This window comes from Elgaria multicarinata, chromosome 2 (assembly GCF_023053635.1).
Source record: "Elgaria multicarinata webbii isolate HBS135686 ecotype San Diego chromosome 2, rElgMul1.1.pri, whole genome shotgun sequence".
Classification (NCBI taxonomy): domain Eukaryota; kingdom Metazoa; phylum Chordata; class Lepidosauria; order Squamata; family Anguidae; genus Elgaria; species Elgaria multicarinata.
In genome coordinates, this window is record NC_086172.1 from 175,198,899 (window position 1) to 175,467,875 (window position 268,977).

At 43.9% G+C, this 268,977-nt stretch overlaps 5 protein-coding genes and 1 non-coding gene across 7 annotated transcripts; 2 read left to right on the plus strand and 4 right to left on the minus strand.

The window, feature by feature from the left end:
- Window positions 1-17,930: 17,930 nt before the first annotated feature.
- Window positions 17,931-128,018, minus strand: KIAA0586 (KIAA0586 ortholog). The gene is given in 33 exon segments (XM_063118232.1): window positions 17,931-18,094; window positions 27,294-27,359; window positions 59,309-59,396; window positions 61,692-61,816; window positions 66,142-66,313; window positions 70,021-70,155; window positions 71,515-71,591; window positions 72,608-72,852; window positions 75,248-75,473; window positions 76,169-76,328; window positions 79,356-79,546; window positions 81,185-81,303; window positions 82,766-82,959; window positions 87,124-87,221; window positions 88,943-89,030; window positions 91,481-91,677; window positions 94,489-94,677; window positions 97,457-97,631; window positions 99,189-99,344; window positions 102,411-102,483; window positions 103,083-103,306; window positions 105,567-105,683; window positions 106,778-106,819; window positions 108,489-108,633; window positions 110,723-110,840; window positions 112,148-112,336; window positions 115,322-115,487; window positions 116,291-116,527; window positions 119,148-119,313; window positions 121,211-121,280; window positions 124,632-124,680; window positions 126,359-126,444; window positions 127,697-128,018. Coding segments are annotated over 33 exon segments (4,845 nt in total). The 3' UTR covers window positions 17,931-17,954.
- A 1,976-nt stretch (window positions 128,019-129,994) lies between these two features.
- TIMM9 (translocase of inner mitochondrial membrane 9) lies at window positions 129,995-137,025 on the plus strand. 2 transcript variants are annotated; one of them, XM_063147673.1, is made up of 4 exons: window positions 129,995-130,080; window positions 132,914-132,986; window positions 133,214-133,309; window positions 136,436-137,025. In XM_063147673.1, the coding sequence occupies exons 2-4, from the start codon at window positions 132,948-132,950 to the stop codon at window positions 136,568-136,570; spliced, it is 270 nt and encodes an 89-aa protein (XP_063003743.1). In that variant the 5' UTR covers window positions 129,995-130,080; window positions 132,914-132,947; the 3' UTR covers window positions 136,571-137,025. The 2 variants fall into 2 exon arrangements, with proteins under 2 accessions (XP_063003743.1, XP_063003744.1); XM_063147674.1 differs by lacking the exon at window positions 129,995-130,080 and adding an exon at window positions 130,161-130,182.
- Window positions 137,026-137,082: 57 nt separating this feature from the next.
- On the minus strand, window positions 137,083-143,463 carry TOMM20L (translocase of outer mitochondrial membrane 20 like). Its single transcript, XM_063118502.1, has 5 exons — window positions 143,328-143,463; window positions 140,833-140,876; window positions 139,442-139,523; window positions 138,108-138,250; window positions 137,083-137,148 (listed from the first exon to the last, which is right to left on the minus strand). Exons 1-5 carry the CDS (start codon window positions 143,461-143,463, stop codon window positions 137,104-137,106), a joined length of 450 nt encoding a protein of 149 aa, XP_062974572.1. The 3' UTR covers window positions 137,083-137,103.
- A 6,643-nt stretch (window positions 143,464-150,106) lies between these two features.
- On the minus strand, window positions 150,107-225,232 carry ARID4A (AT-rich interaction domain 4A). The gene is made up of 24 exons (XM_063118181.1): window positions 225,136-225,232; window positions 222,840-222,950; window positions 220,683-220,748; window positions 219,270-219,360; window positions 207,612-207,691; window positions 207,424-207,518; window positions 205,479-205,611; window positions 196,518-196,597; window positions 194,195-194,271; window positions 189,764-189,933; window positions 174,121-174,193; window positions 171,761-171,855; window positions 171,504-171,601; window positions 170,541-170,769; window positions 168,109-168,353; window positions 163,962-164,159; window positions 162,189-162,273; window positions 160,765-160,966; window positions 160,474-160,536; window positions 158,183-159,313; window positions 155,411-155,515; window positions 152,729-152,941; window positions 151,230-151,376; window positions 150,107-150,391 (listed from the first exon to the last, which is right to left on the minus strand). The coding sequence occupies exons 1-24, from the start codon at window positions 225,139-225,141 to the stop codon at window positions 150,288-150,290; spliced, it is 3,897 nt and encodes a 1,298-aa protein (XP_062974251.1). The 5' UTR covers window positions 225,142-225,232; the 3' UTR covers window positions 150,107-150,287.
- A 14,587-nt stretch (window positions 225,233-239,819) lies between these two features.
- On the minus strand, window positions 239,820-254,735 carry PSMA3 (proteasome 20S subunit alpha 3). Its single transcript, XM_063118224.1, has 11 exons — window positions 254,626-254,735; window positions 251,955-252,037; window positions 249,877-250,000; window positions 249,448-249,549; window positions 248,525-248,598; window positions 246,320-246,392; window positions 244,847-244,912; window positions 241,746-241,792; window positions 241,091-241,158; window positions 240,736-240,800; window positions 239,820-240,212 (listed from the first exon to the last, which is right to left on the minus strand). Exons 1-11 carry the CDS (start codon window positions 254,644-254,646, stop codon window positions 240,168-240,170), a joined length of 768 nt encoding a protein of 255 aa, XP_062974294.1. The 5' UTR covers window positions 254,647-254,735; the 3' UTR covers window positions 239,820-240,167.
- A 247-nt stretch (window positions 254,736-254,982) lies between these two features.
- TRNAK-CUU (transfer RNA lysine (anticodon CUU)) lies at window positions 254,983-255,055 on the plus strand. Its single transcript has one exon. It is a non-coding gene; the product is annotated as a tRNA-Lys (tRNA).
- Window positions 255,056-268,977: the final 13,922 nt, after the last annotated feature.

Here is a 268,977-nt window from a genome sequence, read left to right on the forward strand (position 1 = left end):
ACCCAACAGTTTAAAACACAATTACGAAATACACAGAGGGCCAGGATCTCTTCTCGATCATCCCAGAGTGCAGGACACGGAATCATGGGCTCAAGTTCCAGTTAGCCAGATTCTGGCTGGGCATCAGAAAAAACTTCCTGACTGTTAGAGCAGCACGACAATGGAATCAGTTACCTCGGGAGGTTGTGGGCTCTCCCACACTAGAGGCCTTCAAGAGGCAGCTGGACAACCATCTGTCAGGGATGCTTTAGGGTGGATTCCTGCATTGAGCAGGGGGTTGGACTCGATGGCCTTGTAGGCCCCTTCCAACTCTTCTATTCTATGATTCTATGATTCTAGTGAGTGAGCAGTGTTTAGCAAAACACATCACACAAGACACCTTAAACACTGCTGCTCAACCAAAAGCCTTAACCAGCAGGGTTTCAGCTGTTTTCTGAACAGGCCCAGTATTGTGTATGTATTCTGAAGTTAACTCTTTTCAATCTGGCATATTTATAAGAAATAGAGACTTTTTGTTTGGCCATGAGGTGTACTGGTTAGAGGGCATTATCCCTCTCTCATAATACTAGAGGTCACCCCATTAAACAGACAGAGAACAGAATCCTCACAAGAACCCTGTGTGGTAAGTTAGGATGGACTTCATGGGTGAATGGGAGTTTGAATCTGGGTCTCCCTGGCCTAGTTTGATACTCAAACTATGACGACATGCCAGCGCTTAAGGTGTGGCTGTGTTACGGAAAAACTGGAGCCCACACGGAGAAACCGGAGTCCACACCAAAGTTCTTGTCCAAACAGATAGCTTTATTCGCTAGCGAAACAGCAGCCCGGGATGAGTCCACGGGCAGCTGCCCTGGGGACTGGGAGGAGGGGCTTTTTATACACGCCCCTCATGCAGAGGAAACGCCCACACTTTTACACAAAGGAATTGCGTGCGCATCTTGGCAGCATAGCACAACCGGTTCAAACCTGTTCGGTAGGAATGTCTGCCTCGGACTTCAGGCATGCGCAAAGAACACGGCCTTCATTAAGGTCATAACCGGAAATGACAGCCAGTTCCCTCACATTCCCCCCTTTGATACACTCTTAGCGAAGGCACAGAGTGCTATCATTATCCTAGATTGTCATCATTGACAGGGACTGGCCTGTAATCCTGCAAGGCCATTAGATGCACTGCAGTACGTTTATCTGCAATTTGCTCTATCATGTCCTTCAAACTTTGTATAATCATTGGCATAAGACAGGGTAACAGCAAGCATAACATAATTCTTATAACAACAATACTGATCATCTCTTTTAGCCCACCAAACTAATTGAACCATGAGCCTAAGCCCTGGCCTGAAGTGAGCTTGGCCATGGGCGATTAGGAGGTATGACGGTTTGATTTGGTCAATAGGACAAGATAGTTTGGTTCAGCGTGGTAATGGTCTGACACGGGGTTTCTCCGATCTTGGGACCCCCGGAAGATATTCTTTGGATGCACCGCCTTCCAATTAGGGTGTTTGTCAGCATCCACTGACTATGGGGATTGGGGTCAGTGGTCTTATTATACGGCTGGCTGACATTGTATTCTTGGGCTTCCTAAGGCCATTGGTCTCCTAGGTTGGTTCCTCCACATACATAACAATTAGATACATTCAGAGTCGCAGTGACAGTTTCTGCAAAAGTGACAAAAAGGTTGCGCGCTATCTCTGGCACTTCAAAAGGCTGTTCGACTTCTTTCTAAAAGTCTTGGAAGAAGTGCTCTTGTATGGTGTGGCCTGTTTCTACAAACTGGGTGAGCTTCAGATAAATCCGCCCCAGGGGATCTGCTCCCCGTCCATGAATGCGGAGCCCGAATTGGTTCCCAAAAGTGGTCACGAACTGTTGTGGGTTAAAAACGGTAAAATTCACTAAGTTGCACTGTTGTGCTTTGCAGTTACTGAGGACTGGCACTTTGGTTAAAGAGGCGTGGATTTTACTAAAGGGGGGTGTTGTTGGATAAGTGGCCCACCATACACAGTTCTAATAAGGACAGCTGTTATCGCAATTGGCTTGTTTGGGGATGGTAGTCTGCATCGGGTCTGTGGAGGGGCATATATATTTGTCTTCGTGCATGTATGTTTTCTCCCAACTGAGATCCCCACACTGATCTGGCCAGTGGGAGATCTTACAAGGGTCTATGATCACAGAAGCTGGAGAATTTGGGGTTCTAAGGGGTATTTTCTGCAATAGTGTACCTTGCTGGTTAGCATCTCTGACCTCTAGGTGCCATTTAACAGGATTTTCTCTGGGATCAAAACATGTGACTTTGTCATTCAGAGAACATGCTGAGAAAGAAACATTACGGAAAGTGCAAGACGTTTTGGTCTCAGTACACTGCAATTTACTCTGATATATAATAGTCTGTTTGATTTGGTTATGCAGTTTCACTGTTTGTATACAAGAGGAGCAGAGATCAAGTTTTGACTTCTGGGATGATATGCTCAGGGTCAGCAGGAAGAGCAAAATAGGCAAAACGTGCTTCGGGCGGTGTCCACCTCTTCTTTCCAGGTTGAGAGGAGATGCAGCGCCCCCAGTTATTTCGCTCCCTCGGTTGCCGGTCCCGAGGAGTCTTCTCCCGTCGCGTCCAGCGGTGAGGGCTGTTTCCTCAGGGTGAGCTTTAGGCTCGCGGCTTTTGTGGCCTGCCATCTCTCGGGTGCGGCTAATTTTGCTCGGCTCCAATGAATCCAACTGGAATTCCCTTGGACCTTTAAAGCAGTAGGCGTAGTTGGTCATCCACTTTGGTCCGTGGGTTTCCAGCAGGGCTTTCATGGAGTGCGAGGCAGTGATTTCTATGTGCTGCCCATAGGTAAGTTTAATGGCTTCAGTTAAGGGTAGGCATGCGGCAGCGATACATCGGAGACATCCTGGCCAACCTCTGCTCACATGATCAGTATTCTTGCTTAGGTATGCTACAGGCCGATTCCACGAACCCACTCTCTGGGTCAGAACGCCCACGGCTGTGCCCTTCTTTTCGTCTACATAGAGGTGGAAGGGCTTGCTGATATCAGGTAGTCCTAGAGCGGGTGGACTGGTAAGGGCTGATTTAAGATTCCGGAGGCTCTCTTTTGCTTTAGATGTCCAGTCTAGGATCCCGGATTCAGGGACTTTCTGTTTCAAGAGTTCATAGAGGGACTGTGTCAGGGCGGCGTAGTTCAGGATCCAGATCTGGCAGTACCCTGCCATGCCCAGGAAAACTCATAATTCTTTTTGTTCCGGGGCTGGGGTATACAATTGATTGCCTGGGTCCTGCTGGCAGCTAAAAGTTGAGTGTTCTTCTTGATGATAAAGCCCAGATATGTCACTTCTTGTTTGCAGATTTGGGCTTTGGCTTGACTAGCACGGTAACCTGCAGTCTCCAGATGTCTGAGCAGGGCGATGGTGTTCTGGATTCTTAAAAAAAAAGATAACAAGTCCATGTCTGCAGGGGCTTTTCTTTTGATGCATTTACAAATGAAGCCAGTAAAAACAATTCACTGAGCATTTATATTCCTTGGCTGATCATGGTTCTCAAAAAAGTCTTTCAGTCATTGAAGAGTCTGATCAATGTCCATCTTGTGAGGTCTTTAAACACCTGGTCTTTAAACAGGGAGGTCATGATGATTCTTGGCACATCAGGGGTAACAAATCCCATCTTTCTGGGTTGTTGAAAACTTTGAGTTATTGTGCTAATTCCAAGTCTTCTTTTGCATAAGGTGGATTCAAATACTGAGAAATGGGCTAGCTCCAATTATGGCAGCTGTTTGTAGACAAATTAGCCAATTCTTTTGGCAACATCAGGGCTTCTAACAGATCAACTGTTAATTCTCCATGGGTCACTGCTCTATAGGCAGTCACAAATCTTCTTTCTTTCCAAATCTGTCCATGTGATATTTTGAATCAGTAAATATAGTCTTTTGCCTGAAACAAGCATCAGGGCTTCTGTGCATACTACGAGTTCAGCTGCTTGTTGTACAATTGTAGCTGGATCCATCAGTAAACAACTCGAGGTCATCGTATAGGTCTGGGCGAGGTTTGGTGCCAAGTTGCAAGACTTCAAGTCATGCTCTGGAACTTCTTCTTTGTAGTTCAGGTATCAACGTGGCAGGATTCAATGAGGCAAGCCTTGGGTCCACAAGGAGGTTGATCTCATATCTGGACTGGCAGGTGGGGTTCAGGTGTCAGCTTCTTCCACTGTACTCCACTGGTCTGTGCCACGTTTTTGGCACAGCACGCTTGAGGCTGGTATTGCAAACACAGTAATGCAAGCTGGAGTTTTTAATTGCTTTAATCATTTCACAAGTCCATTTTTAAAAAGCAATAGCTGTATTCTTCTTCTGGCTTCTAATTTCAAAGGATACTGATGCAAGAACACAGGGGTGCTTTTAGATTTCAATTGTAGTTGCATTTAGGGCTCAGGCTCAGGGCTCAAAGCATTTCAAAAGTTCTATTAGGCCAAAGTTAGAATATCTCTGCCCCCCCCCCAAAAAGAGCCACTGGGCAATTTTCAGAACACAACGTTCAAAACACACACAAAAATATAGCAATTCAGTATTTCCAATCTTCGTCAGCAGAGGACGCAAGATTGTCCATTCACTAACTTTTTCAAGGCAGGGCTTCTTCACCCCCCTTTTCCTTCTGGTCAAAAACCATGCCACGTACACTAACCTTCAAACACTTTCCTTTTCTTTTTTTTTTACGTTTCAACTTCTTATCTCCTATTCACTTTCAGCAACATACTTTTCTTTCTCCCTTCTTGGCAAACCGGTTGGCAAAACTATTTGTGCTTACAAGGTTAACTCAGGCAGTGAATCTTCAAAGCTATGGAAGACATCTTCCGTGAAAATGGGGTTCTACATTTTCTAATTATCTGAGGTTTGTGAAAGACAAAATACAGAAAGTCTTCAAAATCTTTGGACTACTTCTACTGAGAACAAAACTTTTACTGAAACAAAACTGCTTATCTCTAGCTGCTAAGCATAGAGAAGCAAAAAAAAAAACCACTAGGGAGGAGGCGAAGGGGGATCCGTAGGAGGGAAACAAAAAAACGTTCTCTTTTCACTTGGGCCGGGTGGAAAACATAAACTGACAATTTTTTTTTTTTTCACTTTAACACAACACCAACTTTTCTGTAGTAGCGGAACTGAACAGTGGGCATTGTTGGTGGGGGCCTCATCTGGGGCACCGTAGGCGAAACATAAGGCGGCGGCAGTTCTTCCTGAGGACAAGGTATGATTGGTTTGTCCTTTGAAGCAGTGTAAGTGAGCTGCTTCAGGCGGTGGAGTTGGATTCTTTTATCTTTCTTCGCCTGGTTCATCATTATTAGGGCTGCCTTTTCAACCATCTTTTTCGCCTATGGTGGGGGGAGCTTAGCCACTTTCAGCCACCCTTCAATGTATGGGATATCTTCTGGAGTCAGAGGCCCCCCTTCTACTATAGCTAAATTATATATTCTGGTAATATAGGATTCAGAAAAGGTGCCTTGTGGCGGCCAGGCCACAAGGGGGCCTTGGCTCGGCCAAGTCCAATGGTACTCATAAGTCATGGTTTGAACATTACACTGTGAAGTATCAAAAACTTGTGCAAAATGCTCTACCATGAGATCTAATGGAGTGGAAGAACCTCCCCCCATCCTAACTTTCTAAATTCACCAGACAGACAGACAAATCAGGTGGGTAGACGGGGAACCAACTGGCTATCGGTAGTGGGGGAGTCAGTTGGTGAAACAATAGGTTCACAATCACACGCTGCCAGCCCACGTTGCCGGAATTTCCAGGCACCAAATGGCACCAGAGGACTGATGGATCCAACGGCCAACTATGGAAATCAGGCTGCCATTCACACACCAATTACACAGACAACACCCTCTTTCCCAAATCCAGCCCAGCAGAGAAACAGAAAACAGAGAAACCTTCCGGCTTCTGAGGGGTTGATCCAGCCCCTCCTTCAGCTCCTGGGAGCCGGCTGAACAGAACAGAAACAGATTACAGAGAGAAACATTCCGGCTTCTGAGGGGTTGATCCAGCCCCTCCTTCAGCTCCTGGGAGCTGGCTGAACAGAACAGAAACAGATTACAGAGAGCTCATTGTTACTTGCCTGTTTGAAGTTCCGGCGCCGGTTAGAAAGGTATCTGTAGCAAAACTTCCACAGAGGTTCAGCTTGCGTCCACGCCGCCCCCTCAGGTCGGTCCGTCTCCAGATCACCAGGCATCAGCGAAGCCGAAGGCAAGCTGATGGCGCGCTCCCGATGAGTGTCGGCGGACGCCTGGGGGGGAGCTGCGAGGAGGCAAGCTGGAGTGGGGGAAATCTCCCTGGCAGGCTGTCCAGTACTCCGTGAGGTTTCCTTGTTGAAGGAAGCGGCCCCACGTTCGGGCGCCAGGAATGTTACGGAAAAACTGGAGCCCACACGGAGAAACCGGAGTCCACACCAAAGTTCTTGTCCAAACAGATAGCTTTATTCGCTAGCGAAACAGCAGCCCGGGATGAGTCCACGGGCAGCTGCCCTGGGGACTGGGAGGAGGGGCTTTTTATACACGCCCCTCATGCAGAGGAAACGCCCACACTTTTACACAAAGGAATTGCGTGCGCATCTTGGCAGCATAGCACAACCGGTTCAAACCTGTTCGGTAGGAATGTCTGCCTCGGACTTCAGGCATGCGCAAAGAACACGGCCTTCATTAAGGTCATAACCGGAAATGACAGCCAGTTCCCTCACAGCTGCTGGACCCTGTATCGGCTACTTGGGGGGGGGGAAGGGTCTCAACCCAGGAACTCTAACATTGACCCAAGTCCTTTACTACATGCTGCTCCATCTACCACCCTCCAGATGTGTTGGGACCACAGCTCCCATGATTCCCAGCCAGCATGGCTGATGGCCTTACTGGCTGGGGATTATGGTAGCTGCAGTCCCACACATCTGGAGGGCACCAGGTTGGGGAAGGCTGCTTTATTTCCTCTGGACCACCCAAGCAGCTTCCGTGGACAGAGGGAACTGCTGACCTTGAGTCTCTGCTTTACTGCAGTGCCACCCTTCCTGTTAATGGCCGGAGGGTGGTACTGCAGCTTTCAGGCCACTGGTTATCAGGTGACATGGAGGAGCCAATAAGATCCCATCTGGCTCTATAAAGGCGCAGACTCTGTCCCGATCCCTCACTCTGAAGTCCTGCTCACAGATTGCTTTGCTGCCTGAATCTCAGTGGAGCTGCTGGCTGCTGCCCCACCCCTCTCCCTCCAGGCCTACAGCCCTGAACCCTCTCCTGCTCTGGCAGTCCGTGCGATCAAATGACACATAGCGCAGCTTTTTCCAAAATAAAGGAAGCAGACCGACAGCATATGTTGCGACTCGATTCTGGTGACAGATACAGGGCAGGGGATGACCCCGCTCTACAGTGAGTCAGGAACAGCAAATCTGATGTTCATGGCTGTCAAAGGAATGTAGAACGTAACATGCTATGCGCTCAGTATGTTCTCAGCTGCTGCACACAGCCATTTTGAGTACACTGGGCCTGTTCAGAAGACACCTTAAACCCTGCTGGTTATGGCTTTTGGTTAAGCAGCAGGGTTTAAGGTGTCTTGTGCAGTGCGTGTTGCTAAGCCCTGCTCACTCATTAACCACAGTCAGACCATCTGCAGCAGGGTTAGCGGATCTAACCGTGGCTTAAAGTGTTGCATGCGGCAGCTCGGCTTGTGGTTTGTGCTAACCCCAGAGAACCACAGTTTCGCTAACCAAAGCCTGAATTGTCGTCTGAACAGGCCCACTGAGGTTTATTTAAACCAGAACTCCTTAGGAGCTGGGCGAAAGGGAAGCTGCTAATTGAGCTGCCCACTTGTGTTAAATTTAGCCGGCTTCTCATTGCCTGAATGCTGAGATTTCTATTGCATTGAAACCAAATCACCATGAAGGAAACTCTTCACATCCTATCCCAAGGAAAGAAATAAAACAGCTACAATATTAACTCCATAGTGTTCGCCGGGAAATTGAGAAAAAGGGTCACCTTCCAGTAGATGCAGAGTCTTTCTAGGTGAACGCAAACTTCAGGCATGTGTAGGACCTTTCCCCCCCCCTTTCTTTCCCCCCATTTTTTTAACTAGAACTCTGGAATTTACCAGTTGGAGCCAGGTGCAAAATGGTGGCTCAGTGGCACCCTTTATTTTTTAAAAATAGTTTTATTTTAAATTGCATATAGAAATAAAGAAATGAAGACAAAATAAACTAAAAACTTAAATATCCCTTTTCTCCCCCGATCTCACAGGAAATCAATGATGCTGTTATAACTATTACAAAATAAATCTATTACAAAATATAGATCATTCTTCAGATCTTAAACATCTCCTTCCTTTCTTTGTAAGTCAGAGGGAAAAATAGCATAAGTTAACCGCAGAGAGCCTCGTGTGGCGCAGAGCGGTAAGCGGCAGTTACTGCAGCCAAAACCCTCCCCACGGCCTGAGTTCGATCCCAGCGGAAGCTGGTTCTCAGGCAGCCGGCTCAGGTCGACTCAGCCTCCCATCCTTCCGAGGTCGGTAAAATGAGTACGCAGCTAGCTGGGGGAAAGGTAACCACGACTGGGGAAGGCCATGGCAAACCACCCCGCTACAAAGTCTGCCAAGAAAATGTCAGAGAAAGCAGGCGTCTCTCTAGGAGTCAGTAATGACTCAAGTGCTTTGCACGAGAGGTTCCTTTCCTTTCCTAACCGCAGGAGAGATACCTTTTATTATGCCAACCAAAAAGATTTAAATACTTTTGAGATTTTATTCTCCCATTCCAACAAGGTTGTATATATATACCATGAAGCAATGCTAATCCATATTAAATGGCCCCGTTCAGAAGACACCTTAAACCACGGCTTTAATCAAGGTGGTTAAGCCAGAAAGCCAGGATGTGTTCAGAAGACACCTTAAACCATGGCTTTAACCACAGTGAATAAGGCTTTCTGGCTTAACCACCGTGGTTAAAGCCGTGGTTTAAGGTGTCTTCTGAATGGGTCCATTGTGTCTTCAGATCTTCTTGCTCCTCTTACCAATCTCAGTTTATTGGTCAGTTTCTCCATTAAGGCTATGCGCCAAACCTTGCTATAACCAAAGTTTGGCAAGTATATATCAGTGGCACACTTTGTAAGCCCTACGCTGGGATGACCGGCAAATACAAGTACAAATCTATCTCTGATACTACAGTTCAGGGATTGTAGCAGGTATTTTGGTTGTTGGAATGGTTAAAGAGTTGTAAACTGCCCAGAGCTTCAGCTATTGGGAGGTATAAAAATACAATAAATAAATGAATAAATAATAAATCAGAAGCCCTTGTATATTATCCAGTAGATCCTGATCTACTTTCTTTCCTGCAGAAAACTGTACCACTTCCAACTGTTAAGGGAGGATTGCCTGATTAAATTGTTGCCCGTGAAGAAACCCTCTCCCCACATACACACATAGAAAAGCAGCATGACAGGGGAAAGACTAGTCAGGTTCCTTGTACAGGCTGAGAGTTTTTGTTGCTTAACATGTGGAGCCATTCAGTCATGCAATCCTCCGCCTGTAGCCCGAAAGCATTCAGGAACCGCCTGGCCCCAGCATTCAGGAAAAAGCTGGTTTCTCAACTGTTTTCAAAGGGCAGCCCCACATACAGCATGTTAGAGTATCCAAATGAGATGTAAGGAAGGCACAAGGGAAGCATCCGCTCGGCAGATACAGATGGTTGCTATGAATTTTCTGTAGCATCCATCCACCACCTACTTACCACTTGGGCAAGTATTTGATCTGTGGTTGAAGGACTGTACCCAACACAAATTAGGCCTATAGTAGCTCCACACTGGACTGATCTGGAAATCTGGAGTCAAATAGATTACTGTAATAGGCTTTATGTCGGGTGACCATATGGAAAGGAGGACAGGGCGCCTGTATCTTTAACAGTTGCACAGAAAAGGGAATTTCAGCAGGGGTTATTTGTATGCATGTCGCACCTGGTTAAATTTCTTCTTCATCACAACAGTTAAAGCTGCAGGAGCTATACTGCAGCTATACTGTGACCGGATTTAAAAGAGGGCAGGGCACCTGCAGCTTTAACTGTTGTGATGAAGAGGAAATTTCACCAGGTTCTCCATATATACAAATGACACCTGCTGAAGTTCCTTTTCAATGCAACTGTTAAAAATACAGGAGCCCTGTCCTCCTTTTCATATGGTCACCCTATTTTATGTCCTTAGTCTGGAAGGTCCCCGTCCTTAGTCTGGAAGGGCCCCGTCCTTAGTCTGGAAAGGCCCCGTCCTTAGTCTGGAAGGGCCCCGTCCTTAGTCTGGAAGGTCCCCGTCCTTAGTCTGGAAGGTCCCCGTCCTTAGTCTGGAAGGGCCCCGTCCTTAGTCTGGAAGGGCCCCGTCCTTAGTCTGGAAAGTCCCCATCCTTAGTCTGGAAAGTCCCCATCCTTAGTCTGGAAGGTCCCCGTCCTTAGTCTGGAAGGTCCCTGTCCTTAGTCTGGAAGGGCCCCGTCCTTAGTCTGGAAGGGCCCCGTCCTTAGTCTGGAAGGTCCCCGTCCTTAGTCTGGAAGGTCCCCGTCCTTAGTCTGGAAGGGCCCCGTCCTTAGTCTGGAAGGGCCCCGTCCTTAGTCTGGAAGGACCCTGTCCTTAGTGTCCCCCTGTCCTTAGTCTGGAAGGTCCAGTTGGTGCAGAATGCAGCAGCCAGGATGCCGAGTGCCTGGCCAAATGCACATATTACGCTGGTGTTGCAGCAACTGCACTGGCTACCTATTAGCTACCAAGCCAAGGACAAGGTCTTGCTGCTAGCATATAAAGCTCTGAACACCTTGGGACAAGGTTAACTGGCAGATTGCCTTCCCAGATACAGACATATATGAGTGTTAAGCTCATCGGAGGAGGTGTTCCTGGTTGTACCATGACCTGCAGTGTGCTATCTCGGAGCAATCAGGAAGCAGGCCTTCTCCGTGGTGGCACCCACTTCATGGAATGATGTCCCCCTGGTATTCGGGAGGCACTAACTATACTATGCTTTAGGTGCCAGTTAAAGACCAATTTCTTTACCCAGGCCTTCGCTGATTAGTGAGTGTGCTGCCTAGTTTGTTTGTAATAATAGGGTTGTGTTAGTTTTGATGTCTTTATTAGTTTTATATAAATGTTTTCACAATTTTTAATGTGTTTTAATGGATATTATAATGACTTTTGATGTTTTTCTTCTGAACTGCTTACAGATATTTTAAAATATGTTCAGCAGTATATAAATTTATGAAACAAATAAATAAATACAGACTAGACATTGAACAGTGCTAGGAGGCCAACGCATGATCTTAGGCCCAATTTAATATGTGTTGCTCCATGAGAACGTAAGAAGAGCCCTGCTGGGTCAGACCAAGGGTCCATCTAGTCCAGCATTCTGTTCACACAATATCCAAGCAGCTGTTGACGGGGAACCGTCAACAAGCAGGGCCTGAAGGCAACAGCACCCTCCCACCCAGGTTCCCCGGCAACTGGTGTACATTCCCTGTGGCTTTGTCCAATTCCACTCCAATAATACATGAAACAATGCAATACTGGCCTGGTTCACATGATCACCACAGCTTAAGCAAGCCACTGTGGCTTGTTTAAGCTGTGGCACGTGCCAGGGGCGTGACCTGTCATGTCAGTCAATCCCAGGCAGCACAGCTTGTTTGAGGGGGAAGCAGGGATTATTTGAAAGTTTTCCTCCTCCAACAAGCCATACCGCCCAATTTCAGAAGACATAGAATCATAGAATAGCAGAGTTGGAAGGGGCCTACAAGGCCATCGAGTCCAACCCCCTGCTCAATGCAGGAATCCACCCTAAAGCATCCCTGACAGATGATTGTCCAGCTGCCTCTTGAATGCCTCTAGTGTGGGAGAGCCCACAACCTCCCTAGGGAACTGATTCCATTGTCGTACTGCTCTAACAGTCAGGAAGTTTTACCTGTTATCCAGCTGGAATCTGGCTTCCTTTAACTTGAGCCCGTTATTCCGTATCCTGCACTCTGGGAGGATCGAGAAGAGATCCTGGCCCTCCTCTGTGTGACAAGCTTGCCAGCTTGGGTCCAGGTGGACAATTGGGTAAATGGTGCTCAGCATGTGCTGTGGCTTAAACAAGCCACCGTGGCTTGTTTTAAGTTGCGGTGATTGGGCAAACAGGGCCAATACAGATGCATCACATGGGTTGCCATCATACCATTGCAACTGGTCTCTCCTACGCAATTTTGCTAATCCAGTGGTTTTCAAACTAGGTTTTGGTTAATTCAGGAAGTGAATAGCAGGTGTTAGGGTTCAGTACTACCATTTTGTCCTGCAAGAGACCATCTCAAAGGTGTATTGGGGTTGGTCTAGGTCAACTCTCATGTGGGGGTGACACTCATTCCATACAGACCTGGACATGATCCCAGATTAAATTAACAGTGCAACCCACACCATGTCCTAGGAACTTCTGCAATGCACAGGAAGTCCATGGCAGATATTCAGGAGCACCTCAAGAGATGAATCTACAAGGAAAGCATTCTTTGAATGGAGAACTTTTGAAACCCGTGCTAATTCAGAAGTCACCAGAGCAGCATCAAAGGGAAGAAGGAAGGATACTGGTAGAGTAAGAGATGAACTGGGTATTAGGCCAAAAGCATAATTTCTCTCAAGTTCTAAAGCATTTCACTCCACAATTGTAAGCATTTATTATTTTTAAAGAATTATGTTGAATCATCTTAATCCCATAAAAGACCGTTCTGGCTACAGATACAATATATGCTAAAATAAAATTCTCACGATTAAATTTGTCTTTTGACCCTCCAGTTTAACTTCTTACGTAGATGAAAAGTGTAATTTCTAAAAACAAAACCTCTTTTGTTCTACATCTTAATGACAGCTAGACAGGCGAAACCCAGATAGTGGAAAAAGTAATGGAAGGCCGCCGCTGTAAGAATGGCTAATAAATTTATTTATTTATTTATTTATTACATTTTTATACCTCCCAATAGCCGAAGCTCTCTGGGCGGTTCACAAAATGACGGGAATTAGCTGCTGCGAGTAAGTTCACAAGCGCTACACATGTTAAAGGGCGTCAGGAAACCCAGAGATGGAAGCAGCATAAACATTGCTGGGACTTTAATTAATGCAGTATCAAGGGAAAACCCCTTTGCTGTAGAATTTAACAAGTGCAAATATTAAGAACATCAGAAGTGCCCTGATGCTGGATCAGACCAAGGGTCCATCTAGTCCAGCACTCTGTTCACACAGTGGCTGACCAGCTGTCAGCCAGGGACCAACAAAGCAGGACATGGTGCAACAGCACCCTCCCGCCCATGTTCCCCAGCAACTGGTGCACACAGGCTTCCTGCCTCGAATACTGGAGATAGCACACAACCATCAGGGCTAGTAGCCATGGATAGCCTTTGCCTCCAGGAATTTGTCCAACCCCCAAATATTGAAATTACCTCTCTCTGAAATTGCACTGTAGAATATTACATTGGTATCATCCCTTCCATTTTAGTTTTCGGTTATGGAATGTAGTCTCCTATTTTCGGTGCCTTGATGTTTGCATGTGTGTGTGTGTGTGTGTGTGATTTTAAAAGGGAATTGTCCTGACTCTGACTGCCCCTTCTTCCATAATCCGCCCCTTCTGCTCTTTGAAGCTGTCCCCCCCAACTTCGCAGTGCAATCCAGTGGAGGCTGGTGGCTCTGATGTCAGTGGGGTGATGAAGCTGCTCTGGGTTTCAGCCAGAACCAGTCAGAACTTTAAAAGAGCTCTCCAAGTGCCTTTGATAGTTCCTTTAGAGTCCTGACTGAAACCTGGAGCAGATTTACCACTGCACTGACATCAAAGCCACCAGCCTCCACCAGTGCAATCCTCTATGTGTCTACTCAGAAGTAAGCCCCATTGAGCACAATGAGATTTACTTCCAGAGAAGTTTATCTAGGATTGCAACTTTACTTGCTGTGTGTGTGTGTATGTCTGTTGCCAGGAGCGCTAATGTCCTTTTGTAATTACTGTGCTCCCTGAACACGATTTTGACACTGAGGATTGATTTACTGTGTTTGTGTTAAGAATGTAATATCACCTAAGCCCTAAGGTGCTTTGAAGAGTTCTAGATATATTACTCTCTCATTTATTTAAATAAGTACAAAGTTGCTGTCATTGCAATTAGGCATTCCGTTTGACGTGTAAAGGATTTAAAACCAATAAAATCCGATCGTGTGTGTAGATTACAGAACCCGTTGTTTCAAGAGTTCTCTGATGACAATTCCCCCCCCCCACTTTTCCAGCTCAAAGTCCAAAACAGCATATTTCCCAACAATTATTAGAATACTTAGCATGTAATATAGCGCTTTAGAGAGCTCAAAGGACTTTACATATATTAGCTCAGTAATCTTAACAATTCCAATGGTAGACCAATAATATTATCTCAGTCACGAAGAGTCGGAAACGGCTGAACGAATAAACAACAACTGTTAAAATAATTGCTGCTGACTTTTTATTAAGTATTTCCTCAACGGGTTGGATTTGTTTTGTATCATGTTTGTTTTTAGATAGGGTTTTATGCTTATTGGTATTTTGTTGCACCCACCCTACCTATCAGATGTTTTGGACTAAAATCCCCATAATCCCTGACCATTGGCCATGCTGGTTGGAGCTACTGGGAGTTGTAGTTCAAAATATCTGGAGGGCACCAGGTTGGGGGAGGCTGGTCTAAACAGAGACATACAGCATGGCTTCCCCTTTGGGAGGATAAATAGGCCTGTCCCCATCTTAGCCTCAACTATGCCGAAAGTGCCCTGCTTGTATGCCTACCAGTAAAATCGATTAGGCTGGTGAGCACAAGGGACAGGGCCTTCTCGCTCCCAGTGTGAGGCCGCTGTAAAGAAGGCAAACTCCATGTTAGGCATGATAAGAAAAGGAATTGAGAATAAAACAGACAGTATCCCACTGCCTTTATGCAAATCTATGGTGCGACCACACTTATAATACTGTGTACAGTTCTGGTCACTGCACCTAAAGGGTTGCACTGGGAGTCGGGAGATCCGGGTTCTAGTCCCCACCTGGTCATGGAAACCAACTGAGTGACTTTGGGCCAGTCACAGACTCTCAGCCCAGCCTACCTCACAGGGTGGTTGTTGTGAGGATAAAATGGAGTGGAGGATTATGTACACCACCTGGGGTTCCTTGTTGGGGGGAAAGCGGGATAAAAATGCATTAAGAATAAACAAAAATAAATGAAATGGTTAAAGGGCTGGAGCATCTCCCCTATGAGGGAAGGTAACCACACCTGGGATTGTTTAGCTTGGGGGGGAAAGGAGGCTAAGGGGAGACATGATAGAGGTGTCCAAAATTATGCATGGTGTGGAGAATGTGGATAAGGAAACATTTTTCTCCCTCTCTCAAAATACTAGAACCCAATGGGCTCATCCTGTGAAGCTGACTGGCAGGAGACTCAGGACAAAGAAAAGGAAAAACTTCTTCAGACAGCACATAGTTAAATTATGGAACTCACTACCACAAGAAGTAGTGATGGCCACCCATTTGGATGGCTTTAAAAGGAGGTTGGATAAATTGCTGGAGAAGGCTATTAATGGCTACTAGCCCTAATGGCTATGTGTTACCTCCAGTATTTGAGGCAGGTAAGCCTGTGTGCACCAGTTGCTGGGGAACATGGGCGGGAGGGTGCTGTTGCACTCATTTCCTGCTTTGTGGGTCCCTGGCCGATGGCTGGTGGGCCCCTGTGTGAACAGAGTGCTGGAACTAGATGGACCCTGGGTCTGATCCAGCATCAGGGCTCTTCTGATGTTCTTATGCTTGTGGCCCCAGAGTTGTGGGGCTCCCTTCTGTTTGACAGTTGCTTAGTCCCTTCGGTACGGGCCATTCAGAGGGCCTTAAAAATCTATCTTTTGACTGCTGCCAAGGGTGGCTCCTTGTGAATTGCCAAAAAGAGGACACACACCACCCAATGAGGGCAGTTTTGCATAAAAATTGCACACCCTAATCTATATGTATAGATGCAAACTTAGAAATAATTATTGTAATGTAAATAGAAATATGGTCCCTCTCACCATCACGTGGAAGACGGTGGCCAAGTGAGCCACGTGCCCCTGCTCCATCTGCTGCCCAGGTATGACGATGGGCAACTTCAAGGCTCCTTGAACGCTTCCTTTGCATGGTTCTTTGTCTTTAAACTGGACTTTGACTGGACAGCCCTTCAAACAGAGGACACCTTCACAACGGTGGAATATCCTCTGACATGTAAAGGACTGTCCTCTGCAAAGGAGGACACAAGGCATATCCACCCACGTTGCCTTTCGTAAAGAAAACGGATGGCTGCACATTCTGGAGCAGTTTCTCTCACACAGTTCTCTCGTGATTTGCCCAATGTTAAGTTGCAATGAGCTCAGAACAGAAAACGGCATGTGTTTTCATAGAATAGCAGAGTTGGAAGGGGCCTACAAGGCCATCGAGTCCAACCCCCTGCTCAATGCAGGAATCCACCCTAAAGCATCCCTGACAGATGGTTGTCCAGCTGCCTCTTGAAGGCCTCTAGTGTGGGAGGGCCCACAACCTCCCTAGGTCATTGGTTCCATTGTCGTGCTGCTCTAACAGTCAGGAAGTTTTTCCTGATGTCCAGATGGAATCTAGCTTCCTTTAACTTGAGCCCGTTATTCCGTGTCCTGCACTCTGGGAGGATCGAGAAGAGATCCTGGCCCTCCTCTGTGTGACAACATTTCAAGTATTTGAAGAGTGCTATCATGTCTCCCCTCCATCTTCTCTTCTCCAGGATAAACATGCCCTGTTCTTTCAGTCTCTCTCCATTGGGCTTTGTTTCCAGACCCCTGATCATCCTGGTTGCCCTCCTCTGAACACGCTCCAGCTTGTCTGCCTGCGTCCTTCTTGAAGTGTGGAGCCCAGAACTGGATGCAATTTAGAGGGGGTACAGGTGGCAGCGGGCCACCAGTACCCCCTCTAAAATGTGAAACCCGTCTTCCCCCTCAGATTCCAAAATAAAACCTTCCTGTCCTCATGGAAAATATTGACCCCACTTAATATCCTGGCTCCAGGAGATGGCGAGGTCATTTGTGTGCCAAGACCCCAACACCGGCACAGGAACCAGGGCCCTTCAACATCACCAGGCCTCACTTTGTGCTGAAACATCCACTCAGAATTCTTGGTTTGAGAAAGCTCTTCTTGAGGGCTCCCAAAATGCCAGTCAGTACAGATAGGCAATTAGCTCCTTCAGATGAAGGGAAATCACATTCCCTTACCGTGGCTCCGCTTCCTTTATCTCTTCTGCTTCTGCAATGAGCTGTAATTACACAAGGAAGAGAGCAGTGACCAAGTGGCTTGTATAGCCTCAATGAGGTTGAATGGAACAGCGCCCTCTAGTGGGTATTTTATAGCGCAACTTCTACTGCACATGGCAAGAAATATCGAGAAATAACTATGTTTTTCAGAAGAGTGGTTTTCTGAGCTTTTTAAAAAAATCACAAAAACTGGGAAATGGAGCGGGAGACGACAGGAGGATCACTGCATCGTGAAAATGACCCGTGAACATCCATGAGTAGCTGATAACGAGCATGCTATAAAACACTACTTTAAAGAAGCTCAATATTGACGAGAAGGGCCAATACTTTGACTCGGCATGAAGCAGCTTCCTATATTTTCCCGTGTGGCCTGAACCGCCCTCTCCTCCCAAACGTGCAATTTCAAGACAAAATACAAGGATGTAAAATACCCATTTTAAAACGAAAATATTTAATTTGTTAAAAAAAAATAGTGTACATATTCACATGCAAAACACACACACACACACACGTATAAAAAGTTTCTGATCACGAAAAGTAAGCTCATTCAATGCTCAGGCACGTGGTTTATGCCATTTCTGCACCAAATGTTTGTTTCTTACATTATTTTCAAACAGCTGTCAACACTCCCCCTCCCCCGCCACCGCCCCCATACCAGCTTTCCCCACACATTCACAATTCAAAATGTATCTGCTCCAGAAGAGTCTGGACTCCCGTGGATAGAACTGAGGCTCTGGTCGTCTATATCGGCAGATGGGACCGTCACAGGCATTTTTGCTGCTGCAAGCAGGGTGCCTAACTGGCCCGGGGTTTCGCCCCCTGAAACAGAGAGAACATCTCGTCATTTGCAATCCGGACCAAGCAAATAAATACAAGGCATGCCAAGACCACCATTGGATTTCACTGTCACAAGGAAAAACATCAAGGGACCTTGCCTGTGTGTCCAGTGCCAAGGCATCAACCAGAGTATTTTGCAGAAGCAGCTGCATTTTTGATTCAGATTTTCCTGAGTATGGGCTCTGACTTCTGTTAGCCACCCACACTGTTAGTAACTCCTACAGACAGTCATACCAAAACAAAACAAAAAAAGAAGAAGGAGGGAGATGATCAGGGGTCTGGAAACAAAGCCCTATGAGGAGAGACTGAAAGAACTGGGCACGTTTAGCCTGGTGAAGAGAAGATTGAGGGGAGACATGATAGCACTCTTCAAAGACTTAAAAGGTTGTCACACAGAGGAGGGCCAGGATCTCTTCTCGATCCTCCCAGAGTGCAGGACACGGAATAACGGGCTCAAGTTAAAGGAAGCCAGATTCCGGCTGGACATCAGGAAAAAATTCCTGACTTTTAGAGCAGTACGACAATGGAACCAGTTACCTTGGGCGGTTGTGGGCTCTCCCACACTAGAGGCCTTCAAGAGGCAGCTGGACAACCATCTGTCAGGGATGCTTTAAGGTGGATTCCTGCATTGAGCAGGGGGTTGGACTCGATGGCCTTGTAGGCCCCTTCCAACTCTGCTATTCTATGTTTCTATGATTCTAACTCCTTTCCAAATCCAAAAATAGGAATGTGAGTATTAGGCTAGTCAAACCCAACCATATGGATTAGAAGCATCCATGGCTGTAACAGCCAAAAACCACAAGATCTCGTAACTCTGAATTCCATCTCTCTGGCAACCCCATGTGCAACTTCTAGGCATAAACGAAAGCATTCAAATTATGGTTTCCAATTCTGTTCTGGAGGGCAAGGGCAAACTGTGTTTGCTTGTTCAGACGTAACAGGAAACTATGATTCGCGAGAATGAGAAGGAGGGAACTGAAACATGCATTGAGGCAGGGCAGGGCAGGAGAAGCGTGCAACCATGAGTCTTTGGCACAAGGGGCTAAACCCTGGTTTACTGTTATGTGTAGACAGGTTCTGACGTAAGCCAGGTCCATATGACAAGATTCTTGTGCTCCATATACAGCGTAGCAGGAATGAATTAATGTTTGAAGGAGGCAGCATAGCTCAGTGGTAGACCACATGCTTTGCATACAGAAGGTCCCAGGTTTGATCCGCGGCATCTCCAGGTAGGGCAAGAAAAACTCCTGCCAGAAACCTTGGAGAGCGTCTGCTGCTGCCAGTCAGTACGGACAATACTGGGCTACATGGGCCAAGGGTTTGACTCAGTATAAGGCAGTTTCCTGTGTTCCTATAGTCTTCTTATACTGACTGCTAATTTTGTACAATTCCCTAAAAAACAGCCTCTAGTCTTCCTGCTTGGTTTTGCACTGAACCCCAAGGCAGCCCACCTTCTTTTTTCTGTTTGATACTGTTCCCGGCAGCCCCTTACCCATAAGCTCCACTAACTTTACCAGGAATTAAAACCCAGAGGAGGCAGTTTGCTAAGGCATTCAGTGACTGACTGCACCCCTCGCCTATACAAGGCTCACAAAGCAAGAGCAAGTCTCAGCTGAGAAAGCCAAAGACTTGTATCACTTTCAAAGTATAAAACCAGAAGTCTCTAGTGGAGTTTGTATGACTATCGAGGCAGGCTATAAATAATCTCCCTTTTCTCATTGACATGCACAACAACTAACGTTTCCCACCCCCCTCAATTCTAAAGGGATAATATTGCCAAATCCTTTCCCCTTTCCCTGCTTAATTATCTACTGTGACTATGCAGCGGCAGCTCAGATTCATGTCGTGTGCTCCGTATTGTGCTTCGGAGACTACCAATTAGCTGATCAGCCCTGGCATAGAGCTTCTCCTCTACAGATATATGCGAGGGGCGGGCGGGCGGGTTGAGTTCTAAAGAGAGCAGCCATGGACTCTTCCCAGTCTCATCTCTGCTTCACCTAGCCAGCCCAAGTTGCCCAACCACCGGATCTACTCACAGCGAGAGCCGTCTCCTTCTCTTTGGGCTTTGAGAAGGACTCTCAAGGAAGTCTGGGCTCATCTACACCAAGCAAGATATTCCACTATGAAAACGGCATATGAGAATCATAGAATAGTAGAGTTGGAAGGGGCCTATAAGGCCATCGAGTCCAACCCCCTGCTCAATGCCACCCTAAAGCATAATAGAGGCAGGAGCCACACTACTGCTTCATAGCGGTATTGAAGTGGACTGACAACTGTTGGGGCCCATTGACACAGACCATAGACCACTTTCATAGTGTTGTATCCTGCTTGGTGTGGATGTGGCAATGGGCCCCAACAGTTGTCAGTGCACTTCAGTACCACTATAAAGCAGTAGTGTAGATCCGGCCTTTTATATACCACTTTCATACCGCTTTCAGAGTGGAATAATATCCTGCTTGGTGTAGATGAGCCGTCTCAGTTCCTTCAGGTTGATTGTCCAGCCTGCTCTCAGGACCAAGGCCTTAGGAAATCTGGCATTTCAGGTACTCAGCTAAACCGTGAGTGTACATATCCAAAATAGATAGGAAGATGCTCAAGGGATACCTGCTTCCTTAGAGAAACAGCAGAGGTGGGGGCAGAACATGCCTATAGAGAAAATCGTCCTACAACTTTCAGCATTTCCTAGCCAACATGGCTGGCTGAGGAATACTGGGAGATGCAGGACTTTCTTTCTGTCTGAACATGCCTAGGATTGTGCGCTTAGTTTCCCTGGAACATGGCTTGCCTACCACTCAGTGCGCAGAGAGATGGGCATGTGGGATCCATTCTACATCCTGCTCTCAGCTCTCACACGGCAACAGTGAGGTTCAACATGCCTAGCCAGCAGTGACTATATGCACCCTTGAATATGCCCCAGAATCTTTGGCTGACAAATGAACGTCAGAAGGGAAGTTTGAAAGCCCTTACTTTAAAATCACACGCTTACATTATATTGCCTTAAATTACAGTGGCTGGCACTTTCCAAAGCATAGCAATTAATTTTTGCAATAACAAATCCGATTCCGTGACTTCACTGTTTCAACAGGTGTTTCCAAGCTTACTAAAACACACACACACTGTTCCTAGACTATGCCCCTCCTGTAGCATTTGTATCTGAGATGGTGAAAGTGCACGTGAGATATACTTGGCAGGACTAACAGGGCCAATTTGATGTTGGAAAGGATAAATTGCAAAAGCGGAAGGCCCATCAATAGAAGTATCCGTTTTAAAGGCAAGAGCTGGCTGCAAACTCTCTAAGGGTCCAGTGATTCAGCCCCAAATTGCTTTTATCTGGTTTGTATTAATCACGCCAGTTGTCAGACCTCCAGCGTGTGCAACACAGACACTTTATAAACAGAAACGCCTGTAAGTTCATGTTCTCTCTCTCACACTCGTACAAGCGCACACGCACGCACACACACGGCTACTTGGCAAAACACGAATAAGTCCACTGTAGTACAACTAGGGCTGTGAGTCGTTTGTGGCAAAGCATGAAAAGACAAGTGTCGTATTTCATGCATAAGAAAGTCAAGCACTAAAAATAAATCCGCGTAATTTGTTTCAAATGTACGTTTCACTGGGACTAAAACTGGCATCTGAATAAAGAGCAAGTCCATGCATATTTAAGTTTGACATTATCAAATGTGACTCCGACTAGGTCAATAGCGGACATATTAGTGTTCCCCCTTGCAAAAAGGAGAGGGGGAAGAGAGATGTGAGAGAGAAATCAGAAGTTTGTAAACTGCTTCCGTTTGAGGATAGGCTGAAAAATCTGGACTCTCCTCTTTCAAAAGAAAGACGTGCATTAGGTAGAGCTTGGCATGAGAGAGGTCATGTGACCGCCTCACTTTCGCCACTCAGTTTTCAAATGGCTTTGTAGTCCTATGGCATTCTTTTAACCCAGTCCTGCTTACAATATTCAACCTGCTTTACAGAATCTCTCTTCATTAACATGAGAACAAAAGAAAACCCTGGGGGACCCGAGATTTCTGAAAAGGATAAACCCTTTAATGGACGCCTGAAGGGAAAGGTTGGGCTTGTGATTTCAGTTTTCTTCTTCCGCTCAACGGTATAACAGGGTGAAGAACGCCACTCTCCCACATCCGGAACAATTGATTTCCGACAGGCGCTGAGCTGCTATTACTCCCACCAACCTCTTAATATTGATTTCATTTCCCCCTTGGCTTCCTGGCCCCGCTTTTTTCATCAGCCCTCTGATAACACCTGACCACACTAAGAGGATGGCTGAATCATGACATCGTGATGTTAGCCAGTGGTCTGGGCTGATGGTTCCAGGCAGGCTGAGCCCAAAACCCCGGAGAAGGAGTATAATGCAATAAAGGTCTACAGGTCACTCTGCAACATTGCGATGGTGTTGTATTTTCTGAGTACTGAAAGCACCTCCCAGCTAGACATACATTAAGCACAAGTAATCACTGGCACCTCTGGGACAGCTTTTGTGACTTGTGTCCCCATATGCTGGTTCCTTTTGTGAAAGGTGTGTGTGTGTACACACACACACACACACACACACACACACACACACACACACACACCTACAGTTTATTGCTTTGAAGGCTACATGTAGCCAGTGTTGCATAAATTATGCCAAATCCGAGTGTGCCAAAGTCCAATATTGAGACACTCGCGAAAGATCACAGACGAGGCGTTGGGCTCCAAACGTTTATTCTCGAGAATAAGGTGACTCTTCTCACTCAAGGTGTTAATTCAGAGTCACCCTGCACTGAGGCAAGGCAGTAACTTATATACTTCCATGCAGTGGTCAGAGAGGGGAATTGCAGCCGAAATTGCTCGGCCGTCATCGCTGTGTGCTTTCCCAGGTGTGCTTTGCGCTTGTAGCCCTTCTCCTATTGGTGAAGTGGCTAGGGCGCAGTCCTAAGGACTTGGAAGCGATGTTTACTTGAAGTTAGGTGGTACTGGAGCTGTGGGGGGCGGGGAGAGACATCTGGTTGCTGCCATTACTATGAAATCCCTGCTCTCAGATGTCTTTTGTCCTGAATACCTGCACTTAACCTTTCCCCTATATGGTGATGTCCTGGTAGTTAATCAGCAATGTGGATTCAACAGGATTAACTTCATCCAGCAAGAAAGGGGCTTGGAAGTCACCTACATGCCACTTACATGGGGGTAAATGGAGTTTTTACTGAGGCGCATCTGGCTACTCCCCTTCCCTGCCTTGTTGTGCTCATTCGCCTTTTCCAGGTGTCCCCAGGTGGGCTCCTGGTGGGGTGTCCTAGAAGGGGTGCGGGTGCTTGCGTGTACACGTGTGCGGACACATGTGTACACATGTGTCTGAATGCATGTCAGGATGTGTGACTGCATGTCAGGGGAAATGGACATCCTAGATTTTACATCAGTAGCACAGGGGAGCAGACGTAGCTCTCTCAGACCTTTTCTTGTTTTTAAAGGTCGCAAACAGCAGCAACGTTAATCCGTTGCCGCACTTCCAAAAGTGGCGAGCCCTTTGCTTAATGTTTATATTCATTTGGCTCTTCGGAAGCTGTGTGATGCCGCCGCCTTCCCTGATGCCGAAACGTTCGCCTTCCCAGGGTTTGTTTTAAAATGAAAGGGCAAACAGCAGCTTGGGTCTCCTTCCGCAGCAAGAGACGATTCCTTGTCTCAGTTATATACGAAGAGGATTTTGCACGGCTGCTATGGGAAAGGGGCCTCCAGTAGCCTGCTCTGCAGTTGAGGCCGACGGGGAAGAAGGGATGCTGAGCCCCAGATTCTATTCAACTCACAACACCGGATTCCTTCCTTCCCACGTTCGCCAGGGAAGCTCAATACATTATAGATTAAAACTAAACAACAACCTTATTTGATTGGCTCCGGCCTTAGTGTATGATATACATGATATACATAAGAGCATTCACTTACAGACCATTCCTACAGCACGCCTTTGGATATCGCCCAACCCCACACATGTGGGGAGAGAGTGAGAGAGAACGAGAAAAAGAACATAGATCAAGACACCCATTTTACTAGTTTGCAACCTAATACAAAAATAAAACGGTTCGGCCCTATGGAAAGAACACCTGGAAAAACATCCCTGGCACGGGATGCGTCTTCCATTAAGAGCAGGGCTGACACAAGTGACTCGTTTCTTCCGCTGCCAGATGCCGGCTGCTTTGCTTTGTTGAGTGCTGACTTCAAAGTTTAAGCGCTGTCGTGTTCCAGTGCCTCAGTGCCCCCCCCCTTACATGGCAGCGTCTCAAGTCCGATCCTCAGAGCTTTGAGCACACACCTGCATCCCCCTCATTCAAGTTTTTATATGCTTCCAGTAGAGAAGCAACTATTCTCTCTCTCTCTTTTTAAAATCATCCCTCTGTTCCTCTTCTTTGTTCTTTGCTTCCCTCTTTTCTTCTTGCCTAAAGCAGGAACACATCTGGATTGTATTTACAGATGAGAGTAGTGTGTGTGTGTGTGTGTGTGTGCAAAACACAGACCCCCCATTGCTAGGGAACACTTGGACAATGCTTGCTACAAATAGCTCCGTATGAACATGACTACTAAAGACTTAGATAGCATCAACACTGCACCAGGTGCTGTAGAGAAAGGAGACCATCCCTGCCCAGAACTCCATATACCAGCCTTCTAAAAGTTGGTGCCCTCCAGATATGTTGGAGTTGCAGTCTATGACACCGGTTAAACCAGTGGTCTTCAACTGGTCCAGACCCACCTCGGACTCCCAACCTGCAACATGAGACCCAGTTTCACAACTCCACAACATGGCAGCAACAGCTTTGCCGCGACCCAAGGAGGACCCCGCGACTCCTCTGAACATGCTCCTCTGAACAAGCTGGAGCGTGTTCAGAGGAGGGCAACCAGGATGATCAGGGGTCTGGAAACAAAGCCCTATGAAGAGAGACTGAAAGAAATGGGCATGTTGAGCCCGGAGAAGAGAAGATTGAGGGGAGACATGATAGCACTCTTCAAATACTTAAAAGGTTGTCACAGAGGAGGGCCAGGATTTCTTCTCGATCCTCCCAGAGTGCAGGACACAGAATAACAGGCTCAAGTTAAAGGAACCCAGATTCCAGCTGGACATCAGGCAAAACGTCCTGACTGTTAGAGCAGTACGACAATGGAATCAGTTACCTAGGGAGGTTGTGGGCTCTCCCACACTAGAGGCCTTCAAGAGGCAGCTGGACAACCATCTGTCAAGGATGCTTTAGGGTGGATTCCTGCACTGAGCAGGGGGTTGGACTCGATGGCCTTGTAGGCCCCTTCCAACTCTGCTATTCTATGATTCTATGACCCATCTGGACCGATCTTGCGACCCACTTTTGGGTCGCGACCCACCCGTTGAAGACCGCCGGGTTAAGCCATGTACTGTGGAGTGTCAGCGTAAGGTGGGGTGAAAGGGAAGAGCCTAAGGCCTAATTCATGAGGGCCGAGGAAGATGCACGGGAGAGTTGGATGGTTGTGAAGGGGAACAACTCAACCATTCAGGGCAGTTAAGGAAAAGGCTTTTCTAAAGGAAAGGGTCTTGCAGGAGAAAAACGGAAGCAGGAGCTGTGTCAGAATAGAGGAGGGGATGGTGGCTGTTCTCAGGAAAGGCAGCAGTGACAGGTGAGGGAGCAAAGGGAGAAGACTCCTTCCAAGGTCCGCCTGGCGCCTACACTGTACTCCTTTCGTCGCCAGCTGAAGACCTTTTTATTCTCCCAGTATTTTAACACTTAGTTTTAACTTAAATTTAAATTTTACTGTTTTAACTCTGTATTTTAATTTTATATCAATTTTGCTGCATGGTTTTGCTTTTTATATTGTATTGTGTATTTGTGCTTTTAACCTGTTGATTGTTTTACTATGATTTTAATTTTTGTGAACCGCCCAGAGAGCTTCAGCTATTGGGCGGTATAGAAATGTAATACATACATAAATAAATAAATACTAAGGGAGCTTGTTGTGCAGTCAGAAAGGGAAAGGGATGGGACAGAAGCAGAGATCAGGGAAAAGAGACACAATTTATTTAAATAATTTCGATCCTGCAGCGTCCCTCACTTGAGGAGGCAGAGGGCAATTTCAAGAATCCATAAAAACAACACATGAGAACCCAGAACAGGTTAAGGGACATCAATGACAGCATTACCCAAGAGCTCCACACAAAAGGCACTACCTAGATGGCTTTGAAATGCGATGAGATAAATTCATGGAGGAGGTATAGTGATGGCTATGGTGATGGATACCATTGTTTTTATACTGTTTATATTTTTATTTATTTATTTATTTATTTATTTAATTACATTTATATACCGCCCCACAGCCGAAGCTCTCTGGGCGGTTTGATGGTTTTAAATGTTGTATACTTTTTTAATGTTCACTGTTTTGAACTTTTGTAAACCGCCCAGAGAGCTTCGGCTATGGGGCGGTATATAAAGGTAATAAATAAATATAAATAAATAATATTAGCCACAAGTGCTGTGCCACTGAACACCAGCTGTCGCAGGGCAACAGGCTTTGCGGGAGGCCGTCCTTTTAAGATGACTCGGAAGCTTCGATTGGCACAGAATTCTGCAGCTCCCCTCTTTGAGAAGTTGGGGAGGGGAGCTCGTTCCTCATATTTCACCTCTTAGGTTCCAGCTTCAGAATCCAGTGCTGACAATCAAATAGCAGAGGGCGTGATGGTGCTAGAAACGGGGACCGAGAGCTTGAGACAGTGAAAGGTCATTGCTTTTTAAGGGAGAAGGCATAACATAAGAGGGGCCATGCTGGATCAGACCCAGGGTCCATCTAGTCCAGCACTCTGTTCACACAGTGGCCAACCAGCTGTCGGCCAGAGACCAACAAAGCAGGACATGGTGCAACAGCACCCTCCCACCCATGTTCCACAGCAACTGGTGCACACAGGCTTACCGCCTCGAATACTGGAGATAGCACACAACCCTCAGGGCTAGTAGCCATGGATAGCCATCTCCTCCAGGAATTTATACAACCCCCTTTTAAAGCCATCCAAATGGGTGGCCATCACTACATCTTGTGGCAGTGAGTTCCATAATTTAACTCTGCGCTGTGTGAAGAAGTCCTTCCTTTTATCTCTCCTGAATCTCCCACCAATCAGCTTCTTGGGAGGACCAAATACAATTATTAGGTACAATTAACAGCAGATGGTAAAACCTACCTGAAAGCAACGATTTAAGGTACATATTAGGCTCAACCTGAGTCCGATCCATGTCTCTCTGGAAATCTGTTTAAGGGGAAAACAAGAAATTTGTTTTATAGGGTGCCAACAAGAAAGGAAAGGCAAGAACATTGAAACAGGCCCATCAACATTACACTAAGCAGCTAAAAAACAGGCCTGGAGCTCTTCTGGAGAGTAGCTGACAGCCATTGCAGTGTAGTGATTATAGTGTTGGACTGGGAAGATCTGGGTTCTAGTCCCCATTCTGTCATGAAGCTCACTGGTTGACTTTGGGCCAATCACCAACCCTCAACCAAATCTACCTCAAAGGTTGTTATGAGGATAAAATGGAGAGGAGGAGGATTCCGTATGCCGCATTGGGATCCTTGGAAGAAAGGTGGGATGTAAGTGTAACAAATAAACAATTTCCAAGTGTGGGTTTATTCTGTTCTGGGAATCTCTGAGATGATCCTCCATCAACTTAGGCCTTAGCTCTCGTAGAGGTGGTAGACCTGTTTCTGGATGGGCGCTTGGGTGACCAAATGCTCCTTCCCTTCATAACAATTCCTCGCACAGGCTAGGCTCCAACTCGTCTTCCTGGGATCTGTTTTGGATGGAGGAGCATTCAGTCATGTGAAGTCCCAGTCATATGGTACAGGTTTACTGCTTCTGTTGAGAGAATTGTTTCAAAACCTGAAATGCATGGAGTAGTCCGCTCCAGGATTCAAATGGCCTGACTTTTCTGTCTTCCCCAAGAGGAGTGGTTGCCATATTTGCAGTCACGAAGAGTGACCGCCCAAGGTTATAATGAAACATTTTCTTTTCTTTTTGGAAACGGAAGAACAAAGACACCACCACTTTCTCCCTCCACGAGGGCATGGATTCAGCCGCTTCAAGGCAGAGACGCGTGTCTATGCCGGCATTGCAGAACCAGGGCTGGCTGCTTGGCGAAAGTCATACTCGGAGCGTGGAAAAAAAGAGAGCAGTCCTCACAGCCGAAGTAATTTTTTTAACGCCACTTTCTAACCCTTCTAGACTCTCAGCCCAACCTACCTCACAGGGTTGCTGTTGTGAGGATAAAAGGGAGAGGAGGATTATGTATGCCGCCTTGGGTTCCTTGGAGGAAAAAAGGCGGGATATAAATGCAATAAAAAATAAAATAAATTATTTCCATGTCTAATCCTGCATTCTCCTTTGAAGGCTCCTCGACAGAGACTTCAGGAAGAATTCTCCCAGAGTGCCTACAAGATGGTTTTCTAAAACACCGGCAGGACATCTTTTTGGAATTTACATGCAAGCCTGAGACATATTTATGATAATGAGAAGAATTTAATGGTGTGAAAAGGTCCGCACCTCAGCTGCTTTTACAGCAGACTGCTGAAAAGCTCTCGACCGGGATCAGTGCCAGCACTTTCAAAATTACTCGCAAGCATCTGGGACAGTACGGGAAAGGCCTGTCAATAAGCAAGAAGTTCCCAATTCTCCTTCATGGATCATGACACACTGTGCTGCAAAGGAGGAAGAGGAGATAAAGAATGGGCTCAGAGGATGAGTCTTCTGACAGATTAACCGGTTAAAGAGCAGGAAGGAGAGAGCAAGGATAAGGGTTCAATTCTCAATGTAGATGAAAGTAAGACCTCGCAAAATCTGTGAAGAGACCTGTGCTATTTAATTCATATTTATTTATTTATTGCATTTATATCCCGCCTTTTTTCCTCCAAGGAACCCAAGGTGGCGTACGACATAATCATCCTCTCCATTTTATCCTCCCAAAACCAACCCTGTGAGGTAGGTTGGGCTGAGAGTCTGTGACTGGCCCAAAGTCATCCAGTGGGTTTCCATGGCTGAGAGGGGACTAGAACCCGGATCTCCCAGCACCCAGTCCAAACACTTTAGCCACTACCCCACATCATGGTCCATCAGTGATATGTTCAGATCGATGAAAACTCAAGTGCACAGCAAAGAGCTCTGAAAGAATGTGATGGAGGGTTATAAAGCTATGAATGGGGTCAAGAAAGTAGGGTGGATCTGTGCCACGACACAGGCTCTTTACAACAGGCCTGTCCGCGGACACTCCCTGCTCAAGCTAAGCGCCACCACTTTATGAGCCTGAGGTGAGGGACAAACACCACCTTTCTACAAACTATGTGGAGAAAGGGGTTAAACAGGAATAATTTCAGGAATAAAATAATGTGCTGTGAATTATATGTGCTGATGGTGAATTAATGTCAGAACGGGTGTTATATGTATAGAACTGCAGATGATAAATGCCAAGGAGACACGTGGGATTTTTGTGGTAGTAAAACAAACTGAATACAAATTTATTTCAATGTTCACAAACTTTGTTTCATAATAAAACTTTTCAGACCCTTGTTAAAAACTCGCATCCAATCCTTTCTCTCTTCTCATACACGCTTTCCTTTCTCTCACACCTTCACTCTTGAACTTTCTTTATTATCAGGATTGTTTAATATACACCAACTGACTATCTGCACACTACACTCAAAAGACAACCCTCTTTACCCTGATCCTCTAATTCTCTCTCGAACCAAAGTATTTCAAAAACACCCCCCCCCCTTATCATCTCAGTCATTCCCTTATATATACTCCTCCCCGCTCCTAAGATATTCAGTCTCCACCCACTCAGGTCAACCTTCTAAACACAATAGATTCACAAATCCTAGACATTAGAGAATTGACTTGTGGGGTGTAACGCCACAGGATCTTTCTCCTATAGCACCAGAACTCACGTCAACCGCATGAAATTGGCAGGCGTACAGGCTCAGGCCACCCTCAACCAACAGGTCAGAGAAGCTGTGGGAACCTTCCAACCTGGGGCCATATGACATGTGGGAATTTGTACTATCTAGGGAAAACCGGATCGCTCTAGGAAGGACAGAGCATGCCTGTACCAAACGATATACTTAAAAGGTTGTCACACAGAGGAGGGCCAGGATCTCTTCTCGATCCTCCCAGAGTGCAGGACACGGAATAACGGGCTCAAGTTAAAGGAAGCCAGATTCCGGCTGGACATCAGGAAAAACTTCCTGACTGTTAGAGCAGTGCGACAATGGAATCAGCTACCTAGGGAGGTTGTGGGCTCTCCCACACTAGAGGCATTCAAGAGGCAGCTGGACAACCATCTGTCAGGGATGCTTTAGGGTGGATTCCTGCATTGAGCAGGGGGTTGGACTCGATGGCCTTGTAGGCCCCTTCCAACTCTGCTATTCTATGATTCTATGATCTGCCCCACAGAGGATGCTTTCCCCTGTCAACTGCTGGGGTATGGGAATAAAGAGCGTTTAACTTCATCACGTCCTCTGGCCTCCACCAGGGAGAAGAAGACCGCTTGTACACTACCACCCCTACCATGCTCAATCCCAGAGGAATTATTTAAGGAGTTTTTTTTTTAATCCTGCTGTTAATTTATGTTAGTTTTTTTAAATATTTCTTGGCTGCCTTTCAGGCCAGAAGCCCTCTTGAGGCGTTGTACGGTCCAAAGAAGTTCCCAGCACAGCAATCAGATTAATAATCAGCCGGTCCCTCCCCGTGCTTTGTAGGACCTTAGCGTTCTACATTTAACACCAAGTTCTACATTTAGGAAATAGAAACCAAAGGCACAGTTACAAGATGAGGGACACTTGGCTCAGCAATACTACAAACGAGAAGGATCTTGGAATTGTTGTAGATCGCAAGCTGAATATGAGCCAACAGTGCGATATGGCTGCAAGAAAGGCAAATGCTATTTTGGGCTGCATTAATAGAACTATAGCTTCCAAACCACGTGAGGTACTGGTTCCTCTCTATTCGGCCCTGGTTAGGCCACATCTAGAGTATTGCGTCCAGTTCTGGGCTCCACAATTCAAGAAGGACGCAGACAAGCTGGAGCGTGTTCAGAGGGGGGCAACCAGGATGATCAGGGGTCTGGAAACAAAGCCCTATAAAGAGAGACTGAAAGAACTGGGCATGTTTAGCCTGGAGAAGAGAAGATTGAGGGGAGACATGATAGCACTCTTCAAATACTTAAAAGGTTGTCACACAGAGGAGGGCCAGGATCTCTTCTCGATCTTCCCAGAGTGCAGGACACGGAATAACAGGCTCAAGTTAAAGGAAGCCAGATTCCAGCTGGACATCAGGAAAAACTTCCTGACTGTTAGAGCAGTGCGACAATGGAATCAGTTACCTAGGGAGGTTGTGGGCTCTCCCACACTAGAGGCCTTCAAGAGGCAGCTGGACAACCCTCTGTCAGGGATGCTTTAGGGTGGATTCCTGCATTGAGCAGGGGGTTGGACTCGATGGCCTTGTAGGCCCCTTCCAACTCTGCTATTCTATGATTCTACGATTCTATGATAGCACGGCCGGGGTCCTCCGAGCTGGGCCCCTGCATGGCTTTGGCAGCCATTCTCCCAGGGCCAAACCTGCCCCGCCTGCCATTGGGGAAGGCTTTGGAGGAAAGCATGCTGGTGAAGGGTCCCTCCTGCAGTTTCCCCTTTCCTGTTGCGTTCTCAGGGGGGTCGGGTAGGGGTGCCTGTGTCCCAGAAAAGGAGACTCATAAGGAGGCGACAGCACCACAAGACAACAGCTCATCGCTCTCCTGGGTCAGCCCACGTGTTTTGCAGAAGAACAGAGCTGGCTGGGGGGTGGGATGACTTTCTTTCTGCTCTCTTGCTCTCCTCGGCTCTGTTTGTTCTCGGTAAAGCTTTAAAAAGGGATAAGATAGATTCATGAAAGAGAAGGCAGTCAATGGCTACTAGTCCTGATGGCTGCATGCCACCTCAGCGGCACTGGGCCCAAGCCCTGGGGGAGATGAGTAGCTCGGTGGCACTCATGCCCCACAGGCAGCCTTTTTAACAGAATGCTGGCTGAGATAGATCCGTGGTCTGATCCATCAGGGTTCTTGTGTTCTCCAAGAAACTTCAGCAGAAACCGCTGGGATTATTTATTTATTGCATTTATATCCCGCCTTTTTCCCTCCAAGGAACCCAAGGCGGTGTACATAATCCTCCTCATTTTAGCCTCACAACAACAACCCTGTGAGGTAGGCTGGGCTGAGAGTCTGTGCCTGGCCCAAAGTCACCCAGTGGGTTTCCATGACGGAGTGGGGACTAGAACCCAGATCTCCCGACTCACAGTCTAACACTTTAGCCACTATATCACACTGGTTTCTTTGGAATACAATTTTAAAGCCACTGTACAGCACCAGTGGACGGTTTATTACTCATTAATATAGACCAGGGGTGAGCAGAAGAGAGATCTCCAGCTGTTGGGACTTCAACTCCCAGAAGCCCCTGCCAGCACAGCCAATGGTCAGGAATGCAGGGAGTTGAAGTCCAAAACATCTGGAGAACTACTTTCGGCCCTGATGTGGACAACTGAAATGACTCCCACGTCTCCCCAAAGCCGCTTTCTTTTTGTTTTCTATCAACAGAAACATCCCATTTTGAAAAACAAAACAATGACCTTTGAACTCAAGAGCTGCCTGAACGGAGGGAGAAACCACTTTCAATTATTATTTATAATTCATTTCCCCACACCCTTCCCCTGGCTCTGGATGCGAAGCTTTGATCTTATGTTACAAATATGTGTAGCTTACATTTTATATATATGTAAAAAAAATACTATATAAGGGAAGGTTATGAAGGAAAACAAAACCAAAGACAAACAAGATGATTACATTTGGAATAAACTGTTTTTATGTTAGTGAAAGGAGATAGCACTGAAGCGGACGATTTTTGCCTGGGCTCAGGCTGAAACTATGCAAACAAGAAGAAGTGTTTTCACTTTCATCCCAACTCTTTCATCTGCAGCCCAGCTCCCCGGGAAAGCGGCCCGGATTTTGCCGAAAAATTCTGGGCCTGCCACAAAAGCAGTCCAAGCAAAGCGTAAAGTTTGCACGACCCGAATTCTGCTTTCCCCAACCTGGTGCCTGCCACGACACAGGCTCTGAACAACAGGCCCGGCCGCGGACACTCCCTGCTCAAGCCAAGCACCACCGCTTGATACGCCTGAGGCGAGGGACAAACACCGCCTTTCTCCAAACTATGTGGAGAAAGGGGTTAAATGGAGAAGGATTTCAATAATAAAATAATGCGCTGTGAATTTATTTATTTATTTATTTATTTATTACATTTCTATACCGCCCAATAGCCGGAGCTTACATGTGCTGAGGTGAATTATTGTCAGAGTGGGTGTTAAATGAATAAACTTCTGGTGATAAATGCCAAACAGACACGTGGGATTTTTGTGGTAGTTAAAACAAAATGATTAAAATTTATTTTTTTAAAGTTCACAAGCTTTGTTTCAAAATAAAACCTTTAAAAACCCTTTTTGAAACCTCTCCTCCAATCCTTTCACCCATTCACGTACACGCTTTCCTGTCACCCACACATTCGTTCTTGGATTTTATGATCAGTATTGTTTATTTTATACAAACTGTCCATCTGCACACCCCACTCAAAAGACTCCACTCTCTATACTGAACCTCAAACTCTCCAGTACCCAAGTACTCTACACACAGAGAGCTCAAGCACTAAAGGCTAAAGACTCTAAGACAGCCTTCCTCAACCTGGGGCGCTCCAGATGTGTTGGACTACAACTCCCAGAATGCCCCAGCAGTCCAACACATCTGGAGCGCCCCAGGTTGAGGAAGGGTGCTCTAAGAGGACCCAAGTCTCTCACAATCCCCTCAGTCATCCCCTTATATATCACTCCTCCCCCCTCCTCAGACATCCTAACTCCGCCCACTCAGGCCAACATTCCAAGCACCACAGTTTTGAACTACAATTCCCAGCATTCTTGGCCACTGGCATGGTGGCAGGTGCTGATGGGAGCTGAAGTCCAAAACATCTGGAAGGCACCAGGTTATGAAGGGCTGCTCTAATTATTGCACTGAGCGAAAAGCTAAGAGCTGCAATTCCTAAAGGCTGGACAAAGAATTATTTCTTTGTTTGGGGCTTAAGGTAAATCCAGGCTGTGGTCAAGCGGGGTTTGGAGGAGCATTTAAGTGAATCCAAACGGTAAGATTAAGAGCATCCCTCAGATTTATGGCTTGTGAAATAATAAAACAAAACAGGAAAAGAAAGGAACCTCTCGTGCAAGCACTGAGTCATTACTGACTCTTGGAGGGGACGCCAGCTTTCGCTGACGTTTTCTTGGCAGGGCTTATAGCGGGGTAGTTTGCCGTTGCCTTCCCCGGCCGTTATTGCCCTTCTCCCAGCTAACTGGGTACTCATTTTACCGACCTCAGGAGGATGGAAGGCTGAGTCAACCCGAGCCGGCTGCCTGAAACCAGCTTCCGCTGGGATTGAACTCAGGCCATGGGGAGAGTTTCAGCTGCAGAAACTGCTGCTTTACCGCTCTGCGCCACACGAGGCTCTAAAACAAAACAAGAAGATTTTTAAAAAAGCAAACACGCAAATGACAATAATATAACATGTAGGTCAGCAGGACAGTTAAAAAGAAATGAAAAAAGCAACAAAATCAAATCAGCTAGATGACACGCTGGCAGGCCTGGATAAATAAAAAGGTATTGACAACGTAGCACCGGAAAGATGTCAACATTACGGCAGGAATTCCGTTCTTATTCTCCTTGATCTAACTGCAGCCTTTGACACGGTTGATCATGATCTTCTCTTAGATTCCCTTCATGACCTTGGATTTTGTGGCTCTGTCTATAACTGGTTTGCCTCCTATCTAGCGGGTCGCTCTTTCAGCGTGTTGACTAATGGCAGCTTGTCTTCCTCCTTTCCCCTTTCAGTAGGGGTTCCGCAAGGCTCGGTGCTTGGCCCGTTGTTGTTTTCCTTATACATGTTGCCCTTGGGCAAGCTTATTCAATCTCATGGCCTCCAATATCATCTGTACGCCGATGATACACAACTATATCTGTCATCTCCGGAACTTTCTCCTGATGTTCACGATCGTATCTCGGCATGTCTTTCAGATATCTCAGCTTGGCTGCTTCGTTGTCGCTTGAAGCTTAACATGGCAAAGACTGAATTGCTTGTTTTTCCTCCTAAACCTTCTCCTCATCTCTCATTCTCTCTTACTGTCAATGATGTTACGCTTACTCCGGTCAAGGAAGCTCGTAGCCTTGGCTTTATCTTCGACTCCTCGCTCTCCTTTATTCCTCATATTGAGGCAGTAGCTAAATCTTGTCGATTTTTCCTGTATAATATTGCCAGGATTCGATCATTTTTGTCTGTCTCTTCTGCCAAGACGCTTGTTCATGCACTGGTTATTTCACGGTTGGACTACTGCAACCTTCTTCTCTCTGGCCTTCCTTCTTCTCACATCAGTCCGTTGGTTTCTGTTCACCACTCTGCCGCAAAGATCATCTTCTTAGCTCGCCGCTCCGACCACGTTACTCCGCTTCTGAAATCTCTTCATTGGCTTCCAATTCACTTCAGAATCCAATATAAACTTCTCCTGTTAACCTTCAAAGCTTTTCACGGTCTAGCTCCTTCCTATCTCTCCTCTCTCATCTCACACTATTGCCCCGCTCGTGCTCTTCGCTCCTCTGATGCCATGTTTCTCGCCTGCCCAAGGGCCTCTACTTCCCTTGCTCGGCTTCGTCCATTTTCGTCTGCTGCCCCTTACGCCTGGAACGCTCTTCCAGAACATTTGAGAACTACAAGTTCAACCACAGCTTTTAAAGCTCAACTAAAAACTTTTCTTTTTCCTAAAGCTTTTAAAACTTGATGTTGTGCAGACTTCTACTGTTACTTTCTACTGTTAGTTTTTCCCTACCCTATGCCTGCTTACCCTACCCTGTACCTGTTTGCATTCTCTTCCCCTCCTTATTGTTTTACTATGATTTTATTAGATTGTAAGCTTATGCGGCAGGGTCTTGCTATTTACTGTTTTACTCTGTACAGCACCATGTACATTGATGGTGCTATATAAATAAATAAATAATAATAATAATAATAATAATAATAATAATAATAATAATAATAGGAAAGGGCATTCCATATAGGGGTGCCACAAATGAGAAGGCCCTCTCTCTGGTCACCAGGTGGGGAGGCATGGAGAAGTGATGGTAAACTTAATTCTGGGACAAGGTTCACGTGCAAGGATGTAGATTGTCAGATAACCAGGTACCAAACCTTTAGGAATGCCAGGAGTTGCCGTACAAAACAGCTGGAGGGCTCCTGTCGTATTTACAGGGAAAGCCTTGGGACTCCTCGTTGGCCACGGCTGGCTTTAGAGAAAAAAACGCTGAGCTCCAGGACCCTCAACCCCCGCCCCTAGATAACCATATACATAGTGAAAGATTCCAAAATGTTTAGAAATAGCTCGGGGGAAAGTTCACTTAACACCTCAAAAACATTCAGCAAAAGTTTGAGCTTGTCATTCTGCCATACGGAATCAGCTACTTCTCCATCCTGGCGCCCTCCGGATGTTTTGGTCCAAAGACTCCTGACCGCAGAATATACTGGCTGAGGCTGCTGGCAGTTGAAATCCAAAACATCTGGAGGGCACCAAGTTGGGGAAGGATGGTGTAGCCCAATAGTCTCTCCTTTGAATGGCAGCTACATTCCAGGGCCCGAGGCCAGGGTCTTTCCTAGCCCAGAGCCCTGGGCATATCAGAGGTGGAATCAAGGGCCTGCTGCATGCAAAGAACACGCCCCACCACTGAATAATGACTCGCCTCACTAGTTATGTGTCCTGCAAGGGTCTTGTCTGAGAAAGGAAGCCCCACTTAATTAAAAAAAAAAACACTTCCTGAAACACACGTCCTAGTTTACAACCAGCCCAAGTTACACTACTGCATAATTAGCATTTAACGATGAGGTTGCACAATACATTTTAATGGGAGTTAGTCCTCTACCTAATAAAATGACTTCAATTTTTTGAGTTTAATTAGAACACTGCTTTCTGAAAACGGCAATTTTCATTTTTAAAAAAATAATAATTTGTTTTCACGCCTCTAGAAGGTTAAGACAAACATGAAAGTAGGTGGGCAATATTAAGTAGAAATCACGCAAGCTAGAAGAGAAGCAGGCATCCCTGTGAGTTGGCTTGCAAGTGTGTGTTATACTAGAGAAATGGAAGGCAGCAGAGAGAAGCTATTTTAGATAATCAAATCCGCTTCTAAATCTTACACGCTATGGGTGCCAGGAGCCGACAAAATGAATGCAGCATTGAAAAGCACGAACTCTCCATTTTTACGTCAGATGCCGTGCTGACAGCTGTAGCACTGTGCCCTCATACTGCTCTTCCAGCATGCCCCAAAACTGCATAAAGAAACTACCCTCTGTGTGTGTGTGTGTGTGTGTGTGTGTGTGTGTGTGTGTGATGTATATCAAAGGAAGGGAAAGCACTCAGCTGTGTATTATTATTATTATTATTATTATTATTTATTTATATAGCGCCATCAGTGTACATGGTGCTGTACAGAGTAAAACAATAAAATAGCAAAACCCTGCCGCATAGGCTTACATTCTAATAGAATCATAATAAAACAATAAGGAGGGGAAGAGAATGCACCAAACAGGCACAGGGTAGAGTAAAACTAACAGTATAAAAGTCAGAACAAAATCAAGTTTTAAAAGCTTTAGGAAAAAGAAAAGTTTTTAGCTGAGCTTTAAAAGCTGCGATTGAACTTGTAGTTCTCAAATATTCTGGAAGAGCGCTCCAGGCGTAAGGGGCAGCAGAAGAAAATGGACGAAGCCGAGCAAGGGAAGTAGAGACCCTTGGGCAGGTGAGAAACATGGCATCAGAGGAGCGAAGAGCACGAGCGGGGCAATAGTGTGAGATGAGAGAGGAAAGATAGGAAGGAGCTAGGCTGTGAAAAGCTTTGTAGGTCAACAGGAGAAGTTTATATTGGATTCTGAGGTGAATTGGAAGCCAGTGAAGGGATATGCCTGGGGCATCGTACATACATTTTGGCTCAGTTCAGACAACGTGTTTCTCAATGGTGGAGTTTTTACACCACCGTTGAGAAATGTGTTGTCTGGCAGGAAAAATCCACCCCACAGTGGGGGGTTTTTGGGAAAACACTCCACCCAGAATATCCACGCTGTGCAGAGGAGAGTTCCTGAAAAACCGTTGTGTTGCATGTTGCGTGGAGGGCTCCGTGGAGTTCCCTGTTGCGTTGAGTGGACTTTTCCCACTGGCTACAGAGTTCCCTTGAAAGAGTGGCAAAAGGAGCAAGTGCCGCTCTAGGAGAGCAGCTGGGATTGTTTCTTTTTGCAGCAATGGCTGATGGGATACCATCGGGAGGACCAGGGGAGGAGAGAGGGTGGAGGAACCGTCCATCAAACATTACGATAGATTTTAACTCCACCAGAGCCCACAGTCACACAACTGTGGAGTTAGAAGATGTTGTTTGCAGAGTACCCCCTAGGAACTCAACCGTTGAGTGGAGTTTCCACACTGCGTTGACTAATGTGTTGTCTGAACTGAGCCTTCCTCTTGGCTTCCTTTGCCCCTTCAGCAAAGGGGGTCCTGCCTCTCATTCGCTGCTCTTATACCACTCATTCCTAGACCCCAATGAACCCCATAGTATAAACCCAAATATCCTCAAATCCTTTCCACTATTCAACTGATGAGTACCCAGCTGATGCTTTATTCTGCCCCCAAATGCATGAAATTGAAGTCCCACGTATAGGTTAAGTACCACTAGCATATAAGAATATTCTATTTGTTACATATTTGTTTATTGCATTTATATCCCACTTTTCAGACAATCTTCATCTCCCAAAGTGGTTCACATCAATCAGAGAGAGAGAGAGAGAGTGAGAGAGGGAGGCCCCACCATCACGCCTACAAGATAAAAAGACCAGATACACAAGGGAAGGGGAACGGAGGGAAAAGAAAGGCCGGCACAAGGTGTTGCGCTATAAGCAGGCATTTAAATGCACTTTGGGTCAGGCTGATCTTTCCTTGCCGGTATTCTTTCTTGAACATGCCATTATTATTAGTCTTTGGGGCAGAGACTGTACACCTATAATTGCAGCCTTCACTAGATCACTATAGGGCTGATTAGCTGGGCTTGATACAGTCATGCAGCCACAAGCTGAGAGTAGAGCCATGCATTTAGTAGCAAGACATATTTTGAGAAAAATCTGCTTTATAAACAACAACTAGGCCCTAAACAATGATTTAAACTTGATCTGCATAGGCACCAGGGACAATACCCAGGTTTTTGCAAAATCTGAGGTGGAGATGAAGTCCCAGGGGAAAATAAGGATTGACGTGTCATAGAAAGAAAGAATCTGAGGTCAGCTGTGATTTCCAAGACTTTAACAGACACCATCCAGCCCTTTAAAAGATGTTCCATGAACCTTGAGGACTAGATCGTCTCTTTGACAAAAATGGAAGCAGATGTTCTCTGGGGTCCCAATTCTGCAACCAATTAAAAAATTACTCATGCCACAAATGCACGACGTGGCTTAAAGTCAGGATCTGCAAACAGGCCTTGGGAGTTTCCGCACGGGCTCTGTTTACCACTAGCAATCCGATAATAAAAATCACAGTTCGAACGAGCAAAACTTCCTTTTGCCGTTGCATTCCCAGCCTTTACCTTGAACAACGCTGCAGGAAGCAAGTCTAAGCGATGCTGACGGGAATGCTGTTGGATAACGGCGCATATGTGCGTCTGTTTACACACGCACGCCTATGTTGCCTTTTAGAAAAGGCGGCAGTCTCACAGATACAGGAATCCGCTGCAACCACCACCCCGACTTTACGAAGAAGAGGTGAACATTAAAAGCTTTGTGGAAAGGGGGGGGCGCAGTGTGCTGAATTGTGGGGTTCAGCAATACTGCATTGTTGGCTGAACACACATGACACCAATGGGAATAAGAGCTGGTTCAAGTTCTAAGTTGCCATTATTTGGCTAATAGCTTCAAGCTGCCCGCTGCACAGCTGCACGGACCCAGCCAGACAGGCTCACATAGTTGTGCTTTGATAGCGTGGGGGCCCTTAAGTGTCAGGATATAGAAAAGGCAGCAGTTGTTGGCTGTGAAAACAGTCTGATGCAAACCAGATGGGGGCTCGCTCCACGGGCAACACAAAAGAAAAACAATCGGTTCATTCAACAAAAAAGTCGAGCCGCGGACCAGGAGAGCCAACAGAACACAACAGTCACACGGAGTGGAAGCAAACAAGAAGCAGTTGTGCGGCGCTGGTTTAAGGGAATTTGTTTCTCTTCAGACTAAACAAAAGTTTTGATTTCTAATTCTTACGATTCATTAATTTCAGTCCGGATTACTGGCCTTCTCCTCCGCCATGCCTCCAAAGTCGTTCATGGGTTTGCTCGCTTTACTGAGAGCAGAAGACACCTCGACAGCAGGGAAGCTTTAAAGGATAATGTGGTTTATATCATGTCATATAATATGAAGTTCCTAAAAGGGAAGACTTCTTTTTTCCCCTTTCGATTTTAAATACTTCCACAAAGCTGCGGCCATCTTACTGCTGTTACAGCAAAATGCGAATTGCTCACATTCCAATAGCACCGATGAACTCATTTTTATCTAAATGGGCAAAAGGGGAGTGCTGTGCTGTGCTAGGGAAGTAATTTTCAAGCTTTCTGCTTTCAGAAAACTCTCTTCCTGCTAACTTGTCTGCCAAGGAACTCCTGCTCATCTTCGTCTCGGTATATTGCAGAGGATTCTGGGGCATGTCTTAGGAGGCATGCTCCAGGCACACCCAACCCTTACTATGCAGTTCATGCAAAGCAATAATCAAGAGCACACACCCTTAGGACTCCACGTTCCAGAGGGTGATGGGTAGCAGGTAACTGTGGTTAGTGGACAAACCAGGATCATAAGGCACAGATTGGTCATGGCTTGTTTGAACAAATCAAACTTGGGAGAAGGATACCTGAGAGAGCACCTTCTCTCTTATCAACCTGCCCAGTTACTGAGGTCATTGGAGGGTGTGCTACTGGTGGTTCCACAGGAACCTTTGGCCCAATTGGTGTCTACTAGGAGAAGAGCCTTTAGTGTGGTGGCCCCTTTTCTTTGGAAATCCCTGCCTTTGGAGGTCAGGCAGGCGCCCAGCACCTCCTGAAAACAACTCTATTCCAGGAAGCCTTCCTCAACTGACCAGCCACTGGTTTTATTGGTCCGTTTTAAATTGAGCAATTTAAATTTTCTATTTTTAATCTTCTTTCTTTTTACTGTTTTATTCCTATGTGCACCACTCCAGAATCTATTTTAGATATGGAGCTGTATATAAATATTGTAAATAAATAAATAATAAATATAACAAATGATAAATTCACTTAACCAGAGTTCCCACAAGTTCACATGTAACCAGGAACTCAGGTCCGTGTAAAAGTGAAAGCAAAAGCTTCCGATCTCCTCCTTGTGCTCAAACCAGAGGAAGTTGGTGTGTGTGTGTGTGTGTGTATGAGGGAGTGCATGAGCCCACGGTTAACATTAAGCCATAGTTTAGCATTGCGTCCCAAAAGGCCCATTAGGTTTCACAATAGCTTGTTTCAGGCAATCTTAACAACATAAGAAGAGCCCTGCTGGATCAGACCAAGGGTCCGTCTAGTCCAGCACTCTGTTCACACAGGGGCCAACCAGCCATCGGTCAGGGATGAACAAGCAGGACATGGTGCAACAGCACCCTCCCGCCCATGTTCCCCAGCAACTGATGCACACAGGCTTACTGCCTCGAATACTGGAGATAGCACACAACTATCAGGGCTAGTAGCCATGGATAGCCTTTGCCTCCAGGAATTTATCCAACCCCCTTTTAAAGCCATCCAGATTGGTGGCCATCACTATGTCCTGTGATAGTGAGTTCCATCATTTAACTCTGCGCTGTGTGAAGAAGTCCTTCCTTTTATTTGTCCTGGATCTCCCACCAATCAGGATGACCCCAGTTTCTAGTATTTTGAGAGAGGGAGAAAAATGTCTCCCTATCCACATTCTCCATACCATGTGTTCAAATTGTTATACCAACCAATTCACATGCAAGCTTGTTCAGGACATATCAATGACAAAAAAATAATAAAAAGTGGTCTTCTTAAATTGTTTTAAATAACCAATCCTCCAGTTGAAAGCTCACATGCTAGAATCTAGCAATGGCCAACTTCTTTATTCACAGGGTTCATTCGATTCTCCACTGAAGAATCCCAGAAAAGCAGGCCGTTCGCTTCCACTCTAGAAAGGTATGACTATCAGGGGCTTTGGAAAAAAAGACCAGTGCCTCCCTTCCCAGCCACGTCTCAAGGAGAAAGCATGAGTAGGGCTCTGTCAGAAGCAAGGCAGCCACACGCATTCACGGATCCTAACGGTAGGACTAAAGAAACATGCATTTTCTAAGTAGTGTCACACTGTGCTTGCACAACAGGGAAGACCAGTAAAGATATAACCCCCCTTTTAAAAATATATCCATAATTGTGATCTACTTTTTTAAAAAATCATTAAGGCTTGTCAAGTAAACACAGCAACCACTTGAGCAACTAGAAATTACACTCTTAAGAACTATAAAAAGGGAGGGGGCAATAAAGCACGCTGGAACACTGGTAATTAGGTAGCTACCAAGATAGGCCTGGCTTTTAACTTAAAACCTTAAATAGATTTTCTGAGTGAAATGCTGTGTTTCGTTAACTAATGTAAATCTGCTTGATGTCAGATTATGTACAGAACAACACACACACACTCACTCACTCACACATACACACACACACAAACACACACACACACACACACACACACACAGAGTCTGGCTACGCTGAAGGGTCACAAGCTTCTAGCCAACACTGAAGGGTGTTAAATCAGGGTATGACTCTCTATGAAGAGACTGAAAGAACTGGGCATGTTTAGCCTGGAGAAGAGAAGACTGAGGGGAGACATGATAGCACTCTTCAAATACTTGAAAGGTTGTCATACAGAGGAGGGCCAGGATCTCTTCTCAACCATCCCAGAGTGCAGGACACGGAATAATAGGCTCAAGTGACAAGAAGCCAGATTCTAGCTGGACATCAGGAAAAACTTCCTGACTGTTAGAGCAGTATGACAATGGAACCAGTTACCTAGGGAGGTTGTGGGCTCTCCGACACTAGAGGCCTTCAAGAAGCATCTGTTGGGGATGCTTTAGGGTGGATTCCTGCATTGAACAGGGGGTTGGACTCAATGGCCTTATAGGCCCCTTCCAACTCTACTATTCCATGATTCTATGAAGTGTGTACTGCTAGTACATCCCACAGTTGTATCTCTTTGCGTGAGAACCGAGAGCTAAGCTGCAGTAAATTCATGGGTCAAACTTCACTGTGTCCAATTCCCACTGAAATAAATGGGACTCAATAAATTATGAGCCCCATTGACTTAGAAGTACCTGCCTCCAGACTGCGCCCTACGCTAAGTGCTAGTCACGACTTTTCATGATTTACTCCCTGTCCTGCCGTGCTAGAACTCAAGGTCACTGATGGCCAAGAGATCTGGGGCAGAGAAAAGGACATATTTATCACACAACACATAATTTATGGAGCTAGTAGACAGGGTGGCTTCAATGGGTTTAAAGGGGAGCTTAGACAAGTTAATGGAAGATGGGCTACGAGTATCTATTAGCCATGATGGCTATATGAACACTGCATCATGTGAAGCAGTTAATTGCTGCATTTTTATTGTTTGAGATTGGATTTCACATGTCGCTTAGAGGATGTGTTTTATAAAGTCTTCTGGCACCACCTGAAGACGTTTCTTCTTTACTTCGGAGGCCTTTGGCCTCTTCCGCTTTTAGCCTTCCTGTTGTATCGTACCACTATCACAGTCCCACTGCCACCAGCCTCATTCAGATTCAGTTGCACACTGTGGAAAGCAGGTATGGATGTCTGGCATGACCATAAACACTCAACTTTCCAGTTTAACAGTCCAGTTTAGTGAGGAAAGTGAGTACAGGCTCACAGCCTAAGAGAACGTTTTTGGAACCCAGCACTGGTTTGAGGTTGGACTAAATATTACGTTGCAAAAACCCATAAATCTAAAAAAATGACTCCGGGAACATTGGAAGATGTCTTACACTGAGGGCCTAATCTACACCTGCCAGTTATCTCGGGGTCAGCTCGGGGTCGCCCCTGTGCATCCAAATGATGCACAGGGGATCCCAGGGTCAACTGGGGACAATCCTTATTTCATGATGAATAACCTTTGGACTATAATGTATCTTAAATTGAAAACTATCTTTAGATAGATTTTTTTTCCTCAAAAATTATTTTATTAAAAAAAAAACTCATTTAAATTTTTTAAAAATGATTTTTTTAAAAAAAAAAACTCATTGTAGTAGTCCTCATAGTAGTAGTAGTCCTCATAGTAGTAGTAGTCCTCATAGTAGTCCTGCTCCTTTCCCGCTTCTCTGCCTCTCAATCCCCTCACCATAGAACGGCTCATGAATAATGCAAATCTGGCTCATGTATAATCCCGCCTCTGAAATTTGCATGTGGTGCAGTCCCTCCCCTTCCTCACACGCCCCCGATTGGCTGCCTCCATCCCCTTCTCCCTGCTGGTGACAACGGCCTAATCACATGGCTACAGCCAGGGCCCGCCTCAGCATCTTACTGATTGGTCAAGCAGGACTGTCCGTCCTCCTGCAGGTAGAGGGGCTGCCCCGCCTGTTTGGCACAGAGGAGATTTATTTATTTATTTATTTATTTATTACATTTCTATACCGCCCAATAGCCGGAGCTCTCTGGGCGGTTCACAAAAATTAAAACCATTCAAAGTATAAAACAATAGTATAAAACCATAATATAAAATACAATATAAAAGCTCAACCAGATAAAAACAGCAGCAATGCAAAATTACAAATTTAAAACCATGTTATTTAAAATTTATAGATTGTTAAAATGTTGGGAGAATAAAAAGGCTTTTAAATGGCTTTTAAATTAATGGCTTTTAAAGCCCGAGCTCTGAACTTTTTTGAAATTTGAAAATTTCCCTGCACGCCTACCTTGCTCAAGCTTCAGTTTAGAACAAAAACGAGCAAAATCGGTCAGGTAGATCTCAAGTAATAAGCCTCACGCTACCATATTCTTATGTAAGATTACATTTTCATACCGCCTAATAGCTCTCTAGGCGGTTGGCGTAAGTTAAAACCGTGAAAGAGAACAGTATGATAAAAGATGTGTTGTTAAACTCGTACAAATTTAAAACGACGATATAAAACCAAAGTAAAAGCCAACAGCAGTATAAAGATCAAACAAATACAACAACACATTTAAGGTGCAATCCTATGTTTGCTGGGCCATGCTGGGAGTTGCAGGCCTTTTCTCTCTCTAAACATGTACATTAGCCTTCCTCAACCTGGGGCGCTCCAGATGTGTTGGACTACAACTCCCAGAATGCACCAGCTGGCTGGGGCATTCTGGGAGATGCAGTCCAACACATCTGGAGCGCCCCAGGTTGAGGAAGGCTGATGTACAGGATGGATGGCAACAGGGGAGAGGGCCTTTTCAATGGTGGCCCCCCAATTATGGAATAATCTCCCCGATGAGGCTCGCCTGGCGCCAACATTGTTATCTTTTCGGCACCAGGTCAAGACTTTTTCTCTTTTCCCAGGCATTTAACAGCATTTAACGCTAAGTTTGTTTGTTTTTTAACGGACCCCAGAACTGTTGTTTTTAAATGGATGATGTTGTTTTTATACTGTATGTTTTTGATGGTTTAAATTTTGTATACTTTTTAATGTTCACTGTTTTTAACTTTTTTGTAAACTGCCCAGAGAGCTTCGGCTATGGGGCAGTATATAAATGTAATCAATCAATCAAAAAATAATGGAGGTCTAAAATTCCTGGAAGAATAAAAGAAATGTTCACTTCACACTGAAAAGTCTACAATATAGGTGCCAGGCACGCTTCCCTGGCAAGGGCACGCCCCATCCTAAGTGAGTAAACCAGCCGTTTTTGAAGATGATCTGGACATAGAACTGGCAATTACGGAGGTAGGTGGTGATGCTGAATGCAATTAATGACTCAATTTTATGTTTAAAACTTTCTAGCGAAAAGCAGATATTAAATGCCTAACTTTTGTACTGTGGCTTAAGTTTCCATACATGACACTTTAAGTTGTACTTTATGTTTTTAATTTTTGTCAACCGCCCAGACAGCTCTGGCTACCGGGCGGTATATAGAAATGAAATAAATAAATACTCCAGAACAGCAACGTAAAAATCACGCATGAAAGCTGAGTACAAAAATCTATAAAACGCATCCCAATGTCTGTCGTTCACCACATTGCTCTTGAGAAATCTTACAAGCCTTGGAAAATAACATGCAGAAAGATTTCACTTGTTTTACCTGTTTTGGAATTTGAACCCACCTTACCACTTCAAGGCTAATCAGAAGTTGCTTTACAATGAGTCAGACCCGTGGTCCACCTAGCCCAATATCGTCGACACTGACTGGCAGCAATGGCTCCCCAAGAGTTTCAATCAAGAGCTTTTCCAGCCCTACCTGGAGATGCTGGCGTTCGAACCTGGGACCTTCCTGCACCCAAAGCAGGTGCTCTGAGCCACGGCCCCTCTTCTTTGGCTAAGATGGTTTAGTTACAATTTTGGCATTCACCCCATTCCCAACACAGAAACAACAGGCATCCTGCAAACACAAAAATGCACCAAGTACAACAGCCTCAGTTGGCAGCTTCTGATTGAGCTTCATTCGTTAGACCACATAGGCCAGGGGGTCACTTAAGGACAACGCGACATTTTCTGCTTGGCGCAAGTCCCGAGCGCCGGACACCATGCTGGGACAGCCCTAATTTGCGAGAAGCGTACGGACGGGTAACGAAGTAGATCTCGGGTTAATACGGTCATTAGCATCACTGAGAGGCTCTTCCTTTACTGTCCATTGATTTTGTTTCTCCGGGGTGGGGGCATTTATGTAAAGGGATGTACGCTTGAGCAGGGTGGGGGTGAAAGCAGGTCAGCTTTGCCAGCTCACCGTCACCGTCACCATCCGCTTTTATTCACGGCCACTCGCGCTCGGTGCCAACGGGACGCCCGCCCGCCCATTCAGTTTTTCTCAATGAAGGCGGCAGCAATTACTAGCTTCATGAAGGACCTGTTACCGCTGCTCACAATGTAAGAAGAACAAAGCTGCTTCAGTAACGTCCTCGTACGTTTCCGAGTCCTGCAAGGGACTGTGAGAAAGATTATTTTTGGCAAGAAGCCGTGCAGATGGAGGAGGAGGAGGAGGTGGGGAAAATCCCAAATAGCTTGTTTGGCACAAGAGGCAAAGTAAAGGGCCTGCCATAAACCCCAGCATCTCCTCCTGTCAATAGAGGGAGGGGGGAATTGGCTCACCGTTTCCTACACACACACACACACACACAAGCACAGCACCTGGGATTCATCCGTGATTCAAAACATCTTTTGCCCCTCATACCTTAACTCACCGCTCAAGTGGCCAATTCCTCCCTTTGCAGTGATCTGCGTTCCCTCCAGAGGTGTTAGACTGCAACTCCCATAATCCCCATGCAGCAGGTGCCAGGTGGGATTGCTGGGTGTTGTAGTCCAACGCCTCTGAAGGATGACGGATTGGGGGTGGCTTTGTTCCTTTTGGAACAATCCCCAGGAGCGCTGGCTCCGCGTAGGGCAGTCACAAGGCGGGAATCACACAAAGGAACCTCGCAGAGTTCCAGAACTTCGAAGTATTCAGACTGGTTGGTTCAGTTCACACAGGCTGCTTCAAAGTTATCTGTATCCAGTGAAATCTACTCCATTTTGGGTGGGTGGGGATGGGGCAGGTTCAATGGGTGGGCTGCTGCACGTAATACTTTTTCCTTGGGCACATGGATACAATTTAAAATCTTTATAATGGAAAAAATATGATTAGCGTTCATTTACTAAATATTCTCTCTCTCACACACACACACACACATATATTATATGCACACCACCATCTTTTTGAACTGTGGTGTTGGAGGAAAATTCTGAGAGTGCCTTGGACTGCAAGAAGATCAAACCAGTCCCTACTCCAGGAAATAAAGCCAGACTGCTCACTTGAGGGAATGGTATTAAAGGCAAAACTGAAGTACTTTGGCCACATAATGAGAAGACAGGATACCCTGGAGAAGAGGCTGATGCTAGGGAAAGTGGAAGGCAAAAGGAAGAGGGCAAGATGGGTGGATGATATTCTGGAGGTGACGGACTTGACCTTGGGGGAGCTGAGGGTGGCAACAGCCAACAGAAAGCTCTGGCGTGGGCTGGTCCGTGAAGTCACGAAGAGTCGGAAGCGACTGAACGAATAAACAACAACAACTATCACCACCCACTTATGAATAGTAGATATTATGAACAAAATCAGAGCACCCAGCAGCTTCTGGGGGTATAAAGGAAGTACTTCTTCATCCAACTCATACTTAACTGATGGAGTTCACTGCATAAGACTCATTCCAGACAAGCCGGAGGTATTGTTAGAGGGTGGTTCTTCTGTCCGGCGAGGTGATGTTTGCCCTGTCCTGGACGGGGTTGCACTCTCCCTAAAGGATTGGGTGCGTAGTTTGGGGACGCTCTTGGATCCAGAACTGTCACTTGAGGCACAGGTGAACTCAGTGGCAAAGAGCACCTTTTATCAGCTTAGGCTCATATACCAACTGCGCCCTTATCTGGACAGAGATAGCCTAGCTACAGTGATCCATGCTCTGATAACCTCTCGTTTGGATTACTGCAATGCGTTATACGTGGGGCTGCCTTTGAAAATGGTCTGGAAACTTCAACTGGTACAAAACAGGGCAGCACAGTTACTAACAGGGACTGGCCGACGAGACCACATTATGCCAGTCCTTTTCCAGCTTCATTGGCTGCCAGTCCAGGTCCAGGCCCGATTCAACGTGCTGGTATTGACATTTAAAGCCCTAAACAGCTTGGGGCCAGGCTATCTGAAGGAACGCCTCCTCCCGTATGTACCTGCCCGGACCCTAAGGTCATCCTCAGGGGTTCTTCTCCAGGAGCCCCTGCCAAAGGAAGTGAGGCAGGTGGCTACCAGGAGGAGGGCCTTCTCTGCTGTGGCACCCCGGCTGTGGAATGAGCTCCCTAAGGAGGTTCGCTTGGCACCTACATTAGATGCTTTTAGATGCCAGGTGAAGACCTTTTTATTCTCCCAGCATTTTAACAGTCTATAAATACATTTTAACTCGGCGTTTTAAATTTGTAATTTTGCATTGCTGCTGTTTTTATCTGGTTGAGCTTTTATATTGTATTTTATAGTATGGTTTTATACTGTTGTTTTATACTTTGAATGTTTTTAATTTTTGTGAACCGCCCAGAGAGCTCCGGCTATTGGGCGGTATAGAAATGTAATAAATAAATAAATAAGAACATCTGAAGTGCCCTGATGCTGGATTAGACCCAAGGGTCCATCTAGTCCAGCACTCTGTTCACACAGTGGCCAACCAGGTGTTGACCGGGGACCCACAAGCAGGACATGGTGCAACAGCACCCTCCCACCCATGTTCCCCAGGAACTAGTGCACACAGGCTTACTGCTTTGGGTACTGGAGATAGCACATAGCCATCAGGGCTAGTAGCCATTGCTAGCCTTCTCCACTAGGAATTTATCAACCCACCCCCTTTTTAAAGTCATCCGAATTGGTGGCCATCACTACATCTTGTGGTAGTGAGTTCCATAAGTTAACTATGCGCTGTGTGAAGAAGTGCTTCCTTTATACCTCCAGAAACTGCTGGGTGCTCTGATTTTGTTCACGGTAGGAACATTTTCCCTGATCTAAATTATTCGGAGGCTGCTCCACTGAGGAGAAAAATCCAGGCACCATATCTGTATTTGCCCCCTTAATAGATCAAATAGCAGCTTTGGGGGGATTTAGTCTGGGGAAATGGGAAGGGGAGGAAAGACCTTTGAGCCAATGACAGGACAAGCACAGAATGCCGGGAAAAGGCGCTGAAGAAAAGTCGGTTGGTGATGATTAGAGAAGTGTGAAGAAAAGCTGAGGGGAAAGAACTGAAATACCACCAGAGGGAGGAGAGAGAAAAACCTTACATCACGTGGCGACACAGGATTTGCACTAGTTTAAAAGATTGTACAATACTATATTTCATTCTCATCACATGCAGTCAGTCTTGAGAGTGAGGCCATGAATAAACTAGAATCTCTGGAAGTACAGAAGGGAGCAGCAATTCGAAATTCTGCAGTAAAATCTGCCGTTCTTTCAGCTCAGTGCGTTACCTGATTCTGACGGTTTTTTACTCAAGGAGGCAACAAATTCAGAAGTGGAAGTGGAGGCACAACAGTTTACTGGACCGTTCCACCAGTCTATAAACTGAACCAGAAAAAAGGCTTTTTGACAATAAAGCATTATAAGCCTGGAACCCAAATGGGGGTGCTTTGTTAGCTACTTCTTTTTCTGAAAAACTGATCAGCAACTTAGTACTGGAATCAAGTCCACTAAGTTGCGGCCCAATTCCAAGACCTCTCTGATGACCACACCTTAGCTTAGGAGGCCTCATGGTTCTGGAATCAACCAGAGCTAGGGTCTGAAGGGGAATTCTCCACCGACCTCTCAAAAGGGGGACAGAGGGATTACCAGACTATGAATGTGGGATTGGCTGTTCAGATTTCCTTCCAGATAGGGAATCTGACATTGATCCCCAAACATCTCAAAACTGCTGGGCCTCCTGGGGATCCCGCACTGGAGAAGGCCAAGAAGAACCACTAGCAAAGGCCATTCAACCACATCCCAGTGCATGATGTCAAATTGCTATATCCCCTTGCAGCTCTGCTCTGCAGTCATCAGGCCCTGTGAGGGAATGGAAAATCCCTTGAGCTTGGGGCCATCGAAGAGAGCTTCGGCTATTAGGCAGTATAGAAAATCAATCAATAAATAAAGCCTGTTCAGAGTAGGGCAATGAGGATGATCAGGGTCCTGGAAACAAAGCCCTATGAAGGGAGGCTGAAAGAACTGGGCATGTTTAGCCTGGAGAAGAGAAGATTGAGGGGAGACACGATAGCACTCTTCAAATACTTGAAAGGTTGTCACACAGAGGAGGGCCAGGATCTCTTCTCGATCCTCCCAGAGTGCGGGACTCAAGTCACAGGAAGTTACATGGGCTCAAGTTACAGGAAGCCAGATTCCAGCTGGACATCAGGAAAAAACGTCCTGACTGTTAGAGCAGTACGACAATGGAACCAATGACCGAGGGAGGTTGTGGGCTGTCCCACACTAGAGACATTCAAGAGGCAGCTGGACAGCCATCTATCAGGGATGCTTTAAGGTGAATTCGTGCATTGAGCAGGAGGTTGGACTCAATGGCATTATAGGCCCCTTCCAGATCTATGATTCTATGATAAATAAATAAAAACAACTCCTCAAGGAGCTGTCCCAGGTCCTGATTCTGCTACCGATTACTCTCTGTTCCTGGTTGGTCCCCCAAGTCTTGCCTCACCCTGTAAGCTCTCAACCCAGGCAGCAAAGCACAGAACTTCCTGGCCCTCAAAAACCACCTCCAAAAGGACCCACGAGAAGCAAGTAACGTAGACTGTGATTGTTTTGGATCTGGTTTGAGCTCTGCTGCTTGCCCAAATACTGTTCCTTCTAGCTGAAGCATCTGGTGAGGATTTCCTATACCACAATAAGTCCTGTAATTCATTAGAATAATTTCTGGCTAATGAAGAGATGACAGCAATGTATCTTGCAAAGTTAAGTAATGAATCTATAAACAGAGGAAGTGAATTCTGTGACACAGAAGAGCTTTGAAATCTAAGGAAGGAAGATGTCATTTTCAGCACGGATCTCCTTAGAAGCTTTTACAGATTGAGCTCTGGACCACACGTTTTCTCATCGCAGCTACAACACTTGCTAAATTTGCTGGATAAGGGCTGACGATAAACATTTTAGTTCCGCCTTAGACGCATACACACACACAGCAATGCACAAAGTAGATCCAGATTACCAGCATTCAAGCCCCTGTAGCAGTTATTATGCAATCTCTGCTTGGTGGGACCCACAAGGAACTGAGTATATGAAGCAAGTCGAATATGAAGCAAGTCAAATATTGTTGTAGATCGCAAGCTGAATATGAGCCAACAGTGCGATATGGCTGCAAGAAAGGCCAATGCTATTTTGGGCTGCATTAATAGAAATATAGCTTCCAAATCACGTGAGGTACTGGTTCCTCTCTATTCGGCCCTGGTTAGGCCTCATCTAGAGTACTGCGTCCAGTTCTGGGCTCCACAATTCAAGAAGGACGCAGACAAGCTGGAGCATGTTCAGAGGAGGGCAACCAGGATGATCAAGGGTCTGGAAACAAAGCCCTATGAAGAGAGACTGAAAGAACTGGGCATGTTTAGCCTGGAGAAGAGAAGATGGAGGGGAGACATGAGAGCACTCTTCAAATACTTAAAAGGTTGTCACACAGAGGAGGGCCAGGATCTCTTCTCGGTCCTCCCAGAGTGCAGGACACAGAATAATGGGCTCAAGTTAAAGGAAGCCAGATTCCAGCTGGACATCAGGAAAAACTTCCTGACTGTTAGAGCAGTACAACAATGGAACCAGTTACCTAGGGAGGTTGTGGGCTCTCCCACTCTCGAGGCGTTCAAGAGGCAGCTGGACAACCCTCTGTCAGGGATGCTTTCGGGTGGATTCCTGCATTGAGCAGGGGGTTGGACTCGATGGCCTTGTAGGCCACTTCCAACTCTGCTATTCTATGATTCTGTGATTCTATTATTCTATTTAATTGGCTCCACGACCAAGGTTTTTGTTTTGCAAGACCCAAAGTAAAAACATGCGATCGCTGAAGGACAGTGTCCCTTCCTGTGACCCAGTACCAGGATTAGATTAAACACACAACAGTAACTGCATGAAAAGACATTGATCATCCAAATGTATCCTCTGAAAACTACTGATATTTGTGTCTAGTCCTTATTCGCTAAACATCCTCCTTTCAACAAGAGCTCTGTTGACTACCAACTTTCATCAAAATAGATCTGTCCGCTTGCAGAAAGCTTCATCTGCACTCCAGACTGCTGATTTCTTGACAAGAAAAAATATCGGATCTAGAGTTGTTAACAGTCCCTTAGAAAAATGTGGACATATTTCCTCCTGCACACATTTTTATATGATATACACACATACCCACACTGAATATTTTGGGCAGCGTCCTGCCGCAGAAGCTGATGCTACTGGGATTGCTCGACAGCTCCTTTACACTAGTAATTTGCAATGGAGGGTTGATATTGTAGGAAGCTGTTTATAATAAATATCTATAGAATAAGACACCAGGTAGACTGAATTAAACACGAAATATTTCTATTTTACTTCAAGCAAGTCAAGCATCATTCCTTACATAAATACCTGGAGAGTCAACTTATAAATCTATAGGGAAGTGTTACCTTATTAAATATTCTATAAATATTCTTACCATAATTATACTATAAACGCAACATGTATTTCCATGATAATTTGTCTGAATTGCGTCCAGATGATTCATCTGGCATGTTTAGCCCGGAGAGGAGAAGATGGAGGGGAGGCATGATAGCACTCTTCAAAAACTTGAAAGGTTGTCACACAGGGGAGGGCCAGGATCTCTTCTCGATCCTCCCAGAGTGCAGGACACGGAATAACGGGCTCAAGTTACAGGAAGCCAGATTCCAGCTGGACATCAGGAAAAACTTCCTGACTGTTAGAGCAGTACGACAATGGAATCAGTTACCTAGGGAGGTTGTGGGCTCTCCCACACTAGAGGCCTTCAAGAGGCAGCTGGACAACCATCTGTCCGGGATGCTTTAGGGTGGATTCCTGCATTGAGCAGGGGCTAGACTCGATGGCCTTGTAGGCCTCTTCCAACTCTGCTATTCTATGATTCTATCTAAAATAATGCTGCAACCATTTACTACTTAATATTAAATCACCTAAATGGATTTTGAACCACATCTTCACATAAAGGGAGCCCAAGTTTTATTAAAACATCCTTTAGCTTTCTCACCACTTCTTAATTTAATGTATTGTTAGTTTCAGCATGTGCACTATCTGCCATATTTTAAATCACATATCAAAGGAACCTTTTCTCCCCATATATATTTTTAAAAAATGCCTTTTAATGCTTTGTCTATATTCTCCTCCTAGCAGCCCCTCACTGGATACAGATAACTTACTTGATTCAAGGAATCTAGGGCTGCACCATTTGCTAATTAAAATCACTTTGAATAATAGGTGTAAAATCCTTTGATCTACTAGAACGGTGGCCCTGATTAATAGGGCAGTTTTTTTTAAAAAAGAGCCTCGTGTGGTGCAGAGCGGTAAAGCAGCAGTTTCTGCAGCTGAAACTCTCCCCACGGCCTGAGTTTGATCCCAGCGGAAGCTGGTTTCAGGCAGCCGGCTCTGGTCAACTCAGCCTTCCATCCTCCTGAGGTCGGTAAAATGAGTACCCAGTTAGCTGGGGGAAAGGTAATGACGGCCGGGGAAGGCAACGGCAAACCACCCTGCTATAAGGCCTGCCAAGAAAACGTCAGCGAAAGCTGGCGTCCCTCCAAGAGTCAGTAATGACTCAGTGCTTGCACGAGAGGTTCCTTTCCTTCCTTAAAAAAAGTATTATTTATTTTTGATACAATAATTTATGCAGTGAACCGCCCAGAGAACTTTTGTCAATTGGGCGGTATAGAAATGTAATAAATGAATAATATAAAAACTACAGGAGATCCTCTTCTAGGAAGGGGGTTGTTATCGCACACGAGTGCATCATCGAAGAACAGATATAGGGTTATATCTAATTTTATCCTAGCAGAACAATGGCAAGAGTTAGCGTTGTTCTGTTAACGGTTGCACAACAGCTAGCAGAAGAACTAGAGCGAGCGACACCTGGCTTGCGGAAACCACCTTGCAGAAAGGCTTGCACGGGTAGGATCAAAGGACTGGATTTGACACTTGTGAAAATGGGGTTCCTACAATCTGTGAACCGCCCAGAGAGCTTCAGCTATTGGGCGGTATAAAAATGTAATAAATAAATAAATAAATAGAAGCTGGGTGCTGGTGGAATGACGCCATTGGATGGCAGCCCTTGTATGCTTTTCCTTCTGTAAAACTATGGAGAATCATATGCAAAAATGCAGACACTGCAATTTTAAAAAAAACAAAACCAAACACCAACACATACAATTTCTCCTCTCTCCTCTCTCCTCTCTCATCTCACACTATTGCCCCGCTCGTGCTCTTCGCTCCTCTGATGCCATGTTTCTCGCCTGCCCAAGGGTCTCTACTTCCCTTGCTCGGCTCCGTCCATTCTCTTCTGCTGCCCCTTACGCCTGGAACGCTCTTCCAGAACATTTGAGAACTACAAGTTCAACCGCAGCTTTTAAAGCTCAGCTAAAAACTTTTCTTTTTCCTAAAGCTTTTAAAACTTGATGTTGTGCAGACTTCTACTGTTACTTTCTACTGTTAGTTTTACCCTACCCTGTGCCTGCTTACCCTACCCTGTACCTGTTTGCATTCTCTTCCCCTCCTTATTGTTTTACTATGATTTTATTAGATTGTAAGCCTATGCGGCAGGGTCTTGCTATTTACTGTTTAAATAATAATAATAATAATAATAATAATAATAATAATAATTTCTTTAGATTGCTGGAAGGTCTAAAGAAATCATTGCCTAATATCAGTCACTGACTTTCTAACAATAAGCACACTCACTTTTCCTCTCTGAGGCTTTGCGTGAATTCCTGACTTCAAACCCAATGACGGATATTTTTTTTGAAAAAAAAGTAGGTTCTGTATATAGTGAATAATTATTGTGGGGCCGTGTACCATATGCCTTTCCCTGCCAGGCTGCGTCCATATACTCAACAAAGCAGTCCTGAAGAAAGACAGGCCCATCATCTAACTTCTGAAATTTGTCATCTCTGTTGTATATAAGGACGGAAAAAAATCCCAGAGACCAAGGATTTGGAAATTCTCAATTCAATTATTATTTATTACGGCCGCAGACCAGCAAAATCAATATAAAACATACAAGGGATAAATAAAAAGTGACATAAAAACAAAATATAGTTTTGTGACGTCCCTTCTCTCAGGAGGATGGCAACGTTATTTTTCTAATTTGCATTGAGGTCATAAGAAACTTAAGAGACCCTTTCAGTAATATGGGAGGACACATCCCTTAAACAAATTAATACCAAATTTGTGGGGTTACATCCAGAAAAGGCTATTAATAATGAAAAGATTAACTTCTTTTTGCATTCCTCATACATGTTACAATGCAAAACGACATGCTTATGCCTGGAACGCCCTTCCAGAACATTTGAGAACTACAAGTTCAATCGCAGCTTTTAAAGCTCAACTAAAAACTTTTCTTTTTCCTAAAGCTTTTAAAACTTGATGTTGTGCGGACTTTATACTGTTAGTTTTACCCTACCCTGTGCCTGTTTACCCTACCCTGTGCCTGTTTGCTTTCTCTTCCCCTCCTTATTGTTTTATTATGGTTTTATTAGAATGTAAGCCTACGCGGCAGGGTCTCGATATTTATTGTTTTACTCTGTACAGCACCATGTACATTGATGGTGCTATATAAATAATAATAATAATAATAATAATAATAATAATAATAATAATGTTCTATTGCTCCAGTACCACATTAACCGGGATTTTACTAAATCGTCCTAGTAGTGCTAATGGCAACACACTAATAATAATAATAATAATAATTTATTTCTTACCCGCCTCTCCACTTGGATCGAGGCAGGGAACAACAGTGAATATAAAACACATTAAAAACTGATTAAAAACATAGCATACATGATTAAAACATCCTTAAAACATCCTGAAAACATTCTATAAATCCACTTGATAGGCCTGCCGGAATAGATCAGTCTTTATTGCTTTTTTAAATGCTAAAAGACTGTCAAGTTGACGAATGCTCTTCTATGGGAAAGCTACTATGTAAAACTGTCCCCAACCGGATAACAGCTACGGTTTTGTGTCTTGTAAGAAAATACTTTGTATTAAGAGGAGCTCTCTGAAGATCATGTTATATCGTGTTCTAGTTTTGGTCCTTCTTTAATGGCATATGTGAAACTTTAAGGATTCTGAATTTTTTTATTGGTTGTGTCATTCCCCCCCCCCCTTTTGTTCTTTTTTCTAAAAAGAACAGAATTTATGTATAAATATATGGGAAAGGACGCATCTCCTTAGTAAGACGAACAGATCGCTGCCATCTTGTGGTCAAGAACAGACATACAAGCAGATCCAAGAAGGCGGTTTCATTTATAATGCAGCTGCAAATGTCCATTTATTCTATTTGAAGGGGAGCCAGTTAATCCCAGCCCCCAGACAAGTGTAGCTGCATTATACACGTGCAAGTACTTGCTTGCCACATTCATAGTTTAGATATTTAACTCTGTACTTGAACAAGTAATATATGAATAGGCCCATAGAATCTAACTATGTTTGGGGTTGTTGTTGTTTTGTAAAAATGGAAGAATTTAGAGCTGTGTTGCATTTTTTTAAAAATAACTCTTCCCTAAATTTAACCACCACATGAAGCTCTCACATTATGCTAATGTTCCTGAGGAAATCTTCAGAAGGAAATTTAAAAAAAAATTCTACTTGGAAACTTGCAAAACAGCTTTAGCAAAACACAGATCTTTGTCACACAGAGGAGGGCCAGGATCTCTTCTCGATCCTCCCAGAGAGCAGGACACGGAATAACGGGCTCAAGTTAAAGCAGCCTTCCTCAACCTGGGGCGCTCCAGATGTGTTGGACTGCATCTCCCAGAATGCCCCAGCCAGCTGGGGCATTCTGGGAGTTGTGGTCCAACACATCTGGAGTGCCCCAGGTTGAGGAAGGCTGAGTTAAAGGAAGCCAGATTCCACCTGGACATCAGGAAAAACTTACTGACTGTTAGAGCAGTACGACAATGGAATCAGTTACCTAGGGAGGTTGTGGGCTCTCCCACACTAGAGGCCTTCAAGAGGCAGCTGGACAACCATCTGTCAGGGATGCTTTAGGGTGGATTCATGCATTGAGCAGGGGGTTGGACTCGATGGCCTTGTAGGCCCCTTCCAGCTCTGCTATTCTATGATTCTATGACTGGTGTGCTGTTGTCATACCCAATGCTCCTGAAGAAGAAGAGAAGTATGATACTTCCCACAAATGGAACATCGCTCAGTGTGAGTCCTTTCGTGCTATTCTGAGCACCCGCTTCTCAAGGAAGGAACACTCTGGCTTGCTCAAGATGGAGCAACTTCCTGCCACTTCTCCCAAGGGTATTGCTGAGTATTTGTAGTATTGCTGAGCCAAGTATCCCCCATCTTGTAACTGTGCCTTTGGTTTCTATTTCCTAAATGTAGAACTTGGCATTTATCCCTATTCAATTTCATCCTGTTGTTTTCAGCCCAGCACTCCAGCCTATCAAGATCACTTTGAAGTTTGTTTCTGTCTTCCAGGGTATTAGCTATCCCACCCAATTTGGTGTCATCTGCAGATTTGATAAGCGTTCCCTGCACCTCCTCGTCCAAATCATTAATAAAAATGTTGAAGAGCACTGGGCCCAGGACTGAGCCCTGCGGCACCCCACTCGTTGCCTCTCCCCAGTTTGAGAAGGTTCCATTGATAAGTACTCTTTGAGTCCGATTCTGTAGCCAACTGTGGATCCACCTAATAGTTGTTCCATCTAGCCCACTTTTAGCTAGTTTGTTAATCAGAATATCATGGGGCACTTTGTCAAAAGCTTTGCTGAAGTCAAGATATATGACATCCACGGCATTCCCACAGTCCACAAGTGAGGTTACCCGATCAAATATAACGAGCCAGTCAGTTTAAACTGGCCATCTGCATTTATTTATTTATTTATTTAGAATATTTATATACCGCTCCTCATTGAAAAAATTTCGGAGCGGTGTACAAGGTAAAATGAAAATAAAAACAGAATAAAACAGTTAAAACAAAATTTAAAAAGAAGCAAAAAACAACAACACAGAAATCCAAGGCTGCAGGTTAAAGAAAGGCTTCTGGGAATAAAGATGTTTTCAGGAGGCGCCGAAAAGAGTACAAGGATGGAGCCTGTCTGACCTCTGCATGCCACAACGTCAGGTTGAACAGATTATAAAAGGAGTCATTTACCTGGCTGTTGGGAGACTTCAGATCTGGGTTTCACACAGATGACTCTGGATCTCACCGGTGCCGCCTGCAGTATCTCTTGGTGCTTTTTCTGTGTGCCAATTATTAAAACGATGGGTTAAACATTCTGACATCTCGTCTGATGGCCTTAGAGAAAACAAAACTTCAAGAAAAAGTCACTGGATGCCAAACTCGATTTGTAAAAGCCTTGCATTGATCTTTGCTTAAACTTGGAGGACACAAAAGTATAGATGGCAATTAAAGCGCGTCTTTTCAAATAAGACTGCAGCCAGCAAATGAAAGGGAGCTGATAACCTGAGTGCTTGACCGTGGTTGCCAACAGGAGCAAGCTGAGACAGCGATAAACACACGCTGGGACTGCAGTCTTGATTTACCATCCACTCTGAACCCACAGATCCCCTTTATATTTTTGAGAGGGGTGAAAGGGGAGGCCTGTTCAAGACACCACTTTTGTGGATGAAAGATGAAACATCCGTGGACAGCAGGGGCCTTCTCAGTACTTTATTTATTTATTTATTTATTACATTTCTATACCGCCCAATAGCCGGAGCTCTCTGGGCGGTTCACAAAAATTAAAAACATTCAAAGTATAAAACAACAGTATAAAACCATACTATAAAATACAATATAAAAGTTCAACCAGATAAAAACAGCAGCAACGCAAAATTACAAATTTAAAACACCGAGTTAAAATGTATTTATAGACTGTTTAAATGCTGGGAGAATAAACAGGTCTTCACCTGGCGTCTAAAAGCATATAATGTAGGTGCCAAGCGAACATCCTTAGGGAGCTCATTCCACAGGCGGGGTGCCACAGCAGAGAAGGCCCTGCTCCTGGTAGCCCCCTGCCTCACTTCCTTTGGCAGGGGCTCGTGGAGAAGGACCCCTGAGGATGACCTTAGGGGCCGGGCAGGTACATATGGGAGGAGGCGTTCCTTCAGATAGCCTGGCCCCAAGCCGTTTAGGGCTTTAAATGTTAATAGCAGCACTTTGAATCGGGCCCGGACCTGGACTAGCAGCCAATAAAGCTGGAAAAGGATTGGCGTGATGTGGTCTCGTCGGCCAGTCCCTGTTAGTAAGCGTGCTGCCCTGTTGCCCCAATAATGCCCTCCATGGGTGGCATGTTTGGTCAATCGCAGGCTTCTTTTCAAAAGCAGATAAAACTTCCTCATTTCTACCAAGCCTTTGAAGTCACTGTTTGGTAAACACGACTGTTTTACTCCTGCTGCTGTCATTGTTTTGTTGGTTTTAATGAGACTAGTGTTTTTTTGTTAGTTCATATTTCTATACTGTATTGGCAAATGAATATTGACAAGCAGTGTACAAATGCTGCAAATAAATAAATAAAATCAAGACGTTTGCCCGCTCCAAGGCAGTTGGGACTCCCAACAAGCTGTGCTTGCATCTTCTCCAAATGTCTATTTGACCAACTAGGGTTGACAAACACTTTTTTAGAGCCGCAACTACTACTCCAGAACTGGAGTATTGCATCCAGTTCTGGGCTCCACCATTCAAGAAGGATGCAGACAAGCTGGAGCGTGTTCAGAGGAGGGCAACCAGGATGATCAGGGGTCTGGAAACAAAGCCCCATAAAGAGAGACTGAAAGAACTGGGCATGTTTAGCCTGGAGAAGAGAAGATTGAGGGGAGACATGATAGCACTCTTCAAATACTTAAAAGGTCGACACACAGAGGAGGACCAGGATCTCTTCTCGATCCTCCCAGAGTGCAGGACACGGAATAACAGGCTCAAGTTAAAGGAACCCAGATTCCAGCTGGACATCAGGCAAAACTTCCTGACTGCTAGAGCAGTACAGCAATGGAATCAGTTGCCTGGTGAGGTTGTGGGCTCTCCCACACTAGAGGCCTTCAAGAGGCAGCTGGACAACCATCTGTCAGGGATGCTTTAGGGTGGATTCCTGCATTGAGCAGGGGGTTGGACTCGATGGCCTTATAGGCCCCTTCCAACTCTACTATTCTATGATTCTTGACCAGATTGGGAAAAAACACAAAGAAAGAGCCAGCTGTTTTCAATGCATTTATGCTACCCCTTTCCAATCTCCAGATAATCTCACAACAACTTCAGGAGTGAAATTGCAGAAGGATAAAGCTGTGGGGAACCCCATAATGTGATGAGAGCATGAGGCTCTACCTCAAATGTAATCTTGCAGAAAGCACAGCAGAACGTTTAGATCTAATGTACCGAAAGCCTCTGAAAAGTCTAGAAAAATCAACACCTTTTTTTTTATCAGCGTCCCCTGGCTTCAGGTTGTATGACATCAACACAATAAAACCATTATGGATTTTCGATTTTAAAAACAGTATTTTTAAGTACAGATCTGCAAAAGATGCCAAAAGCACATTACCTGGGGTGCATCATCTAAATGAGGTGCCGGCCCGCTATCCCCATATGCTGTAGGAGAAACAGGTCGATCCAGTTCAGCGATGCTCATTGGCCCATGAGTAACGTCAGCATCTCCAAGAACTTCTCCTGAAAGATTAAAACTATACTTAAAGGACACCGCAAAGCTATCGTTCAAAATGACACAGCGTGTTCCAAAAGAACACTAGCGGATGAAAGGGAAATTGATAGCCATCCCATGAACCTGGGATTATTGGGCTGCGGGTGTATTATTTAGACTCACTGGCTACTCTCAAAAGAGGAAAGCAATGCTCGCACCTACTCATCAATAGTAGTGGCTCTTTGTACTTCTCTGCATGTGTACTGGTAATTTTGCGGGAACAACTGCACTGGGGATTTTGCCAAGAGCCCGAGAAAGCTTTGAACTGGGAATCCTAAACCAGCCCTGGTTGGCATGAAATAAGATTTAGCCATAAATCTCTTAATAGCGTGCTTTCAAGAATTCTTGTTCGTTGGAAGAAAACCAGAGTGAAGGTTTTTGAAAAGAGGGTTGGGTGCAGACAACATGGGGCCAACATCTGTACCAAAAATAAGATAATTACATTTGCCTGAAGTGTGGTTAGTCTTTGCTAGCAACCAGGTTCCTCACTTAACTAAGGCCCTTTCTACACCTAAGGATTATCCCAGGAAAATGGAGGGATTGTCCCTGCCTGCTCCCGGGATCCCCTGTGTGACATTTGGATGCACAGGGATGATCCCAGGAAAATCCCGGGGGAAAAGGCAGGTGAAGAAACGCCCTAAGATTCTGAACTGATGGCTTGAATCTGCTTAAGAATCCAAGTTAAGCAGAAATCTGAACAGCTTTAAACCACTTGACATTGATACCAATGTAATGCTTTTTCATAATTGGGGAGAGGGGGAGTTTGTGCCGGGGACTGGAGAAGAAGGAAAGAAGCATGCAAACGTGCGGTTAAAAGATTGGTCCTATTGCATCAGCACTGGCTGAGACTAATTTTGTCAACAGATTAATTTATTTTATTTTTAAACGTAACGTGAAATAAATGCCCAATCATAGGGCTTCTAAGGATCCAACAAGCATGAGCATATATGGAGTTTTGCTTTACAAACCGATCTAAGTCAATGCACAGAGGTCTCTAAAGTAAAAGCATTTCATTTTATTACGTGAACAGGCAGAAAACCAGCACACACTAATTAAAAACAGAGTAATTCGCTACGAAACCCACGACACATTTGCAGACGTTGTGAAAGGAGTAGTTCAACAGCAGGAGTGCGGAGTTCATGGCACTTCAACTCAGAGCTGAGATTTTAATGCCAAAGCCCCTAACTACAGAAAACGTTGATTTATACTGGAAATGTTGATAGCGCCACAATTATTGCTTGGCGGCTCAAGCAGGCGTAGCCAGCTCATAAAACTCTTGGAACCGCTCCCTGAATTTATGATGTACAAAATAAAGGCAGGTCACAGAACTGAAAACATGCTAAGATCCATCACCCTTGGCATGCTGTATGCAATCAGTTAACATGTGATTTTTAAATTGTCCAAATAGAATCATAGAATAGCAGAGTTGGAAGGGGCCTACAAGGCTGTCGAGTCCAACCCCCTGCTCAATGCAGAAATCCACCCTAAAGCATCCCTGACAGATGGTTGTCCAGCTGCCTCTTGAAGGCCTCTAGCGTGGGAGAGCCCACAACCTCCCTAGGTAACTGATTCCATTGTCATACTGCTCTAACAGTCAGGAAGTTTTTCCTGATGTCCAGCTGGAATCTGGCTTCCTGTCACTTGAGCCCGTTATTCCGTGTCCTGCACTCTGGGAGGATCGAGAAGAGATCCTGGCCCTCCTCTCTGTGACAACCTTTTAAGTATTTGAAGAGTGCTATCATGTCTCCCCTCCATCTTCTCTTCTCCAGGCTAAACATGCCTTGTTCTTTCAGTCTCTCTTCATAGGGCTTTGTTTCCAGGCCCCTGATCATCCTGGTTGCCCTCCTCTGAACAAATATGCCAGCTGAGTACCTACTTTTAAGCAACACGATTCACTTAATGACCTGGTTCGCACGACATGACAGCCCACCATGGGTTAATTTGCTAACCCTCAAACAACCCCTGCTGCCTGGGTTCGCACAACACGCCGCATCATGGCAAACTAGGCAAGCCCAGGTGCCATGCAAAGATGGTGCCCACAGGCACCCAGCACGACACAATACCCCCCGCAGGTAGATTAACCCATGATGGGCTGTAGTGACGTGAGGACAGGCCCAAGATGAATTTCTTGAATGCACGTGCAGGGTCAGGCTATCGAATATGTAATCTTTTATTACTAGGTGATGTAATGGGCTATTTAATTGTTAAGCTCCTAAATTATGACGCAGGAAGAAAGGCTGAAAGAAAATATACCACTTCACCTTAACTGTTGATGGACTGACAAATAAGCTCATGCTGCATATGATACATTTAAAATAATTTTTTAAAAAGTATTACCATGAAAAGTGGCAGCCATTCAAAAAGTAATTATCAAAAGTCTCGGTTTCTCCTCGAAGAGACTGTTCTATGTTGAATGTGCTATTTTAACCAAACTACTGCCTTTCTTGGCTTAGAAACAGGACATCATATATCTTGACTTCAGCAAAGCTTTTGACAAAGTACCCCATGGTATTCTGATCAGCAAACTAGCTAAAAGTGGGCTAGATGGAACAACTATTAGGTGGATTCACAGTTGGCTACAGAACTGGACTCAAAGAATACTTATCAATGGAACCTTCTCAAACTGGGGAGAGGTAACGAGTGGGGTACCGCAGGGCTCAGTCCTGGGCCCAGGGCTCTTCAACATTTTTATTAATGATTTGGATGAGGAGGTGCAGAGAATGCTTATCAAATTTGCAGATGACACAAAATTGGGTGGGATAGCTAATACCCTGGAAGACAGAAACAAACTTCAAAGGGATCTTGATAGGCTGGAGTGCTGGGCTGAAAACAACAGAATGAAATTTAATAGGGATAAATGCCAAGTTCTACATCTAGGAAAAAGAAACCAAAGGCACAGTTACAACATGGGGGATACTTGGCTCAGCAATACTACAAACGAGAAGGATCTTGGAATTGTTGTAGATCACAAGCTGAATATGAGCCAACAGTGTGATGTGGCTGCAAAAAAAGCTAATGCTATTTTGGGCTGCTTTAATAGAAGTAGAGTTTACAAATCGCACAAAGTACTTGCTCCCCTGTATTCGGCCCTGGTTAGGCTTCATCTTGAGTATTGTGTCCAGTTTTGGGCACCACACTTCAAGAAGGATGCGGACAAGCTGGAGGGGGTTCAGAGGAGGGCAACCAGGATGATCAGGGGTCTGGAAACAAAGCCCTACGAGGAGAGGCTGAAAGAACTGGGCATGTTTAGTCTGGAGAAGAGAAGATGGAAGTGAGACATGATAGCACTCTTCAAATATTTGAAAGGTTGTCACACAGAGGAGGGCCAAGATCTCTTCTCAATCCTCCCAGAGTGCAGGACACGGAATAATGGGCTCAAGTTACAGGAAGTCAGAATCTGGCTGAACATCAGGAAAAACTTCCTGACTGTTAGAGCAATTTGGCAATGGAACCCATGACCTAGGGAGGTTGTGGGCTCTCCTACACTAGAGGCATTCAAGATGCAGCTGGACAGCCATCTTTGTATGCTTTAAGGCGGATTCCTGCATTGAGATTAGGGGTTGTACTCAATGGCTTTATAGGCCCCTTCCAACTCTACTATTGTATGATTCTATTATTCTTTTTCAATAGAAAAAATGCCTTTTGGAAAAGCTTTTTGGTTCCTGGAAGTGGTCAATTAAGAAGATATCTAGGTGCTGTCGTTTTTTTTGTTTTCTTTTAAATGTCAGGTCATTAGCCCATGAAGCCTGGCACGGCCCAGTCCAGAAGCTCTTAAAGGCCATGGGCAAAGCCATTCCAGCCTGGCTACCGACCAGCCGTTCAAGACTGACGCTTGGAAATTCTGTCCGCAAAGCATTCCCCCAAAGAGCTATGAGTCTCCCCTAAAGCTTCTGTCTGGTTTGCAACAGGAGTTTGGGATTCAAACCAAGGAGTATGAAATCAGAATAATGGCGCAGCGAACAGCTCCACATTCCACAGACTAACGTACGCCAGCCTGAACATGTACTCTTCGCCTCTCTCTAAAAGCCAGCCATTCTTGGCTATGGTGGATCCAGTTTTTGATTTCCCTAATCTCCAGGATTTATCGACGCCTCTTTCTATATCAGCGACCACATCTTCTGGCGGTCGGCGCTGCTGCTCTTCAACGGCACAGCGCTAAGTGGCAACACTTTTCACTTGTTGTTTAAAACCTATCGTTTTCTATTGCGAACTGGTGGCACGGAACATTTTCAAGCTACAGCGGGCTCTATTTAGGACAACCTAGATAGAACAAGAATGTTTTGTAAATGTGCACCTGCGGCTCTGTCACACTGCCCGGGTGATGGCGCACGTCGAGCCGGTGGCTGAGAGATTCGGATGGCAGGCTGGTCCATGTAAACCGAACGTCCCAGGAGGATGCTTTCCGCAGCTTTCGTCAGCCTTGGCCTCTGCCCCTGACTAAGTTCCCCAGCACTGTCGTCAGTGTTCTAAAGTAGAAGAGAGAGGAAACGTGGCTGAGCAAAGAACTGATTCTCATTCCATCCTAGTCACCGCACACGCCGTTGGCTCTAGAACAAGCCCAACCTGAGCCACACTCGCAACTCGGATCCAGACCCATCGGATTCCCAGCCCAGCAGCAATGCAAGGTAGGGGTGAGAGGAGTGTCCCAAATGGCCAGAAAAACGCGCCGCTGTTTCTCTCTCGTCCGCCCCGCACCGAGTGTGTCTACAATACTCTGACGGCTTCCCCTTCTTTCTCCTCTAGGTGCATACTGGGGGAAGAAGAGGGACGTGTCATAGCGGAGGTACAAAATTATGGTTCCCTAGGGATTGTAGAAGCTCTGGGCACTGTGGAGGAACCCAAAAGGGTGGGTCCCCTTTGTCCGCTGAGTGGTGGTCAAAGACTCTCAAGACACAATTTCTCTCATTTTAGAAAAAGGTTTATTACAAGCAGCCTGCAGTGCTGCAAGGTGGCAACCCCGAGAGGATCTGAAGGACTGCCCACTAATTTCAGGAAAGGCGATCATGTTTATAGGGTCAGTTCCCCTTAGAAACAACGGCAGAACCTTCCCATCAATCATAATACAGTTTTGCAATACAGTAACCAATAATAGACAAGGCATTTATGCATGTGCAGAGTGCAAATAATTCTAAGACTAGAAAAACAATACGTAGATGAGTATTGCAATCATTTAAGCAACCATCCATCTATCTGTTTCCTTTTTGCGGTTTAGCTTGCTTTGAAAATACCTCGCTCCAACCTCTAACTGTTTCTGTTGAGACACAGTCCTGTGAGAAGCAAAAAACCTAGCCCGACCCCTTGAGGTTACAACAATGAACTAGGGAAAAGGGGTGGAAAAACTGCTAGTTGTTCCACTATCAGTAGTCGTGTAAATGTAAGTGGAATACTTAAGCTGTCTTTAATATACTATGTAACAAAAGTGTTCAATATAGTTCAAATAAATCTGAACTATATGGTATTACATAAAACCATCAAAAAACATAATACTAGCCATAAGCAATAAAACCACAATAGACAATAAAACCAAACGCGTTTCGACCCTATATGGTCTTCTTCAGTGGTATACTAAAATTTACATACGCATAAAGTACAAAAAATTGTTTTTGAATTGTCTTAGCTTAGCACTCTGTTTCTGCTAGCAGCTTGAATAACAACATACTGAACTATTACAAGTACCAATTGATCTGTTGCATAAAATAACTCCTAGTCATTCCAAAACCACTTTACCAGGTGGGATAGGAGGACATATATAAAAGCTACTAACTTGGCAAACAACTTGAGTTCAGTAGGCTTTTTACAGCCTTTTAAAAAGCTACAGAACAGTGGCTAAGACGATTCAAAAACATTTTTTTGTACTTTATAGAATCATAGAATCATAGAATAGCAGAGTTGGAAGGGGCCATCGAGGCCATGGAGTCCAACCCCCTGCTCAATGCAGGAATCCACCCTAAAGCATCCCCGACAGATGCTTGTCCAGCTTCCTCTTGAATGCCTCTAGTGTGGGAGAGCCCACAACCTCCCTAGGTAACTGGTTCCATTGTCGTACTGCTCTAACAGTCAGGAAGTTTTTCCTGATGTCCAGCCGGAATCTGGCTTCCTTTAACTTGAGCCCGTTATTCCGTGTCCTGCACTCTGGGAGGATCGAGAAAATTTACATGTGTATGTAAATTTTAGTATACCACTGAAGAAGGCCATATAGGGTCGAAACGCGTTTGGTTTCGGTTTTATTGTCTATTGTGGTTTTATTGCTTATGGCTTGTATCATGTTTTTTGATGGTTTTATGTAATACCATATAGTTCAGGTTTATTTGAAACATATTGAACACTTTTGTTACATAGTATATTAAAGACCGCTTAAGTATTCCACTTACATTTACATGACTACTGATAGTGGAATGAGACACAGTCCTGTGACATGTATTTCAACACAGACCGTCAGTTGTGAAAGTGATTGCAGTTTTAATATATGTCAGTTATGCTGAAAGCATGAATCTTATGATTTATAATGAAAAGGCCAAAGCAGTTTATTTTCTTATACCTGTGGGCATAGTTAACAAGACCACCCATCTTGATTTCCTCGACAGCACCATCCTCAAAATGTTGGCGCTTGCCTTTAGCATCCTTGGTTCCAGGATACCTAAAAGGGCCCCTGCCACGACACAGGCTCTGAACACCAGACCCGGCCGCGGCTACTCCCTGCTCAAGCCAAGCACCACCGCTTGATACGCCTGAGGCGAGGGATAAAAACCTACCTTCCTCCAAACTATGTGGAGAAAGGGGTTTAAATGGAGAAGGATTTCAAGATATAAAATAAAACACTGTGCGTTATATGTGCTGAGGTGAATTATTGTCAGAGTGGGAGCTAAATGTGTAAACTTCAGATGATAAATGCCAAACAGACACGTGGTTTTTTTTGTGGTGGTTAAAAACAAAATAATTAAAATTTATTTTTAAAAGTTCACAAGCTTTGTTTCAAATAAAACATTTAAAAACTTTTTTTGAAACTTTTCATCCAATCCTTTCACTCATTCACATACACGCTTTCCTTTCCCTCACACAATCACACTTGAGCTTTCTTTATTATCTGTATTGATTAATATACATCAACTATGTGCACACCACACTCCAAAGACACCACTCTCTACCCTGAACCTCAAATTTCCTAGAACTTAAGTACTCTAAACACAGAGAGCACTAAAGACTCTAAGAGTACCTAAAAAGTCTCTCCCAATCCCCTCAGTCCTTCCCTTATATATCACTCCTCCCACTCCCAAGACATTCTAATTCCACCCACTCAGGCCAATATTCTAAACTCACCACATACTTACAAACTGCAGACATACATTTGGGAACTGACTTGTGGGGTGTCACGCCACAGCCACCTCTAGCCGTACCACCCTGCTGCCTAAGATCTGCCTAAGAGCTAGCGTACGAGCCCTTCTCTGTGCTTTGCCTGAGGCAGGAGGACAGCTGATGGAGTCTAGAAAGCGCCCTGTCCCTTGGGCAGCCTCTTAGCTGCAGAACACCTTGCTCTGTGAAGCTCAGACGGTTCCCCCTCTTGCTGTTTCCCACTGGTCAGAGTTAGGGCCTTTTTATCCCCACACGCTTCTGCTCTGCCCCATTTAGATAAGGTCTGAGCTGAAGATTGCTCTGTCTGTTTTATTCTATTTTATGGACGTTACGTTTTATTGAGGACCGGCATTTCGACTGCTGTAATGTGCCTTGAGCGACAGGCGAGCTTGAGAAAGGCAAGGCAGAAACCCTCTGACGCGCGAACAAACCCACCCCAAACCAAACAGGCTTGAGGAGAGAAGAGGAGGAGGAACAGCAGTGATAGAAGCAGCAGCGTAGATTGTTGGAAGGAGGAGGAGGAGGAGGAACTGCTCATATGGAGGGGTGGGTGGGAAGCATGGCAGCATCGCGTCTTAGTGGCATCAGAGGTGGCAATGCTGTAGCTCTCGTGTTGGATGCTGTAGGGAAAAGGTTACTCCACATGGCGCTAGAAGCCCTTCCACTCTGGGCCTCATCTCCCTGGAACAAGTTTAAAGACCAGGCATCTGGATGCAGAAGGAGTCTCCATATTAAAACCACCCAAACTCCTGCGAACCATCCCATACAGAGAGAAGAATGGAATCACTGCCGTCATCCCTTTTAGCTTCCTAAAATAAAATACCTCGGACCGACAGATTTCTTCCTGCGAAGCAAGCGGTGCTTGGTTTAGCTTTGAAAAGAGGGAGAGGATTGGGTCCCTGTGGTATCCTCTGTGGGGTCTCCGCAACACCTGTCCTTCACTGGGAGGATCATAATCCTAAAAGATGCAGAAGAGAAAGAATTAGTTTGCTGGTTGGTTTTAAAGCTATTCATGCCACAGTTAGTCACTTTTCTGAAGCTTCGGGACTCTCAACTTGAGTCAGCAGCTTGGTAAACAGGAAAATCCACTTTGTGATGGAGGGGTACTGAAGCACTTGCTACCATCGAGAACGGATGCCACATCCTTGCAGAGATGCTGGGCCTCAAGGCAGCTTTACAAAATTAAAACACATACAGGTATAAAAGCTAGAAGTAAAACTATACAAAGGTTAAAAATATAATTAAATAAGTTTCAATATTAAAACATCTCAACATTTAAAATACTTTTTAAATTTTAAAAGTCTAAAATATAGATGGAGGTTCACATTATTCAGCAAAGGCCTGCTAGAATGAAACAGACTCTTGCCAATTTATTTATTTATTACATTTCTATACCGCCCAATAGCCGAAGCTCTCTGGGCGGTTCACAAAAATTAAAACCATCATAAAACAACCAACAGGTCAAAAGCACAAATACAAAATACAGTATAAAAAGCACGAACCAGGATAAAACCACGCAGCAAAATTGATGTAAGATTAAAATACAGAGTTAGAACAGTAAAATTTAAATTTAAGTTAAAATTAAGTGTTGAAATACTGAGAGAATAAAAAGGTCTTCAGCTGGCGACGAAAAGAGTACAGTGTAGGCACCAGACGGACCTCTCTGGGGAGCTCATTCCACAACCGGGATGCCACAGCGGAGAAGGCCCTCCTCCTAGTAGCCACCTGCCTCACTTCCTTTGGCAGGGGCTCACGGAGAAGGGCCCCTGTGGATGATCTTAAGGTCCGGGCAGGCACATATGGGAGGAGGCGTTCCTTCAAATAACCTGGCCCCAAAGTGTTTAGGGCTTTAAATGTTAATACCAGCACTTTGAATCGGGCCTGGACCCGGACTGGCAGCCAATGAAGTTGTAAAAGGACTGGCGTAATGTGCTCTCGCCGGCCAGTCCCTGTTAGTAAACGGGCTGCCCTGTTTTGTACCAGCTGAAGCTTCCGGACCGTTTTCAAAGGCAGCCCCACGTATAACGCATTGCAGTAATCCAAGCGAGAGGTTATCAGAGCCTGGATAACTGTAGCTAGGCTATCTCTGTCCAGATAAGGGCGCAGTTGGTATATCAGCCTAAGCTGATAAAAGGTGCTTTTTGCCACTGATTCAGTTTTGGTAAACTGAATCTTTGGGGTTTCTTGAATAAGGACCTGCTACTCTTTATTCACCATATAAACATTCTAATGCAGTTGTTGGTACATTTTAAATCCGGCTCTCCAGCTAGGCGAGAGCCTTGCTCTGGTTTCACGTGCAGTTAAATTATTTCATTACCATCTCGTGGGCGTCATGAAGAGTGCTGGCCAAACTGTCGCTGAGGTTTGGGAAAGACAGTCCTCCTTCTGCTAACGATAGAATAATGAAGAACACACAATTACGCACAGGTAGATCGATTGGCTACACAATTAGGGCTACACAATTAGTTTTCAGCCACAAATATTTCCAGGGATAGGTGGGTGGGTGGGTGGAGCTCTTCCTAGCTTTTATTTTCCACGCCTGTATTTTTGCAACAGTTTGCAGCCGCTGGTCCGCCCGGATCTGCTGCTGCTTCAACACAATCCGTCCCGTCCCCCCATTTTAACCTGAAATGTCTTTGTTTTTCTTCACATGATCCAAGACTATCAGGGATCACATCACGAATGTGATTATATCATGGCATCACGTCATAGCCAATCTGATCTGGGAGAGGGCCTTTTCAGTGGTGGCCCCTCAATTCTGGAATGATCTCCCTGACGAGGCTCGCCTGGCGCCAACCTTGTTATCTTTCCGGCGCCAGGTCAAGACTTTTCTCTTCTCCCAGGCATTTAACAGCCTATGCTGAGTTTTTTAACTGACCCCAGAATAGTCGTTTTTAAATGGATATTGCCTGTTTTTGTTTGTATTTTATGCTTTTTATAGTTTTAAATTGTGTATATTTCTTTTTAACGTTCACTGTTTTTAACTTTTGCAAACCGCCCAGAGAGCTTCAGCTATGGGGTGGTATATAAATGTAATAAATAATAATAATAATAATAATAATAATAATAATAATAAATTACATTGATGAAGAGAAAGTATTGCCAGTGCAGAGGATAATGCTTCATTTTACCAAACTGCAGCAGTTTGCCATTTTTAAAAATTCAACATGGGGTTGCATTAAGATATATCTCCCCTTGCCGTCTGAAGCGATACAACCCAGACTTCTACCACCCCAGCACAATGTGGTCTCCGGAACAAACAGCTGCTGACCAATGTTTTACACATCTCACAAAACCATCCCTGGAGCTCTTGTGTCAGAGGGATGCGCTGAGTCTTCTTGCTCTTGACCTGTTAGCAGAGTTTAAAAATTAAAGCTAAAAGAACGGCGGATTGCCGGAAATAGTTTCACCTTGCGCAGCAAGCAATTGTCCATAACTGTACAGAACTTCTCCTTCTGAGATCGCCCTGTCGGCCGTCTCGGTTTCCGTCACAGTGAGACTGCTCTCCTCTGTTGAGGGGCCAGAACTCGGCGCGTGCACAGAGGGAGACGGAGCCCTGGGCTCCTGAGGCAGCGGTTCACGGGGCTCCGTTGGCACAGGAGAAGCCGGCAAAACCAAAATGTCCGGTTCTTCGTGTTTAGCCACAGACATTATACTAAAACACAACAACAACGAAACATAGACCTTTAATAACAGGTGGCTCTTATAGCTAACTTTTTTTCCTTTTCTTTTCTTTTTACTACTACTTTTATTAATGATCACTCAAAGATGTCGCCAACTATGGCCTCTCCTGGACAGGGATGGCTTGGCCACAATGGTAAAGTGTTAGCAACCTCAAGATTACTGCAATGAGCTCTATGTGGGGCTGCCCTGGAAGCAGGAGCTAGTGCAGAAGGCAGCAGCTCGGCTGTTCACAGAATCATAGAATAGCAGAGTTGGAAGGGGCCTACAAGGCCATCGAGTCCAACCCCCTGCTCAATGCAGGAATCCACCCTAAAGCATCCCTGACAGATGGCTGTCCAGCTGCCTCTTGAAGGCCTCTAGTGTGGGAGAGCCCACAACCTCCCTAGGTAACTGATTCCATTGTCGTACTGTTCTCAGGAGCTGCCCCTTTTCAGCAAGTACCTCCTTTGCTGAGGGAACGGCACTGGATGCCTATTGGCTACTGGGCGAGGCTCAAGGTTTTGGTACTAGTATACAAAGCTCTAAATAACTTGGGACCAGGGAATTTGAGAGAGCACCTTCTCCCTTATCAACCTGCATGGTCACTGAGGTTGTCAGAGGGCATGCTGCTGGTGGTTCCACATGGACCTGTAGCCCGGTTGGAATCCACCAGGAGAAGAGCCTTTAGTGTGGTGGCCCCTTCTCTGTGGAACTCCCTGCTCCTGGAGGTCAGGCGGGGCCAACAATGGCCTAGTTCAGACGACACACTAAACCACAAAATGGTTAATTGCTATGCAATAAGGTCAATGCATTCCGTTAACCATTTTGTGGTTAAGCTGCATGGTTTAACGTGTTGTCTGAACCAGGCCACTGTGTTGCTTCTGGCATCTCCTGAAAACGGCCCTTTTCCAGGAAGCCTTCCTCGACTGATCAGCCACCATTTTTATTGGTATTCTGCTTTAAATCGAACAATTTTAATATGCTCTTTTTATCTTTATAGTATGTTTTTAGGAAGTTTTTAACAATCTATACTGTGTTTTGATTAATATTCTATGTATTTTATACTTGCTGTTTTCCCCTGCCTCGATCAGAATGGAGAGGCAGGTTAGAAATAATAATAGTAATAATAATAATAATAATAATAATAATAATAAGAAGAAGAAGAAGAAGAAGAAGAAGAAGAAGAAGAAGAAGAAGAAGTAGTAGTAGTAGTAGTAGTAGTAGTAGTAGTAGTAGTAGTAGTAGTAGTTACCCGCCTCTCCCTCTGGATCGAGGCGGGGTACAACACAAATGCAAACACCATAAAATACATATAACTAATTAAAACATTTAAAACTAATACATTATTAAAATCAGCACATTATTAAAAAGGCATCTTCAAATTCAACTGGGTAGGGCTGCCGGAAGATTAAACATTTTTACAGTTTAATTCCTATGTTCACCATTCCAGAATCTATTTTAGATATGGAGTGGTATATAATTATTGTAAATAAATGAATACGCAAGCATCTGCTTGGGCTGACACTGCTGTAAAAGCAACAGAGATGAACACAGCTTAACTTAAGCGCACTAGAGTAGAAGTTGGACACTTCTGTGGTTTCTCATAGAAGAATGCACATCCCACAGAGAACCTGGCTGGATCAGGGCCATTTAGCTCAGCTCAGCCTCCTCCTCCTCCTCCTCGTTCTATGTTCCTCCATCAACCCTACGTGCCTCCTAGAATCATAGAATCACAGAGTTGGAAGGGGCCTACAAGGCCATGGAGTCCAACCCCCTGCTCAATGCAGGAATCCACCCTAAAGCATCCCTGACAGATGCTTGTCCAGCTGCCTCTTGAAGGCCTCTAGTGTGGGACAGCCCACAACCTCCCTAGGTAACTGATTCCATTGTCGTACTGCTCTAACAGTCAGGAAGTTTTTCCTGATGTCCAGCTGGAATCTGGCTTCCTTTAACTTGAGCCTGTTATTCCGTGTCCTGCACTCTGGGAGGATCGAGAAGAGATCCTGGCCCTCCTCTGTGTAACAACTTTTTAAGTATTTGAAGAGTGCTATCACGTCTCCCCTCCATCTTCCCTTCTCCAGGCTAAACATGCCCAGTTCTTTCAGTCTCTCTTCATAGGGCTTTGTTTCCAGACCCTAGACCCTCTAAGATGCCCCTCCCTATCCCACCTACCCTAGGTAAAGATTCCAAGAAGACAACCTCATCTTGGCAAAATAATAATAATAATAATAATTCAAAATTTATTTCTTACCCATCTCTCCCTCTGGTTTGTGGCGGGATACAACACAAATACAAAACACCATAGAAAGTACACTTCATCATGAATTTCTTTCTTCACCAGTGAAGGGAGATTAGGAAGTGAATTTAAGTCAACTGTTTCAACTCACACAGCTCGTGGGGGATAGCCCCCGTCTTCACTCTGTGGACTGGGTTTTTCCTCCTCCAGAGGAAGCTCTGCATCTCCCCAGGGGTTTGGAGGCATTTGTCCTTCCATCGCTCCTCTGTGCAGGACACGCTCTGATACAGGAGGGCTGGGTGTAGCTACTCTGGGCGGCGTCACCACAGGGGTAGCCACAGGGGTGTAAATCAGGCTAACAGCTGCTGCCTCAGATCCTACATGTATTTACAGTCACACACAAAAAAGAGGAGGGGGGCAAGAGGAGAAAAGGAACGCAAAGTCAAGCTACCGCACTGCATGTAAGACGTATTTTCTTCCTAGAAAGTTTTGCTCACTAAGCTCAGCAGCCAGGATGGGTCAAGATCAAATTGCTTGCTCTGAAGCTGTAAAAAAAAAAACCCAGACCTTCTCTCTTCACGTGCGGAAGTGCGGACCTGCTATCGCATGCCTTTAGCTCAAGAAATCGATCCTAAAAATTAAATGGGCAATGCGGGGCAGTTTTGGTTTCATTTCAGGTGTCAATTCCAGGGATTCCCCACCCCCACCCCAATTATGCATCTCACAGTGAGTTCAATGGTGCTTAGTACCAGATAAATGGGTGCAAAATTGCAGTCTTGGATCCTACGGGAACGTAAGGCAGTTAACAGGAAGGAAGTTTCATGTCCTGCTCTGCCTGGAACAGCACCAGTGCCCCCCCCAATCTGTTCAGCCCGCCACCCACCCACCCCCGGCAACTGTCCAGAGGGCTTTTCTACAATAAATTTGTTTACAGAGTCCTGAGACTTTTCTTTCTGTGATCATCTCGGATGCTCACCTGCAGTGCACCCTCTGGATGTTTTAGCCTACAAGCTGCCCACCTCTGGTGGACGTCAATGAGATCCTTTTCCAGTTTGGAAACATGCTTTGATACCTGCTGCTGTCGTTAGCTGCCGTTCACCAACGTCTCCATCTACTTCAGTAACAGACGGAGAGGACTCTGGGGTTTTTACTGGAAGCGGTTCTTGCAGAGGAAGAGGTGACTGAGGTGGTGTGGCTTCTGGTGTAGCCAGTGGAGTAGATAATATTATTTCCTGAAAAGAAAAAAAAAACCCACAGAGGCAATAAAAAGAAAGCATTAAAGCTGTTTTAAAAGATTCCACCACCACCCCATTTTTTTTAAAATACCTGCTAAACCACCAAATTTCATTGAGAGAAGGATAGAGGGCTGGTGTTAACACTGAAAGCTCTAAACAGCTTGGGACCAGGCTATCTGAAGGAATGCCTCTTCCCATATGTACCTGCCCAGATCATCCTCAGGGGTCCTTCTCCATGAGCCCCTGCCAAAGAAAGTGAGGCAGGTGGCTACCAGGAGGAGGGCCTTCTCTGCTGTGGCACCCCGGCTGTGGAATGAGCTGTCTAGAGAGGTTTGCCTGGCACCTACGTTATACTGTTTTCGATGCTAGGTGAAGACCTTTTTTATTTTCCCAGTATTTTAACAGTTTATCATCTCAGTTTTTTAACTTTGCTGTTTGAAATCTGTATTTTAAAACTGTATTAATCTCTGCATTGCTGCTTGGTTTTAGCCTGACTGTGCTTTTATACTGTACTTTTAAACTGTGTTTTTATACTGTTGTTTCTTTTATACTTTGAAATGTGTTCAGGGTTTTAACTTCTGTGAACCGCCCAGAGAGCTTCAGCTATTGGGCAGTACAGAAATGCAATAAATAAAAAAAATAGAGACCTATCCAAGAAGCAAAATAATTATTTAATAAAACACTGATTTCCTCTTCCAAACAAGTCTTCATGGCTTAGTACTTCTAAAACACTAAAGACAGATCAACTCTCTGAATCCAAGCCAGATATAGACAGGAAGTAAAGGGCCTGTCTCTAATAAGCAGGAGAGTCCTGGTTAATTAGATTTATTATCTTTTAAGTTTTTTCCCCTTGCAAGAGCTACATCCAAAATAAAATTAAAAAATGTCCAAGTTAGCCTCAAGCAACAGCCAAGATTTCCAAGCTCTGCTAATTTGAAGCACACAGTTTTTGGAGGAGAGGGAGCAGTCTTTGGACAAACAAAGCGAGATGTTTTTCTGTGAGTCCAAAAAATGCTCCCTCTCTTGAAAACTTATTATTATTATTATTTATTTATATAGCACCATCGATGTACATGGTGCTGTACAGATTACACAGTAAATAGCAAGACCCTGCCGCATAGGCTTACAATCTAATAAAGTTGTAGTAAACAATAAGGAGGGAAAGTGAATGCAAACAGGCACGGGGAAGTGTAAACAGGCACCGGGTAGGGTGAGGCTAACAGTATAGAGTCAGAACAAACTCAAAGTTTAAAAGCTATAGGGAAAAGAAAAGTTTTTAGCTGAGTTTTAAAAGCTGTGATTGAGTTTGTAGTTCTCAAGTGTTCTGGAAGAGCGTTCCAGGCGTAAGGGGCAGCAGAGGAAAAAGGACGAAGCCGAGTAAGGGAAGTGGAGACCCTTGGGCAGGCGAGAAGCATGGCATCAGAGGAGCGAAGAGCACGAGCGGGGCAATAGTGTGAGATGAGAGAGGAGAGATAGGCAGGAGCTAGACCGGGAAGAGCTTTGAAGGTCAGCAGGAGAAGTTTATATTGGATTCTGGAGTGAATTGGAAGCCAATGAAGAGATTTCAGAAGTGGAGTGACATGGTCAGAGCGGCGGGCCAGGAAGATGATCTTAGCGGCAGAGTGGTGGACAGAGACCAGCGGACTGATCTGAGATGAGGGGAGGCCAGAGAGAAGGAGGTTGCAGTAGTCCAACCGAGAGATAACCAGTGCGTGAACCAGTGGCTTTAACCTTTGTAAACCGCCCAGAGAGCTTCAGCTATGGGGCGGTATATAATTGTAATAAATAATGAAATTAAATTTCTCAAACGCCCAAAGTCAAAGGATGCCCAATATTTAACAATTTAGCATATCAATCAATTATTATTATTATTATTATTATTATTTATTTATTTATTTATTTATTTATATAGCACCATCAATGTACATGGTGCTGTACAGAGTAAAACAATAAATAGCAAGACCCTGCCGCATAGGCTTACATTCTAATAACTATCTAATAATATCTTATAATAATAGATATGAAAACAATTCTGGCTCACAGAGAACGCTTAAATCAGGGCCCAGGGCAGGCAACAATTCCTTCTGGGCAAGTAGATGGTGTTAGACTACCGTCTGACACAAAACTACAGGCAGGAAGATAAAGCATGATCCTGGAAGGAAGAGTAGTAATGAAATGAATGGCTCCGGGAAAGTTGAGCAGGGGGTTGGACTCGATGGCCTTGTAGGCCCCTTCCAACTCTGCTATTCTATGATTCTATGAGTGTAGGGTTTCGCTCTTCCTCACTTAGTTCCCACCTATAAGAGACAAGGATTTACAATGCCCAGGTCAGCACCAAATTTAGACAGCCTACACTGTCTTTGCCCATTTATTTATAGCTGCACAAAAAACCAGGCAGGGCTTCTCTTTCAGACTTTTTTATTGTCTACACATTGCAGGAGACAAACTCCAAGTTTACAGAGAAGCTCTCTCAAGCCTTAATTACTCAAGCCTTGAGTATTGCATCCGGTTCTGTGCTCCACAATTCAAGAAGGATGCAGACAAGGAGGGGATTCAGAGGAGGGCGACAAGGATAATCAGGGGTCTGGAAACAAAGCCCTATGAGAAGAAACTGAAAGAACTGGTCATGTTTAGCCTGGAGAAGAGAAGGCTGAGGGGAGACATGATAGCACTCTTCAAATACTTAAAAGGTTGTCACACAGAGGAGGGCCAGGATCTCTTCTTGATCCTCCCAGAGTGCAGGACACGGAAGAATGGGCTCAAGTTACAGGAAGCCAGATTCCAGCTGGACATCAGGAAAAAACTTCCTGACTGTTAGAGCAGTATGACAATGGAACCAATGACCTAGGGAGGCCATGGGCTCTCCCACATTAGAGGCCTTCAAGAGGCAGCTTGACAGTCATCTTTGTATGCTTTAGGGGGGATTCCTGCATTGAGCAGGGGGCTGGACTCAATGGCTTTATAGGCCCCTTCCAACTCTCCTATTCTATGATTCAATGAACCAGGAATAGAAGGAAAAGCCACCTTTTCTGACAACGGTGTCTTGGTTGAAGGAACGACTGTAGCACAAGCTGCTTTCTGATCTTCTCTGTCACCCAGCATGACAGCAACGGTCTCAGCAAGCGCCACGTTCACAAAACGACGAATCATTTCTGAATCCACTGGGATACCGGCATCGACAAACAACTGCAAACCCTCAGTCCCTGCCGCTTCAACTAAAGATAAATCAGAACACATACAACATTCAGGTTTGTAGATATTAAGGCCTGGATCTTAATCATGGCCCGTCCTGTGCTTGTGTCACAGACCTTGCCCATGCTTTCCCATTTTCTGCAGCCCCCAGTGCCCCGCCCCGCCAGCCACTCTAGAGCACCAGGGGATCCTTGGGAACTGTGTGGGAAATCAGACACCCCAGAACTTGAACCACCACCCTTCTGTTTGAGCTAGATATCTACACCCAAGGGCTTATCTGCAGTGGATGCTGCTATTAGAACAGAACAGAACAGAACAGAACAGAACAGAACAGAACAGAATAAAATATCTCCCTCTGGATCGAGGCAGGGAACAACATTAAATAGAAAATCACAAAAAAATGCTTAAAACTGGTTAAAAACATAAAACTGATACAATATTAAAATAACAGTTGGACATGTTAAAAAACATCTGCGTAGGCCTGCCAGAAGAGATCAGTCTTTATGGCTTTCTTAAACTGTTTACCCTACCCTGTGCCTGTCTGCTTTCTCTTCCCCTCCTTATTGTTTTATTATGGTTTTATTAGAATGTAAGCCTATGCGGCAGGGTCTCGCTATTTTATTGTTTTACTCTGTACAGCACCATGTACATTGATGGTGCTATATAAATAAATAAATAAATAAATAAATAAATAAATAAATAAATAATAATAATAATAATAAAAGCAGTCTCAGGTGTTCGAATTTTTGCATATACAAGAAAGCTACTTACACAAGGGTAAATTATGCATTATATGAAGGAAGAGAGAGAGAGAGAGAGAGAGAGAATGTATTCTTCCTCTCCTTTAATATTAGAACTTTGTGTTACCCAATGAAATTGATTGGCAGTACATGGTGTGTGTGTCTGTTCTGAAAGTAGTTGTTCACATAATGCATAATTCACCTGTGGAGTTCGCTGCCAAAAGATATGATGGCTGCCAGCTTCAGTGAACTTTAAGGGAAGATTAAAGAGATTCATTCATACACTACCAGTGTATTTTAAACATCACAAAGGAATTAGAAATCAGGACTGGGGGGGGGGGGAAGTGTTGTATAAGGAAGGTTCCCCGCTGCTAGTAGATGTCAATCTAACTTTTGAATAACTCAAGATTGAGAGATTCATACATTCTCCAATATATCCTGGTTTGAGACCATTTTTGGCCCTTGGAGGTCAACACCCAATGAAGGGGCATTTTTGGAGGGTGGGACTGCTGCTCAGCAGGGTCTTTTTCACTAACTGCTGCCAATGGGGGCATTTGAAAATTACAGTGTGTGTGTGTGGGGTGCATTTTCTGGAGGGTGTGTTTTGTGAATGGAGTCTGGGCAACCATGTTGGGGGGCATGTGCCAGCATTGTGGGATCCCCATCCACTTTGAATGTGGCCCTGTTTAATAATGCCTATGGCCTTGCCATCTGTTGGCCTGTGGCCGCCGACTTGTTTGCCCAGAGCCCATTTGGCCCTTAGACCAAAAAGGCTTAGGCTGAGCGCAGGCCAAGTCTCCCCTGTCAAATCAATCTATAAGGAGCATTCCCCTTCCTGGATTCAGCCCACTTCCTGTGAAAGCCTTGGCTCTAATTGGCTGGAAAGAACAAGGAGATGAAAAGACAGCAGCTCTTGCTCACCAATATCAGAGGACACGGTTCGGCTGTCCTCACTCTCCGAGGAGCTGATGTTGGCCACTGCCTCTCTCTGGACCGGATACATCCCACTGATGATTCGCGCCATGACCTCTTGCTCCACCCTGATGGAGTAACCGTTTGTATTTTTAATCCATCTGCCTTTATGCTGTTCAGCATCCTTAATATAAAAGAGGGACAGGATCTCTTCTCGATCATCGCAGAGTGCAGGACATGGAATTATGAGCTCAAGTTACAGGAAGCCGGATTCTGGCTGGACATCAGGAAAAACTTCCTGACTGTTAGAGCAGTACGACAATAGAACCAGTTACCTAGAGAAGTGGTGGGCTCTCCCACCCTAGAGGCCTTCAAGAGGCAGCTGGACAAACATCTGTCAGGGATGCTTTAGCGTGGATTCCTGCATTGAACAAGGGGTTGGACTCGATGGCCTTGTAGGCCCCTTCCAACTCTGCTATTCTATGATTCTATGGGGAGAATTAAGAAGCTTTTGTTCATGGGCTTTTCCTATCCTTGCCTTTACCTTTCAAATTCCTTAAAGCTTTGGCCTAACCTACCTTTCTCTCCTTATCCCCCTGCTTGTAACCATAGTAATTGCCCCAAAGTCTCCTTTAAACAACGGTTTGCATTCTCCCGTGATGCCTGGATCACCATCCCAGATTTCCGGCAGGGCGCCACCTTCAAATCCCACAGAACCAATTCCTTTGCAAAGATTTTGGCTTCACAGGAGTGCCTCACTGAAACTAGGAGTAAGTGTTGTCGCTGCATTTGGACATCCCCTGCTTTTGCACATCCCCAGTCCTTCTTCCCTTGCTCTGTTGTATCCACTACAGAGGAAACGTGGGCTGCTGACACCTCAGGGCAAGGTCTGCTTTGCATGTGTATTTCTGTGAAAAGCTATGTAACCTACGAGGGAAGGTTACATTAACTGGGATTGTTTCGCTTGGAGAAAAGGAGGCGAAGGGGAGACATGATAGAGGTGTACAAAATTATGCACGGTGTGGAGAATGCGGACAGGGAGACCTTTTTCTCCCTCTCTCAAAGCACCAGAACCCAATGGGTACATGAAACTGATGGGTGGGAGATCCAGGACAAATAAAGGGAAGGACTTCTTCACACAGTGCATAGTTAAATTATGGAACTCACTACCACAAGATATACTGATGGGCACCAATCTGGATGGCTTTAAAAGGGGGTTGGATAAATTCCTGGAGGCGAAGGCCATCAATGGCTACTAGCCCTGATGGTGGTGTGCTATCTCCAGTATTCGAGGCAGTAAGCCTGGGTGCACCAGTTGCTGGGGAACATGGGTGGGAGGGTGCAGTTGCACCATAACATGTCCTGCTTGTTCATCCCTGGCCAATGGCTGGTTGGCCACTGTGTGAACAGAGTGCTAGACTAGATGGACCCTTGGTCTGATCCAGCATCAGGGCACTTCTGATGTTCTTATGTACATTGATATATTCATAGAAATGGGGAGGGGGAGGAAAAACTGACTGGTGTGACAAAGTGAAGGGGCGGTGAAGTGCAGTTCGTCACTGTTTCACAATCACTGCTCGGAGAACTCACCAACCGACCAGCTTGTTCTCCAGGGTCTCTCGTTTCTCTATAATCTCATCCAGAATGTCTGTTGACAGCCGAGGAGCAGGAGCAGCTGGTGGAAACGGAGGGCCGTTATATTTGGGAGACTCCGCTTCTCCTCGCCTGTTGAACTCTAGGATTGGCTCTGAGAAATCTGGGATTCCATCATCATCATCCTCTCCCTCTCCATCCTAAGGGCAACAAAGACTATTTCATCACAGTTCAGCCAAGCACATTTTCCCGAGATCTCCATGAGCGACAAAGTTCCATCATATTCAGGGTTCAGCGTTTAAAACGCCTGTCACAAAAGAAATCTGAACCTTGCACGTCACAGGACATTGTGCAAACTGAAAGCAAGCATACAAAAGTCCTCCTGCATCACAAGGCACAGCTACATCACTGTAGGCAGCTCTGTGGCCTGGGCCCCCATAAGCAGCTCTGTGGTGTGGGGCCCCCATAACCCGATGATTTCTCTCCCTGCAAAGCCCCTCTAGCTCCACTTCATGACTTAGTCCAGCTTCCTGTTGCCAGCAGCCCTAAGATCTTTGCTAAGCGCTTGAGAACACCGTATCTTGAGAATGCACTCAACAAGAAAGAGGGGCTCTTTTCATTTGCCCACCTGTAAGAGCACTTAGGTGTGTGTCCACACGTGAGAGTGTTAGCATAACCACCTCCATTTTTAACAGGAAACTGTAAAATCTCCATTGCATACCAAGCAAAATGTCATGATGCCCTGTATGAGAATGTCTCCTTGTGTGCATCCTTGTATCCTTCTTAGCTAATATAAACAAGAACCCTGGCTCCTGTTTTACTCCAAGTGCTGCTGTGTCGAAGTTAACTTCTGTTACTTACTGTCAGGCCAAAGGTATTGTTTACAGAACTGTTTAGCATAATTAGCTATGCCCCAGTGTTATGTTCTGATTGGTTAATGCTGCTACTGGGCCCTGCCCCTTGAAAGCTCAAATACTGTACCGTATTCCCTATGTCTTTTGTCTGATTGCTCCCTTTGAAGAGACCAGGCCTTGATTACTAATCAATAAAGCGCTTTTGAACGCTCTGTCGCTGGAATGGTGGAGTCGTGCTTAAGGGCTGTTTGGATTTCGTCCTTGGGTGAAAAGAACATTGATCTAACAAGAGGGCCTCTTCCACAGTGACCCCAAACCTCTGGAACAAACTCCTACTGGAGGTCCATCGTGCACCATCCTTGCAGGCTTTTAAGAAGGCCTTAAAATCTTTTGTTTTACCATGGCCTTCCCATGATGAGGGTTGTTCTTGCTGGTTTTATTGTTGGTTTTACTGTTGTTAATTGCTATTTTATCGTGAACGTGGTTTTATTGCTTTTAATATTTTAACTGTTTTAATGTATTTTATTGTTGTAAGCTGCTTTGTGAGGGCTTCTGCCCTGAGAGGCGGCCAAGAAATGTCTTAAATAAAATAAAAATAAAAAATACACTTGAAACAGCATAAACCTAGGTTTGGAACCAGGGATGATCACAAAAATGTGTGTCGGGGGAGGAGGTGATACACACAGGGCAGCCGCAGCCACCACCACTGCAGGCTCTATTAGTCTCTAAAAGTTTTATTTTATTTATTATTATTGCATTTATATCCTGCCTTTTTTCCTCTAAGGAACCCAAAGAAGCGTACATAATCCTCCTCCTCTCCATTTTATCCTCACAACAACCCTGTGAGGTAGGTTGGGCTGAGAGGCTGCGACTGGCCCAAATTCACCCAGTGGGTTTCCATGGTCATGTGGGGACTAGAACCCGGATCTCCCGACTCCCAGTCCGACACTTTAGCCACTACACCACACTGGCTCTCACACGTTTTCCTAAGTCTTCTTCGCCCAGGCCTAGAGTGCATGTGTTTGACTGTACAGAGACCACGAAGAAGAACATTTCCACGACACACATGCCCTCGCCACAAGCCTCGTGATGGTAGGTTATTACTATTCCCGCTTTATAGATGACAAACCGAGAACAAAATCACATGGGCCACCACAGCCAGTCAAATTAAAGAGCGCCAAGGGCAAGGAAGGGCAAGAGCCAGTGAAATCAAAAGAAGACCAAAAATGGTGCAAAGAAGAATCGCCAGCCAGGCTGATGGGAGGGCGTTAAACAAAACAGAAACTACTTAACAGTGGAGGAAGCGAATAATACTCTTAGCTCACATAGTTTTCCTAACAAAAAGTGAATGTTCTGCCAGACATTTTATAGACATTTCTTTGTAGGACTGTGCTTTCAGCAAAGCTGTTAAGAGGATTTTCTTTTGATGTCTTGACTATTTCTCCATTTTGGAATATTAATATATATTTGCTTTCAGATTAAAGTTGACTCTCGCACATCTTCCAGCTTATCATCTGTGCTAACCCTAGCCAAACATATGTTAGGCTTAGAATTGTTTTTGAAGGCTTTGTGGTTGGACACGTAGCCAAAATTGCCAAGGATGTATGATAAAAGCAATTCCTGAGAAGATGGGGAAAAGGGCGGCCGGGGGGGGACGGGACTTGCTCACATCTTAAAAATGCATGCTCTGTTGTCTTTAATTGCTGCTTCATACGCTTTCTTCACATAAGCTGGAAATAAAAGCCTATGCGGTTTCGTTTTACTTTTTAACAAAAAGGAAACATTCTCTGTAAGGAGGAGAATTCTTGCTTTTGACATGATTACCCACTTTGTAGAAGTGTGGGAAATACTGCAAGCTTTTTTTTCTGAATTGAAAAAAGAAAGAAAAAAGAAACTGAACTGCAAAAAAATCCACACCAAAAGCACTTAACAGCTGCAAAGGGCATTTTTAACCGGCTGCTGCTATAGCTGTTGTCCTTTCAGTAATGAAATGCATTTAGACAGCTTTCCAGCCGAAATTCTGTTTTGAAATACCAGGATTATATAAGCAGTTTCATTAACAGGTGATCCAGAACTAAACTAACCAACACACTCGAAGGAGGATATCTCTGGAAAACGAAATCAAATATGAAAATGCCAGTTTTACAAAGTGCAAGCTACCAAAATTATACTTGTCCATAAAACCATGATGGGTCAAGCTTAAGGACAGTAAAGAGCAGACAACAGGGAAGGAAAAACAGGGGATTGGATGGGGCTCAGCAGGGCTAACCTTCCTCCTCTGGGTACTGGGTCAGCTTAGGGGGCTCTGGGTCATGGTGGCAGAGAGTTCCTTAGAGCCTGGAATATAAGGATTCACTAAAGAAAGTAAGAAACCCCATAAGACGGATTGCCCGGTGAAGGAGCAGTTTCCCCATAGGTGGTGGTAGCACTAGGGGAAAAACCCCTCCCCCATAAGAACCTAAGAAGAGCCCTGATGCTGGATCAGACCAAGGGTCCATCTAGTCCAGCACTCAGTTCACACAGTGGCCAACCAGCCATCGGTCAGGGATGAACAAGCAGGACATGGTGCAACAGCACCCTCCCGCCCACATTCCCCAGCAACTGGTGCACACAGGCTTATAGTCTTGGACACTGGAGGTAACACACAACCATCAGAGCTAGTAGCCATGGATAGCCTTCTCTTCCAGGAATTTATCCACCCCCCTTTTAAAGCCATCCAGATTGGTGGCCATCAGTACATCTTGTGGTAGTGAGTTCCATAACTTAACTATGCACTGTGTGAAGAAGTCCTTCCTTTTATCTGTCCTGGATCTCCCACCAATCAGTTTCATGGGATGACTCCAGATTCTAGTATTTTGTGAGAGGGAGAAAAATGTCTCCCTATCCACATTCTCCATACCATACACAACTTTGTACACCTCTATTATGTCTCCCCTTAGCCTCCTCTTCTCCAAGCTAAACAATCCCAGTTAGTGTAACCTTCCCTCGTAGGGGAGATGCCCCTTCATCATTTCAGTTGCCCTTTTCTGCACTTTTTCCAGCTCTATAATATCCTTTTTTCGGTATGGTGACCAGAACTGTACACAGTAATCTATGCGTACTCCATAATGCCTATTAACCTCTGCAGCCACACAGCACTCACCTGTGGGTTTACAGCGCTGCAGGGAAGCCTTCAATAGCATGCTTTTATAAGGGAAACGTCAAGTGAAAGTCAGAACCACTGCAAAAATCAATGAGAGTGTTGCCACCGACTGCAACAGCGAGGGCTGAATTTTTGCAAATGCAATTTGATGAGTTTGCTTCTTTAGAAGTCATTTTGCCACTTATGAATTAAACATTCATGAAATCAGCCTACTAAGCGGAGGATTTGATGGGCAACAACGGTGGTCTTTAAAAATGGGAGCCATTTTTCTCCACTGCGTGAGAGAGGCTATCGCCCAGAGATGTTCGGCCATTGGGCGGTATAAAAATGCAATAAGTAAATAAAATCGGAAAACCCACCTGACTGACGTCAGTAACATCGGCAAAGTCAGTGCCAGGAAGCTTCAGTTCTTCATCCTGGAGCAGACTGCTTTCTGGAGTGGCCTATAAAGAGACATCTTAAGTAAGCCTTGAGACTTAGCTCCAGAAAAGATGTTAAAAGACTACAGCAGCTTTCTGGCTACGTAAGCAAGTTTTTGCTACACGGAAATTTCTAAGTGGGATGCAGGAGCTTGTATCGCTGCCTATTTCATGGCTTCCACAGATGCTTCATGTGTTGCAGAAAGAAAGAAAAAACCCTACAACCTAACAAAGCGACTTTAGGATCCTTAAAGAGTAACATATTCACTGTTGTGGTGTAAGTTTGTGGACAAGGTGCTACATCAGATACATGAATTGCTATCTTCAGTTAGCAGCGATGTGCCACGGGGGAATACAGGGGAACAGATGTAAACAGTCGGGCCAAATGGCAAGGAAATGCTAGAAGGAGCCTGTGCCTATTTCAAATCACAATCACAGATGCAGACTTACCTGGCACTAACAGCGCAATCCCACGTTATGCTTACTCAGGGGAGCGTCCTTTGGAGGTCAATGGGACTCATTCCCCGGAAAGCGGGATTGAACGGCATGTAAAAATATTTAACATTTGGGAAGGGGCGTAAGATTTTGAGTCAAGGTGCGTAGGATTTGATAGCCCTGGTGCTCAAAAGTAAGGCCCGCTGTGTCCAGCGGTCCTTAAACTACATTCAGTGTGTTCAGTGGTCCTTGAAATCTATACACAATTGCTTTTCCATGCAAGGAATTAGTCACATGTGCAGCAATCCTCTGACATGACATTCTTTCCTCCAACAACAGCCTTCCCACAGATGATGTAATGCTTTTGGTACAGCACCCCAAACAAAACAAATGTCTGCAGAGGCCACCAGTGAGGGAGGAAGCAGCAGCCAGGCACCTCTCCACCGTGCCTGGGTCCAGCTCCAGCAGAGAGCCCCCTCCCTCCTGCTGTCACCTGTAACTGCTGAACTTTCCAACTAAGATTGTAGTGCCTGAATTTGCTTTCCTTTCCCCCCTCCTCCTCCTCCCTCCCAATCGCCTTTCCTTTTGTGTCATGTCTTTTAGATTGTAAGCCTGTGGGCAGGGACTGTCAAGAAATACTTTTGTAAGCCGCCGTGAGGGCCTTTTTTGGCTGAATGGCGGCATAAAAATCCTTAAATAAAATAAAAAATAAATAAAATGACCACTAGTAGCGTATCCAGTTTATACATTTTAACGTAAAAAATCCTTTAAAAAGTAGCATTTATTTTTTATATATCTTTAAAAAAAAATTAAAACATATGTTTTAAAATTTAAAAGATATAAACATTTTAGATTTTTTTTTTTAGAATTAAATATATATTAAAATGTATAAATTGGATAAGCTACTAGTGGTCATTTGTTTTGTTTGGAGTGCTATACCGGATTTTTAAAAATGTGAAACTTTTCGGTATAAAACACCAGCTTCAGTCACAAATAAGAGTCTGCTACGATGCCACTTATAAGCTGAGCCGGAACCAATTGGGATCCAAGCCCAACCTCAATGAGGGAACAGGGATTAACCGTCCACACTTGTATTCCAGAGGCAATCAAGCCGCATTAATAGACATCATGGCTTGTTTCATCTCATCCTTTACACGGGTATCAGGTTTCAGCTTATCAATGATATGGACCCTCCTTAATCTTTCTCCTTTGGAGGCTCCGTTCCCAGATCCGCTTTCTTTGATCAAGGAACCCCACCAGGATATGACCTGGCACTGATCCAACATGTTAAGGATCAGAAACCCACAGAAGGGAATTGAGATACCTGCCTTTGTCGGAAGGGGTGTTACAGGAATCTGGCTTACACTTGCGCTGTTGCTTGAAATACTGTCAATATCTACGTTTGGCAACACCTGCAAAGAAAACCAATTTAAACCAATTTCTCATCATCATCCACAGTTCTAGCAATTTTCATCTCTGCCAGGAGCAGGTATTTGGCAAAGCCAATGGGTCTTAATTGCTCATTCAATAGTATTTAGCATTGCAAAAGGGATAGCTCACAACAATATACTGTGACTGGGGTCATCCATTTCCACCCAGCTGCTAAGAGGATTGCAGCTCAGCTCAGGGGGAACAGGAGAAGAGTGGTAGATGGAGGGGTAGATGGAGGGGTGGACAGGGCTCTCTTTTGCACAGAAAAGGGAATTTCAGCAGGTGACATTTGTAGGCATGCAGCACCTGGTGAAATTCCCTCTTCATCACAACAGTTAAAGCTGCAGGAGCCCTGCCTAGCATGACCAGACACAAAAGAGGGCAGGGCTCCTGCAGCTTTAACTGCTGTGATGAAGAGGGAATTTCACCAGGTGCTGCATACATACAACACCTTTTGCAGTTCCCTTTTTTAAAAATATAGCTGTTAAAGATACAGGAGCCCTGTCCTCTTTTTCCATATGGTCACCCTAGGTAGATGATGTCATCATCCCAGCTCATCAAAATGTCCTGGCACTTTGACCCTGCGAGACCTGGCACCACTGATCAGGAGGGAAAGAGCTGCTTCTCAAATGCACTCCTTGGCCTCAAATGCACCTAGGCCACAGATGGACCACAGTTTGCAGAGAATGCAACAGCCAGGAAAGACTCGCTGGGAACATCATCTCCTAAGCAGGCCTGCATTTCAGGGGGGCATGGGGGGTGGGCAGAGAAACTGAAGGCAGGAATCCTCTAACTACCTGTTTATCAAACCAGCAACTACATCTATTCTCATTCGGGAGAAGGAGCAACAACCTTTCCGACAGCACTCTGCCAACTGCTGACAAGAGAAGCTGAAACGGCAGCAACGACAGGACATCGATCTTAACAAACCATTAGGCCAATGCCAATGGAAAAAAAACGTTTCGCTATGTCAGAACCTGGATGGAACTTCCATCAAGCTGGGACAGGAAAGCAATCTGAAGGCCAAGGCCCAAATTACATATGTTTTCCCTTTTCGGAGGACATTTTTGTAAAACCTGAAACATTTCAGTGTTTTTCGTTTTACTAAACGGTTTCCAGAATGGCGAACAATGACAAAAGTAAAAGTATTCCAATGTAAGCCAAGTATTGTTCCGGTCTTCTAAACAGAGACTCCTAGTGGAGGAGGCCGTTAAATACAACAAACTTCATCTCTTATAAAAATGAGGCCTGCCAGCAAGCAACTTGATATTCCAGGAAAGCACACTCAAAAGCCAGCCCTCCAAGGGACTGGGCTCCTGGGTCACAGCTGTTTCTGTTTAACGGACCATGCAAGTGATAGTTAGTAGGGTTGCAAGCGCTTGTGGTCAATGGGTCAGCAACACTATTCCTATGGCGGGAGCCCTACGCCTCGAACGCCGTTTTAATAAAACATGGCAGAGCCAAACTAGAGCTGGGCAGGATCGACACTATTCATTACACCGTTGTTTAAGTGCATTGTTGCGTCCTCCCTTGCTACGTTACAAAATGCAACTTGAGCCCAGTCAATCGAAATACCTTTTCTTCTATCGTTTTACCCCGGCACACTCTTCTTTAGAACGTTCTTCATTATGCTCATACCGGCTCTGAAGTAAACCTCCTTCTTCCGGTGACTCTGAGCTAGACCTGCCGGGATAAGCCGGCAGGGAGGCGGGGCGACGCGTAGGGACGAGGGAAGCCCTGCAGCGTCTTAAAGGGGCCACGTGCGCCCCGAAAGATAAGCGGTTTTTTAAAAAAATTAAGCCTCTGTCCCCTCTTTCACCGCCCTCCCTCCCCCTCCCCCTCGTCGCGTTGTGCCAACTCTCCCTCCCCTCGTCTAGAAAAGCCCTCACTTGTCCTAATCAGGAAGCAAAGACCATGGTCACGAGACATGACTTTGAAAGACGGCATTGAATACAACGAAAGGTTGGGGCACATTGTTAGTTTTAAAACGATTTTAACAGAAAGTGGAACGGTTTTAAAAGTCAGAAGAAACGTAACAACAACAGCATCACGTGACTGCTGACGTCATCATCTCTGCCAACTTGTTACGTTTCATCTAGACAAGTGTAGACGGGCTCCTGGTGTGAAAGTTGTGGGTATTCCTAATATTCTTTAAGGCACTGATTCTCTAGCAATTTTTATTGTCATATTTTCACCCTGCGGTTATGTGGGCTAGAACCTTTTGTTTCTTTTGCATACTGGATTATCAGCAAGCAACAGTTCCGTCTGTCCCTTGAGGAGCCACCAGCACCAAGTCTATGGGGCATACATTTCCCCCATGAAAGAGGTAACAAATCTCAAATTGCTGGAAGTTCAAATAACTCAACAGAAAAGATGGAATCGTGTCTGGGTTAAATTTATTAATCCGACTTTTCCCATTCTTGTTCTGTACCTGCATAGTCAATTTGGGAGGGTCCCTTTTCTCCGATTTCATCTCTATTACTGCAATGTTGGGCTTCTTCACCCGAGGCTGCGGCTTTGGAGGAGGAGGAGGAGGAGGAGGAACGGAAGTGGTCACAGTAACGGGACGGAATTCACCTATACTTATTCTTGAAGGCTGAGGTGAGATCCTGTTGATCTGTTTTTGACCTAATCAAAGTTCAAAAGAAAAGGAAGCCGAGGAAGGCCAAATGTAATAAATCCTGGATCAGGACACCAATTCTAAGTAAAAAGAACATTGAACAAACATGATGATTTGGATGAAAGGATAGGTTTGGTACTAAGTTAGACACTGCCAATCCCAGACCAATAAGAACATAAGACAAGCCCTACTGGATCAGGCCGAGGGTCCATCTAGTCCAGCACTCTGTTCAGCCGTCAGCCAGGGACCAACAAAGCAGGACATGGTGCAACAGCACCCTCCCACCCATGTTCCCCAGCAAATGGTGCACACAGGCTTACTGCCTTGAATACTGGAGATATCGCACAACTATCAGGGCTAGTAGCCATGGATAGCCTTCTCCTCCAGGAGTTTAGCCAACCCCCTTTTAAAGCTATCCAGATTGGCGGCCATCACTACATCCTGTGGTAGTGAGTTCCATAATTTAACGCTGCGCTGTGTGAAGAAGTCCTTCCTTTTATCTGTCCTGAATCTCCCACCAATCAGCTTCATGGGATGGCTCCGGGTTCTAGTATTTTGAGAGAGGGAGAAAAAGGTCTCCCTGTCCACATTCTCCATCCCATGCATAATTTTGTATATCATGTCTCCCCTTAGAGTCCTTTTTCCCTAGCTAAACAATCCCAGTTGATGTAATCTTCCCTCATAGGGGAGATGCTCCAGCCCCTTCATCATTTTAGTTGCCCTTTTCTGCACTTTTTCCAGCTCTACAATATCCTTTTTTAGGTGTGATGATCAGAACTGTACACAGTACTCTAACATGTTTCCAATTTGCATATGCAGTTTTCCTAAAAACGTGATGCTTGGGGGTCTAAATTTCCCCTCTGTTCTGTGGCAATTTGGTTTATTACACTGACATCTAGGGATAGAAAAATGGAACTACATGTGACAATCAGCGAAGTTAAAAGAAAATGCTACACACGCACTGTGCTAATGGAGGACAGGGAGACTGCAGAGAAGGTGAATGAATTCTTTGCATCTGCCTTTACTGGAACTCCTCCTACAATATGTACCTGCCCGGACCCTAAGGTCATCCTCAGGGGTCCTTCTCCGCGAGCCCCTGCCAAAGGAAGTGAGGCAGGGGGCTACCAGGAGGAGGGCCTTCTCTGCTGTGGCACCCCGGCTGTGGAACGAGCTCCCTAAGGAGGTTCGCTTGGCACCTACATTATATGCTTTTAGATGCCAGGTGAAGACCTTTTTATTCTCCCAGCATTTTAACAGTCTATAAACGAATTTTAACTTGGTGTTTTAAATTTATAATTTTGCATTGTTGCTGTTTTTATCTGGTTGAGCTTTTATATTGTATTTTATATTATAGTTTTATACTTTTTTTTATACTTTGAATGGTTTTAATTTTTGTGAACCGCCCAGAGAGCTCCGGCTATTGGGTGGTATAGAAATGTAAACACATCGGGCAGATAACCAGGTTTGAACCATTCTGGGGAGGCGGATGGCACCTGAAAAACAGAAACTAAGAGCCATTAACTTCACGTATGCCAGGATGGAATTTTGAGCTAAAGGAGGCTAGCCAGGTAGGAGTCCTTAAGGTTGCAGTGGACAGCGAAAGTGGCAAATTCCACGCTAGGGTGTATTAGGGGGGAAAGCGACTGAAAATAAAAGTGACAACGTTGTAATATGATCATATAAATCTATAGCGCCACCACATTTAAAATGAAGTATCTAGTTCTGGTTGCCACACTTCAAAACAAGATCTTGCAAGAGCTGGAAAAAGGGCAGAAAATGGGGGGAAATGGTCAAAGAGACGGAGCAACTCCACAAGGAAAGGTTACAATGTTTTTAATACAGACCATACTTTTACTGATGTGTCGTAAGATAGCAAAAAGAAAATCAGCAGGGTGGGGCTTTTTAGAAAAAAACTATGGGGGGGTCATGATTGAGGTTTGAAAAAATTATGCTTGGTATGAATAAAACAAGGTTTTCATACTAGAACCTGATGAGGTCATCCAATGAAGCTCAACTGTGGGAGACTCAGGACAGACATCACCACACGCATAAGTAAAGCACAGGATTTGTTGCTGCACATTCAGTGATGGTTACTAGCACAGATGTGTTTAAAAAGGGATTCAATACGTTCTAAAAGAGGTTCTTAACTTCACTTTGACAGTACATTTTTATTTATTTTTGCTCATTAAGAGAGCAATCCTATGCTCCCTCCCCCATCGTCTATGAGGGAGCAGGGAATAGGTCCAGGAAACCATGGTCTCCGCTCCTTCCCCCTCAGAGCCAGCATATAGAAAGAACTGCGCCGGTCACCTCACTGTGCTCAGACAACACAGCATGGAGGCGGGGGAAAGGGGGCATTCCCAGGGGTGGGGAGAGAAGGACACCAGTGCGGACGCATTACGGCCAACCCAGCCTCCTTCCCTCCTTCTCCGAGGTGCAGCTGCTAGATGGGCGAAATTGCCCGTCTAGCAGAAATGCAGGGCAGCTGGGGAATCCCGCTCTGCTTAGGATTCCCATCAGCCTCCAAACTCAGGTGGCTGCCAGGAATCCCGATACGACTGCACTCTTAAGATAGCCAAAAAACAGACAGTAGAAATACATTTGGGGGGGGGGGGGGGCAGAATACAATTCCAACCCACACTTTCCTGAATTTGGAACCCCAGCTTTTATCACAAACAGGCACCACGAAAGTTAAAAGAGCAGCCTGGCCTCAGCATTAAAACCACTCAGGAAAAAAAGTTTCTTGTATGAATCTCCATGCAAAAATGCAGCAGACTTCCCAGAGAGCCCCTCCAGGGCAATCTTGTTTGTACCCCTACCTAGTGGAATGGCCATTGGGATGAGATGGCCTTCAAGAGGGCCAGAGGCACTGGGCATCTCTTTAGTGGGGCTGAAGAGATACTGGAGTTCCTGATGAGATGCCGATCTTGGCTGTGCTTTCTTAGGACTGGCGACTTTGCTGCGCACGTAAGGGTAGGTCTGTGTCCGCGCCGACTTTACCTTTGTACCTGGGAAGAAGGTCAGATAGATAACGAATCTCGTACTTACTCTTAGCATTATTATTATTATTATTATTATTATTATTATTATTTATTAATTTATTTATATAGCACCATCAATGTACATGGTGCTGTACAGAGTAAAACAGTAAATAGCGAGACCCTGTCGCATAGGCTTACATTCTAATAAAACCATAATAAAACAATAAGGAGGGGAAGAGAAAGCAAACAGGCACAGGGTAGGGTAAACAGGCACTGGGTAGGGTAAAACTAACAGTATAAAGTCAGAACAAAATCAAGTTTTAAAAGCTTTAGGAAAAAGAAAAGTTTTTAGCTGAGCTTTAAAAGCTGCGGTTGAACTTGTAGTTCTCAAATGTTCTGGAAGAGCGTTCCAGGCATAAGGGGCAGAAGAAGAAAATGGACGAAGCCGAGCAAGGGAAGTAGAGACCCTTGGGCAGGCGAGAAACATGGCATCAGAGGAGCGAAGAGCACGAGCGGGGCAATAGTATGAGATGAGAGAGGAGAGATAGGAAGGAGCTAGACTGTGAAAAGCTTTGTAGGTCAACAGGAGAAGTTTATAGTGGATTCTGAAGTGAATTGGAAACCAATGAAGAGATTTCAGAAGTGGAGTTACATGGTCAGAGCGGCGAGCCAAGAAGATGATCTTAGCAGCAGAGTGGTGAACAGAAACCAACGGACTGATGTGAGAAGAAGGAAGGCCAGAGAGAAGAAGGTTGCAGTAGTCCAACCGAGAAATAACCAATGCATGAACAAGAGTCTTGGCAGAAGAGACAGACAAAAATGATCGAATCCTGGCAATATTATACAGGAAAAAACGACAGGATTTAGCTACTGCCTCAATATGAGGAATAAAGGAGAGCGAGGAATCAAATATAAAGCCAAGACTATGAGCTTCCTTGACTGGAGTAAGCGTAACATCATTGACAGTAAGAGAGAATGAGAGGTGAGGAGAAGGTTTAGGAGGAAAAACAAGCAGTTCAGTCTTTGCCATATTAAGTTTCAAACGACGATGAAGCAACCAAGCTGAGATATCTGAAAGACATGCCGAGATACGATCATGAACATCAGGAGAAAGATCCAGAGATGAAAGATATAATTGTGTATCATCGGCATATAGATGATATTGGAGGCCATGAGATTGAATAAGATTATCCAAGGTCATGAAGGGAATCTAAAAGAAGATCATGATCAACTGTGTCAAAGGCTGCAGTTAGATCAAGGAGAATAAGAACGGAATAATGGCCTTTAGACTTGGCAGTAAGAAGATCATTGGTAATCTTAGTAAGGGCTGTTTCAGTGGAATGCAAAGGACGGAATCCAGATTGAAAAGGATCCAGAGCAGAGTTACTAGAAAGAAAATCAAGACAACGAGAGTAGACCACAGAGCAAAGTAGACCAGCAGAGCAAAGCATGACATTTTAGAGGGGAAAAATAACATCACATTTCTTCTGTAGTTATCTTGCACTCTTGGGGGCTTCAGAGAGTTTAAAGCAAGGGGGAATGTCAGCTTGTGATTTATGTGCGCCTCAAATGCTTGTGATTATGCATGGAGGTCTCCCCACTATCACCACCTGACCTTTCAGAAACGTTAAGACAGTAATTTCCAGCTGCAGGGAAGAAAAGCCTGCCCATGGAGCGATCACGGTGTCCCCCTTGGCCTCTGACCCTGTAACAGGGCCCCTTTGCTCAGCTCTGTCTGCAAGGAGCAGCACACATGAGAGACAGGTCATGGCAGAGAAGTGGCCCAAGTGGGACTGTCAGAGGTCCACCATTTTATGAAAAGAATGAAAGTCCTGAAAGGCTGGGGGAACAGATCGGTCCATAGCAGCCTTCCCCAACGTAGCGCTGCCATAATTCCTATGCTGACTGGGAATGATGGGGTTTGCAGTCCAACATATCTGGAGGGCACCATGTTGGGGAATCACAGAATAGTAGAGTTGGAAGGTGCCTTTAAGGTCATCAAGTCCAACCCCCTCCACAGTGCAGGAATCCACATCTACAGATCCTCTCAACTCTTTGGCTGCATTCAGATAACACAATAGTCAATGGTGGGTTAATGTATTTATTTATTAAAACATCTGTATCCCACCCTATATCACAAGGATCTCAGGGTTGATTATCAAGGGGGTACTCCCCACATGACATGATTATAATCAACCGTGGTATGGATTAACCCCAGCGTCAAGTTGACTATTAGTCAACTGTGTCTTTGACTGACACATCCCTCGCCCTCTCTCCACCCCACACCTCCCGCTGGCATCCCATAAGCCATTGCAAGTTCTACCGGCTGGACTAGAGCAGCAGTCGCTGCTTTGGTCGCTCTTGCCGGGGGACTCTGTAGGCAGTCGAAACGGTCAATTCAACGGGGCGAAATAGTCCACGGAGCCCGACAGACAACACGCTAACCAACGGTTGTGCGACTTATCAACTCTGAAGAGTGTTATTTTTCTCCGTTGATTATTTGGGGGAAATCGTCAATCGTGGGGTGGTTTTTGCCCGACAGACAACGCAATAACCAACGGTTGACTATGCAACTAACGGTTGACTACTTAAACCACCGCTGGTTACTGCGTTGTCCGAACGCAGCCTTTGTGTTGCGTTCAGTATCCCTGACATACGGGCAGCAGCGAACTTCACCAACAAGTCCTTTGCCACGAGCTGTAAGGGTATGGCTATAAAGATGTCTCGTAAGACCAGAGTGAAAGAGAATGTTTAACAGGCCATTTTGAAATATTAGCTTTGAAGGAGGAAAAGTCATATTACTTACCTCTAACGGTTTCGATCAGTTTGGGTCTTGTAGGTTTCGATTTAGGAGAAGGGGAGTTGAACCTGAGATATGGAGATTTCTTAAGTGTGGTCCTGTGACCCTGGTAAACTGGCCTCCCATAAACCTGAGTCAGATACTCTTCGTTTTGTATTCCCATCCTTGGTTTCACAGGCCCCTGCATAAAACCGGTGATGATTAAAGAAGAGCCAATGTGTTGCAGTAGACTAAGGGTGGACAACTGGTGGTCTTCCAGATGTTCTGGCCTAGAACTCCCATGATCCCTCACCGTTGGCTATACAGGCTAGGGTTGGTGGGAGCTGTAAGTTAAATCAACTGGAGGGCAACGAATTGCCCATTCCTCAATAGACAAAATACTGGGTTTGGACCAGGGAGCTCAGCCATGAAAGCTGATAGGATGGACTTGGGCAAGGTACTCTTTCAGCCTAACTACTTCACAGGGCTGTTGCAAGAATAAAATGGAAACCTGAGCAATTGGGAAAGAGGGCAGGATATAAACGTATCAGATATAACTGCTATTATTTATCTAGCACCACCAGACAATGCATTTTAGCAAGAAAGCATCAATAAGAGATGCTTACTGATTTATTTGTTTTCTTGGGATTAATAACCCATCCTTCAATAAAATTCCCACAATGGCTTACAAAATTTAATACAATTTAACACACACACGTTAAAAAGATACTAATGTATTATACTATAGATCAACAACTGAAATTCACCCAATAATACAGGATCAGATGGGCCTTCTGGACATTTCCATGAAGTGACGTGATCCAACTATAGGATTCAAGTCACAGCAGGTAAGAGTTACTTTATCCTCAAACTGCCTTGTGAACCTGTCAGAGCAGGCCTCTGTGGGTTCCTTCAAATTTGGTGCCAGATTGTAGGAGGCCCCAAACCTGGAAAAGCTCTACTGGGCAGCGCAACAGGACAAAATGGCGGTCTGCTTCCTCACCACGGTCACGAGCAAGCTCAGTAATAACTCTTTAATCAGACTCACTGTAAGGTTTTCCTCCATTTGTCTGCTAGCTGTTCCTACTCCATTGCCCTCTGCCCGCCTCAGTACCAAACAGCAGCCTTGGCTCTTCCAAAAGAGAGGGAGGCTCCTGGGAACCACTGGGCCAGGTTGCCCACAATTGTGGGGTGTTTTTTTTTTGTTTGTTTTTTTTAAATGTTCCTGTTGAAAGTGGGAGCAGTTGAACAAACAGACCTTCCATCTGTGATTCGTTTAGCATTACGTGCAAACCACGACCGCTGGCTTGTCTCCCCCACCGATAACCCAGAGAAAGAACCATAGTGTGTTGTTGCTATGTGCGAACCAGGCCATTATGTCAACTGTCCAAGTCATCTCCATATTACAGAGTGACCAAACCATCTACAGAAGCAGCAGCCATACCAAATATCTGATTCCATAATTCCATCACATTCCATAAACCCTTGGAGGTAGACAATCCTAAAATGCCGGCCATCACGGCAGACTGGAATTGCTGCTATAAGCCTAAACCTCACCAGAAACTGATCAAAAACCAGGTGAAATTTATAATCTACAAGCCTAGGCCTCACCTAATAATCAGAGGAGATGACATTGCATACCCCTTGTATGTGCCTGAACAGGGTTCCAAGCACACACGGGTCCAGGGTTGACCCCAGCCTCAGGCCACAAGGTTCCTGGGTCAGACCTCTTGACAGCTCCCAAGATCTGCATTCTCACCTCATCCGTTAGCTTTCGAGAGGGCCTTGCTGCCGGCAAAGGCCTTTTAGTAGAGATTCCCCGAGAGTATTGAGATTTTGCATTAGTTTCCCTGCTGGCCTTCATCGTCTTTATGATCTGTTGTGTCTTGAGGCAGTCCTTCCTTGCCATTTCATCCTGGAATGTAAAAACAGTGATGGGGATTATAGCTCTGACTGTAATAGGAGTGCATTGATGGACCTGGAAGTCATGCTTCCAGCAGAAGTAACTTCAAGAAGGACGCAGACAAGCTGGAGCGTGTTCAGAGGAGGGCAACCAAGGATGATCAGGGGTCTAGAAACAAAGCCCTTTGAAGAGAGACTGCAAGAGCTGGGCACGTTTAGCCTGGAGAAGAGAAGATGGAGGGGAGACATGATAGCACCCTTCAAATACTTCAAAGGTTGTCACACAGAGGAGGGCCAGGATCTCTTCTCGATCCTCCTAGAGTGCAAGACACGGAATCATGGGCTCAAGTTCCAGGAAGCCAGATTCTGGCTGGATATCAGGACAAAATTCCTGACTGTTAGAGCAATGGAACCAGTTACCTAGGGTGGTTGTGGACTCTCCCACACTAGAGGCATTCAAGAGGCAGCTGGACAGTCAACTTCCAGGTATGCTTTAGGGTGGATTCCTGCATTGATCAGGGGGTTGGACTTGATGGGCTTATAGGCCCCTTCCAACTCTACTATTCTATGATTCTAATATAAATAGGTAAGTAAGTAGGTAAGCAGTTTTATGATGCAGTGCCATGTGGGTCATATTGAGTTAAATACCAGAATACATTTCTAGATTCTCATATTGAGTCAAATACTAGAATACATCTCTAGATTCTCATTCAGCCAACTGTGACAAAATACACTTTATTACAAGGTGTATATTATTTGATCAATTACTCCTGAATTTCGTTCCTTACGTTTCTAATACAGCAAGGTTTTCAGTAAAGCCCTTGAGGATGCTTTGCTCATTTATCTTGAGAAGGAACCAGAAATTAATGCGATAGTTACACAGTTCTTGAATTGTGTTGCCATGTTACTCCCTCGCGTGTATCCCAGGAAACGGACACATAGCTCAGCCAAATGTTTGCTTCTTCCTTGTGATCATCGTTAATCATGCAGTCTTGATCCCATTTCCCGTCCTCTACATTACCACAAAGGCTGTGAAAATGGACAGAACTTCCAGCCTCTTCTCTGTAGTCCTGGAGGACTATTCCTAACGTAGTCCAGGATGCAAAATGCTGTCACCACTGAGATGGGGAAGGTGGACAGATCAATCTGAACAGCTAGTTAAGGAACCAATGGAATCCCTAGGATATTAGTCGATATTAGTGGATATTAGCAATATCCAGCGTGGCCGCAACGTAGCAGTAGCATAAGCAACCTTGAGTGCAATGTCAACAGCATACGAGAAGCTCGGAGGACAGGAACCAGGAGGAGGGCCTTTTCAGTGGTGGCCCACTAATTATGGAATGAGCTCCCTGACGAGGCTCGCCTAGCGCCAACATTGTTATCTTTTCGGTGCCAGGTTAAGACTCTTCTCCCAGGCATTTAACAACATAGGTAGAGGGTATGTAATGTTTTTACGCGTTTTATGGTTTTAATTTTTGTATATCTGTTTTTAATGTTCCATGTTTTCAATCTCTGTAAAGCGCCCAGAGAGCTTCGGCTATGGGGCCGTATATAAATCCTGTTGACCTACAAAGCTTTTCACTGTCTAGCTCCTTCCTATCTTTCCTCTCTCATCTCACACTATTGCCCCGCTCATGCTCTTCGCTCCTCTGATGCCATGTTTCTCACCTGCCCAAGGGTCTCTCCTTCCCTTGCTCGGCTTCGTCCATTTTCTTCGGCTGCCCCTTACGCCTGGAACGCTCTTCCAGAACATTTGAGAACTACAAGTTCAATCGCAGCTTTTAAAGCTCAGCTAAAAACTTTTCTTTTTCCTAAAGCTTTTAAAACTTGATGTTGTGCAGACTTTATACTGTTAGTTTTACCCTACCCTGTGCCTGTTTGCATTCTCTTCCCCTCCTTATTGTTTATTATGATTTTATTAGAATGTAAGCCTATGCGGCAGGGTCTTGCTATTTACTGTTTTACTCTGTACAGCACCATGTACATTGATGGTGTTATATAAATAAATAAATAAATAAATAAATAAATAAATAATAATAATAATAAATGTAATAACTAAAATAAAAAATAAATAAGTTAGCCTGCATGACAGGTTTTACCAGGTTACACCAGCTTACACTGTTGGCCATGGGCTAGAGGTCGTTGGATGTTGCTCTATATTTGTCTTTTCCATAAGGTAAACATGACTAAAAAAAGTTCTCGTTGCTACTCTTATCATCATTTATGCATTAAATCCCAACTGCCTCAAGTCAGCTGAAGAAAATAAAAACAAAGTTCTTATCATGCCTACAAGGTTCAGGCCAGGGGAAGTCTCTAATATAGCCCACTTCAGTATTTTTGTACTTTTGTGAACCACTTTCGCTAGTGGGAAATATAAAAATAAAACAAAACAAATGAAATCATGGTCAGCTCCGTAATAACTTGAGCGCCATCGAACAATATGGTCTTCTTCCTATTTGGGCCCCGCGACCTCAGGCACTGAGTCATGTACAAATAGGTCCTTGCACACGATCACTTAGAAAAGCCACGAGAGAGATGCAAAAACGAAATGAAGAATCCTAATTTCTTGGGAAGGACCACCATGGGCTTATGAAAATTTCTTTTGAGGGGACAGGGGTGACTCACCTACAGACCACTAGGTAGCCACCTTTGAGACCACCTATTTATTTATTTATTTATTACATTTCTATACCGCCCAATATAGCCGGAGCTCTCTGGGCGGTTCACAAAAATTAAAACCATTCAAAGTATAAAACCACAGTATAAAACCATCATATAAAATACAATGTAAAAGCTCAACCAGATAAAAACAGCAGCAATGCAAAATTACAAATTAAAATTTATTTATAGACTGTTAAAATGCTGGGAGAATAAAAAGGTCTTCACTTGGCGTCTAAAAGCATATAATGTGGGTGCCAAGCGAACCTCCTTAGGGAGCTCATTCCACAGCCGGGGTGCCACAGCAGAGAAGGCCCTCCTCCTGGTAGCCACTTCCTTTGGCAGGGGCTCACGGAGAAGCTTAAATGCTGTTAAGTCATTTACCCTCTTATTCCATTAGTTGTAGTCACAGAATCCATACCTCAATGTCCACGCTGATTGCCTTAATCCATTCATCTACAGTCTTTCTGATCCGTATCTCCTCCAGGACATCTCTAGAAGACAGGAGGAGGATAAGCAGCGGTGGATTACAGCATCCGCCGAAATGAAAGGACTGTCCCCAAGGAAGAGTTCTGAACTCATGCAAAATGTGTTTTTTAAGTGGCAGGAATTAATGCTTTGAACCATAAGAACCTAAGAAGTGCCATGCTGGATCAGACCAAGCCCAGCACTCTGTTCACACAGTGGTCAACGAGCCGTTGGCCAGGGACCCACAAGGCAGGACATGGTGCAACAGCACCCTCCCGCAGCAACTGGCGCACACAGGCTTACTGCTTTGAATACTGGAGATAGCACACCACCACCAGGGCTAGTAGCCATGGATAGCCTTTGCCTCCAGGAATTTATCCAACCCCCTTTTGAAGCCATCCAGACTGGTGGCCATCACTACATCTTGTGGTAGTGAGTTCCAGATCAGGAAGTACAGAACATTTTAAGGTATGTCAAATTTGTTAATAAAGGAGGTAGAGAAGAACAATCTGGAAGTTAGTCACAACCATTCTCAAATGTGTAATATCCTATAATACAGGAGAATCAAGACAGATACGTAGAATGGATATCGCCAGAGGATGAAAAAGGCAACAGACCCCCCTACCTGTCTGCTGTCAACTCATCTATGAAGGCATGCAGCGCATTGCCATCCTTGGCGCGGATGATGGCTTCAAGGTTTTCTTCAAGGAGTTTCTTGTTCTTGCGCACCGCTCTCAGGATCTTTTCAGCATCTTTGAGTATAGATTTTGATGCTTTGGTCGACTGAAGAACGGACAACTTAGAAAGCTGCTGAAGTTCAGAAAGGGTTGGGGCAACGGGGTCCTTTTGCTAAAATTCAAGCAAAATGAAAAAGCAAAACATCAGCCACCAGTATCCATCAATCTGAGGTATATTGTGTCGTGGAAATGTGTGAATGGGCTGTTTTGTCTGTGCCCACTTTCTATTAGAAATTAAGTTCTATAGCAATTTGATGCAAACTGTAGCTGAAAATATATTGAGTAACACTTGCTCAACCAACAAGAAATGTTGACACATTAGTCAGAGTGTGAGCCTCCCAGCGAGGACAGGAAGAGTAGTAACCACAAAGGAACAGATGTTCCAGGATTGCAATACCCATCTACATATTGGTTTTCTAATCTTAGAATTATCTGCACTTTGCACATGCATAAATGCCATGTCACAAGACGGTGTCAACACCAGCAGTTAGAGGGTGGAGTAAGACGTCTGTAAGGCAAGATAACCGATAAAACGAAACAGAGGGAGATGTATTTCCTGTAACTATTGCAATACCCATTTATAGTATTCTAGTCAGAGAAATGCTTAAACTCTGTACATGCCTAAATGCTTTGCTTCTCACTGGTTATTGCACTACAGAGCTGTATTATGATTGGTGAGAAAGTTCTGCCATTGTATCTGAGGAGAACTGACCCTATGTTAACCTTTCCTGAAATTGTTGGGCAGTTCCACAGGTCTTCTGAGACTGTCACCTTGCAGCGCTGCTCGTAATAAACCTTCTAAAGAGAGAGAAATTGTGTCTTGAGAGTCTGTGACCACCACTCAGCGAACCATGGGAACCCGCCCTTTCGGGTTCCACCACAATTGGGTAGGGTGTAATTAGCCCCCTTCTACTAAAGGAATGGCTTCCATCAGTGCAAGACGGAGAGGAGTGATATCCTCCTTGCAGCACCGGCCCAATGCATATCCTCAGAATCTGCTCCACAGAGTCAGGGACCGTCTGGAGTACATTTGGCAGGGGTCGAGGTGTACGAGGGAAGGTGGGAAAGTTGTTGCATGTCGGATTTCACCCATTGCCTCTACAGATGGAAGTTCTATTCTTAGCCATCACGAAAGAAAGGTCTCTTCCTTTGAGTAGGGTGACCCTATGAAAAGGAGGACAGGGCTCCTGTATCTTTAACAGTTGCATAGAAAAGGGAATTCCAGCAGGTGTCAGTGGTATATATGGAGAATCTGGTGAAATTTCCTCTTCATCACAACAGTTCAAGCTGCAGGCGCTATACTAGAGTTGCTAGTCAGTCACAAACCATGGTTTCTCAATTCACACAGCTCATCAAACTATGATTAAGCTTCCTTAACATAGAGTGGTGTGATGTCTGGATTTGAGCCTCTGGGAAAAGAAGGAACAGGTGTTTGTATAACCCCAGCTATACTATTGGCATTGCTATACTAGAGTGACCAGATTTAAAAGAGGGCAGGGCTCCTGCAGCTTTAACTGTTATGAAGAGGAAATTTCACCAGGTTCTCCATATGTACAAATGACACCTGCTGAAATTTCCTTTTCAATGCAACTGTTAAAGATACAGGAGCCCTGTCCTCCTTTTCATATGGTCACCCTACCTTTGAGAGAGGAGGAAGCAACCGGGAGAAAGAGCTATCTTAAGACAGCGATCATTCTAACATCCCTGAGTGTTATTTTAGTTTGTGTTCTTCTGCCAATCAGAACCTCTTGAAATATAGAGCAGCCACAAGACTCCCAATGATGCTGGCATTAAATGAAAAACATTGCCAAAGGCAAACACAGAAGATCACAGCATTGATAAAAGAGTCTAAAAGCTGTTGAAATGTTGAAGTTTAACTACAGTGTTTCACAAGAAACACTGAAGGTGCAATTCTATATATGACTACTCAAAAGTCAGTCCCACTGAGTTCAATAGAGCTTGCTTGCACATCTGTGGGTACAGGATTGCAGCCTAAAGAAAAATGTTACCAGACGTCTAAGAAGCTGTGCGTATTTAAGTGTATTTTATTATCTAAGAATGGAGCATTTATTTAAGATAGTCAGCTGCACACGGTTTCCTAAAAATTCGTTTAACTATCTGGCTTTAAAGGATAAATGGATCACATTTAAATAAAATATGCAGCATGAAAAACTTGCCCTGCCCCATGAAGGCACTTTTTTGAAATTACAAACAAGATGTATTAATTTTTTCCCTGCCCTTCAAATATTTTTCCCAGGGAAGTTTACACTTCATGATGTTAATAAGGCAATCATAATTATGAAGTTAAGATTATTTAGAAAATTTGGGGGAAATTAAGAAGGTCTCTGCCTGGTGGTTGACACACACTGTACCTTAGTTGATGAAGGAACCTGGTAAAGAGCCTCGGTTGATGACCACAAAGAACGGGCCGGCTGATGTGGAGGGATGCGATCCTTCACTTGGACAGCTTCCCTTAAGTGTGAGGTAGTCTACAATTTAAAAGAAAAATGAACTGATACAGTCTTCACTACTAAATGAGATCACTCAGCCCTGCTATACACGTTTAGAAGGCAAAACCAAGAGGCCCTCCGAAATCGGAGAAGCCAAGAAAACCAATTTCCGTGTACTGCTGTAGAATCTCAGTTCCCACCGTACAGAGAAGAATCATAGAAAATAGCAGAGTTGGAAGGGGCCTACAAGGCCATCGAGTCCAACCCCCTGCTCAATGCAGGAATCCACCCTAAAGCATCCCTGACAGATGCTTGTCCAGCTGCCTCTTGAAGGCCTCTAGTGTGGGAGAGCCCACAACCTCCCTAGGTAACTGATTCCATTGTCGTACTGCTTTAACAGTCAGGAAGTTTTTCCTGATGTCCAGCTGGAATCTGGCTTCCTTTAACTTGAGCCCGTTATTCCGTGTCCTGCACTCTGGGAGGATCGAGAAGAGATCCTGGCCCTCCTCTGTGGGACAACCTTTTAAGTATTTAAAGAGTGCTATCATGTCTCCCCTCAGTCTTCTCTTCTCCAAACTAAACATGCCCAGTTCTTTCAGTCTCTCCTCATAGGGCTTTGTTTCCAGACCCCTGATCATCCTGGTTGCCCTCCTCTGAACACGCTCCAGCTTGTCTGCGTCCTTCTTGAATTGTGGAGCCCAGAACTGGACGCAATACTCTAGATGAGGCCTAACCAGGGCCGAATAGAGAGGAACCAGTACCTCATGTGATTTGGAAGCTATACTTCTATTAATGCAGCCCAAAATAGCATTTGCCGTTCTTGCAGCCATATCGCACTGTTGGCTCATATTCAGCTTGTGATCTACAACAATTCCAAGATCCTTCTCGTTTGTAGTATTGCTGAGCCAAGTATCCCCCCATCTTGTAACTGTGCATTTGGTTTCTATTTCCTAAATGTAGAACTTGGCATTTATCTCTATTAAATTTCATTCTGTTGTTTTCAGCCCAGCACTCCAGCCTATCAAGATCACTTTGAAGTTTGTTTCTGTCTTCCAGGGTATTAGCTATCCCACCCAATTTTGTGTCATCTGCAAATTTGATAAATATTATTAAAAAATTAAGTGATATAGAACCTTTGTAAAAGTATTCATGTCTGATTTCCACTCCTTTGCATCCTGTAAGGCAGAAAAGAGAATATATTACACTCAAGATAAAGTTATCTTAACAGATAGGCTAGAACTCTGATTAAGACCAGCTCTATACAATTGCAGGGGGCTGCTATATACAGTTGTGTATTCCCACTGGTGTATAACATAAACAAAAGAATCAAAGAATTCATGGTTATAAACTACCCATTATTTTTGGTGGATAACATGGTGGTATACAAGATTATATGTTGACTCCATTCTCTTATTCATCATGCTAGAAGGCTCAATCTTAGTGGGGGTTTTTTTTTACTTCGAATAAGAACATCGTATTCTTATTAAAGATGCCCAAGACTAAAATGTCTCTCCGTGTTTAATGACAAGTGACTGTTTATTAGCCAAAAGTTACAAAAGAATACAATGCTGGCCTTTTCATGGTTTGTGGGGTGCAGGTTTTATTGTGTTATCTGTTTTCATAGCATTTTTATTGATTTTCTATAGTATTTGTTTTGCAACGTTTCTGCATTGTTTTCACCTTGAAACTGCCTTGAGAGAGTTCTATCCTTAAAGGCAGCCTAAAAACACAATTCTTATTTAATCATTTGCAGATATCTCCACAATCCAGAGCTCAGAGAGGGAGTACATTAGGTTCTGGTATTTTATCCTCATAACAATCCTATGTGGCTTGTATAGCTCAGAGATATTGGCCGTTGCTAGACGAGGCGTTAGCACGGTGTGAGGCCCGTAGCCTGGAGAAGCCATGGACTGGGCACAGTCTTCCATAGGAGCGCTGTGCCCATCGGGGGGGGGGGGGGTGAGGGGAATCACGGGGCGGGGGGAAGATGGGGGCAGGGGGAAAGAACCGACCCGGCAGAAGAGATGGGGGGGGGGAGAGCGGAGCCAGGGCATGGCGAGCGGGCACAGGCGAGCAGGCAGGGGACGGGCATGGTGAGCGGGCACGGGCGAGCGGGCAGGGGACAAGGCATGGCGGAGGGGGTGGGGAGAAGAAGGGGGACGGGGGACAAGGCATGGCGGACGGGGAGGACGGGCGAGCAAGCAAGCGGGCAGGGGGGGCATCAGACATTGTGGGGGGAAAATCAGGGGCAGGGGGAGCGGGGAACCCTTTATTTTTTTAAAAAAAGACTTACCTGTTTCGGCGGTGCGCTCCTGCGCACATGGCCCTTTAAGGGGGGGAAACGCGGAGCATGCGACGGGGCTTCCCCTTGCCCCGTCGCGTGTTGACGTCTGGAAAAGGGCGACGGCGCGCACTAGCCGTCACCCCTCCTCCCAGACGGATTATCCGGTAGGTCTAGCAAGGCCCATTGGTTTGTCAAAGACTGCTCAGTCTCTCTGGATCAAGATCAATACTCTCTCCCACCCACCCACCCACATCACCACATGGTACGTGCAGTGAGACTTCCGCTTGCCTTAAGAACGCAAGGCCCCCTCCACAACACCAAGGGATGCAGACCACTTTTAAACTAATATCAAGGGTTTTAAAGAGCTCGCTGGATCACAGCCATTGCATGTTATCTGCATGATTTATTCTCCTTGCAGCAAAGCCTAAAGATGGGATTTCCAGGCTATAACGTTTTAATTCGCAGTCAATATCTCTGCACACCCAAGATTTCAGGATTCTGGTTTGCAGGTCCTGTCACCCTTTTCCACCGTTAATTATTTCAGCCATGTTCTGCTTTACCTGCAGGATGTCACGCATTTCCCTCTTCAGTTGTCCGAGCTCATGGAGCACATCGTCGGCTTTCTTAACCGTTCTCTCAAATGGATTGAGATATTGACTTGTGCTTTTAAAGGCAGGGAAGGGCTCTGTCTGCAGAACACCGGATCTGCTAAGAAACATATTTCAGGTGCTCGTTAGTCCTTATTATGATTATGAATACATTTCTCCTTATCGGACTGCATAGAGCAGGGGCAGGCAACCTGCGGCCCTTGGGTTAATTTCAAAGCGTTCTGCATGCGCTCCCCAGCGACCGATTACATGTGAGGAAATGCAGGAGGAGAGGAATGCCCTGTTTGGAGGGAATGGCTGGCTGGAAGATACACTGCAACAATTTGTCGCAGGTCCCACTTGTTTGATTCTAATCAAGTAGTTAAGACTAGATAATAGTCCAACTGAGGCAAACCAAGTGTCATCAGGGAGTGTGGACAGGGCCGAAGCCAGTAACCGGCAAAGCCAAAAACGGGTGGTTCATGCCACAACACAGGCTCTGAACACCAGACCCGGCCGCAGCTACTCCCTGCTCAAGCCAAGCACCACCGCTTGATACGCCTGAGGCAAGGGATAAAAAACCACCTTCCTCCAAACTATGTGGAGAAAGGGGTTTAAATGGAGAAGGATTTCAATATATAAAATAAAACACTGTGAGTTATATGTGCTGAGGTGAATTATTGTCAGAGTGGGTGCTAAATGTGTAAACTTCAGATGATAAATGCCAAACAGACACGTGGGATTTTTGTGGTAGCTAAAAACAAAATAATTAAAATTTATTTTTAAAAGTTCACAGGCTTTGTTTCAAATAAAACATTTAAAACCCTTTTTGAAACCTTTCATCCAATCCTTTCACTCATTCACATACACGCTTTCCTTTCTCTCACACTCTTGAGCTTTCTTTATTATCTGTATTGATTAATATACATCAACTATGTGCACACCACACTCCAAAGACACCACTCTCTACCCTGAACCTCAAATTTCCCAGAACTTAAGTACTCTAAACACAGAGAGCACTAAAGACTCTAAGAGGACCTAACAAGTCTCCCTCAATCCCTTCAGTCCTTCCCTTATATATCACTCCTCCCCCTCCCAAGACATTCTAACTCCGCCCACTCAGGCCAACATTCTAAAACGCACAGACTTACAAACTGCAGACATACATTTGGGAACTGACTTGTGGGGTGTCACGCCACAGTTCACCCCCCCTTTCCCCCACCCTCCGCCACCCCCTTTTCTCTCCATTTCTACCCAGCAGCCTGCCAGGGAAATATCAGATGGCTCTTGCCAGAGGCCCCAACAGAGGCAAGGGTCAATTTTCATGGTTTATAAGCTCAAATGTATATAAACTCACACAGAGCATACACGTAAACTTTTGAACCTCAGCCTGGTGCAAGGCAACTCTTTCACACAGAAAGAAAACAGCTTCTTCTATTTCAAGCAAGAACATCGTTCTGCTGGAAACGAAGCGCCAAGAATTACATGAGCAGAGCGATACAGGGCCGGTGCTACCATTAGGCCAACTAGGCAGCCCGCCTAGGGCGCAGACCTCAGAGGGGCGCAGTACTGACCTTTAAGGGTCACAGTTTTATACAAATTAGCTGTTTTAGGAAAAAAACTTAAGTTCAAGTTTTGTGCTTTTTAATTTTTTCTACAAAACATCTGTTTTTAAAAATCAAAGTTGGCAATTTTTTGGGGGTGGGGGGTGGGTGCAAGTAGCTTGCCTTGCCTAGGGCACAAAATAGTCCGGCCCCGGCCCTGGAGAGATACAAGTGATCATGGAAGGAAGCATATTACTTTTCTAATATGTCAACTGTTTGAACTGAGATTAGGATATCACTGCTGGTCAAGCGAAACACAGTTCAGTTTCAGTATCGCAACCTTTTTTCTTATTCTTTTTTAACTGGCCCTCTCTAGATTATGTTAAAAAGTAACAGCTTAAAGTAAGGGTGGGCAACTTGTGGTCCTGCAGGTATTTTGGCCTACAATTCCCATCAGCCCCAGCTAGTATACTCCAACCTTCCCCAACCCTATGTCCTCCAGATGATTCTCAAAACAATCCTGACCAAAGGCCAGCCTGGCTGGGGCTGATGGAAACTGAAGCTCAACCTGGTGGGCACCAGGCTGGGGAAAACCGGCATAGACAATCGTGAGAAATGATATGAGTTGTAGGCCTGGCTTAATTCAACAAGGGGCATATTTACCGCTCTCTTTCAAAACCCCACGGCTTCACACTGTTGTTTGTTGTCTCCTTCCAAGATGTGCTCTGACTTAATGGGGTTTCTTGAGAATTCAAGATCTGCTCTAGAAGTTTCCCTCCACCTAGTACAGAAGAAAAGTTGCCACATTGTACCTAAATACATTTCGTGTGGTGCGTGCGCACAAGGTTGTCACACAGAGGAGGGCCAGGATCTCTTCTCCATCCTCCCAGAGTGCAGGACACGGAAGCACGATTCCAGCTGGACATCAGGAAAAACTTCCTGACTGTTAGAGCAGTATGACAATGAAACCCATGACCTACAGAGGTTGTGGCCTCTCCCACACTAGAGGCCTTCAAGAGGCAGCTGGACAAGCATCTGTCGGGGATGCTTTAGGGTGGATTCCTGCCTTGAGCAGGGGGTTGGACTCGATGGCCTTGTAGGCCCCTTCCAACTCTGCTATTCTATGATTCTATGCATGTTCAATACATATGGAATATTTATGAGTTTCCCCTCCAGGATAACAGCATTTCTACAGATTTAGAATCTATGTCTAGACATGCCGAGTCATTTTAAAACATTTTTTTTAAAAAAAAAAATCGCTTGTTAAAACTTTGGAGCAATAGACTGACTTGACCTGATCAATACCTGGATCAACACTTGAGCAACACACTTCTGGGGCACCACAGTTCAAGAAGGATGCAGACAAACTGGAGGGGGTTCAGAGGAGGGCATGTTTAGCCTCAGATAGACAGGAAAAGGATGGGGATGATCAGGGGTCTGGAAACAAAGCCCTATGAGCACAGACTGAAAGGACTGGGCATGTTTAGCTTAGAGAAGAGAAGACTGAAGGGAGACATGAGAGCAATCTTCAAACACTTGAAAGGTTGTCACACAGAGGAGGGCTGGGATCTCTTCTCCATTATCCCAGAGTGCAGGACAGGGAATAATAGGCTCAAGTTATAGGAAGCCAGATTCCGGCTGGACATCAGGAAAAACTTCCTGACTGTTAGAGCAGTACAACAATGGAACCAGTTACCTAGGGAGGTTGTGGGCTCTCCCACACTAGAGGACTTCAAGAGGCAGCTGGACAGTCATCTGTCAGGAAAGCTTTAAGGTGGGTACCTGCATTGAGCAAGGGGTTGGACTCAATGGCCTTAGACGCCAATTAACATTTTTGAGCTATAGTAGACTGGAGGCATATTTAGAATAAACACCTAAAATACAATGAAGTGTGTGAGATACTTGAAATGCCTGGAGTCTAAGTGGTGCTCACAAAATTCACATTCTAAGGCTGACTAGAACCTCCAGAATGGGCATTTGTGTGGGGGAAATACAGCAGCAGGACAGCCCACAGGAGACAGTGGGCACATCCACTTAAATGAGGAAGAAAAGTAGCAGCAGCAGCCCTGGGACTTTCCTGTGCCTTACCCAGAGTTCCTCCACAAGATGGCTGGTGCACATTTTCTTTTTCCCCAATAGGTTGCTCCCTCTTTGACATTTTCTGTGAGATTTTAGCATCTTTAGACACTGGCACAGGTGCGTATCTCCGAGGTGCTGGTGTCTTGAGGGGGGACTTTTGTCTATGGACTCCGTGGCTTCCAAAGTGCCGTGAACAGGCTGGAACATAGGAGGGAAAATTTATTTATTTATTACATTTTTATACCGCCCAATAGCTAAAATTGATTTGCCCGTGGCAGAATACATATTTAAAGAGAAGACCAGAAGTTGAAGGTCGTTCTAAAACAGGGGTGGGAAATGTGTGATTGGATTACAATTCCCATCATCCCTCATCACTGGCCACGCTGGGCAGGGCTGATGGCATTTGCAGCCTAATAACATCTGGAGGGCTGCACATTCCCCACCACTGTTCTAAAAACGCCGGAACATGCTACAGTTTAAAAGAACCTCGTCAAGACGGAACCATCTCAATGTATCAGAAGGGATAACAGACGCATTGCAGGATGAAATTGGGTATCTGGAAGGAAGCAAGTGACAAAACTCTATGGTAGGCAACCCCAACCTGGTGCCCTCCAGATGTCAGTGCCACGACACAGGCTCTGAACACTAGACCTCACGTCTGCCACCACTTCTTATGGGGCGACACAGGCTCTGAAATTGAGACCTAGCCGAGGCTACTCCCTGCTCAAGCCAAGCACCACCACTTGGTATGTCTGAGGCGAGGGATAAAGCCCACCTTCCTCCAAACTATGTGGAGAAAGGGGTTTAAAATGGAGAATGGATTTTAATATATATAATAATGCGCTGTGAGTTATATCTGCTTAGGTGAATGATTGTCAGAGTGGGTGTTATATGTGTAAACTTAAGATGATAAACGCCAAACAGACACGTGGGATTTTTGTGGTAGTTTTAAAACAAACAATCAAAATGTATTTTTAAAAGTTCATAAGCTTTGTTTCAAATAACAACATTTAAAAACAACATTTAATAACCCCAGCAGCTGGGGTTATTTGAAGCAACGCCTCCTCCCATATGTACCTGCCTGGACCTTAAGATCATCTACAGGGGCCCTTCTCCGTGATTCCCTGCCAAAGGAAGTGAGGCAGGTGGCTACTAGGAGGAGGGCTTTCTCCGCTGTGGCACCCCGGTTGTGGAATGAGCTCCCCAGAGAGGTCCGCCTGGCTCCTACACTGTACTCCTTTCGTCGCCAGCTGAAGACCTTTTTATTCACTCAATATTTTAACACTTAATATATTTAACAATATTTTAACACTTAATTTTAACTCAAATTTAAATTATACTGTTTTAACTCTGTATTTTAACCTTATATCAATTGTGCTGCATGGTTTTATCCTGGTTGTGCTTTTTATATTGTATTTTGTATTTGTATTTTTAACTTGTTGGTTGTTTTATGATGGTTTTAATTTTTGTGAACCGCCCAGAGAGCTTCGGCTATTGGGCGGTATAAAAATGTAATAAATAAATAAATAAATAAATAAACCTTTTTGAAACCTGTCATACAATCCTTTCACTCACTCACATACGCGCTTTCCTTTTTCTCACACAATCACTCTTGAACTTTCTTTATTATCAGTATTGATTAATATACTTCCACTACGTGCACACTACGCTCTAAAGACACCACTCTCTACACTGACCCTCACATTTTCCAGAATTTAAGTACCATAAACACAGAGAGCACTACAGACTCTAAGAGTATCTAACAAGTCTCCCTGAAAAGCTTTCCTGAAAAGAACTCCTGAAAAGAACAAGAACAAGAACTCACCATCCCCTCCGTCCTTCCCTTATATATCACTCCCCCCCTCCCAAGACATTCTAACTCCGCCCACTCAGGCCAACATTCTAAAAACCACAGACTTACAAACTGCAGACATACATTTGGAATTGACTTGTGGGGTGTCACACCACAGTCAGTCCAACACACCTGGAATGCACCAGGCTGGGGAAGGCTGCTCTACAGAGTACAGACATACCACCTGTTTGAGAAGACCTTTATTGTATTTATTTATTACATTTATATACCGCCCCATTGCCGAAGCTCTCTGGGCAGTTTACACAAACTGCATGCGTTGCCAGTGCCTCGGTGATTGCTCCAGAGTCAGGAAGATTGGCCAAAACCTGAACATGTTTCAGAAGGGAACTTTTAATTTGGCAAGTCTTTCAGGAGTCAGGAGAAACCGACCCCGGGAAAGGAGGGAGAGGAGACTCCTGAGAACAGGAGGGAATAGCCAGGAATAGTCAGTTTCACTCCAGCTTGGAAATGCAAGCTATTCACAGGCAAAATCTATAGGGATTACTATAGGGGTTATACAAACACCTGTTCCTTCTTTTCCCAGAGGCTCAAATCCAGACATCACACCACTCTATGTTAAGGAAGCTTAGTCACAGTTTGATGAGCTGTGTGAATTGAGAAACCATGGTTTGTGACTGACTAGCAAACCAGAATTAGAAACCCTGTTTAAGGAAGGTTTGCAAACCTTCGTTTGGGGTTGCTGTGTGAATGGACAAACGGAAGTTATGTCCATTGCTTCTACCATGGGGGAGGGGGGCACTTGTGGCCCTCCAGATGTTGTGGCCTGCAACTGCCATCAGTCCTAGCCAGCATAGCCAATGGTGAGGGCTAATGGAAGTTCTAGGCCAAAATACTAGTTTGTCTAGTGTACATCTGGAGGGCTCTCCCACACTAGAGGCCTTCAAGAGGCAGCTGGACAACCATCTGTCAGGGATGCTTTAGGGTGGATTCCTGCATTGAGCTGGGGGTTGGACTTGATGGCCTTGAAGGCCCCTTCCAACTCTACTATTCTATGATTCTATGTCTGGAAGCTCACATCATGGTTTGGATTCTGATCTGAGTTGTGCCACTGTCAAAGCTACCGAGCAGACTACTGCAGGCAAGAATTGCTCAATCTTGCACTTTCTTGTTATGGAGCATTAAACAATTCTAATGTTATACTTTGCCTGCGTTTTATGAAGCCCTTTAAATTATTAGACTCCCAAGGGCTACAAAACACACCGTTTTAACAAGTGAGAAATGAGATATGAAGCAGTGCTCTTTGCTCCTTTGCAGTTCTATACACATTTACGTGACAACAGAATAGAAAAGAACACCTGTACGCATCTTACCTTGGGCATGTGCTGCATTGGAAGAAAATAAATCTTGTTGATGAGGTGAGGCTTGGCTGGGAAGCGGCTTCCCTGCCTTCGCGTCTTGCTTTGCCATTTCTTTGGAAGGTGCTGCGTTGACAGGTTGGAAGCCACCCGAATTCAGTGCAGAGGTAATTAAATGGGACTAGGAGGAGGAGGAAGAGGAGGTTACAGTTTCAACACACAAGTCACATGGCAACACCTCTGTACACACACACAAAATATCACAAACAATGGCCTGTTTGAAGATGAGGAATGTGTCCGTCCCCCCCGCCTCAAATGCAAACATACATCAGGGATAGGCAACCAGGAGATTAGGGGCTCAACTCAGCCTCTACGGACTTCCTGCCTGGCCTCTAGTTAGCCCTGGACTCCAAGGATCTACCCCCCACTTTATAATGCCCCTCAGTCATTTTCTCCCACACAAGAGACACACATTTAAAGAGAGCTGTGAAGCTGCTATTTGTATCCAGAGGGAAGGTCCCGTTGCGCTCCTCTGATGATTGGGAACATCCACGGTGATCCGGTCATCAGTGTCCTCTCCCCGTTCCGGCGGCTGCTATTTTCGTTTCAAAAAGGGGCACGCAAAACACCGTCTCATCACGCTTGACTTTAAACCTATTGCATCACCACACCCAACTCCTTATTACCATTGTTTAATCCACATACTTTCTCAAAATGGGAAATGCTTGAGTTACAATTTTAACCACTTAGGGGATTACAGCTGCAATCCTACATATTAAAAGGCATTCATTTCTATGATAATGTACATGGACTACAAGGGCAGCAGCACAAAGTGATCAATACAGGATCATGATACAGCGGGCTTTCTCCAACTTGGCGCCCTCCAGATATGCTGGACTACAACTCCCATCATGTCCTGGCAACATGGCCGCTGTTCGAAGAGAATTAGTCAGCAGAGTTCCATATTTCTTTTCCTGCCGGTACCTGAATATTCATTTGCTGCTGCTGCAAACTTTCCAGATGCTGAATCCGCTGTCCCATGAACAGATTCATCTGTCTTTCAAGCTCGCTGACTCTTTGGTGGCAAGGAGGCCTCTCGAGCTGTTGAGCCTTCGCGCTGGCTTGCTGCTCTGCAACACGCTGCAACTGTTTGTCTGTCTCCTGCAACTTGTTAAGTATTTCGGACACAGAGCTCACTTTGGCTTCCAAGTCACTCTGCACCTGAGGGGAAAGGCTTGAGTTAAAATCTGAGGAGTTGTGAAGACCAACTGTTCTCTCCCCCAACTCAACCCACAGCCCAAGCTGGTTTCAGCCTGGTCACAAAGGAATAAAAGCTGACCTTTAACATGGCTGAACCTGGCCTGAAGCTTTGGAGGACTGTCCACCAATTTATTAAAAGACTATTAGATCAATGAGTTATATCTGCATATTACCCCCCCCAAAAAAACCCAACCTAAATATGAGACGTTCTTTTTTGAGACATCAAAGAAAGTGTAGAATAACATCCAGATAAAAGCTACCACTCATCGTTAAGAGGAAAGACCATTACTTAAAATGTTCTCTTTCATTCCCTATTACAGGAACACACCAGCATCAAAGTAGTATGAAACACACTACCCTCACAATACACCAGACTTCCCCAACCTCGTGGCCTTCAGATGTGTTGGACTACAACTCCCAGCCAGCCGTGCTTGGGAGTTGCAATCCAACATATCTGGAGGCCACCAAACTGGGGGAAGCTTCCATCCACTAATATTGCTAGTACGTTTTTAGACATACCTCTGACACTAATTTTTTTAAACACTTAAAGTAAGTTCCATGGCTTGGTTCTAAGGTCGCTTCCCCCCACTCAAGGAAATTTGCAGCCTCCCACTTTCAGTATTCCCCGCAGTATTCCCCGTATTCCTCATATTAACCCATATTCCCCGTAGTAACCTATGGCTGCGAGAGCTGGACCATAAGGAAGGCTGAGTGAAGGAAGATAGGTGCTTTTGAACTGTGGTGTTGGAGGAAAATTCTGAGAGTGCCTTGGACTGCAAGAAGATCAAACCAGTCCATACTCCAGGAAATAAAGTCAGACTGTTCACTTGAGGGAATGGTATTAAAGGCAAAACTGAAGTACTTTGGCCACATAATGAGAAGACAGGATACCCTGGAGAAGAGGCTGATGCTAGGGAAAGTGGAAGGCAAAAGGAAGAGGGGCCGACCAAGGGCAAGATGGATGGATGATATTCTGGAGGTGACAGACTTGACCTTGGGGGAGCTAGGGGTGGCAACGGCCGACAGAAAGCTCTGGCGTGGGCTGGTCCATGAAGTCACAAAGAGTCGGAAACGACTGAACGAATAAACAACAACACACTTTCAGTAACAGCCACCCTCACCCCTAAAAATGGGCCCCTCTCTCCAGAGCTGCACCATCCCACATGAGACGAAAGGGTGCTGCAGCTGACAAAACTCAACTTGGCTCCTCCATCTATACACGGAAATGCTCTCTGCACGAGAGCAGGGTTACCAGGATTGAAAAAACATTCCACACACATACACCAGTATGCATTTTTAAAGCTCCCCACAACCCATTTTCGATCTGGGTAGTTCATATCAAGGGCCAAGTGGAATGCGCTGTATACCCCATACAGTGCACTGAATAGAGTTCTGGACCTGGATTCAAATTCCTGCTCAGTCACTGACTCACAGGGCAGCCTGAAGCAAGCCACTACCTCAGTTCCCCACCTTTAAAATCTGAACAGGAGTGATTTACTTCCTAGGATTATTACAAGGCAATATTTGACGTGCTATGCACGTTCTTCAAGAGAAGGAGTCACTAGAAACTGCATGAGCCACAAAAAAAAACCCATTACAAATAACTCAAAGACCAGCGAAATTGGATGCACCGCACACTAGAAATCAACGTTTGAAGTACCTATGGTACTTAGGGACAGAGACGATCAAACTGGATTCTCAGATGTCTGAGAAGAACAACCCTTAATCTAGAAGACAAGCCTTAGTCTAGATTCCATGTCTGATTCTTGCTCGCAAATAGAAACAAAGTTCCTAACACTCCCCTCCCAACCACACAGCCAACTTTCCAAAGCCGACAGAAGAGGAAGAAAATAATACAGCGGGCCAAACATGCAAATTAAAACCCATGCTTAAATTTGCAGAACGCATCCCAAGCACCGGACCTGCTTCCTCTTTCTAGCATGTATGTGTTAGCATAGGTGCCTCCATTTTCTAAAGGAAGCTGTGAAGTAGCCATTATACAGTAAGCGAAGTGTCACGTACGCAAGAATATCTCCTTGAGTGCATCCTTGCATCTGCCTTATCTAACATAAACAAGAGCTTCGGTTCCAGCTTGCTGTGGGTCAAAGGGATTGTTTAAAGAGATTAGCTGTGCCCCAGTGTTACGTTCTGATTGGTTTATGCTGCAACAGGGCCCTGCCCCTTTCATGCTTGAAATGCTGTGCTGAATTTCCTATTCTCTGTCTGATTGCTCCCTTTGAAGAGACCAGACCTTGATTCCTAATCAATAAAGCGCTTTTTGAACCCTCTGTCGCTGAAAGTGTGGAGTCGTGCTTAGGGGCTGTTTGGATTTCATCCCTGGGTGAAGAACATTGATCTAACACAGCCTTTCTCAACCTGGGGCGCTCCAGATGTGTTGGACTACAACTCCCAGAATGCCCCAGCCAGCTCTGCTGGCTGGGGCATTCTGGGAGATGCAGTCCAACACATCTGGAGCGCCCCAGGTTGAGAACCACTGATCTAACATATGGACACACCAGCACCACCCTCAAACTTGTAGGGCTTTAACTCGACAAGGAAGTTATCAAGAGCAGCTACTTACTTTGAGAAGCGGGGCAGTGGAAGCGATGGCGGCAGCGGTCACAGCTGCAATAGTGGCAGCTGAATCCACCTCGCTATGCGTTGACTTGGTGCTGTCCTTCTGGTCTGGCCGTACATTATCTAGAAGCTGCACCTTCACCTCTTTGAATACCGGAGCACTCTGAATTCTAAGTATACAAGAACAGAGAGGTGTGCAGCGTTTCTTTTGAAGGCGCATTTCCCCCAGCTAGCTCTTCTCTAGAGATCGCTTCAGGAAACTAATTCGCCTTAAGCATCGTTTTATAAATGGGCGCTCCGTGGGCACTCCAGTACGTGAGAAGATGCCTTACATCAGCTCAGACTATTTGCCCATCTGGACCAGGACTGTCTGCTCTGACCGGCAGCAGCACTCCAGGGTTTCAGTAAGGATGAGGTCTTTCCCCACCACCAGTCCCTGGACCTTTTTAAGCGGAGATGCTGGAGGTTGAACCTGGGACCTTCTACATGCAAAGCTCAACGTCAGAACACACGTTGGGGTCCCTCTTCGTGTAAAAACCTTTCAGTGCCATGGTTTTTCTCTAATGGAAAATATATTTATTTTCAAAAACTCTCCTAAAGCTTTAGGTCGGATAAAGTCCAATGGTCAGATAAAAGCTTGAACCCTGATTATTTATTTATTTTTATTTATTTAGAATATTTATATACCGCTCCCCATAGAAAACTTTTGGAGTGGTGTACCAGATAAAATGAAAATAAAAACAGAAAACGCTTAAAACAAATTTTAAAAGAAGCAGATATTAAGGCTGCATATTAAGGAAAGGCTTCCTGGAATAAAGATGTTTTCAGGAAGCGCCGAAAGGAGTACAAGGTTGGCGCCTGCCTGACCTCCAGAGGCAGGGAGTTCCACAGGAGGGGGGCCACCACACTGAAGGCTCTTTCCCTGGTGGACTCCAATCGGAGGATGGATCTATGTGAAACCAACAGAAGCATGTCCTCAGATGACCTCAGCGACTGGGCAGGTTATTATTACCTAGGGAGGTTGTGGGCTCTCCCACACTAGAGGCATTCAAGAGGCAGCTGGACAACCATCTATCAAGTATGCTGTAGGGTGGATTCCTGCATTGAGCAGGGGGTTGGACTCGATGGCCTTGTAGGCCCCTTCCAACTCTGCTATTCTATGATTCTATGATTGTGGAATGCCCTCCCCTTGGAGGCCCAACTGACCTCATTCCAGTGCCAAGTCAAGACATGGCTTTTTAACAAAACCTCTGATGGCTAAATTCACCCTTCCAACTCTACTATTTTATGATTCTATGATATACAGTCAGAAAGTCCCATTGTCTGGTTACGAGACAGTTACCTCCTCTTTCTAATCAAGCAGGCTTAGCATCCCTGGAGAGCCCCGGGGAAGTAGTCTTCAACCAGATCAGTCGAGATGGGTGGTGGCAAAGCTGTTGCCGCCATGTTGGGCAATTGTGACATTGTGAAAGTGGTTCCCATGTTGCAGGTTGGGCATCTGAGGTGGGTCTCAGGTCTGGAACAGTTGAAGAGCACTGTCCTAGCATGAACAAGTGTCAACTGGAGATGAACCTACCCAACTGAAGTGAGCTTTAGCCCTGTCCTAATACTAAGCACCTGTTTAGCAGTAAATATAATGTAAGCATAAAACAGCCCATACACAGGCAGAGTTGTAAAACCAGGTGCCCAGCAGCAATCCGTGCTCTGTGAGCCCTTTGGCCATTTAGAATAACCCACCACCTGGACTGCTTTGAAGATGGGATGTGGTTAAGGTATATTCAAAGGAAGATCTCACTTCATTCCATGTACTCTCCAAGCACTTTCAGGGCGCTACAACGATCATTTCGGCACAATGTATGAGTGGTACATAAAAGTCAGGATTATGAGAGTTAAATGTATGCCAAATTCTACAATTTCAACAGTTTTTTTTATATAAAAAAGAGAATTAAAGGGAGTTGTGGGACACATGCCCCCACAGCCTTTGCCCTCGAAATCTGACCGGACAACAGTAGCACAGTTGAGCCATTAAAAGAGATAAGACTTTTGTTTTAAGTGGTCCCTTCTTACCGCTGTTTGAATACAGCTCTTACAGCCTCCTTCTGTCCAGTATCATACTGGGAGATAAAAATGTCAGCTGCTGTAGAACGAAAGGAGAACAAATTGAGCTAGGCAGAAACCAAAATACCCACAAAACACAACCATTATTCAGCAGCAGCAGCAGCTACACCTCAACACACAGCAACATCAGATCTTCGGCCCATGCACCTCCACCCCATACTGCAACCTCACATGTAACATCATGTTAGAACCAGAGATTCCAGGGTTTATTTGAACTGGGATTTCTCTGAGCGTGCTTCCATGTGGACTGTGGATCGGAGGGCCAGCGACACAGCAGACATCTTGCAAACGCAGAATCTCACCATCAGTCATTATTGTCTCAGCATGGTAAGGGGTTCCAGAGAGGAGGAATTGCAAGGCCAAGACATGCACTTCATGTCACTGGACACAAGGCGTTCTGGGTCTATTATGGAAAGACTGTTTACGGCAACTGTTCTTTAGCTGTTTAAACTGTTTTATTTTATTTTATTTTAAAAAATAGACTGTTTTTATCATGTCATATTTTATAATGTATAGTTTTAATGAATTGTTGAAATCCGCCCAGAGAGCTTCAGCTATGGAGCAGTATGGAAATGATGATGATAGCATGACCTGGCAAAGCCTGCCATGTCCATCTAGAACAGCCTTCCTCAACCTGGGGCGCTCCAGATGTGTTGGACTGCACCTCCCAGAATGCCCCAGCCAGCTGGCTGGGGCATTCTGGGAGTTGTAGTCCAACACATCTGGAGCGCCATAGGTTGAGGAAGGCTGATCTAGAAAAACAGCCATGAGCAAGAAAGAGATTAATAATAATAATAGATGGGAAGGCTGAATATCATCAAGACAACCCTTGATATTGCTTTCCCCTGTCCTTTTTTTACTCTCATTATGCAGAACCCACCACCATTAATTTTGGTGTGCAATTGTTCCTTTGCAGATGGTCTTAAACGCTTACCAGATATTAGACATTTACCACATTGGGCCTGTTCAGACCACACGCTAAGCCATGGCCTCTAACCCTTTTGCAGCAAATGGTTAGTAAGCGAGTTTAAACCATGGTTATGCAGCTACCACAGTTGGGAAAGATTCACACAACACGCTAAGTCATGGCTTACATGACATGTCAGGAATAGGTACAAGGCCAGAGGCCTTGTAGAACGTAAGTAGATTTATTAGGAACAGTTACAGAAGGTCAAATGTCTCTGCAAGCTTATCTCTGTCAGAAGTTCACACAGGAGGAGCACTTACTCCATTGTGGCCTTGCAACTGGAAAAGGTTTCCCTGGGAACCTGGGTATGGTGGAAAGGTGGGGACCACTGTTTGGGAGTGTTACTCAGATTGTAGCATGACCTTATTGGGTTGTGCCGTCCCGCTCTGTTGGCACATGGGCATGGCTTACAGGTGAGAGAACCTGTCCTGTCAAGTGGCTTTGAATAGGCTTTAAATGCTGGTGCAAAGCTAAAAAAAGCTTTGCTAGGTTTCATCTCTTGACACAAGGCCTGAAATCCCTCCTGCTTTGGATCCCATTTCTGCTTGGGACTTTGAAAGCACTCTGCACATGGACGCTTTGCTATTTGGACCTTGGATCTCTAAGGACTGTGCCATGAAAAGTACTGTGAGGCTTTTCATAGACTTGGACTTGCATTTGCTGTGGATTGTGTGTTTGAGGCCAGACTCAGGTGGCAGGGAGTTGCCAGTCCTTAGCAGAAGGATGGGACTCCTGTGCCTGAAGTTTTACCTTCTCTGCGATCACACTTACCTTGTCAGCTCAGTATGCAGCGTCCTAAAAAGCTCAAATGGGATAGTGACTAACCCTAACACCCCCGAGTGATTGCCTGAAGGATTGTATCAGGAAAGCAGCCTAAAGCTTTCTGACCAACATTCAGCTTTAAGTGGTGTTGTTTGGAGAATGTAACCACTACGTTACCATGTGATTTCCTCAATAAAAAGAAGTCTCACTGACATGAAGGTCTCATGTCAGTTTGCCAGCATGTGTGAATGCCAGAGGGAACGGGCGTGCACATGACACACGCTGAACCACAATGTTTCGTTTAACCACTATGACTTAGCATGTTGTCTGAACAGGGTAACAGAAGGCAGTCAGCTGGCTGTTATATTTCAAGCTACCATCACACACAAAACACTACAGTACACTCAGATCATCAGGATTTTAAAATGGACACAAATAAAACACCACTAAAAGTTACCGACAAAAACGTCACATGATAGATTTTGTCACATGCAGATCAATTCTGAAGCTATGTTACAATTTTCTTTTTAAAAATTAAATACTTTTTGAGTTAAGCACATTTTTTTTCCTTCTAAAAGTCTTAAAATGTGACAGTCAACAGAAGTCAGAGACAAATGTCCACTCCCAACTTTAAGACTAGGACTAAACATTAACTTAGTTTTCTAAAGCGTAACGCTACACATCTGATTAACAAATTCATGTAGAGAAAAAGACCCAGAAAGCAGGGAATTTGTGGGGGTGGGGTTTCAGTTCAGGTTCAGCTGCAACTGAAGTTGTTTCAGGTTGGTTCTGCTTCATGCCGATAAAGGTTCATGAACCAGTTTGGTCCACATAATCAACAGTTCAGTTCTGGTTCACTTGAGAAAATATAAATAAAGTACATCCATAATGATCATTCATACACTGGGTTGGAGCAAGCTAATTTGGGGACAGGAGGGGCGGGGGAATTGGCAAAGATTACTGTATCCTCCCTTCTACATGGAGGTTTCAACAAAACTAGGGAAAAGAACTGCCAACACTGAAGAGGATTGTATTAGCACACACGTGTTGTATGTTTATCCCTTCCCTGTTGTAACATATATATGTAACACAGCACCATGTACATTGATGGTGCTATATAAATAAATAATAATAATAATAATAATATATTGACCTATCAGAAAGGGGAAGAAATCTAATCCCTGCCTAATGATTCCCAGAAAAGGTCCTTGAAGAGGGCAAAGAAGAGAAGCTTATACAGACCCAAAATAGAAATCCTCCCTGATATAGGTTTCATTTTATACATTCATTCTTGTGGATCCAATAAATGTACCACATCAGCTATTTTGTTGTTTCATTCAACCCATATGCTGAAACAGAAAGCTGACTTTTCCCACCATTTCTTTTCTGGTTCAGTTTCAACAGAGGCTTTCAGATAATGATTCAGGCCGTGTTCCAGATCAGAGGGGAAAAATAACAGTTTCATTCCAGTTTTCAACTCATGTTCAGTTTCACCATGACAGAACTATGGAAACTTGATCCCCAAAAGACAAAGAACTAAAAGGTTACCAGCCTATGCACACTTACCTGGTGTAAACCCCATTGAACACAGTGGTTCTAGTTTCAGAGTACAGATGCGTAGGATTGCACTAAAAATATTACCTTTTTGTTTACTTGCATCCCCTTGAGAAGGAATATGTACTGCAGAAGTCTGGGGAGAAAGACAAGGGGGAAGAAGAGGGAAACATGAAAGACGTTTCCATTGAATCCAAGAAAAATCACGCTGTTACATAACTCCAGAGGTGTAGATCTATGAATCAGATGCAGCAAAAAGTCGTCGGATACTTGTAAGACTGAGAAATATGCCGTGGCATAAGCCATGCACCACGATACATCTGTTAGGTTTTCAGGTGCTCCAAGACTCTTGGCATGCAGCAAGGGGGCTGCACACTAACTGTGGGGACGGGCAGAACAGAGATGGGTGAGAACTGGGACCCCTCTTCCAATCCCCACTCAAAACATGCACATACCACACATACAGCCTCCCCACCCCTCTTATTGGTTCACAGCCCCACTCACTCACTCAGTTCAGACAAGACGCTTCTCAAGGGTGGTTTTAGAACTCCACGGTGGAGATTTTACACCGCCGTTGAGAAATGTGTTGTCCGATGGGAAAACTCCACCCCACGGTGGAGTTTTTTTTTTTTTTAAGAAAACACTCCACGCTGAATATCCACGCTGTGCAGAGGAGAGTTCCTGCACAACCGTTGTGTTGTGCGGAGGGCTCCGTGGAGTTTCCATTGCGCTGAGTGGACTTTTCCCACTGGCTACCAAGTTCTCTGGCAAAAGGAGTGAGTGACGCTCTAGGAGAGCCGCCAGGATTGTTTTTTTTTTGCAGCAATGGCTGATGGGATACCATTGGGAGGACTGGGGAGGAGAGAGAGTGGAGGAACTGTCAATCAAACGTCACGTTGCCTTTTACTCCACTCCACGGGAGCCCACAGTCACACAATGGTGGAGTTACAACTTGTTGTGTGAGGAGTACCCCGTAAAAACTCAACCACTGAGTGGAGTTTTCCCACTGCATAGAGAAACGTGTTGTCTGAACTGATCCACTCACTGACTATCTGCCTCAATCGCACAGACACACTCCTCTCTTATCACTTCCCCCCGAATCTTCATCAGGATCTTGGAAGAGATAAGAGTTCAATCTTCTCTCCTCCCACAAATTCTCCTTCCTAGTTTTCCTCTCCCTTCTTGGAGAGGTGGCTGCTTCTAGTCTAGGACACCTTGCTCCATGATGCCTCTCTCAAGAATAAGATTCTTGAGAGAGAAGCCAGAGCCCTGAAGCCTAGAGCATCTTTTGCCACACTAGTCTGCTGTATTCCGGTCGATTGAAGCAGCAAAAGGCCCCATTGTACGACCCAAAAGTAGAGAGAGAAAAGTGTGAGGAGGAGATTTGGGGCAATGGGAAGGGCAGCTGGAGGTTGCAGGGAACTCACATGTGGTTTAAACAAACAGCATCTACAGTTAAGTAGCAGCAAACTTCAAAAAGGAAATGGTAAGGTTTTTTAACAGAGGGGGAAACAAAGTAAAAAGCAGCCAGGATTATGTTCCCTCAACTATCATAAACTTAATAAAAAAAAACCTTTGTCAATATCCAGGTCAGCTTTTTTAGTTTGACAGTAATAATCTCCAAATAAGAACACTGTGAAATTGATGAAAGTATCTAGGGTGATAGTGGTCCGTTACGAAAGCAGCAGCAAAGAGATTATGCCAGAGAAAAATACAGATGGCCCATATTCTGTTATTTGGGTCAGCAAAACATATGGAAACGACTATATGAACTACCCTTTGTAGACTGAGGAACAGAACACCACTGTGGTTACCTCTGGAGATAGCTGTGAGGGCTGCCCATCTTTTTCGAGTGATGTCAGCTGCTCAGAATGTCTGCCAGTACACTTGCTTAGAACACCTGGAAGAAAAGTTAATTTATTGCAGTATCTATTTCTAGATACTATGCTTATCTCAACACTCATGAGCCCAAATAACTTCTGCAGGACAGCAGAAGGGCAGAGGAAAGAACTAGTCATATTGTGGATGTTAACACAGATGATAATATTTACATAAGGACTAGAACACACATAGTTTAACTAAACAGCAAGTGTCCTGTCTGCCTTCGCAAACTCAAACGATACGTATCCATAAAGCCCAGAGTACGCTGGCAATATATTTGCTTTTGAATTTAATAAAAATCTGCTCATGGAACTGGAAACTCAAAGTCATACAACCCCCCTTAGAACTCAACTGCCTCACAGTATCCAGCCTCTCTTACCGCAGAGCATCTACGCCAATGACAGCCAAAAGGGCAGTGGACCCCTCACCAAAAGGGCTGAAGGTACAGACAAGTAACCAGACAGAGAAAGCCAAGGGAAAGTAAGATGGGACAAAGCTGGGATGGGTAGTTTGTCACCACTTGTCATCCAGTGGACATTTTGTTAGTAGTCTAGATTAAAATGTGTTAAACACACATTTTTACAGGGAGTGTTATATCTATAAATACAGCACACAAAGAAAAAAGTGTTTAAGAGAGCTTATAAAGCGCAAAATTAGGATGGAGCTACCATTAAATAAATTTTAATAAAATAACTAATCAATACTGCAGAGAATAAAAAGTAATTGTAAAAAATTAACTATATAATCATAAAAATTATACCAAAATGGAAACTGGCCAGTCCACACACATGGTGACCTTACTTGTTTCTAATAATAATGTAATAGGCTATACTAATACACATCCACCTGCCACAGACGCGTTTCAACCCGAAGGGTCTTAGCAGTGGGATAAAGAGTTTTATCATAACTATAGCCCAGAAACACAAAATTTTGTTAATTGTCCAAATCAGACCAGAAAGTCACTCTTATACAGCTGGTCTGTTTTGATTAGTTTCTGGCTACATCAAAGGAGAAAGGGAGATGCAACATTCCCTATCTCATAACCGATAACTTATAACTGACGCATCCATATACCAACCCAAAGCATGAATCAGGCTTTCAATAAAGCTCTGCGTGTGAAGAATCTATACAGCATAGGTTGGGATGCCATAGATAAAATGTTGCAGACACCTGTATCAATGAGGTTTTTGACTGACATCAAAATGATGCTGACTGCTGAACTTCAAAACATTTAGACCAGTACAGCATTACAAACACACCTTCTGTTATACCTCTAGAAGTTGCTGCTGATGGCTTATGAGATGCAGGTTTGTTTGCCAACAGTGCTGGAGGAATATAAACTTCATCATCATTAATCAACGCAGAACATTCTGGGCGACAGGGTGGAGCCACTTCTCGAAGCTTCTTCACTGAAATTTGGATCTTCTTCTTCTTCTTCATGCAAGCAGTAGGTTTCCTGTGAGCAGATCCTGCTGCTTGGCTGTCAGAGGGGTTTTTTTTCATGTGGAAGCTGGTGGAGCGGATGAGAACGTCACCGGCAGTGAGGCTAGCCAAAGTGCCCTCGCTCAAGTCACTCGGCCCTTCCACTTCCATTAACAGCTCACAGCACAGCTTGCGGCTATTGTACAAAGCACAAGACCAAACACTAAATGAGACAGTTCTAGGCAAAACAAAGGGAGAAAAGTGGGCCACAGGGGCAGGAGTGGAACAGAAGCAGGACTGAGATGCCTACTAATTATTGCTGTGACCGTGATAAAACATAGAACATGCTCAAACGACAAACCCTATCACTAGATTTAACACAAAGACTAAATAGCACATGCTTGAATGCCAAGCACGGTTCTGCTTACAGATGACTAGAAAAAATATATATGCATGATACGTATCACAGTTAAGTTTCTCCTAAAGAACATTCTATAGAGTAGAAACAGCAACAGGAATGGTGATCTAGCCAACTTGCCTGGAAGGTCACAAGACTCTACCAAACAACCTAACTCCCATTGAGACAAATCCCCCATATCCCTATGCTACAAGGGATACAGCACTATAATCGATTCTGTAATGGGACATGAGCTGACATAAGAGTCTTCTGTTTCCCTTCCACCCAGCTTAAGACAACTTCATAGGGCTTCACATAGGAGAGTCGCTGTTTATTGGTGCCTTGCAGATGCCAGGGTTCCTTAAAAAATTTTTCAAGGAGGGAGGACATGGCACCCCATTATCTACGAAGGCACCCAAAAACCACAAGGAAAAGGCAATTTCCCTAAAACGAACACAAGGGTCCTCCATATCCAAGCCTCTTACAGTACAAGGACTCCCTTGCTTCACACAACTAAGATATTCTCTTTACAATATTCTCTTTATTTATTTATTTATTTATTTATTTATTTATTACATTTTTATACCGCCCAATAGCCGAAGCTCTCTGGGCGGTTCACAAAAACTAAAACCACAGTAAAACACCCAACAGTTTAAAACACAATTACGAAATACGGTAAGGTCAGCTTCTGCTATACGTTCTCTGCATCGGGTATTCAGTGGAACGCTATCTCCGAACCCAGTTAATGGACCTCTTCACCATGGATGTAATCCAGCTGCCTTTGAGGGGGGGAAAAACACCATAAGATGCTGGCTATGGGCACATCTTGTGGCAGGCAAAAGTGGGAGCCACAGAGAGCTCCCCAATTTGCCTTCCCCCGCCCCCCTACACACAATTACGTTAACTTGGGCTGCCAGCCTAAGCAGAGCTACACAGAAGTAAGCCCCCATTGAGCTTTGTGGGCCTTACTGCTGAGTGAACATGCTTAGGGTTGAACTGCAGGTGGGATGTAAAAATTCTGCTCTGCTTTTCCTCACACCAAAATAGACTCTGTGAGACTTTAGAAATAATAGTAGTTACCCCCCCCACACACACCCATAATTGCTATTTGAGATCAAAGCCCCAGCCCATATAGAGACTGGGGAGGGGGAGAAGCACCTTCAAGGACTCTACCTCGCCATAGGGCGCAAGGCTGCCCTCACCTTCCACCCCCACAGGAGACAGCCGCCTTCCCAACCCCATTTCTCCCCCTCCACACACACACACACCACAGGTATCTACAACTCCTCCTGTCGCCGCGCAACAGCCACCCACCGGAAACACCTGTTGCCATAGTAACAACAACACCTACAGCCGAAACTCCCGCCGCTTCCAAACGGGCAAGTTTAGCCCAACCTCTTCCTAATCCCAAAGCTACCTTTAAAAAAAAAAAGCAGCAGCCTGTGTGGATAATGCGCATGCGCGGCCCGGAAAACTTCCGCTGCGGTTCCGCGCGCATGCGTCGTAATCCCTCTTTTTTCCCTCCCCTTCTTTTTTTTTTTGGTGGGCTGTCTTTCCTTTGCTCAGATTTATTAACTGTCCGGGTAGAAACAAATCCGCCGCACAAGCGGCCCTGCCATCGATTGGGCCTGTTTACACAAGCGCTGGGCTCTCTCTGACGCACACGCGACTTCTGAAATTACCGGCCTTGTCCAGTGGAAAATGGGACCCAAACCAGCCTTGGGGGCATTTGGGTCGAGGCGAGGGGGACACTTTATAGTGGTGCACCGGCACGCGGTCGATGGAAGGTAAAACTACCCCAGAGCTTTGCGGTCGCTGATTCGTCTCCAGCACGAGGTATGTGGGAAAGGGCGAAGGAGAGCAGGTCGGGCGAGGCATGGATTGTGGGGGGAACCAGACTGAAGGCCCCCCCCCAGAGTCCAGGGCCTTGACTGTGAGGTGAATAGGGCTGCCACCTTTTAAATTGTTGGAATTATACTGGTGCTTTTAACACCAACTCACCCTTTCTTGCTGAAAATTGAAACGTCTTAGCGTTATTTTTTGTATTGTATATGCATTTTAACTGATTTTTTTTTAAAAAAACCATAAATTATGTGAACTGCAGAGATTTTGCAACATTAAGGAATATGAAAGTATTACTTAATAATGATGATAGGGATAATAGAAGAATTTAGCAGGTGGTGAGGCTTTTCTTAGCAGAGAGGGAAAGTTTCGCCTGCTTGATTTGTGTGTGTGTGTGTGTGTGTGTGTGTATGTATGTATGTGTATATCTGGCTGCTCTTAAGTGCAGAGGAGCAGGGCTAGCAGAAAGAAATGCGAAGATGGCAACCCTAGGGTGAAGCGAGGGGGTAGGGAAAGGTCGGGAGATAGCTTTGAGGCTGGGCTTCCGGGTTCCTTGCTGCCTTCTAGCACTGCTCTCGAAAAGGAGGAAGGATCAGAAGAATTCATCATGACCTTGGCAGTCCCCTAAGCTGCACCAAACGTCCTTTGCTCTGGGGAGAGACCTGGAAGCCAATGAGGTTTAGGGCATAGACAAGAGTCTAGATCTGGGAGGCCTGAATTCAAATGTCACCTTGGCCATGGATGTGCCTTGGGCAAGTTGTGCATCTTTCAGTTTTAAACCCTCTCCTTTAAAAATGGATATTATTGCATCAAACATGTATTTGGCAAAAATGTGCATCTTCTGGTGCCTCTACACACACCATATGTACCCATATCATAGCTGTGGTGGTGAGGGGGGAAAGGTGTTTATTGCATGTGACGTTTTACATTCAATTCTATGTGTAGTCTTATGTATTAACAAAGCATGACCTGTCCTGCTTATTGGTTCTGGGAGGGGGTGGGTAGAGGTTTGTTTCATGTAACTGCCCTTTTTTTTAACCTGAGGAGCCTCCACAGCTACCAAGTGTAATATTGTCTGTGCCAGGCTCAAGAAGGAGGGAGCGTGTTATGGCTGCTGCATAACACTAGGGACTTTGAGGAGTGGGCAAATTTCAGCCTTGCAGGGTCTACTTGGTTTTTTTACGAGAACCACCATCAAGAGCCAAGTGCAAAACAATGGCTCAGTCAGGCAGACATATACTAAGAATTAAGCTCAGCTCAGGAATTTGTCAGGACCAGAACCAAGCTCACAAGCCTTTTCACAAAAAGTTCCACTCCTGCTTTTGCCCAAGCATTCTTTTGCAGCAACCAAATTTGAGAAAGTCTGTTTAGTTGTTCCTGCTGTTAGACAACTGGGAGACAAACCTCCTTGCTGGTCTACTTCATGTCACCCAAAGATCTACTAGTAGATTCCAGTTGATCTTCTGTCCTCCCCTGTGCTGTATTTCCTAGGTTCCTTTACTGTGTTTCCTATTCCCTGAGAACCAGCAAAAATGCTTCCTTGAAGGAAGGTTTTGCTAATTCTCATGGCAGAGGAAGTGAAGATAAATACATGGTCAGCTTCAGTTGAAGATGAGGTGGGCCGTTTGCTGGGACCCCAAAAGAGGTCAAGGGGCTATTGCCCAATAGTGTTGCTATACCAGAAGGCTGGAAGCAGTGTCGTGAAGTTTATGTGTAGCTCAGCTGTTGAAGATGCCTTGCCTGAGAGCCTCCAACCCCCAAATCTAGCACTGTACATCTTCTGGTGGGGAAGACGGGGGTAATTGTTGGATGAAGGAAGGATATGATTGCTCTGGGACTTTGATCACCTAGCTGTTATGACAATGAGTGTTTGAATAAGTGCTAGTCAGTGAATATTTGACATGATTATCAGGAAGTGTCCATGTAGCAACAAAGGCTTAAATCCAACTGTGTCTTTCCACCAGTAGACTGAAAGCCACTGGCAAAAGGGATTCCCAGTCACTCGTGCAGCCTCCTGTGCACTCCCAGATTTGGGGGCACATGGGAATCTGCAGTGGGGTGGAGAGGATGAGAAAATCCTGTCGCATGAACAGGAATCCGCTTGTGCAATGTTGGATTTAAGCCAAAATGCAGAACTCTTGCTTTGTGTTTAAGGGCTCATCTACACCAAGCAGGATATTCCACTATGAAAGTGGTATATAAAAGGCAGGATCTACACGATTGCTTTATAGTGGTGCTGAAGTGCACTGAGAACTGTTGGGGGCCATGATACATCTACACCAAACAGGATATACCACTATGAAAGTGGTATGAGAGCAGTATGTTGTGTCATGGGTCCCAACAATTGTCAGTGCACTTCAGTACCCCTATAAAGCAGTAGTGTGGCTCCTGCCTCTTATATACCGCTTTCATACCAGTTTCATAGTGGAACATCTGCTTGGTGTAGAGGAGCCCTATGATGCTAAAATGTATGTTCTTAAAGCCAGTGTTATCTATTTTGAAGTTAATATAAATGGGTCAGAGCAAGTACCCTGGCTTGATTTTATAGAATTATTAGTGTGCCATATAAAAGATGTATGTTAAGTTCAGCTGGATCACAAACAATGTTTAAACTATGTAAATTGAAAGATCTGCAGAGTGTTTCTCTGGGTACTACACTTTCTAAGTAGCCAGCAGTATGGTGAATAAAGGTATGTTTACCTCTTCCTCGTTTTTCCTTCTTGCAGGATTTACATTTTAAAATAAAATAAAGATTTAAGCTATAGAACATTATATTTCAGGTAAAATTGTTTTGGATTGAATTTTGACCCACATATCTTATATTTAGTTTAGGTGGCAGTTGGCTGAGTGAGCACTAAATTATGGCTGGGCAAATATCAGAATCTGATCAGATCAAACAGGTAAATGGTGTATCTCTAAAGAATTTTTGTATTACTTAACAGTTCGGTAACTTGAATGGTATTCCCTAAAAGCTGTACCAAATAATGTATTTATCAATGCAGAGCAACTAATTATTATATGCTCCCTGTGCCCTTCAATTTGATTGGTGTTGCCCCCTTCCCCCGTGTTTATTCTCCTGTGAAGGAAGATCCACCCAGGTCTGAAGATCTGTTTGATTTATTAACAGTTCAAGGAATTTCTTGGGACGTACAACAAACTGACAGAAACCTGCTTCCTGGATTGTGTGAAAGATTTCACTAGCCGAGAAGTTAAGCCAGAAGAGGTATGTGGCTCTTCTATATTCTTTGGATTTTTACCCAGTGGAACCTCTGAGTAAATCTAAAAGTTACAGACAGGTAGCTAAACCAACCTGTACAAAAAAATGCAGCTTTTCTGTTCTTGTGGCTCCCAGGTCAGATCTTAATTCTAGATCAGACCAAAGGGTGATCTAATCCAGTATCCTGTTTCCAACAGTGGCCAACTAGATGCCTCTAGGAAATCCACAAGCATCAAAACATAAGGATGGCTGTGATGGGTCAGGCAAAAGACCTCTCTAGTCCAGTATTCTGTTCACACTGTGGCCAACCAGAAGCCTACAGCAAGCAAGACATGAGCACAACAGCAGCCTCCACTTAAGTTCCCAAGCAACTGGTATTCAGAGGCATATAACCATCATAACTAATAATCATTGATAACCTTATCCTCTATGAATTTGTTAATCCGGTTTTAAAACAGTTCATGTTCCTGCCCATTACTATATATTATAATAGAGCATTTATTTATTTATTATTTATTTATTTTATTACATTTATATACCGCCCCACAGCCGAAGCTCTCTGGGCGGTTTACAACGATTAAAAATGGTAAACATTGAAAGTATACAAAATTTAAAAACCATCAAAAACATAAAAAACCCAGTATAAAAACAACAGTATGCATTTAAAAACAACAATTCTGGGTTCCATTAAAAACAAACTTAACGTTGTTAAATGCTGTTAAAATGCCTGGGAGAAGAGAAAAGTCTTGACCTGGCACCGAAAAGATAACAATGTTGGCGCCAGGCGAGCCTCATCGGGGAGATCATTCCACAGTCGAGGGGCAACCACCAAAAAGGCCCTCTCCCTTGTTGCCATCCTCCGAGCTTCCCTCGGAGTAGGCACTCGGAGGAGGACCTTAGATGTTGAGCGCAGTGTATCGGTAGGTTCATGTCGGGAGAGGCGTTCCGTCAGGTATTGTGGTCTCAAGCCATGTAGGGCTTTATAGGTTAAGACCAGCACCTTGAATTGGGCTCGGAAACATATAGGCAGCCAATGCAAGCGGGCCAGAATCGGTGTTATATGCTCAAACCTTCTATGGTTTAACTATATACTATGTGAAGAAGAACTTTATTTTATCTGTCCTGAATCTCCCACCATTCAGCTTCATGGGAATGACCCTGGGTTCTAGGATCCACTTCTTTTATATAATTCTATCAAGTCCTTCCCCTATTCATCTTTTTTCTAAGTGAAAAAGTCCCAAATGTGGTAACGTTTCCTCATAGGGGAGTTGCTCTAGCCCCTTGATCATTATGGTTGCCCCCTTTCCAGCTCTTTTTTATTCCAATATTCTCCATTGATTTGTGCAAGGGCATTATATTGGCAGTTTCCTTTTCGATACCTTTTCTAATGATCAACAGCCACACATTGATTATGAAGGCAATAGTCCTTCTGCCTTGCGGTATTTGCAGTTGTGCTGTCTCTGAATAGGAAGGTTCCTTTTAGCTATGAATGGGGAGCGGAAGGCAACCTCACACATTGCAGCCTTTCCTTCCCCTCCCTGCTCACCCCTCATCTGTACCCCCAGAAAGGGCTCTCTAGTCAAGGGGACTCACCTAACATTGTGGGCTGTGTCTTACAGGGCTGCAGGATGAGGGGGAATTGCCAAAATTGGGAACCTTGCACGAGCAGTGCAGGATCCCCTACCTGAGCTCCCTTCTGCTCATGTGATATTGATTTCAGCCAGTGATAAATCTCTCCTGCAGGCATTGCCAAGTGCTTTTTTTTAAAAAAGCCAAATAATAATAATAATAATAATAATAATAATAATAATAATAAATTTATTTGTTACCCGACTCTCCCTCTGGATCGAGGCGGGGTACAACACAAATACCATAAAATACATATACCGTAGTTCTTCAATTCTAAGATTGCGCTTTTTCCCCCATATAAACATCTCTAAAAACGGGGTGCGTCTTAGAATCACGGGTGCGATTATTATTTTTAGAATCAAAGCTTTTTTTCTGTTGGTGGTACTGAAATTAGTGTGCATCTTACAGTCGATGGCGTCTTACAATCGAAGAAATACGGTAACTAATTAAAACATTTAAAACTAATACATTAATAAAAGCAGCACATTATTAAAAATAATGAAAAATAATCACGCTTTTAGACGCCAGGTGAAGAGCTTTTTATTCTCCCAGCATTTTAACAGTCTATAAATACATTTTAACTTGGTGTTTTAAATTCGTAATTTTGCATTGCTGCTGTTTTTATCTGGTTGAGCTTTTATATTGTATTTTATATTATGGTTTTATAATGTTGTTTTATACTTTGAATGATTTTAATTTCTGTGAACCGCCCAGAGAGCTCCGGCTATTAGGCGGTATAGAAATGAAATAAATAAAAAGCTAGTGGTCATCACTATCCTGTAGCAATGAGCTGTCCACCAAGACCCCAAATGAAGGAAGTTCTTTATCTGCAATCCTTTTCCCCTGATGCCTGGATCATAAAGGTCAGAAAGCCATGATCCTCTAAACATGCTCCCATAAACCCTAGCCAGCGTAGTCAGTGGTAAGGGATGCTGGGAGTTGTAGGCCCAAACATCTGGTGGGCTAGAGCAGCGGTCCCCAATCTTTTTGGCACCAGGGACCGGTTTCGTGGAAGACAATTTTTCCACAGACTGGGGGGGTGGTGGTTTGAGGGGATGGTTTTGGGAAGCCCCCCCACCCCGCCCCCCACTCCAGCATCCTGGCTTCGCTTCGGCTGGGTGGGTGCCCAGCTGAAGCGAAGCCAAGACGCTGGGGCGGACAGCTTCGGAACAGCGCACCCGGAAGTCGCTCTCCCAGAGCGGCTTCCGGCCGGGCGCGCCGTTCCGAAGCCACCCCACCCCAGCGTCCTTGCTTCGCTTCGGCTGGGCAGGCAAGATGGCGCCCCGTGCCCAGGTATGCTGGGGTGGGGGTGGGTGGGTGAAAGCAGCTCACCTGCACGGCCCGGTACTGGTCCGTGGCCCGGGGGTTGGGGACCCCTGGGCTAGAGGTTGCCCACCCCTAATTTATAGGGACTATGAAAGGGCATTTTAAAATACTTGCCAATCAAAAGAAAAAAATGTGGGTGACAACCCGCATCCTACTATCTCTCCCTTCTTGATACAGATGAGTTGTTCAGAACACTGTCTACAGAAGTATTTAAAAATGACCCAGAGGATATCTATGAGATTCCAGGAGTACCATATTCAGCAGAATGAAGCACTCGCTGCTAAAGCAGGACTTCTTGGCCAGCCTCGCTAGAAGGCAAGAGATTTGTCTACATGAAGAAGTGCCAACGTTGATTGCATTGCACGTGAGGGTGCATTGGTTTCCGCTGCTGCTATGGCAACGACCCCCGGCACGGAACCGAACAGCCCAGAGAACGATCGAACTGTGGAAACTATTGAGCCGGCAGTGGAGTTGGAGTTGGCAGAAGCCATGCAGCTGATGGAGCCCGTTCCAAGATCGTATTTCCCCGTGCAGTGGAATAATGTTGACGCCCCTTTTCCGCAGGCCTGTGGACTGGTTCTGCCAGTCGCTGGGTTAGAGATGGGAAGGGAGCAACCACTTTTTTTAATTTTCTGTTTCTCGTACAAATGACTGTTCATTTTAAAACGCAAGTGAGTTATCCAAAAATTATATCCAAAAGTGTCTAAAGCAAGGTTTATTTTTTATTTAATCAAACTAAAATAAATAGAAATTTCTGTTTGTATGGAGAGTCTTTTGAAGCGAGGTCTTACACGCTGTCATAAGGTCCTGCCTTTAGAGTCACTTTTTTGTGTGATGTTACATTCTCATTCGTCTCTATCATCCTGCTTGTTCAGGGCTGTCTCAAGTCGCTAGAAGAGAGAGGGGAAAAGTCACTTGTAAGGGTGCTAATGCACTAAAACGTTTTGAGTTCTGGCTCTTTTAAAACTAGTCTCCCTGAGAAAAGACGTGTCCCTGGGTGGCACCCCTTCTCATTTCCTACAGTCCCAGGGTGCTTAAAGGTGGGGGGAAACCTCTTGCAATGAAGAAATGAAACGAGGCCATTTGGGCATCACCAGGGCTAAGCTGAAGTACAGCATGTACTGCATTCTCATCTATTTAAAGTAATGGCACTGTGGGCCCAAGGAATGTTTTAAGAGCGTTTGAAGCTGCAGACCCCTGGAAATCTCATGTATGAGTAGGATATTGGTATAAACAAGTTGGCTGGTGAATGCTGGGAGTTTGTTTATTTATTTATTTATTTATTTATTTATTACATTTCTATACCGCCCAATAGCCGGAGCTCTCTGGGGAGTTGTAGGACTTGCTGTCTAAACATGCATAAGATTGTGCCCTAAGTAAAATATATTGTTATCACTTAAAATCACTTGGCAAGGTTCAGTTCTGGTTAGCACCTTGTGTACAGTGTACTAAAGCAGTGTCCTTCAGTACTTTTGCCACTGTGCAGAGATAATAAGCCCAATCAGAAGTTGCTAGGTGGTTATTTATTTTTTTCATTTTTATACCACCCAATAGCCGAAGCTCTCTGGGTGTTTCACATTGCCTCCTCCCAAGAGTCAGAGCCAAGGCCTTGCTGCTTGGTAGGAATCCCTTGCTCCTGAATTCTTCTCTTTTCTGGAAAGCTGAGCCCCCAATTGTCTTATTTGCCTTCAGGGGCCTCTGCTATATTAATTAAGTCCTAACTCCTCAGAGTACAGAAATTGTAGGGCCTTGTGAATTGAAAGTTCTCTACATACGAACACCATGCTGGTTAGACAGTGACCCCCAATGCATCATGTATTTGTGTTTCAAAAGCTTAAAATGTACCTACTTGCATTGCATATGGAATGCTGTGCACAAGCATCTCAAATACTTGGGGAGGTAGAGTCTGTTCCAGGACTTGCATCAACTGGTTTGGATGTCTACACACTGAAATGGCATTTGCGAGGTGTTCAGTGCTCTTCTTGTGCTCTCCTGTAATTAATTCATACTTCTAAAACTCAGTTGACATGACCCTTAGAACTACAGTAAGCATCTACACTCCATGCGCCACCACCGGCCTTGGTCTACATCTGTAGTGCTGCCTCAGCAGCCCTGCCTCCTGTTCTCTTCATCCACCTCAGTTCCTGCTTGCTATAACCATTGAGAGAAAAGGGTGGGTGACAGGATCAGTGGAAGACAAAAGCAGCAGTGATCGCCTCTCTTGCGGCCTCTAGATTTTAAACCGTAGGCACAAACTTCAGCAAAGCATCTGAGTATTATTATTATTTCCGTGTCCTCTACAATAAAAACACTGTCTCCTGATGAGGTCAGCTTGGGCAGAGCATCCAAAATAATCATCATTCTTCCTTAAAGTACAGGCTTTGGGTTTTCTAAATGTTTTGCAGGGGGTTGGACTCGATGGCCTTATAGGCCCCTTCCAGCTCAACGATTCTATGATCTCTCAGCACTCCTTACAAAAATTCTGGAATGCTGATGGACATAATAATCTAGTTTCTAATTTACAGAGGGATAAGATGAGCCAACTTTTCTTTGCCCAACAACTTCCTTCAGCTCCTATGAGGTTCAGATTAAGCTATAGCACCAAAGCTATTTGTTGTTTGTTGTTGTTTATTCGTTCAGTCGCTTCCGACTCTTCGTGACTTCATGGACCAGCCCACGCCAGAGCTGGTCCATGAAGGTCATTTGAAATCAAGGCTGCCCCATGAGCAGAGCTTCATCCTTCAGAGCTGTATCTGTTCGGTAAATGAGAGCCACTTTTAATGGGACGGAAGAGTTGCCTGGGTTGCAACCTGGCACATGTTCAGGTAAATGCTTTTACATTTCCGTTTTTTTACTGCCATCATCCTTATGAGAAATTGTAGCAGCTCTCTTCAATATTTAGTTTTTGGAAGCAGAAACTTTCAGTTCAGCTTTCCATGTAATGTATTCCCACAGGATGTCCCTCACAAAGAAATACCAGAGAGGCATGAATATGCTTGTAGTGCGTCCAAATGATCTGGCTTGTCTGTATTAAAAGGATATTGATCATGTGGTAACAGTAATTGACCATTTTCAAGTCTCTCTCTCTCTCTCTCTCTCTGTGTGTGTGTGTGTAAAAAAGTGTGTGAGAGAGCATGTTTGTACGTATATTACATATTCCACAACAATTCCTCCCGTCCTTACCTCTTGCCAGCCAGAGCTCTCCCAGCTGTATCTCTTGCAGAAAGAACTCTTGTACCTTAGCTGTTTCTTTCAGCTGCCATAACTAAGGATGTTACAAACATATTTTCATCTTAGAAAAATGGAGCATCAACTAATGTGTTTGAAGGTTAATAAGAATAAGGCTGTAAAATAAAATATGTCCTTTTCTAACCTTAGGTTTACAATGCTTGGAGTTAATCCTGCAAAGACCCCCATGCCTGTACTTTGTAAATAAATCGAACTTCAGCAGAGCTTCAATCTCAGAGAATACTCAATAAGTACTGGCATGTAAAGAGTGTGTGTGTGTATGTATGTATGTATATATATTTCCATATTACTGGACTTGCATTTCAACATTCAGCAAAATAATTGTCACTACCTAAAACACTATCGTGTGAAATTGGTGTGTCTGTACGACCAGCCACCACAGTGAAAGTCCCACTGCTAGAAACGCATGCCTTATATTTCTGACATGGCCTTCAGAGCTGAATACCCCTCCCATTCCTGCCTTCCCAGAAAGGATTAGAGACTGAGGCAGAACTGACAGCTTGTTGAGGATAAAGAGCTAGATAGGACATTCATCCTGAACAGGAAGATCACAGCTAATCTGCATATTCATTAGTTGCATGCAACTGCAAGGAAAACTATGTTCTGTATTGCATTCTATAACATTTTTGAAACAATATTTATACTCCCAAACTTAACTGATTTTGAAAAATCCTTATAGACATGGAAGTCATGAAAATCAAAATGATTTGGGCTTCTTTCTATTTGCCCCAACCTAAAGATAATCTAAATATATCACTAAACTACACCTCTAGAACCACACAAAGCATTTATTTATTTATTTATTTATTTATTACATTTTTATACCGCCCAATAGCCGAAGCTCTCTGGGCGGTTCACAAAAATTAAAATCATCATAAAAGTATGATTTTTAAAAAAAAAGAATGAAAGAAGATTCTTGATGATCGATGAAGATTCTGTGAAATAAAACTCAACACCCATATGAAGCCCCAATCTGTCCCCTTATTAGCGAAATTTGTTGTCATTTAAAAATTGTTATCACCATGTACTTTACTGATGTCAGCAAGTTGTTGCCTTTCATTTTTAAAACAGGTCCTCACTGGTGGGGGACGGGGGACTAAAAGTCAAATTCTCACAACTATTCCTGGTGTAGGCACAGCTGCATGTGCTGAGTTTCCAAAGGCACATCACAGCCTCCAGGAAGGCTGGGATAGAGTAGGTCAGAGAAATGGTGGGTTTTATGTATAAAAATGTCCCTGCAGAGATGAATTAAATTGTATTTTAAGGCTAATACACCATATGAATACAACAACAACACAGCACCATTTCTAAATGTAATCCTTTACCTCTGCTTCACGCTCTTTTGCCTTTTCATGTTCTTTTCTTCTTTCTGCAATAGTAACATGGAATATTTAGTATCTACATTTAATAGCTCAGAACTCTGAATTGTTTAAATTGGCCAGTGTCATTATTTCTTTTGCTGCTATTGGTTTACTTTAATCTAAAGGCCAAACAAGAAGTAACATCAGAGATGCATGACGGGAACTTCTTTATATATTTTTCTTCTATTCAATTGCAGCTTTTCTGGTCTAAATTGTCCTCGCCCCAAAGCTAGTCTTAGACTTGCAGAGGAAAAACAATACGAAGGACCTTATGGAAAACATTTAGAGCCCCAGGTAGCTGCTTTAAATTAAAAATATAATTGTTGTGAGATCCGATTAAGGATCTCACTCATGTCGAGTAGTATGAACTTAACAAGTATCTAGGTTCTAATAAGAAAATGGCATGTTACTGGGCAGAAAGAAAACTATAAATTAAAATTGTATTGAGCTGTTCCTATTTACATATTGAAGTCTGTCACCCCTGTGGGAAGTGTGGGAGACAGTCTTGCTCTTTAACCGTTCACTCCAGCAGTAACTTCAGCAGTAAAGGACGTCTTGATTGATGCAGACAAAATAAATTGTTTAATCTCCACTTCGGTAGTGTAATAAAGGGAAGTATTTTAATGCTGAAGTCACTCTTGGAATAAAGTACTATTTTGAGAGGGTTGGTGTGAATGCATTTTATGATATGCCCCAACTGGAGATACATGGGAAGAATCCCAGGATTTTTGCAGGCAAAGCAGGCACTGTGCCATGGATATATTCATGTTTTCTGGTACCTGTTCCTGGTAAATTACTGTCCCCAAATTCCTTTCTGGGACGATTTGGGAAGTGCCTTTTGAAAGTATTGCTGCTGTGAGGATGGACATTTCAGTCCTCTCTCCCACTGGATCTCCAGAAGTTAAATTTCATGAGGGTGTAATCCTATGGGCTTACCTGGGAGTAAACTCCTTTAAGCAAAGTGGAACATACTTCTGAATAAACATGCATAGGATTACACCGCAAGGTGTATGTGATGGAGGAGGGTCCATCTTGTCTCTAGTACACATAAATCTAAATGCTCACACATGAACATTAAGTCACTATGTTGTGCACTGCCTTATGTTTCATATGTCACAGTTAGTGAGGGTAATTTTGAACTATTGATAACATTTATCTTTAACCAACAAAGCGCTCTCCCACACTAGAGGCCTTCAAGAGGCAGCTGGACAACCATCTATCAGGGATGCTTTAGGGTGTATTCCTGCATTGAACAGGGCGTTGGACTCGATGGCCTTGTAGGTCCCTTCCAACTCTACTATTCTATGATTCTCTCCTTGCTTTTAAATCACTGAAATGGTGAATAAATGAATATATCCATGGCACAGTGCCTGCTTTGCCTGCAAAAATCCTGGGATTCTTCCCGTGTTATCTCCAGTTACTCCTGCCTGAAACCCTGGAAAGCTGCTGGCAGTTGGTGTGCGAGGAATATAGACCGTTTCAGAATTACCTAGATCAGTGGTTCTCAACCTTCCTAATGCTGCGACCCTTTAATACAGTTCCTCATGTTGTGGTGACCCCCAACCATAAAATTATTTTCATTGTTCTCTACACGATCCATTGTCATGGGATGCTTTGCTAATGAAAATAATACATAACAATAGCTTTAATAATACAAAAGATGATACATGACATAGTTCAGTCAATACAGTTTCCTAAGACCATTATTATTATTATTATTTATTTATTTATATAGCACCATCAATGTACATGGTGCTGTACAGAGTAAAACAGTAAATAGCAAGACTCTGCCGCATGGGCTTTGTTTTCCGATGGTCTTAGGCGACCCCTGTGAAAGGGTCATTCGACCTGCAAAGGGGTCCCGACCCACAGGTTGAGAACCGCTGGGTCCTAGATGGACTAATGATGTGACTCCGTATTATGCAAGGAGCAGAACCTGTTTCACTCAGACTGCTGGAGTCCATTTTGGAGAAACTGTTGTGGGCTGAATTCCAGCGGTGGATGGGGCTGAAAGCAAAAATCAAAATAAGTAAACACAAATAAGGGCACAATCCGTGTAGACGGAAAGCCTACAGCTCCCAGCATCCCCCCACCCAGCTGTGGATGCTGGGAGTTGTAGGACTCCCCCCCCCCCCTTTCTTTCTAAACATGCATAGGATTGCGCCCTAACTGGGCGGGAGAGTGCGGGAGCCACGGGCTCACCACATCTGTGCACGTGTGAGGAAGAAAGAAGAAATCCCGTCAGAGTTTATCGCTCTACGCCTCCTTCCTCTCCCCGCGCCCTCACGTCAAAATGTTTTATGTTGTATTTAACGGTTGTGATATTTATGAACCGCCCAAAGAGCTCTGGCGGAGAAATGTTAAAAGGGTCATAAGCCCTGACGGGACACGACTCTCGTGCCTGAGGAGGGGAGAGCGGAGGACGACGACGACGAGGACGCGCCGCCGCCTCCACTCACTTTCCCTCAGCCTCCGTTTGAAGTCGGGGGCGCTCCGCCGCTTCGCGTCGAAATAGAGGCAGCAGCCGAGCACGGCCAGGCCGCAGCAGGCGCCCACCAGCAGCCAGGGCAGCGCCCGACGCGGCCACCGCTCCATGGCCCCGGCCGCCTGGAGCCGGGGAATGGCGCTCGTCGCCCCCGCCCTCTCGTCGATGGCGCGGAGAGCGCGGGCCTCCTCTGAGGGGGGAGGCGGGGAGAAATTCAGCACACCTGCGAAAGCACAGGTGTGTGTTTATACAACACATGCAGATGGGCGGTGCGATCCCAGACATGCCTCCTCAGAGGTAAACCCCAGTGAGTTCAATGGGGATTGCTCCTTCCTAAGGTGACCCTATGGAAAGGAGGACAGGGCTGCTGTATCTTTAACCGTTGTGTTGAAAAGGGAATTTCAGCAGGTGTCGTTTGTATATATGGAGAACCTGGTGACATTCCCTCTTTATCACAACAGTTAAACCTGCAGGAGCCCTGCCCTCTTTTGTATCTGGTTACAGTATAGCTGCAGTATAGCTCCTGCAGCTTTAACTGTTGTGATGAAGAGGAAATTTCCCCAGGTTCTCCATATATACAAATGACACTTGCTGAAATTCCCTTTTCTATGCAACTGTTAAAGATACAGGAGCCCTGTCCTCCTTTTCATAGGGTCACCCTAGTTTATACAACACATGCAGATGGGCGCGATCCCAGACATGCCTCCTCAGAGGTAAACCCCAGTGAGTTCAATGGGGATTGCTCCTTCCTAAGGTGACCCTTTGGAAAGGAGGACAGGGCTGCTGTATCTTTAACCGTTGTGTTGAAAAGGGAATTTCAGCAGGTGTCGTTTGTATATATGGAGAACCTGGTGACATTACCTCTTTATCGCAACAGTTAAACCTGCAGGAGCCCTGCCCTCTTTTGTATCTGGTTACAGTATAGCTGCAGTATAGCTCCTGCAGCTTTAACTGTTGTGATGAAGAGGAAATTCCCCCAGGTTCTCCATATATACAAATGACACTTGCTGAAATTCCCTTTTCTATGCAACTGTTAAAGATACAGGAGCCCTGTCCTCCTTTTCATAGGGTCACCCTAGTTTATACAACACATGCAGATGGGCGCGATCCCAGACATGCCTCCTCAGAGGTAAACCCCAGTGAGTTCAATGGGGATTGCTCCTTCCTAAGGTGACCCTTTGGAAAGGAGGACAGGGCTGCTGTATCTTTAACCGTTGTGTTGAAAAGGGAATTTCAGCAGGTGTCGTTTGTATATATGGAGAACCTGGTGACATTACCTCTTTATCGCAACAGTTAAACCTGCAGGAGCCCTGCCCTCTTTTGTATCTGGTTACAGTATAGCTGCAGTATAGCTCCTGCAGCTTTAACTGTTGTGATGAAGAGGAAATTCCCCCAGGTTCTCCATATATACAAATGACACTTGCTGAAATTCCCTTTTCTATGCAACTGTTAAAGATCCAGGAGCCCTGTCCTCCTTTTCATGTGGTCACCCTAGTTTATACAACACATGCAGATGGGCAGTGCAATCCTAGACATGACTCCTCAGAGGTAAACCCCAGTGAGTTCAATGGGGATTGCTCCTTCCTAAAGTGACCCTATGGAAAGGAGGACAGGGCTCCTGTATCTTTAACAGTTGCATAGAAAAGGGAATTTCAGCAGGTGTCCTTGGTAGGCATGCAGCACCTGGTGGAATTCCTCCCTCTTCATCACCACAGTTAAAGCTGCAGGAGCTATACTAGAGTGACCAGATACAGAAGAGGGCAGGGCTCCTGTATCTTTAACAGTTTTAAAGTGTTTTAAATTCGTAATTTTGCATCGCTGCTGTTTTTATCTGTTTGAGCTTTTATATTGTATTTTATATGATGGTTTTATACTGTTGTTTTATACTTTGAATGGTTTTAATTTTTGTGAACCGCCCAGAGAGCTCCGGCTATTGGGCGGTATAGAAATGTAATAAATAAATAAATAAATAAATAAATAAATAATAGTTGCATAGAAAAGGGAATTTCAGCAGCTGTCATTTGTAGGCATGCAGCACCTGGTGAAATTCCTTCTTCATCACAACATATAAAGCTGCAGGAGCTATACTAGTGACCAGATACAAAAGAGGGCAGGGCTCCTGAAGCTTTAACTGTTGTGATGAAAAAGGAATTTCACCAGGTGCTGCATGCCTACAAATGACACCTGCTGAAATTCCCTTTTCTATCCAACTGTTAAAGATACAGGAGCCCTGTCCTCCTTTCCATATAGTCACCCTAAACTAGAACCTAGATCTTCTGACACTGGCTCTTGGTCCTACACATTTATTTGGATCTATGTGCTGCTGTGCTCAATTCCTGTACTTGTTACTTATTCATGTTGGGTTTGATGCTGGAACAGATTTCTCCCCTCACCCCCATTTGCTCAGAAAGTTCCTCCAATCCTGCAGGAAGGGGGGGGGGAGAGGGAAATACCGTTGCACAAGTAGACATATGATTTTGTTTCCAATCCTCTATCCTTAAGCAAAACTTTAATAAGACCATTGAAGCCAAGGTGCATTTTATTTATTCATGTGATTTGTACCTGCTTTTATACCCAAAAATGGCACTCAAGGTGGCTTGCAAAAACAATTTAAAACAGATTAAAACTATAAAACACAGTGAGGGAGGAAGCAGCAGCCAGGCACCTCTCCACCGTGCCTGGGTCCAGCTCCAGCTGAGAGCCCCCTCCCTCCTGCTGTCAACTGTAACTGCTGAACTTTGCAACTAAGATTGTAGTGCCTGAATTTCCTTTCCTTTCCTTTCCCCCCTCCTCCTCCTCCCTCCCAATCCCCTTTCCTTTTGTGTCATGTCTTTTAGATTGTAAGCCTGTGGGCAGGGACTGTCAAGAAATACTTTTGTAAGCCACCGTGAGAGCCTTTTTTGGCTGAATGGCGGCATAAAAAACCTTAAATAAAAATAAATAAATAAAATATAAATCTAGTCTTTCTGCAAAATAATGCTAGACTTTTATAGTAAAGAACTGTATGAACCAGAACATATAAGGGGTCACAATGACATCACAATGTTGTGTTGAAACATAGTATTTTTTTAAAGATATTTCAGCAGTAGCTTCCAGCTGGTTAGCGTTATAAACCAGCTACCTTGTGTTTGTGCTTCTTAAATGCTGTAGTGACACTACTCAAGGGAAAGGATCCAAACAAACTTCTTTGTTCTTCGAACTAGCCACCCACCTGCTTTGTAAGAATTGCCTCCAGGTGTCCAAGCAGGTAAGCATACAGAAATTGGAAGGGTTGGGTACTTAATTTTTCCTGTATAGGAAAATATGTCACAAATGACTAATCCAAGTAGATATGGACAGGCAATGTGGTGATTTCTGTGGACTGATTTGCAAGGCCATTTTGTTATATATCTCGAGAGAGAGGTGAAAAATAAAACCAGTGCTTCTGGAAAGGAACAGGAGAAACTAACAGGGCTGTCTTGTCATTGCAAACAATAACGATCTGAAATTCAGTTGCATTTTTTTTTATGAGAATGGGGAAAGAAGTCTCTCAAACTGCCAAAGATTCTGTGTTGATCTTAGGATTCAAATATGGACCGTCATTTTTATTTACCACAGTAGTAGTAAATATGTCTGTAATGTACAGGGCCTGTAACTGCAGTGTAAATGAAAAGGCATCAGAATATTTATGAAAAATAATAAAACGTGTGTTTGATAACTGAGGGCATAGAGGCTTTGTGGAAGTGTGTTCAGTGACAACACTAGAGCATCCTTTTATGACGCCCTCCAGAAGTGTTGATTACAACATTCATCAACCTCAGCCAGCTCGGCCAATGTCTAGGAATTATGGGAGTTGTTGTCCAAACCATCTGGAGGGCACCAGCTTGCCTAATTCCTGATGAAGCAGAAACAACTTTTCTTTCCAAAGCAAGCAATGTCCTCTTGTTGTTCTAATAAATTTGGGAGCTGGATTCTTGGGGGGAAATGTCTTCTCCCACCTGCCTGTATGCTAAGATCTTCTGCCGAGATCTCCCATCTGAGGTGAGTGATAGGTGGCCTCTATTGTTGTGGTTCATGTGGAATACAAAAACAAGTACACTGTTTGGAGAAAAGATAGAATTTGTCTGCGTTTCTGAGCATGAATTGGTAAATGAAACATCATTGAGCTCCAGCTTCATTGGAAGCCCACTTATTTATTTATTTATTTATTTATTGCACTTATATACCGCTCCCACAGCCAGGGCTCTCTGGGCGGTTTACAGAAATTCTAAAATTAAGATTAAAACGAGTATACTTCACCTCAGGAAGCACCAGAAACAGTCTGGAGGGCCCTGATGCTTTTCAGGGTTCATCCTACTTTAAGTTACAGTACATGCTAGAGGTGAATCCTAGAAAGGGGCTAATTTCTAAGGTTTTAGCTGGACTGCAACTTCCCAACAGCTACACATGTTAGCATCTAAAGCCCATCAACTCTTGTTTGTGGACAATCTAAGTGCTATACAAAGATCTCTAGCATTTTAAACCAGTAATTTGAATTTTAAACCATTTTACTGCCTCAGGGCATTGGATACAGGGCAAGTATTTGAAAACGTGTAAATCAGGAATGTGGATCAACCATTGATCAAGGTAAAAGTCATAGTAATAAGGATTGGATCCAACCGTGCCCTTTTACTAGCAGAAGTCCTTTCGTTTGCAGGGGTCTTTAATCAAGCAGACACCTCTGCTGATGGAAGAGGACGGGAGGGGTTTTTCAGCAATGCCCCTTATCCTTGCTAGCTCCCCTATGTGCTTCCATACTGTTCTGGAGGGTCCCGCCAACCCTCTTAAGATTTTGAGGTGCAAGGGGAATTGGAGAAAATCACCTCCCTTCCTCCTGAGGAATCGGTTCAGTTGTTGAAGGTTTTTTTATGAAAGGAAAGGCACAATTAGAATTAACCCTAAATAAATACATAAACATCAGAACTGGCTCAGGCTCAAATTAATAGTTAATGGAAATATTGAACATGATAACATGTGACCCAAGTTTTTACTGTAATGATAATTTCTTTTATTATTAAATATATAATCAAGTTAGCTCTGAAGAGTCTTTACAACACATTATGAAGCCATAGCTTTCTATTGTTTGGACATGATGACAGCTTTACAAAATCACTTAAAAAAATAAAATAAAGCCTATGTTTAAAAACATAACCTTTATTAATGCTCCCCACTGAGCTTCATTTGTATCATACATTGAAATAGCTCTGCTTAAGAAAAAGACAGAAAAAGTGCATTTTTACAAGAGTACTTTTTCCTTTAGTTCTCTGTGAAAATGGAAGGAATTGGAATCACAAGTTGACAAAGTGGTAAAATGAAACAGTAGGAGACACACAGGCTTTAGCTCCATAACCCCTTTACAAGTCTCTCCTGAGACCTTCAGATTTTGTGAATTTTTATATCCTGACAGTCTAGAGAATCTGTGTTATAACTATACCATATTAACAAGGAAAAAGGCAGAAAACCCCTTTTCAATGTACAAAGGTGAATTTTAAAAAATCGATAAAAAAATCAGTTTATACACAATTGTATATGCAAACCGTCTTAAATACATGGTTTTGGGAAAGTTATTTACAAACTGTTTTCAGTCTGTGGGACAATCCACAGCCAAAGCAGTTAGTTTAACTCTTCGATGATACATCTCAACTTTGGCAGATATCAGCAGTACAGAAAACGAAAATGTGTGGCAAAGCATTGTAAGGGCAACCCAAGAAAATTTGTTCCTCAAAAGCAACAGAAGTACTAGGACTGCCAAAGTTTTCAAGAAGGTTATAGTTTAATCCAGATGCCAGATTACAGTTTTACACTGTGAAAGGTTGAACAGACAAAGCCCACTTCATATACAGGTATGGCTAATACATAAAGCCATCTTGTATATATATTTTTTTAAGTGACAGGTATATTTTATTGAAAGAGTGAACCTAACTTAGACTTTTTCTCCCCAATTTTATTAATTTTTTTTAAAAAATACATAAAAATACAACATCCAATGTCTGAATAAATATATTTAACAAGTCGCAAGATACCTTATTTTACACAAAAAAAGTCAGCTTTAGAAATCTTGTTAAATAACTTCATTGTTATATATTTTATTTTTTTGCCTTTTTGTAACAAAATAAAAACTCTGAAATTACATAGAAAACAAAGACAAAATACCTTTGTCAAGGGATAAGGTAGTCCACTGAAAACCTATTCACAATTCCACTGTAAACATTAAACATTAAAATATTTGCATAATCATGTGCTCAAAAATCCTATAAAAAGTGGAAGACTCATTACAATGGTAGTTTCCAGTCAACTACGCTTCCTTTCACAATTTATTTTGTTCAATTTACACCTTTAAAATTGGGCACATTGCTGAATACACACTTTGGCAGGTCTGTATAAGCAAGTGCCTCTCCAAAAAAAAAAAAAAAAATGGGACTCATTTAGGATTAAGATACAGCTTGGTGAAAAAAGTGCAACAGTTACTATTTTCGGATGAATCTATTTTGATGCCAGTTTGGTGCACTTATTCTTTCTTTTTTCTTTTTTTAAAAAAAGCAATTTCCTTATAATACCCAAATGCTTCATTGGATATCCATGTTTCCAAATTTGATTAAGTGCCCTTTTTCTGTTTTAACCAAAAAACACGCAAAAACAATTAGCACAAAGACAGAGTTGTCCAAGTGCACCCACAAACCTTCAGTTGCCAATTAGCTTAATCTCCGTAACAAAAAGTATTTTTTTAAGAAAAAAAAATCCACAATGACAAAATGGAAGGAGGGGGCGCAGGAGGAGAAGAGACAGACACGGTCCAGCAGTGGAAGAGTATACAGAATATACTTGGCAATGTCAAACCAGTTGAGTGCTTTCTATGGTATTTCAGGAGTTCTGTCCATGACAGCAACGTTGCTGCACAAGGCAGAGGAGACCAGTATCACCTGCATTCAACAGCAAGCACGTTCTGTGGAGGAGAGGATGATGAGGGGCTCATTCCAGTGTCTGAAGAGGCAGAGGACATGGAAGCGCCTGTGTGGGAAACTGTAAAATACAGAAAAGATTTATGCACCCCTTTCACTAGAATGGCAAACCGTTGTCTTAGGCGAGTGATTAAGGGCGCCATCCCATGGGATGAGCCCTTGTTGATCGGAAGCCTCCGGACTCAGAGGCTGCTGATCATCCAAAGACCTGCTGGGCTGGGCAGAAGAAGCGGAAGGGGGGGGGGATCATTGCCCCTTTGTCCTCAGTTTTGAGCCTGTCTAGCAAGGGCACTTCGAAGCGGGAGGGAAGGAGGCTGGAGAGTCCTCAGGATAGTTCGTATCCTGGCCTCTCCAATTTCTTCTCCTTCCCGCACAGTGGAGCACCCCCTTTCCGTCCTCCTCCAATGTCGCTTTTCCAACCTTGGAGGGCAGCCGGCGATGTGAGGGTGGATGTCTGCCAACCCACTAAAGCCTTTCTGATGAGCTCCAAAAACATGACAACATGATGCTAAAGACACTTACAACACTTCTCCCTCACAGAAGAGAAGATGGAAACAACCGAGTGGCAATATTTCATAGGATAAAATATTCAACAGCACCCCCCGCCCCCACTATAACTTTAGGTGAGTAGGGGGAGAAAAGAAGATGGAATAGAAAATGATGCATCTGGTGTACCATCTGTACACAAGGGCTATTCAACGCCAGCATTTCCACTGCTGCCCCACAAACCTCACTCAAAAAACCATCTCCCAAAGGTTCGGGAGTTGTTGCTGGCTGGGGAATGCTGGGAGTTGTAGGACTTTTTGCTGTCGAAACATAGGGTTGCGCTCAAATAAATAAATAAATAAATACCAACGAACCAAACAAAAGCCTGTATGTTTTACAAAGACTGAACTTGCCTTCCCGGTCTTTCTTTTTCAATCTTTTTCTTCTCCTGTCTATGGTGGCTACTTCAGACTTCAGAGACATATAATATTTCCTGATTTCCTGAAGTTTTTCTTGTAGAAAGGAGATCCTCTCTGTGCTGCTCATGTTGTCCAATTCATCTTTAAAAATCAATGATATTTTTTTAAAAAAAAAAATCGCATAAAGCTAAAAGTATTTTCTTTGCCAATTGTCTGTAAGTCTTGGGGACAATTAGAGAGTAACTGCTGCACCTGAAGCAGCAATGAACACTTCACAATCTATTCCAATGAATAAGGGCTATACCCAACACAGGTAATCAAATATACAAGGTCTGTTGTAATTCAAAACGCAGAAACCTTGGATAAAGTCGATCTCTTTCATAGCATTTATAATCAGTGAAAAACAGAAATGATTCCGAAAGAAAAGAAATTCTAATTTATTGCTTATAGTGATCAAAATCTAGTCCAGACTCCTTTGCCGCAAGACAGGACTCTGCCCCGCCCCACAAGCAGGGCCAAATGCATCCTACGTGCTGTATGGCAAAGTGAGGGAAACCCATCTCCAATTCTGAGTTTGTAGTCAAACTGTTCTGGGGGGAAAGTTCTTGAGAATGAGCAGCCCTGTCCCCTGCAACTGTGTAAAAAAATTTTTGCAGAGGAAGATCCTAAATTGGATAAATTCCTGGAGGAGAAGGCTATTAATGGTTACTAGTCCTGATGGCTCCAGTATCCAAGGCAGTAAGCCTGTGTGCACCAGTTGCTGGGGAACATGGGCAGGAGGGTGCTGTTACATCATGTCCTGCTTGTTTCTGGTCAACAGCTAGTTGGCCACAGTGTGAACAGAGTGCTGGACTAGATGGACTCTTGGCCGGATCCAGCAGGGCTCTTATGTTTTTAAATCGTGAGGATTATGTCTTTCAATGAAGTTTGTTCACCATGGCTACTCTTGTTATCGGAAGTTTATGGGAGGTTGTCGAATAGAACCACCCAGGGTTCCCCAGCAAATGCATATAGATACACCCCCCACAACTCACGCACAGACACCCAGACAGACACACACCTTGGTTTGACAAAGCGAAGCTTTCAAGGAAATGTAAACAGCTGTCAAGAGTTTGACACGTTGCCCCTGTCCTCTCTGAGTGAAGACCACCCATTGGCAGCTCTAGGCATGGCCCCTGCCTTGGGGCCCTCTGAAGGAGAGGTCTGTCCACTCTTTTCCTCTCCATGGGTTGCCTCACAGCAAAGAGGAGGAGGGGTAAGGAAGTCAGCCACCTAGTGACTGAAGACGACGCTGCAGGCTTCAAATTCAAGGACATTTCTAAGTTAAAATTATGGCATTTTAAAAACGAAATAGCCTTAAGGTGCACCCCCTAGGGTCCTCTTAGGATGCATGCCATGTTTCAGATGATGGCTAAGTTTCCCAGTCTTGGCACGACGGTGCTGACAGACACACAAGCCTTTTATTATTACACATTTCTGTATAAAGCACTTACTGAGTTGAACACTCCATTTGTATACTCTTGGAGAAATGTTCTGATGGTTCTTGTCCCTCTGCTTGTCCTTATCCCCCTCTTTGATATTAGGGGAGATCACTCTCGCAGGCGATCGGGTGAGCTTCTGTGGCTTTGACATGCCGATGTGTTTTACTGGAGTACATTTGCTTGAGCTGTCTAGGGCAGGAAGGTCTTCGCTGTCGCTGCTTTGTCCTGTAACACGACAGTGTTTGGGGTCAGCCCATTCTTAACACCTGCTGCATTTGAAACTGTAGTGTTATGCATTAAATTTTATTAAACCCCAGAGCCTAATTACAAGCATGTATTTTAGATACCCGCGATCCTTAACATTTTCATAAGCCACATTTTAACTGTGCTTCATATACAGTCTCAATAATCCTCACAGTAGTACTGCAAGGCAGGTCAGTATTATTCTCATGCTGAATATGAGGAGCTGAAGCTAAAAGAATAGTAGCTCACCTTAAGGCATGGATTTCATTTTATTTATTTCATTTCACTCTTCTTTTCCAAGGAGTTCCAGTTAATGCAGATGGGCTCAATCCATCCCACCCTCCCATTTGATCCTCACAACAACCCTAAGAGGTAGATTAGGCCGAGAGAGACTGGCCCAAGGTTTATGACTAAGCAGGGATTTGGAGCTGGGTCTCCCAAATTCAGCCTTCCCAAACCTGATGCCCTCCCAATATGCTGGACTACAAGTCCTATATCATTCCCAGTCAGCGTGGCCTCGGCACCAGTGCCAAGAGCACTGGGGAGTCTTTCCTGAGCCACGGGACTTTCTCCTCAATCTCCATGCCCCTATTCAAGTGGCGATGCTGCGTACCAGACATTATCGGAAGGACTTTTGGGGCTTGCCTCCACGTCATCCATGCAAGTCTATCAGCCAGAAACCAGGTCAGCTGGTAGGCAAATTCCTACAGGCTTGTCCTTGGATTAGGATGGATCTTTTCCTTGTTACCGAGAGTCCTCTACTCTACCCAGTGCTGCAAAATGTCCTAGGACGGGTCCTCACGGCTCTCTTTCTTGCTTGCACTTTCAATTTCCTCTTCCTCTGCAGCACCTGCACACCTGCAGCTAGCCAATCACATTGCTCTTTGCCTCTCGGGCTCCTCCCCCTCGCAGCTGATTGCTCCTGTGTTCAACTCGCCCTTGCAGCCACTTACAATGGAGGAGCAGCAGGTCTCCTAAACTCCCCACCCCCCAAAGCCGCCTCCAGCAGCCCAGATCACAGGAGCCGGCCCATGACTAAAGCAGCAAGACAAAAGTAATGCTCCTGCTGAGAGTGAGCAGTGACTGCAAAAGGGGGGGCGGGGGGCGGCAAAGAGTCACACTTGAGGTCTATCTTGGGTCTTGCCGTGAAGAACACGGCACTACGTAGTAAGTTGATAGTCCAGTAACATCTCAAGCGGAGAACTTATTTACTGGCACTCTTTGCCATGATGCTACACCAGTTCTCATAACCCACAACGTAGAGATCTGTTTTTAATTCTGGATACTGAGGGGTACCCCTGAAGGTTGCTCTCTTTGTGCCAGTTTATAAAAAGCATTATTTTATAGTGGGAACCCCTGAGTTTACCCACCAGATGTGTCTAAAAATGGATCTTTTGAGGCTGGGTGCAGATAAGAAGCCAGCTAATAATATTAAATTTACTCTTTATACTCAAGTCGCAATGTGGAGATTTGGAACTGCCCTGAGATATTGCTCTCTAGGACTAAGAAAGTGATTCTACAAACCTTTGTTATTAGCCAAATCAGAACCTCTCTACTGGTGCTTTAAAAAACAAACAAAATACACCCAATACCATCACTGCTAGATTTGTAACCTTCACCAACAGGAGTTTGCTGGACCACACCTTCAATAGAATGCAGGGTTGTGGGGCATCCTTTTCTGCACTTCAATTTGAAACCCTCCCTTTGCCCAGAGGCAGACAATGAGCTATCTATATGCCTGCAAAATGCAAGCTGTATCTACAGGCACAAAGTACACCACTCAATTGAGTGGAGGGCATTTTCATCTGACTTATTAAAACTCATACCGAATACAAATACTGATCCCCTGCTACTGTTCCTTTAAATCGCAAATGCAAGTGAAATCTCTTATATCTCTTCCTCAAAAGGAAAATAAATCCATTCCAGGATGCCAAACGCTAATGACATATTTAAGATTAAATTCTGAGGTGTGTCAGCGAAGCTACAGGCTTCCATGTTCCTAGCTTTGGCCCTATTAGTATGCAATCAAGTGCAGAAAATATTTGCAGAGGCAGAATAAAATATTCTACTTCCAAGAACTATTAACCAAATTAATAGTTCACCTTTAAAATTAAAGGAGCGGCTTTTGTTTCCCCCCCCCATCTTTTTCTAGGTTATCTATCCAAGTTGTAGAAGAGCAGCCAAATTTAGACTCTCTGTTTAGCACATTAAAAACTTATGCAGGGGCTGAGTTATTCCATCTTGAATCTTTTATTACTGCTGGTGAAAAGACACTATTTATCACTTTTTTGGACGCAAACATATTTCCTCCTAGGAAAACAATCACCCCTCCAATCAACAGAATGAAATTCACATCCCTCTAACCATGGCATACATGAGAAGGCTAGTACTGATGAAGTAGGGCACAATTCCTTCGGGGGGGGGGGGGGGGGGAGAAAAATCAAAATGTACCTGTCCCATTTTTCTCATTTTTGGCTACAGTGCTTGCTCGTTTTGGGGTACGCTTTTGCTTCTTTGTCAGTGAGCTGCTATTGTTGTCCCCCGGCCGTTTTTGACCTGAAAATAAAATGAAAGGTGCTTTTTAATTTAATCTTTAGTTGGACTGATGATGTAAACCAGCCTTCCTCAACCTGGGGCGCTCCAGATGTGTTGGACTACAACTCCCAGAATGCCCCAGCCAGCTCCGCTGGCTGGGGCATTCTGGGAGATGCAGTCCAACACATCTGGAGCGCCCCAGGTTGAGGAAGGCTGATGTAAACTGTTACCCAAATATAGAGCTGTGGGCACGTATAAAGCTAAACCATGATATATGTCAACGATGGCTTGTGGCTTTAGCCATGAATTGTCTTGCGGACTAGGAAACAAACCGCAGCTTATTTTCCCTATTTCTGGTTTGTTTCTCGCCCACCCATTTTGCCAGCCTTCAGAGCAGATTATGTGCGAACAGTCCTACAAATTGTGGGACTGGATGGAACCAAAAAGATTCACACACACCCCAGGACACCCATAATGACAATTACGGAAGCCAAAATAAAAGTGTGCCACATCCTGACATGGAAGCCAGAAGTAACTGTAGGACAGGGCACAATTTTAGACAGACATGCCCTCAGAGAAGGCCATAATAATCCAGTGACAGGAGGGGAAGTGGCAGAAGATATACATTGGGGTAACCTTGCAAACTCTCAAACACAGGTGTGGTGGGAGTGCATGCAGGGCACGGCACAGAAGCACGTCCGATACACTCTCAAGGTGGGATGTTAACGAGGATTATATGGAGAAGCAGAGAAGCCTAAATGGGAAGCAGCAGAGGAGAATAGGTGGTAGAATTCAACAATTTCATCTGCAACATCTGAAAGTGTCGGATCCGGAAGTGTCAGATCAGGCCACGAAGCAGTTCGGGGGAGTCTGTGCACAGCCCTAGTGATTTTGAAGCCACATTATAGTTTCTTCTTCATGGTCTCCATTTATGAGTCCTTTACATGCTAGTAACCTCCAACTTTTTTAGGGATGGCCAATTACTAGGTTTGCTTTCTGGGGGGTTCCCAGGCTCACCTACCTTTTATCCCGACTCGTAACACGTCAGGCGAAGTAAGATGAAGCAGCAATAGTCACTTTGGTAATAAGTTTGCTACTGAAACTATGATCTGCAAACTGTAGATGGCTCTTGCAATGATTTTCTCATCGTTACCCTTCACCTCAACGACAGAGTTTTGAGGGTACAGAAACAGAAAAAGACCACCTTGGCAGAATCCTGATGTAGCCAAAATAGCATCATCGACGCACAAAGGTGTGAGCATGATTGCAGGAACCCAAAAAGTTTGCAGAAGTACAAAAACAATCTTTAGGGGGGGAAATCCAAACAGCCCAATGAAGACCAAGTGTGTTCAGTGGGCATGAGATGCTGGCTGTTGGGGGGGAAATGCAAAATGGTGGGGGCGAGGGGTGTTGTGATTTTCCTGAATCCTGAACAGGGAGCGCTCCATACTGCAACCTTTTGTTGCAGGGGCACCTCGTTCTCCATAATCCTCAACTGCATGCCTGAGATAGCTCATCCCCTGTAGCTGCATTAAGTGAAGCACAAGGAAATAAGGTTGTAATATGATGTGAAGGAGGAGGAACATACGCTATATAGTCCTAAGGAAAAACACTCACGTAGTCTTAATTCAGGGGAAACAGCTCAGCAGTGACGCCTCCAACGGCATTCTAGATGTCTATCTCAGGTGCAGTTTACTATATTGCTTTTTATAAACATAATAGAGATCCACAAATGTTGGCAGCCCTTTCTGGTTATACCGAGCCTCTGAAATTTGGAGTGAGCTCAGAGTCCATCTCTTGCTCCCCCTCCCGAGCTCCAAGACTGGAGCTAAGGAGGAGAGCAGGGATGGTGATCACGATTGTGCTGTGGAGGAACTCAAGCCCAGCATAACTGGGGCAATTATCCCTGGGGGCTGGGGCTTGTGACAGATCCCAGAACTCCTAGAAGACAAATCATTGCCAACCTGAAAGCTGCGACTAATTCCAATACCCACAAATATTTTGTTAGCTGCCTTGGTGGGGGGGAAATGAATAGCTAAAACGTGAAAAGCTTCTAAGTCAGCCCCACAGAACCATGATTAAATAGGGTTTGCCTTAGCCTCCCTTGTTCTTCGGTCTTCAGTGATTTTTAGGGCTGTGCTCCGCTCCGTTTCGGGTCGTAGAAGCGGGAGTGGAGCGGCCCGATTCGCCTCCACCAACGGCGGATCCGAATCAGGTTGGGGGAGCTGCGGATCAAGGCGAAGCAGTTCGCCTCGATCCGGAGCTCTGAACACAGGTAAGTGGGGGGGAGGGGGGCTCACCTGGCGCCACCGCAGTCTGTGCGGCGACGGTGGCAAAGCCAGGTAAGATTGGCAGGGCGGCTTATTCAGCCCCCATTTTGTTCCCCCTTCCTCACTTACATGCCTCCGCCGTCCACCGCAGAGGCAAGTAAGTGGGGGGGGGGGGGGAAATCTCGATCCACCCCTCCAGATCTCGCTTCGTGGAGCAGGGGAGGGTTGGATTGACCCAAAGCAGTTCGGGCGCGACCCGGAAGTGTCGGATCAGACCACGAAGCAGTTCGGGGTGTGTGTGTGTGTCTGTGCATAGCCCTAGTGATTTTGAAGCCACATTTTCAACATGTTCTGGTAATGGCAGAGGACTAGAAAATAGCCAAAACAGTTTTGTTCTAAAACAGGAGGTGGTACTTACCCTTCTCTCCAATCTCCCTTTCTGGAACAGCTGTGCTACAATTGCTTGAAGTGGTGCAGGCCTCAAACCCGTTGGGAGAACCGCTCTCGCAGAGGCCTTCTTGAGACTCCTCAGCCACACTGTCCACTTCGATGGTGGCGTCACTTTCACTCTTTATGCTCCGCGACTCGTCCTGGCCGAGGGTTAGAGGAGAGGCCACAGAGAAGTTCGGCTGGACCACAGGAGGTAAGGCAGGTGGGTTTGAAGTGGGACTACTGGTGTCTTGTTTTTCTGCTGCCAGGTCTTCAGACTCGCTCTTGTCCTTTTCGTCAAGATCATCCAAGTCCACTTCGTGGCAAAGGAGAGTTTCAGGCCCAATCTGAGGCATGGAATCATCTTCGTCTTTCAGCGGGGGGTTATGGCTTCCCTCAGAAGAACAATCAAAATGCTCGCCTCCCCGAACTTGAAGGCGTTGATCTGATTCTGCCACTAAAGATGGCATTTCCTCGTTCTCATTCCGGAGGGCGTCATCACCACTGAAATTCTTACATTCTACTGTCCCAGAACATTCATTTGTCCTCCCCTCAGTCATAATATTTGGCACATCCATCTCACTCTCCAATCGCATCCGTTTATCAGGTGATGGTTGTTCCGCTGTTTTCCTTTTCAAAAGCTTCTTATCTTTTGCACAAAGATCTGTTTCATTCTCAGAAGCGGTGCTCAACCCTTTACTGTCCAAGGAAGATGTATCTATTCTTTCAGTGTCTGTGAGATGTTCACCTGTTGCCTCTTCCTGGTTTAACTGTGCTATCTTTACATTCTCTAGGGAAGAGTCTCTTGTTCTGTTCCTTCGTCCTTTCCCTTTAGGTGATTTTTCCATCTCTCTCTTGATGTCTTCTACCTGGTCACTTTTGTTTCCAAAACTCTGCACTACTTGTTCACTCTCCTCAACTTCTAGTTTCAACACTTCTAAAGGGTGGACTTGATTCCTGTCGTTCTCTTTCAGCACATGTGAGATCTTCGGGATCTCTTCGACAGGATTATCAACTGTTAGTTTCTCATCTTTTTCCAGTTCGGAATTGGCCAGAAAGAAGTCTTCATTCATATTCTTTTCAGAAGCTTCATCTGCATCACTGTCGGATGAAATGGAGTCTAACAAAAATACACACCACAGAAAAAATAATCAAGCAAGGCACACGACTACAGAAATATTGTTCAAATGGAGCTGCAAGAAGAGTGGGCTGGCAAATTATATCGGCTGAATGTGTCTACTTTAGCAGTAGAAAGTAGAGCTCTTAATATTCAAAGTGTGCTTTGCATTTAGCTCTCCAATGAAGGATAACACTTATTGTCTGAAAATGTGTTTTCTCAAACACAAGAAGACCCACGCAATTTCATTCACAAGGAAGAGATAGTAATAGTAGGTCTTGACTTCTTAAGACCGCTTCTTATGGGATTATTATTATTATTTTTACAGATACTGGAGTTCAACACATATGTGCACACCCCAGATACAAAATTGCATATGCATGTAAGAACATAAAAAAACCATGCTGGATCAGACTAAGGGTTCATCTAATCCATCACTCTGTTCACACAGTGGCCAACCAGCTGTAGACTAGGAACCCACAAACAGGACACAGGTGCAACAGCACCCTACCACCCATGTTCCCCAGCCACTGGTGTATATAGGCTCCCTGTCTCAGATATTGAAAGTATCTGCAGGGTTTCCCCCCTTGCTAGTAGTGATGGAAGTTATCCTGGAGAAGGCCCCAAAGCTGCAATTTATATAAGCAGGAGTCCTTTATACCCGATGGACAATGTTGCGTTTTATCTGGTGGCATCTTTATCAAGAGTACAAAATGTCTCATTAGAAGCAGTCCTTGGAAGAATCTCCTCATAGGACTGGAATTGAACGGCCTTATTTCACTATGTTATGATGGGCTACAATGAGAAGTCAAAGGAAGCAATGGATATTTATGCCAGGAAAAAAACTCTCAGTCAACTAATGCAGTACAAGTGGCATTTTGCCTGTTACTACTTTGAAGTGGCAAGTCAAAACAAAGTCTTGGCCGTCTCCCCACTGCAAATATTGGCCCATCTTTCCTCTGCTGTAGCTCTATTTATTTATTTATTTATTTATTTATTTATTTATTTATTTATTTCACTTGTATACCGCTCCCATAGCCAGGGCTATCTGGGCGGTTTACAGCTCTAGGCTTCTTGCACCTGCTGTCTATCCCCCCTCTCCTCCCTTGATATTGTAAAACATTTCATGGCAATTGATAAAAAAAACAAAACCCTCTACTCACCGTTTGACCCTCTGTCAGAATCTAACATCCCTGAGCTACGTCTTGTTTGCCTGCGAGGCATCCCTAAAAGTTAAAAAGAAGAGTCTGTAACACTGATAGGGAACAAGAAGACTACAAAGGAAACACTGCAATGCTGTTTGTGTGTGCACATGTGTGTCCGTCTCAGCACAGTATGCTTTACACTTGCTGACTTTCGAGACAGAAAGAGCTTTTCACCCTAATGCACCCCATTAGCGGCTTGTGCAAATGAAAGAGCGCACGGCACGTATCCCGGCTCCGAACCAAAAGTACCTTCCGTCCCATTAGGCAAGGGTGAACAATCTGGCAGGGAGCTGCGTGCACTTCGGATTCCGGGTTTACTTTCGCTGTTAGGAGATTTGGACAGACTGCAGGACAGGTTTGATAGGAGAGTGGATTTCAGAGGAGGGCGTCCACGTTTGGCCTTTTGTTTATCCTCTTCTCTCTTTTCATCTTTTTCACAGTCTTCTTTACTCTGAACACAAAACACACATGGTCTCTTTTAGGGGTGCCCACTGATCAAGATTTAAATGGGACCACAATACCTGACGGAACGCCTCTCCAGACATGAACCTACCCGTACGCTGCACTCAACATCCAAGGTCCTCCTCCCGGTGCCTACTCCAAGAGAAGCTCAGAGGACAGCAACAAGGGAGAGTGTCTTCTTTGTGGTGGCCCCCCAATTGTGGAACAATCTCCCTGACAAGGCCCACCTGGCACCAACATTGTTATCTTTTCGGCGCCATGACAAGACTTTTCTCTTCTTCCAGGCGTTTAGCAGTATGTAATTAGCCTGGGTTTGTTTTTGTATGTTTTTGTGGGTTAATTTTTTTTTAATATTGTTTTTAAGTGTTTTTCTCCTATGTAAACCACCCAGAGAGCTTCGGCTATGGGGCGGTGTACAAACGTAAATCAATCATCATCATCATCATCCACACTTTGATTTCATAATTCAGAGAACAGCTCGTTTGTGTCAAGAGGGCTTTCCGGTTTGTGGGTTTTCAAAAAGGGATTTCCTTCCCCACCTTGGGATTTTTTTTTTAAAATTGTACAATCTGAATGAAAATGACACAGAGGTCCCTCTAAATTAAAAACCTGCAAGATTTCAGGCGAGCAGGTGGAGGAGTTATGATGAATAAAAAATGTTTTAAGGTTTTTCTTTTGTTTTCAAATGCAGCGCCAGTCACAGAAAGTACAAGTGCTTCAGTCACGGCCACAAAATTGCAGTGAAAACAGGAGCTGCCTCCATTAAGTTCCTTCTACGTCCCTCCCCAAACCACACTGATTGGAGTAAAAAGGAGAGACCTGTTAACATCGATCCCTGGTTGGAAGCTAGAGCTGTCAGTTGCAAAAAAAGCCTACAGTCCTTCTTCTCCCCCACCAGGGCCATCTCCCCAGCATGGCGTTTCCTTATATGGAGTGCTTGGGGGAAATGGGTGAATTCTGGGTGGACACATTGTCTGCGTTTGTGACCCTCTGAATCGCTCATAAAGCTTTGGGAGCACCCAGATTTATTTTGGAGTGATTCACCTCAAGATTTGCCTGAATCAGTGGCACACCCCTAGTCCTTTCACTGCTGTGTAACATCTCCTGTTATCTCATAACTTTGCAAAGAGCAATCAGGGAAGGGGAGAGAGACCATTTTAAAAGCAGTTGCTCAGGTGTGAGAAATTCACATTATGAATAACAGTACTTACTTTTGCCTTTTTCTTTTGCTTCTTCTTTGGCCCTCCTTTCTCTGCTGGCCAAATAATCCTATCCGCTTTCACCCATTCATCATATCTACAGGAAACACACAACACATGATTACTCATGTCAACAACAGGTTCCAATCAAACACTATTCGTAAAAAGAGCTTTAACCTAGAATACAAAAGGCTTAAGCATTCTCGATTGCAAAGCCAAGGACAAAGCCCAATATCATTATATATATCCATCCCAGAAGGCTAAGGTAAGTGCCTAATAAGAGTTTCCTAACTCTCTGAGTATGTTGGTGGTCATTTCACTTCTTGATTACTTCTGATATATATTTTTTGTCTTTTCTTTACGATTACAGTTGTGGAGATTTTGACCATGCCTTGATTTACAATGCTGGTGGGGGCTAGAAAAGAAATTGCTGGGCAGCCCAGGTTCTGTTCATAAGCTGCCATGGGGCAATTGCTGGTGCAGAACACGGTTGTGGAGAGCAGCAAACCTCACCACGTGTGTGTGTGTGTGTGGGGGGCACTTCCGCAAGACCATTTTCCTAAATTTGCTTTCTTTTCCCCCTCCTCCTCCCTCCCAATCCCCTTTCCTTTTGTGTCATGTCTTTTAGATTGTAAGCCTGTAGGCAGGGACTGTCAAATATTTTTGTAAGCCACCGTGGGAGCCTTTTTGGGCTGAATGGCGGGATAAAAACACTTAAATAAAATAAATAAATAAATAAGGACAGGGGTGCAAATCTGTACCTTTAACTTGCTGTTGCTATGAGGGTGTAAGATCTGCCCCTAGGTAGGATCTATGGTCTATTGTTCGAACTGGCTTTGCCAGGCTTTGGTGGCCTCCAGCCAAGGTCATTCCTGACTCGAGCCAGTTCAACTCCCACCGGCACCTGGAGATTATCAGGGTGTTGGACAAACTAACAGGATTCAGCAGTGGGGAAAAAGTGGTGGCTCGGCCCATTTGGGAGGGGGGTGGGCTATAGCCCGGGAAAGGCACCGGTTGGTTTACTTAGGTCATGGGACCAGGGGTCCCAAAAAGAGATAAAAAGCTTTATGATGAAGCGCCTTCATCTTCCTTGGTGGTGCATCCGTATGTCAAGTGGGAAGGTCGGGTCCGTGACAACCACGGAGGATGCCCGGAGTTTGAAAGGTTTTTTTACATTTTAACGTGTGTGGGTATTCTGGAGAAGGCCAGCCGGATTTCAGCTGGGTGTGGGGTCATATGAATACTTCTTGGGGTAATGGCTAAGTATTTGAGCTTTTCCTCACTCTTCCTTGTCCACATCCCCTCTTCCTCCCCCTTCCCTTATTCTCCCCCTTCCTATTTTTTAAGGGGCTGTTTTACGACCAAGGCCTTGCGTGTGAGTTTTAGCGATTGCAATAAAGTTGCTTTGGTCCCTAAATGTGTGTCTGTGGGTTTATTCCCGTGAACGTCTGGCTCGTCCCGGTTGTGGACAGGGCAGGGAGGTGGACAACTTGGGAGTTCAGGTCGTTTGGTCCAGGAGCCTACCTTGCAGGGTTGCCAGGTGAATCCTGACTTCCTTTACACAAACCTGAAGGGGAGTTGCAATATTCCGCTCCTAACATACCCAAGGCAACTGTTTTGACAGTGTTTACGTTTGACCACAGGCTGGAAGTAACCATGTCAAAAGAAAACAGGGTCGGGGGCAGGACTCATCTCTCTACACCAGCCTCACGACTTCACAAGCCACTATAATGTAACACACACACACCCCCAAAGCCAGACTGAGGTTAACTTCTTTCTCCTTACCTGACATTCCAGCCATAGTAATGCACCAAATATAAAAGCTCCCCATCATCATTTTCTGTACTTTTAATACTGGCTTCGTAAATTTTCTGCGTTTTCCCACGGCCGTATTTTACTTTCACTTTGGTTCCTGTTAGACAAGGCTCTGCGTCTTCCTCGCCTTCTTCTCCTTCCGAGTCTCCCTGGTTTTCAAGCTCTTCCCTGCAGCAAGAAAGATACCGGGGATGCAGACTAATCAGAGGCCCGATGCGGGCAGCAGCGATGACCTTCCTCGCTCATGCTACGCTTTCATGGTGGCCCGCAGTGCTGCCAAACTGCGCCTTCAAGAAGCATGACTCAGCAGCTGTGTCTTAGCCAAAGCTGCCCTTTCCCAGTAATGAATCTTTTATACGCCCCCTAATCAATCCCACAGTGACACAGAGCAGTCAGTGGAAAGCTCCCAAGTCAATCCCGATGCAAGTTGTGAACAGCCTTCCATGACCATTATTTTAATTTGCTGCTGCAGAGTTTCCTAAAGTGGTTATCTTTAAGAAAAGGCTTCCCCGTCACCAGCACCTCCTCATCTCTTTCCCTATGGTACCTTTAGCTACATTTCTTGTGGGACACGAAGCTTAAAAGAAAAAGGGGGGAAAAAACACCAAGAAAGAGACAGCATCTTCAATAACTGTTTGTTGGGCATATAGTCACTTCTGAATAACAAACTACACAAACAGCCACGCGTAATAAAACGTGCACATGTGTTTTGCCACAGGTACGTGGAAACCCATCAGGGCTTCCAGCTACATGTATACACGGCGAAAAATAAGCTGGAGTACATTTGTCACACGCGATGATGTATGTGCAGAGTATGCGCAACTCCTGACGCAGAAGTAGGCCCCAAACAGGACACCGTGTAGACAGAACAGGCCAGCGTTGCACATGCTACTGAATCAAATTACTCAAGAGGCAGGCACAGTAATTGTTTGGGAGCACCATTTGCTGCAGTGTTACTGAAGCTAGAACAGCCCTGGATCTGGCTGATGCACATGAAGCTGCTGTATATCGGTTCTCCAACAATCATGCATCAGGTCTTTCAGAGCTCTGATCTACCACTGAATTACGCCACCTCTTCCAAGTCGCTCGGATGGGAGTTTATTGGAAGCCCCATTTAAGAGCAAGGTACTCAGAGGTTTTAGGAGGCAATGTTCCAGCATTAAAACATCTTGCCTGCATCAGTTGTTATTCTAATGTACCAGATCAAGACCGGTAGCAAAGGTATAATTGCTTCATTTCTGCACACTTCACATAAAATGAAGTATTTTCATTGTGGCTTTTTATTACTCTCAAATATACTTCTCTTTGAAGTTCGCCACGTGCCTTTTCTCTGTTTAACTAAGCACCTCCAACCCCTCAGAGTGGATTTCAATGAAAACCACGAGCAAGGATCTGTTCAGTAACCCGATTCCTTCATAATGCTTTCCTTGCTTTCTAATGGTCTGTTCACTTTGGACGGTAAAGCTTTCTAGGTCCAATGCCCATTCAGACACCACACTGCAATTGCAGCCAAGCAGTTATCTGAGAATCCAAAGAATGCATAAATTTTAATCCATCGCTTAAGAACATCTGAAGAGCCACTCTCCCTCCCACAGTGGCCAGCTAGATATTTCTGGAAAGCATAAATGCAATAGCACCCCCTTGCTCGTGTAACTCAATGGGACTTAGAAGTAAGATATGTATAGGATTGCACTGTAAAACAATGAGATGGCAAACTGTATAAGTCTTAGCCAATGCATAACCTAGCACGGTAATGGAAAAGCTGCTACTATTTCTGCTTCTAACAAACAGAGATTACATCCGAGAGACCCAGTGCAAATTTGATCTAATACATCTAATATACATGATTTGCGTAACTCATTCTGCTCTCTGCAAATCTGAAGAATCTGGCTTTCCAGATTTGGGGTTTGTTATTTACTTAAGGCTGAGCAACAACAGCCTGGGGCACAGAATTTAAAGGAGAAGGAAATCAATCCAGGACTGGAGCCACAACTTGGAGTTGGACTAAGCTAGGGTGACCATATGGAAAGTTGGACAGGGTTCCTGTATCTTTAACAGTTGTATAGAAAAGGGGATTTCAGCAGGTGTCATTTGAATGCATGCAGCACACATGCATACAAATCCCCTCTTCATCACAACAGTTAAAGCTGCCCTCTTTTGTATCTGGTTACTCTAGTATAGCTCCTGCAGCTTTAACTGTTGTGATGAAGACAAATTTCATCAGGTGCTGCAGGCGTACAAATGACACCTGCTAAAATTCCCCGTTCAGTACAAGTGTTAAAGATACAGAAGCCCTGTCCTCCTTTTCACATGGTCAGCCTAACTAAGCAGCAACTGGTGGTGTGAGGTACAATGCCACTTTTGCAGTTAAGAGCAAGGTTGGGAACCCCTTTTTTTTGGTCAAGGGTCATATTCCTTTGGGAGAAATTTGCTGGGGGCTGCATGCTGAGAGTGGGCGGGGTGATCCTCTTTTCTCTCTCTGCAGCCCCCCCCCTTCTCGATTTCTCCCCCACCCCACTGGCTGCCAGAGGAGAAGGAGATTACTCTTGCTAGAGGTCTGAAATGACCGCTTGCAGAGCTTTTGAAATTCGGCCAAGGGCCACATGTTGCCCACCCCTGAATGAGACGAAGGGCTGTGCGAAAGTAAGGCAGGCACTGAAAAGCTTGTGTGGTGGTAGCTAATAGTATAACCCAGGAAGTATACAGTTCAAATCTCACTTCAGCCACGGACTTAGAAAGTGGGAAGCCACTCTTTTCAACCTCAGCAAAATGGGGATAATAATGACCTCACGGAGAGAATCCTCCTCATAAATATAGCAGTGACATACCAGGAGCACTTTGAAAACGCGTGATATAAAAATCAAGGATAATCGTGCACTGAAGCAATACCGGTCTCTACTCTGAAAATAGCTCTTTCTGGCAAGACAGGTAGAATGCGGTGTTCAAGCACGATCATACTGGCAGAGGTTACCTTAGTTAGGAACTGGGTGCGTTCTTCATGAACAGAAGGGGGAAATGCTAAGCCTTTAATCCCAGAACTCTTGGGCTGCTTCGGAGCAAACTCCAGATTTTAGGCACTGCCATGTATTTAGTATGCCATGGAAGGAAGGACAGGCATTTGTGTCTATTAGAGCACTGAAGACTCCGCCTCCCTTGAGCCTTCAGACACTGGGCTGGTTCAGACGTAACACTAAACGATGTAAGAACGAGCCTAGCCTCTTCCTCGGCTCATGGCCACAAGGAGAAGCTTGGAACACAACGTAAGAAGAATCATGCTGAATCAGACCAACGGCCTATCTCATCCAGCATTCTGTTCACACAGTGAGCCACCAGATGCCCGTGGGAAAGCCACAAGTAGGATATGAATGCAGTATCGCCCTCCCCAGCATTTGGTGTACACAGTCACGTGGCCTCTGATGCTGGAGGTAGCCTATAGCCATCAGGACTAGTAGCCATTGATAGCCTTCTCCTTTAAAGCCATCCAAACTGGTGGCCATCACATCTTGCGGTAGTGAATTCCACAGCTGAACCATGCACCGTGTGAAGTAGTACTTCCTTTTATCTGTCCTGAACCTCCCACCAATCAGCTTCATGGAATTCATTGAAAAAATTATTGGAAGTTTTCACTTCTGTTTAGATTGACTTGCCCTAATGTCCAAACCTGGACAAACTGTGGTTAATCTTCTTTCACTGGCCATAGTTAAGATTAACCATAGTTTAGTGTCCAGATGACATGAAAAGCTGCAATTAATCTAAAACAGAAGCATCCAATCTACTCTTTGTTGTTGCATCTGAGAAGGGGAGGAGGACGCAGGCCAAGGGATCTAGGCTCACTCTCATAGAATTAAACCCTGGTTTAGCGTTATGTAGCCCCTGTTGCCATATGTCCAAGCTCTTGAGGACTAGACTCACAATTTAAACAGAACAAACTTCAAACCTCTACGAAGTGTTTTTTTTTAGGTTTTAAATTGACCCTGCCAAATAATAATTGCACTTCCTCACGTTAACATAGATTAAGTGTCATTTTCGCAAACTGTCCGTTTTCAAGCCTTTTATATGTAGCAGCATATGCTGCAGCACCAGACAGAGAGAGAAAAAAGTAAGGTATTTTTCTTGCCTCCTCTCCTCTTCTTCATCTGACTCCCTGTCCGATTCTTCTTCCTGTTTTGCTTTCTTTTCCTTTTGCTTTGGTGTGGTCTTTCTGCTTCCAAGTGCCGTTTCATTTTCCCCCTTTTCCGCATTATTGGGCGTTTCTTCTATGTCTTTGTTCTCCTTGTTGCTGTCTTTTAGTTTGTCCTGCATTTTATCATCTTCGCCTTCTTTTTTAGCCGCAGCGACATCTCGGACAAGTCTCCTTCGTCCCTATGACGGGGGAGGGAAGGGGGGGGAACAGGCTGTTTAAGATGCATTGCTGCCTTCCAGGCAGCAGGATTACACAATGCAACACTGCGGTATTAGGTTACAGCTTATTCTTGACAAATGGTGTATCGGAGAAATTCATGTAGAAGTAAAAGCGCGTCTCCACTGTAGAAAGCCGGCACCAGAGCTTTCCTATCAGAGATCTAAAAATGTGAATTCTGTTACCTCATAGCCAAGGTATTCAGTGATAGATATTTCAGTCTCTGTTGAAAGAAAGCTAGTCTGGCTATGCGACTGAAAGTGCCAGGTAATTCAGGCATAAGTAGAGGTTGAATCCCCTTGCAACCCCCCATTGAACCCTTTCCTCAACAAATTTCATATGAACTAGGACTGTAAACTGTAACTGATTAATCAACTAGATTGGTGCAAAGGTGGAGGTTTTTTTAAACAACAAAAACAACAACAACACTGCTCACAGAATATCCACGCTGTGCAGAGGAGAGTTCCTGCACAACCATTGTGTTGCGTGTTGTGTGGAAGGCTCCATGGAGTTTTCCATTGTGTTAAGTTGACTTTTCCCACTGGCTACAGAGTTCCCTGGCAAGAGTGGCGAAAGGAGCAAGTGCTGCTCTAGGAGAGGCGCTGGGATTGTTTTTTTGCAGCAATGGCTGATGGGATACCATCGGGAAGGCAGAGGAACTGTCAATCAAAAGTCACAATGGATTTTACTCAACTGCACGGGAGCCCAGTCACACAACGGTGGAGTTGGAACATGTTGTGTGGGAAGTATCCCCTAAAAACTCAACCGTTGAGTGGAGTTTTCACACTGCGTTGACTAACGTGCTGTCTGAACTGAGCCCTTATGTTAAAAAAAAATTAACTAAGTATTTCTAAAGACTGAAAATAGCAGGCATCATCTAAGAGGCATTCCTTGCTGTGTAAAAGTGAATGGGGAATACTTCTTCAGTGGTGGTGCCTGCTGCAACATATACATGCACATCTAAAACCAAAGTAGGTTTTTCTCTTCAAAACTGCTGTTTTAGGAACATGCAAATTAATGGAGACCTAAACCAACGAATACTATTTTGATTAATTAGCAGGTCTCCAATCATATCACAGCCCTAGTATGAAACACCAAAAGCAAAAAAATTGCACAGATGGAAGCGGATCCCAAAGGAAAACCTTTAATAAAAAAAATATCTGTAGGACACAAACACAATTATCCACTGAGTAAGACTACACCTCTGATAGGAAAGGCATCAGAAAGAAGGGATAAATGTGAGTAAATGCACTTCTATGTATTTTTGATTCATTTTAGTTTGGAAAACCAAAGTTTCAGGGTAAAAGTAGGTTTTGAGAATGGATTCAGATGGAAGTGAAAAAGATGGAATCACACACAAGTGTTCAGGGACTGACTTCAATGTCCTTCAACTTACTTCTGCGGTTCAACAGAGACTTCCATGAACAAAAGGGAGGCAATTTTTTTGGCCATTTTCCCTTTCTCTTGCAGCTCCCCACACTACCTTCCCTGTGGGGTCAGGGTGGTTTTGGGGTATGCAGGATGCTGCAAGGGAAACAGCGAGCTAGAACTCGCCCCCAGTTTCAAATAAACGTGCATTGGATTGAAGAGCAGTCCATGAGTAGCAACAACCCTTTGATTTTATGCTGTTCCACATTTGACTGAACTGTTTCTGGTTCTTTTTTGCGTGATTTTTAACGCTCTCTTTTTTTGTTGCTCCTATTCTGTAATGCTGCCCTGAGAACGTGTTATAGGGAAGCTTTAAAGTACTAACAATAACATGTTTTTTTAAAAGGGTGGGAGGGCTCAGGAGATATGGACAGTGAATGCATTTGTGCTTGATGCAGACAGGGATGAGAAGCTAATGGAAGGATTTGACGACATCAGGAAAAACTTCCCGATTGTTAGAGCAGTACGACAATGGAGCCAGTTACCTAGGGAGGTTGTGGGCTCTCCCACACTAGAGGCCTTCAAGAGGCAGCTGGACAACCATCTGTCAGGGATGCTTTAGGGTGGATTCCTGCATTGAGCAGGGGGTTGGACTCAATGGCCTTGTAGGCACCTTCCAACTCTGCTATTCTATGATTCTATGAGGATGGGCATTGCAGTGTCTGAATTATAAAGACAAGTGAATGGTTTTAACAGCAGACGACTTTTAAAAAAGTGTTTACCCTTGGAGACATCTGTTCAATTTCTTCCTTTTCGCTCTCACTGCTACAGTCATTTTCTTCCACCTCATTCTGAACCTCTATGGGGGACATCTCTGGCTCTTCTTTTACACTTTCCTCCATTGGCTCTTCCTGTTTCTGGAGCACTTCTATTATTTTTGGTTCATTGTGGTGGATGGTTCTAAACTGAATGTTCGCAGAACGGCAGTATTCTTCAAAACCATAAAGATACCTAAAGATTGTTGAGAAGACTTATTTATTGGTTCTGGTGCCGAAAAGAAAAAAGAAAAGCTCTTCCTGTCTCCTTGGCAGTACACAGGGAGAATGCACTTTTAAAAACCCCAAAATCTACGGTAGCTTGGAGAACATTCTGATCCAGAGAAGAATTCCTGACTCCATCTCTCGCACCACCCACAACCCCATTAACATACAGCCCCCTCCTTTTAATCAGCAGCGGGAAGATTTTTCCCTTCTTTCCTTCCCCTCTCTACCTTCCTGATACACCAAGAAACAAGTGCCAGGATGTGGGGATCGTGGGAGATGTTAACTGTTATTCATTCTAGCTGTTTTCAAGTCCACCTGGCTCGCTATTTTGCTTTTAATTAGATTAAAATTAGATTAGATTAATTTAATTAATCTAATTTTAAAAATTAATTAGATTAATTAGATTATCCACCGGCTGGGAGGATTCTACTTTTTAAAAATAAATAAATAAATAAATAAATAAATAAATAAAGATAAAAGCATGCCCAGCACAACGATGGTATTGTTAGTGAGATTATCTACAGCAATCTCCTCCACCCACTCCACAAATTCTGATTCTTCTATTTCTTTCTCAGTCTACACTGGTCTTGAGTTTTGGGATGAGAGTTGCTGAAACAGCTTGCTGACAAAACCCACGAAGAGGCTCTTGCCCTTTAAGCAGCACCCTGAACATAGTTTAATTACGGAAAAGAGAGCGCTTACTTTCTATAAGCGGTTTTTACATTGTAGGAAGCAGCCGAGTTCAAAATAGGAATGCCAAGGTCCATATAAATTTGCTTCCATACAGCTCCACTGTCAATCTGCAGGTGGGGGGTAGGGAGAAGGAGAAAGGACAGATGTTTGAGTTGTTAACATTTTTGTTTGTAATAGTCCTAACAAAGATTTTAAGTTAGTTCTGAAATTAAAGAACGTCAGCGCAGGCTAGCTTCACACTTACAACTTGCAAGCGTCACACTTACATTGTCACACCCGCCCTGCTGATATACCAGTCTGAAAAGTTTGAAGAGGTTAAGATCCTTATAGCCCAGAACAGGAGGTTTATTGATAGGAGTTCCTAAAATGACAAAAGAGGAGAAATTAAAAAACGTTAACACGCAAGCTTTGCACTTTTACTTTTTAGCACAAACGCACATAACATGCATTTCAGCATGCTTTTAAATAGCCACTTGCCTGATGCCTGAGGCTGCATAATGATAGCCTCCAGGCAACTCGGCACTGAAACTTTACTAAAGCTGACCCTGTGTGTTTTTCCTCTATGACCACAATGAGCAGGTACAGGCTAGTAAAAAAAAATTGTTGGCTAATAACTTGGACATATTTGCACGGCTGCATTACAGGTTCCTGCTTCTCATTGCTTAGTCCTAAGATGGATCTTAAACACAGAAATTCTTACTTGCTGTGACCTGCTTTGGTGAAATAGATTATTCTATTAAGAGCACTGAGATTATTCTAAACAGGATACAAAAAGGTTGAGATATGGATGACCCAGTTACTTGTCACTGTTATAGGTAATAGTAATTCCAACATCTTCTCCTTTTCCAGAGTGTGGAGATGTTGGATCAACAATTAGAACAATGTAATCATTCTGTTAGTAATTTGGCAGAATCCTTTTTTTTTTTTTGCATAAAAATGAACAATTTTAAAAAGCGAGTAAGGCGCAGTAAGCAGCAGCGTAAAAATAGAGGGAAGGAAACAGAGGGAACGCTTAAATCATATCATCCTTTCCACACAAGTAATAATTCCCAATCAGGAATCATTACAGAAAACGAAAATAATAATTAAAAAGATCCCATATAGTCAACCACCTTCAAATGTGTGTTGTGAGAATTGTTAGAAATTTGGTGGAAGTTGATGGCTTGCCAGTCATCCTGAACCAGTAAGAACCAGAGAAAATGACAGAAAATGCAGACATTTGCCAATGAAGGTGAAAGCCAATGGAGTTCTCCAGACATCATTCTCATTTCCAAGATTAAAGGGCCTCAAAAGCAAGCACTCCTTAGACAGATTCTTGTGCATGTAAACAGGGACCTTTCTAGGCAGTTACTCTATATTTTGATACCCGTGACAACAGATTCATATACAGACATACAGGCAGCTTATACCAAGTCAGACCATTGTCTACTCTCGCTGGCATTAATTCTCCAGAGTCAGACAAGGGTTTTCGAGCCCTGCTTACCAGAGTTGTTTTTTTAAAAACAAAACAAAACTAGACAGATCAGGGACTTCCTGCATGCAAAGCATGAATCTTCCTCCCACTGATCCAGGGTATTTCTCAAAGACATTAAGCTGCTCAGGCACCCCATGGTCAGCGGCATCAACCAAGCATTATTGCTAAGGATGGGTGATTACCATCCTTATACATGTCAGAATTTCTAGGAACCGAGGCAAGAGAGATGCTTGCAGCTCTGGCTCATATTAATAAGTCAAATTGTTGGAGTGTCCTGATGCGCTGCACTTCTCTCCATCATCTGGGTGAAGAACAGGCAACATTTTGGATGGATGAAAGCAATTCAAAGCCATACACCTTTCAACCACCTGTTAGCAAGCCAACGTCATTCTTTTGTAACCTGGAAGCTACTATCAGGGTCATGATGCAGGGAAGCCCTTTGGTTAGGTGCAGGCTGCAATGTGCACAGCTCACAGTCACTTTCCGAAACGTTGGTATAAATTTACGATCCGCTAAATCAGCGGTTCTCAACCTGTGGGTCGGGACCCCTTTGGGGGTCGAATGACCCTTTCACAGGGGTCGACTAAGACCATCGGAAAACACATATTTCCGATGGTCTTAGGAAACTGTATTGACTGAACTATGTCATGAATCATCTTTTGTATTATTAAAGCTATTGTTATGTATTATTTTCATTAGCAAACCATCCCATGAAGAGAAGAACGAAAATAATTTTATGGTTGGGGGTCACCACAACATGAGGAACTGTATTAAAGGGTCGCGGCATTAGGAAGGTTGAGAACCACTGCGCTAAATGAAAAGGCCCCACGTACTTAAGGAGGTGCTGCGCCTCATAAATGCTGCTTTTCATGCTTTATTGTGACACACGTATTTTATATTTGATGAGTTTTAGGCGATGGTAATGCTTGGCATTTATGAAGTACAGCCTAATTCTATGCATGTTTGCTCAGAAGTAAATGCCACCAAGTCCTATGGAATTTACTCTCAGGTAAGTGTGCATAGCGATGTGGCTAGCTGTACAGCATTCAGAGCACTTCACAAACTCTCAGCGCAGAGAGATACAGCACTGATCAAATATAGTTCCACATCTGTTTCAACTTCTTTCTTCCTGGCCCAGTGAAGAATTGTTACCTCTGTCTTCCATAAACTTGTAAAGCTGTTGGAGGAAATTGTCCCTCTCTTCAGGATCAAGCTCTTCCTCAGGCTGTCAAAATTAAAAAAGAGAAAGAGACATTTAAACGCTTTTAAAAGATACAAATGTGCCTTAATTGCAGCACCCTAAGCATTTGTATTTGGAGAGCTGCGTTTGACACATTTCAAACCTGTAAAAATAAATAAATGGTAAAAAGTTAGGAGGAACCTATTCACTAAAATACGTAATGTGGTATCCGAGCAACTTGAGAGAAAGCATCTTCCGTGCTGCTATCTGATGAAGACTGACAGGGTCTGGAGCTCCAGTTAAATAAAAGTGCTCAGGCTGCATTCTGTAAGGAAGCTAAAGGTTGACCTCAGCCCCAAGAGGCCATTGTCCTGTAACTAGAACACTATTGCATTAAGCTGAAACTAGGTGTTCATTAGAATCCTTAAACTGTGGTCAGTTTTTCCATTGAAAAAGACATAGAACTGTAAATGTTCCATGCTCACCTTCTAGCCAGAGTGTGGGCCGTGTATTTTCACCTTCCTGCGAAAAGTGCTCCTGTTCAGGGGTCCTGCCCATCAGCTATGTCCTCCTGCGGGTAAGCCAGCCTACTCCAACCTGGAGCCTTTCAGATGTGTTTGACTACAACTCCCAAATACCCAGCCAGCTAACCATGTTGGCTAGGGTTGATGGGGGTTGTAGTTTATCACATCTGGAGGGCATTAGGTTGAGGAAGGCTGCTGAAAGCTAAAAGGGCTCAAACAGGGTATTCCACTCTTTCCCGCAGTGTCTCTTCCAACTGATAACTCAGCAGCATTCCGTGACTACTGAACCAACTCCCTTCGCTTAAGATTTTTCGACGCCTTCTGCAAATGTCGGTGTTCCCTGAGCATGGCAAGACATCCCTGTTTCTCAGTGGCCCTGCCTTGGCTCCATTTCTGCTGGCATTCACTACCCAAGTTCACTATCAGGAGCGAGTGATAAAAATGCAAAGGAACAAACTTTCAATTCTGAGGCATATGTGCTATTATTATTATTATTATTATTATTATTATTATTATTATTTATTTATTTATATAGCACCATCAATGTACATGGTGCTGTACAGAGTAAAACAGTAAATAGCTATGCGTTTCAAAGTTCCATCAAAGCATGGCAAACAAATTCTGCTGTAAGGTTACACCTATGCAGGGAAGATGCTGAATTCTTATTATTTGCCCTGACCCTTCTGCCAAGCTCAGAACTGTGTATATCCCCTCCCATTTGTTCTCATAACCATCCTACGGAAGAAGACTAGGCTGAAAAGGGACAGGGCCCAGGGCACCCAGTAGGCTTCATGGCTGAGGTGGACTTAATGTTGGTCTCCCTAGTCCTAGTCTGGCATTCTAACTACAACATCACTCCTTTCATACAGATGCCTGCATTTTAGCAGAATGTGTCATCAATATAGCTTTCTTGAAGGTGGTGGTGGGGGCATCCTAACCAGAGGCCAGATTCTGGGGGAGCTACAATATCTGGGATTATCTAATAATCTTAGGCACTGTGTACGTGAAAAATCACTTTTCCCACTAAAAAGTTCTGAGTCACTTTTAGATCAACATGCCCAGGGGAAAAATGGACCCCTGAGAACCCCAGTCAGCATTAGAAGTGACAAAAATATTTTTGGAATAGAGATTTTTATACCTTCGGGGGTGGGGAGGGGGAGTGTATTTTCCCCTCCAGACATCCTGCAAATTGTGGCCTTGCATACTCAACAGAAACAGCATTTCTGTTGACAAGATTCTCCTCAAGAAATATTTAACAATTATTATTCTTCCATATTTATTATAGTGATTTTCCTAAGTGTCAAAGGCATTTCACATCCTGAAATGAAAATAAATTATTTTTGCCTTGACTGTCAACCCAACCTTTGCTAGGGGAATATTTGGGTACCAACGTTATTTACTCAGGCAATATTATTACAGGACAACATCGGAGATTCATATACCTGTTCATCTTCCAATGTGATATATGCCATCATTTGCCAGCAGTGCCTTACTGCATTCTACCTAGGATGAACAGGCTATGTAAAAGAACAATGGGTTAACCACAGGTTTGTTTAGACCCTACACAATCCAGCAGCCCAGGTGCGCACATTACACTCAACAAACCTACAAAAGAGCCGACCGCTGCGTAAAAGCGGAAGCGTGAGGACTGCTGCAGGCCGTGAGTTAGCTCTCTCCTGCTCATCCCCGACAGCCCATGGGTTGTCGTGCAAACAGGCCCTCTGCCAATGGCCTCAAGTGGCTATTCTTGAACAAAGGAATATCAAAGACAGAGATCAACGTGAAATTGCGGAAGTACACTTCATCAAGAGGTTCAATTCGATTTGAATCATGACAAGGGTTTTTTTTAAAATAAAAAACCACACTACATACATTAATCAGCTCATCATTGCAATGAGGTCTGTGTTATCGCCCAGCAAAGTTTTGTGAGTGGGAACTAAGGTAATTCTTTCCTGAGGGATACCTGTGTTAGTCCGTTGCAGAAAAACAATCAAGTCCTATGGCACCTTAAAGACTAACATACTTATTCTGACATAAGCTTTCATGGACACTGTCCACTACATCAGATGCATGAAGTCTGATGAAGTGGACAGAGTCCATGAAAGATTATGCCAGTATAATTTTTAGCCTTTAAGGTGCCGTAAGTCTTCATTGTTGCTAAGATAATTATCATTGCCTGTATTTTTTATATTTCAATTCCCCCTAACAGTTTACATACCCCAACTCCCCTGACCTAGCATGTGTATAAAAACCTGCCTATTGAAAGTTAAAGCTTCATGCTTATGATGAACTAGATAGTGTCATCTAGATAGATAGAGAGACTGAAAGAACTGGGCATGTTTAGCCTGGAGAAGAGAAGATTGAGGGGAGACATGACAGCACTCTTCAAATACTTAAAAGGTTGCCACACAGAGGAGGGCCAGGATCTCTTCTCGATCCTCCCAGAGTGCAGGACACGGGAATAACGGGCTCAAGTTAAAGGAAGCCAGATTCCATCTGGACATCAGGAAAAACTTCCTAACTGTTAGAGCAGTGTGACAATGGAATCAGTTGCCTGGTGAGGTTGTGGGCTCTCCCACACTAGAGGCCTTCAAGAGGCAGCTGGACAGCCATCTGTCAGGGATGCTTTAGGGTAGATTCCTGCATTGAGCAGGGGGTTGGACTCGGCCTTGTAGGCCCCTTCCAACTCTACTATTCTATGATTATTATTATTATTATTATTTATTTATATAGCACCATCAATGTACATGGTGCTGTACAGAGTAAAACAGTAAATAGCAAGGCTCTGCCGCATAGGCTTACAATCTAATAAAATCATAGTAAAACAATAAGGAGGGGAAGAAAATGCCAACAGGCACAGGGTAGGGTAAGCAGGCACAGGGTAGGGTAAAACTAACAGTATAAAGTCCGCACAACATCAAGTTTTAAAAGCTTTAGGAAAAAGAAAAGTTTTTAGTTGAGCTTTAAAAGCTGCGATTGAACTTGTAGTTCTCAAATGTTCTGGAAGAGCGTTCCAGGCGTAAGGGGCAGCAGAAGAAAATGGATGAAGCCGAGCAAGGGAAGTAGAGGCCCTTGGGCAGGCGAGAAACATGGCATCAGAGGAGCGAAGAGCACGAGTGGGGCAATAGTGTGAGATGAGAGAGGAGAGATAGGAAGGAGCTAGACCGTGAAAAGCTTTGAAGGTTAACAGGAGAAGTTTATATTGGATTCTGAAGTGAATTGGAAGCCAATGAAGAGATTTCAGAAGCAGAGTAACATGGTCAGAGCGGCGAGCCAAGAAGATGATCTTTGCGGCAGAGTGGTGAACAGAAACCAACGGACTGATGTGAGAAGAAGGAAGGCCAGAGAGAAGAAGGTTGCAGTAGTCCAACCGTGAAATAACCAGCGCATGAACAAGCGTCTCGGCAGAAGAGAAAGACAAAAATGATCGAATCCTGGCAATATTATACAGGAAAAAAAGACAAGATTTAGCTACTGCCTCAATATGAGGAATAAAGGAGAGCGAGGAGTCAAATATAAAGCCAAGGCTACGAGCTTCCTTGTAAGCGTAACATCATTGACAGTAAGAGAGAATGAGAGATGAGGAGAAGGTTTATGATTCTATGATTCCACAAAAGCTTATGCCACAATAAATGTGTTAGTCTTTAAGGTGCCATAAAACTTGTTGTTGGCATTATTAAGGCCAGTCAGTCTGTTCATATTTTTCATCACATTTCTGGAAAAAGAAAGAAGAAGCAAACATACTTATTCCAATATTGCAGTGGCCATCTTGCTTAGCACTTATTTCTCAGAATGCTTCAGTAGCATCGTATGAATTCTATAGATTTTGTGTTTTGTTTATGAACAGCTTACCAGCCTTCATGCTATTTTTTTTCCTTTTTTTAAAAGAGTCACATTAAAATGTTCACTACTTTATGGCCCCATTCAGAAAACACCTTAAACCACGGCTTTAACCACAGTGACTACGGCAAAAAGCCTTAATCACAGTGGTTAAAGCCGTGGTTTAAGGTGTCTTCTGAACATGCCCCGGCTTTCTGGTTTAACTACTATGGTTAAAGCCGTGGTTTAATGTGTCTTCTGAACACATGAAAGTTTGCAGGCGTAACTGAGCAGAACTTTAAAGGATAAATATTAAGTCAAAGTGATCCAATGACAGCAACAGGCAACCCTCTAAAAGTCATTTGAGGTTTCCATTGCTTCCAGTAAAAGCCAGTGCATACACATTTCTGAATATGTGCCCTTTGGTGATTTGACCTATATCATACAGGAAGAGACTGGACAAGAAAGGGATAGTTCGCTGCTAGGTCATACGCTTTACCCAAGTTTGATCTCCAATATCTCTGGGGAGCACTGGGAAAACACCACAGCCGTAAACCTCTTAATTTATAAATGACAAAGCTACGCATATTTTACTTATTGTGGTATTGTTGGCTGCCCAGCTGGACAGTTCACAAAGATAAAGTCACTTTTTAAAAATCATTAAAGCAGTAAGCATATTTTCCCCCCAGAACTAGTGGTCTACTGTACAAGAAATGGGATAAAAAGCCAGATTTTAGGATCACAGATTTTTAAAAGAATATAAGGTCTTCATTTGGCACCGAAAATACCGCATCAGATGATTCCACAGAGCCTATTAAGCGTTAAGGTAAATATATATTGGAGAAGCAGATTTATAGTTGCTTTTTTTGGAAGCTATGCATTTAGAAATCTATTAGCAACCAAATGAATTCAGTGTTACTCTCTGATGTGGTTTTAAGTGATGGGGTTGTTTCTTCTCCAAAAGATGTCTTATACCTTTGCTTCCCAAAATGATGCCTTATGCCTTTTCCTGCATTTTAAAAATAATATAAGCTTAATTATATTATTATTTCCACAAGTACGATCACAATAGCTCGGACATAGGTAATGAGAAATTGTTACATTTTCCTTCTAGTCTAATCCAGGGGTCCCCAACCCCCGGGCCACGGACTGGTACTGGTCTGTGGCCTGTTAGGAAACGGGCCGCGTAGGTGAGCTGCTTTCACACACCCCACCCCAGGGTACTGGGGGGGGGGGCGCCATCTCGCCTGCCCAGCTGAAGCGAAGCCAGGACACTGGGATGGGGTGGGGTGGTTTCGGAACGGCACACCCAGCCGGAAGCTGCTCTGGGAGAGCAACTTCCGGGCGCGCCGTTCCGAAGCCGCCCGCCCGCCCCAGCGTCCTGGCTTAGCTTCGGCTGGGCGCCCACCCAGCTGAAGTGAAGCCAGGACGCTGGAGTGGGGTGGGTGGGGTCAGGGGGCTTCCCAAAACCATCCCCTCAATGCCCCCCCCCCCGGTCCATGGAAAAATTGTCTTCCATGAAACCGATCCCTGGTGCCAAAAAGATCGGAGACCACTGGTCTAATCTATCAACGTTACAGACCTTGCTCCATGCATAAAGTAAAATATTGAAATAGCAATTTATCATGTTACTTTACATATTTAAGCCACTGGGTTTTACTAAAGAACTTCTGGAATTCAGTGATTACATTTTTTAAAAAATGGTTTTAACAGTGAGAAAGGAAGTAAAGCACAGCTGACATCCACTGAAATCACAGCTAAATTCTAAAGGAATATTAGAGCACTAAGCAACAATTCTGCCTTTTGCTTTTGGCAATGAAAGAGCTCTAAATTCTAACAATACGTAATACAGTGTATTATTTTTCAGAGGAGGATAAGCAGGAGACTACACATCCTATGTGCAGATGACTGAAATCCCTCCATCTTGTTTATAGCCCCAAAGGAAGAACTATATTTAGCAAGACTATATGAGTATATACCATTTATGTAAAACATTTATAATAGCAGCTGAAGTTACCATACTGTGTAAGCACTGACGTGTTCGAACATACTGGAAAGGTTAACATTCAGGTTTTGCATTTTAAATAAGCTAAAAGGGCATAAATGTGTTTTTCTGTTATTGCATTACTTGACCAAATTATTATGAAATTGCTGGAGAAGCAAACATGTTCAATGCAGGGAAAACCTCAACAATAAATGTGCCTACAAAAAACCTCCTAACAAGGACATAAGAGTCAAATGGATATTGTAATTATGCTGCAGCAGATATAGATGTTGTCAGTCAGACAGGAGCACTGAAAAGATGTTCAGTCAAAAGCAGATATAGCCCCTAGATTAATTTCATGTTTACAAGGTTTTAACAAATTTTAAAGCATGAAATTCTTACATACCCTTTAAAATGCTTTATGTTAACTGAACCCACATTTTGCACCAAGAGCTATAAGCACTTTTAGGTAACGATTTGATCGCTCAAGGCCACTTCGATGAGAACAATCTTGTAGTACGAGCAACATGAGAAGCTATCAATCATCCACAGAAATTTTAGGTTTTCAGTCCTAAGATATACAGTGTTTCCATGATGCTGAAAGCCAGCTCTTAGGAACTGAAATTAATACCTACCCGTGCCTAGATGAGAACTCCAACAAACCATTCTGTACAATGAGAAGGGAACCAACCCCAAAGCAGTCTGGGGAAAAGATGGCATGGCAGCTTTTGGTCTGCATGAGCCAGCAGTGCCTTTACCTCCTCAGAATAAAAGCCTTTTGAACCTCCATAATTCACTTATCCCATTTTAGAGAAACTAGAGGTCCAAGGACAGTAGCAAAGGTGCCTACTGTTATTTTACAGAGTGATGGGTAGACCTGACTTTTGTTTCAAGGGCAGGGGGGGTGTTATTTGGCCATATCTGAAATCAGCAGTCCAGACTCTGGGGAATGGAAGAGGTATGGATTTGAGCTTAAGTGAAAGGCGCAGGAGAATAATTGGAATAGCTTCCAAAACTGATAAAATCTCAGCATGAAAGCTTTCAATTGTTACTCAAAAGCAACTCATTAAAGATCAGGATTAACATGCACTAGTTTGGGATGAAAGAAAAAAAATGAGCCTGGTTGTCTGGATATTGGTACCTTGATGCACTGTTGCACATGGCAGTGACACACACTACGCTTTGGAAAGGCAGTGGCAAAGCCACATTGGGCTTCCTGCAAGCACAGCTTTTGCAAGTCACCTCACATAAGAGACATAATGCCAAGTTGCTACAGGTGCCATTAAGACAGTTTCCCTGTAAGCAAAAAGTCCTAAGTTTCAACCCAGTTATTGCACAATTCAATAGACCTTTTAAAATTTATCCGACCTGATTTAATCAGTTTCCTGTGTGTGTTTTACCACCAAGCCCTGCTACTACACAAGCTCTATACATTTCAATAGGACATGGGTTGGAGCCTCTCATAAGCTCTACTGGAATGAGTGAAGCAGTGATTTGGTGGATTGGGCCCTGTGTGTCATTTCTCTTTGAGGTGGCCTGCCATTCCCAGGGTCCACAGCACAGCAAAATCTGCACAGCAAAAGCCAAATGACAAAATCTCAGCACAAAGGCAGGTTCAGATAATTTTACAACCTGATTGGGAAAGAACTCCACCCCATTATTTTAAAATACAAAACGAAAAAGGCATTCCATTTCACACAAAAAAGACAAAGAAATGCATCTACTTATCAGTTTGCTCAGGACTGCATTTTGCTTATGAAGCAAACCCCTAGAGAGAGGGGGGGGGAATCTGACCAACCCCCCTAACCAAAAGCTGAATATTCCCTTCAGCAAAAATGGGGTGGGGGGAGTGACTGCCTTATGCTTAAGAATTTTAAAATAAATATTTTAACTTAATGATTCAGTTTGACTGTTTTCTGCTGACAGCATTAATTGCAAGTAGCAGTACCCTACCATCTACATACATCTTACAGTCCTTTCTGCAGAAAGAATCTTGACTGCCACATGAAACAATAGACTCTGCCATTTCCCCTGTCGTCCTCCCTTTCTCGTGTACTTTACCTTCCCGTCTTCACCAACAGTTGATTATATTCCTAACTAGGTCTGAAAAAATCCACAGGAATGCCATCTTTATTTTGTGTTGGGTTGGGGTTTTTTTTACTGAAAACGAAGCTCCCCCCCTCCCCCCTCTTCTTTTGTTTGAAAGATAGAAGCTCCTTGGAGCAAAGTATGAGCTGCAAGGAACGACATGCAAAAGGAAAAAAAAAAATTACCCAGACACTCCTTCAATATCCACTTACCTGCAAGGACGGTATATTTACAGAAGCTAATACAAAAAAAAAAGAAAAAGACAGAGCTGCCAGCAACAGTTCACACCCTGCAAAATGTGGCCTATTCGCTGTGTATAACAACATGAGGCAGGGGGAGGGGGAAGAGAGAGATTCCACATTCCACAAACGATCAAGCTCTTACACTTTGCTCAGTATTAGCATGTTTGCATGGAAAGTGACTCCATTTTGTTAAAAAGCCCTTCTTTTATGGCACAGGAAAATCTATAAATAGATTTTAATTGTCTTTTGGGGTTTTTTGGGGGGTTTTTTTGCAAGGGGGGGGAAGAGGGGGAAAGGATTACATGCATCGCTACATTGCTGCGGGTGGAGGGGGGAGGGAAAAGGAAGAAAAGAAAAGCTCAGAAACTTATAAAATCTAAAGCCCTGCCCACCCACCCCTCAAAACCCACATGCAGAGTGGTCAAAATGGTTAATGCCACGGACTTGAACGCGCAAGGAGTCCTTACCCAGGTGCTGCATTTTCTCCCAAGTGTAAAATGGTTCTATTTTGCTTTTTTTCTACCTAAATCTGCACACGGGCGCCTGGACGCACTTCAGCCTCGCTTGCAAATATTTGCGTCCCTTTTTCTCTGCTGGCTGCACAGAATCCACCGCTATGCAGCATGGCTTACATTCTCTTCCATATTTTTTTAAAAAATAATAATAGTAATAATAATAGTAATAATAATAAAAGTCATCATCATCATCAGACATTACATGAAAGGAAAAGAAAGAGACAGCCCATTTCAAAGCATCTGGTAAAGCCTCCCCGGGCAGCCTGCCAAGACTCTGCTAAATCTTCCCCTCTTTCCTGAGCATGCTCAGTGGGAACCAACAGTGCATCGCTATGGCAACCCCGTAGGCAGCCTCTAAGCATGAACAGCCATTCTGTTTCCAGGCTTCCAAGACCACAGACGACAAGGGGGAAGTGAAAGGGAGACAACATTGTACTTTAACCCATCCAAGTTTCCCTTCATTTTTCTGTTTTAAAGAGGCTCCTCCTTCCATGTTATGGTGCACAAACGCTCACAAAGTCCAACTGTGGTTCCCCCCACCCAACCCCAAATTCTTCTTAAGATTTGTTTCCTGCCCCTTTCGCCCAAATCTTGCCTTGGGATTTAAAAACCTGGCCCCCAACACACATAAAAGCAGGATTTTACGAAGTAAAATAGCTCCGCTTCCCTGAAGCGGAAGGGTCATGTTTATTTGTTTATTTATTTATTTATTACATTTTTATACCGCCCAATAGCCGAAGCTCTCTGGGCGGTTCACAAAAATTAAAACCACAATAAAACAGCCAACAGGTTAAAAGCACAATTACAAAATACAGTATAAAAAGCACAACCAGGATAAAACCACGCAGCAAAATTGATATAAGATTAAAATGCAGAGTTAGAACAGTAAAATTTTAATTTAAGTTAAAATTAAGTGTTAAAATATTGAGAGAATAAAAAGGGCTTCAGCTGGCGACGAAAGCATTTTTGCCATTGCTACCCCCAGAAACAGCTTTTGTGGCTTTCTCCGGTATTTATCTCATGATTTGTATTTCAGACTGACTGCTCTTTCTTGGGAGGGATTAAATCAAGAATAGTAAAAGCACAGCTCCCCTAAACGCACCACACAAACCTCTGCGTTTCCTATGTTAACTGAGCAGAAATGATTGAGCTGAAAGGACAAGACAACGTTCAATCTGCCCATTTGCTTTGAGGTCCCACGAAAATGGGAGCACAGAAATGTGCCGTGGAAAATAATTACTGCCCATCAGCATTGAGAGGCAGCCCTTCAAGTGAGGAGTAACAGAAGCTCCCCGCCCCCCCCAAAAATTAGGCATTAAAAATAGGGCCAAATCCTCCAGCATCAGATGCAAATTTTAGCAGGTAAAGCTTTTCACACACCACTCATTTTCCCGAAAGTACAGGGAAGCCCAAACTGCAAGTCAGTGCCACCGCCTCAGAAGTCCCTCTCTACGCTCAGAGCTCTAAAGCACAACCCAAGAGCACATTAGAGTAACTCCATTAATTTAAAACAGCCATTTATAGTCAAATGGGACTTCTCATTAGGCAGCAAAATGAAACCTCAGTTCCGGGGTCTCCAATATGCCCATGGACACTTTTCTTGGCACCGACCAGCCTCCCTGCTCTTCTTGACTCTTATTTTAGACAAAGTGCCGTCCTCAAGCACCATCTTTGCTGGGGTTTTAAAGGAGTTTTTGTGTTTTGAGCACAGACCGCACTTCTGCCTTGCATTAGGTTTTTCGGCAAGTTACTTTTATTTTAGTCTCAGTAGCTTTGCCTTCTTGGAAAGGTGTGTTTTGTTATTGGTCATGCCCAACATGGTAGCCATTTTAGAAACGGGCAAGTCCCTCCAAAAGTAGCCATTTTGTGAGAGCACCCACAGCACACTCCCAAAGTTCCAAATGGGCTGACTGACCCCCAAAGGCTGGGGACCCCTGACTCAAGTTCTTTTTACAGTGTTTATTAAAGATCATATTATCAAGGCTCTTGGTGTGGTCACAGGTCTTTGAGGACAATATAAAAGGTAACCCCATGTTTCTATCCCCACATTACTCATGGAGGGGCTGAGGTTAAGCCAGTAACTTGCTAAAGGCTGCCTCATGTATTCATGGCCAGAATGAGATGTGAACTGGCAAGATCCATGCACTTGGGGGGGAGGTGTCTTTCTTTTCTTAAAAAAAAAATCATGGTTTACACAATTTGTTTTTATACAGGTACAACAAATTTTAAACAGCTCAGATTATGTTCAGTACAAGATGAAGCAAGCATTGAGGTAACTCACAAGCACTGTAGTGATGTAAATGTAATGAGCAATAAATAGAAAAATAAACCCAATTGCAATCAAACACTGAATCTTTCTCCTCCAAATCAGGTAGTGTCCTACACACATAATATGTTAATGCAACAGATGGATTTAGTTTTTTTTCAGGATGTTTGACCTCCGACACCCTGCCGTATGGGTTCTGTGAGGCAAATGAAGCTCCCATTTTGCAACTGGAGAGTTATTTTTTTCCACCACTAGTCAATCCCATATTTGTTTTCCAGAAAAACAGGTTAGGGGGAGGGGGTGTTTAACACCGGAGGCTCTGTTTCATCCGAGTTAAATTCTTCAGACAAGTTTGGGTCGCAAGACAAAAAGGACGTCCCAGTTCACTTTTCGGAGGGCTGATCTATATTAAAATGTACTCTGTCAGGAAAGGAAAAAGCCTCCCAGTGCTTTATTAATACAATTCCCACATGCACATTTTTCCATTTATCAACTTTTCATTGTAAGGCACATAAGGAGCACTCAGACCCAAATGCTGCAATAACCACATCCCTCCCACCCAATCTTCTTGTAGCCTCCTTCACTTACCACACTGAACACCCACAGTTCACTAAGTCACTATTAGTGTTCACACTAATAGAGTATTGCTTCATTTATTAAAAACATTCCCTTTGGTCTACTGCTGAGCTACAATCTTTTGCCCTTCTCACAAAATTAGGATAGCGGGGAGAGATATACCACAATGCAAATAATTTTTATTGGATCCTTTTTCTTATGGTGCTGAAAAATATCGAGTCATGAAAACCTGTCAAAAGGAGCTAAAGAGCCATGAGATAGTAATAAAGAGGCATACATCTCTTCCAAGCCAGGTTATAAGAGCAATATTACTGTTTTTTTCTTCAGTAGATGCTGCTGAAATGGAAGAAAACCGATGAGCTTTATTTGAAGAGAAAAACTAGGTGCAGAAGTAGAGTGAAAAGTTAAGAACATAACATTAGACCCTGGAGCTTGATTCCTTCACTCCTGGAGAAGGCACCAAGTTAATTTATCATTGTTTGGCCTCCTGGGATGAGCAATATAAGTTACATAGGGCTTGTTCAGACAACGTGCTAAACCATGGTGGTTAAGAGTCTTGAGCTAAACATTATGGAATAGCATATCATGTGAACCATGACTTAGCATGTCATGTGAACCATTCCTAACGATAGTGGCTACATAACCACGGTTTAAAAACGCTCAGTAAGCGTTTGCTGCAGAAGAGCTAGCGGCATAACCATGGCTTAGTGTGTTGTCTGAACAGGCCCATAAAGTAACGGGGGAAAGAATAGATCCTGTCTAGGTAAAGAGAGCAAGTTACAGGGTTGAGTGGGAGGTATTTGACTCTAGAGAGTACAATTAGGGCGCTTACATGAGATCTGAACTTCTCCTTGAAGCACCATGGTCACAAAGTATGAATGCAATATGTATTATTGATAAGAATTCATTATATTTCAAAGGAGTGCTGTTCTTAATAATCTGTGTATGCTAACTGTAAATGATTAGTAACAGATTAGCTATGTATGCTAAAAGCTAAACGTGAGTATAAGCCAAATATTCTTGGAAATGGGGCAAAGAGGGTTGCCACCACCTTCACCAAAGCGAAAAGCTGCTTGGCTTAGGAGGGACATCTTCATTAAAGAGCTTCTGAAGTCTATGGTAAACCTGGCTGCATTGGGAGGCAGCACAGCTCGGGTTCAATGGTAGAACAAGGAGGAGGAGTATGACCAGGTCTGTAACTTAGGATGAGGGCATCAGCATAAGGGATATAAAAAGCAGGTGTTTGAACTGTTGGGAAAGAACGAGACGCCTACCAAACATGGTTACCTAAGCTGTGCCAACTGTGCTTGCCAGATAGGTAACTATAAGATTTTAATCATGACTGCCTTCTTGGTTGAGAAGAATAGGACTTTAATTTTACTAAGAAATATACTAGCCATTATTACTAGTATGCTTCTAATCCTCTTAAATGCTAGTTTCATCACTGCGAAGTTTTAATTATTTTCTAATATTGTGTGAGCAAGTAATATAAATTTTGCAGTACCACTTTGTGTTATTTGGCTTGAGAAGGCTTTCACAACCCACATCAATTAATTCTTGAAGCCCAGAACAATCTGTGGCTGGATGAGGTCTCTGCGTACAGCCACTGTTTTCTCTCTTAGTCTGGTGAGTAACAGGCACACATGCTCAGGTAAGACAAACAAGCTAGTTGGATGGAGCAGGAAAGGGTCTCCCACATCACCATGACTCTTGAGCATTTGGGAATAAGACGTTCTGGCCTTAATTTTCTGAAAGGCTTACATTTTAGTTCTTCAGACTTGCTCGCACCAAAATCTGACTGTACAAATATTTCACATTAGCATGAATTTAATCTGTATCAAGCCGCCAGCAACTTTGTGGTGCAGCTGGAAGCGTTAGCCCCAAGTGTTTTAAAGCTATACCAGACTAAAATGTGCTCAACCGAAAAGTCCCTGTGAATATACAGCGCTTCAAAAAGGTGCAACAGACAACCAGCATAGTAGTGTCTGAGTGTATATAACATGCACACATTCATGTATATAGAGAGAACCTATGTATGTGTTTTTACATTCTACCTGGCTCCTTTGTCCACTATCATTTTCACACACAAACACATGCACACACTGCCTAGTTCTGTATCATAGGAGCATAAAATAATGCAACTTGAGGAAACTGTGGGAAAAGGTTTCATCTCAGAACATGAGAGAGAATCAAGTCCCATCCATACATCCTGAGGGGAAGCATAAAAGTTACGCAGTAGGTGTATAAGCAAAAAATAAAGCACACAGGATAGAGGAGCATAGCTCCAATGTAAAGGCTAACCTACTCTTAGACATACAACACAAGGGTATGCTACAAAATAAACCATTTTTATGTTGCACACTCAAAAGGAGCCAGGGTATCGTGTCCACAGGAGTATTTCCTGACTTTTTTGACACTTAGAAGAGAGAATAAAATTTGAAGAACAAATAATAGAAGAAACGCCTCCGAACTCAATAGTTTTCACTATAGCTTCCCTAACGATGCAAGCACAATGGCGGTCGAAAGAGACTGAGGGGAAGGCGGGAACCGTTGAACTTGCACAGTTGACGGTGGGGGAGGGTTCCCGCCTAAAACGCCTCTAGCTATGGAAGTTTCCCGAAGATGCTCTGCGCAGGCGCAGAGCCCATGTGTGTGTGTGAAGCACAGAGACCACGAAGAAGAAACACCATTTCTCCTGTTTACAAAATCTATTAGTCCATTTCCTCAGTTTCCAGGAGAGTGGTGAGGGCACTGTCACAAGATGGATTGAAACCTTGCCCTCCTTGTCTCACTGACGTCATTGCTGACCACATGATCACCACCCAGTAACATCAGCTTTTTTAAAAAAAAAACCACTAGTGGCAAGAAAACACTTCTTAAAAGGTATTGATAAGAGCTCTCCCTTCTTACATCTCCAATTATTAGCAGGCAGGATCTGCTTCCCAAGTTAATGGGACCTAGAGGTTTTCCTCACTTGTCCCACTCACTGGCTATATTCACACAAAACAGTTAACCAGAATTGCTGAGTATTTTGACTTATTAGTAACAAGCAGGTGTGCTGGTACCTGCTGCCCAGTAGCTCCTGCTTGGCTCCTCATGCAAGCAAGAGTGGCTACAATAACAAGGAACACAATAGCTACAGAAAACGTTGCGCCACATCTTCTAACAAGCCAAGATTTGGAAGCCAGCTACAAAACCTGGTTTCAAACTCTGGCTTGCTAGAGAAGAGACAAACCAGGAGTCTGCATTTTGGGGTTTTTTTCCCAGTTTAGTTTTCACCATTAAGGCTGTACATATCTAGGAGTGAACTAAACTGAACATACATGGGCTTGCTTCTATGTAAGTATCTACCGCAGTGGTGGGGAATCTGTGGCCCTCCTGATGTTGGACTACAACTTTCAACATCCCCGGCCAGAACAGCCAATGTACTGACATGGCAGTTCAACAACCCCTGGAAGGGCACAGGTTCCCATCCCTGATCTATAGGATCTGGCTATGTTTTTTTCTTAAAGTTATTTTCAAGCCTAGTATTTGAGAAGCATTATTATATTTGGGGCATGCTAAGCTACCCGTTGCTCCAAACGAAAGCTAAAACACTCACCACTACTTCCTCCTCCTTATGTTCTCCTTTTTCTTCCTCTTCATCATCACTTCCAGCCTCTGCTCCATCTTCTTCATCACTGCTGGAGGATTCCAAGATTTCACGCATATCCATCTTCCAGTTAGCAGGTATAACTCTCAGACTGAAGAAGGAGCTCGCCTCTTGTAACCCTTCGGAGGAAAACGTCCCGTGCTTACACATTCAAGGTACTAAGAATTAAAACTGCATTATTACCAATTTGCGCTAGCCTTGCTACTTTGCTTAGCCATCTTAAATTTCAAGTTAACCTCTCAAAATCCAATGTTCAGCTGTCAAGCAGGAGATGACAAAGTGATTCCTGACTTTTAAAACAATGAAGGGGCATCCATAAGTTCCCCCTTCTGCCAGATTGATCTGAATATATGGTTGTTGGCCCCTATCTCACAATTATGAATAGTCTAGATCTGCTAGTCCAAGCAGTCCACATGAACTGCCCAGGGAGCTTCGGCTATTGGGTGGAATAAAAATGCAATAAATAAATAAATAAATAAATATAAGGGTAAATTCTCCAGTTTGATGAAGCTAACTTAAATGAATCAGACTAGAAGTCCAGTAATATCTATTTTGAATAGCAGCAATTTTCCAAGGTCACAAATTGCCAGTGTTTGGGGGCCAGGTCTTTCCTAGCCCTGCTACCTAGGCCCTTTTAACTGGAAATGTTTGTTGAAATTCTGTATGCATAGCGCGTGCTCTACCACTGAGTTATGGATCCTCTCAGAGTAGAACAAACTTTCCATGGATTAAATGCTTTTTTGAAGAGCAGATTTGCCCTTCTCTCTCTCTCTCTCTCTCTCTCACACACTCACACACACACACACACACACACACACACACACACACACATGTCTATCACAGAAACGTAATATTTCTGGAGATTTGGAAGTCAGGAATATTTTTTTTAACATTTTGTTGTTAAAAACACAAATTTGGGGGAAATGGAAAAATTATTTAGTGCTCTTTACAGATCAAAAGTCACTTTGTTACTTTAGGAACATAAAATGTTTTATGTGTAACTTAGTTTGTTCATGAAATTATCATTAAAATCAAGAACATTTTAAAGTACACCCAGTTAGTAAATTTGTAATTGTCTGAATTAACTATGTTTTTTTAAAATTTAATATAACCAACATGTTAGTTTTTTGAGCAAACCAAGTCACATATAACACATTTTGGGAACTTGAGCAAGCATCTCTGAAACCTCTGACACCAAAAGCAGCAGGAAAAGCTGGAGACAGAGGAAGACTAGCGTATAGCATCTGCTCCTGTTTGTGAGGAATTGGTCAGAGTGGTGTTTAGGGAAATCTGGTCTGAAAGAAAAAAACTATTTAGAACTTATTTAGCTGGAGAGGGCTCTCATTAGAAATGGTGACTAAGCATACCACTTAGAGAGAATTTTTAAATGTGTTAAGCGGTATATAAATCTAAATAATAACAATAATGATGATGATGATGATGCAATCCCAGCCAATTATATGAAGAATGCCAGTTTACTCCCTTCTGTAAATAACTCCCCTTAATAAACATTTTCATTTTTGTAGGTTTTCTATAATGGTAGTGTTAATCCCATGCCTCTGTTGCTACTGGGTTTGTTTTAGATATAGAGCAGGGGTGGGGAACATGTGCCCACCCCCCATGGCCTTGGGTGAGGCCCCTACCACCCTTCTTGCCCCCACTCTGCTGAAATTCAGTGGTGCCATGGCAAAAATATTAAGAGTCCAGAGGGCTAGAAACTGGGCCTGGACTGGCTCAATTTGCCCATCCCTGGTATAGGAATTTATTTTGGTGGCAGCAGTTTTATAGCTGATGCAACATCCCCTAAATGGGAACGTTATTAGAAACTGTGGCACTGAGTGCCAGAGACCCATGCCTCAACATAAACAATAATAATAATAATAATAATAATAATAATAATATAGCATACAAGGATAACCCAGATGATGTTCACTTGCATTTGGTAGCAGTGGTTTTTAGGATTACATTCACCGACTACTGCTAACCAGAACAAGTGCAGAAACACGGAACTCTTCGGAACAAAACCCCAACAGTCAAGAATGCAAAGTTTCTTCACATATTAAAGATACAGTGATTCTGGTCATGTATTGGGAAAGTGAGCATGACTTGGAGTGTCCTTAAAGAATGATATATTGATATATTAGATCAATAATTCTTAATAAAGAATGGAATGCTGTGAACCTTACAGAGAGGATTAAAAAACCAAAAACATTTCCCCTCCATGGCATCAAAATTCTTAGAAATTTTACATCTCTGATCTTATTATATTCCTAGTATATAGTGTCTAGAAATCATTTTGCGAGAATGAAAGCATCTTATCTTAAACGTTTCATTCATCAATAACGGGCTCAAGTTAAAGGAAGCCAGATTCCAGCTGGACATCAGGAAAAACTTCCTGACTGTTAGAGCAGTGCGACGGTGGAATCAGTTCCCTAGGGAGGTGGTGGACTCTCCCACACTAGAGGAAGCTGGACAACCATCTGTCAGGGATGCTTTAGGGTGGATTCCTGCATTGAGCAGGGGGTTGGACTCGATGGCCTTGTCGGCCCCTTCCAACTCTGCTATTCTATGATTCTATGATCATTCTAAAAGAAAATATTTCATAATCCAATATTGTTCAATTTCTCTAATTCCCCGGAAAAAATGATCATGTTTCTTGGGGGAGGGAGACAAAACCAGGAGAAACCCACCTTTTTTCCTGAATTTCCCACCTAGGCCTTCACATCTCTAGTACATAAAAGTAACTAAATATGAGAACTGTTATACTAACGCCTCACAAAGTGGAATCTGGATCATAAAAAGCGTACGCCAAGTCTTAAAAGTTCCACAAGATTGTGTGACACTTTAAGTGCTTTTGAGAATGCCCTGTCAATTGTTTCAATACACTAATGTGGCTAGTATGAGAACAAGCCTACAGCTATACTTCAGCAATATAAAACTCTGTTATTTTTTCATGCAAGAGTTTGGTTGTACCCTATTTCTCCAATTCTAAGACGCACTTCCCCCCCCCCCCCATATAAACATCTCTAAAAACGGGGTGCGTCTTAGAATCGCGGGTGTGTCTTAGGGTTGTTTTTTTCTGTTGGTGGTACTGAAATTAGTGTGCGTCTTACAATCGATGGCGTCTTACAATCTAAGAAATATGGTAAGTTTCTACTTTCTAAATCCAGCATCCATGACGTTCATGCAGCCCCCAAACTAGTTCATTTGTTACCAGTATATTTGTTGGCAATGCCAGCATAATATTCTATGTACCCATCCACCTGTGCAAGAGGTCTTTAACAGAAAAAAAAACTATTACCCAATCATAACATTCTTTACCCTAAATGTATAATACTCTCATATTGAAAACCTAAATACACAAGTCCCCATGACAAACAGGAAGCTGCCTATGGCTTGCCAAGTAAGCTTCCTTTAGAACAGGGGTGGAAAGAAGTGATTTGCAGATCTGTAAGGGTTTCTCACTCCCAACTGTCTAACATCAGCCACATCTAATATAATTTCTCTCCTAAAATAGATGGAGGAAAAAGAATGCTTGGGGGAAAACCAGGAGTGGATTTTTGTGTCAAAGGACTTGGTCAGCATCCAATGGTGTCTCAGCACAAGCACTACTGACATTGAACTAGCATTAACCAATGGAGTGCAAGCGCTGTTTTGAGGAAAAACTGCCTGTTTTTGCTACTGCACTGCCAGATTTCAACCGCAAATTGCCACTTTTCCCTATGGTGCTAGTTGTACATTTGATGGTGCTATATAAATAAATAATAATAATAATAATAATAATACACTGCATAAGCGTTGTTTTACACTAGTGCAGCATCATGAGCACTGGCGCAGAGACACCGTTGAATACCTACCTCTTGTACGTTTGGGTCTGGTAACGATCACAATTCGTCGCTGAGCATGAGCTGAGGGACACCTTGTTCCTTAATTCTTAGCATATATTGGCCTACCTGAGTCGTTCTTTTGTACCTGGCTCCATTTGATGGATTTTAGGGTTCTAGTAAAAAAATTCAAGAACTATCTGAAAGCCCGGAGTTTCCTCATCTCTGCTTTAGAAAAAAAAAAAAAAACCTACAAAAATGATTGCATGACTACTTTCCTTTCTAGTTATTCCAAGGTAGCCTTCTCTGTGTTAGCGGGGTCTTGCCATTTTGGTAAATCCAAAGTAGGAGTGGAACTGTAACGTGCACAAGACTACATTAGAATCCCTGTGTCCCTCTGGATTCTGCTTCTACAGAGCTGGGGGGCAGGTGGCAGAAACGGCATATGTAGGCATTAAAAGCTGTAATTCCACATGTACTATCATTTTAATGAGTATAACCACTGTATAAGGAATTTGTTTCTTAATCATCTAAATAATCAACTGTTGAAACTTACCTTTTCTAGTAGACAACTCAGATTTTGTAATGTTTAGGATGTCTAATTCTTCAATATCCTTTCTTGCTACTGAACAACTGCAAAAGAAAAGCGCAATTCCATTATGTTTGGCACATTAAAAAGTTGGGTGAATTATCTTTCCCCCCAAGCACTTCATTTGTGTGCAAGTATAAATGGATATTGGCAATTGCAAAATGTGCACAATCTCCATTCCTGACAAAGAGCTGAACAGGTTATTCCAAAGTTTAAAACTTTAGTAAGGTTGCCAATCTTGCATATTGTAATTAACATACCAAATTAAATGGGTAAAATAGAAAGATGCTGAAATAATTTACAAGTCACTAACTGTATAACAGTCCGAGCACCAACTCACATGAATGAGAAGTTTTTATCTTTAGATTTAACTAAGTCTGGTTGCCTTATTTGTTCACAAATGTTAGAACAAGCACTAGTGGGCAGGGCACTGGATTTGGTTCTGGGTTCAAATTCCTGTTCCATCATGGACTTACTAGATGGATTTGGCCAACTCACTACCTCTCAGTCTGACCTCCCAATCTTTAAGAACAGTGAAGCAACCAACAATCCACATTATTCGCTTGCTAGGATAATGAAACTAAGGACCATTAAGTGCTTAAGGCCACAAAAAAGCATTTATATTCAAGCAACATCCTTCTATAAAAAGCAGACTTCACTTGAACAAATGCAAACGTATTCAGTATTTCTGTCAAATTAATCTGACGTACATCCCACACGCCTGCATGATCCCTACACAGTCACTTTTACATTATTTAATGAGTTACAGCAATACATAGGTAGCTATCTTATACTGGGTCAGAGCATTGGTCCATCTAGCGCAAGTTTTTCAACATTGACTGGCGGGTTTTCAAGAAGAATTTTTTCCAGCCCTACCTGGAGATGGCAGGGATTGAACCTAGGTAGAACACTTGCACCACAGCCTGTCCCAAAACTTCAAGCTTTTATCATAAAATGAATTAGAGCTTTAGCTGGTCTGTTGGTCTGTTCTCTGTGTTCTAAGGCCATTTTGGGACTGCTTTACTACTGGTTAATGGAAGGGGGGGGGGAGAAAGCAAAACAGCATAGATGGCCTTTCATTCTAACAAATAGTAGCTTTCGTTTATTGAACTGTAAGGTATTGCAACACTTCCTTGAAAAGGCTCTATATTGAAGTTTTGGTAATAAGTGTTTTAAAAAGTCAATTAATTGGTTAAGAAAGGCACATAGGAAGCAACTAAAAATTATTTAGTCGTCTGACAGTTCATTTATATACATCTCTAAAGAGGACTACATACTTCAATGTATTCCCCTCTTTACTTCCTTTTCAGTTCTTATAGCAAGCAGATGTAGAGTTCAGGAGCTCAGCCCAGGGGAATGACTGTTCATCTGAAGGCAGCCTTATATGAAAGTCATCAGCAATGTAACATTTTGACATAACCAAAACCATGAGTTCTTTAAAAAAAAATAGGGTGGGGTGGGGTGGGGGAGGAAGACATTGTGAGTCTAGATCTCTAACTGGTTACTTCTTGCCGTGAGCTCTTTCTGCCTAACGAGCTGAGGTGAAGGCTAATTTTTCTTATCGTAAGCAACAGAAGAACTCTCAGTTGTTAGGCAGGAAAAAAAGATAAAGAATAACTGGATTGTATGTTTTAAGTATATTCCAAGCATTATTTCAGTCCTTTCCTTTCGGTCCACATCCACGCTAATAATTGAACAGCTCAAAATTTACGGACTACAAAATGAAAGGCAGCATTCTGTATGAAATTGATCATTCACATCAGTAATCAAGTCTCCCAAAGAATAATAATTCATGTTCACCTTTAGGAATTAAGAATAGTGGCTTAAACTGCATCATTATTTTAGATGTGTTCAGAACGCTGAATTGTATCTGGTTCTGCCATTCCACTAGCACACAGCCTCTATCGTTGGCAGAAGCCCTGTTTTCTTCCTTGCACAGGAGTCAAATGCAATACTTTGATTCCATTTGCACAAGGTGTTGAACTACACATTATGATTTCACTAGCGCTAATAGCTCTTGCTGTTCTGCTAACAGATGTGCAACCACTTGTGGAAAGTTAACTCTTGTAATTTTTCCACTAGCCTGATATTGGAAATGACCCACTGCCTGAATTATGCCATCTCTGCATTAAATGTGGACAATAGGATCAAGTAGAAAAGGCTCTGACATTTGGGGCATTTTTGGATTATGTGTTTATTTCAATTTTAACTGGTCAATTGATTTTGGATTGATTTTGCAACACCCTAAGTCTCAGAAATGCACAGGAAAGAAGTCCTTTAAAATACTCACAATTTGGAATCTGCAAAAGATCGAACTAAACACTGGTCCTTTTTCACTGAAACATCATCACTGCAGCTGGGAGATAAGACCTGAAGATTCAAATAAAACACATCACATTGTGATATTTTTTTCCCCTCCGAAGGAAGGAGTCAGCTTACATTTTTCATCTCTGTTATGGCAACTCCCAGTAACAGCAGTTAATTCTCCAGAAGAAATCAACTGTAAGAATGGCTGTGTGGGGAGAGAAATTTTCCACTCTCTCTCTCTCATATAACACTAGTGGCCACCCAATAAAGGCAGTGGTAAATTTAGAACAAACAAAAAGTACTCCACACTATGAGCAATGTAACATACAGAATTCACTACCATAAGTTGCACTAATTTAGCTGGTTTAAAAAACGGATAAGATGAATTCCTGGAAGACTGGTCCAGCAGTGGCAATTAGCCATAACAACAAAATGTACAGACAAAGTAGACCTTTGAATACCAGGTATTGTGGAGTAATGTGGGGAAAGCCAACATCTGCACATCCTACTTGGCATTTGTCTGGTTACTATCATAGATCAATGATGGGAGTTTGGACCATCCAGCAAGGAAGTTACTTTGTTGAAGTATTCTGTACCCCCCTTCAAACATGATATAGACAGACAATCTAGAAAGTTACCAACTGGGGCTCAGATCAATGTTAATTTCCATCCCCACCGAAGCACAGCTATGAATTTATATATGTATCTATAATGACAACCAAGAACTTGCTCACATTTACACTTAAAAGAAGCCATCAGCTCCTCAACCATCAAACTAAAACCATCAAAGTCATCCACAGTAACAAGACCAAGTTTGAGAAAGAACCTTGGCATGCTCAAATATTTTAAGGCTCATTCATAGTGTAAAATCTTTACATTTTATTAAGATATTTTTTTTGGCCAACCCTACATTATGGGTGTGCACCAAGATCACATGACTGGAAAACCTAATCTTACAGTTTTGAGAGACTGGAAGAGTTGTACTGAGCAGTTCCCAATCTTAGAAGAGTGACTGTATGCATGTTAAAATGGCACAGGGATTATAAGTGGAAGCTACTAAATACAGCTGCTTCCTAAAACAGAACGCTACTTCTTTTAAGTGTGTACATAAACTTCCTCCTGATCCCACCCTGAGCTCCTCCCCTTTCCTGCACAGTATGCCAACAAGAAAAAGTCCACTAGTATAAAGACCTTCCAACGATTGCCAATAGAGCTTCCTGCACCATTAACAATGATCCCTAAATCCTCACAAAATACATATTTAGATATGGCATTTAACGAAGAGGCCAGCTGCCTGACTCCTCATCTAGCAGCAACCATTGCACCCGGCTGCAGCAGAGGGGGAGATGGGGCATCACGCTCCTTCAGCTTGGCTGTGAGACCTACTGCCACGTGGCTCCTTCCATTTCCTTTCCTCAACTATTTCCATTCAAGCTGGTCATTGTAACTTTAAGAACTGGAGCTGGAGTTTGCTTGTTTTCGTCTTCCCTCCTCATCCTCTTTTCCCTTCGTATTGTGTATTTTAGATTATAAGCTTGCAGGCAGAACTGTTTTTTTTTAATTAGTGTGCAGCACTGACTAAATGCAGGTTGCTTACCTGTAACTGTAGTTCTTCGAGTGGTCATCTATGCATTCACACATATGGGCTTTGCGCCTGCGCAGAGACCAGACCGGAACCTTCTATAGCTGAGTGGAACGTTTTTGGCGGGAACCCCTCCCCCACGCTACTGCGCATGTCCATGGGGTTCCCGCCCTTACCTCAGTTTACAGGAGTCCGACATCGTGCCCCCATAAACCTGAGTGTAATTTAAATAAAGTACATTCCACATATAACTGTGTCATTTGTAAGTCTCACACCACCAAGTGGGGATGGTGGGTGGGTTGTGTGAATGCATAGATGACCACTCGAAGAACTACAGTTACAGGTAAGCAACCTGCATTTCTTCTTCGTGGTCTCTATGCATCACACATATGGGCGAGTAGCAAGCTGACATACCTTTGGAGGTGGGTTGGTGCATCATCTGAAGATCTCCGAGAGCACTGTCCTCCCAAATGAGCAGTCCTGCCTCGCACGGGTGTCCAAACTGTAGTGCTTGACAAACGTGGATGGAGTGGACCACGTTGCGGCTCTACAGACTTCTGCCAAGGGAACACCTCTGGTGAAGGCCACCGAAGTTGAAACAGCTCTGGTGGAATGAGCTGTCACAGGTTTCACTAACTCCATTTTAGAAATAGAGTAGGCCAATTCAATTGCCTCCACTATCCAACGTGACAGTCGTTGGCAGGAGACAGGGAGTCCCTTAGAAGGCTCCCCATAACAAATAAACAACTGTTTTGTCTTCCTAAAATTGTCCGTTCTGTCCTTGTAAAAAGCAAGAGCCCTTCTTACATCGAGAGTATGCAAGGAAGACTCAAGAGGTGTAGATGGATTAGGAAAGAAAGCAGGCAAAGTAATGTGCTGGGACAGATGAAAAGTTGACACTACCTTAGGTAGGAAGGCTGGATCTGTGCGTAGCACAACCTTATCCTTATGAAAGATAGTGTATGGGACATCTATCCTAAGAGCTCTAAGCTCACTTGCCCGTCTTGCCGATGTAATGGCTACTAGAAAGACAGTCTTTAAAGTAAGTAGCCTAAGGTCTGTCGAAGCCATGGGCTCGAAAGGCTTGCGTGTCAGTGCTTGCAGCACAACTGACAGGCTCCATGGTGGCACGATACTCTTCACAGTCGGTATCGTGTTCTTCAGACCTTTCAGAAATTTCTTGGTTGTTGGATGGGTAAAAGGTGTAAACCCATCTATACCTTGGTGAAAAGATGTAATCGCAGCAAGATGAACCCTGATGGATGCGAGCTTAAGTCCTTGCTGGAAGAGTGTCAATAAATAATTGAGGATGAAAGACAAATGGCAAGATTCTGGTATTTGACCATCTTTTGAAGCAAAGTTCTGAAATCTTTGCCACTTTGCCGCATAAGTCTTTCTTGTGGAAGGCTTTAGTGCTGCCAATATAATGTGATCCACAGTCAAAGTTCTAGTTGCAGAGGAGGAGTTGTTGTTATCCTCCATGCAGTCATCTTGAGGGTCGACAGATCTGCGTGTCGAACCCTGCCCTGGTGTCGAGACAGTAGCTTCGGTGTCGACGGGAGCCTGATGTAATCCCCTCTTGATAACCGAAGAGCGTGGGAGAACCACGTCTGTCGAGGCCACCACGGCGTGATCAGGATGCAATCGGAGTTGTCCATCTGGATCTTGGCTATCACTCTTGTCAAAAGTGGAAAGGGAGGAAACATGAACAGGAGATTTCCTCTCCAAGTCCTGGTGAAAGCGTCTCCTAGAGAGCGCTTTCCTTTTCCTGCCCTGCTGCAATACTTGGCGCAGACCGCGTTGTCCTCGGTAGCGAAGACATCGACAACAGGGCGGCCCCAGTACCGAAAAAGGCTTTCCCGCACTTCGACGTCGAGCTCCCACTCGTGGTCGACATGGAAGGATCTGCTGAGAGAGTCTGCAATGACGTTTTCCTTGCCGGCTACATGGATCGCAGTCAGGTAAGTCCTTCTCTTTATGCACCAGTTCCATATCCTGAGTGCAGAACGGTTCAGAGGGTGCGATCTTGTTCCACCCTGCCTGTTGATGTATGCCACCACGGTAGTATTGTCCGTCGCGATCAAGACATTCTTGCCCTCGATCAACTGTGCAAATGCTCTTATTGCATTCTCTACAGCCATGAGTTCGAGGTGATTGATGTGCTGTTCTCTCTGTGATCGAGGCCACCGACCTTGAGCAGTAAGGGAGTCGCAATGAGCTCCCCATCCTTCTAAGGATGCATCCGTCGTGATCGTTACCGAAGGCGCCTGTTGTTGGAATGGAACGCCTTCGAGAAGAGTCGACATCGAGAACCACCATTTCAGCGATGCCCTGACTTGCTTCGGTAACGAAAGGTAAGTTCGCCGAGCATTGAGCCTGAGATCGAAAGTCCTTAAAAACCAGGCCTGCAATACCCTCATTCTGAGTCTTGCAAACCTGATGACTGCCGTAGTGGCTGCCATCAGGCCTAATAGTCTCTGGACTGTCCAAGCCGATACTTTCCGACGACTTTCGATGTCGATGGCTAACTGCTGCAAGGTGTTTGCCCTGGTTGAAGGTAAGTATGCTCTCCCGTCTCGAGAGGATAGGGTTACCCCTATGAAGTCCAATCTCTGCTGTGGAGTCAAAATGGACTTTTCGTGGTTGACCCACAGCCCCAACGAGTCCAACAGGTTGAGGGTGGTTAGTATATCCGACTGGAGCGCCTCGCTGCTGTCCGCTACGAGAAGCCAATCGTCCAGGTACGGATAAACATAAATGCCTTTCTGCCTTAGGTGGGCGCATACCACCGCCATGACCTTCGTGAAGACTCTCGGTGCCGTGGCCAACCCGAACGGAAGAACGGTGAACTGGTACTGGGATGCACCGATCGAGAACCGCAGGTAAGCTTGATGCGACTTCCTGATGGAGATATGGAAGTACGCATCCTTCAGATCCACCACTGCGAACCAAACTCCTTTTTGTAGAAGCTGCAAAATTGAAGTAACCGTTGTCATACGGAACTTCCTCGGGGTGATGAACTTGTTCAGTTGTCTTAAGTCCATGATCGGTCGAAGACCTCCATCTTTCTTCGGGACCGTGAAGTAATGGGAGAAAAAACCTTGGTTGATTTCCTCTGTAGGTACGGAAGAGATGGCTCCTTTCGATAGCAAGGTCTGTACCTCGAGTAGCAGAGGAGGGGATGGAGTCGTTACTTTCACGCCGGAAAAAGGAGGAAGGGCATCGAGCTCGATGGCATAGCCCGAGTTGATGATAGTGAGCACCCAGGAGTCTGATGTTATTGACTCCCATTGATGGTAATGGGGTGCTAGGCGGTTCGCAAAAGGGAGTGGATCTGGGGCCGAAGAGTCAAACCCGCTGCTTCTTAGAGAAGTCGGGCTGACGTTTTTCCTGCTGGAAACGACTCTGATAAGGCCGTTTCCTTTGAAGTTGTTGCTGCTGCTGCCTTGGTTGCTGGTATTGAGGCCGCTGCTGGTATTGTTGTTGTGGGGGAGGCCTTGTCCATCTTCTAGGTTTGTATTGTACAGGAGGGGCAGAAAAACCCATCTTTTTAGCAGTCGTACGAGCCTTATAGATGGAATCTAAGGTCTCGTCAGTTTTTGAATTAAACAACCCTTCGCCATCGAAGGGCATGCTTTCGATTCTGGCTTTTGTCTCGGTAGGGAGGTTGGCTGATCGTAGCCAGGCATGCCTCCTCAAAGAAATGGCCCCCATCATATTCTTTGAATGGCAATCAACTTGATGCCTCGCAGTTGACAATTGTTGCCTCGCAATCGCCGAAGCCTCCGTTTGAAAGACCCTCGCTAAGTCTCTTTTATCCTCTGGGAGGTAGTCACATAGTGACCCCACTTTCTCCCAGAGGAAGAGCTGGTACCGTGCCATTGTTGCTTCGTACGTTGAAGCTTTGATACCGAGGGAGGATGCCGCGTAGATCTTTCTGCCTGCCAAATCCAACTTCCTACCCTCCTTGTCAACGGGAGCAGCATGAGCTCTTTGAGAATGACCCTGGGCTGATTCAACCACAATGGAATTCGGTTTTGGGTGCTTAATTAAAAATCCAGCATCCCGTTCCTGAATCCTATAAAGAGATTCTAATCTCTTTGAAGCTGGTTGTGTTACCGATGGTGTCTCCCATGCGAGTTGTGCTGTCTGTTTGAGTGCCGGTGGAAAAGGGATCGCAATTGACAGACTAGTCTTTGTTTGAAAGACATCGTAGATGGGATCGACCTCCGGTTCGACCGCTTGTTCCAGGTCTAAGCCGAGTGCACGGGCCATCCTTAACATATGGTCCGAAAACCTCACCATATCATCCGAAGGTGATGAAGGGTCCTCTCCATGTACGTCATCATTAGGCGACGGTACCGATGCTGCTACAGTGTGTATTGAGTCCGAATCAGATGGGTAGTCACCCTCTGGGGATGATACGGTAACCAGTTGCATAGGATCCCGTTCCGTCGGTACCGTGGCAGCTGCAGCAGCTGGTGTCGAAGGGTGGCTTCGACGTCGAGATGGAGATTGATATGCTGATGGAGGCCGTAGCGGTAATTGGCAGATCCTAGTGGTAGGAGGAGGTTGAGGAAAACATTCCTCCTGCGGATAATGATAGGCTTGATCTGTATCATAGTATCTTTGGGTACGGTATCGATCCCAATCATAGAAACTCTGCCTGTCTTGGGGCTCAGAATATCGGGAGACTCTGTCCCAATCACGCCTCGGTGTTCGTCTAGGCGACACCTGCAGAGGGATTACATTCTGGGATGTTTGAGGTCTTGTAGGCTCCCGAGCCGAAGCTGCTGATGCGGAGTCTCGTAACTCACCCTCTGATAGACTAGGAGGGTGTGTCGGTACCGTCTTCCTCGGTATCGACTGAGGTCTCGGGGTCGAGACATGCCTCGATACCGTAACAGCGGTAGGAGGAGTTGTTTGCCCTCGAGGGGGCTCAGATAGTCTGGGAGAGCCATGAGAGGTTTTCTCCGCAGATTTCTTCTTCTTTTTCTTTTTCTTCTCCATTTCGGAGGAAGATTTTGGCGTTCTGGCCTTTTTAGCAATCTTTTTGGCTGCAGAACTTGCCAAAGACCGGCCAGGCGTCAGGGGTATCTGTGCCCTATCAATTGCTCTGGCTTGCACATTCGTCCCTGTGCTTCGGTCAGAAACGGACTTATCAGTTGCCGTTTTATCCATTGGAGCTTCTGTAGCTTTGAGGGCTTTCTCCCAAAGTATCGAGCGAAGGCGGTCTGCCCTGTTCTTTCTGGTCTGCTTCGTAAAGGACATGCAATGGTGGCACGCCTGTACAATATGGCCTTCGCCCAAACAAAGGACACAGAGGGAGTGTCCGTCCGTAGGAGGTAGTTTGGCTCCGCACTTGACACACTTGCGGAACGGGGCCTTTACTGCCATGCGGCAGTCGCGACCGTAGTCGCTAAGATAAACTATCTACAAGAATATAATAATAATTTTTTTTTTTTTTTTTTTTTATAGATGAAAAGAGAAAAAGGGCGAAAAAGAAGAAAGCTGAAGAAAGCTGAAGAAAAAGGTAAGTAGAAAATATTTTTAAACAGATTTAAGCAGAGAAACGCTAGAGGTTCAGTCTTTTGGTCTAGGCACGATGGCGGACGACGAAGAACTGAGGTAAGGGCGGGAACCCCATGGACATGCGCAGTAGCGTGGGGGAGGGGTTCCCGCCAAAAACGTTCCACTCAGCTATAGAAGGTTCCGGTCTGGTCTCTGCGCAGGCGCAAAGCCCATATGTGTGATGCATAGAGACCACGAAGAAGAACTTTTAGGTGCTATATAAATTTTTAAAACCATTCAACAACAAAAAACACATAGTGGTTTTCAGCTTCTATGTCAGAAAAGATCCCCTTCCATGCAAAAACAAAACAAAAAACACATCAGAAATTCCAAGATCATCTTTGATGAAGCCTGAAAAGAACCTATCAAAAACAAAATTGAAGCACTCTTTGAAAAGGGCTCAGGCTTGGGTCTTTCATAAGTCTACAGTGGAAGGAAGTTGCATCACCGGGGGGTGGGGGGGGCTTTTTGCCCTTGTGACTGAGCCTAAGGCGCACACGGCATCATGATTGAAGGTGCCCCTGGTGGATCTCACAGATCCTAATGGGGCACATGAAAGTAGACCGTCTCCAATCAATGATAGTTTTAAAAAATTAAGAGAAGTTGTTTTAACAAACGGATTTTCTATTCAAAATTTCTTTTTTAAAAAATTCAGTTGTATTAGGCCTCTCTTTAACAAGGACCTGGTTTAAAATGAAAACACGTTCCAAGTCTATAAAACCTTTTAAACAAAATCCACAATCTTCAAAACGCAAGTTTTTTAAAAATCTGCTTTTCTATTAAAACAAAGCAGGACAAAAGAGAGCAAAATAGAAATCCTTAACATTTTACAGTAGCTCCCCAAACCACACCAGCGGTTCTGAAATATGATTCTGGGTAATAAAGACTAGTTGAAAACCAATATGTTTTAATTGTTTTAACAGCCAAGTAGTATGCACTCTTGTTCAAGAAATATATAAAATGGAAAATCTGGAACAGTCTTCAAGATTTGTCAAAGAAAAGAGAGCTTAGGTGGCTGCAATGTATGTTAGTTTCAGCTAAAAAATACTTTTAAAGTTCAATTGCATTTAACATGAAGAATGCTTAAGAAACATCATCATGCACTCACACAGATAAGCTGCAATTTGTCATACTGAGCTTTGGAGCAGGCAGGAAGAGCACAAGCTATTTCTGCCTGCTCCAAAGCTCAAGGTATTATGAGAGTCTTTACCTCCGCCAGAGCCGAAGAAAGAGGTGTTTCTCACACTGGTGCAGCAGGGGTGAGTGGGTTTGTTGAACCTTATATCTGGGGAATTTTATGAAGTACTTCGAAAGAATTCATAGGGATGGTCAAATGGGAACTGAAGGAAAGAGCCATGAGCTGAGGGCATCATCTCAGGGATGAAACATATGACATGGAAACAAGTTCCAGCAGACAGAACCATATTTGTGTGCACCTAATAGATTTTGGATTAGAAAGCAAATGAAATTAACAAGAAGATTTGGAAGGGAATATACAACAGTTTAAAATGATACGTTCTTGGTAACGTTGAAGATTTAATTGGGAATGATTTAAAAGTGCTTAATATTTTCATTTCTCTGTTTTTCGAAGAAGTTACCAAAAAAAGCACATCCTTAGACTTGTAGAGGAGTCCTGAATTTGTTTATTTATTAAGCATTTACCTCACCTTCGTTGAACAAGAACTCAAAGTTAAAACAGCCTAAAGGGGTTTTGCCCTGAAGAGCCCTTCCACTTTGAAAATCATTTAATTTTTGTATCCTATATGGGTGTCCTAAATATTTCTTACTCACCAAAGCTGGATACCACTCTGCCTCTCCGGAACTGGAGGTCACACTGACAACTTTACCAAGCAATTCATCATTAAGCCGTCTCTTGTCATCCTCCTCCTCCTCACTACTTTCTTCCTCTTTTTCATCTTCATTGCTAGAGGATTAAGCAAACAGTGATTTAGACAGCCTGAACGTCGAGGTAACAGCCAGAGGGAGAACAGAGCCTCATCACAGCCACTGTTATCTTGAGCTCAATACATCAGGAGCTCCTGCTTGGCAGGAAATGGTTTAACATGGAATAGGAAACAACCTTCCAATGCTAACAAATACAAGTCAGGAGGTGGTGGGGCTATGATTGGGTACTCTTGGACATGTGCACTACTGCCCCATCTGTTGAGCAACCAAGGCTACAATTCAGCGGTTCACAGGCTTGTTCTCAGGCTCAGGGTCACCCAAGTACCCCATTGCTCAAGCTCATATCTGGCCGACATGTGTCTTTTTCTCCCACTCCCCTCTCCCTGTCTCTTCTCTTCACAAACAGCCTCCTGTTTGTGAAGATTGAGGGGAGACATGATAGCACTCTTCAAATACTTAAAAGGTTGTCACGCAGAGGAGGGCCAGGATCTCTTCTCGATCCTCCCAGAGTGCAGGACACGGAATAACGGGCTCAAGTTGAAGGAAGCCAGATTCCAGCTGGACATCAGGAAAAACTTCCTGACTGTTAGAGCAGTACGACAATGGAATCAGTTACCTAGGGAGGTTGTGGGCTCTCCCACACTAGAGGCCTTCAAGAGGCAGCTGGACAAGCATCTGTCGGGGATGCTTTAGGGTGGATTCCTGCATTGAGCAGGGGGTTGGACTCGATGGCTTTGTAGGCCCCTTCCAACTCTGCTATTCTATGATTCCTGTTCTGAAGACACTAAACACCTCTTCAGAACAAGAGATGGATGCATCTATCAAGGGCTTAAGAAACAAGCGTGCACCAAAAACAGCCCAAGCCCTGCACCAAGAAAAACTGAACTCCACAAATATATGAATTATGCAAATTCTCCAAACGTTACTGCTTTGTACAATTTATTCTAGTTCTGAAAGCCACTGAATAACAAGCAGCTTTACAGGGCACTAAAGCCCTTTCCTCCCACTCTGGCTTCTTTCCCCACCACATTTTCAAGCCTCACATAGCAACAGGGGCTAGAAACTTGCTTTATTTTTTAAATTCCCAAGATGCCCAGGATGTAGAATTATCCACTTGCATTGAATCCTGGGCTACATACATCCTTGTCCTGCCACTGTGCTCCCCAATCTAGAATTTTTGCATCTCCTTCACGCAGGGAGATCTTCTAACTGTTCCTTCAGGAATAGAGTATCCCATTTCAGAGAAGAATGAGTGAAGCGGCAACACAGAGAGACCAATACATCTGGGCTCCCTGTTACTTCTTCACGTCAGAAGTTGTTCATGGACTGTAAACGTTCTGGCACAGGGCTGTCACCCTCTGATCCAGATTCAAAGCAATGTGCAACCAGCTCTATGATCCCCTAGAATTGCACATATCTTGTTTGTTATCCTTTTATATCAGCTCCCCCTATGAAAAGAGAATTTCAGAAGCGATTTCTGATGTGACCCGGGGTGGTGGTGGTGGTGGTGAGGTGTCTGCTACTGAAAGCAAAAAGAAATCCCACTGGGCATGCCTAAAGCAGCCCTTTGGATTCTACTCTGTTTTAATCCATATGTGTTTTATCACACTATTAGCACTAAACTAATATTTACAGCAACAATCTTCAGTGGAAAAAATTACATTTCTGCACCTGTTCTGCTCCTTGCAGGGGAGGCACTCTTACTCCAATTTCACCACTGAAGGACAAAACCCTCCTGGCTTACTCCAATGCAAGGGAAGGAATAAGCTCCTTAAGTTTGAGAAAAGCCCACTAAGACTTTTAGTAAAATGTGGCATCGCAAAACACTCACACAGGAAGAGAAGATCTCCTTCCTCGGTTAGATTTCTTCCCAATCACTGGCGTTCCAAAGTGCTCTGGGTTTGTGAGTGGCAGTTGGTCAAGTGTCTAGGAGAGGAAGGGAAAAAGACAGCTTTGCTAATTTTCCAATAAAAAGAAGTTTAAAAACGATTTTTTCAGTTTTAGAGTTAACAGCCCTACCTCACTTTCGGCAAAGTGCCGCTCTCCCTTCAAACACAACGACGTCCTTCTCAATGTCCTCTCATCACCATCATCAAAAACTAAAGAAAAGCCAGACCAAAATATTATTATATTAACAAGGCATTTCATTTATTTATTAATTACATTTATATCCCACTTTTCCTCCAAGGAGCCAAAGGTGGTATGTATGACTGTCATTCTCCTCTCCATTTTATTCTCACAACAATCCTGTGAGGTAGGGTAGGCTGAGAGTCAATGACTGGCCCAAAGTCACCCAATGAATTTCATGGCTAAGTAACAACAAGAACCTGGGTCTCCCAAATCCCACCCCAACACTCTAACCACTTCTCCACACTGGCTCTTATTTGTAAAAGAACACTAAAGTGAGAGTGCAAATCAATCAAGTAAGCAGAATTCCTCAGAAGAGTTACATTTCAAGAGAGTTAGAGCCACTAAGACCGCCAAAACATTCTGGCATAGATTCAAAAGTCATTGTAAGTCTTATGCCGTCTCCTGCTTTCCCACCACTTGAGCAGAAGTTCTTAAAAAGCATAGGAAACGGATAAATGTAAGTGCACGTATGCAGATGCAATCTATTTTTGTTAAGAACTGAAGCTAGTACTAAGCCAGAAAATATACTTGAGGAATTTTCTTTCTCAGGAAAGAATTTTATTTATTTATTTATTACATTTTTATACCATCCAATAGCTGAACCTCTCTGGGCGGTTCACAAAAATTGAAAACATAATAAAACAGCCAACAGGTTAAAAATACAAATACAAAATACAGTATAAAAAGCACGAACCAGGATAAAACCACGCAGCAAAATTGATGTAAGATTAAAATACAGAGTTAGAACAGTAAAATTTAAATTTAAGTTAAAATTAAGTGTTGAAATACTGAGAGAATAAAAAGGTCTTCAACTGGCGACGAAAAGAGTACAGTGTACATGCCAGACGAACCTCTCTGGGGAGCTCATTCCACAGCCAGGGTGCCACAGAACAGAAAGCCCTCCTCCTAGTATATTTAAATATGCACTCAGCGGTTCAAGACAAATACTAACCAACTATTTATCTTGACGTGGGCAGAGATCCACAACTACATAATTGCAGATGGGGTACGTAGAAAAATTACTATCAAAAGACCTTTCTTCATCCGATTTCAGGAGTCACCCTCGCTTTGTCATCCCCTGGAACAAATCTTTCAAACCCTTTCCGACTGTGTCCCTAGCCAAAATGTAAAATCTATTACTCAAGCCTTGCACTTAAACACAGCCGTCTCCTTTCAAGCACAGACATTTCTATTTAGCAGAAGGCCAGCTACATGAACAAATCTACTACAGTCCATCGTTAACTTCCAGAAGCAGCTGCCAGGGAGGAGAAATTGGGAACTGCAAATCCCAAAAATGCCTCCAAAATAAAAGCAAAATAAAAATAAAAACAAAGTGTAGGAAGTCATGAACTTTGTCTCTATCCAGAACACTTGGGAAATGATTGAGCCTCCCCTGGATAGGATATTCAGAACTGGGAAGGAAACAGAAAGCTCTTCTAATTTCTAAGATGTAGCAGGCCAGGCAATTGGCTTAAAGATTAAACAAGAGCAGAGAATCTCTCTCTTGAGCAGACACCTGGGATTCTTCTACCTGGGATACAGGAAATGCATCATAGATTTTAAAAACATGAATGATCCCTTCCATTTAACTTAGAGAGGCCTGAATTTTTGACATGTAAGGATGTATATGGCTGGAGGTTTATGTCACTGATGTCCAAGCTAGTGTGCAGCCAATTCCTCCAGATCAGAAAGATAAATGTAAGATAAGCCAAGCAATTATTATTATTTATTGCATTTTTATACTGCCCAATGGCCGAAGCTCCCTGGGCGGTTCACAAAAACCAAAACAATTCAAAGTGTAAAACAAACAGTATAAAAACATGAGATAAAATACACATTAAAACGAATTAAAACATACCATACATGATTAAAACATCCTGAAAACATTCTAAAATTTCACTGGATAGGTCTGCCGGAATAGATCAGTCTTTATTGCTTTTTTCAATCCTAAAAGACTGTCAAGTTGACAAATCCCTCCGGCAGGCCATTCCACAGTCTGGGAGCAGCAGAAGAGAAGGTCCTCTGGGTAACAGTTGTTAATCTAGTTTTTGCTAGCTGAAGCGGATTCTTCCCAGAGGACCTGAGTGTGCAGGGCGGATTGTACAGAAGAAGGCGATCCCGCAGGTAGCCTAGACCCAAACCATGTAGGGCTTTTAAAGGTAATAACCAACACTTTGTACTTCGCCCGGAAACTAATCGGCAGCCAGTGAAGAGATTTTAAGCAATGCAATAAATCTGCTTTGATACAACCTTCCAGGAACTGCAGTCTTCATTTGGCTCTGAAGGCCAGTTTATACACTGAAGTTCTAATCTTGACTATGAGCAAATTGCATACTGCAAGAGTAAATAACCTTTTCTCCATCTATTAACAAATCAATTAACTGCATTTCTATACCACCCATAAGCTGAAGCTTTCTGGGCAGTTTACAAAACAAACTTAAAACCCACAAAATACTAATAGTAAAATACAATTTTAAAAACCTGTAAGCTTAAAACAGAATAAAAGCAAAGTAAGAACCACGATAAAAGTCGGCAGAGACACAAAGATCTAAAATCACACTCATCCCATTTCTTTTAACCAAAGGGCTAAAAAGCTTTGCAAAATAAAAAAGGTCTCCTGGTGCCGAAAAGACTACAACATAGGTGCCAGGTGAGCCTCTTGCAGTGCCCCATATTTTTACTTCAAAAGCTGGGAGAAGGCTGACAGGGGTGCCCCTCCCGCCTCTTCAACAAAACCTACCTGCTGCTACAGCATAACACCCCATTCTAAGCAGAGTTGGATGTACCGAAGCCCACTGATATCAATGTGCACAAGCAGGTAGGCAAGATCAATTCTGAAAGATGAAGAATCTGGACAGGAGTTTAATGGAACTATACCAACTTTCCAGGATAAAAATCTTGTAAAAAGTTGCGAAGCGACTGTTTTTCCTGCCTTTGGATAGTTATGAGACAAGGAGCCAAACGATACCCAGGAGCAGTGTTTCACTGAACAAACATTTATTCATATTACGGGTTTTATTTAATCCGAAAGCTTGTTCCCCTACTTCAATCTAAATTCAGGATGGAAACAATATAGGTTTGTAACACTTCATAGGACGCTTACAATCATCCTATGCAAGACGGGAGGTGTGGCGAAGGTGATCCTAGCCTCCCCACCCTGCATTTTTTTGCTAGAGTGCAATCCAACCTTGGAAGGGGGGGCTGAGATCTAGCTGGGTCACTTTGGTGGGGGAGGGAAGGAGGCAGGAGAGGCCTCAGGATAGCTCTCATCCTGGCCTCTCCAATCTTCTCCCCACCTGCCAAAACACCCCCTTTCCACCCCCCTCCGAGAGCATCTGGGATGGTTCTTTCCAGGTCAGGGGAGGGGGGATCTCTGACTCCCCCTTCCAAGGTTGGAGTGCTGTCTTTGGACTCAGAGAGGGGGCTATGAGCAATCCTATGGCCTTTCAGCTGCTGTCTAGGGGGTATAGGATTGCTCCCTTAGTCTCTGAACAAATGACCTAATGAATTGGATTGTTTTTGTTATATAAAATTTATTGATTTTGTGTTCGGAAACTCCAGCTGGTTCAAAGAGCTGCTGACCGGGGCGGGTTACAGGGAGCATACAACTCCCCTATTAAAACAGCTCCACTGGCTTCCAGTCTGTTTCCGGGCACAATTCAAAGTGCTGGTTATGACCTATAAAGCCCTATATGGTTCAGGTCCAGGTTATTTGAAAGACCGTATCCTCCCTTATGAGCCTGCCCGTGCTTTGAGATCTTCTGGAGAAGCCCTACTTTCAGTTCCACCTTCTTCACAGGCATGCTTGGTGGGAACATGGGAGAGGGCCTTCTCGGTGGCTGCTCCGGTGCTCTGGAACTCTCTTCCTGGGGAAGCTAGGCTGGCTCCCTCCTTGATGGGCTTTCGGAAGCAGGCTAAAACATTTTTGTTCCAGCAGGCCTTTGGAGAATAATCTGCCCCTCTATCTATGTTAGTGTCTTATAATTTTGTTGTGTATTTTAAATGTTTATGGTTTTGTTCCCTCCCCGCCATGTATATTTTAAACTTTGTAAGGCCGCCTTGAGGCCCAGCATTGGGCAAAAGGCAGGATACAAATAAATATAATAATAACAACAACAACAACATACACATTTGCTAAATTAAGAAAGCTTGTATGGATGTATGAACACTGCTATTTTCAAGGTCAGCCACACATGGAAAAGGTGATTTAATAGTTATGACAGTTCACACATGTCCACTACATATTGGTTACAGTTGAGAAACTGCATTTCATACCACAGATACAGAACACAACAAGTTAGGGCCTGTTCTCATGAGGTGCCCATCCCTTTGACCATGAGGGCAGGTTGCAAGTCTGGGCTCCAAGTCAAGCGTTACGGTTCGGGGCAAGGCATAGACCATTTCAACGAGAGCCACGTGTGTAACTCCTGCCACATAACTCTCCTTTCCGTGCAAGCCACAATGAAAAATACAGAACATAATAAATCCAACACAGTTTCACAACATCTAGTTCCCCTTTTTAGACACGCTGCAGCAGAGCAACACAATGCTTCCCAATATGTATCAAAACCACACTTGTTTTTAAAAGGAAGCTATACTAAGCTATTGGACAGGGCAAGACCGTACAGCAGCAACCTAATTTAGAAATTTGTCACAGAAATAGCGTATTTCCTCAGATTAAATATTCTGCTCCCACCACTCCTCCGGGTATTTGTAAGGAGGAAGGACAAGCATCTGGCGCCTCAACCCTTTTTAAAAACCACACTTCCACCGTATCACCTCCCACTCTTTCCCCCCCAGCTAAGTATCCCTTGCTGTTTTAAATCTCCTTTCCTTTTAATCTACTTCACATGCAGCCTACTTCAAATTAAAGCCTCCCTAAGCATGACCTTTTCAATGCATTTCTTAACTGTTCTTAAAGGGTACACTGTCAAGGATCCATAAAATTAAGGATTCCTGGAAGAACAGTTGACAGAACAGTGCCACTGTCTTGCAATCTTTACAACTGTTAATGCTGCAACCAACAGAAATTAGACATATTCCCCCAGTAGCAAATATCCTTGGGTCAAAGATAATCGCTAATACATTGATTTTATATTGCAGCTTTAGAATATGTACCTGTAAGGAAGCTCAATATTGGCCACATTTATTTTTGAACACATTTTGTTTACAGAAATAAACAAAATTAAGCAATTGCGAACCGGAAAAGGGAAAATTAAACAGGCCTTCTTACTGAACATAACTGGTCTATTTCAGGTTTAGGTTTGAAGAAAGTGAAAAGGACGTTATGTTATTACTAACATTTCTATCTGCCCTTCCTCCAAGGAGCTGAGGGCAACTCCTGCAACCCCATTTTATGCCGTGAGGCAGGGTAGCTCACAAGACTGTAATTGACCCAAGGTCAGCCACTGAATGTAATGGTCAAGTGGGGATCTGAAGTTGGCTCTCCTTGCTATCCACACTGTCTCCCAAATGACAATTTGGGGGCACAAGTATGCTTTTCAGGGCAAAGTAGAGAAGAATCTTGAAATATTACCCCATGTTGCAGACAAAGGTGAGGTGAGATAACATATGAACATAAGAAGACCCCGCAGGTTCAGATCAAGGGTCAATCTATTCCAGCATTCTGTTCATACAGCAGCCAACCAGCTGTTGACCAGGAGCCCACGAGCAGGACGTGAGCGCAACAGCACCCTCCCACCTGTGCTCCCCAGCAAATGGTTTATATAGGCTTACTGCCTCAGATACTGGAGGTAGCACATAGCCATCAGGACTAGTAGCCACTGATATAGCCTTCTCCTCCAGGAATTTATCCAACCCCCTTTTAAAGCCATCCAAATTGGTGGCCATCACTACAACTTTCCACCTGGCAAGTTCACAGCTGAGGTGAGATTTGAACCAAGGACTTTATGGGTCACAACTAAATCTCTTTCGGCCTGAATCCCTTACTCGGGTCCGTAGTTTGGGGACGCTCTTGGATCCAGAACTGTCACTTGAGGCACAGGTGAACTCAGTGGCAAAGAGCACCTTTTATCAGCTTAGGCTGATATACCAACTGCGCCCTTATCTGGACAGAGATAGCCTAGCTACAGTTATCCATGCTCTGATCACCTCTCATTTGGATTACTGCAATGCGTTATACGTGGGGCTGCCTTTGAAAACGGTCCGGAAACTTCAGGTGGTACAAAACAGGGCAGCCCATTAACTAACAGGAACTGGTCGACGAGACCACATCATGCCAATCCTTATCCAGCTTCATTGGCTGCCAGTCCAGGTCCAGGCCCGATTCAAAGTGCTGGTATTAATATTTAAAGCCCTAAACGATTTGGGGCCAGGCTATCTGAAGAAACGCCTCCTCCCATATGTACCAGCCCGGACCCTAAGGTCATCCTCAGGGGTCCTACTCTGCGAGCCCCTGCCAAAGGAAGTGAGGCAGGTGGCTACCAGGAGGAGGGCCTTCTCTGCTGTGGCACCCCGGCTGTGGAATGAGCTCCCTAAGGAGGTTCACTTGGCACCTACTTTATATGCTTTTAGACGCCAGGTGAAGGCCTTTTTATTCTCCCAGCATTTTAACAGTCTATAAATAAATTTTAACTTGGTGTTTTAAATTCGTAATTTTGCATTGCTGCTGTTTTTATCTGGTTGAGCTTTTATATTGTATTTTATAGTTTGGTTTTATACTGTTGTTTTATACTTTGAATGTTTTTAATTTTTGTGAACCGCCCAGAGAGCTCCGGCTATTGGTCGCTATAGAAATGTAATAAATAAATAAATAAATATAAACCTGGAAGGTGTACGCGGGTTTTATGCCCTCTTTTTTTGATCAGCCTACCTTTCACCTCCAGCCTGACCTCCAGCCTGACTTTCACCCCCCCTTGCCTTTTGCCTTTGCAAACTGAACCTGTAAAATCATCTTCTTAGTCTACTGTCCTTGCCGTGACAAAACTCACTCATATGTTGCCTAGATAAACAAGTGGCATAACCCAGGATTTTTGTTTGTTTCTTTTTTAAACAGACAGACATCCTTCTTATGGAAAAAATGCAATTTTGGCTTACTTAAGATATATGCTGGACAGTTCTCCCTGATTTCAACTCAGTTTATTTTGCAGTAACTACACTTAGGACTATAGCCCAGTTCTGAGCATGTTCACGCAGCATTAGCCCCTACTAAATTCGGTTGGACCTGCTGTCCAGTAAATATTCGTAAGATTACAGCCTTCACGTGCAAACCCCACAGAGTTGCACAAGAACTGGTTGCCTGACTACCCATCTTCTGTTCTGTTTTGAACAGCAGCCAGCTAAATGCCTTTGGAAGCTCAGAAGCAGGGTGTGAAGATGAACCCCTGTTCAACCCCAGCATCTAGTATTCAGAGGGATCCAGCTGTTGATAGACCAACCCACCATGAATTTGTCTTTTTAAAGAGACAAATAAGCTAATGGCCACCTTAGGCAGTGCCTTCTTTTCCATTCATGCAAATTTTACTCAAGCTCAATTGAAAAAGACACAAATGTCAGCATCTCTTGCAATGGGAAGGCTGGACTGCTGCTAAAACCGAAATGGGAAGTCCCGGGGATTTTGCAGTGCTGTGTTCATTTCTGAGTCAAAGCCAATACTGTTAGGATTAATTTGCCAAAAGCAAAGATATACTGGCTCGGAACCTACTGTACGTTAACCTTCTACTCACAGAAGGGCTCTTTCCATATACTGAAGCCTTTTGATCTAGCAGAGGCAATTTTCACCAATTCCTCCCTTCTCCTGCAGCTCACCTACAATATTCCAGAGGGTCTCCTAAACACCACGAGCAGATTTGTGGAGGGCTCAAGGGACTATGGGGAGGGAATAGTGAATGTCATCTCCCTGCCCCTTCTGTCAGTGTGAGCATTCCAAGGGAACAACTCTTCCTGCTGGTAAGAGTGGTATCAGGATCCACACCACTCTACCCACCTCCCACTATAAAAGTACCACCACAAAGGAAAAGCGCATATTCCTTAATAGACTTGAGGGGGTTTTCTGCTCTTCTGTCCAGACTACAGTAAAAACAAGCAAGGGTGTTTTTTTATTATTATAAACCAAATGCTTGGTTCAGGTAAAGATAATTATTCATTATACCATATGGGTGTAACCTTATTCACACGTCTCGGCTTAGATTCTAGTCCTAATGTGGTATACATCTATCTTGACAACAGAGACCTTGGTACAGGCCAGAAGTGACTTGGCCTGCTGAAAATGGACTAAATTGAAGGGCCAGGGGGGAATTATCCATACCAGAAGCTCATTTTCTTAACTAAGTAGTGCCAGTGTCTGCTTAAAATGTACACACCAGCTATTTCCAGAGGCATGCGATATTTTAATGCATACTCCTGTCAAATATTTCGAGAGCATATCCTACAAGGAAGCAACAGCAGGGCAAAATACAGAAGCCTTTTCCTGATGCTCCTACATGGGGAGATTGAAAGCCAAACACTTAAGTGTAATGCACCAAATCCCATAAAGTTTAGTTACTATAATGTTTACCAAAAGAAATTCCCAGTTATAAGGCAATTTAATCCTTACTTCTTAATGTACTGCTGGAGGTTAAATTGGATTATCACTACAGTTGCGTCCTTGACACTTGCATACAACAGACTTAGAACATTTTTTAAAGTCATTCTTCGAAGATCAATATTTACCCAAGTATTAAGTTTGCAAAGTACTTAGGAAATGTCGTGAAAGAAGCAACTTACAAATAAAGCCATTGTTTTAATAGGATGAAGATTGTTCGAAATCCATGCAATTATCTCTCAAAAACCTGTAGGGCATTCTAAACTTTAAAATCCTGTTAATTAAAAAACCTTACAGCATTCTTTAATTCGAAAAGCTAGTTGAAAGCCTTTAAACTACTCTCATTTTGTAGGTTTTATTTGCCATTCTAAAAAGGCACTGCAGTCACCAATTCTCAGATGGTAGAAACTACCTAGGAACACATTTATGGTGCAATCTTATGTAGAGAGAAAAAGACCAACAACTCCCAGCATCCCCAGTCAGCTGTGCTAGCTGGGGAATGCTGGGAGTCGTAGGACTTTTCTCTGTCGAAACATGCAGAGGATTACATCTTAAGCTGCCTAATACTGAGTGAAACCATTGATCCCTCAAGACCAGTGGCTCCCAAACTTCGGTCCCCAGATGTTGTGGTCTAACAACAACTACCACCCCTGGCCTTGCTGGCTGGTAATGATGAGAGATACAATCCAACAACATCTGGGGATCCAAGACTGGGAGCCACTCATTACTCTCTCATTTACGTAGCTGCACCCTTCTCAAGTTGGAAACCCATTTAATTAGAAATTCCAGGGATTGGACCTGGGATCTTCTGCAGGCAAAGCATGTGTTCAACTAACGAGCTATGCCCCTACATAGTATAAGAAAAGGTAGAGAAGGCTTCTAGGTACACTTAAAGATGTTGATCCCCATGCAACCTTGCCGCCAACTGGGGTCAATGCTGTTTCAGCATTTCTGAAAAACCTCTCACCTTCTGGGCTGGCATTATTAGACTAAACGCATAGCAGCTGCACACATGTGACAAACCAATTCTGCACATTTCTGAAAGCTCAGACAGGATGTTCAGAACAGACAAGAGAATGCCTACTTCCAATTTTGTTATGTGAACAGTTTTATTTGAAACCGTCTCCTACTAGATCCCCTTTCAGAAGCATTGCAAGTAGGACCACACAAGTTACTAGCCTGCCTGCCCACACATACCTCAAAGCTGTTTTTAGGTATGTTGTCTCTGGGTATACAGTTTGCATATTTTTTTTATATAAATGGCATATTTTTTAATATAAATGGCCTTTAAACTCTGCGTATTGTATTCGATGGTTTTAATCTTTGTAAAGTTTTGGTTATGGGTCAGTATAGAAACACAATAAATGAAAATAATAATGCCTATGTTTACTTTTGTGGACTAGAAAGGAAAAGTTCTCTTCCTGGAAACAATTCTTATCCATCCTGGCTGTTTACAGGCCTGAGCTACAGCAGTACTTGACAGAATTCACAACAAAACTCACCCCTTCTCTTGCCTTATGTTCAAAAGAAACTCCAACAATATGAAAAGTAGAATAATTAAATATGACACTAATGAAGCAACTGTATGAAGCTGGCCAACATGAAATCTAGGTAAATAATGAAAAATAAACCTTTCTACACTTGCAAGCTTAATAACAACACCTACTTTTTCCTAAGGTGCTGAGCCCCCAAACCATAACCTGAATTACTCCTAAATAATAATATATGGCAACTAAAATGATCAAGGAGCTGGAGCAACTCCTCTATGAGGCATTTCAGGTATTTTGGATTTAAAAAAATGAATAAGGGAGATGATATAAGTTTATACAATTATGCACAGTTTGGGGATAGTGAATAGGAAGACATTTTATTCCTCTCACATAAATATTAGAAACTGTAATCTAATGAAGCTGAACGGTGAGAAATTCAGGAGAGATAAAAGGAAGGACTTCTTCACCCAGTGCATAACACATGATTTAGAGATGGATTGTTAAAGAAAATTAGACAAATTTATGGAGGATAAGGCTATATCGAGGGCTACTAGTCTGTCTGTCTATATATCACCTCCACTATCAGGGAGAGCAGGCGTGTCAGTTTCTGGGGAACATGAACAGGACGATGCTATCGTGTTCATGTCCTGCCTGTGGGCTTTCCACTGGCAGCTGTTTGGACAGAACGATGGACTAGATATGCCTTCAGTCTGATTCAGCACAGTTCTTATGTTCCTTAACATAGCTGATCTACATGATGCATCTGTAACTCAACTATCCCATTTCAGACTGCAGGATGGGGAATCCAACAGCTGAACCCTCCTGCTCTTATCGAACACTTCCCACATACAAAACTTGCATGCCAGGGAGAAGACGAGGCTGGAATCCTTCTTGCAGTTCTGTACATTCAGGGAGATGCTTTCAACGTGACTGTGCATTCAGTCATTGCAGCTGGAATCTGTAGTACAGTCCAACCACTGATCATGTATCATGGTTTAACTCAACAACCTAACATTTATTTATTTATTTATTACATTTCTATACCGCCCAATAGCCGGAGGCATGCATCATATGCTACTGATGCATTGCGTCACAATACTAAAAGACCCACTAGATATTTGGATCCAGTGAAAGTTCTGCCTCGCTTGCTTGTTTTGTCCCGAGGGACCACAAGGCTACCAGTACATTGACATGACATGCTTACTCATCAGTTTATTAACTTCAGCTGCTACGTTTGGAGAAAAAGCCTCCAGAAGAAAGAATATTCTTCTTCTGACCTATTCAACAGTAGCCTTAAAGTAGATAGTTCAGCTGCTTCCAAGTTCCCTTTCACTCTTCTAAACCACCGAGACAAAAGTTTAGCTATTTTCTTTACACAGACACCATTTTTTAGTTTGGAAAGTAGAAGAACCGGGCAGGGAACATAAGATGTCTGGGACAGAGAAAAATTGAAATGCATGTTGGTAGCAATGAAACTCACTTTGGCACCGGAAATAAAACAAGATAACTACTCACCTACAGTATACCAGCTGGCATCTGTCAGTTTACTGATGGTGGCTTCTTGAAAGGATCCATCAGGCATCTTGGTTTCAACAATTGCACCGGCCTATAAAGTTGAAGGCAACAATTTACACCATCTTACAGATAAATGCCCTTACTTAAACCACCTAGTGCTTAAGTGTCTTCCAGAGTTTTGATATCTGGGGCACAGCTCTTTAATGAGGACATGCAATTCATTTGGTTAAAATTTGAGGCACACTTACACATATATTTTTTTTCAATCTGCTTCTAGAACAATTGGCCAGCATCCTCCTTCCAAAGGTAGGACAGCACCGTTAATATGGCTCCCCTCTGCCCATTCAGTCATAGCTAAAGCATTCAGGGCGACAGAGATATGGCTGAGGTTCTCCCACATTCAGGTTGCGCCTCCTTATTCTCTCCCTTGGCATCTCACCGATCAGACACTGGTAGAGTGAGTAGGGGGGAAACTAGTGCTGCACAGGCCCTTCCCTCTCAACACAGAGCACTGGATACACTCAACATGATCTCTCGCTTTTTCATGGCACACTTCAACCCTTCTTGCGACAGACATAAAATATAATTTGCAGTAATGGTTTTTTTTAAAGCAACAATACAGCCTTTTAAAGAAATAAGCCAAATATCTTCAGGAAGGAAAGGAAAGGAACCTCTCGTGCAAGCACTGAGTCATTACTGACTCTTGGAGGGACAGCAGCTTCACTGACATTTTCTTGGCAGGCCTTATAGCGGGGTGGTTTGCCGTTACCTTCCCCGGCCGTTATTACCTTTCCCCCAGCTAACTGGGTACTCATTTTACTGACCTTGGGAGGATGGAAGGCTGAATCGACCCGAGCCAAGCTGCCTGAAACCAGCTTCCGCTGGGATCGAACTCAGACCGTGGGGAGAGTTTCAGCTGCAGAAACTGCTGCTTTACCGCTCTGCACCACAACCCAAGCAATATTAGTTATTCTTTAAATCATTTGATTTCAATGTGATTTAAGGGCAAAGACTTCCTCTGAATTGAGAGCTAAGTGTGTTTTATTGTCAGTTGTACAGTACAGGTATATGCTATCACAGAAAAAAGGTTGAGGGTTGTTCCATCAAAGGTCACACTTTTTAATTCAAACTTTGAATCTAACTAGATGTTTGTGAAAGAAATAGTTACATCACTGTATACACTGCACTGAAATGAATCCTGGTATCCCAATTTCTACTACAGTTTTCTTTGGCTGGATAATTTCCTCAGTTTTTAAATAAACTATTTATAAATCTTCTCTTTCACGCAACATTTCAGTGAAAAACTATGCATGAAACAATCGTGAAATTATTCAGCTCAATTTGAATCAGGCTATCAAATGAAGAGTTTCTGAACTTACAGATCTATTTGAAGAAAACATGCTGTATACATACCCTTAAAGGTCCTTTCACTTGGTCATCTTGCACTAACTGTGTTGAATTATCTTGCTTTAAGATCACCTAAAGGTTTTAAGAGAGATTTCAAAACAATTTTATTTGCAGAGTGATAATATATACCGTGTGAGTGAGACCCAGACTACCCATCAACAGAGCTCTGCTTACAGAACAAACCTGCTAGATTAAGGGGAGGGGGAGAGATGGTTTTCACTAACTCTCCCTACAGCTCCCCGCAAAAGGTGCTCTGGAGGGTCAGCTTAGGAACAGTGTAAGAGATGCCACAGGGACAATTAGTGAAATTTGCCTCCTCCCCCTGGATGTAGGCCTCCTTCTGTTTGTAGATGGGTATGTCTGGATCAAATTCTATGCAGGCCAGCATCCAGATAAGAACTTCTTTCCAAGTAAGAGCGTTCAAAGTTGTAGGTCTGCATATATTAAAAATACAACACAAAATGACAATCCAACATGGGAAGAATTTACAGGGAACTTAAGCAACTTCAGACTATCAACTGTGTGTGTAGCATTTGTCTGGCTGCAAAATGCCAACCCAGTAAAATAGCCAGCGATTAAACAGCACCAACAATGCTGCCCAAATCAAAGTTTTGCATACAAAACAGCAGTACTTCTAAACTCTTATTTAACCAACTGAACTCCAGACCACAGATGTTTATGCCACAGTAACATTCTATACATGTCAACTCAAAAGTAAGAGTTCAATGTGCTTACTCCCAGGAAAATGAACACAGGATTGTAGCCTAAATCTGTTAGCTTTTAATGGTACCACAAGACTGTTAATTATGAGACAAGACACCAACATTATTATGGCTTTACCTACAACTGGGCTATTAAGAGAGATCCATTAGAGATACACTTTCCTATGATCAATGACTGAGCAAATCACAATTCTTGCTATACCAGCAACTGGGCCATTAGGTCTGTCTGTTTGATAACACAGCAGATTAGACCAATTAGAGAGCTCTAGCAATGATCCAGCAATTGTGGACCTGCACACTTTATTGCTAGAAAATGTCCTATTGGAGACCCTTTAGAAATGAATGTATTTTTAAGCTGAATTTGAGACATCATACAGGCATGGCCTACAAAGGGCTTTCATTATTCAGATTCAGCATTTACAATAAAATCCAATAAGGGCTTATTACTATTATGCAGAACTTGTCTTTTCAACCAAAGCCAGCTGCTATGGGGAAATTCAAGTGTGTCCCTGTCCCCTCGCCACACATTTTATTAGACCTGATGGGGAGAACCAAAGTATCAAACACATACATTTGGGCTTTCCTACTACTGAAAGTTAATAGAGCAACCTGTATTTTGGCAAACGTTCTTTTTCCCATACAGTGCCTCCCTTAGGATAGGTAATAGCAGGGAATGAGAACATAACTCTTTTGTATGCAGGTATGTCCAGTTAAAACAATCTGACGAAGCAGGTGATACGAAAGAACCGAAACCACGGAGAGCCTTTGCCAGCCATAGCAGACAATACTGGCTAGAATCATAGAATAGTAGAGTTGGAAGGGGCCTATAAAGCCATCGAGTCCAACCCCCTGCTCATTGCAAGAATCTACCTTAAAGCATCCCTGAAATATGGTTGTCCAGCTGCCTCTTGAAGGCCTCTAGTGTGGGAGATCCCACCACCTCCCTAGGTAACTGTTTCCATTGTCATACTGCTCTAATAGTCAGGAAGTTTTTCCTGATGTCAAGCCAGAATCTGGCTTCCTGTAACTTGAACCCATTAATCCATGTCCTGCACTCTGGGAGGATCGAGAAGAGATCCTGGCCCTCATCTGTGTGACAACCTTTCAAGTATTTGAAGAGTGCTATCATGTCTCCCCTCAATCTTCTCTTCTCCAGGCTAAACATGCCCAGTTGTTTCAGTCTCTCCTCATAGGGCTTTGTTTCCAAACCCCTGATCATCCTCATTGCCCTTCTCTGAACATGCTCCAGCTTGTCTGCATCCTTCTTGAAGTGTGGAGTCCTTCTTGAAGTGTGATGGACACCATACTTCAAGAAGGACGCAGACAAGCTGGAGCGTGTTCAGAGGAGGGCATAAGTTGAACCAAAGGCCTGAACCAGTACAAGGCTGCTTTCTAGGTCCCTAACGACCTTTAATATACTGTCATTCGTGCTTGATCTCACCTTAACTTTCACCAATCTTTTTACCGTCTTAATTTTTGCCTCGCAGAAGGCACCCCGGTACTTGGCACTGACGTCAGTCCCCACTGTCAGGTAGGCAGGCTCATCTGCTGCCTGAAGAAAGACCAATAAGAACAAGTCTCAGTTAAGAAACATTCAGAGAATGTGCATTTCTGTAAAAGTTTGATTTTGTGCTCTCAAGTCTTTGTAAAAGAGGATGTTACCCAATCGTTACAGGGGATTAAAAACAAGGTTTGACAGACTGCTTTAGCCAATGCAGTTTAACAATTAGTGACTACATGTGATTTCTCAAAGGTACCAGCAGCCCAACCCTTTATTAAAGGAATACTTTTTTTCTTAAACAATCTGGCGGATAAACAAATTCAGTTGCTGGTAATAACTGAAGAAACACCACACTATTTTTTACTTTTTAAAGCTTCCTCTTTTTCCAAAAGCTGGCTGTTTACATCCTCAAAACAAGCACCTGGATACCAGTCTCCCAATTCCTCTCGACTATTTGCATTATTCCCTGTACTGTAGCGGTGGGCTGGCATGTCATCCAAACCCCACCACACCAGGTTTGGTTAACCTACAGTTTGTTGTTGGGTTAACTGCTGGGTAACTTGATCTGGGTTTGGATGTCCCACTCAACAACATACGGTGGAGCCAATTGTAGGTTGCTGAGTAAAACTGGAATTGGCAAGTGCTCCCACTCTTTCCCTGTCATCCTTGACAGCCTATGGTTTAACTGATGGGCTGTTGTTATGTGTGAACAAGACCATTAAAATATATTTTGAGTGATTAACAGATTAGCAGATGAAGCAAGTATATGTGTGAATCCAACGCTGTATAAGCAGACTTGTACTCGCATACTGAGGCTTTCTCATGCTCTTGTCCCCCAAAGATGACCAAAAACTGTTCAAGTGTTCCTCAACCCTCTAGAGCAGATTTTGAGGGTGGGGGATGAGCAAGGTGAATCTCCCCTTCCTAGTTCCACTAATGGAGACAGTTCCACCACTGGAAGAACCTAATCTGATTTCATACTAAGTGCATAGCACACTATTTTTACTTGGAATTTACTAATAAATATGTCAACTTCTATTCAACCAACTGGTGGCATTGAATAATGCTATCAACTGCACATCTGTCTCCAAAAATCTGGGTAAGTACCATCCAAAAAACTAATGACCTATATTACAATTTAATGAAAGAGTGGGAATGTATGTAAAATTCTCCTCTCCCCCAACAACCGCAGCTGAAAAAATGTTAACTGAATTGCGCTTTAGAATAGAAACTTTCAAACACAATGTAAGAAATACATTATCCCTTCTACCACTGAAAAGATGGCCTCTGATGTCTTATCAGTTCTTGTGAAAGAACCAGAGGGAAAAACCCCACAATTTATTCCTGAAAAATTCAGACCATTGGAAAAACAACTTCCCAATAAATGCACAGGTGCAAAACTTTCATGTGCATTTCCCATATATCCTAGCAATAATATTCATGGCTTGTATACTACTGGAACTGCTAAAATACTACAATACAAAAACTTTATACCTGAGAAGTATATGTACTATAATTTCACACTGCATGGATTCCCCCCCACCCCCAAACATATTTCTATTACACAGACAAAAAAAGTTCTGAATTACTATCTTTTTATTTATTTATTTATTTATTACATTTCTATACTGCCCAATAGCCGGAGCTCTATAATGTATTGCAGGGCAAAAAAAAAGTGCTTTGCAAACTTTTAAACAGGAAAACAGAAACACATCAGAAGGAGAAACCCAGAAAACCAAACTCATTGTTCTCCTACATCTCAGTTGTCTTCAATCGAGTGCAGCTCAAGCAAAAAGGAAACATGACATTTTCTTCAACATGTGCAGATTTCCATAACTCTATGGAATTATGCAACTTACGTTGCATGGAGGATGTCCCAGGTTCAATTCCCAACATCAGTTAACAAGTAATGGGAAAGACCTTGCCTGAGACCACAGCCAGAGCTAGACAGCCACCACCAAGGTAGGTGGATAAATAGTCTGACCTTGTAAAAGACAGCTTCCTATGTGTACTTCTGTACAATAAAATCATTAATTTGATCCCTGAGTTCACATAGCAACTGATGGCATAGTGGCACGTGGACCATGTTTCAACAAATATGCGTTCAGTAGGATGATGCACTACAAACATTTAAAGAAAAATAAATACTATAAAAATATACAATCCACAGACGAAAAGAAGAAAATCAAGAAAAAACCTTCTTCTTCACCAACTTTCAAGAAGCATCCAAATTTACCTTCATCTTTGAGGTTATTTGAGGGATTCCAGCTCAAAAGCTTTTTTCTTTCCAAAGTTGAAAAAAAAATATCTAGAAAGCAAGGAGAAAAAGTAGATAAAATTATCAAAATCATCTACACACTTATAAGAAAGTGACAGAGTTCCAGAGAACATAATTCACCTACGAAGTCTCTGGTCAATTAAACACACCCTTCACTATACTGTACACAACACACACCCTCTGCATCTCTAAACACCCACACTGGTCCTAGCATGCGTTAGAAAGGTGAGAGGAAAGCGTTAGAGAGGATTAAGTTGGCCTTCTGGAGTTCTTGTTAAGAAATAGCTGATGCCACCAACTTCTCCAGTTTCCTCTTGTTCATCTCTGCATCCCCTCAGTTTCAATCACTGCAACTATTCCCTTTTTCTTTACAACCTGTCAGGGGAGAGAGAAAAAGAAAGACTCCACATGAATGCAAAGAGAAATGGAAAGAGGAGAGGCTGATCAGAGAACAGGAAGAAACCGACAGCCAGGATCTTCAGGCCCTCTCAGCTTTGGCAAATCTGGTACCAAGACATTACCGCTGGGTAGAGAAGCTGTCCTCTAAAGGGGAGATTGACAGGCCAGTCTCCTGCAGACACACCCTCCATTGACCACTTCCAACCTGACCCTATGCATGTTTAGCGAAAAGTATGCGCTCGGTGTGCACAAGGCTGCGGCAGTCAGCAGAAATATCCCTTCTACTCAACACCTTCTTAAAAAATAAAAAGCTTGTACCAGCCCCCCCCAAACCTCCTGTGCACAACTCACAGCCACCACCCAAGTCCTACTTTCCTACATGAACGGGCCCCCTCTCCCCTTTGAAACCACTTCCCCATCTGCGGAAAAGCTCCTCTTTTGCCCTTCCACCAGCAAAAACGAAATCCACGTGACATTTTTGAAAACCCCTAACCTCCCCCCACCCACCCCCAAGACTAGCTTTATTCTCACCTCAGCCTGTGCACTATCCACCACCACCACCCCAGAACGCCCCCCTCTCTCTGGCCACAACAGTCTGGCCTTCGTGTACAACGCCCCCCCCCCACAACACACACACACACAAGCACACCTTCTGCTCATTCCGAGTCCCACAACTATTCACCCAACAGAGAGAGAGCGAGTCATTGCCACAACATTGCGGTGACAGAGTGAAATGGGGAGAGAGAAGGAGATAGGGTGTTTACGTGTGTGTGTGGTGTGCGTGTGTGTGAGAGAGAGAACACGAAGGGGGGAGAGAACCCGTTAATGCCCCTCAGGGAAAGGTTAGGGGCGACTGACGGAGGGGCAGGAAGGGCATGGCCGCCCCACACCGAAGAGAGGCCCTACTTCAGCTTCTCCCCCACCCCCACCCGCCGCCAACCGGCGGCCCTCCTGATGTGTTGGGACTACAACTCCCGTAACGCCCCCCCCCGGCAGTCCAACACATCTGGCCGGGGGGGGGAGGCTGCCCCCTTACTCAGAAGTGGCGGGTCCGGGGTGGGGGAGCGGAGAAGTCCGTCCTTCTTCTCCAGGTCCCTGCTGTCGGCGAGGGAGGCTGGGCCGGCTGGCTCCCCAATAAGGACAGGCGCCTCGGCCGCCTCGCCTCAGCCCTCGCTCCCGGTTCCCTGAGGGAAGGGAAACCTCCCTCCCTCTCTCCCGCCCCAACCCCCACTCCGGCGTCCCCGGTCTCGTCAGCCATCCCTTCCGGGCTGAAGAGGCGACGGAGGAGGAGGAGGGATCCATCGCAGTCCTCGGGAACGGGTCGCCGAAGCGGGGAAGGAGGGAGGGAGGAAGGCTGCCCTTCTCTTCCTCTTCTGCTGCTTCTGCTTCCCGGCCCCTCCGCCGCCCCCGAGCCCCTCTGCAAACCCTGCTACGAACTCACAGCCGAGTGCGATCCGGCGGCGAAGGCGGCCACTCTCCACCGGTGAGGGAAGGAGGGAGGGAGGGAAGGAGCGGGCGCCCCCGGCCGAAGGCACCGTCCGAGCCCCACCAGGAACAGGCAGCGGCGAAGGACGACGGCGGCAGCAGCAGGAGGGGATGTTCCGCTTCGCTCCGCCTTCGCCCTCTTCCTTCCCCGCCCCCCGACAGCCCGGGCTCCGCGGCACTCGCTGCTCCGAGTCTCCCTCAGCCCCCAAATAACAAGCTGTTGAGCAGGAGCTGCGCTGCGCGGCCTCCCATTGGCTCCTCCCCCGCTCGCTCGCTCGCTCTCGCGCGGCCCCCTCCCCACCCGTGACGCCCAAGGGGGCCCTGCCCCTCCCTTATTGGGCGCTGCGTGCGTCTCCCGCCTTTCATTGGACTGCGGAAGGGCATCTTCCGGGAGGCGATTGGGCGGGCGCTGCTCCCGCCCCCTTTCCTCCTTGCTTCTGTCTTTTTCTCTCTTTTTTTAGTGAGAAAGGAGACTTTTCATTGGTCGACACCGTAGGACGGCAAAAACCCTCGTTGGACGCCAGGGCTTAAAAAGGGAGTGAAGTCAAAGTTTCCACCAGTCCCTTCTCCGCCTCCTCTGATTGGGGGAGGAAACGAGCGACAGGGCTTCCGGATGTGGAGCGCCGCGCGCGGGGATTGGAGGAACCCTGGCAGGGCTGCGGGAGGAGGGGGAGGGGAATCAGAGAGAAAAAAGGAGGGGGGATTGGCTGGCTGGGCTTGTCTCTTGGAAACGGAGAGGCGGGGGGCGGGTCCAGTAGAAGCCTTGCAGTGGTGGCGAAGGACGGATCCCGCGTCCCAGCGCGCATGCGTTCCTTGGCCTTGAAGGGACGGAGGCCATTCACCCCCCTCCCTTTTGCCAGGCGCCATTTTGTGCGCTCTTCAGTCACGTCTTCGTTCCATTTCGTTGGGGGGCCGGAGGAGGACAGCGGTTGAGGCGCGGCCTGTCCTGGGCTGAGGTAACGAAGCCCCCTCGGGAGCTTACACGGCCGAGGTGTACTGAGGAGCGGGGTGAGAACGCCGCCCTTACGTTGGAAGCAGCCCTGTTCTGCGTTGGGGTGGGATTGGGGGAGGGGGAGGGGGAGGGGGAGGGGGCGGCGGTGACCGTTGGAAACCGCCCGGTGGTCCCAGAGCGGCCTGACGTAGAGGGGCGGGGCGGCGGGGAACCGGAAGTCGAGTGTGACGTCCCGAGTGGCGCAGCCGCCGTCGAGGGGGCGGGGCTTGTCCCCGGCTTCCGCTCGTTCTCTCTTTCCCTCCTGAGGACGGAGCTGATGCGGAGGGGAAGGGAGCTCGCAGGGGAGCCTTTGTGGAAGGCTCTCCCCACTCCTTTAAAATAGGGATATTTCTCTCTCCCCACTCCCTTAAAACAGGGATATTTATCTGTCCTCTCTCTCCCCACTCCCTTAAAATAGGAAGGTCTTCTCAGGAAACCAAACCAACCAAGCGCCTTGCGGCACTTTAAGAACTATTTGAGTCTGTTTTACCATAAGCTCCCCATGGTCTAGAGCCACGGCTGCCCTCTGGAAATAAGGAAAGAAGCAGCTTCCTTTTGCCAGAGGGGATTCGAGTCTTGTTCCTGTATCGTCTCACACACACACACGTAGCAAACGGTTCTTGTCACACTTCAAAGACCGCCTCATCTATTCTATTTATTTCGTTACATTTATATCTCGCCTTCTTTTCTCCAAGGAACCCAAGGCGGCGTACACAGCCCTCCTCTTTATTTTATTCTCACAACAACAACCCTGCGAGGTATTATTATATTTATTTGTATCCTGCCTTTTGCCCAATGCTGGGCCTCAAGGTGGCCCTACAAAGTTTAAAACATACATGGAGGGGGGGAACAAAACCATAAACATTTAAAATACACAACAAAATTATAAGACATTAACATAGATGGAGGGCGAGATTATTCTCCAAAGGCCTGCTGGAACAAACGAGTCTTAGCCTGTTTCCGAAAGCCCATCAAGGAGGGAGCCAGCCTAGCTTCCCGTGGAAGAGAGTTCCAGAGCACTGGAGCAGCCACCGAGAAGGCCCTCTCCCATGTTCCCACCAAGCGCGCCTGTGAAGATGGTGGGACTGAAAGAAGGCCTTCTCCAGATCTCAAAGCAAGGGCAGGCTCATAAGGGAGGATACAGTCTTTCAAATAACCTGGACCCGAGAGGTAGGTTAGGCTGAGAGTCTGTGACTCTCTTAAAGGCACCCAGTAAGCTTCCAAGGCTGAGCGGGGACTTGAACCCAGTCTCCTGATTTCCAGCCCAACACACTAGTTACTGCACCATGTGGGGCCTGTTCAGATGACACTTCAGGCTCTGTGGTTAGTGAAACAGGTTTCCTTGGGGTTAGCACTAACCACAAGCCGTGCTGCCACACACAACACTTTAAGCCATAGTTAGAGACGCTAACCCTGCTGCAGACTGTCCGACTGGTTAGTGATTGAGAAGAGTTTAGCAAGATGCATGGCACAAGACGCTTTAAACCCTGCTGCTTAACCAAAAGCCTTAACCAGCAGGGTTTAAGGAGGCTTCTGAACAGGCCCATTCGCTCTCATGATGGCATCTGTGTTGTACCCTAAAGCATGAGGCGTATGAGGTGCTACCTTTCCTTGACTGATATAGGCCTACGTAAGCTGTGGAGAAAAAGAGAAGTGCTACAACAGCTTATGAAAACTTATCTATGTATGTTTACACCTGCTAATTGAAGATAATGCTTTATGCATCAAAGGGAAGGGGGCTATAGCCTACAAAAGCGTTTACTGTATGTTTGTCAGTCAGCAGCAACTCATTCCTGTATGGCACCTTACAGACTAATAGGGAATTCTCTTTGGAATTCGTATTTACAGAGTGATTCCAAAATGTATCCTACGTAAAGGCTACTCAAGTTTGAATGCATTAATGAGTCTCTCTTGCTCCCAATATATACTCACTCTTGCATATAGGATCATAGAATTGGAAGGGGCCTATAAGGCCATCGAGTCCAACCTCTTGCTCAATGCAGGAATCCACTTTAAAGCATCCCTGTCAGATGGCTGTCTGCTGCCTCTTGAAGGCTTCTAGTGTGGGAGAGCCCACCACCTCCCTAGGCCATTGGTTCTATTGTCGTACTGCTCTAACCGTCAGGAAGTTTTTCCTGATGTCCAGCTGGAATCTGGCTTCCTGTAACTTGAGCCCATTGTTCTGTGTCCTGCACTGTGAGATGACTGAGAAGAGATCCTGGCCCTTCTGAGAGATCCTGACCACCTTTCAAGTATTTGAAGAATACTATGTCTGGGCTGCTGCTTGACTTTCATTGAGAGACACTAGGACTAGAACGGTGGTATGCCTTCTTGCTGCAGTGTGGTGCGTACTTTTGGGGGGGCCTATTTGTTCAGATAGCCTTAAATTATGAGAGGCGTTTTTGGGTGGTTAGACAGAAGAAGCTTTGCAGAAGTTTAGTCTCCCCCTGTCCCCTTAGGTAACAAATCACTAACAAATACATGGACATGGAGATTTTGGGATAGGTGAAGGATGCGAGGGCTGAGAGGACAGGGCTGCTCTTCTCCAGGTTGGTGTGAGGAAGGCATCCCACAATAAAACTCAGCTAGAGTATAAGAAGTTGACTCGAAGATAATAAGTGTGTTACATAGTTTGTCATTGAGTAGCAGAACTGGATTTGTAGATGGAGATGGCTTTGGTTCAGTTAAAAGCTTGATTGGGCCAGTTTTAAAAATTAGTTATTCAAGTCTGCAACTGCTAGAAGATGAAATGTGATGTATGTCTGATAACCCTGTCAAGTTTGAAAAGAGAGGATAGCCACTGAGCGCTTTTGTCACTTATTTGGAAAGAATTGAATAGCTAGGAATATTTCGTATGAGCATGTGTATATTGTATATGGTACATTATGTTTACACTGGGTTGGACAACCATGTACCCCAGTTACTTTCAGAAAGTGTTTGTTAGAACTTTATAGAGGGGAATGCCCCTAGAAAGATGGGATGGGACACTTGCTAGAGAGTTGTCAAATTATCTGAATTAACAGGGGCTTTGCATAAATCTTTTCTGCTGATTTGCGTGCCGTGGCAATTAACACTTCAACTATTAGATCAACCAAATCTGAAACAGTTGTGACATCTTCTAGAGTATGAAGTAGCTGCTCATCTCCGTGTTTTCAAGTGTAATCATCTTGACACTCATGACCCACAGATTAGGGTGGGGAGAGGATGTTCTTCCTCATTTGTAATTCATCTTAATTAATTCTCTCATTTGCAGCTGACTAGTTTTTATATTGATTTTAAATAATGTTTGCCATACTCTTCAGCCAAGAAAGGGAGAGGTGGGTAAGAAATTATTATTATTATTATTATTATTATTATTATTATTATTATTATTATTATTAAGACAATCCCTGCCCATATAATCTGTATTTGTGACTGGCCTTTTCCCTTCCCTGAGTCCTCTGGCTGACATGGATGATTCAGGGGAGGAGCTGGGTCAGCTTTTCATTTACTCCAGGCTTTTGACAATCCGGGAAAAAGCAAGAAATTGTGGTGGTTCCAACCCCCAGGTTACCAAGTGAGACTGACGCCTTATTATTATTATTATTTATTTATATAGCACCATCAGTGTACATGGTACATGTACATGTACAGTGTACATGGTGCCTTCTTTGCAAGTTCCAGAGAATTGGGGTGGGGGATAGAATCTTGCTCTTCCAAGTGGCATGAAGTGAAACATGCCCCTCTCCCTTTGTCTGCAGTGTGTAGAGAATTTGGGGGAAGGGGTGTCTGTTTGTCCTGGACATGCGGAAGTAGACATTTGCAGGAAAGGAACCTGTAGTAACTGCGGATCACCTGGTTGCTGACTGCACTTACTGCATAGGGCAGTGGCTCTCCAACTGTGGAGTGGTCCCCCAGAGAGTCATAGAACCTTAAGGCAGGTAGTACCTCCTACACTCAACAAGTAAAGACATGAGTGGGTTGAATGCCCTTTAGTAGAGAACCTTAATTTATTCATATTGAATGGATGAAGGTCAGTGCTTCCCCACCTGAATTGGCAAAAGCTGTCAAAACAAGCCATGTGGGTAGTGCTGGATTAGCACCCCAATCCACAGGTCTTCATATCTGCTTTGAACAGATTGTTGGTGCTGATTTCAGAAAGGTGGAAATAAGGCAGAATAAATCAGGAAGGACAGAGCTGAGTTCAGAAAGTTGGAGAAACTGGCCTATGGCCCACATTCTGTGCCACAGATTACTGACACTTTGCATCTCTTATTTCAGCAGCAGTTTTATACTTCATTACTTTTTTCAGTGAGACATCAGCATGGCGTGTTCACCAAGGCAGTGAGAAATAAATTTGGATGTTGCAGTTGCAAACCTGGGGAGTCGAGTTCAAGAAGAGAATTGGCACTGGACATAAAATGAGCAGGATAGCCGTATGAGGGCTTCTGCATTTAACATGTTGATGCAGTCAACAAGGTCGTTGTAAACAACAACTGACCCTGATCAGAAATTGTTTGGGTGTGAGATTAATATGATGGGTGCCCGAATATTGAGCAGAAAATATTGTTTTTAACGTTTTTGATGTCATGATTATTGTACCTTTGGAGGAAACATAAGCTGCACTGTGAGTTGATAGACCAAATGTCTGTCATAGATTTTGTATCCTTTTTGGTACACAAGAGAGGGCTGCTCTTTATATGCAACATTTAAGATTTTGTTTAAATTTGATTGTTATTGCTCGCCACCTTGACTGCCATAATTTTGCAGAAAGGTGAGGTATAAATTAAATGAATGAAATGAGGCAGTTAGCAAGAACTTGTAAATCTATGGCAAAAGGGCTGGGAATAAGGCAAGGTAGAGGTGGTGAGAGTAGGATCCTAACAGAACGGACACTATAGAAATGATAAAGATCAAGTTATCAAAAGATTATTCTATTTGAGTGTAAATAAGCATGCTCATGTAGGGTTATTGCGATTAGCCAATAGTCTTTGACAGCTAGAGAGTCTTCCATGTTGTAGCTTTCAGGCTTTTCTACCATATCCATAATTTCAAAGACAAATCCTTTGCATGGTGAATGTCTTTTGATATCTCTATTGAGAGTTAGTTGTGATTCTTTCGTTTTTGAGTTTATGTGTTTTTTGTTTTGCGTGAGCTCTTGAACAATTTGGGCTTGCATTGGCAAGACTCATTCTAACTGGTTTCTGAATAAGTCTTCATACATTGGGAAAGCAAGAAGGAAAGGAAATGAGTCTAACTGGATTTTTGTTTTCCTCTTAGGTTTTGCATATTGTCCCGGGACTTAACTGAAATGGGGTGTGTGACTATGATTTGCAAGAAAGGTATTTGTTGCATTTGTAAGAAAGGCATTTGTTGTGTTTGTAAAATTTCAAAGGAAGTTAATTAATCTTCAGAAGCTCAGCTCTTCAACTTTGGTGATTAACTCTAGGCTGTGTTAATATGTTGGGCATCAGTTTTATGGGTGAAGCCTTCGGCCATTGCACTAACTCACAATGTTCACCTGTTACAAGATACAGCTTCAATCAAATAGGCAGATCAATGCTTTTGGCAAAGTTTTAGTTTTCTAGGAACAAAGTGAATGGCTTGGTTCACATGTAGTGCCAGGCTGTGGTTTACTGTTGCATGTGTAGCCTTGGGTTTGTGTGCTTTCTCCTCCCCTTGCATACTCAGATCCACGTTTTTGTGGCAATCATTAGTTTGCCATTACACCCAAACCAGACAATTGATTGTGATTTCTCCAAGCCCAGAATTGCAAGCTTTGGGTTTGATCATAGACAAAGTGAATTGTTGTTTTTCTATCAGAGCCAGCTCAGTGTGAATAAGCTCCCGCACTGCATTTTGTTACAGCTCCTTACTTGACCAGAAGTTGAGCATCATGTCAAAAAGAACGGGATACAGTTCTTGCCCCTTCATAGCATAACTGTATTTGGGAAAAGTTGCTGAGCCTTTGCAGATTAAAAAGAGAAATCAGTAGAATGGAGTATGACACAAGTGTGTATATCAAGGAGGGACAGTGATGTAATTAGCCACTCCCTTGCGGCAAGCAGCCAAGTTTTGCTTGTACACCCCCACCCTCAGTTGCCACCTGCTCTTTCTGCTGTTGGCTCATTGCTTTCCTCTTTATTGATAGAGCTATTTCCACTGCAGCTTCCAAGAAAGTGAAAAGTAGTTGAGCTCTTTCTATGCTCTTTTCCTCACTCCAGGCTTTAAAGGGCTGCTTGGATTTAAAAAAAAAACATTTTTGCAAGGTGGGGGGCAGTGAGCAATGGTTGGGTTACACTACGTAGGCAAAGGGTGGGGTGGCAACGTCCCTTCTAATGTTATTAAAATACACAGTAGGGTTAACTTACTTTTGCTTTACTTAAAAGGTGCTTGCAAATCTCTTAACTGTTCAAGATGCAAATTGGTCATCTCACCAACTAGAGAGGTAATAATAATAGCTCCTCGATATCTAGTAGTTATGTAGTTTCCCCCCCTCCTGGTTCTAATTTTCATGTAGTCTTTTGCGTTTTGCTTTGTCAAAGTTGCACCATCATATACTGTATAATATTAGTGAACTCATTCTCCAAGTGTCTGTCTTTCATGTAGCCAAAACAGCACTATCCACACACAAAAGCGGATGTTGCAGAAGGCTTGGGGGAACCCCAAGGTTTGCAGAAAAAGGAGGGCAAAAAACTTTTTTAAAATCCTAGAGGATTGGGGAGACGTATAACAGCCCACTGAGTACTGAGCATGCTCAGTGATTGTTTTGAAGTGGGTGAGTGGAATGGGGTGGCTGAAAACTTGAACCACGAGCACTCCACATTACAACGTGTTGTTACTGGTCCAATTTGCGTATATATACAGCTGCACTGTAAGAGCTGCAACGTCAAATGAAAGTGCCCTGACTGACTACGGAGGAACAGCTACACTACTAACAGAGGAGGGAGCAGAAAGCTGCCAATCCAATACACGAACAGAATGTAGTTATAGACATTTCTTATATTCACAGAGCTCAGGAATCCAAATACATTCTGAGGCATTGCCTCCTCCTGAGTGGGAGAGAACAGGGGGGTGTTTTCTCTGTAAAGAAATGTCTTTTTGGAGCAAACACCTTTCTCCCCCATGGAAACAAATGGCCAGGGAATTCACTGGAATTTCCTAGTTTAGTAAATAATGGCATGATATGTCTATAATTGGATTTTTCAGTGCATTGGACTTGTCTGTCCCCTTCCTCCGCTCCGGCTGTATATCGTAGGTTGCAAGGCTCAGCAGAAGATGTTGGATTCTGAGCATAGCGTTCATCACCAGTCTACAGAGCATCTGGCAACGTTATGTAGCCATAGATTACTACTTTCTGAAGCTGCAATTGAAAATGTAACTAGAACTTGTTGGAATGGTGGGAGTTGTAGTCCTAATACATCTGGAGAGCACAAAGCTGGAGAAGGTTGAACTAGATTGATCTTGATGCTAGCTTTTCTGCTTTGTGACTGAAACTGGGCAACCCTCTTTAGCTTGCTGCTTTTATGTTGGAGTCCAAGCAAGTAGCTTTCCTAGCAGTGTGAAATGGTTTTTGTAATGCACCACAAGTCATGCCTGTCGATGGAATGGATCTTTGGAGCAGCCAAAGTTGTCAAGACTTTCTGCTGGACCAAACAAAACAAAACTCAGAAACCACATTTTGCACAGGAAAAAAATATATAATTTTCAAAAATAGCTGAGTTAAATAAACGAGGTGACCTGTTTTTTTAAAATTCAAATAGCATTTCCTAGTACTCTGAGAAGTGTCACAACATGTAGAAATGTCGTGTTCTGACTGGACTAATTCTTATCAGCCCCAGAGGGATGATGGAAACTGTCGTCCAACATCCTCTCAATGGCCCACAGATTCCCTGGCTTACTTAACAGCCTGTGTAAGCAGATGATTGGCAGGAAATACTGATCTGTAGCTGACTTCTTAGGTGTTACTATTTGAAGTATGTAATGTCATCCTAAAACAATGATATTCAGAGAGATGAAAAGGACATCTTGCCTTGCTAAGTGGCTGCAATTCATTTTTTTAAATTAAGTCAGAATATGAAAAAATATGGTGCAAATATTATAGAAGCAAGTGTTTACTTTTGGCTTTCTTCCACGGTGCCTACAGAAGCTATTCAGTAACTGGCTTTTCTGTGTTGTCGTGGATACATTGCTTATGCATTGTATTACGGGCAAATCTTTAACCGCATGATGTTACGTGCTCTCTTTTATCTGAAAGTGGTAGACTGTTTTATTTGCCAGATTAACACAATACCCTCAAACTACACAACTGTGAGTTGCTAGTTCCCTGTGACTTTCTGTCCTCCACCTCATAGTGTGAGCTTATGTGAGGCTTTTCACCTTATTTGTATGAGCTTATAATCTTACCCCTCAACAGAGATGTGGTTATGAATGTGTAGATTCTAGCTGAAAAATAAACCAATCTTTCCCAAGACCTGGATCAGTGTGAGCTTATGTATATATCTCCATAAACAAGATTGAGCACATTTCAATCACGTGGAATTTAGCACATGTGTCAAATCCATTTAATACAATAGCGGTATCAATGTTGCGCTAGCATAACCAGGTCTTGAAGTCATCTTTGTGGTAAATATCTTTAGAAGAGAATAACTTCCACTGGATCTAAATAGTAGGAGTGTATTTAGCTCCCCCTGCATTACTGTTGCTGCAAACCAATTCTGCTGGGAAACAGGGCTGTGGGTGGGTGGGTGGAGATGTTCATGGTCCCAAAGATGGCCCCCTAATCCCTGTTCTGATGGTAAGGTTCTGTCTTGCCTCCTGCTTTACTGATTAGAGGACCATAGTGTGTGTAAGGGGGTGCAGCTGGCTTGAATTTCACCTGTGGCAAGTCACCTCTTGGCCCTGCCTTCAGCATTAAAAAGGAATATTTTCTCCTACTAGCCAGTTCCTGGAGGCATGTGAGAGGTGAGATCATAAAATTCAAACATGGCCTCCTATACAGCTGTGTAAATGTGTGAAGAATTAAGCTATTTTTAATAAAGAGGAAGTCGTACGTAGCGACATACCAGTATTGGCCAGATGAATTGTGGTCAATATGTTTTGTAGGGAAGCGTGGCAAGGATCCATGCTCCTGTTAGCACAAATGTGCTGGAGAAACCCAACACTTGTACAATCGAAAAATGCAAGTGATTTGCTGCCTAATTTCTTCAGCAAATTACCACTTTTCCCCACTGCGTAAGCACTGCATTATGCTAGCACAACAACAGCTACTGCACTACGTTCCCTATTATGGGATAACATATGTTACCCATAATAGGGAAGTGGTATTTTTTCCTAGATGGGAGTGTCAGCATTTCAAAAATTGTATTTCCACACTCAACTTCCAAAGTGGTGAGAGTGTTCTCCCCTTCTACTTTACCTTCCTGCAACAAGAGGAGGAACAAAGTGGATGTAGGTGGATGCAGGTACAATATGTTTATTTCATTTTTCCCATCGCAGGACAGCTCCATCAAAAGTGGTTTTGAATGTTTGAATTAACTGATAACTAAAATCCTTAGCCTCCCTCACAACTAGAAATTTATATTAACGGTCAGACAAAGCAAAGTAAATCAGACCACAGCAATAGAATGGTCACTAATAGTACAGAGCTGATGATAACAGGAGCGTGGGACTAAGACTAGGCTTTTCTCATTCTGAATTTAAGCTGTTTTTGGACAGAGAACAAGTAACACATGCAAAGGCATTTGGTTGGACACCAAACATATGATTAGAGCCATCTTTGGTCAAATTTGAGTGGCTTACATAAATATTACATAAATTTTGGGACTGAGCAATACATAAATCAAGTTTTAAGGGAATTCATGCTCAGGGTCCCATAGTGACAAAAAAGTGATCCTTTAAGAGTGGCGGTATTAGTACCAAGGTGTTAAAAGTAGTCCAGGATTCATCAGGGTGGATTTAAGAAAGCTGGGGAGGGATGCAGCAGGGAGAAGAGGCTGGCCTGATGTACTCACACAAACACACAAATATTGTATGTCTAACATAGAGCCACCTTTTCTCTCCTTCCCCTGCTGCTTTGCTTAACATCCACTCTGATGAAAAGTGCAAAAGCTTGTTCAGTGTTTTGTTATAGTGTGGTTGGTCCTAATAAAAGTATTGCCCAAATGTAGATTTTGGAATTTCTTATAAAGCAACACAGCTTGCTTTTCTTTAAGACAAGGTTTGTTTTAACTCAACAGAAGTGTTATGTGAGCCCCTCTGAGGCGGACTTCCTGGGGGAGTAGAATGTCTATAACTCATTGTTCTAGATGCCTCATCACACCAACCAGAGAAGCGGAATTTCTTCCTTACAGGGAATTCTTAACTAGGATCTCAGCAGGTGTTTTATCAGTTACTGCTGCCTCCTGCATTCAACCTTACCGGTCATTTTAAAAGATGGGTTTTCTATCTTACGAATGCGTTGCCCAAGCAATGGAAGACATTAAGAGCATCCTTTACTGCAATGTCTCCTTCTCCCCAAATAAAACTTGTCAGTTGAAGGCTGCTTCAGATAGTATAAAAGCTCAGGAAAGAGTAAATAAAATGCCTACCATTCCCCACCCCATCCTTTTCAGTATATGTGCACACCATAAGAATGTTCTTCCTTTTCAAATGCAAAATAGCTTCTTCCTGCTCAACTATTAAGCACTCCCTGACTATTCACATATGATCTACATGGGTTCTTCATGCTAATTTACTGATGATACTAGGGATCAATAAGGCAACTTGTGATTCCATGTGCTTTCCTTAGAAACAGACACATATACTATTAACCTCTTTTCCTTTTCTTTCACTGGCTCCAGCCTAAAACAATAAGCACTGCTACCCAATCAATTTGGTTTCCTTTAGACACTTAACAACAGAACTAACAGGTGTAGCAAGTTGTCAGCAAGCAGTCTAGTTTCTGAAGTTTGGCAGATAGAAGCAATGTAAAAAAAAACAACACCCACAGCATTTGTCTGTCACTGCAAAGCTAACCAGGGCCATCACCACACTGCAGTTGCTACAATTTTTTTCTTCTAAATGGCATATCTTAAGATTCCACAAATACTATCACCACTCTTGTACCTTAATACTACTCGGCAGTTTAAATGTTCTTTAACACCAGACTTTCTGTTGCTATGAACCTAGACAAGCCTCTCCTATTCCAGGGTGACCAGGTTCTAGCTCACTGCTTTGTCGAAGCCAGCAACCAACATGCCCTCAAGCTATCTACGCTTCCTTTCCTCCCACTTGCCAGACTGGAAGGGTGAGTCATAAAGCCTGACAGTGACAACGCTGAAAGCCACTTGTGGAATGGCTCGTGACAATTCCTTCAAAGTAAGGTGTGGCTTTTCAGATGGTATATATTTGATCACATGTGCAAAGAAAGGTGTGCTTTCTATATTACTCAAGCTTAAAGCTGCATTTACCATCAGCTAATTATTTCTACTGTCCACACAACTGCCAAGTGGATAGGAAATATGAGGGATGAGTTCCATCTCCACTACCACCAACTACATTGCTAATATTCTGAGACAGGACAGGATGTCCAGACTGCCACTTTCTGACAGCAGAACGGAGCAGACCCTGAACATACTGTTTCTATTGCGACTGGTTCTTTATGGCTATGAATAAACAGAAAATGTGTTTCAACCGAAAGTGTCCAGGATTCAGGGGTGCCCAGGTTGATTTTTTTTTTATGCTGTTTCCTTTGACAGGATACTTTCTACTCTCCCAATGCAACGAGGTGGGGTTTTTTTTTTAAAAAAAAGCCTTAGTTTCAAAAAGAATTGCCATGTAGCATTTGGGTGAGGGCTACTCAAGAGACAAACTGCAACTCTTCACCAATATTCAGAACTAGCTGCGTGGTTCTTTGGATCAGTCAAATATATTAAGTACCTTTTTTATTATTATATCCCCGCCCCCCCCATCACCCCACTCTGGTTTTACTAGTTTGAGTCCTTGGACGAATAATACTCAGAAATCAAATCTTAAACAGTAATTGGAAAAATGTTTAGTGCAAGCTGGTCACTCAAAATATTCTTCCAGCACATACATAATGGCAAATATATAAACAGGCCTGCAGTTTAGATTTTTTAAAAATGACTTAAACATGTTACATGTTTTCATCATCTGATTCATCCTCTTCTTTCAGAGATTCCTGTTGAAGGGAAAACAAAAGATCAGATCTTACTGCTTGCTTGATAAGAGGCAACACCTGATAAATCCATACATAAAATGCAGCTCTCTACAATTTGTGGAAGGAAAGAGAAGTTATCTTGTGTGGTTATTTTAGATAGGCACAAGTTCTAAAAGACCCCAAATGTCATTTTTTCACTTATGTCTAATTGGTATTTTAATACAGGATTTCTAACTGGAGTAGCTTATCTTTTGCCAACAAAACTACACTGAAGAACCAGAAGGGATCTCCTCTCCCATAGGAAATACTGAAATATTTCAAAATCCATACTAGGCCAACCAAAATGACATAAAATTATGTTGGTTGGCCTAATAAAAGGTATTTCACTAATGGACTTCAGATTTTTTTTCTTATAGGCCAACCTAGCTACCTTTGCTTTTTGAAATATATTTTTTGAATATGCATAGGCAGTCTGGAGAAAACATTTGGAGCAGTTCTTGTTATGAAAAGTCGCTTTCATTGACTCTTGAGTTCCAATGGTTACCTTAGCATATTTCTCTGCTTCTTCCTTAATGTCTTTCGGGACAACTTCATGTTTTCCTTTAGTAACTGTGAATTAAAGAAAATATTTTTAGAACTTGAGACAATCTTCAGAGTGCAAACTCATTTCAGTGATACTGTTCTTTGAGATAAAGTGTATGTTAGCTAGAATGTATACCAGCAGACAGGATTTTTTTTAAAAAAAGTTTTGTTGAGCAAGTATTTTAGGTGCTTAATTATTCTTTGTTAAATGCATTAGTAATGCTTTGTTTCACATTTAAGAGGATAAACCATAACTAGTTAAAATGTAGCTATTTCCATGGAACAGTAGACATTAAAAAAAAGATGTGATACATTACTTTCTCCAACCCAGCTGAGTTCAAGTTCAAAAGCTTTATCTTTTACTTCATCATGGACTATGTAGATTCTAGAAGCAAAAGGGAAAATTTAGTCAATAATTCGTTAGCAACAAAAATGAGATTCTATGTATAAGCTTTGAGAAGAGAAGACATCAATAGTAAAGGAGTTTTATATGCGGTTAAAGCAAAACAAATTCTTAGAAATTGCAAATGTCTATTGGTGTTTACATCCTAAGCATTGTTTATATAACCTGACATATGATATCATGGGTAGAGAACATGTTGGCTCAAACCAGTTAGAAGTCCAAAAAGGCTGTGATCTGTATCTAAAGAGCAACGCTTGATTTATCTGATCTGCAAGATCCTCCTGCCCCACTCACCCAAAGAGGAGAATAATCTAACACAAGGCCTGCTTGTCTGAATCAAACCAAAGGGCACAATCCTATGCATGTTCAGACTGAAAATTCCTACAACTCTCAGTATCCCCCAGCCAGCATGCTGGCTAGGGAATAGTGGGAGTTCTAAGGCTTTTTTGTTCCTGCTTATAAATGCATAGGATTGCATCCTAAGTAACTTTTCTGCTCCAGCTTGGAAAGTTTCTTCTAAGTGAAAGCCAACCTACCGACGACGGGGTAGACAATAAAAAACAACTTACATTTTTGCAACTTCTTTAACAACGTCACGGCAAGTCATTCCTTTCATCTGTTGGTATGATGAGATGGTTATTTTATTATGTGCTAAATACTGCAGCAACATCAGAAATAGAGGGGGGAGCATTTTTGCTCAGAGCATCTGTAGCTGTGTATAAGTTCCTGTCACTGATTAGCACTAGAACCTCACTTGTTTATGACACCACAGACCAATATCCAGTTTCTCTACAGAGAATGCTTAATGGTTATAGATGTGTTTGATAAAAATCAGAACAAGCATAACTACCTACTCTAGCTTAGACCAATTCCATCAAACTATTTCCACTCATTAGCTTTAATTAAAAGACCCCCCTGTGCTTCAATCATGCTTTACTTCTGTATTGTTGCATTTCAGCCACTTCCTATCCAGCTGGTGATTGCTCAGTTAAGGAGCTATTTAAAGAAGACTTAAAAGAATGAAGTTTGGAATCAATGGTTGTTCTGCCTGTTACAAGTCAATGGATTTAAACACGTCTGCTAACTTCCACAGGGTTAGATAAGGATGTATGTAATCTATGCTTGAAAAAAGTTTCAAGCTTTCTACAATGCAGTGAACTCAAACTAAGCAATGGGGATCATGCAGCATTGTAAAGGCTAGCAGAGCTTAACAAACCAGTGCAGAAACAGCCTTGGTGTAACTGATCCTGTTTGGATGTTCACACTGAACCATGCTTTAGCATCATAAAGACAAACCACAGCAATCCTCAGCTTTGTGTACTCGTGTTCAAGGAGATGCAAAAGATGTTCACTCCGATTTTATATTAACCACAATCTAGCGTGCCATCCAAACTCTAAAATGTGATTAATTTTAACTATGGTTAGTGAAAACAAGTCAGCTTCATAAGCTGCCAGAGGAGGAGGGGGAAAGGAAGTGCATAAGCCTGAAGCTCAGTGTAGCTCATCCTCAGCACTAAACCATAATTTAGCATTCTGGGCTAAAAAGCCTTTATGAGTTCCTTCCCACTCCCAAAAGACACAGACCGATCTCGGCTGAGAATTCTACTTCAGGGAATTGTGTCCCAGGTAAGTGCTAATTGGTTCAAGAAAATCTCCAACCACCATCCTGTTTTAAAAAGAATGACCCAGATAAAATCATTGGGATTTTAACGTTTCAGCCGAAGAGCAACGTAACATGTGGCCTGATTGTGGTGGACAGGGCTTGCTCCTATGATGAAATTGTGGATTTGATGGAAGGAGTTCAGTGGTTGCCTATATTTGAAGAGGAAACTACAAGAAGGTGGTTTGAAATGTTTGATTTACAAGTATTTTACACAACTAGAGAAGTCCAAACTAGTTAAGGCATTTATGAGCAAGTGGAAATAGGATTTAGGATTATTAATCCCACAAAAGTCAAGGAAAAATGTGGGAGTTGTTTCTTCCTGAATGATCTTGAAGGAGGCTCATCTGAAATTAATTTGGTGGTATCAAATTCCATGGAAAACGTAACAGTATATCAAGGAATAAATTCCTGGAGGTACATAATGGGGAGGGGGGGAGAGAATCCACATATATAGACCTCGCCTGTGGACCTATTATTGTGGTTACAATGGAGATTTTACTACAACGGTCCCTTTTCTTGGGTTCGCTGGATGATAGCTTCCCAGACAATGTTAAGGGCTTGCTAGGAAAGTATTTATTGCAGAAAAATAGTTATTGCCCACCACTGGTAGAGGTCCAGTAGTTTTATCTATGAATGACTGGTGTAAAGATGTGTGGGAAGTCACCCAAATGAAGCTAATTTAAAACCATGGCAATTTAGTTATAATTTGGTTAATTCCCATTCTTCACTTGCAGACTTCATAGTGAGATACATGTTTTAATCATTGATTTGATATACTCTGTACCATGTTTTCTAGTTAGATTTTATAGGAAGAAGTGGATCAAGTTGCAAGCTTCGAAATTTGTGTGTGATCCTAAGACGCAATAGGCATTTTAATTCACTTGTATATTTATTAATGGAAATACACATCAATTTCAATGTAATTAGTGCTTTTCAAATAAAACTTGCAAAACTACCACAGCAGTGGCGTGAAATAAATTGTGTGTGTATGTGAGCCCTCAATAAACAGTCTACAATATCTCCCCATCCAGGCAACCTGAAATCTCCACCTAGAAAAGCTACATTTTGTAACCTTTATCAATTAAGTGTGCAGAAACTTTTATTTTGCTATTTTTGGCCCAAGCCAGTGGAACAGGAAGCCATGGTTTCCAGCTACAAGAGCATGCCGCAGCAATCCTTGAATACACTTGCTCTCTCAGGGCCCCATGGTTTTATCTTGGTTTGCTTGAAGTAACCGCAGTTGGAATAAACCCCTAGTCTCCCTACATTCAAATGTAAACAAGACAGTGCAGTTCATTCAAAACAAAGTGGAAGCTTCCTGTCCCCTGACCGTGTGCAAAGGGGGAAACAGGTGGATGGGGCATAAATTTAAGGTAGAAACTCAAAACTACTGCTTCCCATTATGGCTGAGCTAGGCCATTGTGATTTTCCAAATGATGGGGAGAACAAGGAACTACACAAGGCACTGAAGCGCTACTTGTTGCCACTGGAAATGTTTCTCTGTTACCCCTCAGGCTTCTGAGACTTACTTGGGCATTGCCCTCACATGTTCAGGCATATCTCTTCAACCACTAAGGGCTAGGAAGTGTCTGTTTTAATGGTATTGTCAGCAATACCATTCTGCACCTGCCACATTCCCGTTCCTGTGGAAATACAGCCCTTGTTATTCACAAGCATGATGGCCTTGCAAGGATGGCAGTGTTTGGACAGGCAGTGTAGCTGGAGCAGAACTTTCCTATTACAGTGCAACATTCTGCTGACAATTTGAGAGTTCTAGATAGCTGGGATTGAAGAGCCCTGTTAATTACTGCCATGTCTCTGCAGAACGCCTGCTTCAGAGGCACCAAGGCAATCCAACATGTTGGTTTAACTGGTAGGCAATCCAGTATCCCCCAGACATGAGCAGCCATGGCTCTCAAAATCCCTGTTTTGAAGTCCAAAACATATGAAGGTCACCAGATTGTCTACCTCTGGTCTAGAAGACAGATCACAAGAAATTAGGCCTACCTGGAGTTTTTCAATCTCTGTCTTTGCAGCTTGCCTTGCCTTACCAATGGCACACCCCCAGTAACCCTGTAAAAGCAACAGAGGACAACTTTTAGAAGGGAAAAACAATCCTTGTAACACAAGAGTGGGCAACTTGTGGCCCTCCAGATGTTTTAGCCTACAACTCCCATCATCCCTTATCTTGCTGGCTAGGGCTGTTGGTAGTTGTAGTCCAAAACATCTGGAGGGCCATCAATTGCCCACTCCTGCTGTAACAGATGCAAGCGTTTTAGAAGGTGTTGTAATGAAATATCACAAATGTATACATATGCAGAAACAGAATAGCAGTGCAGCCTTGACTTTTCAAATCACATTTGGTCTTAGATCTGTCCCAAACGAGGATTTTGCCCAAGCTCTGCACTAGAGATCTACACCAATTAGTGGAATGCATAATGAAGTGGCTGTACTCTGTTACCCAGACGCTACGCTTGCCTCTTCCCTGGCTTCCCGTTGGCCCTCAGCAACTCTGGTTATCCAGAAGACCTTCTAGATTAAGGATCAGCAACCACCTCATGAGATTCCCCCAGCTGGCCTCTAATGGGCTGATCCCATCACTTTAAAACACAGGGCTGCAATGGTAGGGGCCAGGCAGTGTTTCAAATCAGCCTTGATTGTATTGCTAAAAAAAAAGGATTACTTTTATATGGGAAGGGGAAAGAAAAATGAATGGAGTTGCACAATTATCCTATTCCCATCCATGAAAATTTAATCTTTCCTTTAGCTGAACCATCACGAAAGTGGCTGGAAAGCAATACAGCTGCACCTCCTAACATGTGAAAGTTGAGAGGGGGGAGAGCACAGTGGAAGAAAAAGAAGTTTCATTTTGGATAATGATGAAATGGAATTCCTCCTACCTTTCCCATCCAAAACTAATGCAGCCCAGCTGGCATGAGATCTTTGAGAAGCACAGTCCCCATAGCAGTATTAACAAGTGGGAAGTGTGGGTGGACCCCTGAACTGTCACTTAGGTCTAAACAGAGCTTTGTGCTCTTGCTCTCGGACTGTTTAAACTTATGCCCTCCTGTTCCAACCCTGTCAAACTTACCCCGACTTCTGCATCCAACATAGCCATATGCTTCCTTCCCTTCTGCATTCTAATCCCAACTTTCCATAACCAGGCTGTCCGGCAGAGACGTTGCCAATTTACCCTTCATTTCAAAGAACTACCTTCTCAGCAAGATGCAACATTCTTAAGAATCTGATCTAGATCAAACTGCCTACAGTTCAATTGCCACTGTTCCCTCCAAAATTAAAATGTCTGTGTATTTACAATTAAACAGTTAACCTACATATTCACACTGGCCCCTAGGTATGGAGGAGCTATTCTGACAGCTAGTGGCCTCTATCTTTACGCGGCCAGTTATTTGTGTGTGTTTTTATTAGCTTCCATACAGACAGATGACATTTAACATAAAAAGTGATTAAAACACTTACATATGAAACTCCTGAGGGGTCAATCATGTACAGCTGGGCACCGTCATCATCGTCATAGGAGCCCAACATGAAGCTGGGAAGGCAAAAGTTCTTGTGAGAGAGAAGCTGCCAGCCAGAGTGCATTACCACATAATCCATACAAGGTGTGAAAAAGTAAATGTTGGCAGGAGCAATACCATGCTCTCCAGACCTTGGAGCCAGGAGACCATGCTCCCCGCCCCCTCATAGCCAGTGCAAGCTACCATTCCATGCTCGGAAATGGAGCAGAGATGGGAAAAGGTGGTGTTCCCAGGGGAAGGGAGGAGGCTGGGATACAACGTATCCCATGGCAGCCCCAGCCTCTTTCCCTCCCCCTCTGAGGTGCTGCTGCTATTATTTATTTATTATTTATTACATTTTTATACCACCCAATAGCCGAAGCTCTCTGGGCGGTTCACAAAAATTAAAACCATAATAAAACAACCAACAGTTTAAAAACACAAATACAAAATACAGTATAAAAAGCACAACCAGGATAAAACCACGCAGCAAAAATTGATGTAAGATTAAAATACAGCGTTAGAACAGCAAAATTTAAATTTAAGTTAAAATTAAGTGTTAAAATACTGAGAGAATAAAAAGGTCTTCAGCTGGCGATGAAAGGAGTACAGTGTAGGTGCCAGGCGGACCTCTCTGGGGAGCTCATTCCACAGCCGGAATGAGCTAGACAGGCAAAACTGCCTGTCTACAGCAGAAATGCAGGGCAGTTGGAGCACTGAGGCCAAGATCACCTCCACTGTTCTCCTGCCCTGCATTGGATACTCAGAGTTTGGAGGCTGCCAGCAATTCACATAGGATTGTGCCCCTGGCTCCAAGGTCTGCAATTGTTTCACTGAAATCAGTTGACACAATCCACAATTAATATATGTTAACCACGAAGGTATCTTCGTTGAGGTTTAAGAACAGTAATTTCCCAAGTGGTAACATACTATGGTAGGAATAGACAACTTGGGAGGGGTAGGCCAAAACATCTGGAGGACCATAAGTTGCCCACCCACCTTCATGTAACCATTATGACATGCCAGTCACTTCTAGCATCCAGCCAAGTGGTAAAAGAGTTCTGCCACTTTCTGATAAGAAAGCACTTGAGAGAACAATACATATAACCAGCTTACCTAATGGTAAGGTGCTCACTGTGCTAAGTTACCAGTTAAAAATGCTTGTCGATGTTCACCTGGCCAGCAGAAAGTGTCACCCCTTTATTTAAATATGTCTCCAAAGCAACAGAAGGCCATGGTTGTCAACAAGGAGCCCGAGAATCAAACATTTCACTGGACCCTAGATGCTCTTTGATTCCAAATCTTAAATGTAAGCTTCTAACACATTCAAAATTTAAAAGGAAAGTGTCAAAATTGCAAAATATTTGTTCTTCCAGGTTTGAAACTATAAAATGACTTGGAATGAAATATGTATAAGAATGATGCAAGTCTCTATCTTTAGTATATACAGAGAGGTTTACAGCCTTTGGGTTGAGAAAATATTGAGGGCAGACAAGCTATACACTTGCCCTCCACTAAGGACTGAAATGTGGATACGCTGAGCTGTCTTTAATAATCGTGCAGAGGAAGATTTGGATAATACATAGGACATGTCTTGAATATCTTTCTGCAAACCCTGAGGAAGCACCTCTTTAAAACAGAAGTCAACCATACCCCTTGAAGAAAGCACTCTGTCAAAACATGCCTAGCAGTGTATTTCCGTAATGAACTCTGCACCAGAAAGTAGTTTCAATATTACCTCTCACGCCTCACGCCCCACCCGTGTAAAGTTTTTGTTGGTTCTTTGAGAATGTGGTAAGTATATTATCCCTATACTGAAGTTCAAGCAACAAACAAGTGTGTTTCTAATCTCTGGAAAACCTTTCCTCTTGAAGCAATCCAGCCCAGGATCTCCTGGAAGAGTTTATTATTTTAGACATGCATTTAACGTTTGGAATTAAACAGGGTTGTGTGTGTTTTAAAAAATGTGTTTTATATAGGTATTTTCTTTTGCTGTTTTAGGGCACAATTCTATGCATATTTAGACAGAAAAAAATCCTTCAATTCCCAGCATCTCCCCAGCCAGCAAACATGCACAGCACTGTGCCCTTAGAAAGTTATTTCTTGCCCTGAACCCATTTTGGCAGGGTGTGTTATGAACTGCAATAGGGTGAATAAAAGCTCATACCTGCAGCCAAAAGGTCTGACAGCACTGTATAGTGTGTAGGCGTGTACATACATAGCCACTCTGTCTGCAAGATGCTATGGGAGAGAAATAGAAGAATTTTAAGAGTACTGGAAGTTATTATGTCTGTTGAGATGAGAGGGGGGCATTCCACCAGGTCTGCTGAAAGACCTCCCCCATGAAGGATCCCCCTCCTTCAATTGTCATTCCAGCAGGCTGTACAGAGGAAGGTGAGAGGGGTAAAAGGACCTTTCCACCAGCCCTGCTGAAAGACAACTTTTTTCTTCACGCCCCTTTTTCATTATGTAGCTTTTCTTTTTTTAAAGATTGCAAGCCTATAAGCATTGACTGTCTTGATTTACTGATTGTATGCAAGCCACTCCAGGGACCTTTTTGGCTGAGGAGTCAGATAAAATTACATAATTAAAACAGCTTTTTTTTAATCATCAAAGGTTCTGAAATAAGCTCTGGCGGAATTCAGTTTAGCATAACATACACAAGTAGGAACAAGCCACACCAAGCCTTAGGCTTGTAAATTGCCCCACCTGCAACGCAGCAGGGGAGAAGTTCTTGCTATTATAATACCTTTTACTAATGTCCTTGATTCACCAGAGTTTGTTGTGCTATCTCAAGTGGCAAACGGTGGTTAACGCTAACCATGGTTTATTTTAAAAAAAAAGCCAACTTCAAACCATGGGTTATGAAGCTGGCATGTTGAAACTAGCCATAATTAATGCTGACCAAAATTCCAGGTCCAGAAAACAAGGCAAAGCATGATTAACTAAAAGTGGAAGCAAAAGTTTCCAAACTCTTCCTCAATTGCTTGGGAGGAAGTCAGGAAGCACGCAAGCCTGAGGTTTACATGGTCTATGTGTTTCACAATATGTATAAACAGCAGTTAAAAACAACACAATAACACAACTTACTTTCAACGGAATATTATAACCATAGTTGGATCTAAAGTTAGAAGCTTCTTCCCTTGCTATGTCAGCCAAAGATCGGGCATCAGCTAGGAGTCCTGCTACTGCCTGAAATAAAGATTATCATCTCAGAACACAGTCAAACCAAGAATATGAAACTCAACACATGAATCTCTAAGTCTCATTCTGGTACTATCCTTTACATCAGATATGTGATCATCAGGAACATGTTTCCAGGACTGGTCAAACAAGCATTTCCACCCCCAGAAGTTGGGGCTTCAAATTCTTCTTGGTTACAAGCTGAAAGTTACAAGTTGCTTATCTAAGAAATTCTTTAACAATGGGATAATCACCATGTAAGCCTACAAATAAATAAATACAAGCCTAGCCAAGTGCTAAATAGTAAAAGGTATAAAACACTGAGCAACACCTCACCATTCCGACATGTCGATCAACATTAAAGAGACGTTTATTGGATCCTTCTTCATAGAGTTTGGACAGAACTAGTTTTTCTACTCCAAAGACTACTCCATCTTTACACCGTATTCCAATTGCTGTACTGAAGAGAAGTCACAGCACAGTAATCAGTTAAAAGTATTTATTTACAGGACTTTTCAGTCACATTTTCAATCTGAAGGTGCTCAAGGGAAACACAGGATAAAAGTTATAAAACCAATGAAAAGCAAGTCTAGTTCATCTAAAATCAAAACATCAGCCAAATCTAAAATAGCAAGTCTGCCAATGAATAGGAACTAACCCTGTTCAAAAGTCTGCATAAAGTTTGAAACTATTTTTAAAAACATTTTAATATATCTTCTGTGGTAACAACAGCATAGGAAAAATACTACTTTGCTGTAATTCTTGAACAGTAGATTTTACAGAAAGCTACCTTCTACAAAAATGCAGGAATATGCCTCTTTAATTAAAAAGTAGGGAAGATGGCAGGGACAGACAGACCAAACCAGTGAAAAATAATTTTCTAAATAGGTGACATCACAATAATTCCTCACAGCCCCAAATTAGGAAGTCCCATGTGCTTTGAATTTGGTTTGGGAAATAATTGTAACAACCTATCTCCCATCTACATGGGTTCTATGGAACTGTTCTGTGACACTCTTGACCTAAATAGATTTTGGGAGTGGAGTATTATCACAGAAAATACAATTAATTCTCCTGAACATGAAAAAGCTGAAAAGAAATAGGGCACACACACACTATGGTCAGGTAAGAGACCTGACCATTAAAGTAGATATTATTTTGTTTGTAGATATTATCTACAGATTCATACATATCTTCAGTTATTTCAAATTTAATTTGATTTTTAGGATACTACTGGATCAAGATAAAAGACTATCACCCTCAAATAAGTGGAGAAAACCACATATGTACATTGGCACAGACCAGCCTTCCCCAACTTGGTGCCCTCCAGATGTGTTGGACTGCAATACCCATAATTCCCAGCACGAGTTGCAATCCAACACATCTGGAGGGCACCAGGTTGGGGAAGACTGTTGGGATGGGTATCCAAGTGAAAGGTCTATATTTTCAACTGCTTCTAATACAACATATATTAACGCATCCAACTTGCAAGCTATATAGAGCCTTTCTACATTTTTTATATAAAAAAACTTCCTCCTGATGCCATGAAAATGAAGTGATACTGCTGTCTTAGTATAACGCCATTCCCTAAGGAATAATATACAAATGGGGTTTAAGCAGTCCCTGTTCCATTCAACAGCTAAGAGTGGCTACTTAGGTATGTGTATAAGCCAACTTCTACAATATTGAAACAGCTCTGAAAGGCAATCAATGTTCTACACCAATGTGTGGTGTGTGTTTTAAAATAATTGAAACAAATTAATTTTATAGCCATGGGCTGCAATTCTATGCAATACATCAAAACCAGTGAGAGTTAAACAAGCTTAGATCTGGCTTTACAGTTGGAAGTAGGTTCCAATGTAATCAATTTGATTTACTGACATCATTTCTTCCATCTGTCAAGGTAAAATACAGAGGTGCAATCCTGTTCTTATTGTAATAAACAGTCAAAACTCCTATTTATTTTAATGAAGACTGCTCATTGGGACTTCTGATATATATCTCAAGCTGTAAGGTTGAAATCTCAAGTTTACTTACTTGGAACGGCCATTAATTGTGCTTAATTCCAAGTAAGCAAGCTACAAGAGTGACTTCACACCCTCTGTTTTATCTCACAGGATTCTCAGTAGACGAACACAACACTCTGCATACAGGAGGACCGTCATTCAAGCCCTGCCATCTCCAGTTAAAAGGATTAAGTAGCAGTTAACAATAGGACCCCCTGCCTGGGAATACGGAGAGAGCCGCTGCCTGTACTGGACTAGATGGACCAGTGTTTGGACTCTTGTATATGGCAGCCTTGTTTGTTCATGACCCTGCTAACTCTCTGCAGAGGAACATCTTCTTTGTAGAACCATCTTCTGCCTCAGCTTATCATTGTTTTAGAACAGTAAATAAAATCAAAACAGATTTACCTGCTATTCTCGACAGCTTTCATAGCATATTCCACTTGAAATACTCTGCCATCCGGAGAAAATGTGGAGGCCGACAAGTCATACTGTAAGAGAGAAATACACAGTTGTTGTTTTTTTTCAAAGAATAGCTGGAGCCAGAAGTGGTGGAACTAGAATTCATTAGCCAATCTCAATTCACTCTCTAGAGCTAATGTGGTTGTTTGTGTGTGGTTTAGAAGTCACATGGGGAAGCTTGACTTAACTATTCAACAGCTACCTCTGCTGGCCAACCAAGAACTGTAATGAGTTGCTTCTGCTTCTAACTTTTCAAAGTTAGACTCTTGATCTTTCGGTCATTTGACACGTAACAATAATAATAATAATAATAATAATAATAAACCAGTTTGACACCAGGTATTGAGTGTGGAACTGGATTTATATTCATTTGCTATAAATTCATCCTATATTTGGTATTAAACTTCTGCGACCATGTGACTTGGCATGTGCCAAACCTGCTAAAGTAGAATGCTTAGCAGAAAGTTGAAAGTTTGTATGTTGAAGCACACCTCATAAAGTTTACTAACAAAAGTTGGCTTTAAGTTAGAGGCACATTTTGCTAAGATAAATAATCACATGGCTTCTACAGAATTACTGACTGAGATACTGAAATTTCTTAGGAAAGTCACTATTCAGTCCTACTTATAGAATAGTTACATCTCTTCTAATTTAAGAAATCACATCAGCTTTTCCCACATCATGTACAATTTCTAATTAATTTTAAAGACTGCTTCCTAAAATGGCAAAGCATATACAGGTAGCCAAAATATAAAGGAAGGTCAGGTCTTCACAGTACATGTCAATGAGGGGGGGAAATGGGATGCTTCGTCAAACCAGGAGATGCTTTGTCAAACCAGTCTCCACAGCTAGCAACTGAATATTGTGTGAATGCATTTTAAATTTGCCTGATTGAGAAGTAGAATAAAAGATGGTTAAAACTGCTGCAATCCAGTATTTGCTGAAGCCAGTTGAAAAGTTCCTATTAGTTTCAATGGAGCTAGACGAAAATCTAAACTTGTGATCTCAACATTGTTTACAAAAAAAGGCGCCTCTTCACACTTTATGTAACAGTTGTGCTTGTCACTTGGAAGTAAATCCCACCAAGTTCTGGATGCTCAAAAAAAGGTGTTAACACCACCTACACATACACCAGTGTTTAAGGACACAAATGATTCATTCACATATAAGAGCCATGTTGGATCAGACCAAGGGTCCATCTAGTCCAGCATTCTGTTCACAGTGGCTGACCAGCTGTCGACGGGAAACCCAGAAGCAGGACATGAGTCCAGCAGCACCCTACAACCCATATTTCCCAGCAACTGGTGTACATAGGCATCTTGCCTCTGACACAGAAGGACTAGTAGCCACATTGTACTTGGTGTGTTCCCCCTATCAGGTCCTCAATGCGTCACAAATAGTCTAGTATAGGCAGTCATACTGCCAAAGTGAGCAGCCCAGCTCGCAAACTGATGTAGCACAGAGAGTTCGAGATTAAAATGTGAGTTATCATGAATTTACTAAATGCCCTTACGCAAACCACATTCTGGTTTGCTTAAGGGCATCAAGGACATTCTGCCACCATCTGCAAAATAGGGGAATATCACCATTTTACCTTACAAGGTTGCTGTAAGGATTACATCTAGATCATGCAGGCAAAAGGCTTTGAATGGCTAGACAGGTGTTTCATAGTGGAGCTTTACAGCATTTATAAGTAGCTAGGGGATTGTGGGAGTTGTAGTCCAATTTATCTGGAGACCACCACATGGGGGAAGCTGGGGATTATAGGAGTTGTGGTCTATCACCTCTGGAAGGCACACCAGGGTGGCTGTGGGATTAAGAGGGTTGTAGTGTAATACATCTCGAGGAAGGCTGGGGCATTATGGGAGCTGTGATCTAATACATCTGGAGGGCACATCATAGGAGGCTGTGGTTGGGGGATTATGGGGGTTGTAGTGTAATGCATCTCGAGGAAGGCTGGGGCATTATGGGAGCTGTGATCTAATACATCTGGAGGGCACATCATGGGAGGCTGTGGTTGGGGGATTTTGGGGGCTGTAGTGTAATGCATCTCGAGGAAGGCTGGGGCATTATGGGAGCTGTGATCTAATGCATCTGGAGGGCACATCATAGGAGGCTGTGACTGGGGGATTATGGGGGCTGTAGTGTAATGCATCTCGAGGAAGGCTGAGGGATTATGGGAGTTGTAGTCTAAGACATTTGGAAGACGCATTAGGGGAGGCTGTGGCTTTATGGGAGTTGTAGTCTAACACATCTGGACGGGGCCAGGTGGGGGGAGGCTGTCCCGGACCCCACTCCGAGAAGGTCCCTCTCCCCAGCACCTCCTCAGGGCCGCCTCCCACGAAGCGCCGCTCCTTCCGCTTTCGGTTTCCACAAGTGACTCAGCAGCCTGCAAACAAAGCCGCCCCCTCCTCCGCCACGGTGACGTCACGGAAAGCGCCCCCACCCACCTCGCAGACCCCGTATGTGGCAGAGCGCCCTGAGGGGAAATCTTTCCCGCCGCCGCCGCCTTCCTGCGGCTTCCTCACAGCTCGACCCCCGAGCCGCCTGAGGCAGCTTGCCGAGGCGAGGACCGGCGCGTCTTCCCCCGCGCCCTCTCCCCCTCAGGCTCACTTACCCCGGTGCCGATGGAACTCATGGCGGAGGAGAAGCGAGAACAAACACCCGGCCCGCCTCCTCACCGGCCTTCCTTCCTTCCTTCTTTCTTTCTCCCCCCCTCTCAAACGGTCACCCACTCGCGCTCCTCAGCCTCCACCACTCAACAACGCGCCTACCCATTGGGCGCCTCCTCTGAACTCTCGGCCAATGGCCTCTCACGGCAGGTCGCGGAACGGCGGAGGTGGAGCCGCAAGGACCTTGCGTGCGCGCTCACAAGAGACCGCCGAGTCACTGTGGGCACGCGCGTTTATTTGGAAGGCAGTGCGCATGCGTGAAAAATCCACTAAGAGTGATTCTGTGAAACCCCTGTCACAGCGCCCGGCTAGCTCAGTCGGTAGAGCATGGGACTCTTAATCCCAGGGTCGTGGGTTCGAGCCCCACGTTGGGCGCATGATCTTTTTCATTTTAATTTCCTACAAAAGAGTCAAAAGCTGCAGTCCTGTGCACACTTCACAGGGAGTAAAGTCTATTGAACTAATTGAGACGTCCTATTGCGCATGCAAATATATAAAATACTGGGTTGTAAATTCAATTTCACAGCTGTGTTACATTGCTACAGTCTTCTGCTACAGAGGCTAATCTTAGGGATATGTGACCTATTGTTGTTAAAAGATCACCAATTTCACATCTGTGTTTTTAAGAAGTCTTGGAGGGATACCGTCGAGGCCCAGCAATTTATTTGTTTCCAATTTGACAGTAAGGTCTAGAATTTCATCTTTTTGCCTCAGTTCCTCAGACTCCCTTCTGAAAACATCTTTTCAGAGGCACAGGTATCTGTTTTAGGCCTTAGCTAGACCTAAGGTTTATCCCGGGATCGTCCCGTGGTCATCCCTGTGTGTCTAAATAAAACACAGGAGATCCCAGGAGCAGGCAGGGACAACCCCGGGATGATCTCGGGATAAACCTTAGGTCTTGCTAAGTCCTTACTGTCCTGCAGTGAAGACAGATACAAATAATTCATTCAACTTCTCCGCAATCTCCCTATCCTCATTTAGTAGTATTTTAACTCTGTTGTCTTCCAATGGCCCCAGGGCCAACTTCCTGTTCCTGACATATTTTTTTAAAAAAAATCTACAAAATTATTGATCTTAAATGTTGTTAGCAACACGCTTCTCCATTATTGCAGACTAGAGACAAATTGCAGCTTTTTCACATTTATTTTATTTTAAAACATTTTTATAGCGCCACCTCGCCAGTTCTGGCATCGTGGCGCCTTACAATAACACATAAAACAATCTCCATTAAAAACCCTCAACACACATTAAAATTTAAACCACCTCTCCCCCAAACTCTTGTGAAAGTAAAAACACTTTGTTGTTATATGATGAAAATGTGCATTGCAGCAGAGCCCTCCCTGACTAAGATGGAGCTTGCTCTTTCCAGTTTATATCAGTCAGCCTTCCCCAACCTGGTGCTCTCCAGATGTGTTAGTTCTTCCTTGTGAGCGTTAATTGTGCATGATATAGGACCAAAGAGATATATCCCCGTGCAATGTGCTCTGTTCATTTGAGTCATGGGGCCAGTTTCTGCAATCAAAATAACTCACAGATTTAAAACATCAGAACTAAAAGACTAAATTACTTGGGAAAATAAAAATGGTCTTCACCTGGCACCAGAAAGAGTGCAAAATAGGTACCAGGCAAACCTCTCTCAGTTGTTCATTCTATTAACAGGGTGCCACTGCAGAAAAGGCCCTCTTCTTGGTGGGCACCTGTGACAGTGTACATTTGTCCAAATTGAATTTATGTTCATAACTGTGTATTCTTGTTATAGATCTATGGTTTGGTAAGTATCTCTAAGGTGAGAATGGTGGATTTGCAGGTGTGAGCTGATTGGCTGAGAGAGTGAGGAGGGGTGAACTTTATTTATTTATTTACTTATTACATTTTTATACCGCCCAATAGCCGAAGCTCTCTGGGCGGTTCACAAAAATTAAAACCATCATAAAACAACCAACAAGTTAAAAAACACAAATACAAAATACAATATAAAAAGCACAACCAGGATAAAACCACGCAGCAAAATTGATATAAGGTTAAAATACAGAGTTAAAACAGTATAATTTAAGTTAAAATTCAGTGTTAAAATACTGAATGAACTGTGTGTTTGCTATATGAATGGGGTGCTGTGCCTGTGGGAGGCAGACAGGGATGAGGTAAAGAGTATCTCTATGTGAAGGGGAAATTGTGATGCTTACCTGGGACTTTGTGCTTCCTGCTTCTTTGGTGTGAATGGGAACTAAACGCAACTAATCTTGTTTGGATTCTAACCTGTTGCTGTTATTTCATGAGCAGTAATAGGCAATCACTTTTATATTAATTATTATTATTATTATTATTTATTTATATAGCACCATCAATGTACATGGTGCTGTACAGAGTAAAACAGTAAATAGCAAGACCCTGCCGCATAGGCTTACAATCTAATAAAATCATAGTAAAACAATAAGGAGGGGAAGAGAATGCAAACAGGTACAGGGTAGGGTAAGCAGGCACTGGGTAGGGAAAAACTAACAGTAGAAAGTAACAGTAGAAGTCTGCACAACATCAAGTTTTAAAAGCTACTGAGTAATTAACTACTGAGTGCTAATTTAATAATTTTGTGGAAGGAGGTTAAGGATCACTTTGATTCTCTCTTTCTTTTTTTAAAGTTGCTCCTCAAATGAATGGGACCTTCTCCACTTATAGCAGCTATGAACATAGATGAAATTACAAAGGCTTGAATCCAGAGCTAGCTATCCATCCATCAACAGAATGGAAACTACTAGTAGAACGGATTAAGAACATAAGAAGTACCCTGCTGGATCAGACCGAGGGTCCATTTTGTTTTTAATTTTTGTGAACCGCCCAGAGAGCTTCGGCTATTGGGCAGTATAAAAATGTAATGAATAAATAAATAAATAAATAAATCTAGTCCAGCACTCTGTTCACACAGTGGCTGACCAGCTGTCGACCAGGGACCAACAAAGCAGGATACTGTGCAACAGCACCCTCCCGCCCATGTTCCCCAGCAACTGGTGCACACAGGCTTACTGCCTCGGATACTGGAGGTAGCACATAACCATCAGGGCTAGTAGCTATGGATAGCCTTCTCCCTCAGGAATTTATCCAACCCTCTTTGAAAGCCATCCAAATGGGTGGCCATCATTACATCTTGTGGTAGTGAATTCCGTATTTATTTATTTATTTATTTATTACATTTTTATACTGCCCAATAGCCAAAGCTCTCTGGGTGGTTCACAAAAATTAAAACCATAATAAAACAACCAACAGGTTAAAAGCACAATTACAAAATACAGTATAAAAAGCACAACCAGGATAAAACCGCACAGCAAAATTGATATAAGTTTAAAATACAGAGTTAAAACAGTAAAATTAAAATTAAGTGTTAAAATACTGAGAGAATAAAAAGGTCTTCAGCTGGCGACGAAAGGAGTACAGTGTAGGCGCCAGGCGGACCTCTCTGTGGAGCTCATTCCACAACCGGGGTGCCACAGCGGAGAAAGCCCTCCTCCTAGTAGCCACCTGCCTCACTTCCTTTGGCAGGGGCTCATGGAGAAGGGCCCCTGTAGATGATCTTAAGGTCCGGGCAGGTACATATGGGAGGAGGCGTTCCTTCAAATAACCTGGCCCCAACCGTTTAGGGCTTTAAATGTCAATACCAGCACTTCGAATCGGGCCCGGACCTGGACTGGCAGCCAATGAAGCTGGAAAAGGACTGGCGTAATGTGATCTCACCAGCCAGTCCCTGTTAGTAACCGCGCTGCCCTGTTTTGTACCAGCTGAAGCTTCCGGACCGTTTTCAAAGGCAGCCCCACGTATAACGCATTGCAGTAATCCAAACGAGAGGTTATCAGAGAATGGATAACTGTAGCTAGGCTATCTCTGTCCAGATAAGGGCGTAGTTGGTATATCAACCTAAGCTGATAAAAGGTGGTCTTTGCCACTGAGTTCTCTGTAATTTAACTATATCCTGTGTGACGAAGTCCTTCCTTTTATTTGTCCTGAATCTCCCACCAATTAGCTTCATGGTATGATCCCTTTGGGTTCTAGTATTATCGGAGAGAGAGAAAAATGTCTCCCTGCCCACATTCTCCATACCATGCATAATTTTGTATACCTCTATCAGGTCTCCCCTTAGCCTCCTTTTTTTCCAAGCTAAACAATCCCAGCTGTTGTAACCTTCCCTCATAGCGGAGATGCTCCAGCCCCTTAATCGTTTTAATTGCTCTTTTCTGCACTTTTCCCAGCTCAATAATATCCTTTTTTAGATTTCCCCTCCCCACTCCTTCCTCCTCCCCCTCCCCCAAATCTGCTCCATGGGGTTGGTGGACTCTCTGGAGCAGAGTTTGGGCATGCACCTGCAGCAGGGAGGAGAGCAAGGGGATGTTGGATTTAACCTAAACACTATAAAAGCACAATATCCCCAAGGGTGTGGAAAGTCCGCTGCAATGAGCAAGGGCTAGTAAGTAACCCTATACACAGCCTTTGTTGTTTATTCGTTCAGTCGCTTCCGACTCTTCGTGACTTCACGGACCAGCCCACGCCAGAGCTTTCTGTCGGCCGTTGCCACCCCCAGCTCCCCCAAGGTCAAGTCTGTGACCTCCAGAATATCCTCCATCCATCTTGCCCTCTTCCTTTTGCCTTCCGCTTTCCCTAGCATCAGCCTCTTCTCCAGGGTATCCTGTCTTCTCATTATGTGGCCAAAGTACTTCAGTTTTGCCTTTAATACCATTCCCTCAAGTGAGCAGTCTGGCTTTATTTCCTGGAGTATGGACTGGTTTGATCTTCTTGCAGTCCAAGGCACTCTCAGCATTTTCCTCCAACACCACAGTTCAAAAGCATCTATCTTCCTTCGCTCAGCCTTCCTTATGGAAGCCATAGGCTACTACGGGGAATACCATTGCTTTAACTATGCGGACCTTTGTTGTCAGTGTGGTGTCTCTGCTCTTAACTATTTTATCAAGATTTGTCATTGCTCTCCTCCCAAGAAGTAAACGTCTTCTGATTTCCTGGCTGCAGTCAGCGTCTGCAGTCATCTTTGCCTTGGCCAGACCTTAATATCTGCTGTTCCTGTTCCTGCCAGCAGGGGCTACTCCTGGTCCAGAAGAGTAAGAAGAAAGAGGATTGCAACAGTGGAGGCCAGGGGCTCCCATGTCAGTGGGGCAGTGAATCCGCTCCAGGTTTCAGTCAGAACTGTGAAGGAGCTACCATGCTGCCTGGAGAGCTCCTTTAGAATTCTGACTGAAACCCGGAGCGGATTCACTGCCCCCACTGACATCGGAGCCAACCGGTTCCCACTGGAAGACAACTCTAACCCTATATGACACAGTCATTTTTCATATGTGGTTCTTAAATCTGCTTCATTTAAATCCGTTACGCCCTAATGCTTCTTTAACTGATATGTTTTGGCAATGTTGCCCCTTTTGGGGAGGCGGTAACGATAAGGATGAACTTTGTACTGAAAACATCTATAATATGGAACAATGTCCAGGTCGTCCTAAATTACCTACTGGCTTCTTGGAAGTTAACACACGGTCAGTGCAGGTGAATCTTCAGAGCCCTTATGACAGCCAAAAGACTTATACCATCACATGGGAAGGACAAACTCACACCTCCCACAATGCAATGGATCAAAAACTTAATGACATTATCAACTTTTAAACGAGTGTTATATAGACGCAACTTGCAATTGGATAAATATACGGGTATCTGGTCTGCTTTTCTTGAAACCTTTGTAGAACTCTCTCCTTTTGTGGGCGGGGGGCAGGGAGGGAACGGTACATATGATGGAAATGACGATAATGTTATATACACAATGTATGGGGTTTCCCCCGTTTTCATGATGTATTTTCTGTTTTGTTTGTTGATATTTGCAATAATAATTACAAAAGTTTCCAAATGTGGGGGGGGGAATCTGTTTTCCCTTAGTACAATAGAATTCATAGATAGTGTGAAATTGACAAGATCATAACACAAGCACCTTTTCTAGTCTAGTCAATTCCACTTAGAATCATAGAATCATAGAATCGCAGAGTTGAAAGGGGCCTACAAGGCCATCGAGTCCAACCCCCTGCTCAATGCAGGAATCCACCCTAAAGCATCCCTGACAGATGGTTGTCCAGCTGCCTCTTGAAGGCCTCTAGTGTGGGAGAGCCCACAACCTCCCTAGGTCATTGGTTCCATTGTTGTACTGCTCTAACAGTCAGGAAGTTTTTCCTGATGTCCAGCTGGAATCTGGCTTCCTTTAACTTGAGCCCGTTATTCCGTGTCCTGCACTCTGGGAGGATCAAGAAGAGATCCTGGCCCTCCTCTGTGTGACAACCTTTTAAGTATTTGAAGTGTGCTATCCTGTCTCCCCTCAATCTTCTCGTCTTGGGGGACACTTTACTGTTTCTGTTTATATGGGCAAATGAGGACATGAGTAAATATACATCTCCCCCTTCCCATATTTTACATTTTTTTATATATAAAAAACACACACTTTAATCCAATCATAGTGGTGGTAGAGTGTATGGCTTATCGTTGGCTTTATCCAAAACGTCCAGATAATCTTTACCAACCAAAGACGCTGTGTGTTTCCTTTTCCAAATTTCAAGATTGAACAAAAATAGCTTATGATTTCTTTCTTGCATTCCCTGCCCCCCCCCCCCCCCGTCTCATAATTTTGTCTGGTCAGACAAGGATGCAGGTGTTTTTTTCTTTCGTGATGCTAGAAAAAGCTGTCCAACCTGTTCTGTCATGCAGTCTTCCAAGTCTTAAAAAAAAATAGTTTTTTTAAGGGAGGAACTCAAAATTTGTTGACAAATACAGGATTCCCAACATTGTGTGTGGCTGCCAATATGCAAAGGCAGTGCAAATAAGTGGATGTTAATTAATTAAATAATCCTTAAAATATATTTTGCAAGTGATGAACACTGCCATCACAGTTAAAGAGCTTAAGAACTAGATATTGTTCAAAAGAGGCAAACGGGCTGAACACCCACTATCCAGTCAGAAGAACCACACACTGACAGCATGTCAGTCTTGTCTGGATTTGAGCTTCAGTTTATTAGCCCTCATCCAATCCATTGTCACGGCCAGGCATTGGTTCAGCACATCCACAGCCTCACGTAATGAAGATGAGAAGAAGGAGAGCTGCATGTTATCAGCGTACTGATAACACCGCACTCAACGGTTTCATGTACATATTAAACAGCATGGGAGACAAGACTGACACGTGTGGAACCCCATACTGGAGAGTCCACGGGGCTGAGCAATGTTCCCCAAGCACCACCTTCTGGAGCCGACCTGCCAAGTAGGAGTGGAACCACTGCAATGCAGTGCCTCCCACTCCCAGCTCAGCCAGATGTTCCAGAAGGACACCATGGTCGATGGTATTGAAAGCTGCTGAGAGATCAAGGAGAATCAACAAAGTCACACTCCCCCTGTCTTTCTCCCAACATAGGTCATCAAACAGGGTGACCAAGGCTGTTTCCGTGCTGAAACCAGGCTTGAAACCCGACTGAAATGGATCCAGTTAATCGGTCTCAACCAAAGGTGCCTGGAGCTGGCCTGCAACCACCCATTCAAGGACCTTGCCCAGGAATGGAACATTTGCCATTGACCTATCTTTATTAAGATTTTCTGGGTCCAGGGAAGATTTCTTCAGGAGTGGTCTCACTACTGTCTCTTTCAGGTGGTCCGGGACCACTCCCTCCCACAGAGAGGCATTAATCACTTCCCTGGCCCAGCTTAACATGGCAAAGTTACTTTGAAACTTAACATGGCAAAGACTGAATTGCTTGTTTTTCCTCCTAAACCTTCTCCTCACCTCTCATTCTCTCTTACTGTCAACGATGTCACGCTTACTCCGGTCAAGGAAGCTCGTAGTCTTGGCTTTATATTTGACTCCTCACTCTCCTTTACTCCTCACATCAAGGCAGTAGCTAAATCCTGTCGTTTCTTCCTGTATAATATTGCCAGGATTCGACCATTTTTGTCTGTCTCTTCTGCCAAGACTCTCGTTCACACACTGGTTATCTCTCGGTTGGACTACTGCAACCTTCTTCTCTCTGGCCTTCCTTCGTCTCACATCAGTCCGCTGGTCTCTGCCCACCACTCTGCCGCTAAGATCATCTTCTTGGCCCGCCGCTCTGACCATGTCACTCCACTTCTGAAATCTCTTCATTGGCTTCCAACTCACTCCAGAATCCAATATAAACTTCTCCTGCTGACCTTCAAAGCTCTTCACGGTCTAGCTCCTGCCTATCTCTCCTCTCTCATCTCACACTATCGCCCCGCTCGTGCTCTCCACTCCTCTGATGCCATGCTTCTCGCCTGCCCAAGGACCTCCACTTCCCTTACTCGGCTTCGTCCTTTTTCTTCTGCTGCCCCTTACGCCTGGAACGCTCTTCCAGAACACTTGAGAACTACAAACTCAATCACTGCTTTTAAAACTCAGCTAAAAACTTTTCTTTTCCCTATAGCCTTCAAATATTGAGTTTGTTCTGACTCTATACTGTTTAGCTTCACCCTACCCGGTCCCTGTTTACACTTCCCTGTGCCTGTTCGCATTCTCCTTCCCTCTTTATTGTTTACTACAACTTATTAGATTGTAAGCCTACGCGGCAGGGTCTTGCTATTTACTGTGTTATCTGTACAGCACCATGTACATTGATGGTGCTATATAAATAAATAAATAAATAAATAAATAATAATAATAATAATAATAATAATAATAATAATAATAAGCTGGCTGTTCCATCCCTGCTAGCTTTTATTAGCCAAGAGGGTCAAGGATCCAGTTCTGAGGTGGTTGGACAAACCTGTCCAAGCACCTTATCAGTGTCCTCGAGCTGCATCAACTGAAATTCATCCAGGAAAACAGGACAAGGCTGTGCTCTGGATACCTTGCTTGATTCACCTGCTAGAACGCTGGAGTCTAAGACCACAGCTAGACCTAAGGTTTATCCCTGGATCGTCCAAGGGTCAAACCTGTTCATCTAGGTGACACACAGGGGATCCAGTGCTCAGGCAGGGGCGAACCCTGGATGATCCCAGGATAAACCTTAGGTCTAGCTGTGGCCTAAGTCCCGGCAGATGCAAGAGATTTTGTTCTGGAAGTGCCTAGCAAATATGTTACAGTGGACCTCAGAAGGTTTTACTGCGTCCTTGGGGCTAGCACCCCAGACAACTCTGAAAAGCTCCCCTGGGCAGCAGATGGATGATTTGATAGTGGCAGCAAGGTATTGGGTTATCCAGTGGAATTTTAGGATGCTTTTAGTATGTTTTTATTATGTTTTTTAGGAAGTTTTAACAATGTATACTATGTTTTTAATCAATATTTTATGTATTTTATATTACTTATTGTTGTTCCCTGCTTCGATCAGGATGGAGAGGCGGGTAAGAATTATTATTATTATTATTATTATTATTATTATTATTATTATTATTTCTGCCCTCACTGCCCCTGAATAACAGTGGCCCTGCTATACTCAGTCTGTGCCCCATTATTTACTCATAGTGTGCTGCAATTTAAATTTTATGAGCCAATTAAGTCACAGAAATACATGACTTGATCCCGTTAAGTTAGTACTCATTAATAATAACTTAGGCTTCAAACTTTAAACAGTTTAATGGCTAGATTAAGCAACTAAAGCTTTAGTTGATTAGTCACTGGGGCCAATTTTAATCAAAATTGAAGCCATCTGTCACATACTATTTCCATCTCTTACCCTATTCTTACTCGTTCTGACTCTCTTTCTTCCCTCAATCCTTTATTCCTTTCCTTCATTAACTCTTGATGGGATGCCCACATTGTTTAGGATTTAAAATGTGCAGACAGATACAAAATGTGCAGTTCTAAGGGGGGAAATGTGTAGTTCCAAAAGAAAATTTGTGCAGTTCAAAAGTCCAAGTCAGGCAAAAGTTGCATGATGTGCATTGGTTTTAAAAGCAACTGAAAACAATGTGAAAAGTAAAATTATTGGCCAGGTTCCTCTAGACCCCAGGCCCAGATCAGGCAGACCTATTTCTCCTTCACCCGTCAAAGAAAGGCTCTGCTGCTCCTCTCAACAGAGTGTAAACCAATGCTTCAAAGATTAAGGACAATATTCTAGAACATGGGGATCCCTTTCGTGGCAATGTGAAATTGACAATGTTATAAGGGCATAGTGTAATGTCAGAAGATATTTAATATGACATTCTTAATAGGGACCTAATAAAAGCCAAGTTACATGAAACGTTTGAGTCTGAAAGTATTATCACAGCACAAGAGCCAGACTTGTGGCCTGTGGAAAAAGCTGCCTGGAAGCTATTTAAGGGTCCCTTCCAATGTAGTAAGATAACGCTCAGGGACAAAATGACTGAGGCTGCAGACGAGATAAATCTTTTATCTAGATTTATCATTGTAATGAGACGTCAGCCACATATTGACTTTGAAGAGGCACTTGGGAACGACAAATTCTCGGCTCTCCGCTGTTCACTCTAGATAGAACAATAGAATCATAGAATCATAGAGTTGGAAGGGGCCTACAAGGCCATCGAATCCAACCCCCTGCTCAATGCAGGAATCCACCCTAAAGCATCCCTGACGGATGGTTGTCCAGCTGCCTCTTGAAGGCCTCTAGTGTGGGAGAGCCAATGACTATTGGTTCCATTGTCGTACTGCTCTAACAGTCAGGAAGTCTTTCCTGAGGTCCAGCTGGAATCTGGCTTCCTTTAACTTGAGCCCGTTATTCCGTGTCCTGCACTCTGGGAGGATGGAGAAGAGATCCTGGCCCTCCTCTGTGTGACAACCTTTTAAGTATTTGAAGAGTGCTATCATGTCTCTCTCTAAGATGCTCTCTCCCTCCTTTCATAGCACAAGTCAAAAGCCAGCTATGCCATCACGCAAGCGCACTGCACATTCCTCCCTGAGAGCAGCGAACTCCCAGGTAATCTTGGCAGACACACCGAAAGCTCGCAGAGAAGTTCCCTTAAAACAAAAGGACTCTTTGCTTTCAGAAATATTTATTTTTTTAGTAGACAGCAAAAACATGTTGCCCGACTTTCCTAGTCCAACTGCTTGTGGTCTACCAGAAGCAGGAAGAGAGAAGTTAAAAGTAGTGAACAAAACTTCCCCTGTGCATACTGTATTACTGCATTCTTCTCTTTGCGGTTCATGGGAATATGTGATAGAAGGACGGCTATTTCTTTGGTTGTTCCAGGTTCTGATGGAGTCTCTATTAAGAAAAGTGTGAGATGAGGCCGGCTGTATTGTTTGTGTATTTGCGTGTCTGTTTTTGTTCTCTTATCCTCATTTCTCTCCCACCACTCTCTCACTCCAAATAAAGTTTTGTTGGAGTTCAAGATGCCTCTTAATGCGAAGCTTGAATATAACACTCTTCTACATTAATGTGAACAAATTGCCTATTGAGATATCTAGTACCCAGCCAGTGGAGGCTCCAATATCAGTGGGAAGTGAATCTGCTCTGGGTTTCAAATGGAACGGAAACGCCTAATGTAGGGTGACCATATGAAAAGGAGGACAGGGCTCCTGCATCTTTATTTATTTATTTATTTATTTATTGCACTTATATACCACTCCCACAGCCAGGGCTCTCTGAGTGGTATACAGAAATTCTAAAATTAAAATTAAAATGCATATACAAAATTTAAAATTCTAAAACACAGAACATACACACATAAAGCATTAAAAACCGTTAAAAAACTAAGCATGTGGGTGATTAAGATGTGCCGCCATATGCCTGGGCAAAGAGGAAAGTCTTAACCTGGCGCCGGAAAGATAGCAGCGTTGGCACCAGGCGAACCTTGTCAGTCTGGGAGCCACCACCGAAAAGGCCCTGTCCCTCATTGCCACACCCCGAGCCTCTCTCAGAGTAGGCACCCGGAGGAGGACCTTAGATGTTGAACGTAGTGACGGGGTGTATTCACGTCGGGAGAGGCGTTCCGTCAGGTATTGTGGTCCCAAGCAGTGTAAGGCTTTATAGGTCAAAACCAGCACCTTGAATTGGGCTCAGAAACATACAGGCAGCCAGTGCAAGCAGACCAGAGCAGGTGTTATATGATCAAACCTTCTGGTTCCCAAAATCAATCTGGCCGCTGCATTTTGCACGAGCTGGAGCTTCCGAACCGTCTTCAAAGGCAGCCCTACGTAGAGTGCGTTGCAGTAATCTAACTTGGAGGTTACCATCACTGTTGTGATGTCTTCATCACAACAGTTAAAGCTGCAGGAGCTATACTAGAGGGACCGGATTTAAAAGAGGGCAGGGCTCCTGCAGCTTTAACTGTTGTGATGAAGAGGGAATTTCACCAGGTTCTCCATATATACAAATGACACTTGCTGAAGTTCCCTTTTCTATGCAACTGTTAACGATACAGGAGCCCTGTCCTCCTTTTCATATGGTCACCCTACCTAATGCATTCACCACCCTACTGACATCGGAGCCATCAGCCTCCACTGTACCCAGCCTGCCAATCTAAAAGCAAACAACCACTGCTAAGCCCATGAAAAAGAAGAAGCCTGGCAGCCCTTTTGAGTAATCAAGTGGAACTAGATGGATGCCTTTGGCTGCATGAGGAGCAGCAGACTTCAGCATATTTATAGTGTGACTCCAGCACAGGGCAAGGAATTGCTTGCGGCCTTCTGTGTGTACGTTAACAGGCCTATGCAGCTGGTTCAGTGTTAGTAATCCGTCATTTCTTCCCATTGCGGAAATGTGAACCCTCCCTTTTCATTTCTTTTGGTGCCAGTTTTGCAGACTTCACTGGTAGAAAGGTGAAGTTACACATTACATCACTGATTGTGGAGATATGATTTCAATGCAACCCCCCCCCCTTCTGATCTTGCATGCAGAGATTCTCTGTACGCTGTGCAGACAGAAGAGGGAGCTCCTTTCCTAGACAGTTGAAGTCCTGGGGGTGGGGGGATCTACACTACTGCTTTAAAATGCTTTATAACAGTTTTGACAACTGTTGGGGCCCAGGACACACTGCATATACAGGTTTCAAAACGTTTTCAAAGTGCTTTAAAGCGCTTTAAAATCAATAGTGTAGATCCCCCTAGCCTTTGCATAAATGTCTTTTACAAAAGTCTTTTTAACAAGAATAGCAAGTGGTCAAAACAAAATAGCAATGTGTTTCTGGGATGAAGAGCTGGTTGAAAGAGGGGTGGACAGACAGGGAGAAATTGTCCATGCTTTCTCACAAGGATTCAGGCCGAGGCGGAGGGAGAGTAAACCATTGGTGGGTTGTTTTCTCATTAATTACTCAAGGAAAAAGGTGAACACTGAAATGGGAGAATGTGATACGGAACTATTGCACCCAAAGCACACTATGATGAGCTCCAAAAAGGGTCTTGTAATCCCTGGGAGAGGGCAATTAAATTTTAAAAAATGCTGTAGATCAGTAGTTCCTAAACTTTTTCAGGTCACCGCCCCCTTGGTTCCACAAACTCATGCCCAGTGCCCCCTACCCTACCCTATAAAAATCATTATTCAGAATAGCGGTTTTCAACGACCCACTAAGGAAGATAATACTCTGTACAGCACCATGTACATTGATGGTGCTATATAAATAAATAAATAAAAATAATAATAATAACAATAAAATTCAAAACAGTAACAATTAATTGAATATTTATTGAAAATCCAATTACATTTTTTTAGTTTATTCAAATAAACATTTCAATTCACCGTTAAAAGGACTCTTCTTAAACGGTATTAATACACGTGTGGATTCTTCCCCTATATGGCTTGGGACCAAACTACCTTCTCCCATAAAAATGTCCCTGGGTTTTAAGACCTTCTGGAGAGGCGCTTCTCGGAAAAGACCACCTCGAGTGCTCCCCTGCCGCCCCTTTTCCTCTTAGCGCCCTCCTATGCAATCCCACCGCCCCCAAGGGGGCAGTACTACCCACTTTGGGAACCACTGCTGTAGATGAATAAGGCTGTCAATGGCTACTAGTCATGATGGCTATAAATTACCCCAGTATTGAGGCCAGTATGCATCTTTGTACCAGTTGCTGGGGAACTATTGCACTTGTGACCTACTTGCGGGCTTCCCACAGGCATCTTGTTGGCCATTGTGGGAACAGAATATTGAACTAGAGAGACCTTCGGTCTGATCAAGTCAGTGTGGCTCTTCCTATGTTCTTACGTACTCTGTTGAGGGGAGTTGGTTGGTCTAGATGTCTTCACAGGGTCCCTGCCAATTTCAGTGATTTTTTTGAATCCTACGATTTCTGTGAATGGATTTTCTATCTGTGCATAGGAGGACGCCTGAGGGATACCTGGTCAGAGCCCAGTACCTTCCTTTGGTTCTGGATTTAG

Bases quoted from the DNA above. Each gene is read 5' to 3' on its own strand.
- TIMM9 (XM_063147673.1), top strand. From the start codon at position 132,948: ATGGCTGGGCAAATATCAGAATCTGATCAGATCAAACAG. The intron at 132,987-133,213 runs GTAAATGGTGTA...ATTTATTAACAG, and splicing joins AATCTGATCAGATCAAACAG to TTCAAGGAATTTCTTGGGAC. The intron at 133,310-136,435 runs GTATGTGGCTCT...TTCTTGATACAG, and splicing joins GAGAAGTTAAGCCAGAAGAG to ATGAGTTGTTCAGAACACTG.
- TOMM20L (XM_063118502.1), bottom strand. From the start codon at position 143,463: ATGGAGCGGTGGCCGCGTCGGGCGCTGCCCTGGCTGCTGGTGGGCGCC. The intron at 139,524-140,832 runs GTAAAGGATTAC...TAACATCCTTAG, and splicing joins CAAAAGAGCGTGAAGCAGAG to TTATGGCAGCTGAAAGAAAC. The intron at 137,149-138,107 runs GTAGGTACATTT...TCTCTCTTCTAG, and splicing joins GCATTCCATATGCAATGCAA to CGACTTGAGACAGCCCTGAA.
- ARID4A (XM_063118181.1), bottom strand. The intron at 189,934-194,194 runs GTAAGTTTCAAC...TTTCCTCCGAAG, and splicing joins TGAGTTGTCTACTAGAAAAG to GGTTACAAGAGGCGAGCTCC. The intron at 168,354-170,540 runs GTAAACACTTTT...CCCCCGTCATAG, and splicing joins TTGAACAGATGTCTCCAAGG to GGACGAAGGAGACTTGTCCG.
- PSMA3 (XM_063118224.1), bottom strand. From the start codon at position 254,646: ATGAGTTCCATCGGCACCGGG. The intron at 250,001-251,954 runs GTAAATCTGTTT...ACTTCTCTTCAG, and splicing joins AAAGCTGTCGAGAATAGCAG to TACAGCAATTGGAATACGGT. The intron at 241,793-244,846 runs GTAGGCCTAATT...TCATACCAACAG, and splicing joins CAGAGATTGAAAAACTCCAG to ATGAAAGGAATGACTTGCCG.